At 33.3% G+C, this 288,358-nt stretch overlaps 8 protein-coding genes across 8 annotated transcripts; 5 read left to right on the forward strand and 3 right to left on the reverse strand.

Annotated features, from left to right (window-relative positions):
- Positions 1-29,661: 29,661 nt before the first annotated feature.
- On the reverse strand, positions 29,662-40,917 carry LOC133197467 (uncharacterized). The gene is made up of 2 exons (XM_061333528.1): positions 39,857-40,917; positions 29,662-30,046 (listed from the first exon to the last, which is right to left on the reverse strand). The coding sequence occupies exons 1-2, from the start codon at positions 40,915-40,917 to the stop codon at positions 29,662-29,664; spliced, it is 1,446 nt and encodes a 481-aa protein (XP_061189512.1).
- A 47,374-nt stretch (positions 40,918-88,291) lies between these two features.
- LOC133179432 (uncharacterized) lies at positions 88,292-90,480 on the forward strand. The gene is made up of 2 exons (XM_061314196.1): positions 88,292-88,331; positions 89,213-90,480. Exons 1-2 carry the CDS (start codon positions 88,292-88,294, stop codon positions 90,478-90,480), a joined length of 1,308 nt encoding a protein of 435 aa, XP_061170180.1.
- Positions 90,481-93,004: 2,524 nt separating this feature from the next.
- On the forward strand, positions 93,005-105,549 carry LOC133179445 (low affinity immunoglobulin epsilon Fc receptor-like). Its single transcript, XM_061314204.1, has 4 exons — positions 93,005-93,112; positions 93,936-94,018; positions 103,650-103,737; positions 105,289-105,549. The coding sequence occupies exons 1-4, from the start codon at positions 93,043-93,045 to the stop codon at positions 105,519-105,521; spliced, it is 474 nt and encodes a 157-aa protein (XP_061170188.1). The 5' UTR covers positions 93,005-93,042; the 3' UTR covers positions 105,522-105,549.
- A 5,920-nt stretch (positions 105,550-111,469) lies between these two features.
- On the reverse strand, positions 111,470-183,212 carry LOC133191643 (integrator complex subunit 4-like). The gene is made up of 20 exons (XM_061327391.1): positions 183,191-183,212; positions 182,028-182,114; positions 179,209-179,518; positions 150,141-150,247; positions 141,338-141,520; positions 138,579-138,718; positions 133,752-133,872; positions 133,335-133,406; positions 132,987-133,161; positions 132,597-132,802; positions 129,025-129,167; positions 123,956-124,071; positions 122,239-122,372; positions 121,904-122,052; positions 121,204-121,297; positions 118,265-118,336; positions 113,771-113,955; positions 112,670-112,970; positions 111,932-112,052; positions 111,470-111,608 (listed from the first exon to the last, which is right to left on the reverse strand). The coding sequence occupies exons 3-20, from the start codon at positions 179,270-179,272 to the stop codon at positions 111,490-111,492; spliced, it is 2,502 nt and encodes an 833-aa protein (XP_061183375.1). The 5' UTR covers positions 179,273-179,518; positions 182,028-182,114; positions 183,191-183,212; the 3' UTR covers positions 111,470-111,489.
- On the forward strand, positions 155,729-178,484 carry LOC133191651 (steroid 17-alpha-hydroxylase/17,20 lyase-like). Its single transcript, XM_061327398.1, has 8 exons — positions 155,729-155,791; positions 164,961-165,206; positions 170,792-170,994; positions 171,341-171,587; positions 172,041-172,239; positions 172,675-172,830; positions 176,633-176,737; positions 177,865-178,484. Exons 1-8 carry the CDS (start codon positions 155,777-155,779, stop codon positions 178,185-178,187), a joined length of 1,494 nt encoding a protein of 497 aa, XP_061183382.1. The 5' UTR covers positions 155,729-155,776; the 3' UTR covers positions 178,188-178,484.
- Positions 183,213-183,587: 375 nt separating the features above from the next.
- Positions 183,588-188,219, forward strand: LOC133191662 (H/ACA ribonucleoprotein complex subunit 2-like protein). The gene is made up of 4 exons (XM_061327406.1): positions 183,588-183,794; positions 184,895-184,967; positions 187,185-187,290; positions 187,637-188,219. Exons 1-4 carry the CDS (start codon positions 183,629-183,631, stop codon positions 187,760-187,762), a joined length of 471 nt encoding a protein of 156 aa, XP_061183390.1. The 5' UTR covers positions 183,588-183,628; the 3' UTR covers positions 187,763-188,219.
- Positions 188,220-188,279: 60 nt separating this feature from the next.
- Positions 188,280-198,541, reverse strand: LOC133197476 (probable glutamate receptor). Its single transcript, XM_061333540.1, has 11 exons — positions 198,535-198,541; positions 196,744-196,941; positions 195,144-195,316; positions 193,361-193,519; positions 192,665-192,838; positions 192,339-192,442; positions 192,070-192,160; positions 190,912-191,227; positions 190,285-190,505; positions 189,845-190,110; positions 188,280-189,133 (listed from the first exon to the last, which is right to left on the reverse strand). Exons 1-11 carry the CDS (start codon positions 198,539-198,541, stop codon positions 188,896-188,898), a joined length of 1,947 nt encoding a protein of 648 aa, XP_061189524.1. The 3' UTR covers positions 188,280-188,895.
- Positions 198,542-259,382: 60,841 nt separating this feature from the next.
- On the forward strand, positions 259,383-261,360 carry LOC133191676 (transcription factor Sox-2-like). The gene has a single exon (XM_061327412.1). It carries the CDS (start codon positions 259,560-259,562, stop codon positions 260,553-260,555), a length of 996 nt encoding a protein of 331 aa, XP_061183396.1. The 5' UTR covers positions 259,383-259,559; the 3' UTR covers positions 260,556-261,360.
- The last annotated feature ends 26,998 nt before the right edge of the window (positions 261,361-288,358 follow it).

Genomic DNA, 288,358 nt, shown 5'->3' on the forward strand with positions numbered 1-288,358 from the left:
ATGAATGGCCATGCCCTATTGCAAGGGAGCTAGCATAATCAAGAAAAGGTAAAAACATAAAAATATTTTCTTCTCAAGAACCACTTAGACGAAAAGATGAAAACAAAATATGGCAAGTCCCCTTGGTTTTAGGTGTCTCTTAGAACAACGCAGTATTTTTCTTCATAAACATTTTATCATCCCTGTTACAAAATGAGCATTGAATCTAATTGATAGAATATACAGAGAGCACAGGAAGGTCACAGAATGTGGGAATTTCCGAATTTCCTCGTTTTTATTCAAATTTTCAACAATTTCAAAGCATATTTTGTTTTAGAAAACACAGAGCACAAGCTTGTCTATCTACCAAATTTATATACGTGTATTTCATGCACTAGCATCAGATCCATCTTGTGTAAGAAAATCTCAGATAGGCAAACTTGTGATCTATGTTTCCTGAAGTGAAAAGTATCTCAAATTTGACAAAATTGCATCAAAATTGAGGAAATTTGGCAAAATTTCCTATTTTGTTAACCTTTTATGGCTCTGTGTATGTTAAGACTCAAAATTAGTGCCTTTTTAAAGCAAGCTTAAAGTTTTTAATTGCAAATTATCACAATTTTAAATTGTTTTGATTTTTACATCAAAGGGGCCAAAATCGGCCGTTACCATACCCTTGTCCCTCGTATGAAAGATTACACATAGTCTAGATTTTAGATAATTCAAATCATAGCCCCCTGAAAATGGGTGGGGCCACAACAGGGATCAAATTTTAACGTGAATATAATGAAAAAAAAAATGTTTAAAAATCACCCCTTTCATAACCAGCGAAGATGAAGCTTATCTGAGAACTTCCTAACATAGTGTAAATCAAAATTGTTCAGGACAATGATAATTATATATTTAGATCCACTGAAAATTTTTCTCCTTTATTTCTTACAAAAACCACTTCCCCTAATGAATCTACACTGTATTGACTCTAAACTAGTTAAAATTCTCAAATATAAAACATATTTTGTACGAAAGCTCATTTTTGACTAGATAAAAAAATATTTAACTCGTTAAACGAGATACCAACGAGATACTAAGTCGATATAATGTAATACTAACTCATTATTACGAGATAATTATCTCGTTATAACTAGATAACTAACTCGTTATAACTAGATATTTAACTCGTAATAAAGAGTTTTTTTCTTTTCACAAATGAGGCTTATTTTGATATAGGAATATATACAAAATATATTTAAAACATTTGTCTCAAGAACAGCAGGAACATGATAAATCTTATCAATGCACTATGCAAGCTTCCCACGGTAGGGCAGATTAATGCTTGTTCAAATCATGGCACCTGGGTTAGAATCTGGGCTCAATAGGGGGCCTAATGTTTTACATGGGAGCACAGAAAATTTATTTTAAAAAATATTTTCAAGAAAAACAGTACCTCACTAAATCGTATTAATATGCAAACATTCCCAAATGTTTGATTCAAGTTTGTTCAAATTAATGATCCCGTGGTTAGGGATGGGCTTTAACCGGGAATCAAATGAATGAAATATGGAGATAACGAACAGTATTCAAGCTCAAAGTCCATTAAACAATACAAATCGGGAGCAGAACAAACACGGACCTCCATAAACATCGGGAGGTGGGATCAGGTGCCATGGAGGAGTGAGCATCCCCTGCCGACCGGTCACACCCGTCGTGTGCCCCTTGTCATGATCGGGAAATAACGGAAAAATCCGTCGACAATTCAGTGTGTAAATAATGGCCTAACAATTACTATGAAAAAAAAAACGTCAATCGGCATATAACAATGTTAGATTGTATTTGCTGACAAGGTATTGTATCGACCATAGAACCTACGAAATGATGACTTTAAACGAGACTGTTGATATTCTTATTCATCAACTTGTTTGTCAATAAATTACCTCGTTTCAGAAATTGTTCATACATAGAGCAGAATCTTGCGTATCGAATCAACTGAGAGATATACACCCCATATGCAGGTGATAAGGGTATATTGCTGCATAAGTAAAGGAAGTTGACGATTGAAAAGTTAGAGCCATCACGTTTATCATAGAGCTTTGTTGTTAGATCACCATTAACGTCTTTTTCCAGTAGAATCTCAGGAATAGCAAGGTCTTGTTCAGTACTTCGGTACTAGCTTGAAAATACGGATATATATTTTTAATGGCTGTGGTAAAATTTAGAAATTTATTTCAAAATTAAGGATTATCTCCCTCATGCATAGCTCTGACCCTTTGACGTATTTGGCTCTAGTCTTTGGCACCTTTTTTCAGTTCTTCAAAGTCTTTTTTTCCTTTAAATATTTTGGATTTCCAAAGTTTCGGCATGAGCATCAATGAAGAAACATAATTTGTCGAAATGCGCATCTGGTGCATCAAAATTGGTACCGTATATGATTTACATCTCCATGATGTACGGATTCAAGTTTTATTATGTCATGACCCCTTGGGCTAGGTGGAGCCAAAATTGGGGGGGGGGGGGGGGTGTTCATAGGAATTAAGAGGAAACAATTCTTGTAAAAATCTTCAGATAAAGAACAACAGGGCAAATGTGACTCAGGTATGCGTTGTGACCCAAGAACCGTCTTGCTGTCAGGTAAGATTTCAGCCAATCAGATTTGAAATTCAAACTACAATCATGATAAATCTATTCATCCGTGACAACTTATAATTTATAGAATATGTTTTAAGAAGGGTCGATGGGGGAGATGGCGATCCGTAACTTAAGTTACAATCATTCCAAGATGGCAGGAATTCATTTTTAGTTGATATATCTTTATTTATACGATAATTGCTTAATCTGCATAGTGATACAGCTCCTTTCGGAGCATCCTTACAACGTCATGAGTCCACACTTGGTCTTGTGATACCTGAAAAACTTCGTTTTTTTCGGGCTTGCATCTCTCATTGACAAGCACCAATCAAACTAAGAATTCAGCTCGGAAAATATCGAATAAAGTTTGTCAGGGGTCCTGCGACAACGTGTGGATTCAGGACTCCTGGCGTTGTGAGAATGCTTGTCCGGCGTCCATCTGTCGATTGCTGTCTTTAGTGTGTCGTCTGTAAACTTTACACATTTTCGACTTCTTCTCCAGAACCACTGGATCAATTTCAACCACATTTGCATCAAAGCATCCTTAGTTATGAAGGAGGTCAGGGGCAGATAAAGATTTCGGTCTAAGAAGGGGGGGGTGGATGGATGGGTAAATCCGTTATGACATCTTGGACCGCCATTAGGCTCAGTGGGTCCAGCCCTAAAAGCCCCTCTCGTTCTTTAAAAAGTAACTAAATTGCAACATTTATTATAGTAGAGCAGTACTTTTGCTGCACACCAGTGCGAGTTAAGGCCTTAAAGTTGTCTGTTTTTTTGTTTTGTTTTGTTTTTTTTTCGCATCAACTTGATAAATATCTAATGATTTATTTTTCCAAATAGTACATGGTCTTTCCTTTGGGTCTTAGGAACATTGAGGAACATTAATAATTTAAAAGATCATTGGTACCTAGACCTAAACATGGACCTGATTAACGTCTGATTGGTTTATTTTTTTCCATATAGTACATGTTCTTTCTTTTGGGTCTTAAAAAATGGTAAGGTAAACAATTAGGTCTTTTCCCTGCCTTTCTCAGTACATAAAATTATTTAGGAGGACAGTCGTTCCCATGCCCTGTTTTATCCGCCAGTGGAACTCGTATACGAGGGTCATTCAATAAATAATGCAACAAACAGTATATCACAGTAAATGTAGATCTATTTAAGTTTATTTTTTCACAGTTAAAACGCTCAATTAAAGAGCTCCTAATCACAGAAAACCCCATGATTTTCCCTATTGTCCTCGCAAAGAAATTCACTTTTAAAGTATGCATGGTCACTACACTGAGCTGAAAACTGTTTAAAACGATCTCTGCAAAGAAGATGAAAATGAGAGTGTATGTGAAAATTGTGCTTCTTTACATAAATCGCCGATTTAAGAACTCATATTAAAGATATAATTTTTATATATTGAAAGAATAGTCTTTAACGCTGTATATTTTTTAGATTGATTCAGAAACTCAAAAGTAAAAAAGGAGAGTTAAAATATAAAAGTTAAACTGGTCTATTGAAATTTGTAGGGTCACCAAAAATTATCGATGCAATGTGCAACATGATATCTGAAAATGTCAGATTAACATCCAAAGACATTGCTAGAACACTAGGCATTTCATCGTCATAACATTTTATAGAATTCTGACGTACAACGGAAATGAATATAATATAATCTATCTGATATGTACCTTATTTTCTAAAAATTGCCTAAGAGAAAAATACGCATTAAATGTGCCAACGGTCTACTTAAACACAAATAACAAAATAGAAGATTTGTTAAATTTGCGTGATGGATGTCGAAACATGGGTGCACTTTTTATTGCAAAAAAGGAAGATCAATAATAAAATGTGGAATCAAAGAAAAAGCTATCGTTCTAATTATTATAAAGAGAAACAAGGGCTCCAAGCAGGTTTAATTAGTTTTCATTTTTTTTCAAGAGGCCCAGTAAAACATGTAGATACACCCAAAGGAAGGACCATTAATGGTAACTTTTATGTTCAAATGCCCTGAGCAAAGATAAAAAGATCTCCTGCAAAGGAATTCCAAATACCGCCACCAGGATAATTTTCTTGAACCTGGCAACGCTGCTGCAAATAAGTACGGAGAAATAAATGAAATTCTGAAGAAAAGAAAGTTTACAGAGCTTTGCCAACCCCCATATTCGCTAGATCTCAGCAATTGTGAAATCTTTTTATTCTAAAAATGCATGAAAACAATCAAAGGAAGATTGTACAATATTAGATATGTCATGGAAAATGATATTCGCCAGTGTCTTTGGGCCTTCCCCAAAGATGGGTATACTGAGGTTTTCTGGTCATGGGTACAAAGACTTAACACATGTGTAAAGGATAACAGGGAATGCTTCGAGGGATTGGAAATGTTTAGAATATGTAATACGCACTTTTCTTACTTTTAGATGACTTACTGCATTATTAATTGAACGACCCTCGTAGAGTAAAGATTGCTTCATTAGATCTTTAATTCTCCGATCCGTCATTAATTAAAGAAGCATTTGAAAAAGAGCGACCGAAAGAAAAAAAACTTATGTGCATGTATATTTTTCTGGTAATTATGAGATCTTTTCTCGTAATTACGAGATAATTTGCTCGCAATAACGAGATAAGTTTTTTGTTAACAAGATAATGTTACGAGATCTTTTCTCGTAATTACAAGATAATTATCTCGCAAGTACGAGATAACGGGGCTTTATTACCTTTTTTTTTCATTTGATACTATTAGGCTTGTACATTTAAGTGAGCGGTACTGGTGAGTGTAACATATTAATAAAGGAACCAGGAATAAAACAAAAAAATACAAAGCTATTTTATAATCATTTAATATACACAAATTAAAAAAAAATGTCCGTGAAACAAAAACAAATCATTTTATGTCCTTCCATATCTTGAAACACATACACTTGAAATTTTTTTTTTTCACAATACGCATTTAATTTTTTTTTTCAAAGGATTAAATATAATGTAATTTTACAAATCCAAATAAAATCATCATGGATATTGTGACTCTATGTAATATACTCAATATCTTTGGAGGTAATTATCGCCAATGCTAAATTTACCCTATTTGGCGTTTTGGCGGACATGCCGATGTTTTTAACCCACCCCTCCCCTCCTTTATCAGAATTCGTGACTTTGACAAAGCAAATGTGTCTCTTTGTTCTAGAGTTGATCCTTTTTTTCATCGTAAGTACATCATGGCGACCAAAAGTAGTTATAATATACTCTCGAAGTATCGTAAAGAACAGAAACAAGACCAACAACAGGTGGACATTTTCATACCGAAACAAAAACGTACGACTTTTACACTTTATACAACATTCCTCACCACAAATTAAAGACCAGACTTTTTAACATCATAGACAACTAACGAAAATGGAATACGTAAAATTGATACCTTTTTATTGGTCATCTGTCAAACTTATTTTGTTAATAAAAATTATGATTCTATACATACACATGACAAGTACAAGTTGATATTAAAAAGATGCTCGAGTTTCTCATTAACCAATATCTATGTAATCTTTGGATACCAGCTAGGACTTCCATCAATCTTTTGGAATTTCCATGGGTATTAATTGTGCCCCATTATTAGCAGACCTGTTTTTGGATTCGTACGAAGCAGAATTTATTCAACAACTTCTACATTAAAAGAATGTCTCTTGCCGTTGCCTTCAACTCGACATTCAGATATATCGACGACGTTTTATAAATCAATAATACATATTCATTTTCATTCCCACGTTAATTCGAAATACAGCCTACACAGCGTCTGTTTCATATTTAGATGTTTTAATGAATATAGACGATAAGGGCCAACTAACAACTAAGCAGTATGACAAACGAGATGACATCAATTTTTCCATTGTCAAGTTTCCTTTTTTATATATATAGAAATATTCCACAATTGCCTGCATATGGTGTTTTCGCCTTCCGGATTATTTGATACTTACGAGCATGCTGTGAGAACGATAAATTTTTAAACAGAGGATAGCTACTGACATGTTGATGTTAAAGGGATATCAATTAACAACCTCTTTTTAAGTCAGAATTTTGTTTATTTGTTTGTTTGCTTGTTAAAAGTCTCTTCCAGAATTTTTCACCCAGATTCAGAAACCACTTGCCGGTGGAAGGCTGCAAATTTAGACCTGTGCTCGGCACTTATGGCCCTTCATTCGACGGATCGATCTCCACGTCACACAGTGGATTCGAATCCGCGACGTAAGTATCAACTCCTTAATCCGCGACTCTAGAGAACGCTCTAATCACTGCGCCACGCAGGCGACCCAGCAGTTCGTAATTTCTTCATTCGTTTCAATGATCTTGTTTGTCGTAATTTGACTGGCGTATTTTATACCAATTGTTAGGTCAATTTATTTGAGAACAGATTATTCCGTCTACTGATCAATATATATGGCTCATGGCGGGTGTGACCAGGGATGCTTACTCCTCCTAGGAACCTTATCGACCCTGTGGAATTTCCAGGGGTTCGTGTTTTTCTGCCCTTTTCACAGATTTGTTTTGCTTGTAATTTTTAGCTCGATCACTGTTCGTTATCTTTATATTTGTCATGTATTTGCTATTAAATGCAAAACAAGACCTTATGAACAGTATCAAGAGGATTTGAGCAGGAAGACTGCACCAATAAAATTATTCTATGTCCTGTGACAGGCATTCAGTGCTTCTGGAGAGAAGGTTAAAAACAGAAACGTCTCGGAGACCGTCAGTGAGACAGAGTGGACATGCTTTATACAGAAAAATAACAGCTAAATGCTGCATATAAAAATCATTTTAAGTTGTCTTCTGACATCTCCCTAACAACAATGGTAACCCAAAAGAAACAAAAAGAAACAAACCTTGACTGCCAGTGAAAATAATATGAAGGAAAGATAATATCTGTAGCTGAAAGATCTGATGTAAAAATCCCAAAAGCCATGCAGACCCCGTCAGAGTTGAGAGTTTGAAATAAATCTTCATCATCTGCTTCTCGTTTGTGTTTGAGATAGGGTTATTTTTCTTTGTTCGTATCTCCCTCACAATGATAAAGAACATGAAAATATTAAGAGATATCATGAGAGCGATGGGTATTGAAAAAGTATACAGATTAAGGTAGGGATGTGATATGTAGCAGGTCGACAAAGAGTAACCCAAATTTGTATCCATGTAGACAAATCGACTCAGTAGAATATTTGCAAGTGTCATCACAAGGGGGATCACAAAGCTGAACGTGACGTTTGTTAAGTGGTGCAATGCTAGTATACGTAATGTTCCTGGTTTTGTAATAGTCCAGGAAGTAAAAGATCTAAAGATGGAGAAACAAGACATAAACATCAGACTTACGACTCCAAGCCAAAGAAACTGGGTCAATCCACCCACAAATAGGCATAAGGTACGGTAAAGCCGAGAAATTTTCGACACTGAGTAGACCAAATTGGCAAGGAGAAGAGTGAGAGATAAAGCAATTATGTTATACTTGAATAGAGAATTCGAATTTTTGATACAGGCATTTGCAAACAGAGACCCTATACATCCTAAAGAAGAGAGAATTGTACAAACGAGAGACAAATATTTTTCTTCTGTGGTCCTATCTAGGATTGGTGCGGCCATGCCTCTTTTAACTTGGTACTGTTGAAGGCACACCAAAACTGTGCTTCTATCATTCGACTCGTGAAAATATTGCGAACCTATGTAAAAATCAAAGTCAAGGAAATAAAGAGTGAAGTTAACTATCAAAACATGGAATTTTTGCTTATCTATCATAATTTTTGGACAAAAAGACCATGCAGCGATGATCGTAGTGTCACGTAAGGACGGAGGGGTCAGACAACTTAATTGCTTATATTTGTCTACATAGATAGAAACCCCGGTATCCCCCCATGCATATGCCGTTAACATGATGTCCTTCGTCATGGGATTACGAAAATAAGGCAGTAACATACCATCTTTTTCAAAATATCCAGCAAACGTTTGTCCTACATGTTTTACGGCAAGGTTAGCAATAATAGAACCATCCATCTTATCCAGCTCCTTGTTAAGAAGGTACATAAACTCACTATATTTATGCCAAATAGGAACAAAGAGTTTGATAATTGCTGCAAAATAATAAGATTGTGCTTGCCATAAGTTCTCATTGGGATAATAAACAATCGAATAAGAACAAAGATGATCCATTAGTCCGTTTAAAGTTATGAAATTCTCAATGAAAGAAACTAAAGGGTCAAGATAATTTTGTAGACTTGAAGAATGATTGGATGTTGGAATAAATATCAAATTTATTTCGTAGTTGCTCAGCGTAATTGAGGAATGAATGGGAATACATTGCGAATTATTGATCTTCATTCCTTCTTCACAAACGATGGGGATACAATCATCCTACAATTAAAAGAAATATAGAAAGATGCAGTAATAGATGAATAATTGTATTCTTGTATTCAAATTTTTATCTACTGACTCTAAGATTAAATAAACTGAAAAACTCCAAAATTTTAAACAGTTCTAACCGATTATAGAATGACCTACATAATAAGACTCCTGTCTTGTTTTTTTTTTCCTCTCGAGATCCTCCTTTCGATATAATTCTACGAAAGACAATTTGACCCTTTTTGAACCCACCCTTATCCAGAATCATTCTATTAATCCTAAATATATACCGTCATATAAGAGAAATTAGAATAGAGCACTGTTCTTGACGATTCTTTTGAAATAATTTTGGTCTAGATACATTTGTTCGGGACCATTTGGATCCTTCCTGAGAAGATGACATAATTTGAAGGGATTAAAAGTAATTCTTTTACTTGACTCTAAAAAAAATGTATCCTTATATACTCTCTCGTGTCATACTTTGTACAAAACTGAACCCTGAATCTAAACTACTAGAGAGGAATAATTTTAAATTTTTTTTTTTTAAAATTTGAAATGTTTTAAACATCATTTTAGCTCACGGGGCCATGATCTGAGCTAATCATAATTTTCATCAAGTAAGAATAGCAAAGCTGCAAATTCTTTTGAAAATGATAAAGCGTAGCACTGTAAATTTTCAGTGTTTCTCTTTTTTTATGTTTCTAATCAACTGAATTATTTTTGCGTGGACCCGGAGTAGTTAAAATTCCACCATTACGATACCTGCACGCTTAAGCCTCTTTTATTAATTAATTTTATTAATTCTGTTGTTAATTTTAAAGGCTACTTAACAATTGTGATAGATACCTAGATCAACATTTCATATTCACACCATTTCAAAGTAATGATTTTTTTTTATCATTACAGTCAGTTTAAGCAGACTTAAATAACGATAAAAATTACAAGATACGTGTTAAAAAAATTAAATTTAATAACACCTTTGTAAAATCACTAAATCTAGAAATTTCTTTGAATTTCGTTTAGAAACACATGCAAATGGTCCACGTATTGCAGTCCATTTTTAAAGGACAGCAATTTGTTCATAATTATTATTGTATATATATTGCGACCTCAATCTAAATCCGAGGAATATTATTTGTTAAAATTTAAAAAAAAAAAAAAAAAAGAACCTTACGTTCATAAAAAAAATCGTGATCTTTTTCCTCTGAGCAATTCAAGTGTATAATTTTTGCAGGTCATACGCAACGTACATGTTCTTTACAATGTACCTTTCCCACTGATAATTTTCCGAGATATTCTTAATTAAAAATCGTACTACCATCAGATGTTCGTAGACAAAAATCACCATAGATTACCGGGAGTTTTGAACAGACATCAAATGATGAAAATCCTAGCATTTTTTAAAGAATAATTAAGAAAAAAAAATTTAGTTCGTATTTCCTCAAAATTTGATTCAGAAAAAGTGTACAGCATAACCAGACATCATAATATCGCACAAAGGAGGTCCTTCATTTATTTGTACAATAATACAGACAATAAGAAAATGAATTTAAAACTACGTTTCTTATGTCCTTTAATAACTCAGTCCTCTCAGCTATTTTAGATTTCGCTTTATTTTATGAAAGGATACCTTTTTTTTTAAAAGGTTTAATTTCTTTTCAACAGGATTTCTTGTGCAAAATCTAATTGATTTTCTCACGGCGATTCTTTGGAGATAATCAGGAGATAATCAATCAATGGATGAATGTCCTTCAAATTCCAATCAAAACACTTTTCTATATCTCAATAGAGCTAAAAATGAATTTATTATTCTGTTTACTTACTATATGCGGTTCGTACAATGAATTTTTGGGACACTTTGTGCCTTCACTAGGCGTTGGCACATCCTCATTCGCCCTGAAATCAATTAAGGCTGAAAAAGAGACCAGACTGAAAGGATCTTTCAAGTCATAGACTTCGACCGAAGACACGCACTCGATTCCCAATAAATTATCCCAGTCAGGGAGATTGCACATTGCACAGAATATATTTTTGAACACCCTTCTCTCAAACGCATTAGCGCATTCTAAATAAACGTCGACGAAGTCTAACTGGCAACCTTTAAAAATTATGTGATCGAATTTTTTCCATTCTCCAGTTTCATTACAATTACTGATATAAAATTCTTTAGAGAAGCAATCCCTTGTAAGTGTAGAAGTTTGAGGAACATATTTCACATTGCATATAGAATTTCTCTGAAAAGCAATTGATTGCAGTTGGTCTAAAGACTTGGTTTGGAAAAGTGCCTTCTTGGACGAGCAAACCAATATTGGTGTCCACGGAACAAGGTTGCTCAAAGATTCTCCGTTACAAATCGCACAGTCAAGATTTTTGAAGCTCTCATTGGAAACTGGAGAAAACACTGGTTGGTATAAGTTCATGTCTTTTTCTTGTAATGAGTTATCACATCTTTGGTGTGTTTTGGAGTCTGTGTAATTAAAAGGACATTGCGAAATCATAAAGTATGCCTTAATAGAGCGTTTTAAGCTTTGATCATTTACTTGTGGTGTAATGCACTCTTGAGGGACATCAATGTATCTTGATGGTGTGAATTGATCATTATCGATATATGATATATAGTCTGGGGTCATCTCCACATCTTGCTTGTAATTCCTCCAAGGGCAACAGTTTTTCTTCCTTTTGCATTCATATCCACATTCACACTGAGAGCAACTTGGAAATGGTAAAATTGCCGTGTAATTTCTCTTGTATTCCTTTCCATAGCACATATCTTGCCCCGGACAAAATAAGAGATGGGACTGAATGTAGAATCGAATTGTATCATTTTGGATCCATTCTGTCATGTTTTTCACGACCTCCCGGTCCTGCTCAGTGGGCCTTCTGGATGCACCTCCGTTCATCCAAGGATGAAAGTTATATGCAGATGACAGGCTTGGAAAGCTCGAAACAAGCATAAAAGCGAAAATAAGTGTACCCTTAAAAAAGAATTAAAAAGAGTCAACCTTTATTAAATGCCAAAACATGTCGACAGTGACGACAAAGACTTCTTGGGAGGAAAATAAAACTAACTATACAAAAAGAATGACTGAAAATCTTTTCTTATGTATATTAATGGGGTTTTTTTCAACACTACATGCTTGGATCTAGCAGGAGAGAAGGTCCGGACCCTCTGGGATTTTTAGATTTTTCAAATCTTTAAAGTAAAAACAGGAAAAGATTATCTTGGACCCCCCCCCCCGAAAAATCAACCCTCTAGAAAACATAGAACCCTTGGGAAAGCGACTTGTCACAACTCCCCACGAAATAGGTTAATTGGATTTGGAAAAGTTTTCATTTAGCTTTTTCTTGTTCTCGTCAAAAAAAATTCCTAGTTGGATTTTTTCCTTGGAAAAAAATTCGATACGCGTATGAATGATGAGTTAGAAAGTTTACCATTGATCCATAGAACGTTTATCCACTGTTTGTGGATAGTTTTAACTCAATATAGCTCAAACTCCATATAAATGAATATATTTGCAAAGTACAACTGCTTCAAAACTTCTTGAAGACTACTAAATACCGAAATACCAGCACAATACAGGTAAAGGAATTATCTTATGTTTTAAAAAAGTGTAAGTCCTGATCTACATAGGTCACATCACTCACCTGGTCTTCTGAAACAATAAAATAAGTTATAACCATTTAATATATTTGTATATGTGTATTTTGGTGTCAAATATTAAACATTAGCCATGGGAATTGCCTTAATTAATTAATTAATTTTGTGAACTAATAATTTAGAACAAAGTTCTTATCAATGAAAGGCATAAATGAAATGAGAAGATGACGAACAGTAACTAAACTATGCAAATTAGGAGCGCAGTAAATAATGGCATCCCCCCCCCCCCCGCAAAAAAAAATCTGCGAAAAAAACTCTTTCGGCAAAGCTTAGGCCATTGTTAAAAAAAACTGGCACATTAACTACTACACCATACAACTCATAACAGATGATGCCATATTTTACATTTTATTTTTGATATGACCCTGGCATAACTGGACTTATTTGAAATAACTCTCGGTGAGAGTAATAGTGTATTTTAAAGTATAGTTGGTCTTCCTGTATGTTTTAATTGCAAAATTGTATATTTTACGCATACTATCAATATATACTTTCCAAAAAATGGTGTAAAGAAAAATTGTATTATAGTTTGAGGAAAATATTACTTTTGCACTCTTGTGTGTGTCCATGCATGCTTATATATACATTTATTACATTTTCAACAGTGAAATTTTGAGATTTATTTATTGAATAAAAGTAATAAACTCTCGCAGTGTGAAAGGATACCTAAGTGATATTCTCTCACAGTGTGAAAGGATATCAAAGTAAGTAAAAAAAAATAATATCTGGCCTGACATAAGATAGAGATAGTAATTAAACCATCTTGATAGAGACTAAAACTGCCAATTTCTTCCCAAAATATGTTGCTAAAATCCATGTTACAATGTTTCCAATCTCAAAACTGCTAAGCTATGACGTCGCAACTGCTCAACTTTGACGTCACAGCATATGACACTGTGTTAAGAAATTTAAGACAGAGGCAAAAGGAAAATCAAAGAAAACGTAATAAACAGAAAATTCAATGTTTTGTAGTTGGATATCGAATTTATTTCACTCGTAAGACTTCGTACTCGTGAAAATAAAAAAAAAATCCTGTCCCACTCGTGAAATAAATTCCATTTCAAACTACAAAACATTGAATATCCTCTATGTATGAAGACCATGTCCTCCAACAATTTGTCTGAAATTTAATGGGCACTAATTTTTCCCCTTAATTATACGATCTGTTTTCCCCCTTAATTAGACGATCTGTTTTTAAACATAGACTATAAAATGTCTCCCGTGCCTTATCAACTCGTATCAAAAAGGTTCTGAGTGTCATAAGACACATAAATGGGATTTATAAGAGGGACGATTAATCAGTAAAATTACTCGTTTTCTATATGATCTTATCGATCGTCTGAGAGAAGATGAAAAACAAACGGTTTTCACTTTTAGTTCAAAAGATTTCAAATAAGAATTTAATTCTTTAGAATGTGATTTCATAGTCAATGCACTTCATTTACTTTTGGTGTTTAGTCATTATTTGTTTGTGTACTAAATAATGGCTTTATTTATCAGGATTTTTTTTTTTTCATTTTTATAAAGGTTGCCAACAAGGTTATCCTTTGGCTCAATAACTGTACACTATCACAGTCGAATTACTAGCAATATCACTTAAAACAAGTAAATATTATTGGTATAATCATTGATTGGAAAGAAAATGAAAATGAATTTGAGCAATATGCAGCCCATTCATTTTGCTATTAATCAAAAGTAATCTTAGAAAATCAATGATTATGAGTGTTGTTGAAAAATTTGATAGTGTTTCGGGCTTAAAACTTAATATTACGAAATCAAAGGCAGTTTGACTAGGACCAAGCCCAGTAGAAACTTTGTGTAGAGATTTGGAAATACCAGAGGTTGAGGAAAAGACATGATTTAACTTCTTGGAATGACATTCACTTAAAACCTCAAGGGTATGATTACACTGTAATGCAAGCCATTATCAATCGAAGATTATTTCCAGTACGAGATTACTGGGATCATGGGCAAAGAGAGATCTGATTCCACTTGGAAAAATGACAATGACCAATACTCAGCACCTCTTAAGCTAACAGAGTTATTTTCTGCCTTTCCAGACCCTCCAAAAGAGCTTATGGAAGAAATAATCAAAATATCTTTCCAAATCATTTGGGAATAAAAGACAGAATAGTGAAAGAAATATACTTATTGGTTGATATGAGCCTCCATATGGTGTTTTAAACATGCTTCACTTATGCTCGTTTATTTAATATGTATTGTTAAAATGAGTAAAAAGGTATAAAATGGTGTTGAAATTGTTGGTTCCATAATGAAATATATCTGGCAAACTTCAACGATGTAGAGTTTAAGTGATGAGTTACTTTAACAAAGCAGAAGTTGTATCTTTTTTTCTTCAAATGTTGTTGACATGTCTTTAAAAAAAAATTGTAAAATTCATAATTAAAATCAGTGATTGAAAGAAAAAACATCTTTTTTTGCCCCCCCCCCCCAAAAAAAAGAAAAAAAAACATACTGCAGAGATTCAACGTCTCTTTTCTTTTGTTCAAACATTTATTAAACATTCTAGTAGATTTCCTTGTTAGCATTAATTAATGTATCAGTATGTGTAAATGTACAAAATTACATTTATCTATATATATATCTGGAAAATGCATCTATTTGTGAATATTTGCAAATATTGTATTCTTTAAAAGCTTTATTTTTAATGTGACAATATCAATTTGTAATTTACATGTAGGGAGAAGGCGTAATACGTTTTCAGAACCTGTGCCCAATGCCTTTGTAATTATAAATTACAATAAAATATGTTCAAATCAATAAAAACAGCTATGAAATAGAGTCTTTTCAGGAAAATAACATTGAGTATAAACCCAGCTTTTACATAAAAATTAAAATACATTTTAAAAAAAGAAAATTGTTATTATAATTCTTGATAACACTTTTTGGAAGCGTTAACAAATATATCCTAGTCTATTCTTTGATATAAAAAAAACCTTATAAAGAAAATCATTGCTTAAAAAAACAGAAAAAAAACTTACCATGGCTTTTACAAGGTAACTATTTAATTTCTGGTTCCGAGGATGGTTTTATTATATAGTCTGGTCATAATATACGTTCAATAAATAGCCCATAAACATTGAAAGGGTTCTCAAATAGCATCGAAGGTGTTTTAGTGAGCTGAAAATTTTAACACCATTTTCTTAACATATTTCACACTTGTACACTTCATGTTCACATGATAGGAGGATTTTGATTCAACTTTGAATAAAAAAAAAATAACATAATAATCAAATTTTATATACGTAAGCACATAAAACAATACATGACGCATATTTTATATTTTTTTCAGAAATAAGTATTGGAAAAAATTGCAGTGAAATAGAAATACTACATTTTTTTTTCATTTATATAAACCTTTTTGTAGGAGTGTGTAGATTTGACCTTACTGTCTGGAGGTCTGTCAGTCGTACCTTTTCGTGTCTTTTCGAGTTTGCTGGATAGGTTCCTAAAAGCTGCAGCATTATTAGATTCCGAAAAACTCCGTAGATTTAGCTGAGGTACAACTTATTGGTTAATAGCTTGCCTCATTTTAAAACAAACTGATCTTACGTAGAGTATGCTCTTGTGTATCAAACTGGGAGACAAAAAAACCTGTATGTTTTTTTTAGCAGTATTTTTTCTTCCTTCAAACGTGGCGGTTTAAAGAACGTATGGTTTGCAATTATTTGTGTGCTATATAAACAATCGGTGTCCATTGTTAAGAGTTTACGAGTTTTACGAAACTATAAAGTAGTGTAGCGTGGCTGCAGTGTTTTCTACTTCAATAATAATGATAATTTTATTCTCTATGATTTTTACCTGGGCAATGCGAAAAAATGTGCTTATAATCGAAGTGATATCTAATAAAATATGTGGAGATAACGGAAAGTATTCAAGCTCAAAAGTCCATTTAACATTACAAAATAAGAGCAAAGCAAACAGGGACCTCTAAAACTTCAGAGGTGGGATCAGGTACCATGGAGGAATGAGCATCCCCTGCCGACCGGTCACATCCGCCGTGTCCTCCTTGTCATGGTCGGGAAATAACGGAAAAATCCGTCGACAAAACGGTGTGTAAATAATGGCATTACAAATAGTACGAAAAAGTTAGTCAGCATTTGACTTAATGATAGATTGTATTTGCTGACAAGGTCATTGTATCGACCATAGAACCTACTAAATGATGACTTTAAACGAGTCTGTTTATATTCTTGTTTCATCAACTTGTTTGTCAATAACTAACAGCAAAGTAACATTCGGTAATAGGATATTAGTGTGCTTACACACAGGGACCCTTTACACAATGGAGATATTGAAAAGCTTTTGGCGGCCTACAACTTGTTAACATCTTTTCACGATCTCCTAAAACCTCGAAAATTCGGACTCTATGTGAATGTTTTTAGAAGATTATTCAGCCCTTGTTCTGTGATTGAGGATATTACCATATTTCCCGACAATCTGTCGAGATCACTGGATGATTTAGGAGATCAAGGAGTGCCAATTGAAAGATCCGTCAGATATTTTTGTATATGTTGTTTTCTGTAGCAAAATTTGGTAGTTTGCTGGGCGATTACTTACCGACCAATCGAGATTATCGAAAGATCCGCGGAGTTTGCAAAGAAATTAAGCACGCCTATGAGAGATCACTGCAAGTACCAAAAGAAACCACTAAGAGATCCTTATGCGCTCGAAACATTGTGAGTTCTTTGAAAGACGTTTGAGAGAAAATTGGGAGAACCAAGAGATCTTTCTTTGCTCTTTGTGCGTTCTTTGAGAGAGACCGATTACCTTTACGATCGCTGAGATACTGTTTTGGATAGATTCAAAACTTTGAGGAGACCACGGAGACAATTGAGACCATTGATTGAACATGGCGATGGTTGGTCGACATTTGAAAGATCGTAGAGAGAGTTGGCCAATTTCGCATCGCTCAGCAGTCTCTCAACAGTTGGTATCTCTGTATAAACTATAGTAAACAAATGTTAAATATTGTTTACGCTTTATAAACTATAGTTTATATGACAACCCTAGATTATAAACTGTAAAAAATACAATGTATTTCTAGCCATTGATCTGGCTTTAGGTCTATGTTCAAGCTAACTTCTGTGAATTACACTCAAGTTAGGTTGTGAGCAACTCAGCTCAACCTGATCTGGGACTGGAGCTCTAAACTAAGCGGAAACAGTAATATGTACATTCAATATCATCTGTATTAAGCTTTCTCTTAAGGTCCGTAGGAACCCCGGGTTGGATGGGGATTTGGGTGAGGTAGGAGTCATAGGAAAGTCGATCCGCTTACTTTGGTCACATACTAGTATTTCACAATCGTATAAAAGGCTAACAGCTTTCTTGTGTCATGTAGTGGTGTTTAGGAATATTAAAAGGTCTCAAAGGTCAACAGTATAATTTTTACTTTATTTTGGTTATGAATTTCTTTAACTGATGATAGAGGCATGCAGCTGTTCGTTTTAATAATGCCAACCGATACCCTTGTAGGTGTGATGTTATTTCAGTGTATGATTTACTTAGCCCTGGGTCTTAACACTAGACTAATGATGGATTGTACAACTTTTGTAGAGGGATAGCTGCTCATTATAATGTAAAAGGTTAAGATAACGAACAATGATCGATCAAAAAATAATCCAGAAACAATACAAATTTGTGAAGAGGCATAAAACACGGACCCCTGGAAATTCAGGAAGTGGGATCATGTACCTAGTAAGAGTAAGATATAACAATCCAAACATTTTCTCTGCTAGATGTCCATGAATAATGAATATTTTCCAAGTTGTAATAGATTTTCTATATTTGAACAACTTAGCCCTTCACAGAATCTTGTCCTATAATCTGTATTACATTGCCTCTCCGTTTTGATTCTTTACCGTGAGGATAAACATCTCCAGTAGCAATGACCGTTCCTAATTACAGAAATTTGAATGCAGAATTGACCCTTCCATGACTTTGCAGTAGAGTCAAATGTAGTGATGCTAGTTTATCAAATATAATATTTTCACACGAAGCAATAAAGAATGAGAGAAAGGAATGTGAGTTTTTTTTGTGAAGTGTCATCTACGTATTCTGTTATATCAAACCAACGCTCTATTTGGTGTAATTTACGTCAGAACTCCTCGTACGGGCAAGTATATCATGTTCAGAAACTTTTTAGGGTTTTTTCCACGGTATAATTTATATAAGAACGTTTTATCGGTAGTATACGAAAGCCCAATGGTCAAATAGTACCCACGACTTCCTGATCACGGAGCAAGCGGTCTACTGACTCAGCTAATGTGACGGTCTATTGAAAATAAAATAAACTAGATGCGTTTCTTGTTGCTAGGGCAACAAGTGGTCTTCCGACCGAATTTTTCTCCAAAACGCTATGCTATCTCACTTCATTTAATACTTTATTGAAGATATTTTTCGTTTACGTTTATGTAACACAGTCTTTCAACATAGATCATAATTATCAAAGGATTTCTGCAGAATCTCTGTAAACAGAGCTTTAAAAAATAAGCAAAAACTATCATACATGTCTTCACGGAGAAAAATATTATTTTCAACTGAAAAAAGAGAGAAACAATCTCCCGTCCAAGCAGGATTCGAACGCGCAACATACGAGAAAGTTTGGATCGGTCATATCTTTGCAATAAATGCATCAATCAAAATGATGAAAACATACATAAGCCTCTTAAAAGACTCTCTATTAACCCTGTAAATTTCAAAGAAAAATATTGAAAAACAAAAAAGTTGCAAATTTAACATTTTTGAATTCACTTCCGTTCGCGACCGGAAGTACGAACGAAGAAAAATAAAGGTCGATCACCATATCTCCATTTAATGTTCTATCACGTCAGTGAGTTTCAATTTCATATCTTTAGCCGTTCTCGAGAAAATTAACGGACAAAATTCCATTTAAAAAAACAAATTTCCCAAAAAATCGCGAACGGAAGTGATTTTTCAAAAAATGAAAAACACGTCTGGAGATATTCTCACGATGCATCTTCCCTGAAAAAATCTTTGAAATCCGTCCACTCACAGCTGAGATATCGGCCGTGTCACGGCAGGCGTTGGCACGATAAAGATCCCTCACTGCTCAATGGCCCTGAGTGCCGAGTAAAGGTCAAAATTTGAAGCCCTTCACCGGTATATGGTGACGTCTGTTTATGAGTGAAAAATTCTCGAATGGGACGTAAAACAACATACAATCAATCAGTCAATCTTTTTCCGTTGCTTTATCCCCGCTTCGATTCATTTTCATCATGTGATATTTGACTGGTTATATTACAGAGTTTGTGCGACATCCCATTTATTTGGTTTATTTTTTTTTGTTTTGGAATTATTATCTTTAACGCCCTCTGGAATAAAAAATAGAATAAAATCTTTGTATATCGGTTTTTTCATATTCCCATGTGTTTCTACGTTGATCAAGTACAAGAAATACATCTTCTTTCAGATAAAAATTAATGCTATGTTACAATTTGTGCTGTGTCTATGAACGTTAACAATACACTCAGCAGTCACGTACACACATTACCCTCCATTTCATTAAATGTTAAAGCTTACATACATTGTTAGCTTGATAAGGTAGAGAACCATTAGGTCTTTAGACTGTAATTTTCATTTTTATACTTTTTGACGGTGTATCATAGTAAATGTTTTTTTTAAATTAGTCAGGCAATTAATGGTGCAATGTTGATGAACTTGCGAGAAAAGTGCGAACATGTCTACATTTTCTGAGGTAGTGAGAAAAACGTCAATACATCCGCCGATAAAATTACTGGAACCGGTGATAAAGAGAGACTTTAAGAAAAAAAGGGTATTTCTTTCCTTTCGGCCTCTCGCGGCTGCCTTTGTGTCTGACATCAGTGGGTGGGGACTACGGAAATTAGCATGGAATGCCTTGTGTATTTTAAACCTACTAGATAGCATTTCTTATCTATATTCACACATTTTTTTTCGGGCTTGTTTCTCTCACTGAGAAGCACCAATCAAACTAAGGATTCAGCCCTTAATTTATCAAATAAAGTTTGTCAAGGGTCCGATGACCACGTGTGGACTCAGGACCCTTGACGTTTTGAGAATGCTCGTCCATCGTCCATCTGTCGTCTGTCTTGTGTCGTCCGTAAACTTTTCACATTTTTGACTTCTTCTCCAGAATCACTGGGCCAATTTCAACCAAAACTTGCTACAAAGCATCCTTGAGTAAAGGGAATTTAAGTTTGTCAAAATGAAAGTCCACGTCCTCTTTCCAAAGGAAATAATCAAGTATTTTGTTTAAATTTAATGGCATCTTTAAAAAAATCTTCTTCTCATAACCACTGGGCCAGAAAGGAGACTTAAGTGAAAGCTTTTTTACATAGTCATTAGTGTAGAATCAAGTATATTCAAATCAAGACCCCCAGGGCTAGGGCGAGACCAGGGCGATTAAGGTTTTACATAGGAATATAAAGGAAAGATCTTGAAAAATCCTCTTCTCAAGAACAGTAAAGCCATGATTAGTCAGATTGATATATATAGAAGCATCCCCCGGAGTCATAATTTGATAAACTAACGTTTATTACCGGTAAATCATGACCTCCGGGGAAGCGTAGTACCACAGTGGGCGATTAAAATTTTACATAGGAATATATAGGAAAAAATCTTTTAAAAATATTCTCCTCAAGAACAGCAAAGTCATATCTGATGATTTATCATATTTTAAAATATGGAAGCATCATCAGGCAGAGTAGATTCCAGCTTGTTCAAATCAACAATCCCTGGGGGTATAGCGAGTCCACAATAGAAGATCAAACTTTTATATATAGGAATATATAGAGGAAATTCAATGTTTTGTAGATGAATATGGAATTTATTTCACGAGTGGGGCAGGATTTTTTTTAATATATTTTCACGAGTGCGAAGCACGAATGAAAATATCAAAAATCCTCTCCACGAGTCAAACACATGAACAATTTATCCTTAGATAACGATTCATGCAGAAAAATGAGGAAGGAGGTCAGGGGCAGATAAAGATTTCTGTCCAAGGGAGTGGGTGGGTAAATTCTCTAAGATTCCTTGGACCACTTTCAGGTTCATTTAGTCCAGCCCTCAAAGAACCCGGAAGTCCCTTCGTTCTTTAAAAGGTATTTTAATTGCAACATTTGGCATAGTAGCTAGAGCAGTACTTATGCTGCACACTGGTGCTATGGCACGCCGATTGCACCAAAATTATTTTCTGCACAACGATCATGATTTTATACACGAGGTTGATGAAAAATATACACGAGTAAAATAAAAATGCACGTATCGGTAAAAATTGCACATAGTTTGAAAGATTTTTACACAAACATAATGAAAAATACACGAATCCGAAATTTTTTACACGATTAAGGGGTATAAAATGCACAAACGTAAAAATCAAAAACTGCACGAGCAGAGGAAACTAAAAATTACACAAACAATTTTACTGCGCATACAGCTGCGCATATCATTATTATGCATATAGAATATTCATTGTGTTCTTGGTTTTCTGCACTCTTTATCTCTTCATGAATGCTTGATGTAATCGAGAGAAAATGGCGTTGACCATGATATGCATGTTTGTTTGCTTCCTTATTTCTTTGCTAAAACTTGATCCGATTTCTAGCTAATGCCAATCGAACGAATGAAGTATTTTTTTGTGAACTGTGTGAAAAAAAATTAAAAGTTGTTCGGAGATATCATATTTTTCTTACATTGACCGAGATCCTAGCCAGAATATGGTGGTATTATATGATGCCGGACCATAAATTGTGGCAAGAAAGGAATCGCATGTTTGTGTGTTATAATGCCGGGAAAAAAGTACCATAGCATATGATGCACTCGACTTCGAACGAAAAGTAATACACAGCAAACTCTAAATTCCTAACGATAAACAGATCTTGCTTTAAAAAAAATTGATAGAATTATTTAGTTATTTTTTAAATATACGCTCTATGGCCTTTTAAAATTCTCTAACTGATAGATACAACTTTAACGTAAAGTATAAAATAAAATTAACAAATGCATAATAAAAAGATTAATAAAGTGGATTCTTCAATAAAATGATGGCAGAATATTTCTGATCATAATTTATTTTGGTACTTCTCATTTGTACTAATTTTGAATTCATTTGGGCAGATTTTTTTCATTTAGGAATAGGAAATTATTCAGTTGGCTGGATATATTTTTTATTTTCAAAAATATTAAAAAGTGGGGATTACCTTACCTTATATATACACAGTATTTTTTCAAAGTCAAACATGAAAAATATTTTATTTCTAATTATACATGTATCTTTACTTATAAAATATGAGGATATCAATTTTGGTTGGATATCTGTAGCCTACACTGTTATGAATTCCTTCCATGACATCGCATACTACTCAATAAAAACAAGACATTCCTAAGGTTAAGCGTTACCCTCATTCGTAATGGCGATTACTTGATAAATATTTTCACTTTTAATAAATAGGACCAAATAAAGGGAAAATATATATACTCTATGTGCTTTAGTACATGCGGTTTTTGTGTTTTGTAACTTAAATTTGTCCAAATGAAATAACAAAACTCTACTCAAATGATCCTGACACCGGTAAAACATATCATCAGTGGTGGATCTGGTTCGTCGATTGATTGAGTCGCAACATCTGAATCTATGTATTTATTAAAGTTTCAAATCGTTGGACCATAATGACACATCAGAAATTTTAAAACATAGTGAATTACTAAATACATCTACGTACAATGTTACAAATTAGAAACTGGGAATGGATATTATAATAAATAGAAAGAACGTAGAATGTGTTTTATCACTCTTAAGGTCAGACGATACGTTCCTCAAATATCTGTTTTGTATATCTACGTATTGTGTGGAATATATTCAAAATTTTAATTACCTTCTGATTTCTAAACTGGTTTTTGATTGTCTTTAAAAAAAATGAAACACTAAAAAATGTGTTATTGGCTAATTGATTTTTTTTCTAAAAGGATTTTATAGGAAACAACATCCTCTGGTATCTTGCACAAATTCCTGGTAAAGTACCTCGATTTTTTGCGAGTAAACATGTTAAAGTAGCAATACTTCAGTGACAAAATCTTAGAAAAAATTATATATTATTTAGGAACGTATCGTCTGTCCTTAAATAATGCAAACAAATCATGTTCTTTATGAAGCTCGAGGTTTGACAAATATTTTCCAAGATAACAATTTCTCTTTACATTTCGAATTCGTATGCATAAAATTTTAATTATTTTCCGAACACTAAGTTTTTGTAATAACACTTTTTAATCCAAATCTGTAGTCATGATAAAAAGAACATGACTGTATAATTATAAAATGAAAATAATCTTCAATAACATTCAAGAAACATATTTGATACAAGATCCACTTTTTAAAAGACTATTCATGTGCATATCTAACGTTTTTGAAAATTCAGATTATGAGTTAAAAAGCCTAATCTATGCAATTTGTATTTTGTACGTGTACATATACAAGTAATAAAAAAGTTTGCTTTATAGCAATATTGTACATGTGTATCTATGGCATCAACCAGATCTTGTTTTACTTCGAGCATGACTACGAATAAATATAAGAAAACATATGATCAATATAAACCTCAAGAAATCTTTTTTTTATTACTGTGTGCAAATTAATTATTGTCGAAATCTGCATTGTAAATAAATATGCATGTGTAGCCAAGTCCCAGCTAATTAAGTTCATCTTGTATGTCTTCTTGAATTTGGTCTTACAATATCGTTACAGTTCAGTTGAATTGCAATCCTGATTTCGATAGACTATTTTATATACCCTTAAATTCTTAGAAAATATTAAAGGCACGTAGCATCAGGAGGGGTCTGCCCCCCTTGTTTTCCAAACATAACCTACTTCTATTGTAAATTTCCACTGAAAGCTGGTTCCCCCACTCCCCTTTGTTGTAGGATAGTTTAAATCAAAGTAATTTGGTATTATAATGTGTCTCGAAAAGAAAGTTGAAGGTGAAACCCCCCTCTCCCACGAAATAGGATTTTCGAGTTTGGAAACTTTACCCTAGTTTTTGCTTGTCAAGGTTTTTTTCAGGTAGGTTTTCAAAAAAAAAAAATCTGAACCCCCCCCCCCCCGCTTTCAAAAACGATACTACGTGCCTGTATTTTATAATTTTAAAATTTCTTAACTCCTTTATATGCATTTTAACTATTCAAAATAGACAACCGCCGATACATTAAAAAAAACATATATTAAACTTTAATTCACATAAGTAAAACGACTGTATATTTTTTCTACATTTTCATGGATTTTTATGAAATCACCACACGTTGCTCAAAAGTTAAGACTATATGTACTACATGTACTTTGTTACATATATACAGGGTGTTTCAACAAACATGTCCCGACTTTCGATGTCTATATTTTTGCACAATAATAAAATATTTACAAAGTTATATCTGTATTTTATAGCACATTTTCCGGCAATATAATTGTGATATAAACAATATAAAATAACGTCATTTTAGTTTTTTTCCATTGAAGTTTTGATTACATCATCAAAAACCAGATAGTCAGGTTTTTTCTCCAAAAATGGATCTATTTTTGTTTTTGAACTAAACAATACAAACAGAAAATCTCCAATATCACCAATTTTAGTGCATAAAATTTTGAAAAAAGAAGTACTCATATGAAAACCATCTTTCTAAGGAGCAGACTTTTCAAATGATGTCAAAATGTATACCATACAGAACTTCAAAGACAAAATGAGGATGTTGACTTTAAAAATATTGCACATAAAAAATGACGTTGAATTGAGAACTGCCGCTGATGTTCAAACTTTAAAAATACCTATCTTAAAAATTAATTGATTCAGCATTACTTCAAATTTCATATTAACAAAATTGTTAAGTTTATGTGGTTTTCATTTTTGCAAAAATTTTCTTACATTAATACTGTGTAACTTGATATTGAATCCGCAAAGTCGGGACATGTTTGCTGAAACACCCTGTATATCAAAAAGTGATATGCGTTTTCAATATTAAAATTTAAGTTGCACAATTATTTTCTCGATTTTCTTTACTGTTGAATTCCAGAAAGTTTTTGGTCAAATTCTACAACCCAGATGAACGCAACGTTGCTTCAAAATTTTTGTATGAATTGCTAGTAATATAATCTTTAATCAAAAGGTATTTTGGTGTGTCAAATAGCTATAAATCGATTAGCGTACAGGTGTTTTTCGTTCCAGAACCAGCAGGGAGGGATCTCTGTATGAAAAGGTCACGCATGCACATCCTTGATTATTATCAAAAGTACACACAGTGGGTGGTGGAGGAGAAGAGTTTGATTGATTTGTTGTTAACTCTCCTGTATTATATCACATGTTTTTATTTATTTTTATTTAGGCCTATATGTCATTGTTTTAAACTTTCAAAAGAAATTGCTATATAGAGGAATGACATACTTTAAAAAATCCAACAATTAAGGAGGCTGGGGGGTCAACAAATTAACCACAAATTAACCATCAGATTTAACTTAATTTTTTAGATATGATATCTTAAGCTGTCAACTATCATTTGGCAAAGAAAAATTTCAAAAATTTTAGTTTTAAAATTTGATCATTTTCTATACCTTTATATGGAGCTCTTCTTCTAAAGGAGATCAATATAGTCTAAAAATGGCCACAACACCCCAGCCTCTTTAAACACACAACTGGTAATATGCATCCCCCTTTTTTACGTTATCTATACAAGTATTCTGTGTAGAATGTTTTTTATTCGGGGTTGTTCATATACTACAAGTTTAAGATTGTGTGCCTGTCAATTTATCTACATGTATAATATACGTTGTACATATTCTCGAGAGTCTACCGGAATTTTAAAAGAATCTTTTTTAAAAAGATTACTAACACGTTATTCCTCCTTTTGTAATTATAGTATGTTTCAAGCATCCAAGCCACATTGAACTGTTCTCTAATGAATATTAATGAAATGTGCGCAATGAGGATGCGTTGCATATTATGTCGATGTGTTCTCACTCGTGCAGTTTTCGTTTTTACGTTTGTGTAATTTCCTCACTATATCGTGTAAATATTTTCTCGATTGTGCAATTTTCTATAGTTTGTGTAAATTTCAATAGCTTAGTGTATATTTTCTTCACTTTGTATAAATTTTTACTTACTCGTGTAATTTTTGTTTTAGGTCGTGCAGAAAATAATTTTGAAGCAATCGGCGTGCCATACTGGTGCTAATTGAATTTGTTTTGTGTTTTTTAAATATATTTTTTAAAGTTTTATTTTTATTTATTTATTTATTTTGTGCATCGACTAGAAAAATATCTAGGTTTATTTTTTAAAAATAGTGTATATTCTGTCCTTTGGGTCTTAGACATAAATGGTTAGACGAAAGATGCGAGATTATAGTATAAAGTAAAGATTCCTTTAGAAGATCTTGAATTCCTCGATGGTCATTATTTGAAACAGCATTTAAAAAAGAACTTCGGAAAGAGAAAACCTTATTTACATGTATATTTTCTTGTAATTTCTAGATTCTTTCTCGTAATAACAATAAAATCATCTCAAAATTACGATATTTTTTCTCGTAATTAAGAGGTTTTCTCGTAATTAGGAAATCTTTTCTCGTTATAACAAGATAATTTTCTTGCAATAACGAGATACTTTTATTGCATATACGAGATAATGATTTGCATTTATGAGATCTTTTCTCGTAATTAAAAGATAATTATATCGTTATTACGAGATGATGGAGCGTCATTACCTTCATTTTTCTTGATGCTATATATTAGACATGTACATTCAAGTGAGCGGTACTTGTGAGTGTAATATAAGATTAATCAAGGAACAAGAAATTAATCACAAATACGAAACTTTTTTTTATAATCATTTAATGTACACAAATTCAATAAAATGTATGGGAAACAAAAACAGATCATCTTCATATATTTTGTGCACTGCTATATCTCGAAACATACATATGATAAAAAATTCCGAAAAAAGCATTTAATTTTTTCATAGGATTAAATATAATATATACTTACAAACTCTAAATAAAATCATATTGTGGTATTGTAACTCTAGGTAACATACTCCATACGGTATTTTTAGGGGTAATTATCGCAAATGCTCAATTAAATTTACACTATATGGCGTTTTTGCGGACATGTCGAGATTTCATTGAAATTGAACAACTTTGCAAATTTCAACGTGTTGGCTGATTATCATGTTCTCAAGTACAACATTTTACAGGCAGAGATGTCGCCCACAGTGGTTAGAGCGAAGATGTCGCTTTGTTCTTGAGTTAATCCTTTTTCATAAGTACATGGCGGGGACCAAAAGCATTGATTATAATTATATTCTCGAAGTATCATAAAGAAAAGATAAAAGACCAGGAACAGGTGGACATTTTCATACCAAAACCAATAGTATTACGACTTTTCAACACTCCTCACGATAAATTAAAGACCAGACTTTTTGACATAGATAACTTAAAGAAATGGAACATGTAAATTTGATACCTGCAAAAATTATTTTATTAAAAAAACATTCTGATTCTACACACAAGTACTCCGAGATTGATATTAAAAAGATGCATTAATTTCATTAACCAATATCTAAATATCTATGTAATCTTTGGAGACAAGGGCTTCCACTTATCCTTTTGAATACCTATGGGTACAGATTGTGCATTGTTATTAGCAGACCTGTTTTGTATTCTTAAGAGGCAAAAATTATTCAAAAACTTCGACATGCAAAGAATAAGTCTCCTGCTGTGGCCTTTAACTTGACATTCAGATATATCGACGTCGTTTTATCAATCAACAGTATTTATTTTTCATAATCTAATTCGATATATCCCAGTCAAGTGAATTAAAGGACACCAAAGAGTCTATTTCATATTTGGATGTTTCACTGAATATAGACGATAAGAACCAACTAACAACTAAACTGTATGACAATTGACTTGACTCTTGACAGCTTTACCATCGTCAACATTCCTTATTTATACACAGACTACTATTCTACAATCACCTGCATATGGTGTTTATTCGATGCCTAGCTGCATACTCTGAGTACGATCAATTTTTAAACCGAGGAAGTCTAGAGAAAAAAAGTTGATATTAAATTCAAAGTCAGCATTTCATCCCTTTGTTTGTTGGTTTAAATGTTTAAGTCCCTTCGAGAATTTTTCATTCATACTGAGATGTCACAACTTGTCGGTGGAGGACTGCAAATTTAGATCTGTACTCGGCACTTACGGCCTTTGAGTAGTGAGCGATCTTTTTCATGCCAACACCTTCTGCGACACTGGTCCTCGGTTTATACGGTCTCAATCGAAGGACCGGTCTCCACGTCACACAGTGGAATCGAACCCGCAACGTAAGGATCACCTCCTTACTCCACGAATCTAGAGAATGTCCTAACCACTGCGCCTTGCTGGCGACTCAGCAGTTCGTAATTCCTAATTTCTATATTATATTCGTTATAATGACATTGTTTGCAAATGAATGCTTGTCATAGGACATAGATTAATTAATTCTTACTGGTACAGCCTTCCGGTTGAAATACTTTTGATATTGTTCAAAAGTTCTTTGTTTTGCAGTCGATAGCAAATACATGACAAATGCAAAGATAACGAACAGTGATCCAACAACAACAACAACAAAACGAAAAAAACAAATATAAATCTGTGAAAAGGGCAGAAAATCACGAACCCTGGAACTTTCACAGGTGGGATCAGGTGCCTAGGAGGAGTAAGCATCCTCTGTGAACCGGTCACATCTTACGTGATCCTTATGTACTGATCAGGTGGACGGAATAATCCGTCAAATTTAGTTTTATAAAAAATGACCTAACGATTGAATGAAATACTAGTATGCCAGTCAAATTACGATTCAATGATAGCTTGTCAGCGGTTCTGGGGAGAAGGTTAAAAGAACAACGTCTCGGAAACTTAAAGTGATACAGAGAGTGGACTTGCTTTATACAGAAAAAAAATAAACTAACTGCTTTGCTTCGTAAAAAAAAATGATCATCTTAAGTTGTCTTCTGACATCTCCCTAACAACAATGGTAACCCAAAAGAAAAAAAAAGAAACAAACCTTGACTGCCAGTGAAAATTATATGAAGGAAAGATAATATCTGTAGCTGAAAAATCTGATGTAAAAATCCCAAAAGCCAGGAAGACCCCGTCAGAGTTGAGAGTTTGAAATAAATCTTCATCATCTGCTTCTCGTTTGTGTTTGAGATAGGGTTATTTTTCTTTGTTCGGATCTCCCTCACAATGATAAAGAACATGAACATATTTAGAGTTATCATGAGCGCGATGGGTATTAAAAAAGTATACAGATTAAGATAGGGATGTGATATGTAGCAAGTCGACAAAGAGTAACCCAAATTTGTATCCATGTAGACAAATCGACTGAGTAAAATATTTGCAAGTGTCATCATAAGGGGGATCACAAAGCTGAACGCGACGTTTACTAAGTGGTGCAATATGGGTAATGTTTGTATGTTTGATTTTTTTATGGTCCAGGAAGTAAAGGATCTAAAGATTGAGAAACAAGACATGCACATCAGACTTATGACTCCAAGCCAAAGAAACTGGGTCAATCCGCCTACAAACAGGCATAAGGTAGGGTAAAGCCGAGAAATTTTCGACACAGAGTAGGCCAAGTTGGCAAGGAGAAGAGTAAAAGATAAAGCAGTCATGTTATATTTGAATAGAGAATTCGAATTTTGGATACAGGTATTTGCAACCAGAGATCCTATACATCCTAAAGAAGAGAGAATGGTACATACAAGGGACAAATATTTTTCTTCTGTGGTCTCATCTAGGATTGGTGCGGCCATGCCTCTTTTAACTTGGTACTGTTGAAGGCACACAAAAACTGTGCCTTTGTCATGAGACTCATGAAAATATTGGGAATCTATGTAAAAATCAAAGTCAAGGAAATAAAGAGTAAAGTTAAATATCAAAACGTGGAATTTATGCTTATCTATCATAATTTTTGGACAAAAAGACCATGCAGCGATGATTGTAGTGTCACGTAACGACGGAGGGGTCAGACAACTTAATTGCTTATATTTGTCTACATAGGTAGAAACCCCGGTATCCCCCCATTCATATGCCGTTAACATGATGTCCTTCGTCATGGGATTACGAAAATAAGGCACTAGCATACCATCTTTTTCAAAATATCCAGAGAAAGTTTGTCCGACATGTTTTACGGCAAGGTTATGTATAATGGAACCATCCATCTTATCCAGCCTTTTGTTTAGAAGGTATATAAACTCTACATATTTATGCCATGTAGGAACGGAAAGTTTGATAATTGCGGCCAAATAATAAAATTGTGCTTCCCATAAGTTCTCAGAGGGATAATGAAGAATTGTATAAGAGCAAAGATGGTTCCTAAGACTGTTCAAAGTTAAAAAATTTTCAATGAAAGATTTCAAAGTTGTAACAATATGTCTTACGCCTGAAGAATGATTGGATATTGGAATAAATATCAAATTGATTTCGTAGTTGCTCACTGTAATTGTGGAATGAAAGGGAATACATTGCGAATTATTGATCCTCATTCCTTCTTCACAAACGATGGGGATACAGTCATCCTACAATAAAAACATTGAGAAACTGCATTATTGAATTAATAATAAAGGAGTCTACATAAAATTAGCGTATTCTTGGTTTAAATTGATGTAACTCACCGCTAAAGGGTGACAAGAATTACGATGGCCGACAGCGGCCGCCACTTTCTGATTAAGAATATTGTCATTTTGTACAGCGTTTTTGTCAATTTTCGTTGACATATTACAACTAAACTGGTAATGCTATATGCACATGTACACTTTTTACACTGACAATTTACACCAGCGAAAAACATTAAAATTCTTTCGTGTGATATGAAATTAAGATACATAAAACAGGTGGCTTGAAAGAGACAAGGAGCATTTTAATGATTTTCACCCTCAATTAGTCTGAGATATTGTAACCCAGTTAATCCTAGATTAGACGTAAATCTCAAAGTGTATGAGACAACTCGATTCTACCTATTATGTAGAGGTAGAAAAACAGGATTTAGTAGCTCTACATGTGAGCATCCAATCAAAAGTTTATGGAATGTATCAAAAACAAAACTTTAGATACGGAAATATACCCGTTTTTAAGCAAGAATAAAATGACAACCTTAAATGTGGGAGTCTGTATTTGCTCTCTAAATACATAAAATTAATAACTAAATGCTTGAAACACTTTTAAAGGCCAACGCAACCTCTCAAGACTCCCACCTGGTCGGCCAATTATTTTTCAATGTGCCACGGGAATGAAAATATAGGTACATGTAACTAATGCGATCATTTCCTCGTGCGCATTGTTTAAAAAACAAAATTCATACTTCAAAGACACGTCCGATTATGAACAAAATCAAATTTCTGATAGACCTGGAAAATTTCATCCTGGTTACCTATGATGTGACCAGCAGGTACACCAACATGGAATTTTATGAATTAATTACTACAATCTGTCGAGAAAGCATATCTAGAAGACAATACTAATCTGTTATCACCCCGACCTTGCTGTTCTGCTAGAACCTTAAGCTTATCACCTTCAAGTAACCTGTTTTATGTATCTTCATTTCATATCACAAGAAAGAATTTTAATGATTTTCTCCAGTGTAAATTGTCAGTGTAAAAACTGTATACGGACATATAGCATTACCAGTTTAGTTGTAATTTGTCAACGAAAATTGACAAAAAAGCTGTACAAAATGACAATATTCAGAATCAAAAGTGGCGGCCGCTGTCGGCCATCGTACAAAAATAGATTAATCTGCTAATTGAAGACGATTGTCTGCTGGTCTTGTTTTGTTTCAAAGTTTTTTCTTTATATCTTCATGCTTTCGATGTAATCTTAAGCAAACAATGGAACTTTTGCATCCCAACCTAATCCAGAAATTTAAATTGATTAATCCGTAATGTACATGAAAAAAAAATATAGCATTATATTTGACGGTTCTGTTGAAAGCTTTGATAAATTTATTCGGGCCTAAATGGATACATCCTGCTCCGGGGACAAAATCAGGAAGTGGGAAATATATTCATGTATTCTTAATCATCAATATATTTTTCAGAATACTAGTATTTCCAATACATGCTGTTTTAAAAAAAAACTTTTACCGTTTTTTCACGGCAACTTTAGCTCTAAATAATCCCTTTGATTTTCTTTGGGGTATACACGAAAACATTACACAGGTAACAAATGAAATCAAAGAACTATTTTCTTTTTTAACTCATAAGTGTTCCAATTTCAACAAAAATACCCCTTTTTTATCCCCTTTCTCTGCAGTCAGGTTCCAATACTCTGGTCATACTTAAAGAACGCTGAATCCACAGTTATTTACAAATTATTGAAAATGTGAATTTAGAAAAAAAAAATTCTTAAAGGAATTCTCTACAATTCGAAAGAAAACATCATTTTGAGCTCTTGAGACCATATTTTAAGGAAATAATAATTGTCAATAAGAATAGCTTCACATTTATTGAAATTTGAAGATAGCATATAAATTTTGAAAGTGTTCCTCTCTGTGTTTCTACCGTTCACGGTAGCTCAGTCGGTAGAGCGCTCGCTCCGTGATCGGGAGGTCGTCTGTCACCGTCGTGAGTTCGAAACTCGGCCGCGACTGACCTAAGTCGATATAAAATGGGTAGCAACTGTTCTTTCGCCATGCGCTCGGCACTTTGAAGTGAAAGTTGCGGGTCCTTCGGATGAGACCTTAAAAACCGAGGCCCCGTGTCACGGCAGGCGTTGGCACGATAAAGATCCCTCAGTGCTCAATGACCCTGAGTGCCGAGTACCGGTAAAGGTCAAAATTTGAAGCTCTTCACCGGTATATGGTGACGTCTCTATATGAGTGAAAAAACTCTCGAATGGGACGTAAAACAACATACAATCAATCAATCAATCATCTCTGTGTTTCTACCAAAAGTATGTATATACATATTTTGGCCCACCTTGACTCAGGAGAACAAGTAGTAGAAACTGAATTTAACCTCAGTCCTAGAAAACGTTCAGATCGTTTAATTTTTTTCTTTAAGAGATTTTAGTGGTTATGAAAAAAAGTAAACCGATTCAGTGTATTTTGGTTATCGCTTTTTTATAAGAGATGAGTTCAATCTTCTATCAAACAAGGATGTTTTGTGCAAAATTTTATTTAAATTGGTCCAGTTTTGTTGGGTAAAAATCAGTTGATAAGTAATAAACGGAAATCGTTCAAATTTCCATTTAAAAACAATTTTATCTCTTGAGAGATATGTTTTTTGTGTCCGATTAACAACCTTCAATCTTGAATTCGAGACAGTCATGTTTTTATTAATGTCAAACTTAATGTTCATAATAAAATAAGAAGTAATGATAATATCTCAATTTTATTTTTCAGCTCACCTGAGCCAGGCTCATTAGTACTGCCACCGAGGATAGGGTGGATCAAGGCCATTCCAAGTTTTTTTCTATGTTTAGTATCCGCGTGAACCTCAGTTTTTGACACCCAATATCAGAAAACACAAACAGAATCAGGCTTAGGAGTCCCGAAAGTGATTATTCTGGTCGAAATCTTTGAATTCTATCATTTTCTCTTGTAATCTATCTACAATATGTCATACTAAATATATTTTAAGCATTTGATACCATGATTTTGCGAAAGAATACATTTTTCTACGAGAAAAATATATAATTGAAATCAACTTCTTTGAATGACGTCATTATTATGACTATAAAGTCTGTGTTTTATTTTTTAACTTGTGCGTTTTTTTTTTTTGCGAATAGGTAGGTAGGTTTTTTGAAAGATGGGTTGACGCTAAACAGAGAAAAAACTTGCAATGGCCTAACATTTTTACAGGTGAATGCATAGAAAAAATGTCAAGAAATAATTATAGTATGGGATATGATCAAACCATGTATCCACTTTAAAAAGGGATATCTGGACATATATTTCAAATTAACAAAAGGTGCCAGCTTTTCAACAAACACACTAATTTACCTGATCATTCTATTTTGTCAATGAAATAAGAATTCTGGAAAAAAATTACCATCATACTAATAGCCCTCTCCGTGGACAACAAGAAAACTACTGGGCAAGGAAACAATTAAAGCATTTGCTTTTTTATATGGTTGTCAAACTATTGTAAATCACTTTTTCTTCTCTGGAACTTTATTTTGGCGAAATTACTGGAGAATGTCTGCTCGCAAAAAGGCCATTCTCGCGGACATTAGCATTATTAAAGATAATATAGAGCAATGATCGAAATTCGTGTTTGTTTTCTCACTTTTAAAATACCAAATAACAACTTTGCGAAAATAAGGTGTAGCGAAAATTAAGTGATCTTCATTAACAACTAAACTTTTTGATTAACATGATGACTTCAACTTTTTCGTATTCTTTCCTTATTTATGTAGCAATACACCATAAAAAATAGTCCATTATCACCTGCGTATGGAGTTTATGTCCAAGATGAGCATGTTCTACCTATGAACAATTTCTTAAAATAAGACAAGCTATTGTTTAATAAGTTGATGTAACAAGGATATCAAAAATATCGAGTAAATTCAACATTTCTATCGTCGATATGATGACCTTGTAAGCAAATACAATCTATCGTTAAGACGAATGTTGACATTTTTCATACAAATTGTTAGACCTTTACTTTCACACTGAATTGTCCATACATTTTTCCGTTTACCTGATCATGAAAAGTAGCACACGGCGGGTATGACCGTCGACAGGTGATGCTAACTCCTTCGTGGCACCTGAGCCCACTTCTGATATTTTAGGAGCTCCGTGTTTGCCCTGCTCACAATTTGTATTGTTTCAAAGGAATTTTGAGTTTGATTACTGTTCGTTATCTACACATTTCATGATATCAAATTAATATGGAAGCATCTTCGGGTAGTACAGCTAACTTAATGTTGAAGTATAACTAAATGTTGAAGTTATGAGGTTGGTGGGGGTCACAATGCGGTTTTGAAATTTTAAATGGGAATACTAGAACATGTGAATTTATTTTTTAAAAAATCTTCTCAAGAATGGTCAGATCATGATGTCATTAATATGCAAACAACATCGAATAGTGCGGATTCAAAATTGCTCAAATCATTGCCGGAGGGAAGGCTTGAACCATAATACGAATTCAAAACTTTAGGTAAGGAAAAACGGGAGAAATCCTATCGGCGGGGCCAATTTTAGCTGTGTATATTTGCAAGCATCCTCGGGTTATGCACATTCATCTTAAAATTGACAGTAAAGGATGGTGAGAGTAATATAGGGAATAAGCGGCATTCTTTATGTGGTTAACTTATATGCAGTCATGTGCTTAAGGTCAGACGATACGTTCCTCAAATATCTGTTTTGTATATCTACGTATTGTGTGGAATATATTCAAAATTTTAATTACCTTCTGATTTCTAAACTGGTTTTTAATTGTCTTTTAAAAAATGAAACACTAAAAAATGTGTTATTGGCTAATTGAGTTTTTTCTAAAAGGATTTTATAGGAAACAACATCCTCTGGTATCTTGCACAAATGCCTGGTAAGGTACCTCGATTTTTTGCGAGTAAACATGTTAAAGTAGCAATACTTCAGTGACAAAATCTTAGAAAAAATTATATATTATTTAGGAACGTATCATCTTTCCTTAACTCAGACGGAATAAGCGGCATTCTTCATGTGGGAAACTTATATGTAATCACGTGGTTAATAAGAAGCAGAATTAATGTGGTTAACTTACATGGAATAAGCATCATTCTTAATGGATTTTGAGCATGAATACTGCTTGTTATCTTTACATATCATAGTTTACATACGTACAGAATGAATAAAAGTTCTAAAGATTGAGAAACAAGACATGAGCATCAAAATTACGACTCCAAGCCGAAGAAACTGGGTCAACCCGCCTAAAAACAAGCATAACGTAGGGTGGCAAAGGATAGTTTTTTTAATGCCAAACATGTGCCGAGGGGGTACACATATACATGCGATCCATAAAAACATGTACATGGGGACAGTTTTCCAGGGGCTAATTAATTACACTTCATATGCCTATGTCTCACAAATTACATGTAATCTGCCTATTAGAGTGCACATGTACCAAAAATGCACCTGGGGACTCCCCAAATTTTGCCTTGTTTTTCCAAGATTTGGGCCTCACTCGCACCCATACAACCCACCCCCAGGACCGAGCGAGCAGGATGAAACACCCAGTAGTCTGTAAATCAATGCATGCCCTAATGAAAATTCACCAATTGATATGGGTCCATTCACTTTCCCTCTGAGATCCACACCTTCTAAGGCCTACTGCTTTTCAGCTGAATTTCCTCTGCAACTGACCACGTGTCTTAGTTTCGCATTTACAACTCTGTATATGATAAGCGCCATAGTGACACGTACATGTTATACATCATTTTTTTCAGCAAGCACTCTGCTACACTGCAAATGTGTCCCATAATTATTCTAATCATTTTTCTACATAAAATATCACATCAAACAGGGGATATCTCAGTTTTTCAAGAAATTTGACCGGGTCTTTAGTACGAAACTATCCCCTGCCACCTAGGATAAAGCCAAGAAATTTTTGACAATGAATAGGCCATGTTGGCAAGGAGGAGAGAAAAAAATAAAGCAATCGTGTTATATTTGAATAGAGAAGTCGAGTTTCGGATAGAAGTTTTTAAACCAGAGATCCTATACATCCTCAAGAACAGAAAATTGTACAAACGAGGGACAAAATATTTTTCTTCTGTGGTCATATCTAGAATTAGCTCAGCCGAACTTCTTTTTACTTTTTACTGTTCAACGCACACCATAACTGTGCTTTTATCGTTCGTTTTGTGAAAATATTGGGAACCTATGTAAAAAATCAAAGTTAAGAAAATAAAGAGTAAAGATAACAAACATGAAATTTGCACTTATGAATAATAATTCTTGAACAAAACAATCATGCAGCGATGATTGTAATGGGATTTAATGATTGAGGAGGCAGACATGTCAACTGCTTATATTCTTCTACATAGGTGGTGTGACCTGCCCCCCTCCCCTCCTCCCCCCCCCCCAATCATATCCTTTAATTATTTTATCCTGCGTCATGCGATTCTGCAAACAATTCATTCACCTGCATCTTTCTTAAAATATATTAAGTAGGGATGCGCGATTTTATCGGTATACCGGTATATCGCGATTTTTTATTGCGTGATATGTATCGTGATATGGGGACTTAAATACCGGTATTTGGTACATAACTATAAATTCCGGAAATTATTCATTTATTTGTTCAAACTATTGAATGACAATTACAGGAAGTGTAAAAAATGTTGAAAACAGTTAAACAATGGCATCAAAACATGCTTTATATTAAATAAATGAAAATTTAAAAAGTAAAGTTATGTTTTTATAGCATATTTTTAAGAAATATTATGGAAATTCATTTGAAATTGTAGTAAAAATTGCGTGTAAAAATATCACAATTTATCGTGATATTGTTGAGAAAAAATCGTGATATATCATGAAACGAAATTTTTGCCGATACCCATCCCTAATATTAAGAAATTTGTCCTACATGTTTAACGACAAAATTGGATTTAGTGGAACCATCCATTTTTTATTTGAAGTTTCATTAACTCACTATATTGTCATGTAGACACTAAAAGTTTGCTAATTGCTGCAAAATTATAAAACTGTGCTTGCCATAAGTTTTTAGCGGGATAATAACAATCGAATAAGAACAAAGATGATCTATAGGTCCGTTTGAATTTATAAAATTTTCAAAGAAAAAACTTAAAGCGTCAAGAGAATTTCGAAGGCTTGAAGAATGACGGCATGTTGGAATAATATTAAATTGATTTCATAATTGCTCCGTGTAATTGTGGATAAACAGGAATACATTTAGATTTTTAACCCTCATCCCTTCTTCACAAACGGTGGGGATACGATACAATTTAAGAAATATTGACAGAAGCAACGTTAAATAAATACTTGAAGATTTTCTGTTAAAAAAGTAATGCATCCTCGGATTAAAATTTTGCTATTAGTCTCTACTTCAAGATTAAATAAAATGAAAAACACAAGAACTTTTAACAATACTAACTGATTACAAATAATTAACATAATAATACTACTGCCCCCCCCCCCTTTACCCTTGAGATTTTCTGCTCTCGATGTAATTCTATGCAAAACAATTGGATCTTTTGGAGCCTACTCTCATCCAGTATTATTTATTTTAATTAATCCTAACTGTATACTTTCAGATTAGAGAAAATGCAAAATTAGAGCACTATTTTTGACGATTCTTTTGAAATGAATATCCTGGATACAGGAAAGGACATAATCTGACGGTATCAATGGTGTTTCTTTTACTTTTCACTGAAGATTGTATCCTTAATTGGCATATATATGTACTCTCTCGGGTAATTGTAGACGGATTTTTCCCTTATTTTCCGATCATGACAAAGAGCACACGGCGGGTGTGAACGGTCGGCAGGGGATGCTCACTCCTCCATGGCACCTGATCCCACCTCTGATGCTTTGGAGGTCCGTGTTTGCTCTGCTCTTATTTTGTATTGTTTAATGGAAATTTTAGCTTGAATACTGTTCGTTATCTCCATAAATTTCATTTGAATAAATTGAATCCTGAATCTTTACTACGAGGAATATTTTAAAATATTTAAACATCATTGTAGCTCATGGGGCCATGGTTTGAACAAATAATAATTACCATCAAGTAACAATAGCTGCAATAGTTTAAATATACATGCATATATACAATAAACTTTATTTTTGTTTCTAACAGAATTCTTGGTACTAATATTGCTGCCTCATTCTGACTCCAAAAAACGCGATTTGTAACAATAAATTGAAATTTATGCTCACAACAACATGTGATTCCTTTCCTCTGAGCGATTCAATTTTTTAAAAAATTTTAAATAACTCAATCCTTTCAGATTTTAGATATCACTTTGTTTTACAAGGAGAGAAGACCTTTTTTTACAGGTTAATCCCCTTTCAATAGCGCTGTTTTTGTGCATAATCTAATTGATGTTGTCGCAGTGATTCTTTGAAATAATAAGGAGATAATCAACCAACAGATGCTAAATTCCGATCAGAAAAAAAATTCTTTATTTCAGTCGAGCTTAAAATGAATCTAGTATTCAGTATTTTATTTACTTACTACATGTGATTCATACAGTGAATCTTTGGAACACTTTGTGCCTTCACTAGGCGTTGGCACATCCTCATTTGCCCTGAAATCAATTAAGGCTGAAAAAGAGACGAGACTGAAAGGATTTTTCAAGTCATAGACTTCTACCGAAGACACGCATTCGATTCCCAATGAACTATCCCAGTCATGGAAATTGCACATTGCACAGAATATATTTTTGAACACCCTTCTCTCAAACGCTGTACTGCATTCTAGATAAACGTAGACGAAGTCTGAATGACACGCGTTAAAAATAATGCTGTCGAAAATTTTCCATTCTCCAGTTTCATTACAATTACTGATATACAGTTTTTCAGAGAAGCAGTCTCTTGTAAATGTAGATGTTTGAGGAACAAAAATTACATTGCATAAGGAATTTTTCTGAAAAGCAACTGATTGCAGTTGATCTAAAGATTGGGTTTGGATAAGAGTCTTTCTGGATGAGCAAACCAATATTGGTGTCCACGGAACAAGGTTGCTCAAAGATTCTCCGTTACAAATCGCACAGTCAAGATTTTTGAAGCTCTCATTGGAAAATGGAGAAAATACTGGTTGGTATAAGTACATGTCTTTTTCTTGTAATGGGTTATTACATCTTTGGTGCGTATTGGAGTCTGTGTAATTAAAAGGACATTGCGAAATCATAAAGTATGCCTTAATAGAGCGTTTTACGCTTTGATAATTAACTTGTGGTGCAATGCACTGTTGAGGGACATTAATGTACTTTGATGGAGTGAATTGATTATTATCCATATATGATATATAGTCTGGGGTCATCTCCACATCTTGCTTGTAGTTCCTCCAAGGGCAACAGTTGTTCTTTCTTTTACATTCATATCTACATTCACACTGAAAGCAACTTGGAAATGGTAAAATTGCCGTATAATTTCTCTTGTATTGATTTCCAAAGCACATATCTTGCCCCGGACAAAATAAAAGATGGGACTGAATGTAGAATCGAATTGTATCATTTTGAATCCATTCTGTCATGTTTTTCACGACCTCCCGGTCCTGCTCAGTGGGCCTTCTGGATGCACCTCCGTTCATCCAAGGATGAAAGTTATATGCATATGTCAGGCTTGGAAAGCTCGAAACAAGCATAAAAGCCAAAATAAGTGTACCCTTTAAAAGATTAAAAAAAAAGACTCAGAACCTTTCTTAAATGTTCACAAATATGGACAAATGACAGCAGAGAATTCCTGGGAGGAGAATAAAACTAAATGTACAAAAAATAACTGAAAATCTCTTATACATATAAAAACTGCTTTACAACATTACATGCGCGTATTTAGAGAGGGGGAGGGGGTCTGAACCCTTGAATTTTTTGAGTTTTCAAATCTTTACAGTAAAGTAAGGTAAAGATTACATCGGACCCCCTAGAAAAGATGGAAACCTTGTAAAATTGTAAGGAGAATCAATTGTACATTTGTATGAAGGAAAGTGACTTGTTCTTACCACCCCTACGAAATAGGTTCATTGGGTTTGGAAAGTTTTTTATAGGGTTGTATTTTTTTTGTTTATCAAAAGATTTCCGAGCTGAATTTTTTTAACCGTATGAAACACATCCCCCGAAAAATTCCTGGATCCGGACATGACTGATGATTTAGAAAGTTAAAAAGAAAAGGGATAATCTTGTGATTAAAAAAAAATAATTTCTGATCTGCATCTCTCAATGGTCTTCTGATATTAACATTGGATATTTTCAGAATATGTTTTCTGTATTTTTGTGTCAAATATTGAACGCTCAACATCTGCATTGGTTTTTACGTTAGTGTATATCTGAAGTAAAAATAAACAAAATTTCACATAAAATTTGACTCTATTATTAAAAAAGTAAAAGAACAATGGCGAATTACCTATGACTTCAAGTCTTAAAGATCGAATCAATTTTGTGAGCTAAAAATTTAAAACATATTTCTTATTAATAAAAGGTATAAAAGAAATGAGAAAATGACAAACAGTAATCATATTCAGAAGTACAATAAACAATACACATTTTGCGCACAGTGCATGTAAACTAAAATATCAAAGAAAATTTTGTCTCAGAGACACATTCATGATAGCTTTGTCCTTGGAGCGCTCGCTGAGTGATTGGAAGGTAGTGGATTCCAGTTTTTCTGCGACAGACCTAAGTCGATAAAAATTGGCAGCACTTGTTCCTTTGCCAAGCGCTCGGCGCTTTAAAGTGAAAGTGTTGGTTCCTCGGATGAAACCTTAATATCCAAAGCCCCCTGTCGCGGTAGTCTTTGGCAAGATAAAGATTCTTCACTGTTCAATGACCCTGAGTGTCGAGTAATTTGAAATTTGAAGCCCTTTGTCGCTATATGGTGACATCTCTAGAAAAAGACTTTAATGGTAACCTAAAAACAAAGCTTAATGAAAAACTTGATGACTTCAATTTTTCAATCGTCAACTTCCCTTATTCATGTAGCAATATGCCCTTATCACTTGCATGTGGGTTTTTTGTCTTCCAGTTGATTCGATGCGCAAGAACATGCTTTATGTATGAACTATTTCTAAAACGAGGCAAGCTATAGACAAACAAGTTGATGAAACAAGGATATCAACATTCTCGTTTGACGTCATCATTTTGCAAGTTTTATGACAAGTTTTATGGTCGATACAATGACCTTGTCAGCAAATTCAACCTATCATTAAGTCAAATGCTGACTGAAGTTTTTCATATTAATTGTCAGGCAATCATTTACACACTGAATTGGCTACGAACTTTTCCGCTTTTACCGATCATGACAGATGTGAACGGTCAGCAGGGGATGCCCACTCCCGTTCCATTCCCTCTGATGTTTTTGGAGGTCCGTGTTTGCTCTGGTCCCGATTTGTATTGTCTAAATGGACTTTGAGCTTGACTACTGTTCATTATCTCCATATTTCACTCTATATAAGTGAGAAATTCTCGAAGGATCCAATCAAAATCGAGATTTATTTTTTTTTTTCACTTTCTTATTTACCGTACCATAGTCATTTTTCTCGGCTTATTATTCTTAAACAAGTACAATACTATTTAGTGTTCAAATTCAACAATATACACATATATAATGGTCTAAGTGGGATACTGGCTCTTTTATCAAATCTGAGACAGGAAAAGTTCCTGTCGAGAGTTTGATGGAAAGGCTATCCCATTCAAAGACGGCGGATAAACGTTTTATTATACTGATATTTTATATGTCCATGGGGACGGACAAGATATTCTTAAAGTCCGGGATATATTTTGCGTGAAAGAAGATATATTTTTACGGAGGCTGGATAGCGCATATTAATAAATAGGGTATAACTTTCAAACTGTGAAAAAAATTCATTAATAGCGGATAGTACATTTTTTCCAAAGGTATAACTTTGCTATGCTTGAAAATTGTCAGACTTTGAGAAACAGTAAAATTCCCCAATTTTAGATAAAAACATTTAAACAAAAGTGTAACAATTATCTATATATTAAATTTTGCTGCCTATTTTAAGATTTCAGAAAGGCCACAGCAAAAAAATCAAAGTCGATATAGCTAGGAAGCAAAACATGTTCCGTATAAACTTTGTGTAGAGATTTTAAAATACTAGAAGTTTAGAAAAAGACAGAATTAAACTTATTAAAATAAAATTCACTCAAAACCTCGAGAATTACAAGCAATTATCAATCAAATCTATCTCTATTAAAAGATGACGGAATATTTACCTGATAAGTTACCTAAACGGACCAAGGTTACATTTTTTATCTTCATGTTTTTGATACTATGTCTACTTTTTGATAAAACACAGGATTAACTGTCAAGTATAAAGTTTTGTATATTTTTAAGCACATGAAGAACACAAGTACATTTTGAATGTTGCGATGAAAATGTATGTTAAAATGCAAAATCTAGAAATATATCAGCGAAAAAAGCACAATTTTTGCAAATAGAAAAAAGAAAGAAACAGATATTAATTCGTATCTTTTCAGAAAATAACATCACTGAATGTAAAACCAGTCTTTTAAGGAAAAAAATGCTATCATTGTTTTTATCAGTGTATATCCCAATCTATTGTTTCATATAAATATAATAAAACTTTCAGAGTAAATTATTGTTTCAGAAAATTAAAAAATAAACTTACCATGGCTTTAAGAAGGCAAGCATTGAAATTCTGTTCGGAAAATGGTCTACATAGATGGTTTTGTTATATAGTCTGATCATCGTCTAACGTTCACTGAATAATTTTCAGCGTTGAGAGTCTTCATATTACATCAAAGGTGTTTTAACACGCTTACACGGAGCTTACCCAAATGTTTGGTGAATGTTATATAAATCTTGCTGCAGTGAACAAAAACGTTAATGCTGATTTCGAAATCTGTTACTGATTACAGAAAAATCAATTCTTGACCAGTACCTTCATTAATTTTTCTGTGCTTCATTTTAAACAATATGGCATAAAATACATTCGAATGAATCGGAATTGAGACAACCCATAATTGGCGACTTCACTGTACCTAAGCAAATTACATGTATGTAGCTAAATATTCAGTGATTGGACAAGTGCTGTTAAGAAGTAAATTTTTACATGCTTAAAAAATAACGAAAATAATCGTGGATATGTAAACCTGTAATTGATTTTGTTTGTTTGTTTGTATTTTGTTTAACGTCCCTCTCGAGAATTTTTCACTCATATGGAGACGCCACCACTTGCCGGTGGAGAGCTGCAAATTTTGTCCTATGCTCGGCACTTACGTCCATTGAGCAGTGAGGGATCTTTATCGTGCCAGCACCTACTGCGACACGGGACCTCGGTTTATACGGTCTCAACCTGTAATTGACGACTTCACTGAACGTAGGTAATTCAAGCTACATAGCTAATTATGATGACACAAATTTCGAATCCGATTACACACAACTCAATTATATTATATTTACACTTGGAAAAGCAAAATGCTATATATTATTATACCCTCGTTCAGTTTTATTTATGTGATTGGAATATGAGAAGATCAGACAATAGATGAATAAATTAAAAATATTCACATATCAAGGCAACATTTGATCCCAGTACAAATTACGTCTATTCCATTTCGCACAATGACAGACTAACCCACCAACTAACACACACACACACAGCGCGTTGCTCTATCCCCTCTGCAACTCTGTTGCGAGGGTATAACTACTATAAAACAATGGATAACAAATGTTAATAGCACACAAATAAGAATTTATTAACAAAAACTATCCTGAACGTTTAGGGCCCCTTAACACGTGTAGTTGAGAGACTTTTGGTGGCCTTTAACTTGTTAGACCCTTTTTCGATCTCTGAAAGCCTCGAAAATTAGGTCTCTATGTAAATGTCTTTTTTTGAAGATTATTTAGCCCTTGTTATGCGATGAAACGTGTAGGATATTATCATATTCATGGCGATTTCCCGAGATCACTAAGCGATATGGTCATTCAAAGAGTGCACATTAAAAAAACCTGTTTGGTAACGTTGCTCTCTCCGGTGACCTTTGGTAGTTTGCATAGCGATTGCTTACCCAACAGTCGAGATAACTAGATCCAGGGAGTTCGCTGAAAGATCAAATGCGCCCAAAAGAGATCACTGCAAACCTAAAAGAAACCACTGAGATATCATTATGCATTCAAAACATTCTGAATTCTTAGAAGAGTGACCTTTAAGAAATCATTGGGAGATCCAAGAGATCGTTGGACGATCTTCTTGTGCTCTTTGGGCGTTCTTTGGGAAACTGATTTCTTTTGTGATTGCTGAGAGCTGTTTTAGGTAGATTAAAAACTTTGAAGAGACCAAAAGAGATTGTTGAGGCCACTGATAGATCATAGCGATTGTTGAGTGACCACCTTTGAAGAATCGTGGAGAGATTTGGTCAATTTTGCATCGCTCAGCAATCTCTCAACAGTCGGCAACTCTGTATAAAGTGGGTTTTATACTTGTTTTTACACTTGGGAGATCTTCCTGTGCTCTTCTGGCGTTCTTTGAGAAACTGATTTCCTTTATGATCGTTGAGAGACTGTTTTTAGGTAGATTCAAAACTTTGAAGAGACCAACGGAGATAGGTCACTGATAGGTCATAGCTATAGTTGGGCGACCTTTAAAAGATCGTAGATAGATTTGGCCAATTTTGCATCTCTCAGCAATCTCTCATCAGTCTGCAACTCTGTATGAAGTGGGATTTATACTTGGTTTAATACTTGCAAACTTTAGTTTATAACCCTTAAACATATTTTACAAATAAAAACTTTAGTTAACCAATCGTGAACTATTGTATAAGCTTTGTAAACTATAGTTATAGTGCAAAACCGTGTTTGTAAACTGAAAACTACAACGTGTATCTAGCCGAAGACCCTAGCTTTAGATATATGGTCTAGCTCACTTTTTTAAATTACACTAAAATGAGCAACTCAGCCCAACCTGATCTGGAAGTGAAGGAAACAGTGAGGAATTTGTACATTTAATATCAAATTTATTGAGTTTTATCTTAAGGTCCGTAGAAACTTAAGGTTTGATGGGGGTTGGGCGGTGAAGAGGGCAAAGGAAAGCCGTGCTGCCTCGAGCATTTTTAGTATATAATTATACCATACAATATATAACACAAAAGAATAGACAATGTGGTTGTGCCCCCTAAATAATAACGTCTGATTACCTTTTTATGGGCATGTCTAGGAATTTCTGTTAGATTGCTCCCCTCCTCCAACTGAAATTTCTTCCTGCCCGTCTTCTGTTAGATGCTCCTGTAGATAAATGCATCATAAATATTTACCCAACTCATATCCGCTCTGGACCCTGAGCTTTGGTCAGATATTTCACAATCATATAAAGGGATCACAGGTTACCTGCGTCATGTAGTTAGCTTGCTTGGTGTTCAGGATCATTTAAAACTCTCAAAGGTCAACAGTGTAATTAATTTTTACTTTATTACCAACATAGCCCGACTTTGGGATCCGAAGACATGATCAAGAGGCCATCAATTTTGTAAGTGTGCTGTTTATTATAATAGTGCCAACAGATGTCCTTGTAGGTTAAATCTATGGAGATAACGACCTCTATTCAAGCTCAAACGTGCAGTAAACAATATAAATTTTGGAGCAAAGCAAACACAGACCTCAAAACATGGAGGAGTGAGCATACCCAGCCGACCGGTCACACAAGTCGTGTGCTCCTTGTCATGATCGGGAAATAACGGGATATCCGTAGACAATTCAGTATGTAAATAATGGTCTAACAATTAGTATGAAAAACATCAGTCAGTATTTGACTCAATGATAAATTGTATTTGCTGACAAGGTCATTGTATGGACCATAGAAATAAGGATATGACGACTTTAAACAACACTGCTGATTTTCTTGTTTCATCAACTTGTCTGACAATAACTTACCTTGTTTTAGAAATTGTTCACACGTAGAACTTGCTCTTGCGTATCGAATCAACTGAGAAATATAAACCCTTTATGCAGGTAATGAATGTATATTGCTGCATTAATAAGGGAAGCTGACGACTGAAAAGTTAAAGTCATCACGTTTATCACAAATCTTGGTTGTAAGATTACCATTAACGTCTTTTTCTTGTAAAAAATCAAACTATGTGGTATCTTTTTCAGTGTATAATTAATTTAGCCTCAGTCTTGGTCCTGAACCCTAGACTAAGGACGGATTGTACAACTTTGGTAGAGGGATAGGTGCTCATTATAACAATCCAAACATTTTTCCTGCTAGATGTTCATGAATAATGAAAATTTTCCAAGTTGTAATAGTTTTTTAGTGTTGAAACAACTTAGCTCTACAGAGGACCTTAGTCCTATATCCCTAAGGTTAAGAATTTCACAACTCTGGTAGAGCTAAGGCAAGATGTCCATAATAATCAGGCAAAATGTTTTCCTGCTTGATGCCCAAACATAAAGAAAAAGAGGTATAAAGGTGTAATGTATTATAAAAATGTTACCAATTTAGCACCATCCTGGGGATTCGGGGAAATTAATTTCACAATTTTGGATTAGGGTTAGTTGTTCATCATCATAATGCTGAAAGTCTACCAGCTGTATTTCCATAAGTATAGAAGCTTTTTGATGTGTTTGAGAAATAAGAAATGAGCATGGATTACATATCATTCTGATTATCCAATAATTTTTATTTTAAGTAAAATTAAGCATGACTAGATAGAAAAAAAACCCGTATTATAATACCTCTCCGCTTATGAGACAACTACTGTGTGGAAAAACATCTCCAGTAGCAATGGCCGCTCCTAATAACAGAAATTTGAATGCAAAACTGGCCCTACCATGACTTTGCAATAGAGTCAAAAGAAGTGATACTGGTTGATCAAATATAATATTTTCACACAAAGCAGTAGAGCAAAAAGAGAAAGGAATATGATTTTTTTTTTGGTGAAGTATCAATTATGTGTTCTACTATACCAAACTATCGCTCAATTTGGTGTAATTAACGTCAGAAGTCATCATAATCGCATATCATTTTCAGATACTTTTTTCTGGGCTTTGATCACAGAAGGTCACATAATTTATATAAGAACGTTTCATCGGTAGTGTACGAAAGCCCAATAGCGCAAATAATACGGAAGCCCAATAGTGAATATGTTGTAGCACAGTGCATCTGAAGTTTCTCAGCAGTTGATATTTGTTTGAGGAGTAAAGTAAAGAGTGGGCTTGATAGAGAATTTGCTGGACCCTGTAATGTGTCTTTGTAAGGGTTCTTAAGATTAAGAATCCAGTATAGGTGGGGTAAAATCAAACTAAGACTGAAAAGTGATTTTGAAAAAAAATTCGTCCTTAAATAGTGAATTGTGAGATAAAGCTGGACTTAGAATCGAGTTCTTCTTCTTTATATATAGTTACAAGCCTTGTCAACTAGAACCATGTAGTCCCTGTGATTCTTGTACCACTTTCGATTTAATAAAAAAGGAAGATAGATGGTTTGCATTTGGCCTCTTAACTTTCTTATATGTTTTTTCAATATATTTCTAAAACAATTCATCCTGACAAAGTATCCAGCTTTCCCCATCATATATATATCACCTATATACAGGGTTCTTTATCGTGCCAACGCCTACCGTGACACGGGGCCTCGGTTTTTAAGGTCTCATCCGAAGGACCCGCAACTTTCACTTCAAAGTGCCAATCGCTTAGCAAAGGAACAGTTTCTACCTATTTTTTTTTATCGACTTAAGTCAGTCGCGGCCGTGATTCGAACACACGACCTTCCGATCACGGAGCGAGCGCACAATAAAATGAAGGCTTTTCGTTTATTGAGAGATTTGTGCTCCTTGCATTTATGACTTTTTAAAATCACCGATTTCGTCATTTTTAACTACATCTACATCTCCAGCTGAACTATCTTTGAAGGAAATCCATCATCCTTTTAATATCAACTTCAGAGTACTTGTGTGTAGAATTAGAGAGCAATTTTTACGAGTTGATGGTATCAACTCATGTTATGTGACTTGTAAGGGATTCCCCAATGTATCGAAACTAATCACATTTTCATTTGAGTATTTTGCGTACGGGTTCTTGTATAATATTGGTTTATTTACAGTGTTCATAATCTACAGAACAAGAATTTGTTTCCTGATATGCTTTGAAATGTTTATAAACATAAATATTTATTATTAATTTTATTGGAATTTGTGTCTGTCCGCGAGAGAAAATAGTGTTAGGGACATAAGGTCAACAAAAATGGCATGTCGTGCAAACAAAGTTTTGATTTATAATTCAATAAATGTTTTATACAATAAGAAGTATTTTTAAAACAGATTTTTAAAGAAAATTCACAAAATTGAACATTGTATAAACCAGGTTATTTTTACAAGATTGACGTGCTAGGGGTATATAAATAAACTAATTCTTGCGCTGTTATGCTAATGAACAAAGCAGTTTTCCCGCGTTAGTGATGAATCGTTCAACACAGAGAACACTGCCTATGTTTGTAAACATAGCGAGAAGTTTGCAGTAAAGAAGGTCGAAGTAAATCAACTACTTATCTCAAACGGAAGAAATGAGCTGTACAAGTTGAAAAAAATTTTGAAATTAAAGTTCTTATTTCTTGTGCAAGCAATAAAGGATTACGATTGCTTCAACGGTTACATTTTTTCAGCAGCGGACAACTTTGTGCTCCAATTTCTTTTTCTCTGTTATGAACACTGTTGAGAATTCCTATCTTTCAGAATCTAGATCTGTTTCACAGCAAGCTTTAAATTCGGTGATGGTCACTTAACATGCCTGTGATTCTTATCTCTTTAATTGTCGGCACTACACTGGAAATTGGTTTCCTTTAATATGTCCAGCTGTGTTTTGCTATCAGAAGCTGGCCATATTATAAAGTGAATTAATAGTACTAAAGGCAATAAATAAAAAAAATAATAAATTGGGGTGTTACTGATAAATTAAATGTGAAATGCATATTTATAAATGTGAAGAGATCAATTAAGAAATCAAATTAATTCAAGAGTAGATAGGTCATGTAAACCATTGTGATGAATTTAAAGTCTTCAGTCGAAAAGCCGAAAGAATTGAAATTTTTAAACGTGCATACATGTATCAATGAAAGTCAAGTAGTTGAATTTCAAGAAAGGCTAAACCGAGAGAAATGATATATAAAATGTACATTTTATATATAAGACAGGGGGTTGAATTTCAAGAGTGGCTAAATCAAGAGAATTGAAATATCAAATGTGCATGTAAATTTTGAAAGACAAGGAGTTGAATTTCAATTGTAACTAAATCAAGAAAATTGAATTATGTAATAAACATATAAATGAAAGTAAAAGATATGAATTTTAAGACTGTCTTAATCACGAGAATTGGAACATATTGATGTGTATTGAAAATTTCAAAGTGTTTGTCAATGTAAGAAAGCAGTGAAAATATTCAATGAGCATGCTAATGAAATAATTCAATTTGCGCTATTTGTAAATAATAATACCCTACTTGTAATAATATTGTAGGTTTGGCCTATTAGTTTGAGATATGTGTGTTTAAAGCTTTTTTCTTGTTTTTTGTCTATTTAGTTGTTTTAGTTCTGTAATATGATTTTACAACAGTTGTGCCATTTTTCCATATTTGAAATTTCTAATCATGCACTTGATATATAATATTTCTGTCAAAAGACATCGAGTGCCCAAAAACTGTTCTCGGTAGTTTTAATGATGATAGTCTGTGCTCTGTGACCATTTCAATGATGGTATCCTTTAATATTTTGTAAAAATACAAATTATTTTAAATGCAAGCTACATTTTCATTTTACGAAAAATCCCAAAACTAACTAGTATTATTTGTTTGCTATGTTTAAAGGTTCGATTTGTGATAAATTATTATACATTCCAGTAGATATTGAAATATATATATATATATATATATATATATATATATATATATATATATATATATATATATATATATATATATATATATATATATATATATATATATATATATATATATATATATATACATGTTAAAAATACATGATGGAAAAGGTGTAAATGAAATGATATAATTTTATTTCTCAAAGAAAACAAAAAGGAAAGATTTTAAAGTGATAGTTTTCATCATTGCACATAATATCACATAATTCATATATGGATTAGAGACCTCAACTCATTTAAACATTATATAATCAATACCATCAACTCGTAGTAGTACTTTCAGTACTTTGATTAACAAAGTAATTGTGTTGGTGGCCAATCACAAGATACGAAAATTCTCGAGTTCTATTTTTATTGAAGAAGCACTTGTCTATAATAAAATAAAAACGTGTTTTTTTTTTTTAAATTATTCATCATGAGGAATGGTTATATAACGTGTAGAAAAGTAATAAATATAGATGTTACTAATATTTGAAAAAAAAGTTTGATTTTATTTATTTTTTTTTAAGTTTTACGAGGTTTTTGAGAATCCACATTTGATTTACATCACTTCTAGAATATGCTGTAGCAAAATACGTCTCAAGTTTCACCTTTTTACAGCAGTTACTATATTTGCGAAGATTAAAGATAAGAGCTTGAAAAAAAAAAACTTGCTTGACCCCCTACACCCCTTTTAGTTTGAAATATTATAAAATGTAAAGAGTATATTTGTCTGTTTTTTTTTCTCTTACTGTTCATTTGAAACTGCTGATATGGCCTTTGAATTTTGATTCCAGAGGGACATTAAATTCTTATTGACATATTTAAAAATCAAATGACAAAAGAAAAATAGTTCGACTATTTTAAATTATAAATAATTAAGGAATAATTGTAATTTATGGCAATATCTAAATTCTTGCACAACTAGAGTTACAAACTTCAGAAGAATATTTTTAGATAAAAACGAAGGTTTTTGGAGGTAAATCACTTGATATATATATATATATATATATATATATATATATATATATATATATATATATATATATATATATATATATATATATATATATATATATAAAGTCATATAAGTCATATGAAATAAGTTTTGAATTTTATGTTGCTTCTGTTGGAAAGTAAAGTAAAGGAATCATTGTCACGCCAAATGCTGTCGATTCTATTACATGTGTAATTGGAAAACAAAGTGTGATAGGATCGTTCGCAATCGTTCTGGTATCAGACTTGCTGTCTGGTACTCCAGCAGGTAGTGCCACATTATTAGAAACGATATATATTAATATCACATCAAGGAACTGGAGACGTGCCAACAAAATTACTGAATTTCGAACGATCATTTTGAAAGTACTGCTGTGATTGTATTAGGAATACTGATACCGGATTCTTGAAACTAAAATCTAGAGTTTCCATGATCAACTGTCAAATAGGAAGAATTTTCTTGCAAAATAACAGGAAATGAAATTTAGAAAAACGTTTATATTCGTGGATTTTTGAGCTTGATTACTGTTCGGGATCTTTATATTTTATCATAGAAAATGTGACTGGTACTAGTATACATGTACTTGTGAAATAAGTAAAATCGTTTGTACATTATTTGTTTCAGAAAATAAAGCATATTAAAATATTGTTTTATTCTGAAATTTCATTGTTCCAATTCAAGGTTTTGATATCTTAGAATACCAACCTGGAAGGCAAATCATGCACTTGCGTATTATTTATTTCTCTTAAATGCAGAACATCTTTACTCTGTAGCTCATTCTTTATTCCCTATTTTACTCCAGCTTTAATAAAACTGTATAGTATTATTAAACGATTATTGTAGCCACTGGCTATAGTGCAGTCATGCGTGAAAGTCATTTTTGATCATATTTTCCCATTACTGGAAAGAATACGTGATGGAAAGCTGCTCAGACGGTTGATTAAAGATTTTTTCTTTGTTAAATGAATTTGTCGAGCTAGAAATGATCTTAAAATAGGATCACCCTTTCCTAACTCAACTAGAATTTTTATGTATTTGTAAATTTTTAACACAAGATGAAGATTGAAATGAAATTCAAGGAAATTTAGTATAATTTTGACGCAGATTAAAACAATACAAAGGAAATATGTTTGAGGTATCTCTATTTGTATAGGTAATCCCTTCTTAATTAGGTCATGAAAAGTACGTGCAACATTGCTATGTCCTAAACTGAATGTTTATTAAAGCAATGTTAATCTGTTCTCAGGTAACCATACGTGTAATATCAAACTTGAATTAATCTTGAATGTTTAAAGCATTCTTTTAATTCATTTCATTTATATTTGTTGCCATAGAGACATGTTAATATATTTTATAGAGTGCTGTTACCCATTTGTCATCTAAGGTAGTGGTTTTTCACCTGACTCAATGTACCAAAATAAACATGGTTATTCCTTAGAGTTTTTTCTTATCAACCACTGACAGAGATAATGACATCTAGCTGACATCATATCCAAAAAATGATTATAGAAAGGCAAACTGGCTTTAAATTGGTATTAAGTTTGGTAAAACAAATACCGTAAGTTACATGTTCTAAAAACTTTTGTCATGAAAAAGAAAAAAATATATGAATGTACGTATTCGGATGTGGACAATGTTTTAATCAGTTTCATCGAATTAAGTAGAGAGTTAACTGATGTAAAGACATGATTAATCTACAACATTATGATCCAAACAAATACATGCATGTATTTTGAATCATCGGCTAATTGTATTGTAAATGATAAGGACTTGTTTATTTTCAATTAAATAATCTGAATTTAAAGTTTTTCTGTTTTTTATACAAAATTCTCTTGAATTGTCAGTATGAATATGTTCATGAACGAATGGTACATGCCCTGCTTTTTTCATCTGTCAATGAATTGCTTTTAGATGCAGAGTTTATCTGAATATCTGGTAAATTAGGATTATAGATCATTTGCACTTTGAGCTTTCTAATTTCTTTGAACTATTACATTAATAAAGACAAATCTTCTCTATTTTGAAAATATTAAAAGAATCAAAACTTGAAAGATTTACTCAATAGATTGATGATTGATGATATTTTTGATTATATTTTTAATTATTTGAAGATATCATTTCATTTGATGCATACACTTTAAGTCTCCTTATAATAATAATAATAATAATAATAATAATAATAATTTTGAATTATTGTGCAAATTTATTTGACTGTTGATACCATTTGTTCATTAACTAAATTTTTACGTACAAAAATAATGGAATTATTGCTCTTCAAATAATTAACGCTGTGAACATCTGCAATTATGTGCTCAATACTTCAGTTGAAGAGAGCAATAATTCAATTAATGCAGACAATATTTACATTGTGCTCTATTCCACGTAATCAATGATATTATTAATACTATTCATGGGACATGGGTGCAATAATTCAATTATTGCTCTCCTCAAATGAATCCATGATATTCTTCAATCATTTAGAGAGAGCAATTTAACCATATGTACATGCATTTAATTAATATCTTCAGTTCAGTTCTTTATTAACTTTGAGCTTTACAGCTCATCAGTGCAAATAAATACAAACATGACTGTACAAATAGATTTACAGGAGAATGTCGTGACAGTGTACATATTATATATACAATAAATACTTCATTTAACATTTCTTTTCTAGTTTAATATGATATAAGTCACATAATTTGGTGAAAAGTGCAAAAATGCAACTTTACAGTTCAATATATTATTTGAAAAGTTTTAAAAATGTATGAAGTTTTCTAACTGCGAAGTGTCTGGTGATATTTTCAAGAGTGCATTTTTTACATTCTAAACAATAAAATTTCTTACATTTCCATTGAAATAAATTTTTGAAAATATAACAGTGTAACTCTTCTGTGTGAGAGATAAGAAAATCTGTTTGTGGTATGTATCTTTAAGGTGGAACGTCCCTCTGATAAGAGAAATAACTTCTCAAGGAAGTAATCCAAAGATCGCCGGTGAATTGTCTTACCAAAGTTTTATAATGATGACCATTATAAAGTCAAGTCAGTCATTCAAGTCTGATTTACGTTACATATATTCAGTTTTATTTTCTTTTTTTCAATATTTTGGATAGCTTCATAAAAAAGAAATCCCAAACTGTCCGGTGAATTGTCTAACCAAAGTCTTATAATTATAACCATTATAAAGTCAAGTCAGTCATTCAAATCTGATTTACGTTATAAATATTCAGTTTTATTTTCCTTTTTTTCAATATATTTGATAGCTTCTTATAAAAGTAATCCCAAACTGTCCGGTGAATTGTCTTACCAAAGTTTAATAATGATAACCATTATAAAGTCAAGTCATTCAAGTCTGATTTATGTTACAAATATCCAGTTATTTTCCCTTTTTCCAATAGTTTTGATAGTTTCTTATAATATTTGACTGGGAGTGTCATGTAGATGTGCAATAAGGTTTCAGAATTTAGATTGTCACCTTAGGGGATGATTGTGGGTCAGAAAAAGACATTTTTCTACAAAAAGTGGTTTAATTCACTCCTTTTACATTTTTTGCAGTAGCCAAATCAGCATTTGGATGATGGTCGGTGGTGTCCTGTAGATGTGCAATAATAGTATCAACAAACGAATCACATTTTAAAAAAAGATATTATTGTTTTATAAAATCTGTATGGTGGTTTCTTACAAAATATAGTAAAATACCAATAAAAACACAAAGAGTTTTGCTTTGGAAATAAGATGAAAACGTCAAATATTGTGTGATTACATTTTTGGTTACGAAAAGCACCTTCTAGGTAAATTCGGCTCTCTAATTATGTTAGTTTAAGAGTTGTTGTAAATTGTGCTTTATAAATAAAATTAATTTCATTACAACGTGTATTGGTAACAATCCTCTAATAAAACTAATGTCCAAATAACTGTATCTCACTTCTATTCTCAATGACCGTGTAGTGTAGGGCAGCGCTGTGAGAATTCCATCGGCATCGAAAGCAAGTTTTATGACTTGCCTAGATAGCCGAGCGGTCTAACCCGTAGGTCGAGAGTTCAACCCCGGGCTGGGGTGGTAGTGGGTATCCTTATAAAAGTGAATTTCTTTGTGCTTTCTATATCTATATCTACATATATATATATATATATATATATATATATATATATATATATATATATATATATATATATATATATATATATATATATAAATAAATAAATAAATATATATATATATATATATATATATATATATATATATATATATATATATATATATATATATATATATATATACATATACATTATTGTACAATTCTTTAACACCGTACTCAAAACAAAATACATGTAATTTAGTAGATCTATAAGATAAGAAAGTAGTGAAAGAAATCAGGCGATCGAAATTGATCGCTAGCAAATTGATCAGGGATAATTCCAGCACTGTTCTAATCAAAATTTATTAATCACAGTACTTCTTTTTATGAAATCTGAAAAACACCGAATATTCGAATCTTAAATTCATATTCGAATATCAACTCATCGAATGAATATTCGAACGTTCGAATATTCGTTGCCATCCCTATTAAATATTTCAAAGTTAACCATCGTATTTCTAAGATAGTTTCATCACTCAGAGTTGATCAGAAAACACAATTGGAATCGAAGTTTGACTGGATTACTCTTCTGATGAATTCGAAGTAGTCTTGTTATATTAAAATTTCCCTACAACATCCTTTAAGTGAGCAGTACTTGTGAGTGTAACGAAAAATTAATAAAAAGGAACTAGAAATAAAATACAAATATAAAACAACTTTATAATCATTTAACATACACAAAAATTAAAATGTTTGTGAAACAAAAACAGATCATCTTCATACATTTTATGCCTTTCCATATCTTGAAGCATACATCTGAAAGATTATTTGAAAGATTTTTTCACAATAAACGCAATTTCCATAGGTTTGAATATGATGTATGTTTACAAAACCCAAATAAAACCATCATGGAAACTGTGAACCTAGGTAACATACTCAATATCTGTTAGTGTAATTATGGCAAATGCTATATTTATCCTATTTGGCATTCTGGCGGACATACCAATGTTTTAACAACCCCTCCCCTTCATTCAGAATTCATGACTGTAAATGAATCATTCTGCAAATTTCAACGTTTATTAATGGACGGTGTTGGCTGATAATCGTGTCCACAAGTACAACATTTTTCAGATAGAGAGCAAAGGTGTCCTTTATTCTAGAGTTGAATAACTCTACTTCGGGACATCGAGACCTGTCCTTTGTACGAGGCCGTTTGAATCGACGTCCACGTAGCAGTAGATGCTGGCATGCGCATAAAACACAGACCAGGTGGGATCAGGTGCGTAGACGAGTAAGCATCCCCTGCCGACTGGTCACACCCTCAGTGAGCCCTATGTATTGATCAGGAAAACGGGATATTCCGTAATCAAATTTAGTAATAAACGAAGGTCTAACAAGGTCTATGAAAATGTCAGACAAAATACGATCCAATGATTGGTTATTTTTGTTAACAAGGTCATTATAACGACCATAGTATTTACAAAACTAAGTTCTTAAAATCCCTATAAGATCAACTTATTAGTCGGTAGCCTGCTCGGTTTAAAAACTTACTGTACTCAGAGCATGCTCTTGAGTACTGGGAGACGTAAACACTTATGTAGGTGATAGCGGAATACTACTGCATAAATAAGGATAGTTAACGATGGAAAAGCTGAAGCCATCTTGTTTGTCATACAGTTTGGTTGTTAGCTCGTCCTCATCTTCTATAGTCGGTAAAACATTAAAATATGAAACCGATGTGGCAGACTCTGTGGTGTTTTTTATTTCGAGTTCACTAGGATATATCGAGTCGACATGTTAATGGAAGTAACTATTGTTAATTGAAACGTCGTTGATATAACTGAATGTCGAGTTGAAGGCCACAGCACGTGTTTTCTTCCTCTCAAATGGACGTTTCTGAATAAATTCTACTTCATAGGAATATAAATACAGATGGTGAATAAAGGAGTACAATTAGTGTCCTTCGAAATTCCAAAATTGTTGGAAGAACTAATTTGGAAAGACTGCTGTCAATGAGGAATCCCATCATCCTTTGAATATCCATTTCAGAGTACTTGTGTGTAGAATCAGAGGGATTTTAACAATTTAATTTGATGACCAATCACAAGATATGAAGAGAAGTAGCTACGGTTTTGGCTTTATTATGTCCTTAAATTTTTCCATAGGTGCTTGGGGACGCCCCCCCCCCCTTTCCGACGGTACCCCAAGGGTTCTGTTCCCTGACTTTTTTCTTAAATTCCTTTTTTATGTCATATTTATAAGTATTATAAATGAAAAAAAAAACAAAAATATAACCAAAACTAACCTTTTTTATAAAAAAAAAAAATCACACTCACTGATACTGAAAGAGAACAAGGTTGGCAACTTCGACAGAAGACTTTCGACGTCTCTGTGTGAAATTTCTTGGGAAACCTCTCAAGAAATGAAGATGAACGCTACTTACCGACTGCAAGTAAAGATTTCCATATCTTAATAAAGTATTTATTAATAATTGATTCATCGTTTATTTGTGACTAATTGTAATTCCAGCCCTGTGAATTTTCCTGTTTCAATTCTGCGACCTAAGGCCTATAAAAAAATAATTATTGTGTGTTTCGGGTAACACTGATGAAAAAATTAGGGTAGGTAGGTAGGTTCTGGATTTGTGAAAACATGTATTATAAACTTGTTGATGTTTTACATACGTTTGTTTCAAATATTAATCAATAAATTTTTTTATGATGTATTATAAATTTTGCGACTATTTTGTTTTGACAATACAGTTTGTTTCAATACCAGATGAGTTTACTTCAATTTCTATATTCACAAAAGTACTTAGTATTAAGGTGGCTCTATACACCTAGCCTATAGTTTCTCAATTCAGCAGGAAAAAAATTGATTTTGAAAGATAGCACGATGAAAGTGAAAAATGTGCAATTTTAGGATTAAAAAAAAATGTTTTTAAAAAATTCAATTTGAGAGTATTAAAATGCAAACAAAGGATTCAGTGGGATTCGAACTCAGCCTTGATGTATGGAGGCATCTTAAAAATTATTGAGTTCACTTTTTTGATTTTTTGCAATATGGTCGTAAGATAGCAACTTGTTGGCCCATGTCCTTGCAGATTTGACAGAGTGGGAAGATTGTTTTGAATTCTTTCTTAAGTTCTTTGTCTGTCTCTGCATTAGTGGCCCCACAATAATAACAGAGGTCCATCCTGCCAATTGAAGAGCTATAGTATGCAACCTCCATAGGGCTTTCACAGTTGATGTTCATTCTTGTAAAGAGTTTACCATGTGCTCTGGCGGTGTCACTGGGCTTCCACAGGTGAACTCAAAATCTGAAAACAGGAGAGCAAGCTGTACTTTTTGTCTTTCGGTCAATTTACTTTTGCAATAAATCAATCTTGGTTTTTCACACTCTGTACATGTTGTATATCTGGTATTCTGCGCTGTAAATACATTAGCTTCACCCTGTAACGCTGGATCATCTTTTATAAGGTAAGTAATTGGATCAGTTCTGGTCTCTTTCTTCTGTTCCTTCTTTTTGCCGTTAGTTGATTCACCTTCAACAGGTTTTTTCATCAATGTAGGTCTGTCTTCTTCTGTTGTCTCTGTTCAATAGACACTGTCAAAGCCTTTATAGTGATTTTTATCTATATCGAGAGCTGGATCAGAAAGCCAATTCCGATTTGACAGAGATGGAGAACAGCACTCGATGTCATTGCACTTTCTGACCTGAAAACTGTACTGCCTCAGTCTACAGTGATTCTCTACCCACTTCATGTATTATTCTACTTTACTTGTATGACTCTTCACTAGTTTGGTCTTGTCCATATTTGGAAACATAATATCAATGTGTCTAGACAAATAATCAATTTCATTGTCTTGCATTGGACTCAATATCCGAAAGGGTTCATCCTTCAAAGCGAGTTTTCTAAATCTATTTTCCATTGTCCTACACACCGGCTCCAAAGAAGTTTCCCATTCTTCTCTAATTTCTTCCCCTTTGGATCTAATGTTATCCTATGATGTGAATTTGGACAGTGTTTGTTCAAATTTTTCTGACCCCTTCTCTCTTGATAAAGCACAGTTTTGAAGCACTATATTCAATATAGACATGATTCTTTCAGCTGGATTTATCCAGGACTGACCTGGAGCACATCTGGCTGCAACGTATAAATCTAAATCCAGTTCTTTGAAAAGACAGATAGCTGCTAGCTTCACATGCTCAAGATTGGATCTATGGTCTGTCCCACCATCACTAAATTTCAAAACAATCTTTGGTTTCTCTTGCAAATTCTGGATTTGTTTCAGAGGTGCTGTTGCATGCCTCATTGGATTTGATGACTGAAATACTGAGTCATTCACAACCACCGTAACTTTTCCTCTGTAGAAAGGTTTGTCAATGCTGTCTGGTACATCACATTGCATATACACTGATAGTGTTAAGCTGCCCTTGTGGTGCAAATCATGGTCAGTTGCAGCAAGAGTTGAGCTTGTTAATGCTAGCACTTTCTTTCCCCTAAACCCAGTAGACAAAGAAACATCGGATTCTCCTATCTGTACTTTGGCTTTGTCATCACAAAAAAATGCTCTACAGCTAGTGATCTTTCATTGCATTAATGGTCATCAGGGTAAGCAATCCTTAACTGACGTCTTTGAATTTTATATTGAATTGGAATTTTTTAGGTGAAGGTCATAGCAGCATGGAAGTAAGGGTTTCTGGGGCAGAACTGTAATCGTACAAGTGCAGCAGATGGAATTGGCGTGTCAGTTGGGCATTTCTCTTTGGTCTGATTAACCAAATCTTTTATGGAAAGAATCTCTGACATATGTGCAATATTGTGTCTCCTTTCATCAGCCGCTGTGTACTCCTCAATCAATTCTCCCAGTTTTTCAAAGAAAAAGTCATACTGCCCTGATGGTCTTCCTGGGTTGAGTTGTCTGAGGTCAGGTAATAGTCCAGTGTCTCCCATAAAGATCATGCAAATTCTCTGCTGGGTAACTGGGTGTACTTCTTTGGATGCATCCAGTGTGAGTTCTTTGTATATAGTATCTAACAAACCAGACTGGACACGAGCAACATTGCTGACCTTTGACTTAAAACTTATTTTCATTTCTCTTGTGTGGTATTCAGGAAATTTTGGCTTAATTTTCAGAAGATTAGATGCAATTTGTGAACATTTGTCACTCTCAGTTCTGTTATTTTGAACTTTTATGAAACAATACACTGTCACAATGCTTCTACCAGGACTGTACTTGTACATATCCACATTCACAGATAACTGCAAGTTTTCAAAAAATCTGCGTCTCTGCATTGCATTTTGAAAAAGATTTAATAAATGTTCTTTTTCATAAAAAATTTGGCTCATTAAAGCCTGCTAAAGCAATAACTTTGTCAATATGCTTATATTCTTCACGGATTCCAATCCAGTTTCTTTAAATACACCTGACACAAACATCTTCCGACACCTGGCAAACTGGATGGTCTAGATTTTGATTAAACTGCATTTTCTCATTCTGACTTTTCAAATATGTACTATAAGATGAAAAACATTCAGCTAAATGTTTTATGTCTTGATAAGCCTGTTCCCATGCAGGTGTGCTTCTCATTTAAGGCTTACTACACAAACTTAATAAAATGTCTGAGTGTGTCTTCATCTGTGTAGTGTCCAGGGTTCCACACTTCTGGGTTTTTTTTTTGTTATGATCGTTATAGCTTTTAAACTTGTCAAACTCTGGTGGGATTCCCAATACTTCTTTCTCTCTTCTGCCTCTCTCATTTATTGTGTTATGGTGGTTTGCTACATACCATAGAGCATTTGTCAGGACCTGAAAAAATTTACTTTCTTGTGTCTGCTGAAACATGTAACACTTTAAAAGAACAAGAGGCCCAGGGGCCACATCGCTCACCTGGGCACTATGGCTAGAAAAAAGCAGAAATCAGTTCAGTCTTGAAAGGTTGAAAAGTTTAAATATAAAAGGAGGGGGGGGGGTGTCATGAATTGGACAAATTTGAATCTACATTATCTGAGGATGCTTCCATTTAAATATGACCAATCATGGCTTTGCTGTTCTTGAGTAGAAGATTTTTAAAGATTTAACCTATGTATTCCTATGTAAAACTTTGCTCACCCATTATGGCCCCACCCGACCCCTAGGGGTCATGTTTGAACAAACTTGAATGTACACTATCTAAGAATGCTTCCATATGAATATGAATATGCATATCATGGCTTTGCTGTTCTTAAGAAATAGTTTTTTTATAAAGATTTTTACTACGTGTTCCTATGTAAAACTTTGATCACCCATTGTGGCCCCACCCTATCCCCGGGGGTCATGATTTGAACAAATTTGAATCTACACTATCTGAGGATGCTTCCTTGTAAATATGACCAATCATGGCTTTGCTGTTCTTAAGAAGAAGATTTTAAATATTTTTCCTATATATTCCTATGTAAAACTTTGATCGCCCATTGTGACCCCACCCGACCCCCTGGGGTCATGATTTGAACAAACTTGAATTTGCACTATCTGAGGATGCTACCACATAAATATGACCAATCATGGCTTTGCTGTTCTTGAGAAGAAGATTTTTAAAGATTTTTCCTATATATTCCCATGTAAAACTTTGATCGCCCATTGTGGCCCCATCCGACCCCCGGGGGTCACGATTTGAACAAATTTGAATCTACACTATCTGAGGATGCAACCATATAAATATGACCAATCATGGCTTTGCTGTTCTTGAGAAGAAGATTTTTAAAGATTTTTCCTATATATTCATATGTAAAACTTTGATCGCCCATTGTGGCCCCACCCGACCCCCAGGGGTCATGATTTGAACAAATTTGAATCTACACTACCTGAGGATGCTTCCACATAAGTTTCATATTTTCAAGCACAGTGGTTCTTGAGAAGAAGATTTTTTAATGATGCCATTAATTTTTCACAAATTCTTAATTATCTCCCCTTGGAAGAAGGCGTGGCCCTTCATTTGAACAAACTTGAATTCCCTTTACCCAAGGATACTTTGTGGCAAGTTTGGTTGAAATTGGCCCAGTGGTTCTGGAGAAGAAGATGAAAAGGTGAAAAGTTTACGACAACAACGACGCCGACGACGACAGACAACGGACAAATTTTGATCAGAAAAGCTCACTTGAGCCTTCGGCTCAGGTGAGCTAAAAAAGTACAAACACACTGGTTTAAAAAATATTAATAAAAAACTTGTGTTTAAAGCATCGTATTTAATCATATGCCAAATATATTTTACAGACAGTTTAAGGTATTATTAAAATAATGACACTCAAACATGATATTTTAATAGAGACTAGTCTTCTTTTCTACACTTTAATATAATACATAAGACCACACATGCCCATGACTACTAAGTCAGTAAGTGATACTACAATGAGTACAATATAGAATGCTATACATAGTGTCAGATTCTAAATAAAGGTGTAAGCGGACCATTCATACATAGATGAGGGTTATATATTAAGGTGAAAGGAAAGAGTATGTTCTAGTAGTAAAGCAGCAGATGAGAGTTTTATAAAGTTTTAAATTGATTCACTCTTGCACCATTTACTTTAAAATTTCACTGTACCTGACTTGTCTAAAATGTCACTGAAAAATTCAACAATAACAAATTCATATTGTCTTCCATATTTGTTTAATATTACAAAACTAGTTTAATACTGCATACACAAATGAATACCTGTGCAAAGTATTTTCCTTCATTGCCTGCATTAAAAAATAGCAAGTTTCTCTCCTCCATCCACATGATTATATCATTATATAGCCCATCTTTGTTGGACAAACCATCTTGAACACCAGCACTAAAAATTTTGGAAAATAAATTTCCTTCAACTTTATCAATCAACAATGTTTCAATAGCATACAAATTACAATGGTTACACATAACTGTCAAATATTTTAAAATAAAATGTTCTAATTTTCTTACAATATCTAATATTATATAAGACTAATTGTATCAGCTAATTTTATGTACATACCTGGAACGTTTTTTCGGTGTACGCGAGGTTTGTTGGACATTCCCGCACTTGACATCAATAATTAAAATGCATTTGGGGGTGGGGGGGGGGGGTTGCAGCAACTGGCTGTGATTCTTCAACTTGATTCTCAATACACTGAAGCTTCATATATTTTGTGTCAGCAAATGTCCTGAATACGACACCCATAGGGGCCTGATATAAATCGGATAAAATGTCGTCGTCGAGGGCTGCCCATGGTCCATTTCCTGAAGTGCTTAGATATATATTAAGGAAAGAATTTGGGCACTTGAATCTCGCCTCGAACATATCAAAGGTTTCTTTATGTTTTACAACACTTATAATTCGTTTTTCCTCTCTGTGAGGACATTTTTTGCACCAAATGTTCACAACGGAGCACATGCAGTCGGATTGAGATTCTTCATGAAAACGCTTGCATGTTGTTTTAAATATATCATGTAAACTTAAGCGTTTCAAAGACGTTTCTTATAGGAAAGAGAAAGAAATATTCTGATAAAAACGGATTTTACATAGAAATAATAAGAATTTTAATCGGATAAATACGGACATCGAAAAAAAAATTAGGATCGGCGCATTTTTATAGGTTAGGTCGGGTTACCCGAAACACGCAATTTTTTTTAGGCCTAATTCAAAGTGACGCTGCACATGTAACAAAATAAAAGCGGAGGTTAGATTCAAAGGAATCTCAGATTAGCGTGACGATTTATTGTGTAGTACGTTGTTAAAAATGTCTTTAACCACTATAACGCGGTTACACTTTTTGCAAATGGCCCTATCGGAACATCATAAGCAGGGGCTTAACGGCAAGAATACAAGAGTTATATTTGCCATCGAATGCAAAACAAGAACTTGTGAATATTATCAAGAGAATTTCAACCAAACGTCTGCACCAAAAAGAGTTTATGAATGTCTTATGACAGGCATTCAGCATTCTGGAGATAAGGTTAAAAACAGAAATACCTTGGAGATTTGTAGTGAGACAGAGGGTAGACATGCTTTATACGGGAAAAAAAAAATAGCTAACTGCTTTACTTCATAAGAAAAAGTTTAATAATTTTAAGTTGTCTTCTTACATTTTCCAAACAATAATGGAAACCCAAAAGAAACAAAGAGAAACAAACCTTGACTTCCCGTGAAAATGATATGAAGGAAAGATAATATTTGTAGCTGAAAAATCTGATGTAAAAACCCTAAAAGCCAGGCAGACCCTGTCAGAGTCGAAAGCTTGAAATAAATTTTCATTATTTGCTTCTCGTTTGTGTTTGAGATAGGGTTATTTTTCTTTGTTCGGATCTCCCTCACAATGATAAAGAACATGAAAATATTAAGAGATATCATGAGAGCGATGGGTATTGAAAAAGTATACAGATTAAGATAGGGGTGTGATATGAAGCAGGTCGATAAAGAGTAACCCAAATTTGTATCCATGTGGACAAATCGACTGACTAGAATATTTGCAGTTGTCAGCAACAGGGGGGTGACAAAGCAGAACGCGACGTTCATTAAGTGTTGCATTTTGCGTACTGTTCCTGATTTTTTTATATTCCAGGAAGTAAAAGCTCGAAAGATTGAAAAACAAGACATGCACATCAGACTCACGACTCCTAGCCAAAGAAACTGGGTCAATCCGCCAACAAACAGACATAAAGTAGCGTTAATCCTAGAAAGTTTACTTACTGAGTATGTTAAGTTGGCAAGAAGAAGAGTTAAGGATAAGGCAATGATGTTATACTTAAAGTGAGAATTAGAATTTTGGATACAGGTATTTGCAACCAAGGTCCCTATACATCCGATAGAAGAAAGAACTGTACAAACAAGGGACAAATATTTTTCCTCTATGAACAAATCTAGGATTGGTCCGGTCGTGCCTCTATGAAGTTGATATTGTTCCACGCACACCACAACTGTGCTTCTGTCATTTGATTCGTGAAAATATTGGGAACCTATGTAAAAATCAAAGTCAAGAAAATAAAGAGTAAAGTTGACTATCAGAACATGGAATTTGTGCCTATCTATAACAATCCTTGGACAAAACGACCAAGCAGCGATGATCGTCGTGGCGCCTATGGATTGAGGAGATAGACAGGTCGATCGCTTATAACTGTCTACATAGGTGGAGTCCCCTGTATCCCCCCACTCATATCCCGTTATCAATTTATCCTTCGTCATGGGGTTCTGAAAATATTGCACTAGCCTGCCATCTTTCTCAAAATATATAGAGAAAGTTTGTCCTACATGTTTAACGGCAAGGTTAGATATAATGGAACCATCCATCTCATCCAATCTTTTGTTAAGACGGTACATAAACTCTCGGTATTTATGCCAAATAGGAATAGAAAGTTTGACAACTGCGGCAAAATAATAAAATGTTGCTTCCCATAACTTGTCATCCGGGTAGTAAAGTATCGAATATGAACAAAGATGTTCTCTAAGACTGTTTAAAGTTACGAAGTTTTCAATAAATGATCGTAATGCTTCGACAGAATTTCGTTTGCTTGAGGAATGGTTGGAAGTTGGAATAAACATGAAATTGATTTCGTAGTTGCTGAGTGTAATCATAGGATGAATGGGAATACACTGTCCGTTTTTAATCTCCATTCCTTCTTCACATACGATTGGAATACAATCATCCTACAATTAAAAAAGAACAGAAAAATACAATGTTGGATATTTGGTTTAGATTTTTGTTCGTAAGTCTGGATTTATAGATAACAAATTGAAGACAAACACCAAGATTTAAACAAGTTTAACTGATGGCACATGGTTTACAAACTAATTGTTAAACTGCTTTAAAAAAGACGCTTTCCGAGTAAGCAATCAGTTGGACCTTATTTTACCCATCTTGATCTAGGATCGTACGAAATACAAAGTATACATGTACATTGTTACCTATATATGTTTAAAGGATTTTCTGAAATATTTCTAGAGAAATTAAATTAAATGTCATTCTAGTTCTAGGGGTCATGGCTTTAGCAAATCATTCTTTATACATAAAATATGAATAGCTGCACATTTATATGACAATTTTATGCACAGTGTCCTATTCCAGAAAATTCAATAAAAAGTGTCCTAATTGTATAGGAAATGTTCACAAAAACATATAACAAATCACAGATATATATTATTTGAAATTGGCGCAGTGTTTTTTGGAGGATGGAAAACCACTAGACAATTGACGGACGGCTATCGTACAAATTCCAATCAGAATTATTTTTTATCAAAGAAATAATAATATAGACCTAGTTTTCTTTTTACTTACAACATGAGGTTCAAACAGTGAATCTTTTGAACACGCGGTGCTTTCATCAAGGGTTTGCATATTCTCATTCGCCCTGAAATCAATTAAGGCTGAAAAAGAGACTAGACTGAAATGATCTTTCAAGTCATAGACTTCGACCGAAGACACGCACTCGATTCCCAATGAATTATCCCAATCATGGAGATTGCACATTGCACAGAATATGTTTTTGAACACCCTTCTCTCAAACGCTGTACTGCATTCTAGATAAACGTCAACAAAGTCTGAATGACAGGTTTTAAAGATTATGCTGTCAAAATATTCCCATGCTCCAGTTTCATTACAATTACTGATGTAAAGTTTTTCTGAGAAACATTTTCTTGCATTTGTTGTTGTTTGAGAGACATAAATCACATTGCATTTGGAATTTTTCTGAAAAGCAATTGATTGCAGTTGATGGAAAGATCGAGTTTGAAAAAGTGCCTGTCTTGATGAGCAAACCATTACAGGTGTCCACGGAACAAGATTACTCAATGATTCTCCGTTACAAATCGCACAGTCAAGGTTTTTGAAGCTTTCATTGGATAATGGAGAAAATACTGGCTGGTATAAGTACATATCTTTTTCTTGTAATGAGTTATCACATCTTTGACGTGTTTTAGAGTCATTGTAATTTGAAGGACATTGAGAAATCATAAAGTATGCCTTAATTGATCGTTTTAAGCTTTGATCATTTACCTGTGGTGTAATGCATCGTTGAGGAACATTAATGTAACTTGAAGGTATGAATTTATCATGATCTATATATGATATATAGTCTGGGGTCATCTCTATATCTTGCTTGTAGCTCCTCCAAGGGCAACAGTTTTTCTTCCTTCTACATTCATATCCACATTCACACTGAGAGCAACTTGGAAATGGTAAAATTGCCGTATAATTTCTTTGGTATTGCTTTCCAAAGCACATATCTTGCCCCGGACAAAATAAGAGATGGGACTGAATGTAGAATCGAATTGTATCATTTTGAATCCATTCTGTCATGTTTTTCACGACCTCTCGGTCCTGCTCAGTGGGCCTTCTGGACGCACCTCCGTTCATCCAAGGATGAAAAGTATATGCAGACATCAGATATGGAACGCATGCAGCAAGCACAAACGCCAGATTAAGTCTACTCTTTAAAAAAAAGAAATTAAAAAAGAGAATCAGAACCGGTTTACAATGTCGATAGATTATATAGCTGACAGTTCCTGGTAAGAAAATGAAATTAACATATACATCTCACAGTAAATTGCCACTTTTCAACAGTTAGTTATAGATATAGGAAAAATTATACAAATCGAGGGCAATTGTTTCTAATCTTCCGATCGGACATATGGTTACTTAAAACTAGATTTCAAAATATTGGATTCCTTAACTTCATAAAAAATCTTTACAAACAAAGATACATTACAGGGTCCAGCAAATGCTCTACCAAACCCCTACCTTTATTCCTCACAAGAATATTAACTGCTGTAAAGGAGAAACTTCAGACGTATTGTACTACAGCATAAACGAGAAGTGGTGTTAATCAAAAGTGGATTCTCAAAAACTCCAAATTTAAAATCACAAAAGTTTTCAAAAGTCAGTAGCATCAAAACGTATGACTTTCCTACACTTTATACAACCATTCCTCACTTACGGTAAATTAAAAACTAGACTTTTTGATATCATATACAAAGGTTTCTTTGATAAAAATGGAACCCGGAAATTTTTGTTTTCTTGTGACTGGTCATCAATAAAATTACTTTGATAACATTCACTCTGATTCTACACAAAAGTACTCTGAAGTTGATATTAAAGCTATATATGGCGTAATCTGAGCTAAAAAATAAAAATACGAGATTGAGTGTAGATGAACATGATATTTGTTATTTACTTTTAATAAAAATTTTCACCAATTTTGAGCTAGAATAACCCCAAGTTTCTATAGCTGAATTGATTTTAAAATGTGTCTGATATTTAAATGCGGAGTCGGTAAATAAATCGGTCATTGTTTTAAATTTCAAATATCTATGAAACGCGAGTGATTTAAATTGTGTAATTTACAGAAAAGTCTTATCTTTATATAAAGTAATAAATAGAAAGATGTTTTTAATTTTAGTTAGTCTGAACTTATCAAAAATACGCCATATATGACTTTAAAGGATGCTGGAGTTTCTCATTAATAACATGTATATATGTAGTCTTTGGAGACCAGGTCTTCCAACAAATTTCGATGTGCACTTATTGTGCCCCTTTATTAACCAACCTGTTTTACATTCCTATAGAGCGGAATTAAATTAAGAGATGAATTTAATTTTTGAGAATTCATGAGGACATGAACTACAACATTTTACGCCGGCATATCATGAAGTGCGTTATATAAATATGCAGGCGTGAAGCGTTGTAGTTCATATACCTCATGAATTCTCAAAAAATTAAATTCATATCTTATATTTACATTATTTTTCTGATTACTTGCCACATATTTTTGTCATTCAACAATCATTTTTAAGGAAAAAAGTTTGCACTTTTTTGATTTCACATGGAAATATTGTTACTCATCCCACAGTAATTCATGAGAACATGAACTTTTTCTAATTTGCAAAGAATCTTCAGATATATCTTTTTATCTATTAATAGTAGTTACTTTCATTCATATGTCGACTTGATATGTCCCGGTAAACTCGAAATTAAAGACATCTCAGAGTCTGTCACATATAGGTCATATTTCGATGGTTTACTAACTATAGACGATAAAGATAAACAACTAAATTGTATGACAAACGACATGACTTCAGCGTTTCCATCGTCATCTTTTCTTATTCATGTAGTAATCTATCATCTACATATGCTGTTTATGTCTCCCAACTTATTCAATACTCAAGAGCATGCTCTGAGTGCGATCAATTCTTAAACCGATGTTACAAGGATTTCAACAACCTCGGTTAAAATCAGAATTTCGTAAATTCTATGGTCGTTATAATGACTTGTTAGCAAATATTACCTATCATCGGGTCGTATTTTGACTGACATATTTCATACCAGTTGTTAGGTCTTTGTTTTTTATACTAAATTTGACTACGGAATGTTCCATTTACCTGATGAATACATAGGGATCACAGCGGGTTTGACCGTTGGACAGAGAACGCTTACTCCTCTTAGGCACCCGATCCTACCCCTGGAATTTCCTGGGTCCGTGTTTTATGCCCTGTTTACAGATCTATATTGTTAGTAGGTTTTTTGAGATCGGTCACTGTTCGTTATCTTTACCTTTTACATTTAGTTTAAAAAAAAATGGATGTCGTCTGACTATATTTGTGTCAAAGAAAGCAAAAATTTTAAAGTAAATTTCAGTGTTACATTTAAATACAAGTATACTTTTTAGAATTAAACAAAGTAATCAATTTTTTTTCAGAAAGGAAAGAGGACCGATGTAAAAATGCCACTTGTCACTGCAGTGTAAAACTATCTTTCAAATTTATTCAACTGTGCTCAAAGAAAATATTATTGATAAAAATTTTGATCCTTTTCGGAAAAGAGTAAACCCCAATCTTTTTTTTTTTAATATAAGAAAATTGTAAGTTTTAAAAAGTATTTTTTTTTTTTTAAAAAAAAGGGGGAAGAACTTACCATGGTTTCAACAGAGCACTCATATACCTGTATGCAAGTATGTTCTGTTCGGGAATCGATCTTGGGAGAGGGTTTTATAATATAGTCTGATCATCATATTACTGTCGATAGTCTAACGTTGATATCTTACTCAGGTTGTGTCAATGGTGTTTCTAGCAAGCTGATATATTTTACGCAAGTTTTCAAAATGTATTTTACTTTTAAATTTATAAAATCACATGATAATATATATAGCTTCTCATTCTAATGATGCAATGAAATATGGAGATAACGAACAGTAAACAATATTTCTACTAGACGTCCATCAGTAAATAAAAAGATTTTCAAAGATTTTCAAATTTTAATGACTTTTTAAAATATTACCAATTTAGCGTCATCCTAGGGCCTAAACTCTGGATTCAGGGGACTGAATTTCACAACTTCGGTTTAAGGCTAGTAGTGTGTCAACAAAGTTTGTCAGCTGGATTTCCAGGAGTATAAAAGGAGTATAGAAGAAGTTTTATGAAATATCAGGGGTGCGTAAAATTTTTTTTACAAGAATTAGATAACATTCTAATATGATAGTTCAATGATAAATGTTTTATGCAAAAATTATTGGTCACGGTAGCCTAGTAACGGGGCGTTCGCTTCAAGACCGGGAGGCCTGGGTCCGATTCTTGTTCGCCGCGTCAAACCTAAGACGTAAACGTAGGTAGTGATTTTTATCTCCGCCAACGCCCAGCATTAAAAGTGAAAGGTCGCTGGTCTTTCGGATAAGACTTTAAAAACAGAGGTCCCCTTTCACGGTAGGCGTTGGCACAATAAAGAACCCTCATTGTTCAATGGTCCTGAGTGTCGAGTATAAGTCTAAATTTGAAGCCCTTACCACCATACGGTTAAGTCTATATATGAGTGAAAAATTCCCAATGGGATGTTAAACAACATACAATCAATCAATTAATCGATCGATCATTTATACAAAAATTAAACAGGCTAGATAAAAACGTCGTTTAAAATCGTATTACATTGCCTGTCATATGAGTTTGATGACGTTAGAAGATACTTACTGTGAAGATCAACAAAGAAGAAGAAGAACAACTAGCAAATATGATAACTGGTTCTTCGATGACTTCTCAAATTCAGTCAAAGAAAGTGATTTTGTGGATCAAATGTAATGCTTTTTACACAAATCACTAAAAAACGTGGGATATTTTGTGAGGTACTTGATATCTATGCGTTCTGCTATTACAAACCACCGCTAGATACACCATGCCATTTACGTCATCACTCCAAATACGGACAGCATATGATTTTCATAACTTTTTCCAGATCTGTTCATGGCATAATTATTTACTCTTTTTAAAATACAAGATAGTTATATATGTGATACATGTATAATGCATTTGATACATGTATAATACATTTGATAATGTATAATACATTTGTGAAGTCTAATTAGCCATTACAAACGTAGCCTTTTATGTCTCGTGATAATCTACGGTACCAGAACACGTAATCATCAGTTTATAGGGACTGTTTATGAGCCTCACGGCACACAGATTCTCTCAATATATGTCATATGAAATTATCCTTATTGTCAGATTATATATATATATATATATATATATATATATATATATATATATATATATATATATATATATATATATATATATATATATATATATATATCAAATAAACTCCACAAAATTACCACTGTAAAAAAATCCTAGCTTATTGCTAAAATTAAAAAAAAAAAAAGAAAGAAAAAAGACGAAAAATACCTGGGAGACAAGGGGTTAAACCTTGATAGGAGCCTGCGGATCATGGATACAGCCCAAAAGTTAAATACGGGAAAAAATACGATTAAAAGTATTAAAAAATTAAACAAATTGAGGAAAAAAGACCAATTTTATTTAGCAAATAAGTAATTTCTTCATTTCAATTTTATAGCATTTGCAATAAATCTAGCATAAATGGAGATATCAATCCCCTTTTTTCTAAGGCCTTGATGTTTAATTGATTGATTGATTGATTAGTGTTTAACACCGAGCTGGCAATATTTCAGCCATATTTCAGCGAAAAAAATTAAGTTCATATGACCTGTTTTGAAAGATTCTTGGTTTCTCTGGCGGCCCCTATTTTTTTTTTCCAAAATCCAGAGAAACGATCTTTTGCGTGCCAAGAAAGTTGCAATCCTTGATGTTTAATGGAGGTTGTATGAGGATTTCTGAGAAGAGAAACGGCAGATGAACACACAAAGATACCGAGATTAAAAAAAGACATCATCTAAACTATCGTCTACACCAGAGACATAGCATGGAACTCCAAATTTACAACAACAAAAAAAGCTTAGCAAAGTTTCACAGTAACTGTTGAGAAGCTACGTTTATCAATTGTAAACTATTGTAAAATCACATATATTCGTTGGTTTAAATTTCCGTAGTTTGAGGAATATATAATAGTTCATGAAGATTTGATTTCATGGTTTCAGATGTGCTTAGTTGTTATACATTTACATTTCGTAGAGGACATGAATTCATATGTGTTTTCATACCTCGAAAACAACGGAATTAATCCCCACGAAAATTAGTTATTTTACAGTATAGTTTACGAATATAACTTATAGTTAACACATATAAACCATAGTTTCAATATCACAAATATAAATTATATTTAAGAGAGCATGTCAGTAAGCATTGAGCTTTCTATGGAAAGTCAAAAATATGATTTTTTTAAAAATAGTGTGTATGGATTATTTCTGTCACAAATAACAAGAAAAATACAAAATTAATGATTTCAACCATAATCACTGAGTCGTATCCAAGGAGAAACATTTCCTTAGTTACCAGAACAATTTTTCACATTCAAAACGGGCAAATACTGACATAATTAAATGCATTTTTCATGCAAATGTTCTCAAAAGATGGTTTAAAGCTACCCATTTTTTAAAGATGACTAAATTGATAGTTCTACTTTGCCTGATTTAATTGGATTAAGTTCTTCTGTTACGTTGCTATGGCAATGGGAAAAAGCGACAAGTTTAGCATTGAAAAAATAGCTGAATTTAAGACATTTTTAAAAGGCATTTGACAAAAATCCATACAACGGCTTATAAACTCTATAATGAAATTTTGTAACTGTTTGAGTATACAAAAAAATTAAAAAATAAAATTGGGTAGACTTTCAAAAACATTGTTGCCATGGAGATTTAAAAATATGCAAATTTGGGCATTTTTAGATGATTTCCTGTTAACAATTCAGATTACTAGAGTAATTTGTCCTTTCAGAAATAAGATATCCTTATTCCACATGGGTGCAGTTGTAACAGGAAATGAGTCATGTACTACTATGATCTTTTCCTCACTTTGACCTTTGACCCCAAGGTCAAATTATTCTGTATTATAAATTCTATGTCTAATAATTTCTTATCTAAATCTCTACATGGTTCTTGATATTTTGAACCTTGCTCCAAATATTTCATACATTGATGTACAGTGTATACTGTTAGACAATTCAAGAAGATAAATTCATGCTCTACTGTTGACCTTGACCCCAATGGCAAGGTCAGTTAATTAATTGAGGTCAAAGTTAAAAATTTTATCTGTTATGACCTGTTCTTGAAATACATGTATTTGAAACATGTGCAAAGTAATGAACAACCTTTAGTCAACACTAAATAATGATGCTTCAACATCAATAATGATTAAAATGACCTTGATGTTCCCTAAAATTTTCCTCCCCTGCACTATGTAAAATTTTAGCCCCATCCTTACCTAGAGGTTGACGATCTTAGGGGAAAAAAGAAAATCCAAATAACTTGGGGATCTTTGCAAATTAATTGATATGATTTAGTTTGGTCTTGCTATTCTTGAAAAGAATGTCTGAAAATGTGTACATGTATTCTCATTTAGTCTCCATTTTAGCCTCATCTTAGCCCCTGGGACCACGATTAGTACACAATGACATCTGCACTACCCGAGAATTCCTTGCATAATATGACAAATCCTGGCTTCGCTGTTTTTATTTTTTGCCTATATACTTTGATTCCCTGCTGTGGTTTCACCCTAAAACCCAATGGCCATTATTTGATATATCAGGAAGCTTTCACATCATCTTTTTCTTAAGATTTATGCAAATATAAATGACCCCACCCTATTTTTGGCTTTCCCTGATTATCTCCTCTTGGGAAAGAGCTCGGCCATTTATTTGAAGGAACTTGAAATATGCCCCCTTACTGAAGGATATTCAGTGTCAAGCATGGTCCAATGGTATTTTCGGTAAATTTAAAGATGAAAATTAAGATGATGAAAACAACAACACAAATTTTTTAACAGAAAAGCCCATTTAGTACAGCTATTGTTAATGCCCCTTTAAAAATTTCTCCTTCGATAATTCCATAAATACACTACTGAAAGCAATTACAGGAGAAATCCAATGAAAAATCTATTTTATTTTCCCCCTCTGCTTATATCATTCAACCTCTTAATTCACATCAGATTGAACTAAAGTCAATGTTTATTTAGACTAAAAATGATTCAACAAAAATTAATTTGACCACATTCATTAAAAACATCCTTAGAGTTCAGCCTACCCCCCCCCCCCCCCGTTTTTTTTTAAAATAGATTTGTAAAATCTTCAATTTTCTTTTTAAGGAGGAGGTTTCTTTAAAGTGCATGAATAATGCTTCGACTATTGACAACTACTCTTTAAGAAAATAAATAAACTCAGAATGTTCTTCCAAGTCCCCAATTTTAACTTGGAAAATCTTAAGAACCAAAAACAGAATTTTAGTGGCTACTTATTCTTGCAAGTCCCATTTCCTAATAGCTCAAAAAGACAAAAAGAATTTTCATAATTTTTCAAAAGTCATTATATTAGATCATTTAATATTCAGTTTATACACACATGAGGCTCAAAAACAATACAAAAAGTCCAAGTAAGTCCAAGTTTTGCCTGTGATTTGGGCACATATATGTATTAACTGTCTATATCATCCAAAAAAAATACATAACACATGCAATCCTCCATTCCTTCAGATTCAGTTCTGGGGATTACCGGTATGTGGTTATTAGACAGATATCTGACTTGGAACATGGTAAAACAAAATTAAACTTTAATAATGGTTCCGATCAAGATATATTTCCCCCAGTGGCTTCTTTAAAGGAACAGGGTGTCATCTTCAACTATCTATAATAGCTGTAAAAATGACAAAAGTTTATGTATTACTTCTGAATAAGTGATACAGTAGTAGATAAACATACATGTACATCCTATCGTCTGTAAAGGTTGCATTTATGGTATATGCATGTAATTTCCACCATGCTAGTCAATGTTAATAATTACATGTAGCATGAACCAGTTGCATATATGTAGACAAGGGAACAATTCAGATATATGAACAAGCTGCAGAATATATATAGGAGTTCTGGATTCTGGAGTGGGGGTGGGGTGGGGTCAATTTTCATAGACAAACTTAATTCCTCCTTCATATGTACGACTCTTTTGACTTATGAATAATGAGATCTGGTTTCTTGAAGATGGAGGGGTGGTATGATAATTTTATTGATTACTTTATTATACACGTTTTATAAACTTGGGAATTGTACCCAATAATTCATTTTTTTTTTCAATTCATAAGTTTTATTCACACTTTTACATAATTATTTTAACATTCAGACATACTGATTTATAAACTACCTACACATTCTCAACCGTACTTCCTTTCATGAGATTCAACAGAATCCATTGTTTTCTGTAGAATAACTTTTCATTGTGTCAAGTTATATTATTATTTCATCCAAAACTTAAAGGTAAATAAATTTGATGCTATTTTTCAACATTGACTTGGTATCAGTACCATTCCCAATCCATCTGGCAATAATGAATTGGTAGAAAAAAAACTCATTTGATATGTTTGTTGCATTGATTGTATGGAAGATGCAGGAGAAAAAATAAGATTTGAACAAAGTTTTAGTTTTAATGTGAAATGATATAAACTCTGATTTATAAAAGAGGAAGGGGTGAGTTAGAATGACTTTTTTGTGTGGTTAGGGACTTTAGTCTTACCTGCAGTGTGACCCTATGACCTCTTTACACACTGTATACATTCACAAACATCACACTAGACATAATATCTCTAATTATTTTAAATATCATTATAGCATTTATTTATCCTTAATTGCATTAAGAGTAATCTAACAACTGCAGAATTAAACATTAGTGGTCATATAACAGGTTGCTCACAAGCTGTAGGTACGTTGCATCACTCAGTCAGTCAGTGTTTGTATCACATCATCATCATGGGAAAGAGAAATGAATTTGTGAGTACCTTCCTAATCTTTAATTTTGCTTTAAAAAGATAAACTTATCAAAAGTTTACCCAAAAATATACATGGAAAAAAAAAAAACATATTCAACATACCACTATCTGTTTTTGTCCAAATACTCCAAGTTGGAAGTTTTCCTTTTTCTCCCGCAATTCCTCTATTGTTGTCTGTTTCATTCTTTCCGACCTCTTTTACTAGAGAGCTCTTGCAAGGGAGGTAATCCAATCTTTTTCAACAGTGTTTTACAACATTTCATTCAGATATTTTTCTTAAAGTCTTCAGTGTCTACCCAATTTTATTTATTTAATTTATGGACCAGAGTATTCTCCTTCTACAGATATATGTAGAATTTTCTAAAGTTGTCTGGATTTTGCAAACAACATAGCTCTTCATGCAATATAATTCTATAGGTAAAATCTAATAAAAATCAATTACAAAATGAATTTTCCTTATAAAAAAGAAAATTGTATTTCAAGCACTTTATGACCCACATTATAAAATTATACATGGAGTTTGGATGTAAAATACATGAATTATAACAGGATAAGGCAGTCCAAGTATTTCTGTAATAAAATATAGCAAATGCCCTGGTTGCCATGGAAACAAGAGGTCATATGCCTGGGTAGGTATATTTTTTTGAAAGACTATTCATATGCATCATGTTCACAAAATTTGAGCTAGAAATTTTTTTTTCCACTTTCCATGTTTATATAGCATGAAGCTCAATGCTTAGTGACATGCTCTCTTAACGGTTAATACAACTATTTGCAAGTGCAAAACTCGGATTAACTGATAAATAAGTTTCACAATTAATAAAATATGGTTAACAACTCTATACTATAATTAACAAATGGAAATTATAGTTCTGGACTTTAAACCCTTGTTTACAACCATGTAAGGCGCTGAATTCACAAAAAATGAAATGCAGAATTTTACATTTGAGAAACTTAAATCGTTTCAAATAGCTATACAAATACAAATAGCACTTTTTTCCGTGAAACTTTATTTCACGACTCTAAAGGATAGTTTACGATTAAAATTATAGTCAACAATTGGTTTTTTCTATAATCATTGATTGGTTCGTAGAGACTAAATCTAAAATCTAAAATATCGATTTTTATCTTCATAAACCATATTTAACACCTCTAAGCTATAGTTTATGAGTGAGAATTTTAGTTTATGATGATAAACTATGATTGACAGGTATCAATTATGATTTATTAATTATAGTTTATTTCTCAAAACTATAGTTAACGACAGTAAATTATTGTTTATGTCTGTAAATAAATAGTTTATGATTATATACTTACATCCACTGAGTATTTTCTCAAAGTTTTTCTGATAAATATAGTTTCACAATTGGTGAAACTCTGTATATATAAGATGAAAAAAATATATAAATATGGTAAACAGACGTTAATTATAGTTTTACAAATAAGAATTGATTTGAATTTTTTAAAAAAATACCCAAACGTTTATTCCCAGGCAGATAAACTGGGATTAATATTCGTTAAGTATAGCTTACAACCGTTAAATATAGTTTTACAGATTTTTTACAGAACTCTACATAAAAAAATGTTACCTATTTCATACGCTTCATAGACTATAGTTTTCAAATGATAAATCTAGTTAATCAAGGTTAAGTTATGTTTACATTTTTGTGAACTTGAATTTGGCGTGCCTAAGTATACATTTGCATGAAATTAAAAAAGTGATTTTCTCATAACAGAAAGTTTTGTTGAATTAATTTTTTTGTATCGTCTTATCGAATTTTGTTGATTAAAGAATCCAAGACTAAAAAAAAAAATCTTCTTAAATGCTTGAAAAGGTTTAAGATTCTCTGGAAAGAATCAAAATGGTATTATACTTTAGAAATATCTTAAGAAAAAGAAAATTTTGTCTTACATAAATACACGATTCTAAAGAGATGGGTAAACAAGGCGTGCAGAATGCCTATAGCTTTAGATATATAAAAATCATATTCAATTTGTGAATTTAGTATGTAGATTTAAGTTCTAATTATTGAAATTTATGAAATTATGATAAATAAAATTTTCTGAGGAAAATTTTCTTGGTAAAAATTATTCTGTTATTAAAAAAAAATAATGTGGTATTCGTGAGGTTCGAACATAAGCGATAAAAATCCTGAGTATCATTCTCCGTTGAGACTAACACGCTAACCACACGCTACACAGCTCCTGAATTGTGGCATTTTAATCATGTTTGTGATATGACCCTGGACTAAATGGACTTCAAGTATTTCTCCGAAAAATGCGATTGTGGTGTCATAGAAGTGTAATTTTAAGGTATAGTGAGTCTTTGCTCCATCTTTTTGCTAGCCAAAATATGTATTCTTTTACGCACACTTTGAGGACAAACTTTTAACTAGATGCTGTCATGAGACAGTAATACCCGCACTAAGGTGTTTGCCTCTAAATGCACACTCCTTCATATTGGGCCTACCCGAAAAGCCAAAATAATTCTATAATTTACACAGTACATGTATTCGTCAAATCGAGCATAAAATGCTCAGGTGACCATGTGACCTATGAGCCTCTTATAGGTATTTCCTTTACTTAATTCATTACCAGTCTGAAATAACAGAATTTAATTAACGATGTAAATTAGGTTTCGCTCGCTACGCTCGCGAAGCTCACTGGTTAGTGTTTACATTGTTTTATAGATAAAACTGCCCACTCCTGTGCACAGATCCAGGAATTTTTCTCCGGGGGGGGGGGGGGGGGTCCACACTTCAGTCAAAAAAATTTCCAGCCCAGAATTTCCTGAGAAGCAATAAAAAAGTCAACAACAACAAACAAACAAACAAAATAAAAACAATGATGGTGGGGTCCGTTTTTTTTATAGGGGGGAGGGCGTCCAAAGTCATTTTTTTTATTTGCTTCTGTAAATCAGTATAATCATAGTCCTATTTAAATAACTCTGCAAATTCCAAGGGGGGGGGGGGGATCTCCCTAGCCGCTCCCTGTCCCTGAAATGACAAATGATCATGTGACTCCAAAATAGTAGAAAACTTTTCCATTTGACTGTACAGAATTTTGTTTCTTGTGTTATTATGTTATGTATATCTAATGGTTTAAGGTTATGAATCCCTGGAGGTCATCCCCACTCTCTTAATGAACTGGAAATGTTCACAATATGAATACATCAAATTAAATAAAAGTGCATCAATGATAAGATTGCTTGACATTTCATTCATGAATTTGGGTCAACCCATGTACCCTCCTAGAATTAGGAATGAAAACCATTAAAAGAGATGGACCATTAAACTATTTGTATATTTTCACATTTTTTTAAATGTCAAAACAAAGTATTAATTTGCATACATGAACAAACAGGGGTCTGGGAAGGGGCGAGGGGGAGGAGTTATCTCTTTACGTCTTAATTGTTGAAACTCCTAAAATGAATGTTAAACTCTAATCCGACTTGTACGTCTTCATTATTTTTAAGTGGTGGTGTCTCCATATGAGTGAAAAATTCCCGAGAGGGAGTCATTTAACAACAAACAATTAAACAAATGACTTAAAAAACAATATATACATGTACATGTTTATTAGTCAACAGATATACTTCTGGTCATATTTCTAGTTCTCCCTTGAATCAGAAATGATGATATAAATATTTTAAGAATGATTAAGAGTTGAAAAGGCTGTGCATCTGTGGTTGAATTAGCTATACCAGTTTAGCTTATTTTGCTACTCAAAGCACCTTGATTAACTATTTTTAATCATACTTCTGAAATGTGCAGTTTTTTCAACATGGATACAAGTCATACATTTTCAGCTTCTTAAAACAATGCATGAAAAAAAAACTTTTCAAATACTGTAACTCTTTCCAAGTACTTGTGATCATAAGTTTTTAGCTCACTTGAGTTTTTCTCGTTTTCTGATCACATTTTGTCTGTCATCCATCTGTCCGTCTGTAAACTTTTCACATTTTTGTCTTCTTCACTAGAACCACTGGGCCAATTTTAACCAACCTTGCCACAAAGCATATTCGGGTAAAGGAGATTCAAGATTGTTCAAATGAAGGGTCACACCCTCTTTCAAGAGGGGGGGGGGGATAATCAAGAATTAGTGAAAATTTGGAGGTATCATTTAAAAAAGTCTTATCAAGAACCACTGAACTGGGCCCAAAAAATTGAAACTTTCTTTTACATAGACTTAGTGTAGATTCAAATTTGTTCAAATTATGACCCACTGGGGTAGGGTGGGGCCACAGATGGGGATCCAAAGATTTACATAGAAAAATGCAGGGGATTTTTTCCATCATAAATCTTCTTCTCAAGAACAGCAAGGGCATTATTGTCCCCCGTTTTCGCGAAAGGGACCTAGGGGACATTAAATCTCATTTGTCTGTCAGTCTGTCCATCTGTCACAATAAATTTAACCTTGGTCATAACTTTTGAATAATAAGAGAGAGGGCTTTCATATTTCACATGTACATAACCTACAAGAACTTTCTAAATATACTATGATCTTTGAACCTATGACCATGACCTTGAAGTTTGACCTACTTTTAAAAAAAATTAACATTATTTTAGATTGATCATTTTGAAAGAGAAAAGATAGGGCATTCATATTATACATGTATAATACCTTTGACAAGACCTTTCTAAATATATCATGACTTTTGACTCTGTGACATTGACCTTGAAGTTTAACCTACTTTTCAAAAATGTTATATTTCCTTATAACTTTTGATTGAGAAGAGATAGGACTTTCATATTTGACATGTACATTACCTGTAACAAGATGTTTCTGAGCATTCTATGATTTTTTACCCCTTGACCTTGAAGTTTTACCTAATTTTCACAAATTTTAACTTTGGTGATTACTTTTGAATGACATATGATAGGGCGTGCATATTTGAAACAATATGCCATAAATAATGGCATCCCATCCACTAAGACACGGAAAGCAGGGGACCCAATTCTTTGAATTTGCTTGTTAGTCATTTTGATATAGAAACATCCTGATATAATGTAGATTAAAGTTTTTTATGCCCCGCCATGAATATGGCCGAGGCATATAGTGTTTGTCTTGTCCGTCTTACGTCCTTCCATCCTTCTGTCTGTCCTTCCGTCTGTCCTTCTGTCGTGCTTTGCTTTTAGCTCAGTTCAAAGCTCAGTTTCAAAGAAACTATCCAAGATATTTTTATCAAACTTCATATATGCTCTTAGATACTGATAAGAGCTATGCAACTCCATCAACATTTTTTGACCTTGACCTTTCCTTTGACCTTGACTTCACTTTTCTTAAACTAGTGTTTAGCTCAGTTTTAAAGATAACATTAAAGATAGTGTAATTAAACTTCATATGCTGATACATAATGATGTAAGCTTTTCAACTGCATCAACCTTTTTGACCTTGACCTTTCCTTTGACCTTGACCTCATTTTTCTTAAATTAGTGTATAGATCAGTTTTGAATAAACAATTCAAGATATATTTATCAAACTTCATATGCTGATACATGCTGCTGAGAGCTATGAATATCATCAACTTTTTTGACCTTGACTTTTCCTTTGACCTTGACCTCACTTTTTTAAATTAGTTTTTATCTACATTTTAAATAAATCATTTATGATATTTTTATCAAACTTCATATGCGAATAGTAAATACATACTGATGTAAGCTTTTCAACTGCATCAACATTTTGACCTCAACCTTTCTTTTGACCTTGACCTCTCTTTTCTTAAATAAGTGTTAAGCTCAATTTTAAATAAATCATTCAAGATATTTTTATCAAACCTAATATGCTGATATGTATTAGTGAAAGCTATTCAACTGCATCATAAACTTTTCACCTTGCACTTTCCTGTGACCTTGACCTCCCTTCTCTTTAATTTGTATTTTTCTTAGTTTTAAAGAAACAATCTAAGATATTTTTATGTAAGCATGCACTTATACATAATTTGGTGAGAATTTATCATCTATATCCAATTGTTTTTAGATTTTAGTTTCAATTTTAAAGAAACTGTTCAAGATATTCTCATCAAACTTCATACACTCATACAAAGAATGAGTGCACTTTAGAGTGTCATTTGGAGCCTTTTCGGCCACCCATTTTAAGCCTTAAATTAGACTATATTGCTAAATTAATCTATGATTATTGTGCATACATATGCTCTTGATATTTATACTTCGAATTTTTTGTTAAACATATTGCTATAATTCCACACAACGTCATTGAAAAGAACATGTATAAGCCTTAAATTCCGGAAATTTGAACTGGACCACTTTCGAATTTAAGGTACCCGCAAATGGGCGGAGATATTTAAATCGCATGGAAGTGGAATGTAAACATTTGCACATTATTTCCAGATTGATTCTACAGTATGAATTTAAATGGAGGAGTGAAAGATTGTGTAGTTTCATGATTCACACAAATAATAAATGATTCATGGCCATACATATTGATCATTTTCATGATTCGTATCCATATGTTTGATGCCTAGCACCGAATTAGATCAATCTTAAGTTTTCGTATATGATAAAAAATGCCCCCTCTTTTTTCTTTAGCTTTATCATTTTTCGTTTTATATACTGAATGCTTTTCAATTCAAAGAATGAATGTATGTTTTAAGAAAGATTCACATGTACATGACTTAGATGTCACACTACATTTAATCGTAATTCACTGTACATGTAGTACGTAGAGTAATACTGACAAACGAGTAGTGAAACAAATTATACATGTATGTAGTACTCAATGGTGATACATATTTTATTAAATGTATGTATAGATAAATAACATTCGGAAATGAAATATAAAATTTTAACTTAAAATTTGAGTCGCTAGGTTAACATGAAAACTCCAAGAAATACAAACTATCTGTAATTTAAATTAACATTTTATTGACGGAACAAGTATATTTCAGATTAAAAAACATGGTCAACGAAAATTCTACAACGTTACTATATCGATAATCACTCGCTTAAGTCTTCAATATCTCTTTCATTTCGGCAATCCAAATATTGTCAGATATGATACTAGTGTTTAAGGATGTGTCTGTAGATGCCTGCAGACCATAATACAGAGGCGACAAGATCTAACACAGCTACATACTAATCGTGCACTGGCAATACCAGAATTTCCTTCAAAATACCATGCAAACGAAAAACACAATTTAGTGAAAGAAGACAAGGTAAACTTTAAGACCCTAATAAAATTTTCGCAAAAAACTTCATTATTTTGAAGTTGTTCAGGCCGGTACAAACGGTGAGATTTGTAGTTACTGTATAATACAAGTATTATATTTGTATTATAATACTTTCCTGTACACACGTTTGTACGTTTTATTAGATTGTTAATAGACTTTAGGGATTTCTACGTGTTTCCCTCGCAATATTTCTCTCTTTCTCTCAATAATGGAAAACGAGGTTTTGTTAGCAGTATCTGTTATCGTATTATGCATTGCATTAAAACTGAAAAAAAACAAACAACATTGTAATGGAAACAGCGGCGGAACACTCGTATATGTACTTGGTGCACACAAAGCATCGCTTGATGAGGTGCAAAGAGAAGACCCCAGTAGTTATAAAAACTTCTTTAGAATAGATAACGCTGCATTTGAGCAACTTTAGTTACTCCTTTTGATCTTCTTCCCATAAAACAACGAGTTTTTCGATATTTTTACTGCTAAAATCGACCATTATTTACCACGTGCTTTTCTTTGTTATGATAAAAATAGGATGACTACAATGTGAGTACTTTTGATTGGTTTAAAAATGAAAGTTAAGTTAAGACTTGTATTAAGAAATAGAATATTGCCCTATTCTTAATACAGTTTTATAAGATTCGAAAAATCTTAGGATTCACCGTATTAAAAGTCTGTATATAGTCAGATTGTGTACTTAAATACATATCCGTGTGTACAGCCCTGAAATCCATTGATAGACACAATGAAAGCATATCGAACAGTGGAATGTCACGTGAGTAAAGTGATTATAATATCAAACAGGTCAAAATAGGTTGACCTGTTAATTTAGTAGCTAACCCGACCGTAGTTTGGAGGATTTTTTTTTAAAATTACATATGAGCCGCAAATTGTCTAACATTGCCCTTTGGATATGTAAATACACATTCTGTGCAAATGAGAAGAATGGACAAGTTGCGGCTCGATGTAAACAATGTCGTTGAAAACTGGTATGCATATGAATAACAATAGAAATGTGACAAAACTGCTAGACCCCTGTCGCAAAAACCAGTGTCGCTCGGCATTATTTGATATTTTTATGTGATATAATATATCAAACCCTGCTCTTAAGATATCGTTTAATAATTCTGATTCCAAAAGTTTATAAATTTCGGAAATTTATTATTGGCAAAGCACCGGGATCCAACTCTCATAGCTTAAGTGCACTGATCCTTTTCATGTTGCATTTATTTAGTAATATGCATTCGGCGGGGCATTCATGTCTTATAGACATATTTCTAGTTTTCAAATCATGACCTCCAAGGGTAGGGTCAGGCCACAATAAGGGATCAAAGTTTTATATAGGAAAAAAAGGGAAAAAAAATCTTCAAAATTCTTCTTTTCAAGAACAACAAGAGCATGATAAATATGGAAACATTCTCAAGAAGTGTAGATTCAAGTTTGTACAAAACATGACCCTATGGGTTAGGGAGGGGCCATTTTTTTTCCTGCCCCTATTTGCCATCCACATGGAAATGCAAATTTTGAAACCATTTTACACATCCACAGCACAAAACCAATCATCTTCCAAATGATCATGATTTAAGGCTAATGCATAAAATATAAGAGAAGTTCTGGGAACCAGGGTATTTAAACATGTTAAATATTTAAAAAAAAAGAAAAAAAAGAACCCCATTTGACCCCAGGGTGAAAATAAAAATTCCGAAACCTTAATGCACATCTACAGGACACCACCAACCATCTCCCAAAAGATGATTAGGCTTCTATGTAAAATGTAAGAGAAGTTCAGGGAACCAGGGGCTTTTTGCATAAAAAACGTCATTTTTCGACCCCCATTTGACCCCAGAGTGAAAATGAAAATTCCGAAACCTTTCTGCACATCTACATAACACCACAAACCATCTCCCAAAAGATGATTAGGCTACTGTGTAAAATGTAAGAGGGGTTTGAGAAAGAAAAGTGTGACAGACGGACGGACAGACATGAATAACAACAATATACCCGAACTTTCTTTAGAAAGTGCGTATATAAAAATAAAGAGCGAAGACCAACTCATATCGAAAAATTGGGTTATAGTATGAGAAAATTATCGTTTTCCCTCTGTAGTGTGTGTATTCTTTTTCATAGGAAAATAATTTCAATTTTTGTGAGATTTTTGCAAAGGATATGGGTGAATAAGGCGTGTAGAATGCCTATAGCTTCAGATATGTAAAAATTATATTCGATTTGTGAATTTAGTACTTAGAGTTAAGTTATCTTTATTGAGATCTATGAAATTATGATAAACAAAACTTTTCTAACGAAAATTTTCTCTGCAAATATTCTTCTGTTATTAAGAAATAATGTGGTATTCGTGGGGTTCGAACCCTAGCAATAAAAATTATAACTTTTCCTTTGAGACTAACGCGCTAACCACTACGCTACACAGCTCCTGCTGAATTGTGGCATTTAAATCATGTTTGTTATGTGATCTTTGACTAAATGGACTTCAGTATTTCTCGAAAGATGCGATTGTTGTGTCATAAAAGTGTATTCTTAAGGTATAGTGGGTCTTTGCTCCATGTTTCTGTTAACCAAAAAATGCATATTATTTTTACGCAAACTTTGAGGATAAACTTTCAAAAAAATGGAGCAAAGACCCACTCACATCGAAAAACTGTGTTATGAGAAAATGATCATTTTTTGCCCTCTTTAGTGTGTGCTTGCTATTTCATAGGCAAAATTTTCAATCTATGTAAGATCTTTGCAAATTTTGGAGATTTTACATAAAGTATACTTTAATGTTAGATGAAGTATCAAAGAAATTTTGTTATGATTGAGATTTAATTTTTCACCTTCATGTTTGTCGCACTATAGGCACTTCGCTCGCCTTGTTCGCCCATCTTCATGTGGAGATTTTACATAAATTATACTTTAATTTTAGATTAAATTTCAAAGAAAATTTTGTTATAACTGAGATTTGATTATTCACCTTCATGTCTGTCTCACTATATGCATTTCGATCTTTCGCCTTGTTCGCCCATCCTCTTTAATGTCCACTAAATCAGTACTTTCGTGACTTGATACAGATTGGTAATATATTTTGATTCATAAATTCCTCATTATTTCCTATCCAAATCAAATGTATGAATGATCTAGAAGATATTAACCTGGCCTTTTCTTCATTTCGTCTAATAAAATTCTAAAACTGTTTACTAATTATAGTATTATGTATTAGATACGTAAGAAAATATATGTTACAAAGCTGTTCCATTTTATTACCGAATTCAGTCGTAAAAAGCAAACGATGACCTTACTGAGAGTATGAATCGTATAAGTTAACGTGTTGGTCAGTCCTTAATTATTCAAATAAGCAATTTTTCGTGAAGAAATTCGTCGATCATAACATTGTTATATACTCTGTGTTTATCACATTCTTTTCAGTTTAATGCATCCCAAATCAGAATCCTTGTACTGCAATTGTAATTTACCCAGAAATTATGGCCATTAAAGACGACGTACAGCACAAGCATTGCATTAATTATTAACGAGACGTCAACCTTAAATAATCGTGTGCGGGAGAGATGATAGATTTTATTGCTAGACAGACCAGATTCTTGTGGTTAGAAAATCACGGGGATGTCACCGTGCAAACCTGGTTCCCCCAAAGTCAACATGGGTGAGTTACAGCGCTTATTTTAATTACTATATCGTTATATAATTATTTGATATGTTGGTAATTGATTTATCATATTCAAAGATATCTTAAGAATACAATAGGTGAAATGATAAAGATTGTCGAGTGAGGACTATTTAAGAACCGAGGTAGAAGATATTTTTTTTGAATTTATGGGGTTTTTTTTATCTGAGATACTGAATACAAATGGAAATTTATTATCGATTCCCTGTGTTATAAACTTTTAATTTAATTTAATTAACAAAATTACCAGGTATGTACAGATCTGTCCGGATTTGGTTCAGTAATACCAGGCTCCTGGGCGATAAAACTTAGCTCACTTTTGATCTCAGTCTCACTTTTCACTACAAATTCCTTTTGTAAAAGTGAGACTGAGTTCAAAAGTCAGCTCCGGGGCCATTTTGCTCCACTTCCTCAAGAAATACATGTATCTACGTACTTTACTTTCAAACTAAGTTCATCAGCATCACACTGTTGATTGCTTGTCCGTTTACTATGATGCACGCGAAAAAAAGATAAAAATGAAAATTACAGTCTGAAGTCCTAATGGCTTCTTTACCTGGTCACGCAAACGAAAGCTGAAAGCTTTAATTTTTAATGAACATAAAGGGAAATGTGTATTGCACGAGACTGCTGCGTCAATGCAGTTAACGTTGAAAAGTAAAAAATAAAAATAAAATAAAATGGAAACTTCAAGTGCTTCTGCACTTTTTTAGAGAAGTGCATTTTGTTTTTACTGTAAAAACCGGGGGGGGGGGGGGAAAGAAAAATAAATTAAGTAAATATAACAAACAATATACATGTTAAAAGAGGATTCATTTTATTTTGTTATATGTTATTTATTTACTTATTTTCTATTTCAGAGGGTGTTGAAGATAAACATTCTGCCTTTGTTAATAATTCCAAAAATCTTATAGAGTCAACAAAAGAAAAATTAAACCAAATGCAAGGGATATCGCACGAACTGCGTAATATAACCAGTCAAATAACAGATGACCAAAATGAATCGAACCGGGGATATATAGCAACGGAAAAAGAAGAAAAGAAACAAGGAAAATCTAACACACAGATAAAAGTGGTTGTCCCAATTTGTACTGACGTAACAGAAACCTCACACAAATCTCATCCCAAACGAAAGCATCACAAAAAATCAACACCACGTGGGAAAAAGGCGGCAGACGACAGTTTATCAGCATTGACGAAAAAATATGGCAGACACAAAACCGGAAAGACAGCTGTACTTGATCCTATAAAGTATTTACAGGAGCTGGAAGAACAAGAGAAGGAAAGTAAAAATCAAAAGACCCCGGTCAGGAAAAAGTCTCTACCCCCACCACCTCAAGATCGAGAAGTTGAAAATAGCTGTAAAGAAGTGACGGTTCCAAAGAACAAAACACGACACGAGCACAAAGAATCTACCAGCATGTCACTGCCTAAAATTGGTCATATCAGGTCAAATGATAATGAAATGTGCAGTTTGAACCTTCCAGGACGTAAAATAGCATGTGAAAACTGTAAAGCGAAAGCAATGAAAGATTTGGATTTTACAAATCATATAAGAGATAGTATTTCATCTGTCTCTCGAGACCAAGTACATACGTCTAGAACTGTTCACAGACACTGTTGTGCAAAATCTTCAAAACCAGCAATATATTATCATTGCTCAAATGAATCGACTGGAAAGACTCTTCCAGCATATATAGCTCAAACATTTCTTCACAATAGGAGAATTCTGACTTGTAATGCCCGTACTATGAAGTCTGACCAAACCTATCAAAAACCAATCTCAAACTTGGGTTTCCATCCAGAACGATATTCTTGTCCGAAATCAGCGGCATGTTGTTGTATAAATGACTACAAACAAAAGGAATCGGAATGCTTTTCTCATCGGGAAATCCTTCGACCAAACAAAGTAACCCTTCAGTCCCCTGGACTCCCAGCACTTATGGCGGGTGACTACCTTCCCCTGGAAGAAATTTCCATTGGATTTCGTTTTCGCATTGGGAATAAGGAAATGTATCGGATTCCTATTGCATTTGAACCAGCAGAGACTGGCAGGGTACATCACTATGAAAGCCCTAAAAGAATAGTACCAAGAGCTAAGACATTTTACGGTCATTACAAAGCGTAAATTTACCTTTCTGTATCATCTAAAAGGAAAACCTATATCTTATACTTTTTATGAATGTAAAAAATATGCTTAAGATGTATTTGATTCATTCAAATGAAATGGAGTATATTGGATACTCCGTCTCTGTCCTTCTAGCTTTGTCTGTAGACACAAGTTAAAACTCAGCTTTTAGGTTACTTTGCGACTGATATGATCAGTTATCCAAAGCAAACTTTCAGATGTGATGTCATCTTCTAATGATCGTCATAATGATCTTGTTAGCATCGTATTTTGGCTGACTTGTTTCATACCAATTATTAGGCTTTTGGTTTTTTTACTGAATTGACTACGGATAATTCCGTCTACCTGATCAATACATATGGCTCATGGCGGGTGTGACCGGCCAACAAGGGATGCTTATTCCTCCTAGGCACCTGATCCCAGGTGTCCGTGTTTATGCCCTCTTCACATATTTGTATAGTTTGGGGATTTTTTGAGATCGATTACTGTTCGTTATCTTTACCTTTTAGACTTAATGACTTGGATGCTTTGACTGATATTCCATCATGTTAGGAGAAATACGTTAAATAAAAATGTATATAGTAGTCTTAAAAATTCAAAATAAGTCGAAAATTGTGTATCACAGTCATCAGTCAAAAGTTATGTGGAAAGACTATCGTGGTGATATATGTATCTTTATCATGTTGTAATTATGATTACTTGTAAGTTTTGTATTTATCTCCATCCAGTAAATTCAAAACTTACAACAATGACACATGTATCTCTCTCTCATGAAACTCACCACTGGTTGATGAATTTGAATGGTATGTTAAGGTAGCTCATCATAAATATACTGGAGAAAAAACAACTCTTGAATTGTTTTATAAAACTATTAAATCATTTACCACCGATATTCTATTATTATTTTTGCCGGGAATTTAGCTAATTTTCTAAGCCCTTGCTCTGCTATGTTGTCACGTAACTCATTTATTACTATGTCTCCACAATAGGCCATAATGTTCTCATTCGGAAAACGAGTTATATACTACTGTCTTTAAAATAAAAAGGAATTATGTAATACATTTACGCAGGTCCTTTTCTAACTTTTTAGCAGTTGACACACCTAACGTGTAAAGTCTCATAAACAGTCGCCTGGTACACGATTCTGACGCCACACCATTTAAAGGAGTTTAACTGCTTCCGATTTCGCAAAAAAATTAAAATGTTCAAGGTTTTTAGTGTAGTGTTTTATTGCTGCATTTTGCACAATCATGCGTGTACTTAAGGATCGTAAAAATACACATACAAATAAATTACATTTCTTTTAAAACACATTTCCACCAAACATTTACATGTTAGGATGGCCAAATTATAATAATATTTTATTTCATCCCTTGACGTCATTACATTGTATGAACGCATTACAATATAAAACAAACAATACAAGAAGGGGAATGAAAATTCATAAAAAGTATACTTTAATTATGGTTCAAATTGAAAAATATCAGAAATACATTCTAGATGTTTTAGATTTTGAGATAACATGCGATTAGAGGCCAAGCTAATTCTCGAAGAAAAGGCTTCACGGTTTACACCAATTAATTACCAACGTGCTACAATGTATATATTTAACTTTGTACGACAATTAAAAATTAAAACCTGGACAGCTATTTCTGTTATTTAGACATATCACTGTCAAAGTACAACATGCAAGACAAATGACTTTTCTCTTGTAGCAGCTGTCATATTTTGTTTTAAAAATACAGGGTGTTTCAAAATATAATTTATACCACACAAAGTGCTATGCAAAATGCTTGTAGTTATGACGTAACGCCACTGCACCAAGGAAATCGAATTTCCGATAGAGTGCACAGAATTAATGACATGCAAACCAATTTAATCAATTGCATTTCTCTGAGGAGGGGAGGGGAGGGGGGGGGGGGGCTTGGGTATTTGTAAAATACCACATTAGATTAAACTGGGGGAAAAAAACTACATGTATTTCTATTCCAAGTTAAAGACACTCAAATTCTGTGTGGCGTTACAAGTTCTTTAGTCGTACAATCTGTGAAGACTCGAGATTTCAAAGGGCTTTGTATTTTGGGTCTGGTTTTGGGTTTAAAACCTGATCAGATCTGTCGCATTTCCATTTCCTGTCCTAGTTTTCGCTATGTCATCAGTAACATTCACAGCTAGATAAGCCTGGCAGTTTTTTCCGAGTTGGTCTCTATAGGTGCTATCATACAGAAAGTGTGTACCGTGGTCTGAGAGCTTTGTCAATAAACCGCTTGCCTTAGGCTCAAGTTTCAAACCCTGAACTCAACATCTTCAAATTTTCTTCATTCCTTCAAATTAAAAGCAACGTTTGATATTTTACTGCTTAAAATTCCTAAAATGCTTGCACCAAAAAAAAAAAAAAAACTCGCAAAGTATAAGAAAACATGTTAATTCACTCCTTATTTACCTATACTTTTAAGGTAGTGACAGTCGCAGTGGTATTTTATGGAACACTCTGTATATATTTTGCAAAAGTGTACCATTGCAAGTTATTCAAGAAAAGCAGGCATTGGACCATTAACCGGAATGTCAAACGTCTCTGTGATTTTCTTTCTCTTAGTACTTGTGAGTTTCACATTCAAACAAGGCAATACGGGTAGGTCTAATAACACCTCTTTTTTTATTATTATTATTTTCAAAGTGTTTTCTCATACTTTTGATACCACTTATTTCTACAATCTTTATGGGGCTTTCCATATAGAGTGAACAATATTTGGGGACTTAGGAAAGGGAGTGCAAGACACACCCTATAACGTATACCTGCTTGAAAAAAAATTTGGCTAGAACTATATATTGGCAAATTCTATAATAAGAATAGAAAATAATGTTTTTCAAATCATATTCAATTCATCTGTAGCAGAATAAACCACGGCACGTGCGATTTATATGTTTTTGACACCTTGCGGAAAAATTGCATTGCTCGCTACCACTTAGGTTTTTGGGAAGGTTGTATGCAGAGAAAAATTGAATAGGAGATTACATGAAAAAATTATATAACAAAGATATTCAAAGGAAGAGTTAAAAGTTTTATATAAATAAAACATCCATAGTATATAGAAAAAGAATGGTGTTTCAATCATTCGATAGAATATCAAATTAACATTTAATGGTGTGACCAGTCGGCAGGAGATGCTTACTCCTCCACGGCATCTGATCCCACCTCCGTTTTCACACGTCCGTGTTGGTTCTGTGGATAATTTGTATTGATTGAATGGACTTTTGAGAATGATTACTGCTTGTTATTTTCACATTTCATTTTTCTCAATGTGTTTTCGGGAAATACATTATCGAATTTTGACCAAGTTCATGACTTTCAAGAATTGCCAATTCCTCATGTGAGGCCAATTTTTTTTAAACAAAACATTGAGATGCTCTTTTTATCTTGTTCTATAAAAGGTACTATTCTTCTATATTATAAGCATATGTATGCCAGGATGGTTGGGCCAGTTTTGGTGAAGATTGTTACAAGTTTCTGAATGAAATGGAATTTATTCATGCCGTGGTATGTATCATGTATTTTCATTTTTTTAAAAAAAAATTTCATTCGGAATTAATATTCATTGGATGCTATCTGGTTATAATAAAGTTCTTGGTTTTACAGACAAATGAGTAGTTAATATCTATAAGGCCATTTCAAGTTTTACTGCTTAGCGATTGCCCAAAAATAAGAACAAAACATCTTTCAATCAGGAAGAAACACAGATTAACAGAAAAAACACAGCGGTATTGATAAAGTTTCTGTAACAAAAATAACTTATAATATATATTAAATTCCAGACTCTGACATATAACTGTTGTAGATATTTTCGTGTGTGTGTGTTTTTTTTATTTTCATCCCTCAAAACCAATCTGTCCGCGGACGCTAAACAGAAGAAACTTTGGTCGAACAGTGAACTGAAACACATGTATATGATAGACCCTGAATAACTAAGCGCAATTGTTTTCATGTTCTGTATGCAAGCAAACATTGGTGAACTTTGCCATTTTGTTACTGGATAAAGTGGTAAACTCTATATTCAGTTTGAAATTTGGTCATACAAGAGCAAAAGCTAAGAATTGCATATTCTATCGCGCTTGCAAGAATCAAAATGTGTCGATTGGATACGTAAAAAAAATATTTTGATATTATATAAAATTGGCATAGAGTAAAATTTTGTTAGATTAAGAAATAAAGTTTTGCATTGCCCTGTTAACCAGTGCGTATGGACTGAATTAAAGGTTAATAACGTGTTCACAATTTCTATCAAAGTTATAAAATGTCCTTTTTCCGTTGCAATCACTATTTCAGTTTCCTAACAAACGGCTTCAGAGAATTGAAATTAATTCCTTACAATAAAATACAGATGGATCTGTATGTTATCGTATGTTAGCGGGGCTTAATTTATTGGCTTTCTTTTTTCTCTTTCTTTGAAAAGAAAAAAATTAACGTCAAAAATGTCTGTGCATGTTTAATGCAAAGCACTGAAAAAAAATCGGCACGTGATATTGGTTAATTACCTTGCAGACTCTCTAATCCTGATTAAAAGTTGACTTGATTTATGAACGTAGAAGCAATGTTGAAATGTAAATGTAAATGAAAAACGAAGACAATTCGAAACTGCAACATTGTTTCAAATGAAAAAGGTGAAGACAACAACAGTAATCGATCTAAAAAAAAAAGTACAAATAAAACACAAATCTGTGAACAAGGCATAAAAACAGACCTCTAGGAATTCAAGAGGCAGGATCAGGTGCCTAGGAGGAGCAAGCATTCCCCGTCGACCGGTCACAACCGCCGTGAGCACTATGAAGAGATCAGGCGACCGTTTCACTAACAGGTCGTAGCTCGTAAACGTAGACGTAAGTGCGTTTCACTAAGAGTTACGACTTGCGAGTTACGATTAAAGTTGATCGTAACTCTACGAGTGGTACTATGCTCTCGTAGATAACCTCGCGTACTCGCAAACACAAACAAAATGGCGTCATTAATACTTCTAGCAGACGAAAACGTACCTGTTACTGCGAGAAAACTAGAGAGACCACGTGTGTTTCGGGACAGGACGAATCCCCTTGATTTTTTGAGTGATGAGGAAGTTGTGGAAAGGTATCGCCTCCCTCGTCATGTCCTCTATCGTTTGGTAGAGATGGTGAGAGGGGATGTTGAAAGGCCAACGAACAGAAGCCACTCTCTTCCTGCGTACACACAGGTATGCTTGTATATTTCCATGAGTTATCTACCCATTGAAGTCCCTTTCACATTACCATCACACAACTTAGAGTTATCTCTCTTTATGACAGAGATTTTTCCGGAACAATATACATATATATATTTTTTTAATTCATAAAAGTGTTAAGCCCTATGTAGAGGTTGATCACTTAAAACATAAATATAGAAATACATTTTGAAGTTATAATAAACTATATGTTCTGGTTAAATATACATGTTCTGTACATAGGCGCTTGGTTTCAATTCAGGATGGTGTATTTTTTTCTAGGTGTGTCTGAATACAGTCATTAAAATGAAAATTAAAAAATCGCTGAAATTAGCAGGCCAGTAGGAAGTAATTTCAGTCGGGGGGAGGGGGGGGGGGAGGCAGCCATACATTTTCAATCGGGGGCGGCACTATCAGCAACCAAAAATTTCTTGACAAGCCAAAAAGGTCATCAGACGTTTTTATTGAGAGGGCACATGCATATAGTAGCTATGTTTTCTATATACTATTCTAAAGATCGGCATAATTATTGGGGGGCACTGCCCTCCCCCCCCCCCTTCCCGGCTCCTAATGTAAGGCCAAGATTAGCACGTATTAAAAATATCAAATTACTGTATATATATAAAAGAGAGCACTCTTTTATATACAGTATGATATTTTTAATACTTGCTAATTTCAGCGATATTTTATTTATTTTTATTTTAATGAGTTTATTCAGACACACCTAGAAAAACAAATACATGTAATACATGTACACAAAACACACCATCCTCAAACTAAGCGCCTATGTCTCTGTACTCTTCCTCGGAAGTTAGTTTCTAGTTCCGCGCACTCTCATTCTATCGCCTTAGGAACAATGGACAATAAAGACAAAACATTCTTCTGTTTAATGAACATCTCAGTTAATCCCTTCTCTCCCTCTCTCTTTCTCTCTCCTTTTTTTCCCGGCATATCATGAAACTTTTAAAGTCACTGAAGATTTCTTGGTCTGTATTTGTGTGAACAAGTTTGAAAAACCCTGTTATGAAACTTTTTAGGTCTGGTGACCATAAGGTACCTTGCCAAGGCCTCCTTTTTTTCTGAGTGTGGTGACCTGCATGGCATATCACGATCAAGCGTTTCTAGATCTATCGATCGTGTCACCAAATCAATTTGTCATTGACTAAACAATATTCATTTCCCATCAGGTTTGTAAAACAAACTTATATGGAATAATTCCTAAAATCCTTTTTTACAATGTATAAAATATATGGCTTCCTTATTTTAAAGATACAAACACGGATTTAACATTCCGCCCGAGGGACCTGAAAACAACTAGGCTACACATGCTAAATGACCGACAAATTAAGCTCTTCGGAACTAAATATCTTTTTAAGAATGTCCCCTCATAAGTTATATAAATGGTTTTTCAAAGTAAGGTGGGTCTGGATGGTGAGCGATGGGCCAATTTTTCCACGAATTATGGCCCATCGCTCTGGATCAGTCACCAGATCAACCAAAAGATTGATACTGGCCTCTGACCAGTTCGCTTTTCTCTCCTCCATGGTTGGTTTGTTTACGTTCGTCTGCTTCGTGTCGATTTTACCTCCAGCACTAAAGAGTTCCTAAAGTGCTCGTAACTCGGAAATCGTAAGTGCTACGTCTACGACATGTTTTGTGAAATCACGTGAAATACGCAAACGTAATCGTAAGTTTACGATCTACGATTTGTTAGTGAAACCGTCGCCAGGTAGATGGGATATTCCGTAGTCAAATTTACTATAAAAGCAAAGGTCTACAATTTGTTTGAAATATGTCAGTCAGAATACCACCCAATGATAGGTAATATTTGCTAAGTAAGTAATTATAACAACCAAAGAATTACGGAATGCTGACTTTAAACGAGGTTGTTGAACTCCCTGTAATATCAACTTATCTGTTAGTGGCCTGTCAAAAATTGATTGTACTCGAAACATGTTTCGACAGAAGTCATAATAGAAATGAAGGTTTGTTGCCATTTGGGAACCTTTTAAAATGGTTGCTTTTAGGTTGTCTATATAAACATCATCAGTAATGACGTTCCAGCGGGGCTATAGTTGAAAGATTAGGAAGAGCAAGAACACTTGAAAGGATTTTGTTTTAGATGTTCAATTTCTTGGCACTGCAAGGGTTGTTCATAGTTAAAAAGTTTAATTGGAAGCAATAGTTTGGGAATATCTCTAGGAAATTCAGGGTGTATAATTTAACTTGAATGCTAAATTGATAAAATGCAAGACTGAATATTTTATGATTAAGAATGTAACCAATTTTCGCAGCATTTATTCCTTTGTTGGCAAATTTTAGGAACCGACAGGTTGAATAGGATTTATTGTCTTCCGACACACGTGGCATCTTAAAGAGCCTGTACTGGGCAACATCCATAATCACAAAAACTAGCTTATATTCTGCAGTTGAAAAATCCACATACGGACTTGCTTTCAAATAGCTTCTTCAAATAGCTCATTCAAAAACTTCAATGAAACCGAGTAAAGATTAGTGCAAATGTGATGAAGACCTAACTGTTTTATGGATACCTGATATGGCGGTGCTCTGTTTGACACAAATGAAAACGCAAGTTTGGAATTTGAATGGTCATTTATTTATAAATAAATGACGACGCAACCAAAATATGTCAAAACATTGTATATTTGACAATACTAAACACAATGATACACTTATGTAATATAAACAAAAACATATAGCAAAAACCATACTAAAATCATAAGTTTGTAATAAAACAAAATACACTGGCAGCTGAAGATACTGTAAAATCACTTAAGGTCAAATTTTCATGGTTTGAGGAAAAATATTGGTTCGTGAGGATTTGATTACATGGTTGAAGAGGTTTTATGTTGTTATATAATTCCAAAATTCATATATTCTTGAGGACTTAAATTCGTGGGTCTATTCATACCGCGAAAACAACTAAAATGAAACATTCACGAAATAAGTGATTATCATATAAACCCTGTAAAAATTCCTATGCCACTGGCCTCTCTTTTACTTTGAATAACATTATTTAATGTACAAAAATAAGGTATTTTGTCTCATTTTTATTTATCTGTTATTCACAACTTTACTTGACCATGAGAAACTAAATATGTACTTTTTATTATGCATAAAAAAATTCTTGTAGTTTTCTTTTATTTTATTGACTATTAACATTGATTGAATATTATAAGTGAGTGAAAAGAAGGGGAATAACTTCTCTCAAAATCGAATACAAATTTCCTTACATGATTAACACAGACATGCCCAGCACCATAACGCCTGACCCAGTGGTCTAGAGTTTTACAAATCTGGTAAAATACTCTGCTAAATACCCTGGAGTAGACAAGGATTTTCAAAGATTTAGTGAATATAATCATTGTATGATCAATACAACCTCACCCTAACATTAGAACCCAGGGGCCATAAATTTCACAATTTTGGAAAAGGGGCTCTTGCACATCAAAATCATGCACTTAATTGACCAGTAAATAACTACGTGAGAGAAGAAGACTTTAAAAGAATGCATTTTCACTATATAATCAATAGAGCACCGCCCTACATCAGGACTCGTGAATTTCACAATCTTAGAAGAGGTACCCTTGCTCGTCAAAGCAATGCACTTAGTTTGTCTGAGAAATACCCAGGAGCAAAGAAGAATATATTGAAAGAATTTATGAATTTTCACTATACAATCAATAGATCCTCACCCTAGCTAGAGAACCCCTGACCCAGGGGCCATGAGTATGGAAGAGGAACGCTTGCTCATCATCTCATAGGTACTATATGCCAAAATCAGTTGAAATTGGTTGAGCGGGTCCAGAAAAGAAATTGAAAATGTTCAAATGATAACGAACGACTGACGACACACAACGACTGACGAAAACAGATAGCAATAGGTGATAGATGACCTGAGTGACTCCGATGTCCTAAAGATTTTTTCCCCTGAACTCACAAGACTCATTGCATATTTATTTATAATATGCTTTAATTTTTTTAAAAAAAAAATCAATCTTTAAAAGAAGATCTTCCTGATGCATGATGTAACTAATGGTTGAGGCAATTAAAATGCGATACATTGTACCTTGTCATGTAAAACAGGCAAACAACGTATTAAATATGAATAATTCAGATATTTTTTGTACAAAAAATATTTGAATAATTCATATTTGATATGCTGTAATTCAATTTTAAATTTGATAATTACATAAATACTCTTTTTAAAAAATATACTGAATTAATCATCAAATTTAGTCCAGCTATTTTAATGTGCCTAAGTTTGAATATTAAAAATTAAAGTAAAATAAAATCTTAAAAGAATAAATTTAAATATAAAGATAAATCAATTGCCATTTTCTTGAAAGAAATTCAATAATGAACTAAAAATAAAAATATATTTATTTTTCTGGCCTATTTACATTGGAGGACTATGGACATAGTCTACTTAAATTAGCACAAAATAGTGTCGTGCATGTTTGTTAATTGTTGTTCATAAAGAAAATCAGGTCATGCCAGTGCGGGTTTTTTTTAACAATCCCTTGACAACCTTTAAAGTTTTTGAGTCCTACATCAAGAAAATACACTGACACTGAAGTGACACTTTATTAGAATTATACCTTGTACCTTAAATGTTGATTTAGCGCTGAAAATACGGTGATGTTTGAAATATGAGAAATATGACTACTTTTTACCGATAACTTCACATTAAAATAATGTTGGTAAATAGAACATTAACCTAGATAAAACATTCCAATTCTTATGCAATTCTACATCGAAATGACGATAAATCATTAAGCAAACCTGTAACAACAATGTACAAATATTACTGTCGAAATAGTTTTACATAGAATATAATGCTGCTATAAAAACTTAACATGTCATCATGTACATTAAGTTCTTACAATATACTAGTAATCTGTTTATTTTTCTTTTTGTTACACTATTTGCTCCCCTATCAATGTAAAATAATTCGCCTATATACTTGTTACAAAACGATTTATGCACCCTATACACTATTGATGCACCCTATACTGAATTAATATTCTATTTGTGAACCCTATACATGTACTTGTTACATTATTTGTGCACACTATACTTGTTACATTATTTGTGCACACTATACTTGTTACATTATTTGTGCACACTATACTTGTTACATTATTTGTGCACACTATACTTGTTACATTATTTGTGCTCCCTATACTTGTTACATTATTTGTACACCTTATACTTGTTACACTATTTGTGCTTACTATACTTGTTACACTATTTGTGCTCCCTTTAATTGTTACACTATTTGTGCTCTCTATACTCTTTCCACTATTTGTGCTTCCTAAACTTATTACATTATTTGTGCTGCCTATACTTGTTTCGCTATTTGTGCTCCCTATACTTCTTACGCTATTTGTGCTCACTATACTTCTTACGCTATTTGTGATCACAATACTTGCTACACTATTTGTGCTCCCTATACTTTTACACTATTTGTGCTCCCTATATTTGTAACGCTATTTATGCTCCCTATACTTGTTACATTATTTCTTCATCCTATACTTGATACACTATTTTTGCTCTCTATACTTGTAACACTATTTGTGCTCCCTATAATTGTTACACTATTTGTGCTCCCTATACTTGTTATTCTATTTGTGCTCCATAAATTTGTTACACTATAGGCTTCCTATACCTGTTACACTATTTCTTTCCTATGTTTTTTTTCACTATTTCCTCCCTATACTTGTTACGCTGTTTACTCTTTACTTGTTTTAATATTAGTTCCCAAAATTAGTTACTGGTTTTCTCCCTATGCTTGCTACACTATTCCACTCTATACTTTTACATCATTTCCTCCCTATATTTATTATACCATTTTCTCAGTATACTTATTGCACTATTTGCTTTTTTATACTTGTTAATAAAAAGGAAACTGTAATCGATCTTTAAAAAACCCCTACTAACACAAATCTTTGAAAAGGGCATAAAACACGGACCTACAGATATTAAAAATCAGAAGCCTAGGAGTAGTGAGCATCCCCTGTCCACCTGCTGTGAGCCCTATGTTTTCATCAGGTATACAGAATATTCCGTGTTCAATTTTAATATAAAAACAAAGGCCTAACATGTCAGTCAAAATATGACCCAACGATAGGTCATATTTGCTAACAAGATCATTATAAGAGCATTGAATAAACGCGATTATTCAACTCCCTGTAACATCAACTTATCTGTCTCGGCTTAAAAATTGACCGTACTCGGATCATGCTCTTCAGTATCGTGCAAGTTGTGAGACACAAACACCATATGCAGATGGTAGCGGAAAATTTAGGCATTGAATTCTTATTTTTGGATGTCGTCGGTCCTATTACACACCTGGCCGTGTCGACAAATTGAATCATAATTTGTCGGCACGGCCAAGTGTGTTATAGGACCGACGACATCCAAAAATAGGAATTCAATGCTTATATTTACATTCTCTAATTTTCTCTCTTCATAATTGTTTATTTCTTTAATCTTTATTATGAATTTAGCGCCTTTCAGAACTGGTGTGCTTAATAGACGTAAGAGCCGTTTGTGACGTTGGAAAGTTAATGAACATTGCGAGAAAAATGACAAATTAATTTTAAACGCACAGTTGTTGTATTTTACGTTAATTTAACAGGGTAGTTGTTTTTCCTATTAAATTGAGTCAAAACAATATACAATATTGAACATGCATATAGATCCTACTGTGTATTCTACCGCGCGGTGACAAGGTTTCGCGTGCGTTATAGAGATTTGAACGTCGGAGATTTCTAATGGATTTCATAAAGAAAATTACACTGAATGTAAATATTAATTCATTAATATGGAAAGTTGACGATGGATAAGCCTTTCGTTTCTCAAACAGTTTAGTAGTTAGTTGGTCCTTATATTCTATAGTAAGTAAAACATCTAAATATGAAACAGATGTGGAAGACTCTGTTGACCATTGGCTTCCAATACTTGTTGCACTATTTGCTCCCTATACTTGTTATATAATTTCATAATTACTCCCAATTCTTAGCTTGTTACACCATTTGTCCTCCCTATACTTGTTACACTATAGGCCCCCTATACTTATTACACTATAGGCTCCCTATACTTATTACATTATTTGTGCTTCCTATACTTGTTACGCTATTTGTGCTCCCTATACTTGTTACATTATTTGTGATCACTATACTTGTTACACTATTTGTGCTCCCTATACTTTTACACTATTTGTGCTCCCTATACTTATTACATTATTTGTGATCACTATATTTGTTACACTATTTGTGCTCCTATACTTGTTACATTATTTGTGCTTCCTATACTTGTTACATTATTTGTGATCACTATATTTGTTACACTATTTGTGCTCCCTATACTTGTTACATTATTTGTGATCACTATACTTGTTACACTATTTGTGCTCCCTATACTTTTACACTATTTGTGCTCCCTATACTTATTACATTATTTGTGATCACTATATTTGTTACACTATTTGTGCTCCTATACTTGTTACACTATTTGTGCTCCCTATACTTGTTACATTATTTGTGCTCTCTTTACTTGTTACATTATTTGTGCTCCCTATACTTGTTACATTATTTGTGATCACTATACTTGTTACACTATTTGTGCTCCCTATACTTGTTACACTATCTGTGCTCCCTATACTACATTATTTGTGCTCCCTATAATTGTTACATTATTTGTGTTACCTATACTCGTTACGCTATTTGTGTTCCCTATAATTGTTACACAATTTGTGCACCCTATACTTGTTACGCTATTTGTGCTCCCTATACTTGTTACACTGTTCTTTTACTGTATGCTCCGCATACATTTTGCCCCCTTAATTTGTTACACCTTTGCTCCCTATACTTTTCACACTTCTTGTATTTTTGTTACACTATTTGTTCCTTGTAGACAATATGCCTCGATTTAGGGGCTAATGTGTTGGAAGTCCAAAGTTCACTCGAAGAGAAATGGATTGATTTGCAATGTCGAATCAGAGGTATGTATTTCAAATCGGTTCACATGGCCGTAGGAACCGGGGGGGGGGGCACGGGGGTGGGGGTGGGGTGTCCCCTCAATAATTTTGCCGATATATAGATTACTGTAGTAAACATAGATACTATATGATTGTGCCCCCTCAATATTAAACGTCTGATGCCCCTTTTTTCTGTCTTTTTTTTTTTTTTTTTTTTTTTTTTTTTTTTTTTTTTTTTTTTTTTTGCTTCTCAAGGAATTTTTGGTAGTGCCCCCTCAACTGCTCAACTGAACCCCCCCCCCCCCCCAACTGAAATTGCTTCCTACGGGCCTGGTTCAGTGTTATCAGTTTTACAGAGTGAAAAATTTGTCATCTTTTTGTGTAAATATAAATCTTAGATACCTAATTTAGGAATAGAGTTTGTCATGTCATCGAAGTTTGTCAATCTTTTAATTTTCCCCTACAATATAACTACTGAGCCAATTAAAGCTTTGTACAAAGCATGGAATAAGTTCAAATGATGCCATGTTTACAGTCTTATATATATATATATATATATATATATATATATATATATATATATATATATATATATATATATATAGATATATATATATAGATATATATATATAAGACTCTCCTTACCTTAAAAGGGGTCCGTATTTTCTAAAGGAGGGGAAGGGGGTTCCAATGTCATTTGAGATTACAAAAAATGTAATAACTCTGAAAATCCCATGGGGAGGGGGTCATAGTCTTACCCATACCCCCCCCCCCCCCCCCCCCCGCCAGATCTGCGCATGCTTCCTCAGGTTGAGTACTCAAATACAATCATACACTGTAAATTCAAACACATAATACAAACAAACTTTTATCAAAAATCCTGAAATAACAACTTGAGTCATGTTTATATGAGTAAAACAAATAAATTTAACCATGTAGATTTTAATTTTTCGGTCAAAGTTTCACAATAAAGGCATTTAAAATGACAAAAAATTGTTAGATAAATAATAATGGTTGTAGACAGGTAGAATTTTGAATATCGTAGAAAGTTAACGATTTCTTAATATTTTAGAGTTTTATTATTTGCATCATTTTCAACCAAAATAGGTTCAAAAATATATACCAATCCAGGCATCCACTGTTTTGTTTGTTTCATCTGTCCTCAAACATTTAATACTGTGTACTTCAAAAAGCAATTATCATAGCATTCGATGATAAAATTCTTATGACCTCTAAGCTCAGACGTTAGCCCTTGGCTTTGTCCTCTTACAACATTTGTTTTATCAATTTGTAATTATATCATAAATATAATTTATTGATAAACTTATCAATTCTTAACTATACAGTGAAACATGTCTTCATGAAATGCATTGGCAAACAAATACATGTATTGTGTCAAAAAAGTCATTTTGTCGGATTACACAGTGTAAAGCTTAAGAACATCGAAATAGTAGATAGGAAATGAAAGACACAATGAAACATATTGCACGGGTTATTAAACCGTTTTTTTTACCAGATAGACCTACTTAAATGACAGTATTTGTACTAACTACATATTTGTACCACCACTTGCAGATTGTCTGAGTGGAGTCTGGCTTGGGGTCAGTGACCTTTCGCAAAAGGGGATGTTTCTGTCAGTGTCACAGGCGAGACCACCACAATACCTTAACTGGGGATGGGGAGAACCTTTCAATAAAAACGACGGAGAAAACTGCGTGGCTCTCTCAAAACGCAAGCGTGCGTGGGATACGACTTCTTGTCTTAACAAATATAACATTGTGTGTAAAAAACCAATGTCTTTTCTTTGAGAACGAATAAAACTGATCACAAAATCTTTTTCAGTGACCTTTTTAAAAAATTCTTTTAGAATTGTTACTTTTTTTGTAATATTATATTTTTTGGTGTGGACCTACAGAACAAATACAGTGTATGTAAATATGGAGATAACAAACAGTATTCAAACTCAGAAGTCCATACAAACAATACAAATCAGGAGCAGAGCAAACATGGACCTCTGAAACATAAGAGGTGAGATCACAGGTGCCATGGAGAAGTGAGCATCCCCTGCCGACCGGCCACAACCTCCGTATGCCCCTTGTCATGATAGGGAAATAACGGAAAAATCCGTCGACAATTCAGTGTGTAGATAATGGACTAACAATTAGTATGAAAAACGCCCGTCAGCATTTGACTTGATGATAGATTGTATTTGCTGACAAGATCATTGTATCGACAATAGAACTTACATAATGATTACTTTAAAGGAGACTGTTTATATTTTTGTTTCATCAACTTGTTCGTCAATAACTTGCGTCGTATTAGAAATTGTTCATACGTAGAGAATGCTCTTGCGTATCGAATCAATTGAGAGATATAAACCCCGTATGCAGGTGATAATGGTATATTGCTGCATAAGTAAGGGAAGTTGACGATTGAAAAGTTAGTCATCAAGTTTATCCTAAAGCTTTGTTGTTCGGTTACCATTAACGTCTTTTTCTGGTACCGTTCACGGTAGCTCAGTCGGTAGAGCGCTCGCTTCGTGATCGGGAGGTCGTGAGTTCGAATCTCGGCAGCGACTGACGTAAGTCGATAAATAATGGGTAGCAACTGTTCCTTCGCCATGCGCTCGGCACTTTGAAGTGAAAGTTGTGGGTCCTTCGGATGAGACCTTAAAAACAGAGGCCCCGTGTCACGGTAGGCGTTGGCACGATAAAGATCCCTCACTGCTCAAAGGCACCGAGTGCCGAGTACAGGTCAAAATTTGAAGCCCTTCACCAGTATATGGTGACGTCTCTATATTAGTGAAAAATTCTCGAATGGGACGTAAAACAACATACAATCAATCAATCAGTCTTTTTCTAGTAAAATATCCAAGTATATATGGAACAGATGTGTCGGACACTGTGGCATTTTTATTGGGATATATCGTGTCGACATATGAATGGAAATAGCTATTGTTAATTGATAATACGTCGTCGATATATCTGAATGTTGAATTGAAGGCCACAAGTACTAGTGTTTTCTTTTTCTCCTGTATAAGACTTTGAATAAATTCTTCTTCATATGAATACAAAAATAAGTCTGCTAATAACTAAGAGCAATTGGTACCCATGATAATTCCAACAGACTGTTGGAAGACTTGGTCTCCAAAAGCCACATAGATATTGTCCATCAGAAACTCAAGCATCTTTTAATATCAACTTCAGAGTACTTGTGTGTACAATCGGAATGTTCAATCAGAATGTTTTTAACAAAATAATTTTGCAAATGACCAATGACAAGGTATGTAAATTAAGATCTATTTTGATTAAAAAAGCAGCTGTCTATGATTTCAAAAAGCCTGGAATTTAATTAATCGTGTGGAATGGTTGTATATAGAGTTTAAAAGTCGTAAGTTTTACGTTATTGACTTTGGTAAAATTTTGCGATTTCAAATTTGCCAAAAGTTCCTTGGAATTTTTAAGTATCCAAATCTGATTTACACCACGTCTCGAGTATGTTGTTGCACGGTACTCCTGAAGTTTCTCCTTCACTGCTGTTTAAAATGTACTTTAGTGAGGAGTAAAGAAAGAGGCTTTGTAAAACATTTACTGTAACCCGCTATGTATCTTTGTTTGTAAGGATTTTTATGAAGTTTCGGAATCGAATATACATACGGTAATTCAAATTCATTTTGGTTGTTGGGAATATTAAAAATATTCAAAACTAACATATGATTTTGAAGAATTTCCTCCTTTGAAAGGGAGCTAATAAGTTGCATTACCACTTTTAGAATTGAATCCAAGTTCCTCTAAAATACAATTAAAACAATGAGCCTTACAAACAAAGACAATGTTGTTACCTACTTTGTCAGCTGGGACCAGTACATACTGATCGTGTTATCTATCTAATTCTTTTTTCACTTCAGAATTACTGAACACAGAAGGATAGATAGTTTTCATATTGTCCCTCAACCCCTTAATGCGAGATTTTAACATACATCAGATACATTTAATCCATTCTGACCATGTGTCAAGGTCTTCTTTATCATGTCTGGCCCATCGCCTGGCGTAATCTTCCACAGAATTCATAATATTTATGAAATTTTGACGCCAGTTGAATTGGGCTTTTTTAAAATAAGTCTTTTTCGTCGTGTGACCGTTAACCAATTATTTACTGAAAACAAGTATTGTTTATGCCTGTTCTATGTTGCAATCACTTTGAAAATTACACGAGCAGATTTTCACAACTTACATAATTGATATACTTATTTTTTTTTAAGACAATTATACCCGCCTTGTGCATTGTAAGCTTTTGGATCCTTGCAATTTTCCAATCGATAAAATTTCTACGCAACTGTCGGCATATGGATTGAGTGCACAATTTTTCGAGTTAGAAATTTTCGAGTGTGTACATGTACAATAGTATGTTTGACATTATAATTTATAACCTTTGACTATATAAATTATTTTATTCATTGAGACACTTTTTGTGAATACCTTCGCTTTGATAAAGTGTGCGATTCGTTTTTTTTTTATTCACGATGAACAAAATAATCTATATAGTCAAAGTCACTACATTAAACTATGGTAACAACCGTATGCAAAATTCTTATCCAGTCCACAATTTTGTAACAGAGAATCCTTATCTAATACATGTAAATATATCAAGCAAAACAAAGGTCGGTTATAAGGTGTGCTAGGACCATGAACCAAGGATATTGGTCAAGGTATAATTTGTTTCCATTTCAAAAGGGCCACATTTTGTATCACATCTAAAAAATCTTATCTATGATCGATTGGTTACTTCTTGAGTTCTAAAAAGAAACAAGAGGCCCAAGGGCCTTAACGGTCACCTGAGTATAATACAACAAATTAGAGGATCCACAGAGTATAAAATAAACTGATAGATGAAGCTTTGTTGCCCAAAAGCAAGAGAAACAGGATGATCAGAATCAATGAAATAATTAGTCTAGTATTCAGTAACAACTCATACATTAAATTCTAATTTATCCCCCATTTAGCACTATCACCATGCAGACTATTAACAAACTAATAGTTCCTCTGTACTACTTTTAACCCCACATCGCAACCTGTCACATTGGCCTCTCTTGGTCTTTGAAGAACATTTAATAAGTTATTTTTGTCTCTTTTTTATCTATTTATTATTTACAAGTCTATCTGGTCATGAGCCCTGACTAGGACCAGAACACTTTACCAAATGGTCCTGATGTTCAAAAATCTGGTAAAAATATCCTAGCTTATTAAAACTTTAATTCTGTTCGTCTTCAATATGCCAAGGAGCAGAGAAGATTTTCAAAGAAATAATGCATTTTCACTACAGATTTAACACACCCCTACCCTAACACCCATGTCCCCGGGTCATGAAATTCATAAATTTGGTAGAGGTACCCTCATCATCATCATAACTATGCATTTAGTTGAAGATTTTCAAAGAATTAACACATTTTCATTTTATAAACAAATATAGCCCCCCCCCCCCCCCAAATTTAAAATTTTGTAAGAAGCTCAATTGTTCATCATAACTATGCACTTTATTTATTTGCTCAACACTAAGGAGCAGACAGGATTATTTAACAGAATTAATGCATTTTCACTATATTATCGATAGAGACCCATCCTTACACCAGACATCTGACTTAGAGGCTATGATTCATGAAGAAGCACTCTTGTTCATCATAACTACACTCTTAGTTTACTTTATAACCAGGAGCAGAAAAGAAGATTTTCAAAGAATTAATGCATTTTCACTATATAATCAATAGAGCCCCCCCCCTCCCCAACCCTGGGGTCATGAATTTCACAATTTTAGAAAAAGCATCCTTGTGCATCAAAACCATGCGCTTAGTTTGTTTAAATAATACCCAGTAGCAGAGAAGAAAATTTTCAAAGAATTAATGCATTTTCACTGTATAATCAATAGAGCCCCGCCCTAACACCAGAACCCCTGGGTCAGGTTGTGCACCATTACCATGCACTTAATTTGTTTAAATAATACCCAGGAGCAGAGAAGAAGATTTTCAAAGAAATAATACTTTTTCACTATATAATCAACAGAGCCCCGCCCTAACACCAGAACCCATGACCCTGGGGCCATGAATTTCACAATTTTGGAAAAGGCATCATTGCTTGTCATAATCATGCACTTAGTTTGTTTAAATAATATCAGAAGCAGAGAAGAAGATTTTCAAAGAGTTCATGCTTTTTCACTATATAATCAATAGAGCCCTGCCCTAACACCAGAACCCCTGACCCAGGGGCCATGAATTTCACAATTTTGGAAAAGGCATCATTGCTTGTTATAACCATGCACTTAGTTTGTTTAAATAATATCCAGGAGCAGAGAAGAAGATTTTCAAAGAATTCATGCTTTTTCACTATATAATCAATAGACCCCCCCCCCCAACACCAGAACCCCTGACCCAGGGGCCATGAATTTCACAATTTTGGAAAAGGCATCATTGCTTGTCATAACCATGCACTTAGTTTGTTTAAATAATACCCAGGAGCAGAGAAGAAGATTTTCAAAGAAATAATGCATTTTCACTATACAATCAATAGACCCCCCCCCCCCCCCCCCAACACCAGAACCCCTGACCCAGGGGCCATGAATTTCACAATTTTGGAAGAGGCATCATTGCTTGTTATAACCCTGCACTTAGTTTGTTTAAATAATACCCAGGAGCAGAGAAGAAGATTTTCAAAGAAATAATGCATTTTCACTATATAATCAATAGAGCCCCACCCTAGCACCAGAACCACTGACCCTGGGGCCATGAATTTCACAATTTAGGTAGAGGGTCCAATGCTTATTACAATCATGCCAACAGTTTGACTGCTTGATGTCCAGGAGTAAAGAAGAAGATTTTTAAAGATTGCATCAATTTTGGTGGTTTTAGCCCCACCCCTGGGGCCCCAGGGGGGCAGGGACCATGAAATTCACAATTTTTGTTCCCCTTCACCCATAGATGCTATATGCCAAATTTGGTTGAAATTGGTTGAGCGGTTTTAGAGAAGAAGCTGAAAATGTTCAAAAGTTAATGCACGACGCACGACGGACGACAACAGACAAAAACGGATAGCAATAGGTCACCTGAGTGACTCAGGTGACCTAATAAAAAACTAGGAAGTCTAAGTTTTCACAGTCTGTTTCATGATTCATTGATGTGTATGAGATTCATAAATATACTTTTTCGTGGGGGTTAAGCACTGAATGATACTAGTAGCTTCTTCATAAGTTGAACATTGACCAATATTTACATTTCCAAACATTCTTCCTTAAGATTCTTTGCAAATTAGAAAAAGTTCATGTTCTCATGAACTACCGTGGGATGAGTAAGAATATTTCCATTGTGATGTGACTGAAGTCAAAAAATAGTGCAAACTTTTTTCCCCAAGAATGATCATTGAATGACAAAAATATGTGGCAAGTAATCGGAAAAATAATGCAAATATAAGATATGAATTTACTTTTTGAGAATTCATGAGGTACATGAACTACAACGCTTCACACCTGTATATTTATCATGAAGCACTAACGCTCTTTATGAAATATGCAGGCATGAAGCATCGTAGTTCACGTCCCCAAGAATTCTCAAAAATTAAATCCATCTCTTTGATTAATGTTTGAAATCTAAGCTGTAATTAGTATCATCTAACTAATTTTTATAATGCCTTAATTCTCTATTCGGTTTAAACCCCTACTAATAAAATAAAAAATGAAAAAAAAATTGTATTTTACAATGTATATATTTATTAATATCATTGAAGCAAAATGTCAATGTTTGGCTGCTTTGGGAGCAACCGGTACTCGGACTGGTGGACACAGTTCCTGACAACTCACGGACTCACCATCTTTAATTTCCATGACAATACTGATTTCTACATGGGACTGATCTAAAAACATAGATTAAAGCAACACTTAAGTAATTTTAAATGTACTTTAGAAATACATAATCATAAATAGGGGACATTACATCTTACTGATAAGTTTTTGTTTAAAAAAAAAAATGAGTTCTTTCATTCTAGCAAAATTTGCAATTTAAAAAAAAATGTTCCTCAATGAAGTAAATTCTCCCTTACCTTAATTTTTTCTCATTTTTAAAATCATATTTTTGCTACTGACAATCTATTTACAACAGAACAAGAGTTTGTAAATCTAGTTCGGTGACAATTAAGACAAAAGTTCTCTCAAAGAGGGATAACTCTTTCGGACTTACCTGACCAAAGGGAGTGAGATACGATGACCTGAGACACTAACTTATGATATAGTGGACTCAGCTTGGTGAAATGATTCCTTTGTGGAGTGATGAGATAGCTCTTCTGGTCAGGATAGTGAATCTGGTATTGAAAAATATATTTTAATAGAATGTTTGAAGAAAAATACAGCCCCTGGAGTTGATAAACCTCCCCACCATCCTTTGAAAAACAGATAAATGACTAGCACAAGGTAAATTATATCATATCAAGGTTCTTCAACATGAAAAATATTGCAATTAAAGAAAAATAAACTCAACTGAACTAAAACAATCCTATCCAAATGTTAATTACTATCTTTTCCTACTCATACTGTGTGTATATACATGTAGTCCGAAAATTCATCTTAGAGTTTACATTACAATTAAATATTTTTGAATTTTTAATCAGAATTTTTATTCCTAAATTTCATCAAAAAATAGAGAAATTTGGAATTGTACAATTCATAACAGATTATTTATCCATAATTCCTTTTTCAGGGAAATAAAGTGAAAAAAAAAACAAATTCTTGAAAATACCTAATTTCTTTTCTTAATCAAAATCCAAAGTAGTATTACTTTTTTCCAAAACAAAAGTACTTATGAAGGGAGTTAAAAAAAACTAGAATTGCAGTATGTGCAAAAACTAAAATTGGCAACTAAAAGTAACACAATATGTTTTATGTCTTTGAGATTAAAAATAAGAATCATTGATATACAAACCTTTAACCTGATACTGCCTGGATTTTGGACATTTTCTAATGTAGCATGAACCGGAATGGTGACAGTCAAACCCGCTGTGAACCGGACTGGGTTATCTGAGGAGCCTGTTGGTTCATGCATAATGGCTGTCACCTTTCTTATACAGGTGTTCTGCAGAACTATTCCACAAGGTGTTATGTTTTTGACAGCGTGCTGTAGATGTTTAAGAATGTCTGATATTTTCCCATTCTCCAAGTCATTAAGTACAGAGAAGAGATACACAAAACAGGGATCTGCTGAAAGCTCATTGGAATCTAAAAATCTGTCAAAATCATTGATTACAAGTTACAGGTATACTGATAAATTATAATGAATAACTTCTGAAGTATTATGCAAGCTATATGAAATTTTAATGCTTATACAGTAAAATAAAGCTTATAAACACTGGATGTAATAACCACAGAATATCATTTGCTAAGAAATGTCCCAGTGTTCTTTACTTTCATACAACGAATAACCAACTTTCACTGTTGCAAACTACAATACAGTGACAATCACATCCGAAACATCATCTGATTTGTAGTTTAACTGTTGTTTTTTTTTCAATTTTAAGTACTTACAGGCATTTCTCTGTAACACTTACTTATTGTATTGTATGTACTGAGATTTTAAAGTCTGAAACCATAGATGCCAGTTTATGTAGAGAAATGCATTAAAAAGATTAAGTAGGTAAGACAGAGAACCAGTAGCTGCTGTGGGTACTGTTTTGTATACTTGTAGCTGATATAAAAGTTTTTGTATACACATTTTTTGAGAGCTTGTAACCCCTACAGGTTTTCATAAATTCACTTTTTGAAAGCTTGCAGCTGCTGTAGGTTTTTGCACACTCACTTTTTGAGACCTTACGTCTTTATTGTTTTAATACTCACTTAGCTTGTAGCTCCTATTGAATTTTAAATACTAAATTTTTGAGAGCTTGTAACTGCTATAGATTTTCATACACTCACTTTTTGAGATTTTGTAGCTCCTAATGGTTTTTAAAAATCACTTTTTTAAGAGTGTGTAACAGCTACACACTCTCAAAAAGTGATTTTAAACTCCTGCTGGTTTTTGTATACTCACTTTTTGAGAGCTTGTAGCTGTTCCAGGTAGGTTTCCTTAGCTTTACTACACCTGGTGGGGTCTGCCTTCATCTTCGTTAAGATCTGCAGTGTACAGGCTTTGAGACTTGTCTGTTGAATCAGAGAGTGCTCTGTGCTGCTAACCCCAAGGTAAAGATGCTGCAATTTCTGCGTCAATCCCAAAATCTGGTAAAGGAAAGGAGTCAAAAATAGAAATATACCATTGTCATTTGCTTGCAGTTGCCATTTACAAATGCTAGGAAATGTAAAAACATTTAAACTCTTGTATCTGGAAATAAATACACAACACTGCTTGTAATACCGGTACTTACATTCACAGATGGGAATTTTCTATCCACTATTTGTATTCTTATAATTGTTGAATCCAGTTTATTCTTAAATACATTTAATCCGTCAAATAAGATTCTAACATACTTATCTTTACAGATCCTCATGAATTCTTCATAATCTTAACTCCAACTAGAAGTACCGTTAACAAGCTCACAAAATAATATTATGCCCCACTGCAATCTTTTTAAGTGCCCATTCGCAATTTGGTAAATGTGACCTTGAACTTGCTGGAATGACCTTGGCTTAAAAAATGACATATCCTCTGGTCTTAAGTGATCTTTGAGTGAAATATGGATATCCAATGTTTAGAAAAATAATAAACCTGACATGAAATTGACACTTTTTCTACCCTGAACTTAACACAATGACCTTTGATCAAAGTAATAATAATTTTAGCTCATGAGTAATTTTTCTTTGAAGTTTCAACTTCTAACAAAAATTATATATTTTTTCTTCTAGTGACCTAGATCTTGCCAGGATGACCTTGGGTCAAGGTCAAAACACACCTTCAAGACATAAATAATACTAGTGAGAAAAATGAATTGCCAATGTTTATCCATTAGAAAGTTATAGACCAGACACTAAATTTAATACTTGTTCTGCTAGTGACCTTGAACTTGACAAAATGACCATGGGTTAGATCATGACACACCCTTAAGTCATAAGCAATCTTTATCTTGAGTATCAACTTCCAATTAGCCTCCATTTGAAAGTATAGAAAATATATTCATAAAACAGTTTTTGCCAGTGACCTTGAACTTGCTAGAATGACCTTCAGTCATTGTTAGTACATACCCTTTGATCATATGCAATATTTGTCATAAATATGTGTCTCTTATGTTCTCCATAACAAGGTATGGTTAGAACAGGAATAAAACATTTTTCTACAAATGACTTTGGAATTGCTCAAATGACCTTAGGTCAAAGTCATGACATACCCTAGGTATTAATAAACAATCTTCGTATGATGTATGAATTTCCAATGTCTCTCTATTAAGAAGTTGTAGATCAGACAAGAATTTTACAATTGTTTCTGCTAGTGACCTTGAACTTACCTGAATGACCTTAGGTCATGGTCATGTTACACTCTCGGGTCATAAACAATCTTTGAACAAAGTATTAGCTTCCAGTGATTCTCCTTTAAGATGTTATAATGCAGACGTGATTGCACAAACAAATGGACAGCTACACAGACAGGGTGATTCCTATATACATGTACTCCTCAAATTACGTTTGCAAGGGGTATAAGGCAATATATTGTCTGATTCAAGCATTTTTACCTGGAAAACATGTGTTAGGCTTACAACTTACCTAGTCAGTTAGGGACACAAACAATATTACCATGAGAATTTGTAACATGTTACCTGGAACATCCAGAACAACATCTGGTTATCTGTTAAAACCTCATCCAAAGGCATGTTTTTTCTAAGTAAAAAACTTATATACCAATCCTGAGACTTAGTTATCTGCTCTAATGTTATAACATATTACCACATCTGGTATCTGTTAAAAGCTTGATTGTAATACCATGTAACACCTTACCTGGTCAATTAGGGACATAATCTTTCTATCTGTAATAGTATTAACACGACATTATATTCCAGTTTCAACTTACTTGGTCAATCAGAAACAGCACCAACTGATTATCTGTTATGACAACACCTTGAACATACATGTATAATTCCAGGTAACAACTTACCTTGTCAATCAGGGGCAGCACCTGGTTATGTGTTAGAACATTATATGTGACATGTACATGTAATTCCAGGTAACATTATATGTGACATGTACATGTAATTCCAGGTCAATAAGGACAGCATCTGGTTATGTTTTATTATCATGGAAATGCAATACTTGGTCAATCAGGGACATCTCCTGTTATCATTTATAACAATACCTACAAGTAATTCCAGGTGACAACTTACCTTGTCAATCAGGGGAAGCACCTGGTTATGTGTTAGAACATTGTGATATGTTCAAGTACTGTATAGGGTGAATTCACCATGCATCGGACACCCTCGTACTTCAACAAGTTCTAGCGATATCGCTACCGACTGAATATTATCAAAATGGAACTTAACATGTACTATGTGGTTAAAATATAATTTTTTGACACAATCGTGTGCTATTTATTGAGAAAATATCACTAAAAACCGTTTTTTTTTGTTTTTTTTTTAAAATAAGTCAGAATTCACCATGGATCGGACAATATTCACCATGCATCGGACATACGGTATTTATAAACCAGAAAAATATCATACCTTGATCTTGGTGCTTTAAAATTAGTGATATCGAAACATTTTTATCTTTTATTTAAAAATTAACCTTCTGGTTAAATTTAAATGACTATTTCGATCCACAAATGTGAAGAGATTTTAGATGCATCACATCACCTTACAAAGGCTTTACAATGCTAGTAATATGGCAACTCGCGCCTTTGTCTCGTGGGTTATCATCATCTAATTTAAAGAAATAAATTGAGTCCACTTCTAGTCGTCATATATCAGTAACTTGTATTTTCACTGAAAATTTAGAGTTTTTATTTTCTATTTACGTAAAAAACAGCTGTCATTTGGGTTTTATATGAAAATGGAAGTGATTACCAATGCATCAGAAAGTGTCCGATGCACGGTTAATTTTTGTCTGATGTACGGTGAAATATACATACAGTAAAACTTGTCTAATCCGGACAACACTGGTTCAAAAGATATTGACCGGATTAGACAACATTCCGGATTAGACAACATTTAAAACAATTGAATTTACTGCTAGGGACTTCAAGTTAAAATCATATTAGACAAGATCTCGGATTACACAACATCCGGATTAGACAAGTTTCACTGTATTAGTAAAAAACAACTCTATAAAATATTATACAAATATTGAAGTAAAATTTTTGAAAAATTTCTTTAAAATTATCAATCATTGACCAATTTTACCCAGGTCCAACTCGTTCCGTGAAGTCTATTTAAAAGAACGACAACTCTAAAAATTGTAAAATTCAGGTTACTCCTCTTTGATGATGCAAAATATGACGTAATTTCAAGACCATTTTTGTGGTATTTTTATCACAACATGAAAATAAAAGTCGGTATCAATAAAAAGTTTAAATCTTCATCTTTAAGGCAGAAACAAGTAAAAACACGGGGAGACTTAGGTTCAATGAAAGTTTAAAGCTTAAAGTTGTCCGAAGCAAGGTATGTGTCTGATGCATGGTTAACTCACCCTACAGGGAATTTTTCATCCCCATGTTATTTTTGCCCCCTTTGCCCTCATTCCATATGGGTGAAGTTAAAAAGAAGACAGCATTTATCTCTTGATGCAACTTTGTCTGGGTGAATTTAAAATAGGGCAAAATTGTTTGTATGAAAGGGCAGAAATAACATGGTGCGAAAGTATCCTTGTATACAGTAATTCCACAGCACCTGGTTATATGTTACAACATTATATGTGACATGTAATTCCAGGTTACATTTACCATAGTCTGTCAGGGACATCATCTGGTTATATTTTTAACAGTATCAGGGAAATATAATGCCAGGTAACAACTACCTTGGTCAATCAGAGACATCACCTATCATCTATTAAAACAATACCTACGACATGTTATTCCAGGTGACAACTTACCTGGTGAATCAGGGACATCATCTTTTATCTGTTATAACAATACCTATATGACATGTAATTCCAGGTGACAACTTACTTGGTCAATCAGGGAAATCACCTGTTATCTTTATAACGATACATATCACATGTAATTCAAGGTGACAACTTACTTGGTCAATCAGAGACATCACCTGTTATCTGTTATAACAATACCTATGACATGTAATTCCAGGTGACAACTTCCCTGGTCAATGAGGGATATCACCTGTTATCAATTATAACAATACCTGGGATGTAATTACCTGGTCAATTAAGGACAACACCTGGTTATCTGTTATAACAATACCTGGGATGTAATTACCTGGTAAATTTAGGACAATACCTGGTTATCTGTTACAACAATACCTGGGATGTAATTACCTGGTCAATTGAGGACAACACCTGGTTATCTGTTATAACAATACCTGGGATGTAATTACCTGGTCAATTAAGGACAACACCTGGTTATCTGTTATAACAATACCTGGAATGTAATTACCTGGTCAATTAAGGACAACACCTGGTTATCTGCTATGCTGCTGCTGCACTGCACTCCTTGTTGACTCATCAACTGAAAAATTACAGGTCAGCTAATTAATTACTTTGATTGTGCATCTAGAAACACCAGATCTTTTACATCAGCTTAATCTCAAACTTCGTCATTTGCTAAAAGAAGCTGAGTTAAATAAGTACTAAGGCATAAAAGATAAGACCACTAATATTCACTTGCAATGAGACAAAAAATGTTTTGTTTTCTGAAATGTCATTATGTCAAGGTTGGTGGAAGTTTTTTTTTTTAGTTCATTACATCATTCCAAACAAAATCAGGGTGTCACATGTTATTGTTCCAACTAATTTTGCCCCCGAGAATTCTCAAAGATGGCTTTGGTTAAACTTTACAGTCACAATTATCACCAAGTGAGGTTATGTAAACACCATTCAAAATGGTCATCGTTGGAATGGAAATGGAGACAGGACAGTTCATGGTAACATACACTTTTGCTTGTAATATAGCACAGTTTCTAGTGTTTTATTACTTTCAGTCCTGTTTAATCTGCTTTCAATTACACTTGCATGCAAATGAACAGTCTGAAATGGACAAATATATCCCCTCCCCCACTGGGTTTTTCAGAAAAGGTATCAAGTCACTAAAAGTATTTTAATATGGATCTAGAGGTGTTCACAATTTGTTAACATTGACAATTAGAGTTTAACTGCTCATTGTATTTTTTCATGAATGATGAACTAAGCCACAGCCCAATTAAACCTCAAAATGCTAATCATTTTATTGCTTTTTTTTAATTAGACCTTCTGTCATAATATGAGAGGCATGGCACTCTGCAATTTTTTTGTTGTGATATAAAAAAAACAAAATAAAAATATCATATTATACAATATCAAAGTAGTTTTCATAACCTTATACCAAATTAATTTTGAGAATAGAAGACTGGCCATGGAGTAACTATGTACATATATTTTAATATATATATAACTCTTACTAAAATAAGGATCCTTCCTACACTGAACTCATTAATTAATCTTTAACTGGACAGACTTATCAAAATGCTCCTGACACTGTAAAATCATTTATTTCCGTGGGGTCAAACCTTCATGGTTTGACAAAAATATCTTGGTTTGTGGGGATTAGATTTTGTGGTTGAAATATTGTGAAGTTGTCATGATATTACACATTTTACATTACCTGGAGGACATAAATTCATGGGTTTCTTCACACCACGAAAACAACAAAAACTAGATATCATTGAGATGGTGGCCATCTCAAAGGGCCCCACTTTCAGCAATGAACATGGAAATGTAAGGTAGCTGAAAAGGGTTTATTTTGAAGAGGAACATTTGTGTACTATTAAGGGATGTGTTGTTTGAGTCTAAAGGGCTTCTATGTTATCCTTGTTATAATAAAATATGGCACAAAAATTCATGAGTGCTAAACACCTTCCATCAAAAAACAGCTTAAAAATCACGAATGCTGAATATCCTCTATGAAAATTGTTGCATATCCTCTATCAGAAATATGGAAGGAAAATAACAAATGATCCGTACCCTAAGTCAATTGGTAAGGTTTGACGCTGACTGGACTTAAGGGAAAGAAATTATGCACCGAACAAAGATTTTAAACAGAGAGGCTATTTTTGAAATTGACCCTTGACCTTGAAACTTCGTTCAAGGTCACTGCACATCCACTGACAAGTGGCACTCTGTGAGTGAAGTATGAGCCACATTGGACCAAGGGGAGAGAAGTTATGCTCTGGACAAGGACTTTTCATATAATTCTGCTAAGACCTTGATCTTAGATCTAGAAACATGGTTCAAGGTCACTGCACACCCTTCACCCAAAGGCACTCTGTGGGTGAAGTATGAACCAGATTGGGCCAAGGAGAGAGAAGATATGCTCCAAACAAGAGATCTCGGACGGACAGACGGATGGACAGACTGATGACTATAGGGCACCCGCAGAGCGGGGCCCTAATTAAACCCCCACGAAAAAATTAGTGATTTCACAGTATGTCCAACTCACTCTCCTTCAGGACAAAATGGATTTACACTATCTGCTATGTGATGCACTGTTAAGCATTTTCATTGTACAATATCATTGCATATTTATTATCATTACTGTTAAAAACAAAGATTTAATTTTTTTTTAATAAAGCTGTTATATTTCAAAAACGATGTAATCTTGAATCATTTTTTTTTTAAAATAAGGTTACTGCAAAACTCTTACATTTGTAGGGACTATCTCCCTTAAAACTTTTTTTTTCATACTTGGTCATTTTAAAGTTTTAATAACCTGGTTTTAAGCACCAATTCACATTTCTCTATACATGCACTAACTGACAGTTTCTTGATTTAAGGTTTCAAATCCAATGAATGCAAAATGACTAAGTCTATAAAAACGGGAAGGGGGGAGGGGGGGGGGGGGGCACCTGTAAAATGAAGAAAAATTGTCCAATCATGATGAAAATAGCAGGTGCACATCTTTATATGGTGAATAATGTGTGTACAAATTTTCAACAAATCCATGTAGTAGTCTCCAAGAACAAGAACATGTCCAGTCAAAATCATGTCTACATACAGACGGACAGCTAGACAGACAGACATTCTGATTCCAATGTACCCCCCAGAACTTTGTTTGCATGGGGGGGGGGGGTATAAATATGCATGCAGCTCATAGAGGAGCAATAATTTATATGACTGTGCACAAGGTTAATCATGTATTAATATGGCTTTTAAAAATTCATCTTATAAAAAACTACTTGTTAGCTGGAAAAAATCTATCAAAACACGATTGAGTCACTTTGATTCAGACAGGTCACCCTGCGTGCAATACATAAACCTTTTTTTTTCCTCTCAACCTTTAAGCACTTAAAATAATCTTCTCCAAAACTGGTGCAAGGTCATTTAAAATTATTCACAGCATACCTTTGTGAGCAGAAGTTGACTTTTGAGGAAAACACACACAAACTCTGCTGATGGACTACAAATCTCATTTAGTTCTGAAATCTGTTGTAGATCCCTAAGGGAAAAATAAAGAGATTATCTTGTTTTTTTCTTAAAAAATGGGGTGGGTGGAAAAAAGTATTTTTAAAAAAACTTTAAATCCCTTCAGTTATAGCAAAATAAACACAATTTTACTGCATTAAATGTCAGGGACTCCGGAAGTAAATACAATTGTGAAGACTTGTCCAACAGGACAAGCAAACAACTACCACACAATTACTGCCTAGTTTTTATCATGGATGTAAAATAACAAAAGCAAAATTTTCCTCGTCATCTCCAAGAATTTATAATGATGCCAGGACAATCTCATCAGGACATTTTTCTCATCCTAGTGATGCATAAAGTTCTGTAAAATCACATATTTTCATGGGATTAAATTTGTGTGGTTTAAGGAAAAAATTATGGATTTGTGAGGATTTTGATTTTGTGGATGAAGAATTGTTGAGAAGTTATGTACTACATGACATTTCACATTTTGTGGTGGACATGAATTTATGGGTCTCTTAAACCTCGAAAGCAATGAAAATTAAACCAACATGAAAATTAGTGATTTCACAGTATTATAGCAAATGTACTGATAAAATAAAGGTAAAAAAAAATCTTCCCATCATTAACTGCATACCTGACCATGCTCTCCAACAATGGCTGTACAGTGGTTAGGTCCATATTGGGCAGGCTGTCCAATCCACTTAACAAGTTCTTAAGGAAAGACCTCACATCTGTGTGGAAAGGCTTATCAACTTCACTCCCTTTCAGAGCACACAAGTTCTTCTGAAAAATCATAATACACAAATAAAACTTAAATTTTGACTCAACACAGAAGATAATTTTCATAACAGCATTCAATTTTTACAGTAGTTTAGTTCTTTTTCCTAACTAAACAATACAAGAATAGAACTGTTCAATAAGGACTAAAGAAAATATGCATCAATAAATCAAAGCAGTGAGGAAAGTGACCTTGAGTTTTGGGACAAGGTCAGGTAGGCTGTCTTGTAGATAATGATAATGTCTCCATGTATGATCCTGGAACATAGTCATCACTGTGGGACATTCTACAGCTGAGTTAAACACCATCATCAAGACACTGATGTCTGAGACATAGTTAAGGCCCTAATAATGAAGGTATCACCAATGTAGACAAACAAGAGGCCCAGGGGCCACATCGCTCACCTGAGCACTCTGGCTAGGAAAAAGTAAAAATCAGTTTAGTCTTGAAAAGTTTAAAATGTAGAAGTAGGGGGGTTGATTTGAACTAACTTGAATCTATCCTTCCTAGGGATGTTTTTGAATTAATATGACACATTATGGTTTTGCTGTTCTTAAGAAGAAAATTTTTATTGATATATCCCTTGTATAAATATGATCCCCTGTAATGGCCCCCTTTTCTCCTGGTGGTCATGATTTGAGCAAATTTGAATCTACATTACCTGAGGATGCTTCCATTTAAATATGACTAATCATGGCTTTGCTGTTCTTGAGAAGAAGATTTTTTTCCTATGTATTCCTATGTAAAACTTTGATCACCCACTGTGGCCCCACCCTATCCTGGGGGTCATGATTTGAGCAAACTTGAATCTACACTGCCTAAGGATGCTTTCATATAAATATGACCAATCATGGCTTTGTTGTTCTTGAGAAGAAGATTTTTATTTTTCCAATGTATTCCTTAGTAAAACTTTGTTGATCACCCATTGTAGCCCCACCCTACCCCTTGGGGTCATGATTTGTACAAATTTGAATCTATACTACCTCAAAATGATTCCACATAATTATAAGTTTGATATTTTCAAGCACAATGGTTCTTGAGAGGAAGATTTTTAAATGATGCCATTAATTTTTCACGAATTCATAATTATCTCCCCTTGGAAGAAGGTGTGGCCCTTCATTTGTACAAACTTGAATCCCTTTTACCCAAGGATACTTTGTGGCAAGTTTGGTTGGCATTGACCCAGTGGTTCTTGAGAAGAAGATGAAAATGTGAAAAGAAGACGACAGACAATGGACAAATTTCAATCAGAAATTGAACCTTCGGCTCAGGTGAGCTAAAATATTCTGGAGTCAATAGATTTTCATTCAATAAATTTTTCAAAAGCCACGTGTTTTTTGTTAACATGATGTGTATCTTCTCTCTTTGAAAATTAACCAGAAATGGTTGGCTTGCAAAGATAAAAGCCATATGTACTATGATAAATTATTCTTTCTTGTTCTAAATTATTTTTCTATTATTCACAATTAATTCAGGAAACATAAGAAATACTGACAAACTCCTTATATAATTTATCATTGAAAATTGATTTACATGTCCTTAAATTATTACCTTGTTTGAAACCTATCATGATCTGTTAAAAACTTACACTTATTTTGATTAAGAATATTGGCAATATATGCAATATTTTTTTTTTATTTCACAAAAAGGACTTATCTGTCTAGCTGTATTGTAAAACTAACTGTCATGACAATAAACATTTCTGCACCACAAAATATATACTGGATAAGAATATTTGAATACATTTAGAGATTTGTTCATCCCCAAACTGTAAAAGCAATAGTTTATTACAGCGTATTGTCCTTCACTACTTACATTGCTGTACATGTAGTACAATTCAATATCTACATGTATTTTAGATGAATGAAGTGAACAAGTTCTAAAATTTAAACAAATAATTAAGGATACAGGCAGCATCATCCATGTCTGGTTCTGGTGTATCAAAGTATGGATGAAGACAGAGGAGTTCTGGAACAAGAGGAAGGGCCAAATGTGGATGATGACTCCCAAGGTTTTTCATACACCTGCAAAAGATGAGGGAAGTTGAGCCAAAATTTTTATCAAATGCAGAGAGCATACAGGATTATAATATTCCAGGTATATAAGTGAAATGAATGAAAATGTTTGTAATATTTTGATCTGAGTAATGATATATTATCTAGAATAAATTTAAATATAAGTCAAATTCCATAGGCTTAGCTTTCTGTATTTGAAAAATGTATAATTTTTAACAAGAGGCCAATGGGCCACAACACTCATCTGATTCACACTGGCAATGCTGTTCTTGATATTTTTATCTTTATTCCTCTAAATTCTTATAAAACTTTTTGATCCAATATTGTGGCCAAACCCTACTAGGTCAAAACATAATCTGAACAAACTTGAATCTGCACTACCTGAGGATGCTTGCATATAATGGTGCAGGGAGCTTATTTTGTTACACATTATCAATGTTGATTTTCTTCAATCCTTCGCTTGCTAATTTGAATGCTTCCTTTGCTTGCTGATTAAACGTTAGTTATGCTATTTATCCTTATCCTGATCCATATCCTGATGGTTTCAAAACTAGGTCAATGCGAGCGGAAGTAATAATTGAGCTTCAGTATTACAGTTTTAGGCATCAGAAATGCTTTATATGATATATTACAGTAAAACTCGGTTATAGCGAAGTCTCGGGAACTGCGAAACTAATTCGCTATAGCCAGAATTCGCAATAAAGATTTTTTCCTTCAAGTATGACTACCAAATGCATTTTGGGAAGCACTGAATACAAGAGCTTCCTTGGAGTTAAAAAATTTCTGGATGAATTGAATTTCATATTTAAAATACTTACAGTACAAAACAGTGTCTGACTCAGTTCAATACTTTAAAAATGAGATCTTCGAGAATTCACTATGAAAGATGTAAACTTCATTATTTTTAGCCTGTATGGGACACAAAAACAGTTCACTATAAATCCATAAATTTGCTATATCCGAGTTCGTAATATCCGTAAAAATTTACAAGGGATTGTTAAGAATTTTTCTGGGAATACCAAAAAACTTGGCTAAATCCATAAATTCGCTATATTCGTGTTCGTACTAAACAAGTTTTACTGTATATTTTATTAAATTAAATATTTTGAATTTTTAAACTAATTTTTTTCTTTCCCTATTCCTCCACCTCCACCCCCCTTCAAAAAAAAAACCAAACAAACAAACAAAACAAAACAAAAAAAAGAACTTGGCAATTATCTGATGCTATCAGGTCAATGTTGAATGTTAATTGAAGTAGGTCAATGCTAGTTTTTTTTTTATTTTGTTTTCTTTTTTTTTTTTACATGCTGAAAATGCTGATCCTGAAATGAAATATATGGAGATAATGAACAGTATTCAAGCTCAAAAGTCCATTAAACATTACAAAATAGGTGCAGAGCAAACACAGACTTCCAAAACATCAGTGGTGGGATCAGGTGCCATGGAGGAGTGAGCATCCCCTGCCGACCGGTCACACCCGCCGTGTGCTCCTTGTCATGATCGGAAAATAACGGAAAAATCTGTTGACAATTCAGTGTGTAAATAATGGCCTAACAATTAGTATGAAAAACGTCAGTCTGCATTTGACTGATAAATTGTATTTGCTGACAAGGTCATTGTATCGACCATAGAACTTACGAAATGATGAATTTAAACGAGACTGCTGATATTCTTGTTTTATCAACTTGTTTGTCAATAATTTACCTCGTTTTAGAAATTGAACATACGTACAGCATGCTCTTGGGTATCGAATCAACTGAGAGATATAAAGTGATTCTTATCAAATGCTGATGCTAATAGCAGCTGAATGCTAATAAGTATTTTGGTCATACTGATTTTTGTATTGATTGGTTCCCTGCAATGTAATATAAATAAAAATGCCTCATAATTTTTATTAAAAAGAAAGCTTAAAATTTTTTTTTAATTCTATCAAAATTTGGGGGTCTGATTCAAATCACACTTGAATCTACACTTCCTATGGATGCTAAAATGTGACCAATTATAACCCTGAGCACTGTTCTTGGGAAGATTTTAAAAGATTTTTTTTAGCATGTGTATATTCCAATGTAAAATATGTATCCCCTATTGTGGCCAACTCTATCCCCAGGAGCCATGATTTGAACAAATTAGTTCCTGCCTGAGGATGATTGCTTATTAGTCCCCTACCAGTGAAACCGGAAGGGACTATAGGTTTCCTCTGAGTCTGTCCATTCGTCTGTCTGTCTGTCCACCTGTCTATCCCTCTGTCTGTCTGTCAGTCTGTCCCACTTGGTTTTCCACACTTTTTTCTAAACGCTTGCAGATATTGAGCTAATTTTTGGTATGTGAGTGTATCAGATCAAGTTTGCATTTCATTCTGCTTCAATGATTTTTGACGGAATTACGACCATTTCAATTTTTCAGGCTTTTCTGCAATTTATTTCTAAACGCTTGCAGATATTGAGCTGATTTTCGGTATGTGACTTTACCTTGATGAGTTATAGATCAAGTTTGCATTTCGTTCCCCTTCATTGATTTTTGACGGAATTATGGCATTTTCAATTCTTAACAGGAACCAGATTACACTTGCTGGTAGGGGACTAGTATTGCTAATGCAATACTCTCAGAATGCTTGTTAATATTATTAGTCATGTTCTGCTGATTTTGACAATAAGATTCTTTATATATTTTTCTTTTATACCAATGTATAACTCTGATCTCCTATTGTGGCCCTATCCTTAGTATCATACCCCTGGGATCCATGAAAAATAGAAAAAAAATTAAATATAATTACTGTATAAAGAAGTATTCAGATAACTTATGTCTCTTTTGCCCCTGTGGTATTGATGAGAAAATTTGTAAATGATGACACAGATTTTCATTATTTTTTTAATTATCTCAACTTAAAAAAGAAAGTGTTGCCCTTGGTATGAACAAATCTCAATTCCCTTCACCCAAGCAGGGTTTGTGGTAAGTTAAGAAGATGAACATATGAAAAATTTACAGATGCACAGCAGAAGGACACTCCTCAACTTGAAAAGCTCACTTAAGCCTTTGGCTCAGGTGAGCTAAAAAGTCGTCAGTTTTATATAACTGTCTGTACTGGTGTAGATTCAAAAATAATTTGAAGAGCTGTGACTCAGCAAAATATTTAACATTACATGTAGTTTCTCAATACCAGTTACTAGACCATTCAGGAAATTATTTTAAAGGTACAAATTCATAGAATGTATTCTTTAAAAAATTCACAAGGTTCTTGGATTTCATATAGAATTTCTTAAGAAAACTTTTGAAGGTTTAAATATATAAAACATTCGGCTTTATTAACCCAGCCTTTTGCTATTTTAGGGGACTCTTTTACTAAATTCAGTTTTCAAGAAATTGCAATGCATAAATTAGTGAACATGAAACAAAGAAAAAAGTGTTATATTTCTTCAAATGAAAAAAAGAAGAAATATTCTGCATAGATTTTCAGAAAACTTATTCATTCTCAATAAATTCTACATAACTATCATTCATATTACTGCCAGCCCTTATAGTTTATATGGCACTGTGCAAATTTAGGAATAAGTGATTAATGTATGTATTTTCATGAGTACAAGCTAGGTGATATTTTGAAAAATGATACTCAAGTAATTTGCATTAACTGAATTAAATTCTTACAATGAATATAACAGCTGTAGCCCTCTTGAAGGTACATGTATTTAAGGGCTGTGTATAATGAAAAATATATCAGATAAAAACCATATAATACCTGTTTAATTGAACTTTTTGATGCAATCTTAAATTGTATTTTTTGTCATTTCATAAATATTGTCAAAAAATTAAATAATTATAAATTTTTTTACTGCAATTGCTTCACATTAATTGCACTCAATCTTTGTGATCCATGATTTCTATTTTGCTTACTGGTTTTGAAAACAAATTTATTTTAATTCCCAACCATTTTTTGAAGGATTATATATTGAAAACACTGTTAGGGAAGAAGTTATTGTAAGTGAAATTTTAAGCTTGATTGGCTACAAATGCATTTGTAAAAAGCAAATCAATTTTTTTGTGAAAAGGGCTACAGACACTTATTCCTATAATATTTAAATATTTAATGGTTTCTATTTCCATACCTATATAATACTTAAGGTTCATAAACCCTCTGCTCACTCACATAAAATGCTGCTTTAACTCTAATGATTGTCCTGAAGAAATGTGTTTTACAAATAAAAATAAAAACAATTATAGCTTGCAGGGGCAAACTTGGACAATTTTATAGGGCAATTTGGGCAAATTTATAAAGGATTTATGTCATTAAGAGTTATCTCTCTTATCAGAGTATCAATGAACCTTAAAATTAAGAATGAACTATCAATTTCTCTCCATTAGAAAGTTATGGACCAGACACAAATTATATAATTTTTTCTGTTCTTAACCTAGAACTTCCAAAAAATGATCTTGGGTCGTCATGACACATCCATAAATCATACCATAGTTTAATTGTCCTGGGGGTAACATCAAATGGGGGGTTAATCTTTCCTTCCAAAGTAACAACTTGTCTTGGATGTATTGGCTAAGGAAGGTATGTACTTGCATCCAGATTGACAATTTTGTCCTTGGGGTACAGATAAGGGAGGGTATGTACATCCAGATTGACAATTTTGTCCTAGGGGTACAGATAAGGGAGGATGTGTGCTTACAGATAGTCAGTTTGTCCTTAGAGCAATGCCAAGGGAGGGTATGTACTTTTAGAATGTCAGTTTTCCCTTGAGTATTGTCAAGGAAGGCAATGTACTTCAAGATGGACAGTTTATCTTTGGGGTTATAGACAAGGGAGGGTATACTTCTAGATGGACAGTTTGTCTTGGGGTATTGTCAAGGCAGGGTGTTTACTTCCAGATGGATAGTTTGTTCTTGGGTATTGTAAAGGGAGGGTATGTACTTCCTGAAGGATAGTTTGTTCTTGGGTATTGTCTAGGGAGGGTATGTACTTACTTCCAGATGGACAGTTTGTCCTGGGGGTAACGTCTTAGGTTATCTAGGAGACTGTAGATGCATTTGCTTAAACATTCACGAGTTGCCAGCTTCATCTCACCAAGCATGTCTCGCAAACTATCTCGAGTTGTGGTAGAAAAATCCTGTAAGTACATACTCTTGTTTGAAAACTTGATTAAACACACATCCATCAAAGATTTACTTAAAGAAGTTCGATCCTGAATTTTTGAGCAGATTTTTGTCTGGACCTTTTTTCTAAAATTCTGCATCAAATTTTAGTTCTTACATAAAATTTGGATTCTACAATGCAAATTAAACTATATATATATATTCGATTAAAAACACACAATTAAATTCCATACAAAAAGCATTAAGTGAGGAATTATATTTTGTGGCGGAAGGTTTTTTAGAAGAAAATGATCAATTTTTCTCTCTTGAAGTGTTTACGGTACACTGTTAAGTTTGATTCCTATTTTTCCATGCAGGCTACACACAGAGTTATTTTGTGCAGTGAAATGTTTCATGTTGGTCCTAAAATATTTATTAAATCAACTTTTATGAATTCTACCATCATATTGTGACAAATATAGCAAATATATTCCAGGGAAAAAAATAGGACTAATTTTAACTTAAAATTAACACATTTTTAGTAATATCTAAAATTTACATCATAGACCCCCATTTTTGATTTTCTTTTCTGAATATATAAGATAACTTTGATCATTCTTGTTAAATTCAGCAAAAGTTTAAGACTTTGAAATAATTTTCTTGCTTGTTAAATTTTAAATGCCAGAAAAATGACATTTTGTGAGTGCAGAAAGGTCAAATAATTGATTATTCAAAGGAATTTAAAAATTTTTATTTGTCACAACTTTTGATGTGTCAATCTTTTCATGATAGAATAAGATTATATTTGGTCTCATGATTTATTTGGATAAAAAAATATTGGAGGAAAAACTTCGAAGAAGTGATTTATATTTAAGACACAGAATACTCTAGTGCCAAAAGGAGCGTACTGACCCCCATTTTCAGTTTTGACTTTTAATTAAGCTATGTGTGTAGATACTAAAAATATACTTGACAAATTCTCAAGATTTTTGATAGCAGGATCCAACCTCCTTAAACAAAATAAAAAATCCAAGGGCAATAAATATAAATTGTTTTTGTGTACCAGTGTATGATTTAAGTGAAAAGAAATAGTTAATCTCAGGATAACAAGAACTCAAACAAAATAGATACACGTTAATACCTCAGGACAAAACAGCAATCTGCTTTAATTTTTAAGTTTTTAATGCATATTCAAACCAAATGAAGGATGTGGATCTTAATCTAAAATTTAATTAATTGATTAATGAAACAAATTAAACATATCGTGCCTTTATCTGTAGTACAGAGAAAAACCTCATACATTACTACAGCTGTCATCATGGGACATGCCCATCAATGACAATATGTCACAATTAATTTGGAATTAATTATTTCCTAGTTGATTCAATCATGCTTGGGAAAAAAAGGAAAAATAATGTGCATGTTTAAAGACATTTTTAATCTCTGAGTCCAGGATTTCCACAAAAATTAACAAATCTCCTATATTCATTCCTGCATAGGGGGTATCTATTTATAAATTTATTTCTTCATAATTTGCAAAAAGGCAACATTTTTAAAATTCTTTAAAATCACCAGGCATGAAATAAATTATTCTGTAACTCATCAGTTTTGAGCAATCTGCCATTTATTATCATTTCAAAATAGCATGGAATACTAATTATTCGAGATGATTCTAGAAGGATGGTTTGATTGGCTGCTAAAATGACCTTGAATATTTGCATAGTGGCAGCTTTTTTTTTTCTAGAATCTTCTCTTTCGAGAATGTTCAGTAAGCCAGAAGCCAACACTGCCAATCATAAAGAATTTGTTTTGAACACGCCCAAATTTTCTACTGCGTTTATTTAATGCAAATGTAACCAGTAGCCCAAGCTATTTCAAATATACTATTAGATAAACATTAACCTTCCTCAACTTCTATTGCCATGCCATGTGTATTAACAAATGTCACTCTAAAGATGGAAGCAAAAAATGATGAAATACAAGATTCAGCATTTTGATTTTAAGAATACATGGCTGTTATAAAACACTTAATCATCATGTAATGAAGAACTTTGATTTGTTTTGGTCTTAGCCTTGACACCTTTATTCATAAGCATAACAAAACAAGTGTGAAATTTAGAACAATGTCATATCATCTTGGGTCATTTTATCTAGAGCAAAGCATTTCTTTTCAGTGATAAATATTTCTTGCACTTTTGTGAACTCATATTTTAAAGACAGATTTTGTCTGTTACTTTTTTTAATTTTGGAGGTAAATGGGTCTTCCTACCTTGGCATTTACAGTACTGGGGACAACTGGGTCATACACAGATTTTAACTTCCTCTCAAAATGTAGGGCTTTTCACATATACGTCAGTCAACCTTAGAAAATCAGTGAAGCCATTCAGGGCTGTCATTATAGGAATTACACGATCGCACCCCCGAATCAAGAATGAATCTAAATCTGATATGAAACTTTTATTGTTGACCATAAGTAAGCCAAATTAAGGCAATGATTTTTAAAAGACATAATTTACAAAGAAAAAGAATTGTGCATAAATTATATATCCCTTTCAATCACTGCATCTTTCTGCTTATAAGCCTAATTTTACATATGAAATCATATATCAGATAATCTGAAATTAGGCACTATAATGACTATTGAAAGTATCATGTCTGAATTCACAGCAAAATGAAATTTGACTCTTACTCTTTGTTGTTTGATTTCATCAAAACCCTCTCAATGACCATTTCATTGTCAAATCAATTTTTAGTCTGGATGTGCATTTTTTTAATGATTTTAATGATCATACACAAATGTGCCCTAAAGGGGTCAAAATAATCTAAAGCTGGTATAAAGGGCTACAATGTATAACCATTTTCAAGGTACATATAACAGTTATATGATTGTGACCTTGAACTTGCCCAATGCTTTAGCTTCTAATGTTTCTCTATTGCAAAACTTGCGCCGAGATAGGATTTGTTTTAGTATTTTTTAATTCAAGTGACCTTGAACTTGTCAAAATGACCCTAGGTAAAGTTAAGACAACACATCGTAAACAACTCTTATGCTATGTAAGGACAATGAAATGATTCTTTTCTTCAAATTTATAGACCAGGCATGAACTTAACACTTATCTTGTCTACGACCATGAACCTATTCAACTGATCTTAAATCTTGATCTTAGGCAATCTTTCTGCAATTCCAGACACCAAACTCAAAAAAAAAAATAGTAATCATTACACAGCAACAACAGATATGAAAAACTCATTTGATAGAGGCCTTATTCCTATATATTTAGACACTGCGCATAAAGTTTACCTTACTAGAAATCTGAAAGTAACTAAGAAGACTTATGAAAATGCACGAGTTTAAATGTTTTGGCCCCATCCCCAAGGTCCCTGGGTAACAGGGACCATGAAATTAAGAATTTTGGTTCCATAAATACACCTTTACTAGAATAATGTTATGAATTTTCCTGTACCTGTAGCACCCCAAGTATGATCTCTAGCTGATCCTCCCTAAGAGTGATGTATCTGTTGAGTTTTCTCAGACTGTTAATGGCATTGAGTCTCACACTCTCTATCTCATCATTAAACATATCTATGATGCTGTCTTGAGATAGGTTAGCAAAGGATGCAGACTGACTGGCGAGTTCACACAGCGAGTCCAAGGCAGCATTTCTCACCTCTGCAATATAGAAAACTTGTCAAAATTAAACATATAGTTCAATAATAGTACAGTAAAACTCTTTTAGTATGAACACAGATATAACGAATTTACGGATATAGCAAAGTCATTTTTGAATCCATGGCAAATTCTTAATTCTTGAACAACATGAAGAACATATTTTAATTTAGATATTGACACAGACCTAGGAACTCATCTTCCGTGCCATGAACAAACGCTCCACAGGCCCCAATGTTCATCAGGTTAACATTGTCTGGATCAAGTTCTTCTTTAGGTGCATCATCAGCCCACTTCTGCCCAGTTGCCCATTCTCCAGAGGCAAAATGCTCCCTTGCCCTTTCATGGGCACTCTTCTTCCTCTGTAATAAAAAAAACCCCAGATTTCAAAAACCAAATAAAACTCTCATTAACACTGTATTAAATAGAAACTTCATTTTACAATATCATTCAGATAGAGAATAGCGGGTATCATTCCCATGAAATAGGGACCAAAAATGGCAAGAAATCACAGTACTGAAATCCCTCAACCTACCCTCATGTTGGACATAAGTTTTTTATCTAATGTCTGTTCCAGAAATTTAGGACTAACTTGGTGTAATGATCCCTGAAAGAAACAAAAACCCCATCAAAGTCTTTAATTCTTATAACATACATATATTTTATAGGTACATAATTATATATTTATATCACATAATGTACTATTATATATATTTTTTATTGTAATTATAGAATTAGCAGTTGGTATCAAGAATGAAGCTTAACTAAACTTTAACCTGCCATAAAAAAAATCAGCTCCTGAGAAAAACGCAAAACAAGTAAAACAAGTAACAATTATTTTATAAAACATTAAATATCCATTAACAATACATAAAACCATTACTCAAATGACTAAACAAACTGTAATATTTTGATTCAAGTAACTTAGTTCTTTGGGTGTATTCATCCTTACCAATAAGATAGCTGCCTCTGTTCTTACTTTGACTGAAATGTCATTCACCATATTGCATATCTTAGCAAATCCATCATCTACCAATCGAAGTTCATCTTCAGAATCCGCAACAGGAACCAGGCTTCAAGTCAAAGAATCCAGTTAATATAGTAATAATATGGACCAGAAATTTTAAGAAGCTACATCTCAAATTTTCAATAGACAGTATACTTTTTTCACAAATAATTCCAAAAAAAGTTAGGATTAATGTTGGTACGCTTCTCTTTTGTTGAAAGGTCTATTCATATACAGCTTATACTAAATATCAAAGTGTAAATATTCTATGGTTTAAGTGGTGCAGGGAAAACTTGATTAAACCTTATGGAAGGTTCATTTACAAGCAATGAACACTCTAAATATCTTCAATTAAGCCATATTTCTTGCCATACAAAGAATAATCTTTGAGGAAACATAGGTAATCAAACATTACGAAGTTCATTTCAATGAATGTTATCTTTAAGTAAGACCAAGTCTCGAATTCAACACGTTTTCTGATAGGATGCAACCTTATATGCAACATTTATGCAGGTTTGGTCTGAGTAGGACTTTCAGTTACTTGGGAATGGACTTGCTCCAAAAAACTCCACTTTTGCAGTAGTAACTTTGGAATAAATCTGTTCAATCACAGGGAAAATGTATGTCAGAACCAGCATGTGAAGTGAATCAGGGAGTTTACATCCCTGCATGCAAGTTTGGTCAAGGCATAGCTTATACACTAGACAAAATTGCTAATGCACCACCTAAATAAATTAACATTTTTCTTTTCAAAACTTGTTTATGATGTTTTTGATATATAATTATGTTACTTTAATAAAAAATGAGACATTTAAATGTTTTAACTGATAAAAAACAACAATGTTTACTGAAACATAACCACTTCGTAGAAAAAATTAAAATCATATCCATACTTTTTTGGTAGAATAGATTTCTAATTTTTTCTTTATGGTTGTATTCTTTATGTTTGCACTAATTAAAAACTCAGAAAAAAAGCAACACCGTATACGGCGCTTGACTCTAGAGGAGCGTGATGAGGTAGCCAGTATGGTGTCTGCAGGGGGTTCCTTTGAAGAAATTTATGAAAAATTAAAACAATTAAAAGATTATGCATTTCTCTGGTGAAAAATTGTTGAAAATGAACTAACGATCGTAAAAATGTTAACAATAGATATCGACGGCATTAAGTAAGCACCGTACAAATAACTTCAAGATTGTTCCACAAAATTGAGGCAACCGGAAGTTGGGTGGATTTGGTAGGGACACCAAGGCACTGGATGACTACTAAGCGATATGGTAGTCAATCAGGGTTATATGATTTGATTTTTAAGTGGGAGACTGCTACTGTTGCAACGTCACGGACCCCCATCGGTAATCACCAACTTCATATCTTGGCAAAAACGGTGCGCAGTGCACATCGGGAAATTGGTTTTCGGACAAGAAGGTCCTTTAAGGGTCTTGACATGACACCAAGACATTTGTCAATCCAACTGTTTTGGAAAAGATGGTATATTTTATATAATAGTACCAATCAGGAAAATGAGCAATTCACAAATAAGAATAATAAGTGGTGCATTAGCAATTTTGTCTAGTGTAGACACATTAGAGTGAACCTGCTCCAAAAACTTTATCATGGTCACAGTTCATCTGGAAAATAAAGGTCAGATCCAGAATCCAGACATCAGACAGATGCACAGATAAATAGATAGGACACCAGACAGATGCACAGGTTGACATACAAGACACCAGCCAGATGCACAGATAGATAGATAAGACACCAGACAGATGCACAGGTAGACATACAAGACATCAGACAGATGCCTGATTAGACAGATAAGACACAGGGCAGATGCAATGGTAGGCAAATAAGACACCAGACAGATGTACAGGTAGACAGATAAGACACCAGACAGATGCACATGTAGACATACAAGACACCAGACAGATGTACAGGTAGACAGATAAGACACCAGACAGATGTACAAGTAGACAAATATAATGCACTAGATAGACATACAGGTAGACAGATAAGTCACCAGACAGATGTACAGGTAGATAGTTGTAAGACACTGGGCAGATGCACATGTAGACATACAAGACACCAGACAGATGTACAGGTAGACAGATTAGACACTAGACAGATGCACTGGTAGACAGATAAGTCACCAGACAGATGCACAGGTAGACATACAAGACACCAGACAGAAGCACAGACAGACAGATAAGACACCAGACAGATGTACAAGTAGACAATAGACACCAGACAGATGTTTAGGTAGATAGATAAGACACCGGACAGATGTACATGTAGACATACAAGACACCAGACAGATGCACAGGTAGACAGATTAGACACTAGACAGATGCACTGGTAGACAGATAAGACACCAGACAGATGCACAGATAGATAGAAAAGACTCCAGACAGATGCACAGGTAGACATACAAGACACCAAACAGATGTACAGGTAGATAGATAAGACACCAGACAGATGAACAGGTAGACAGATAAGACACTAGACAGATGCAATGGTAGACAGATAAGACACCAGACAGATGCACGGGTAGACAGATAAGACACCAGACAGATGTACAGGTAGACGTATAAGACACCAGACAGATGTTTAGGTAGATAGATAAGACACCGGACAGATGCACATGTAGATATACAAGACACCAGACAGATGCACAGGTAGACAGAAAAGACACCAGACAGAAGCACTGGTAGACAGACAAGACACCAGACAGATGCACAGAAAGATAGAAAAGACACCAGACAGATGCACAGGTAGATAGATAAGACACCTGACAGATGCACTTGTAGAAATACAAGACACCAGACAAATGCACAGGTAGATATACAAGACACCAGACAGATGTACAGGTAGACAGATAAAACACTATACAGATGCACAGGTAGACAGATAAGACACCAGACAGATGCACAGGTAGACATACAAGCATACAAGACACCAGACAGATGTACAGGTAGACAGTTGTAAGACACCAGACAGATGCACAGGTAGACAGATAAGACACTAGACAGATGCACAGATAGATAGATAAGACACCAGACAGATGCACAGGTAGTCATACAAGACACCAGACAGATGTACAGGTAGATAGATAAGACACTGGACAGATGTACAGGTAGACAGATAAAACACTATACAGATGCACAGGTAGACAGATAAGACACCAGACAGATGCACAGGTAGACATACAAGCATACAAGACACCAGACAGATGTACAGGTAGACAGTTGTAAGACACCAGACAGATGCACAGGTAGACAGATAAGACACTAGACAGATGCACAGATAGATAGATAAGACACCAGACAGATGCACAGGTAGTCATACAAGACACCAGACAGATGTACAGGTAGATAGATAAGACACTGGACAGATGCACATGAAGACATACAAGACACCAGACAGATTAGATACTAGACAGATGCACAGTTAGATAGATAAGACACCAGACAGATGTACAGTTAGACAGATGAGACACTAGACAGATGTACAGGTAGACATACATGACACCAGGCAGATGTACAGGTAGACATACAAGACACCAGACAGATGCACAGATAGACAGATTAGACACTAGACAGATGTACAGGTAGACATATAAGGCACCAAAAGATGTACAGGTAGACAGATAAGACACTATACAGATGCACAGGTAGACAGATAAGACACTATACAGATGCACAGGTAGACATACAAGACACCAGACAGATGTACAGGTAGACAGATAAGACACTTTACAGATGCACAGGTAGACAGATTAGACACCAGACAGATGCACAGGTAGACAGATAAGACACTAGACAGATGCACTGATAGATAGATAAGACACCAGAAAGATGCACATGTAGACAGATAAGACACCAGACAGATGTACAGGTAGACACACAAGACACCACACAGAAGCACAGGTAGAGAGATAAGACACCAGACAGATGCACAGGTAGACATACAAGACACCAGACAGATGTACAGGTAGACAGATAAGACACCAGACAGATGCACTGGTAGACAGATAAGACACCAGACAGATGTACAGGTAGACATACAAGACACCAGACAGAAGCACAGGTAGACAGTTAAGACACCAGACAGATGCACAGGTAGACAGATATAAGACACCAGACAGATGCAATGGTAGACAGATAAGACACCAGACAGATGCACAGGTAGACAGATAAGACACTATACAGATGCACAGGTAGACAGATAAGACACCAGACAGATGCACAGATAGACAGATAAGACACCAGACAGAAGCACAGGTAAACAGATAAGACACAAAAAAGAAGCACAGTAGACAGTTAAGACACCAGACAGATGCAATGGTATGCAGATAAGACACCAGACAGACGCACAGGTAGACAAACAGACACCTGGCAAAATCATCCATTGTCACTCTGCTGTGCAGGAAACATAAAAAATATCATATTGGGAGTTTAAGGATGGTTTTCTGAGATGTAACCATTTCTTAATGTGGCAAAAGCAATTAATCTCTAGTCATATTCTGAATTTACCTTAAATCATGTCAACTTTTTGCGTAGTAGATTTTTCTATAAGGAGGTCACATTTTATTTTCAATAGCTCTACTCAAAAGGACCGACTGATTAAGGCACATTAACCCAGAATTTATCAGTGACTAATGTTTTATTGATGGAGTACACTTAAAGGGGAATTTTTGGGCAATCCAAATTTATATTATTATATAATGATATTTTTTTAACCATGAAAAATGAATATCGATTTGTTTGGGCTCTTATTACCTGTCTGGATAAAGGTGACTGAGAACCCATATCAGTTTCATGGCTGACAATCTGACATTTTCAAAATCATCGGTCAGAGACTGGCAAGCTTGCTGGTAGATCGACAATCGTAAGGGAAGTCCCCTCTGATGGAACTGTAACTATTCAAAATTTATGCCATTCCAATTACCTGTGTTAAATACCATGTATGAATCTATAAATATAAATTTTTGTACAAAACTAAATGCATTATTTACTAACTTCAGCTGGTCCTTATACTGAATAAGATCCAAGAAAGCATTACTATTCTATTTTAATAATGCAACTTCATATATCAACATTATTACTAAAATCTTGTGATTGTGGTCATTTTATGAATAACATGTAATGCATGTATTCAGTTATTTATCTGACTAATTGCATTATACATGAACCATAACAAAAGAACTAAAAGACCTTGAATCTTAAAGTGTATATACTTTATACTCTACATACTTAATGGCTTCCAATTAATGTAGATTCATTCTATACATTTTGGTGTTATAATGGATCCTTGCCAATTTAATTTTGTGGTACTGATATACAAACTTTGCCCATGTGCAATACTGCCAAAGTGCAATACGTTATAAAACAAATCTTTTATCACCATATCTATATTTTTCCAGGTCAAAGGCACTCAGATTGCTGTGTCAAGCATGCTGTGTGGTCTCATATTTGTTGATTCCCATTCCACAATGTGAAATCAGAACAGAGAACTTTAATACAGGTGTAAATCAGCCTTCAAAATGTGACTCAGAGGCCTATAGGCTGTGACAATCACCTGCATATTACGAGCTCCTCAAAATTAGATCATCTTAGTCTCCAAATGGGACTAGGTACATGTAATCTGAACCCAAGTGACCTAAGACTAAAACTCTGGGGCCCGTTTCACAAAAGAACTTACGTCTAAGACCAAAAACTTTAATTGATTGTAAAATTTTGCAAAATTTTGAAAAATTAATTATTCTGTTTAAAACTGCTAGCATAAAAGTATCTTTCTACATACCTTTCAAAATTATTAAAACCATTTTCTATTCAATGTAAATTAGAAAGTTATAAGTGGAATTAAATTTTGGTTTCAGTCATAAGTTCTTTTGTAAAACAAGCCCCTGAAAACTATCTGATATGTGAAATTCTGGTATGAAATCATAAAGATATGTATTTTCACTTGCTTATAGTCACACCCTTGGGGTCTACAGACAAAGTGGAAAATAATTTCACAATTTTGGTTTTATAGCAGAGCTCATAGTTTGTTGTCCCCATGCACAAAGAATGGCAGCTAGGTGTCCAAGAGTCCAGACAAAATTTTCAAAGATATAATGAATATTCCTAATCCACCATCAAGCCAGAACTATGGACACAATTGATGTAATGAATTTCCCAATTTTGGTACACAGGGATTTATCAGTACCTTCTTCTTCATACTTCTTAATATCCTAAGCTTACCCAGTTTCAATTCAAATTTCTTACTTACAAATGTCTAGCTCATCAAACCCTTTTATGGAAAAAAATCTGCATCCTCGCTGGATTTTTACTACCTTTCTATTTACCTACATAATAAATGTAGATTTCATGATTTTTCGCATATCATATATGTACATGAATAGGTATTATATCGTTTATGTACAAAATAATTATTCTTTTATCTTTTTATGATCAAAACACTTGCCACTTTTTTCAAGTTGTGTACAGACTAGAAACTTACGCCTACTCATGAGCAGGCCTTAGATTTAAGCTTAACTTTAGTCTCGACTAAGTCTGCGCCTTTTTGTGAAACGCTCCTTAGTCCGATATTGGGGTTTAGTCACTGACTTAGTCCGGACTAAGCTTACGCCTGGTCGTAGGCCTTTTTGAGAAACGAGCCCCTGAAGTTCATTTACCTAGAGCTGTATTTCATACTAGGGGTCCCACAATTAGGTCAGCTCAGTGCCTATATTGGTGCCTATGTGCTTTTATCATTAGATCACATCTTAGGTTTAATTTATTTAGTTCTCATAACACTTTGGTAGGCATGACCCAACATTTACACTGGATTTATGATTAGAAAGAGATAAAAGACCAAAGTGGGGGAGATGATTATGTTGAGATGTTTTTGAGTTAGAATTAGTTACATATGCATATTCATTCAAGTCTGAACTAGGAAAGATGTATTTTAATAATATGTAAGGTAAAAATAAAAAACAAGTGTTTTTTTCCCTCTATATATATGAGGAAGACCACCACTCTAGGAATACATACTGTAAACCAACTCTTATTTACCGTGAAATCATTGTTCATGGGATACCATTGTTCGTGGATTTCGTGGGTCACCCTAAAATTACCCATGAATTAGCATCCCCTAGAACATTTATTTTGTAAACATATTACCATTGAATCTAGTGTATAAACAAGTAACCCACGAAATTACTCCCCAGGAATAAAATTTTGCTTGCCCATGAACATTGACCCCAAATGGATTAAAATGATTCCACAGTTGTCAGTCTAAAATCCATTCACAACTACTAATATCAGTGACATACGAAATAATCTACTCAAGTGCACAACTAGTTTGCGGCAATAAATATTAGTGAGTAAAAGGAGGTCACAGATATTTCTTGCATGCAAATAAAAGCTGTTTACAGTACTAATAGACACTTGCATGAACAGCTTTGCTTCTTATTGTTGGTCTCCAAGCTAGTAACACTTAATAACCAAAACAATTCTTCATTTAATGACTATACATGTATGTGATCTTGACTTACCATTGCATTAAAAGAACTAGCCCTGACTCTGGAATCTTGGTCTCCACAGAAACCTGCTAGTAATGTCTGGATTGGGATAAAAGGTTCCTGGGAGTCGTCTGCAATTTCCTGTTCAGGAGATCCAATGGCACCAATTAACTCCAGACAGGAACATCGAACTCTGTGGTCAGGGTCCTTCAAATGCTGTGGAGATTTAATAAGTCACTAAATTAATGTTCAAGAATTTAGATGCTTGCAATTTCTTTAAAGATTAAAAAAATATTTTAAATGCATTCTAGTACAGCTTGATTTTTTTTTTGATGAAGTAGCATGCCAAAGTAAGAAATACAAAATATAGACACTACCTGGTAAGGCCATCTAAATAAAAAGTTTGCTTGCCCTCTCCTGACTCAAGATAAAAAATTGGGTAGGTAGTTTTTTTCAAAATTTTTCAACATCAATGCATCCTTAATTTACAATTTTTTTTTGAAATTGAAGGTGTTAATAAAATCAAAGTAGTTATTCATGGGATGTGAAAATTCCAGAACGAATGAAAAAAATTGTTTCCTGGAGTTTTGAGACAGGACATTTTTTTAGTCAGTTAGTTGGGAAAGGGCAACGAACAATTTTCAAAAGATTATTAGTTTCCCTTTCCCGGCTTACTATAACAGTTGTAAACAAATATTACAGATTATTCTTAACTTGATGGTGTCATTACAATATTTTACCTTTCATTTGAACAATTAAATACTTTGTTATCAAATAGGCTACAGCTTATGTTTTGACTGGAAATCATTTGCATAGATCACAGGGGCATTAAACATCTAAGAACTCATCGAACAAAAGCACAGTGAATTAAGCTGTAAATTTCCTGTCAATGCAACCACATACAACATAGGGCAATGACCTTTTACTATTAATATGAAGTCAATAGGTTTCTTCTTCTCAGCTAAAGAGTCAGGAAGTACATGTACAGGATTAGAATAACTGGTCAACCATTGCTCTCTTTGACAATAGTAATGATTTCAAGCAAATGGACACTGACTTGACATTGACATGTGGACTTGAGAGTCAGTAAACTTTTACTTCCTGTCCCCAGTGTCTCTGCACTAAATTTGAGACAGTACAGTATTCCTCCAAACATCAATGCTGTTTACAACATTGTGAAATACATTTGATACAGTTTATCACTCTGACTTATAAAAATGTTTACAGTGTCAAAAAAATTTTCTTCCAATTTTTCAGTAGAGAGCTACATGACTTAGTATTAAATTTAGTCCTTTCAGAAGAGCAACATGTTTGACTGAGATAACAAGAGGCCCATGGTCCACAATGCTCACCTGAGTCACTATAGCACTTACTGTTCTTTATCAGCAGATTTTTTTCCTACATATTCCTATGCAGGACCTAAGGATTGACTCCTTACTCTGCGACTCTAGAGCAAACTATCTAACCAAAGCGCCATGCAGGCAACAGAAAAAGATTCTAAGATTTTTCCTATATATACCAAAGAAACATTCCTATTTTGGCCCCACCTTAGCCACAAGGGACGTGATTTGAACAAATTTTAATCTATACTAATGTAATGGTAATTGTAAATAATGGTAAAAATTCCAAAGTAATTGTAATTTAATTCATTTCATTACAAAGTAATTGACCCCAGGTCTGGATTGAAGCCCTTTTTTTGCACAACCGGTCTTCACCATGTACTCACAAAAGGAGGCAAGTCAATATGTGTACTAAGGAAAAACCTTTTACTTGTGTAACGCAAAACTAACTAAACTTAGATATCAAATCTAATACTCTTATTACTCAATTGTGTTTTTTACAAACTGAATAGGTAAATTTGAATAAATAAACATTTGTTTAAAATTTTTGTTTATTTTTTTCCTTCCCTCCCTCTATTGTAGAATAATTATGGACAGCCTTAAAAATGAGCTATGTTGAGACCAAGATACATCTTCAAAAGCCAAGGGTTTCCAGATGCTAGGTTCTCAACAAACCCTTGGCAGAATTACCCACTGAAAGTGTGGCTGACATTAGAGACATCAGGACACACTAAATATTAACTCTAGATTCTAGCCAATCAGCTTTCAAGTGCTGCCCAGAATCCAATTATAAATATGGACAGCCTTAAAAATGAGCTATGTTGAGACCAAGATACATCTTCAAAAGCCAAGTGTTTCCAGATGCTAGGTTCTCAACACACCCTTGGCAGAATTACCCACTAAAAGTGTGGCTGATATTAGAGATATCAGGACACACTAAATATCAACTCTAGATTCTAGCCAATCAGCTTTCAATTGCAGCCCAGAATCCAATTACAAATATGTGGACAGCCTTAAAAATGAGCTATGTTGAGACCAAGATACATCTTCAAAAGCCAAGGGTTTCCAGATGCTAGGTTCTCAACAAACCCTTGGCAGAATTACCCACTGAAAGTGTGGCTGACATTAGAGACATCAGGACACACTAAATATTAACTCTAGATTATAGCCAATCAGCTTTCAAGTGCCGCCCAGAATCCAATTATAAACAAGAAATGGAAGTGTACATAAGCAGAGATAGGAGAATTACAATAAGTAACTGTAGGGCTTACCAACAGACATGAATAGACGCAAAGTGAGGATATGATATATATATGTGCCGGGTAGAAAAAACGATAAGCAAATCATTTATTTATATATCAATATTCATCTATTGTTTTTTGACTTCATATGAAATGACATCTGTCTTTTCATTGGTCACAGTGGTCTAGCTTGGAATGAAGAGAATACTTGCTACAGTTTTAGTGGCGTAAACTGCCAAGGATTTGTAAGGAACATAACTGAAACTGAAAACAGGCCTTCATTTGCAAAGATGACCAAAAGACTGAATACTGACTTATCTAGCTAATTATAGATACCTGTATTTGATTGACTATGTTGAAACATAAATATTGAATATAATTTTGTTTTTCTGAAGTGATGAATGAGATATAATTCATTCTTTAACTTTAATGTTGTAACTGAGATATTGAATACTGATGTTAACTAGTTATAGCTATGATATAATGAATGATATTTTTTAACTAATATTGAGATGAAAAAGGTGAAGATAATGAACAGTGATCGATATAAAAAAAAACCTTCAAACATTACAAATCTATAAACAGGGCACAAAACAAAGCCCCTGGAAATTCCAGAGGTTGGATCAGGTGTCTTGGAGGAGTGATCAAACCCATCATGAGCCATATGTATTGATCAGGTTGACAGAATACTCCGTAGTCAACTTTAGTATAAAAACAAAGGCCTAACAATTGGTATAAAATATTTCAGTCAAAATACGACCCAATGATAGATTATAATGCTAACAAGGTCATTACAATAACCATAGAATTTATGAAATGCTGACTAAAAACGAAGTTGTTGAAATCCCTGTAATATTAATTTATCTGTCAGTAGCCTGCTTCTATTCAAAATTGATTGCACTCAAAGCATGCTCTTGACTTGGGAGACAAAGATGAAAGTAGAAAATAACTCATAAATAAGGAAAGTTGAAAATGTAAAAGCTGAATAAAGTCATCTTGTTTGTAATACAATTTAATTGTTAGTTGGCCCTTATTGTCTGAAGTCAGTGGAACTTTTCCCTATATTTCAAAGTAAAGGGTTTGAGATCAATTGTAACAGGATAGGGGTTGAGGTTTATGAATAAAATCCCTGTGGACTTTATAACAGTTATGTTTTAGATTTTGATTTCTTTGCAGCATTTATATCAATTGAAGTGATCTATCTGGCTGTTAGCCAGTTCTTAGGGAAAACACTGCAAAATCAGAAGTCTCTGATGAGACCATAGCTCTCCTGATTTGTACTTATAGCAAAGGAAATGAAAAGTAGCACTTGAATATATGCCACAGCAATAAATGAAGGAATGTTTTTAAGTTTTGTGTGAGTTATTAGTGTGTAAATCACATAGACTTGTCACGTAGGCATATTTCATGAAGCACGCTAGTGCTTCATGAAAAATATGCCTACATGCAAGTCTGTGTGATCTACACACCAATAATTCACACAAAACTTAAAAACATTCCTTATATTTACATTTTACATGTTTAAATGCACCAAAAATATACTCATGTTTGAATTTCTTGCTGCCCTATATCGTCATATTTTTACCAACTTCTCTATTGCCTCATCGTGACGTCACTTTAGTGCGAGTTTCTCCGTGTATATTTCTACGCGTGAGTATACACAAAAATGGTTTTCAAATCAATTTCACAGTTAGCTTAGTAGAAAAACACAGCAAATGTAAATATTAGAATAATGGTCCTTGATTTAGCCTCTTTAGTGGAGAGATTTATTGCAATCAGACAAAACTGTAGGAGAAGTAGCCTTTTGAAAAAATTTCAAAGAAATTTCTATTATTAGTAACCATGGCAAGACCGTTTATCAAAATCAAAAACCATTAATAATTTATTATAAATAATCATAATATAATTATGTATCTAAGTAAATTAAGTCTACTTGTGTGCAAAGTTATACTGAAGTCAGACCAAAACTGTAGGAGGAGTAGAATTTCATAAGTACTCACAGAAATTTCTATTTTCAGTAACCATGGCAGCACCATTTATTTGAAATCAGAAACGGACACACAAAATTATTTATCGAAGTCTGCTTCATAGGAATTTTAAATCAGCTCAGCTGATAACAGGGCACAATTAGTTCACACTGAAATTCTAACAGTTTGTTGGAAGACCTGGTCTTCAAAGACTACATAGATGTTGTCAATGAGGAACTCAAGTATCCTTTAATTATCAACTTCAGAGTACTTGTGTGTAGAATCAGAGTGATCTTAACAAAGTATTTTGTTGATGACCAATACAAGATATGAAAATTTTCGATTTCCATTTTTATTGAAGAAGCAGTTGTCTATATCAAAAGGGTTAGTTTTAAATATATTTTGGTTGTATAATTAAAAAAAGTGTAGAAAAGCCATACATTTTGATTTTACTAACTTTTGAAAAATTTGTCATTTTTAAATTTTCTAAAAGTTCTTTGAGTTTTTGAGAATCGACATTTGATTTACACCACTTCTAGAATATGCTGTACATAACACTCTATATCTGAAGTTTCTCCTTTACAGCACTTAATATTTTTGTGAGTAGTAAAGACTGGGAATTGGTAGAGCACTTGCTGGACCTGCAATGTATCTTTGTTAGTGAAGATTTTTATGAAGTTTAGAAATCCAGTATAAGAAGGGTATATTGAACTCACTTCCATGACTGGAATGTTAAAAATTTTAAAGACTGAAATGTGAGACTGAGATTTTGAAATCATAATAAGTTAGAGATATCACTGAGATATGATTCCTCAGCTATGTTGAGACTGAGATATTGAATAATGAATTGTTTAGCTAGAGTTATGGATAAGATATGTTTGATTCTTTAGCTATGTTGAATCTGAATTATTTAATGCTGTGTTGTTTAACTAGAGTTATGGCTGATCTATATTTGTTTTTTATAGCTATGTTGAGATTTGGATATGAATACTATTTTGTTTTTCTTGGGTAATGACTATGATATAATAGATTCTTTACCTTTGTTTTGACTGACATATTAATTCAGGATCTTTAACTAACTACTAATTGTGATAATTTTATTTTACTTATGCTGAGAATGAGATATTAAAATCTAACTTGTTTAGCTTGAGTTATGGCTGAGATATAATTGATTCTTTGTTGAAGCTGATATATAATTGATTCTTTACCTACGTGTATTTTGAGACAAAGATAATGCATAATGACTTGTTTAGCTAGAGTTATGACTGCGATGTGATTCTTTAGCTATGTTTAGACTGGGAAATTTAGTATTGACTTAATGCATCTAGAGTTATTGATGATATATCTAATACTGACTTGTTTAGCTAAAGTTATGGCTGAGACATTGAATAATGACTTAATGTTTAGCTAGAATTATGACTGAGTTAATGAATATTGACTTGCTTAGCTAGAGCTATGGCCAAAGTATTGAATGCTTACTTGTTTAGCTAGAGTTATGGCCTAAGTATTGAATACCGACTTGCTCAGCTAGAGCTGTGATTGAGATTTTGAATACTGATTTGCTTAGCTAGAATTATGACTGAGATATTGAATACTGACTCAATTAGCTAAAATTTTGCCTGAGATATTAAATTATGACTTGCTTAGCTAGATTTATAACTTAGATATTGAATACTGAATTGATTAGCTAGAATTATGGCTTAGGTATTGAATACTGACTTGCTTACTAGAGCTATTGCCGAGTTATCAAATACTGACTGACTTAGCTAGAATTATGGCTGAGATATGGAATACTGACTTGCTTAGCCAGAATTATGACTGAGATATTGATTAATGACCTACTTAGCTACAATTATGGCTGAGATATTAAATACTGACTTGCTTAGCTAGAGCTGTTGCTGAGGTATTGAATACTGACTTGCTTAGCTAGAGCTATGGTCAAAGTGTTGAATGCTTACTTGTTCATCTAGAGTTATGGCCGGTTATGGTTATTGCTCAGCTAGAGCTGTGACTGAGATTTTGAATACTGACTTGCTTAGCTAGAATTATCACTGAGATATGGAATACTGACCTACTTAGCTATAATTATGGCTGAGATATTAAATACTGACTTGTTTAGCAATAGCTATGGCCTAGGTATTGAATACTGACTTGCTTAGTTAAAGCTATGGCCTAGGTACTGAATACTGACTTGCTTAGTTAGAGTTAAGGCTGAGGTATTGAATACTGGCTTGTATAGCTAGAATTATGGCTGAGATATTAAATACTAAATTGCTTTGCTAGAATTATGGCCGAGATCTTGAATACTGACTTGTTTAGCTAGAGCTAGGCCTAGGTACTGAATACTGACTTGCTTAGAGCTATGACCGAGATATTGAATGCTGACTTGCTTAGCTAGAATTACCACCGAGATATTGAATACTGACTTGTTTAGCTAGAGTTATGGCCAAGGTATTAATAGCGATTCTCTGTAACCACTTAAACTTCTTTGCCACGCATGGTCACCGATTTTGATGAAACTTTGCCCATTATTACAACTTGACACAAGAAACATATATCAAATAAAATTTCGTTGCTATGTGTCTTGGTTGCCATGGTAACAGCCAGAAAAGTTGAAAAAATTGAGATTTTCAGCTACTTTAAATCTTTATTAAGTCTTATTAAAGACTAAGAAAAACAAACAAACCATTCTCCCAAAAACATGACACCTTGTTGCCACTTATGCTATAAAGAAACTATTTAGAATTAACCTCTAAGTAAGTGGTAACCATGGGTACATTTGGAATACATTTTAGATGCTGAAAAATGCTGAAAAACGCTTTATAGTCACAAATGATAGATGTTACATGATCAAACTCAATCAACAACGTAAGAAAAACAATGAAAAATATTTGACCTCATGTAATTAGGTATTGGCAATATTATTCTAAAAATAACTTTCATGGTTGCCATGGTAACACAGTGTCACCATGCAAAATCTGTTGCTATGATTGGGTTAATGCTACTATCTTGAGGAAATACAATAAAATTCATGACGCACATATACATCCTTAGGACCTTGCAACACCGACAACATAAGAAAAATTGAGATTAATTGTTACTTTGCAGTGTAACCATGGAAACAACGTACTAGTTGTTTAAAGTGATATTTTTTTGCTGCTTTGGGTATTTACTAACCTTTTAATCAAGAAAAATATTATTTGAATCACCTTGAATAGTACTTATCTCGTAGAACTAAAGTTGAATATCATATATTGATAAAGTTTATTGAAAAATACAACACTGTTGCTATGGTTACCAAGAAGAGAAAATGTTCGATTTTGTTAATTTTTTGTCAATATTAGACCCTATGTGCCAGCTTCTTGCATCCAGTTAGAGATTGGGTGATAGTCAAAACTGAAAGTCAGGTTAGTTGTTCACATATATCAATCATTAAAGTTTTGGGAATCTACATACAACTGTACGTATCCAAGGAAACCAAGTATTTTTCAGATTTTTATGCATGTTTTTTCGCCTTATTTCCATAGCAACGCACTATTTAAAGAATTGAAATTGAATTTTTTGAAATGTGAAAATTAGGGTCACACCAAGGCCTTTAAAAATTGATCATCAGTTATATAGAAATATGCTTTTTAAAAAGATAGGATAAGATTAAAACACTAAGAGAGTACATTTAAAATCCCTTCGTGGTATTAAAACCATGGCAACCATTGCCAACCTATAAGAAATATCATATTTTGTCCTTGGTATATGTTACAAGGATCTCTTCTCTATTAATTGCTTGCATTTCAACCTATAATTGTTTTTTATTCTTAAGTGTATGACTTTATAAAATTAAATGAACAAAATTATTACTTTTGAATACTTTGTTCCCATAGTAACGTATGTTATAGATGATTTACCAAACATGTTTATCATGCATTTAAGACACCAGGCCTTCAACTTTCAGAAACAGTCATTGCCACTTGTTTGCTTTGCTGCAAACGTTAACTGTGGGACTCTGAAGATGTTGAAAAATGCCATTTTTCAAACTTTAGGACATGTTGCCATGGTAACCATGTCACGTAGCAACCAATTTCTGCCTGATTTGAGTTTACGGTATCAAAGACTTTTATCATAGAGAGTTTGGAGAAATTCTGAGACTATGCGTGCCACAGCTTCTATATAAAAGTTCAAGTCGTTACAGAGAATGGCTCTTAAATACTGACTTGCTTGGCTAGAATCATGGCTGAGATATTGAATACTGACTTGCTTAGCAAGAATTATGGCTGAAATATTGAATACTGACTTGCTTAGCTAGAGTAATGATGGATGCTTGTAGCTCTGGTCTTTCTGGTACTGCTTTTCCAAGGACACAGAGGCTGTGGATCAGTTCGGCCTTGACCTTGTGTGACCCTGAAAAAAAAGCCATGTAATATAACATGAATTAAAAATTACATAATTCACTGGTCACTCAAGAAATTGTAGATCAAATTCAGTTTGCATATCAATAAGAATGATCCATCCTAGCTGATATTAAGAAGATGACAAACATTTTAAATTTGCTATATATTCCAATCTATCCCCAGGGACCATGATTTGAACTACAGTAAAGTCATGTGTATTAGATGCACCTTTTTATCAGAAAATTGTTCAAAAGTAGGGGTGCGTGTATTACATAGAAATTAAATTCACCCCCCCCCCTTTTTTTCTGGATTGGCCTTTTTTCTCAGGACTGATTTCACCGATATCAGATTGTATGTTTAATGCATGTATTAAAGAACTACGCACGCTAACTTTCAATTCCCGCCTACACTTTACACCCATTTAATTCAATACTTATGACAATTTGACCGTAAAATCTTTGTTGAATGCAAAGAACAGTTCAATGGTAATTGACTGATAATTTTAATGCCAGTGTTAAATAGTTAATTATTCCTAATTCCAGCTCTTAAAATAAGGGGGGTAGACGATATTTTCCATTGAAATCAGGCTTTAAAGCATCAACACATTTTAAAATATTCTTGGATATGAATAAATGTTCCTAAAATCTTTTCTTATGTTTTACGCATATAAAATTAAACATATATTATTTTAAAAATACAACTGAAAAATACAATATTTCAGTTGTAAAACCCTTTGAAATTGATGAAGAAGTAAGCATTTTTGTAGTTTTTTGTCTGTAAACATACGTCCCCCCCCCCCCCCTCGTGAAACACAAAAAGCTTTTGTGTGAATTTGTAAAATGACAGTCCATATTACGTGTAAATAGGAATTTTTGTTTCACGTGGGGGGGGGGGGGGGGGGGAAGATGTTTTAAAAATAATTTCCGTTTTCCGTTGATTTCTATTGTGAAAAGCATAAGTTTTACCCAAATTATAGAGTTACCTCTCTTTGTTTTCCCAAAGAAGTAATGTTTTATGAAAATTCATATAAATATTTATATAAATATGAAAAATCATCAAAACATGTTAACTTTTGAAAAATTGACTTGGAGGTAGGCGGGAGAACAATGCTATATCGTTCGCAGTTCTTTCCCCATGTTTGAATGATTGTCAAGTATGACATAGATCACAGGTAAATGATTTGACAAACAGTTATAAAAATGAGTATGTCTATTTAGTTGGTATTATTTTGAATAAAAAAATATGTCTATGTATTCAAAAACTTATTTTATCTTCAATTGACCCTAATCAAGGTGATGTTTGTTTAACAATTTCTGGTAAGTTGGTTTCGAATCATCTGCCATTTAAAACAGTTAGCACACTCATTAACAATGAAGTTTATTTAACAATAAATGTTTTACACTTATGTCTACTTCTTTATTACCTGATATCAATTATTACGTATGTGTGACACTGATTGTGCTTGGGATAATTTGTTTACGTAAACAAAGACATGTGCCTGGAGTGCATAGTCAGCATATTGTGTCGTAACATGCTTGGGATGATTAAGAAAACTTAGGTAATCAAAGATTATGAAGCTCACCTCGACAAAGGTTATCTATAAGTAAGGCAAATCTCACATCATATTTTTTCTAATTAGTGTTCATCCCAAGATCAATATCCATACAAGTTTGGTTTAAGAAGGACTTATAGTTACTTGGAAATAGACCTGCTCAAAAAACTTTTAAGTTTACTAATGAAGAAAATTTTGGTCAGTTCCAACATCCAAAGCAAGTCTGGAAGTTTTCATCCTTAGATGTACATGTACCATCCATGCAAGTTTAATCATAACATGCCATAATATTATATTATTGAAGCTACTCCAAAAACATTAACCTGGTCACTCATCTAGAAAATGTAGGTCAGATTCAGAATTCAAAACAAGTCTGAAAGTGTCCATCCTAAGATACATCATCCATGCTAATTTCATTAAAATATGGCTAAAATTCACTCATCTGGAAAACCTAGGCCAGATTCAGCATCCGAAGCAAGTGTGGTAGTGTTCATCCCTGCATGCATCATCCATGCAAGTTTGGTCCAGGTAGGGCTTACAGTTATTTGGGAATGGACCTGCTCCAAAAACTTTAACCTGGCCACTCCTCTGGAAAATCTAGGTCAGATCCAGCATCTGAAGCAAGTGTAGTAGTGTCCATTCCTAGATGCATCATCCATGCAAGCTTGGTCCAGGTAGGGCTTATGGTTACTTGGGAATGGACCTGCTCCAAAAACTTTAACCTGGTTACTCATCTGGAAAATCTAGGTCAGATCCAACATCTGAAACAAGTGTGGTAGTGTCCATCCCTAGATGCATCATCCATGCAAGTTTGGTACAGGTAGGGCTTATAGTTACTTGGGAATGGACCTTCTCCACAAACTTTAACCTGGTCACTCATCTGGAAAACCTAGGTCAGATCAAGCATCCGAAGCAAGTGTGGTTGTGTCCATCCCTAGATGCATCACCCATGCAAGTTTGGTCCAGGTAGGGCTTGTAGTTACTTGGGAATGAACCTGCTCCAAAAACTTTAACCTGGTTACTCATCTGGAAAATCTAGGTCAGATCCAGCATCCGAAGCAAGTGTAGTAGTGTCCATATCTAAATGCATCATCCATGCAAGTTTGGTCCAGGTAGGGATTATAGTTACTTGGGAATGGACTTGCTCCTAAAACTTTAACCGGGATGCCGACGCCAACGCCAGGGGGATAGCATAAGCTCACCTTGACTTCGTCGAGGTGAGCTAAAAATATTTATGTACTTAAGCTCCATAAAGTTATATAATCAAACAACAATTAAATTACAAAAAAGGCTTAATTACAGGTAATTACAGCTTATATGTAAACTGAATTTGCAAAGAAAAAATAAGTTTGTGTCCTTCTTTTGTTTTTAAAATGATATAATATTTCAACATTCAATTTTTTTTTTATATTACTTGTGCAGTTAAAATAAGAGCTACATCTGTATTTGCATTTTTGGGTGTGTTTTATCCATAGAAACTGCATTTTTCCCAGGATTTTTTCTCCATCTCTGGGGTTGCATCCTTTACAAGAGTGTGGCCTTTACGTGCGATTTTATAGTAACTTGAATCTACAATATGTCTGAAAACTATTATATGAGAGCATTCAGCTCAGGTGAGCTAAAAACTGGTAGGCTTTATATAGTCCATTGAAAATGGACTTGCTCAGTTAACCTAATAATTTGGTATATAGTATATTGGCTAATTGTTGTAACTGAATAAAATTGAGTCTGTGACACTACATTAGGATGATTGCATATCAGTACAAGAGGCCCATGGGACACATTGCTCACCTGAGCACTTTAGCTAAGAAAAAGTAGAAATCAGTTCAGTATTAAAAAGTTTAAGCAAAAAAAAGGGGGGGGGGGCATGATTTGAACAAATTTTAATTTACACTACCTGAGGATGCTTCTGAATTAATATGACTGATCATAGTTTTTGCTGTTCTTGAAAAGAAGATTTTTGATGATTTTTCCTACATATTCCTGTGTATAACTTTGATCACCCATTGGGGACCCTGCCTACCCCTGGGATCATAATTTGAACAAACTTAAACTGCACTACCAGAGAATGCTTCCATATCAATATAAATAGTTATGGCTTTGCTATTCTTGATAAGATTTTTTTTCTACAAATACAAATGTAAAATTTGCCATTGTGGCCCCACCTTATCCCCGAGGGTCATGATTCAACCAAATTTAAATTTACGCTTCCTGAGGAAGCTTCCATATAAATATGACCAATCATGGCTTTGCTGTTCTTGAAGATACTTTAAAATAATTTTTTTATGTATTCCTATGTAAAACTTTGATCATCTATTGTTGCCCCTAATGCTACCCACTGGGGGTCATGATTTGAACAAACTTGAATCTACACTACCTGAGGATGCTTCCATGTAAATATGACTAATCAAGACTCTGCTGTTCTTGAGAAGACAATTTTTAAAGATTTTTCCAAAGTACTCCTATGAATTGAATTGATAGCCCATTGTGGCCTCTCCTTACCCAGGGGATCATGATTTGAACAAACTTTAATCTTGACTTCCTGGGGAATTTCACCAATCACGGCTTTCCTGTTCTTAAAATGAAGATTTTTAAAGGTTTTTCCAATGTATTCCTTTGTAAAAACTTTGATCTCCCATTGTGGCCCCACACTAAATTCTACACTACCTGATGATGCTTCCAAATAAATATGACTAATCTTGGCTTTCCTGTTCTCTTAATATTTTTCTTAATATGTATTCCTGTGTAAAACTTTGATTGGCCATTGTGCCCCCATCCTACCCCCAGGGGTCATGTTCTGAACAAACTTTAATCTACACTACATGAGGATGCTTCCACATTAGTTTCATATTTTTTCACCCAGTGTTTCTTTAGAAGATTTTTAAAAGATGCCACCAAATTTTTATGATTTCTTAATTATCTCCCCTTGAAAGAGGGCATGGTGCATCCTGTGAACAAACTTGAATTCCCTTCACCCAAGGATGCATTGTGGTAAGTTTGGTTGAAATGGCCCAGTGGTTCTTAAGAAGAAGTCGAAAATGTGAAAAGTTTACAGATGCCACAAAATAAAAATGTGATCAGAAAAACTCACTTGAGCTTTTGGCTCAGGTGAGCTAATGACTAATTGTGGCCCATCTGTTTCAGAAAAAGAATTTTAACATATATTCCTAAATTACAATTTGACCCCTGTGGCCCCATCCTAGCCTTAGAGAGCATGACTTTAACAAACTTGTAATGTACTCATTTAGGAAGTATTCACGTTTTTTTCTTTTTAGCCCAATTATTTTTAAATGACCTCACCCTATATATTCATACTTCCTGATTACCTCCCTTGAAAATGTAGGTGCATGCCATCCTTATGAATAAATCTAAATCCCTTTTTGTTCATTAGGATGCAAGTTTGGTTGAAATTGCTGCAACGGTTCTGGAGTAAAAGCTGAAAATGTGAAAAGTTGACATGCAGCTATACTGTCAGACAGATACCAGACAATCTTTGATCAGAAAAGCTCACTTAAGCTTTTGACTCAGGTGAGCTGAAAACCATAAGGTATGTATGCATTTTTCTTGACAGTATAAACAGAGTAAGTGTAGAAGTTAACAGCACATTTCCCAATTTAGGCTTCTCCCCTTTAATAACTCCCACATGGATTTTTTAAACGTGACAGAGTTACGTCATGTTCTTTAATACTGAACTGCAGAAATCTAACATAGATAATTATCAAATAGGTAAATAGCCACCAGCAATGTCTTGATTCTAGTCCATCTGGTACATGTGTCCTTATAATCATGAGTGAACCATTATTGTCCTTAAACTGGTTGAAAACAAGTTAATTTACATAGAATGGAGAGTGAAGTTAATTTGCATGACTGCAGTTCCAACAAAAATTAGCCAATATAAAACTGACTGAGAATACTACAGCTTATCCACTTAATAAAGATTTGCTTTACTTTGGGTGACATTATCATACAGTGAAGGATTATCTTATAATGGTTCTGTTTGTGGTAAGAATGAAAATATTAATAAGACTTCCTGTCTGTAAATACTGATACTATTTAAAAGGAAAATAGCCAAATTATTATAAGAATTTTAAATCCAAACAACTTCAGTATTATTTTCAATGTTCGTATGATTTTTATTGATCCTTTAGTGAAAAAAAATCAAATCTCCTTAACTTTTTTTTAATATAATGAATAGTTTAATTAAGACTAGTTGATTTCAGAATTGAATTAATATAATAAATAGTTCAAAATATGATTTAAATCAAGAGATTAGGCAAACAAATATCATGAATCATATGATTTATCACCTACATATTTTTTTAGCTTAAAACTACAATTTTATTTTGGAAGAAAACTAAAATAAAAATAAATAGATAATATCCTACCTATATACCAATAGGCTATTTTTTTTTTTTTTTTAAATCTTGGTTTAAGCCTAAAATCTAATTACTTAAGTTTCAAGAAATAAATTCTAGACATTATCAAACAGTGCAAAAATAATAATTAATATAGAACTAATCAAATAGTAATTGAAATAAATAAATATATTTCATTTCATATCTAAATTCATTTATTTTTCAATCATCAGATTAAATATATAAAACTAATTAATTCATTAAATTCATAATTCATTACACTTAAACAATATATGTTTCAGCTAAATATTTTTTCACTGCAATTTGATTGTGCATAGTAAATTGACAGAGTGAAGTAACCTTTGAAATTCCAGTTAGACCACTGTCCTCACTACTGATCGAGATATGCCAAGCCAAAAAAATTCATAGCTGTGAGTCCAAACAAAGAATATACTTATATAGATGAAAAGTTCATACGGCCATGTCAAACAATATATACATTAAAATAAGTTATACTGATTACAAATATCCCCACCCTCAAGTCTAATTTGGGTACTCAGAAGTTTTTGACAGCAGGATACAAAACATACAGAGCCTAGATGATTTGAACGTCACCTTACGTTAAAAAATTAATCCTTTTCTAAACGAAAAAATGATATTTACAATAACTCAATATGTATGAAAAATTTTATTAAATACATCTATTCAAATTCATGTACTTTTTTATGACAAAGCTTATGAGAATCTAATCTTCACTTTTAATATTCATTAAATATTAGCTATTAAAACTGCAGCAGTTTAATTCTTCCTGTGTATAGATATTTTTACACCTTTTAAAACTAATTTCATCAAAATGCTGATTTCCAATTATATATTTAAATACCCATTTGAGATATATTTTGGTAAATAATTTAAACTTCTGTCCATCAAATACTTAATTCTAAAAATTAAACATGTGAAATACATTCAATTCCTCAAGAGCCCTTTTAATCCTCTGCATGACACAGCAAAAAACTCTTTTCTTCCTTCATAAAAAAGAATCTATTGTTTTTTTAAAACAGGTATGTATAAATTTAAAATTTCTAGTGCGTCACTGCTGAATGTCAACTGTAAAAATTAATCGATAAAACATGTGAATTAAAGACACTTTCAAGCCCAAAGCCAGTAATATTGAGAACGGTATTCTGCGTAAGGGTTAATTTTAGTGTTCGGAAAACCCAAGTTCAGGGTGATTAAAAGTGCTGCACTTTCTACCGGTAATTAGACCAGCTGGAAAGCAAAAATATGGTATGCAAATAAATCCTCATTTATCAATTCATGTTGTGATATTGTAGTTTTTCGTGAACATTTCATGGATATCTTGGCTGCCGCACATTCTATCAGCTAGCCAAAGTATTTTTTATTATATACGACATTCCTGTGTAGCGACACATTATCAATTGTAATATTGATAACTCCTTTACCATGTGTCTGAATATTTAGCGCTAAATTTAAGACTATCCCACTACACCAAAATTTTATTTGATGATCGAGTCTTGAGTTATTTCTTTTCAAATATGACTTTATCAATCTTTTCATTATTTTTTTAAATTTATTTATTTACCAGGGTATTTATTTATGATTATTTATTTATTTGTTTTTATTCATTTTTTTTTTCTTCAGAGAAAATGGGAAAAATATTGTGGTAGCAAATACAAAACAATTAGAGCTTATAAACATTTCCTTTTAATCAATTAATGCAAAATATAATAGATATCTGTTAAATCATGTCAACAAGAGTCAGATACACTGTACATATTTGAATTTAAAAATATCTGTATTTATGAAACTAAAAAAACCCATTATATTTCAATATTTTTAAAACCAAATCTTCAAAAAACTTTTCCCTTATAAAAAAGAAATATAAAATTGCATCTTAAATTATCAAGAATTCAAAATGAAATTGCAAAATTTAAGAAAAATAGCTGATTTTCAAATTTGGACAAATCCTTATTCAAATTAAACTGACTTTTATCAGAATTATATAAATGGATTCCTATTCATAGGAATACTATGTTGTCTGTTTGTAATATAAATTGTTACAAAGTAATATAAATTTGTAATATAAATTGAACTTTAAAGATTTAAATTATTTTCTTAGTGACAACTGTATCTGATAGGGATTGGTTAAAATTTGAAAAAATAGCAATTTCTCTTTTATGATTTATTTCAATTCAGTTCTAAAAATGATTGTTGTACATTTCTTTTCTATATTAGTGTCATGTTTCTTGAAGATTTTATCCCTTCAATTTAGAAATATTATCTATGCTTTTTTTTTATTTTCATAAATAAATTTTAATAAAAGAAATAAAATACATATCTTATTTTGTGTGACATTCTTTATTATATTCTTATATTATCCGCATTACATTAAAAGCAAATTTTTAGCTCTTAATTAAGTGTCTCATTTGCAGCCATGGCTGAATTTTCCCTTTTTTTCTTATAAAATACCAACAAAATAAAAATCATATAAATATATAAAGAACTTGTATTGGTCTTTCAACGATGAAATCACATTTTAAAAGAGATAGTTTAAAGATCTATCAAATAAAATTTTTGCATGGTATTCTTTCATAAGCGCAATACACAAGAAAACACTAACAAACTGAGTATGTTTTTATAATTTTGTATAGAGTACAAAAAAAAAAAAAACGAAAAGAAAGGACTACGGTTTTTGGACACTACAAATCATATTGTACACCGACCGCTACATATATGATGTCAGTTTTTGGACACTACAAAATATGTTGTACTACGATCGCTACATGTATGATGTCAGTTTTTGGAAACTACAAAATATACTGCTCCGACCGCTACAATTGTATGACGACGTTGGTTTCCATTGCTTTACATGACAACTAATAAAAGCCATAATTAATGATTTTTGATGGAAACTGATGTCACGCATGTAATGGTCGAAGTATAATATATTTTGTAGTGGTCAAAAACTGACATCATACACTTTATTACAAGTTTTACTTTCAGTTATTAATTTAACTCACAACACTTAATTATTAAGACATCAACATGCATATAAAAATAGTAATAGTCATGTAGGCTTGCCTTGCAAAGGGACACAACTCATTTTCATGTTTCGATCTCAATAAATAGACTTCTTCTCTGACATTAAATGTGATTGTTTTTTGTTTGTTTGTTTTTTTTTTTCTTATTTCAATTGAAACTGAATTAATCAAAGGTTTCAATTGATCAACATTTTTTTTTTAATTTTCAACCTTCCACTTCTAGTAAATCTAAGAAAAAAATATTACAATTGCATAATAGATTACCACTTTGAATATAAAATTGATTCAGAAGAACAAATTGAAATTGAAATAATTTAAAGTATGTAAAGAAAATGTTTTAAAAAACAATTCAGAGGTAAAAAACTGTATTAAAAAAAAAAATTATAGTAAGAAAAAATAAAATTACAATTTACAGATTATTGCTCTGAATAAATTGACCAAGTCTCTGAAAAGATTGTAGCTCTACATGTTTGAAATGACTGTTAGAGGTCAAACTCGTGCTATTTCAATTTAGACCTGCTGAGAATAGTTTATTCCTCCTACATATAAACTCTTTTCTTTATATATTTACTTTTTTCTTTATATATTCACTATTTGGATTAAACAAGAGGCCAATGGGCCTCAACACTCACCTGAATTACCCTTTTTCTGCTTGTTTTTTTCTTCTTCTGAAGGTTTTTTAAAAGATTGTTTCCCTCTTTGTTCCCATGAAAAATTTTCACTCAATATTGTGACTCCAATCCTAGCTAGCCCAAAGAGTGTACGTATTATTAATTTTCAAAATCTTTTTTCCCTATACATGCATGCATTACTTATGTGAACTTCGATCTTCGACATATTAGGTTAACCCCATACAGGGTCCATGATTTGGTGAAAAACCTTGAATTGAAAAAATTAGGAATGTTTGCTTCTCTATATGGCCATAAGCATGCATGGCCCTGTTACTGTGGAATCATCATTGTTCATGGGGGACAAATGTTCGTCAATGTTGTGGGTCACCCTTACCCACGAATTTACATCCCCACTAATGTTTATCATTTTGTAAACATATTGATTCCTTTAATCTACCATATAAATGAGTAACCCAGAGAACAGGTGAAATTTTGCTTGCCCACGAACATTGACTCCTACGAATTAAAATGATTCCATATTACTCTTGGAAGTTTTTTTATTTCTCACATACTCCCAAATAAATAAATCTGATCCCCTACTGTGGCCCCACCCTAACTTGGGGTTCAATGAATTGAAAATATCTCCATTTTCAAGAAAGCGTGGTCCTTTATTTGAGACAACTTGAATCCCCTTCACCCACCAAGGATGCTTTGTGCTATGTTTGGTTGAAATTGGTACAGTAGTACCAGAGAAGTCAAATATGTGAAAAACTGAGAGAAGGACAAACATGCAGTGATCAGAAAAGCTAAGTAAACCTGAATCTTTGGTTCAGGTGAGCTAAAAGCAATTTGGATAAAAAAAATTATATTGACCCAATAGTAAAGTCCATAGGCTATTTGGAACTTTACTATATAAGGACGATCGATATATTTCATCAGGTCTCAGCTTCTTCTATCAATTACAATATAACATCAAGATCCACTCCCCTTTATAACCACCATACATACCTCATACATTGGATATAAAGTGTTCCTAAGGATGTCTGTTAATTAGAGTGTATAAAGAGCTATGCTCACTTTATGCATAAAATGGCCCTGTAGATAAACCAATTTATCCACTAACACACTATGTCCCTTTCTCAACATCAATATAAAGTAGAGACTTGGTGCTTTCAGTTTGTATCTAAAGAGTCCAGGTACTGGAAAACAGGTTGTGTGATATTGCAATGTTCTTGAATTTTGCAGAAAACAGGTAAATATGAGAACCTTCAACAAAGAATTTAAATATGAGCACAACCCTCGATCCAAAAATTAAAGTATGTTTTATAATCTTAATGAGCAGTTTTTTTCATGATATATTTGCACATTTTGGATCAGAGGTTGTGCTGTATACGAAATATTTAAGGAATGAAGCTTATTTTAACCTATATGTTATACAATATAACATAACTTGGGGCGGTTAACGCTTAAGTGTAAACTGCCCCAAGTTCTGTTATATCGTATAACATAGGTTGTTAGCTACGGAAAAGAGTTTGTCATTGCTGAACATACATAATTACGTTACGTAATATATTTTTTGATTTGCTGTCAAGATTCTGTACACATCCAATCAAATGACTTGTGCATATTAATTACATATGAAAATATTTTGGGGAGTTTGCCCACAGTTGATAAGTAGAAGATGAGATCATGCACCCATGGGTAACCAACGATGGTCAGAACATGGTGTCGAAAATGGATACAATTCTGTATTTGGAGGATTATACCACACAAAAAAATCATTTAGATCTTTAATGTGATTTCATCATAATACAAGCTTTTAATTAATTCATTCTTTTTTTTTTCAATTTTCAGAGAAAATAAATTCTTTTTGGTTGCATATATGGCACTATAGATATAAACATTTTCTTTTAATCAATGCATAATATAAATATCTGATAATACCTGTCAAGAAGAGTAAAAAAGGCATTTAAATTTTTTTAATAAAAAAAAATTTTATGGAAGCAATATGAAAGAATTTTACAAAAATTTCAATTTCTAATTATTTTTTAAGTGATGTCAATACCATTCATCAAAATCAAAAACTGCTAAGCAGAATTATGTATCTTAGTATAGTCTACTTGCACAGTCTAACTCTTATTAAAATCAGACCAAAACTGTAGGAGGTGTAGCATTTTGAAAAGTTTTTTTATGGATGGAGACAGCTAGACAGACGAAGACAGATAATGGACACAGTTGAGCTTAATAAAATAAAATGGCTATTTGACTCTTCTTGACATATTTTTTAGATCAAAATATAATGCATTAACTAACAGATCTCAAGCATCTTATTTGCAAACAAAACAATTTTCCATTTTCACTGAAAATACACAAAACTAATTGTGTCAGTGTGACATGAATGCCCCCGCTGACATGCAAGTGTTAAGTATATATATGTTGAAGTCAAAAGATTTGAAAATAACAAAGGGTGGAAATGGAACAAAAATAGAACATCATATTGGTGTTTTCATTTTCTTGAGTCAGTTAACGATACTACAGCATACTTCAGCTGTGTGAAAATGGTGATCAACTTCAAACACTGCAAGAGTGTGGAAAACGGTGAATTATAATTAGGAATTTTCAATGACTTAGGATGATAACATTCTTGAAAATTTGTCAATGGATGTGAAACTCTAACTTGATCTCCAAGTCAACTATATATAGAGACAATATATCAAATATGAGCTCATTATCTTCAAGCTCAGCAAAAAATGTCAGGAAAACAGTGAATACCAGTAATTAGACATTTTCAAAGAAGTCAAGGAGCAATAACTTTCCTGAAAATGGGTCAAGCAAAGTGAAATTTGAACTAGTTCTCCAAATTAATAAAAAGAGACATACCAAAAATCAGTTCATTATCTGGCCAGCAAAAACAGGAGGCCCATGGGCTACAACACTCACCCCATTCACCTTGACTATGTAATGTTCTTGAGAAAAAGATTCTTATAAGTTTTATTCTTTCTCTCAATGTTCTTACACAAAATATAAAAAGTAAAAAAAAAAACAAGAGGCCCATGGGCTACAACACTCACTTGATTCACCTTGACCATGCTGTTCTTGAGAAGATTTTAAAAAGATTTTCTCTCTATATTCTTACAAAAAAAATATAAACAGTAAATGAGGCCTCATCCTACCTCCTGTGGCAATAATTTCAATAAACCTGAATCTGCACTACCTTAAGATGCATGCATGAATATTAATATGGTTAATCATAACCCTGCTGAGATTAAGATTTTTAAAAGATTTTTTCCCTATTATATTCCCATGCAAAATGTGCACCCCATATTGTGTGAACAAAATTAAATCTGCACAACCTGAGAATTTCTGCATATCAGTTTCATCAATCATAGCCCTGCTTTTCTTATGAGGAACACTTTCAAAGTTTTTTTCCCTAATATATTCCTATGTAAAATGTGAATCCTTTATTTTCACCCTATTCTACTCAGGCACTTGTTTCATATACTGGGCAACCCCTACTTAGTTTTACCACAAGGTACTTTACTCAATTTCAGGCACCCCCACTTCAAGCCAGTATTTTATTAATTTATTAATCATTTACTTACTTTAATAAGACATTGTTCACTTCTAGGGACTTTTTCTTTTCAAATATATTGTTCCAGACATCCTTATATAAGTCTAGCCTCTTTATTGTAAACAGCTCATTTATGTCTCAAAAATTACCTACCTAAGTCTCTAGAAGTGAACACATCTTCTTACAATAGGTAAATGATTAATAATTAAATAAAATACTGGCTTGAAGTGGGGGTGTCTGAAATTGAGTAAGGTACATGTACCTTGTGGTAAAAAATAAGGGGTGCCCTGTATATGAAACAAGAGCCTAGCTGTGCTATACTACCCCCAAGGGCCCAATTGGTTTGAAAAAACTTGATTCTGCACTGATCTGAGGATGCCTGCATATTTATAATGAAACATGGATCTGCTGTACTTGAGACAAATATTTTTCAAGATTTTTTCATACACGTGTATTCAAATGTAAAACTTCCATCCCCTTAAGAAGTTTTTAAAGATTTATTCCTATTCATTTCCATGTTTAACTCTGACTCCCTAATAAGATCCATGCAGCTACCCTATCCCCTGGGACCTTGATTTGAACAAATTTGAATCTACACAATCTGAGACTATTTACAAATTTATACAATTTATCATGGCCGCCTTGCTATTCTTTTTAAAAATTTTGAAAATTCTTCTTATATATTCCTGTGTAAAACTTCGATCAATTATTGTAGCCCAATCCTACCAAGGGTACCATGATTTGAACAAATTTAAATCAATTAAGACCAAAGCCAGGTACTCTTTGATCAGAAAAGCTCTCATCTTTGGTTTAGGTGAGCTAAAACTGTCTCGAAAACAGTGTATAATTAGAAAAAAGCAAAGTCTAACCCTGGCAAAAGCTTTTGTGAAAATTGGTCACTCTATATGAAACTTGACCTTGATCTGTAAGCCATCAATATAAAGAGGCAGACCAAAAATCAATTCATTATCTACAGGAAAACTTACTATGATGGAATGACACTGATGATGGAATAATAGATGGAAAGGGGCAGCACTAGAAATAATGCCTCAACCATTTCATGGGGGGAAGGGGGGAGAGAGAGATAAAAATTCATTAAAAAAAATAATGAAGACCTTATATCAATCTTTAAATGATGAAACCAGATTTTAAAAGAGATATATTGAAGATCCACCGAATAAAATTTTGGTGTGTGTTGAAATTTTCACATTTTGATATTAAGATTGTATTTCAATGACTAAAAATAAAGGTTTATAAACTTGTATCATATACTCATATTTGTGTTACATTATTTTTATATTATTGTCTGGTTAAAAAAATTAACAAACAAAAAAACTACGGTATTTCTTTATCATGTATTATACCCGGGCTACTCCATAGTACAGAAATTTCTGATGATAAAATCAAGTGCCTTGAATTTAGTCTCATTGATCATAAATCTAAGGGTTTAATTTACATACTGAATTATCAAAAGTTAAATATTTTTTTGACAGAAAACATTATTTTCAAAAATCAGCTACACCATATTTAGTGCTGGGATAAGATTCTCTAATTCCCCTAAATTTACCACAGGTCATTTCCTTTGTTCTGCTGTTCCTCCTTTTCTGTACCCTATTGGATGACCTATATCTCATCAAATTCAAAAGACTACCCCCTGGGCCACTCTCCCTGCCTATTATAGGGGGATTGCACTTGCTGGGTCGAGAACCTTACAAGAGTGTCCAAAATATGGCTGCCAAGTATGGTGGCATCTTAAGCTTACGTCTTGGGATGCAAGAAAGATTTGTTTACGTGGTGGATCCTGAACTTGCAAAACAGGTATGTAATGTGCTAACTTTTCATTACTTCATTCAAAATGTTGATGCTAATTAATGGATTTACAAAATGCAAATAATAAATGTTTCAAGGTTACAAAATCCCCTGCCCCAAAGAAATGATAGTAAATGCCATATATGCAGGTTAGTCATTCTCATAACACATAAAGGGCTTTCTAATAGATTTGATCATTTATCAATGTTTGTAATAGATTTGATCATGTAACAATGTGTATTTATATAGAAATAGGTGTTTAACTAGAGGCCCATGGGCCTCACCTGAGTAACTATGACTTTTCTGTTCTTTGTCAGCATCGTTGTGATTCTTTTTCCTATAGTTATAATCTTATTTAAAACTCTGATCACATATTATGGCCTAACCCTACCCCAGGGGGTCATGATTTGAAGAAGTCAAAAATGTGATAAGTTTGCAAAAACACAACACAAAACAGATAACAAACAGACAAACAGAAAGATGAACATCAAACACTTTTTGATCAGAAAAGCTCACTTGAGCCTTCAGCTCAGGTGAGCTAATACTAAACCAGAAGTCTCTGATGAGACTGTAGCTCTACTGGTTTGCACTTCTATACTTAAAAATTAATAAATTTTGCAAATAAACTCCGAAACCCCTGCAACAGAGTTCATAATTTCTCCACCTATAATACACTAGGTATGAGATGATATCTGTAAACTATATTACACTATATGCCCCAGCCAAATTCATGGCTGGGCATAACAAGAGACCCATGGGCCACAACGCTCACCTGAGTCACTTCCGCCCTGCTGTTTTGCATCATATTTTTTCCAAATTTTTCATATATATCAAAGTAAAACTTTGATTCCCTATTGTGGCCCTACCCTACCTCCAGGGGCCATGATTTGAACAATCTAGAATCTACACTACGTTAAGAAGCTTCCACATAAGTTACAGCTTTCCTGGTCCAGTGGTTCTTGAGAACATGATTTTTTAAAAGATTTTTCATATATATATATATATATCAATATAAAACTTTGATTCACTATTGTGGCCCTACCCTATCCCTGGGGGCATGATTTGAAGAATTTAAAATCTATACTACCTCAGGAAGCTTCCACATAAGTTTCAGCTTTTCTGGTCCTGTGGTTTTTGAGAAGAAGATTTTTAATGACCCAACCCTATTTTTGCCTTTTCTTGATTATCTCCTCTTGGAAGGAGGCTTGGTCCTTCATTTTAACAATTTAGAATCCCCTTCACCCAGGTATGTTTTGTACCAACTTTGGTTAAAATTGGCCCAGTGGTTCTTGAAAAGAAGTTGAAATGTGAAATATTTACAAACAGACGGATGGACGCCGGACAACAGGTGATCAGAAAAGCTCACTTGAGATTTTAAAAAATCAATGCACTGAAATATGTATCTTAGTGTAGTCGATTTGTGTGCTAAATTATATTGAAATCAGACCAAAACTGTAGGAGAGGTAGCATTTTGAAAAATTGTTTACAGACAGAAAGATGACTACAGACATCTTCCTATTGCATAAGCTTTTCTAGTCTCTGACCAGTAGAGCTAAAAACAAGTTAGAATGACAACAAATATTCAATTCAGCAAATGCCATTGATCCCAGTGTAAATTACATCACTTCCATTATGCACCCATTCACCCACACATGCGCTCACAAGTGTGTTACCGATACTATATCTGTTCCAACTTCGTTGCGAGGGGATACAATTGTACCGTAATAATTAGTCTAAGACTATTTAAACATGTTAACGTAGGTCGCGGGTTTGCAGGCCATTTAAAGTGTCCGAAAACATACCATGAAAATTAGTTATATGAATCCTATACCTTCGTTTTACATTCTCTGAAAATTTTATAAAATTCGTCTGCACCTTTTCTGTGTAATTAAATCTCAAACATGCCATTGTTGTCGTAACATTTTTGATGGTATTCTATTGAATTATATAAGAAAAACATCGTTTTCGGCTCTTTTTGGGGCAAGATTTTGTTTACAAATATATCAATAACTTTTAAATGGTGCAGACGAAATTGTTTCCCCTTTGGTATTTTAACAAAAAATTGATTTGAAATAAATCAATGTGATAAAATTAATATGTCTTCGGGTAAGTTTTCGTGTTATTTAATGTGGATAATTGCTTTTATATCGCAAAATGTAACTTTTTAAGAACGACGTCATAAAATATCGCGACGTCATGCTTGACATCGTGAATATCTATCTGGTATTCAGTGCAGAAAAATAAGATAAAATTATTTTTATAAAAAAGAAATTAACGTCTATCTGCTTCCAAGTGACCCGTGAATCGTATCATAATAATTCAATATCAATGGAATGATTATTAGACATGTTTCTCTTCAGATTAGGTTTTTTGTACATCTTATATTAGTAAATTCTCACAAGGGACGTAAAACAACAGTAGATTAGACGTATCCTTACATTTGGCTGCGTATTTTTCTTTTCCAGCGTGCTGGCAGAAAACGGTATCCTCTAATCTAAGTAATTCAAGTATATAAAATGTTTTTATTTAGATTAGGAAGGCCTTCAAATCTACGAATTTCTGCCAAATATATCCCAGCTAAGTACAATATATTTTTAGTATATATTTAAACAAAATATTTATTTTACATACCACATTTCCAGAGGGGTAAATGGAACAAAAATTTAAAATTAATTTTATCAACAGCCAGTTTTTTTTTAGAACTGTAACTCTACTAGTTTGACATGGAAAGCAGAGTGAATAAAATCTGTAGGTAACAGCATTGCAAGCTGTTGCTTAGGGGACGAACATTTCATTCGGGGATGGGTGGGGAGGGGTGGGGGGAGGGGCTTGCAGATTTTGGAAATAAATAATTTGTCATTGAAAATGTTGAAAATAAATAATCTGTCCTCGACTGGGCAAGAAAAAAAATCTGTCCATGACTAGTTCTAGCATCCCCCCCCCCCCCCCCCCCCCCCCGGAATGGGAGTTTTCAACTTTGATGTTTTTCTTTCTTTCATTTTTTTCTTTTTGCTTGTCAGACTTTTTTCAGTGAAGAAGAAATAAATAAATAATCTGTCCTTGTTTTTTTTTCTTTTTGGAAATAGATAATCTGTCCTTCACCGACATGAAAATAAACAATCTGACTCGGTAGAATTTACCACCCCCTCTCCCTCAGAATCAAATAGTTGTCCCCTAACAGGAGGTCAGTGTCACTAAAAAAATTGTCTATATGTTTCATCGTACCTTAGCAGTATTTAATTTGTGATAAATTTGTAGATCTATATAAGTTAAAAATGCCCTTTTTAAAAATAAAGTTTAATCTTTTGATGTAACAGATGTATTTAATTGCAATTTTTATTAAATAATGGCTTCTTTATTAATTTAAAAAACCCTGTTAATTCAAATACGATCAAAGGAAAAAAAGGTCAGTTGAACCTTGTGTCCATATCGTTTCGCGATACCAAGTGAAAACAAATCAATTGCAATTTCTCGGGCCTTTCCGACAAGCCGAAAAACAACCACTTGTTTTTTTAAGCTTGCAGGAAAGGCCCGAGAAGATGAGATTGATAACAAATAATTAAACGTTTTTTAATACTTCCAGTGTCGATCATTCGAATTGTAATAAGCCTTCTTCACTAAATTACCAATTCCAACAAAAGATAGATCTAAGTATTGTATCGACAATACAAATCGTTAAAAGCCTTCATTATTTGTGATAAGATGGTGCTTAAATAATATAACACTAAACTACCAATTCCAAGAAAAGTTATAGCTAAATAATGATATACTGAAGAATTTAATAATAAAACAAAAATCATCGCAGGTTTCTTTTTCATTGTGACGTCATAATCAAATGTGCACAAGAAAGTCGCCCAAATCATATAAATTGCGTACCCAGTTTTAATGACGTCAGCAAACCCGCGACCTACGTTAAAAGCACTCAAAGTAGGCCAAGGATACTCAAATATTCATACTGAAATCAAGATATCTTCATCTGCACAATGATTATGTTGAAGTTAAAATATAACCAAGCTTCTATTAGGTTGAATTCTTATGAAGGGTTTTTCAATTATAACTTAATATGTTACAATTAAGACATTTCAAAGAGAAAATGATACAAATCAGTGCAACAAAATGAAATTTAATCCATAGCTTATTTGCTCTGCTTAACAACAAGTATTGTTGACTCCATTCTAACACAGAGTAAGAGGCTTCTGTATCATGAAGAAAATGCAGATTACTGAAGATAGAGATTTGCATGGCATTCTTTTCTATGGACAGTCTTTTTTTTTTTTTTTTTTTTTTTTTACAAAATTCAACATTGTACATGATGGGGATTGCTGTGAATATGAAATTCTAAAAGCTGCAATAGTCGCTTGTTGATTTGAAATTTTAGGTAATTATAAAAATGATCCTTTTATATAGATTTTTTGGTCAATATTTTGTACAATATTTTTAGCATATGTTTGATGAGCAGTGTACAGTATTTTCACTTATTATACTATTCCTATATTTTCACGGCTCTTGTACAGTATTTGGTCTAAAAATTATCGCATGTAAAGGGATCTACAGGGATTAATTTGTATTTTTAGAACTTCACAAAAAGATCCATAAATTGAATTGCTACATAACTAGGAATATTGTATATTTTATTGGCACTCTATTCACAATGTAATTTTGATTACTGTACATTGGAATTAGTTTACCATGTATTCCCATTACATTTAGCATTATCCCAAGCCTGACCTGTGCCAGTCTGTTATAATAGTACATACAGGTACATTCCCCAAATACCTGTAATAAAGGCAAGAATGGCAATTAAAATATGATATCCACATACACAAAAGAATATGTGAATTTCCTCAGCCAATCAGAAGCCTGTACAGCTATAGCTACCCTCAGATAAACATGAAAAATGTGACAGAAAAAATGTGAAAAATCCAGTGAATTAGGTACAAGTTCATTGGGAGAAAACCAGGATAAGGTTAAAAAAAAAAAAAGACAATCCTTGCTGAATGCATTTAAAAATTTACTCAAGTTAAAGCTTCACAAGTGTATTATCATACAAATACTGATTTGAAGCCCATCAGTTATTCAAGGAGGTAATTTTTTACTAGACAAAAAATATTGCAAAGTAGCAATGGTCTTCATTGGTCTTCATTTGTAGCATGATTACAAGCTTTTTCAAAAAGTAATTCAACATTTTCTTTTTACAAGCTTTATATAGTTGTAGTATAGATATTTATTTCACAGCAAATTTTCTTTACATGTAAGTAGCAACTGTTCCTTCACCAAATGCTCAGCACTTTGAAGTGAAAGTTGCGGGACTTTCGGATGAGACCTTAAAAACCTAGACCACGTCTCATGGTAGGCATTGGCATGATAAAGAACCCTCACTGCTCAATGGCCCTGAGTGCCGTGTAAAGGTCTAAATTTGAAGCGCTTGACGGAACATATATATTGTGACATCTCTATATGAGTGAAAAATTCTCCAATGGGACATAAATCAACATACAATCAATCAATCTTTACATGTAATATGTCAACCTTCAGCTCAAAAATAAATAAACAGATATTACAATTTGGATTAACTAAGACTTGATTACTTTCAGTTGCTTAGCTCGGAGTATTTGGCAGACAGACCACGATTACCATTCTTTGATGTATTATCTAAGGAAGGCCATGGTATCGGTTCTCGACCCTATGATTTCACATGGAAGCTCCACACCAGAATAATCTACAGTAGCATCAGTAAACTGATACAAACTCAGCTGGACAATATTTTACAGAATTCTGAGGAACACTTATTCAAAATGTACCTTTGATATACTTTCTATCATCTACATACAGTACTGTAGTACACACATCACAGAAAGAGTTTTAGTGAACAGTCAGAATTACTCTGCATAAATAGTAAATCATGAATAAGACATGTACTTCAAATGGAGTTTATACAATACCTCAATACATGTATACCGGTATATATCTATGAAAAAAATCAGGCTGTTGCAGAAATTGCTTAAGTAAGATTTCAATAAAAAACAACTGTCTATAGCATATATTCATTGTACTATACTGAACATTTGTTCATTTATTTTGTTGTAATCTAGCTTATTTGCAATTATGTAAATGTTAAGTGACTTGTCCGTTTTTCATTGCAGACTTGAAGGTAAAAAGGGTGAGCCTATTTTACCAGAGACAGAAATTCGTACAGCTGTTTTGATGACCATGGGCAGGTTTATTTTTGGACACGAATATGCCTCAGCGGATGACCCTAAACTGCAGCTCATTCTTTGGTTAAATGAGGAGACAATGAAGGGTCTCCAACCCGTGAACCTCATCAATCTAATCCCTGGTTTACAGTATATCAGTCTGCCATTTTATCCAAATTACAGGAACTTAAAAAAGGTACATGAAATATAGCATAACTCAGGGGTTGAAATATACAGTAGCCCGACGCCCGGGGCTAGTCATTTTAAGACTCGGGATAGCTAATTTAAATGTAATGATAGTCCGTCGGACTAGCAGAACAGAAAAAAATCTTGTCAGTGTACTTTTGCTTTTCTATGTAGATGGATTTCTTTTGACTAAGAACTAATTTAATTTGTTTCTGTCACCAAAGCGTTTGAAACTTTAATTTGTTATGTTTTCATTTTGTATAAAAATTGTTGGGCTAGTTAGTTTGAGGTTTGGGCTAGTAATTTTTTACTGATCAATAGCCCCTGGGCTAGTGGGTTTTCCAGGAAAATTTCAACCCCTGATAACTGACTTATCTCAAATGCACCTTCAAAATTACTTATTTCATTTAATTTTAATAAAAATAAATTTTTATTTCTTATTACACATATTTACTTCATACAGGCTAAAGAAAGATTTCTAAATGATGAATTTGAAAGCCACAAAAGAAATTTCGATGGCCATGCACTAGACATTATGGATATGATAATAAAGGAATTGGAGGAAGATGAACATGACAGTATGAAATTCCGACAAAAACAAAGGAAAGAATTCCTTCTACCCCAAAATTTTCTGATGTCCATATTTACATTGATTGTTGGAGGTATAAATTACTTTCTCACTTCAAACATGAACATTTCTGGTATAACTATATAATATGTTCTATTAAGTGCACAGGGCACTTAGAAAGAATTAGATTGGAGCAAATACTTATTTTGAAATGAAGGGGATGTATTCTTTTAAGACCTAGGATTTGTGCCAGAGTTGAACAATTTAATTCGTCATTAATATAATTTCTTATATCAGACATGTTCATAATACTTTTAAAAACTATACAGGGAATGAAAATCATTTTGTTGTAAGTGTGAATCCATCATAAGCATGCTTGCTGTAACCATGTTTTACTGTTAATCGCACACTACAACAAGGGCCAATAATGCTGCTCCAAGTCGAAGGTACAAAGACTGGCATTTTCAGATAATTAAGCGAGCTAGCATGCTAGCTTTACCATGTTTATAAATACTGACTTGTTTTGTAGGGGAACAAACTCTGTCATCCAACTTACTATGGTTACTGCTGTACACAGCAAAGCATCAGGACTGCCAAGAGAAAATACTGAGAGAGCTGCGAAATAATGACATAGTACCAACCGACTTCGTACAATTTCACAACAAACAAAAATTCCCATATACAAGTAAGTCGTAGATAAAAGAATTTTCAAGACAAAGCCTGAAATTGAAATTGTGTCTATATTCATTTAAGAATATACCCAGGTGATATTCGATTTCTTCCAAGTCTTGACAGTTTTTTTTTTAAATAAATACATGTAAATTAAGCTACTTTAAAATGCCCAATATTTCTGACCTATACAGCTGTATATGACAATGAAATCTTTCTGCTCCTTATCTAGTCATCAGACTCTCAGCACTGTATGGACTTCAAATCTCACAACAATGGTCTGTGTCCAATTTTCTATATTTACTCCTATTTTTACCTTATAAATTACTATGCAGTTTTGTATCAAAATGAGTGACTATCACATGACGTTACACAAACTGATGATTTGATCTCACTGGCAAGGCAATGACATATAGAATAACAACTCTACACCATAATTTTCCATCAGATTTTTAAGATTGCTAATTTCTATTAGTTTGCACACATTTTTCACTCATACATTTTTCCTAAAAGCATCTTATACAATAATGGACTCTTTAGGTGCATGGTTAATATGTTTTGATATTCACCAGAAAAATATCAATATTGACTAAAGCAAAGCTGAGGTCAAAATTGATATTTTTCTGGGGAATATCAAACCATATTAAACCACCAAAGGAGTCCATAATTGTTTTATTATACAGTCCATATTTGAATGACTAAGACATTAAAGGCTGCATGGAACATCATTTTTATAAACAAACTTCCATCACAGAAAGATTAAAAAATGTCCAGCTTACAAGTTATATAACTCCCATGTTGTCCGTTCACAGTGTAAGACATATCATCTCCTTTTGAAATGTTTAGATATCCAGCAATAGACTTGCAAAAAAAAAAAAATTAAGCTCAGATACACAGATGGCTCAAACCGTTTACAATGTTGTTTGGGGCATCTCAATAACCTTTGGTGAATAGTTTCAAATCCAACTAGACTAAGTATGTAGTTTTATGAACTTTTTGCATTGGTATAGATTATACAGGGACTATAAATTGACTATATAATAATTCAAATTACTGTATGTGTACTTTAAATAGTGGTCTTCAAATTTGAGCAGCTTTGGTACAGACAATGATTCACTAATTCATGATAAATAAATACAATAGAGAAATTTTGTCAATTCATACTCATGTGTCTGGCTATCCAATCTACCATTTTTAAGAGTTCAAAACTGAGCCCAATCCAAGTGTGGATGGACGTATATTCACCTGATACATGTGGGTAATTCTATGTGATATTTAATTTGTTTTAAATTCAATTCCATTAAATGAAATTTGTTATTCATAACACAAATCTGCCAATCGTATACCTTGACAATTTGTAGCATTAGGCTGTCTATTAAGAAAGAATATTTTTAAAAAACTGAAAACTTTGATTCATTTCAGGAATCTAAAATTACAGCCTGATACCATGGAATCTGGTAGGGCCATGTAGTTCACTATTGCATCATCAAAGTTTGGGTTGATAGTGCGATGATGCGATAATGCGATGACGATGAAGTGGTGCAATGAAGATGATGCGATGGCATGACAATGCAATGACGATGATGCAATGGTATGATGAAGCAATAATGCGATACTGAGATAATGATGACTTGATAGTGCGATGACAATGGCAGGGTGGTATGATGATGAAATGATGTTCACTATTGCTCCAATGTGCCTGTATCACACAATCGTCATTGCATTGTCAAGCCATCGCATCAACGCTATCGCACCATCGCATCAATATGCCATTGCTTCATTGTCATCACATTATCGCACCATCAACCCTTTAGTCAATTAATGCTCAATGGTGCGAAAGTGAACTACGTGGCCCTATCCTGATTCTATACGATACACAATGTGGCTTATTAATAAATATCTCATGAATTTCACCAAAAGTAGACAACCCTTAGGATTAGTTATAGCATATAACACTTGTGAAGTGTGTATGTATATGCTTATGATGTCAACTTCCTTACACGAATGATGAATGACACCCTGGATGGTGATAATGAGCCTTAAATTTTGTTGGCATGATTGCTTTATTAATTAAAGTTGTTAAAACAGACAGTCAACTTCAACCTACATTGTACCCTAAGGCTAAATTTGGCCAGGTGGACAAGCTTTATTTTACTTGACTGCATAAAATATATGTGTAAACTAATTTTTCAAAAACAAAAATAAAATTCTTGTTTTATCTATTTGAGTAGTAAATTAGTAGTGCTAATTCATATCTTTGTCAACTACTTCATACTGGTGACTGCACTAAAATTTGAATGCATCAATTTAAGTACACATACAGTATTACATTCTACAAAATTCAACATCTGTTCAGTTAATAGCAAAAAACTGCTAACATAATATGATGTGATAAAAGTTGAACAGAACAGTTTGGATTCTACTTACAGATGATAAGCAAGTGTACAGTGTTTGAGAACATATGAGGTATATTACAAAAATAATGGATGTAAGTAGTAATGCATATGTATAAACATCAAATGATTTCTTTTAAAAGAAAAAGGTTCACTTAGGGCCTTTTTTGGCCCTGTAAATTTCTAAAAAAATTGAACCTGCTCAATTTTAGTTGAAAATACATTAAATTTCGCTTGGACCCTTGGTGACTGCACACCTAATAAAAATGATGTAATTTTCTCGCTAGTCCATGTATTATGACATCATGAAATGCATCATTATCCTTAAATCCTGAAATTTCTTCAAAAATGGCCAAAAGTTTAAGCTGTTTCTCACTATTCTGCATAGAGACCAACCTCTGATCTAAAATGTGCTGTGTTTCACAAACACATCTCATTTTCCAATGGATTTTTGTTTTTTTTTTGTTTTTTTTTATTTTAGATGTCACTAAATCCTTTAATTTTTATTATCTTACGTAATGAGCCCAGCTTACAGAACTTTGAGTACTATAATGATTCTAATTTCCAATGAGTTACTAAAATAGTATGATGAAAGATTTTGCTTCTTTACTTTATAATATTTCCAAATTTGATATTCTGTAGGTCATAATTTAAAAAAAAATGTTAACCTGTAATTGTAATTTTCTTTTCAATATTCAGATTCTATGATAACATTTCTTTCTTTTTTTTTTGGGGGGGGGGGGGGGGGGCAGCAACTAAAGGTGCCAAGGGATGATGCATACATTTATCAATATATTGTATAGAAAGATCTGGGCTTTTACAGAGCCATATCAACCCACACTGTTAATGTCTGTGGACTTCTTTTTATCAATACATGTACTTAGGTGTTTGAGACATCACTTTTAAGAATTTTTTACATTAAGTGTCATTACTAATGTTGTAAGGATTTACAACAAAAAACTCCAGAAAGACTTTGTTCATATGAATTTAAAAAAAAAATATGAACATTAAAATATGTAATAAAAAGGTTTTTGACTGAATATCAAGAAATATGCCTACCCTTGGTCTTATTGCGCAAATGCGGACCTTGCAATCTCAGTCCTTTTTACTGTGCAAAGACCTTGTGAGGCATATTTCCTATCACTTAGATACTTGTAACAGCTTATCTTGTAAGGATGTTTATGTGACATTACTTATGTAATGCATTACCAAGCATTTCTCTACTTCATATAATACATGTACATATGTACATGTATTCAAAATAATAAAATTTTCAGGCATTATTTACAATAGATAAGGGTACTCCTTGTATATGAAAATTTGGAGCTTTTAAATACTGATGATTCAATGAGAAAACATTTTTATCAACCCTAGATATTCCATTATTAATACAATTTGTTGTAAAACTTTGTTTTTTGTTTGCAGCTGCCTTTTACAAGGAGACCATGCGATTTGTCAGCACATCTTATTTTGGAATTCCCAGAACCGCCTCTGCCGATATCCATGTTAATGGATTCACCATCCCTAAAGGTTAACACTTGTACACTCTTATAAATCTATCCATATGATAAATTCATTTTTCAATTCCAATTCCTGCTTGCAGAGTTCTGCCCCATTAAAAATTGATAAAGGAAAATTTCATACCCCCCCCCCCCCCCCAAAAAAAAATAATTAAAGAATCATCATCTATATAAAATAAAGTCAATAGATAAACATGCATTGGTATTGTAGAAATTAAATTTGATTGTATAAACCTGAAAAATATTGTTTTGTCCTCACATTAGCATTAACAATATGAAAAATTTGAGCAATTTGTATAAAAAGAATATGAAAGATATAAATGGGTACTTAAATAATAAAAAATAAAATCTACCCCATGTGCATCTATATGATAAGAATTCATTGGCTATTAGAAGGTCAATACAATCAATCAGTAAACCCAATGATAAAAATTCAATCATCCCTATGGTTCAGCAAAAACTTTCTTCTGGTGGCTAAATTTATAAAAGATTTATAAAATCATTCATTTTACAATATTTACATTCAGTACAATTTTATTTACAAAATCCACTGGAAATCTGCAACATTTAACTCCCTAAAACACACACAAAACTTTGTCTCAGTACCAGTGTGGAGGAAATACAAAAAAGAAACTACATTCACTTTCAATACACTAGGAACACCAAAATATATACTGCTTTGGCTCAATTTATTTAAAGTCAATTACCCTATTAAATTATTGTGAAAATATAACAAATGAATGTTTAAAATTAATTTGTCTTTTTTCTCCCCTTGCAATATTCCTTTGTGTTATTTATCTTTACATGTCAAAATGGCTCTTACATGTCTTAACCAAACCAGTTTTGAAAGGTTCTTAATTTAAAATAAAGATGATTGAAATTAATATTTATGAAGAGAGAAAATTAGATACTGTAAAAATAAGTATTGAATTTTTATTTTTGAATGTCATTAGTCGTATAATAGCACCTGTCCGTGCCGACAAATTATCATACCGCAATAATGTGTGGTACCCAATTTGCCAGGACAGCCAGGCGCTGTTATATGACATCCAAAAATAAGAAATCAATGTTTTAATTTATGTATTACTAAATACTACAATTAATGTAGCATTTTTGTGTTGTTTTTTTTTTAACTAGGTACGACAGTTTTTCCAAACTTTTGGAGCATAAATCACAATGAAAAATATTGGTCCCAGCCACATGAATTTCAACCAGAACGATTTCTTGAGCTTAAAAATCTACATTCACCAAACATTCCAGGCTTTATCATCTATGGATATGGCCGTCGGCCTTGCATTGGAAGTCAAATAGCCAGGGCTTGTTTGTTTTCATTTCTCTGCAATACTGTAAATAAATTCCATGTTTCCCTTCCGCCTGATGAGGAACCTGACATGAGAGGCCATACCCAATTGGTTATCGAGCCCCCAAAATTCAAGCTGATCTTCCAAAAACGCAGTTAACTTTTTAGCTGTACAGTTGAACTTTGGTATCTTGAACAATGATATCTCAAATACCATGGATATGTGGAACTGATTTGGAAATCCAAGCCACTTAGTCTTTAAATATTTTACCCTCGATATCTCGAATCATCAGATATCTCGAAGTTTTTTCTCTGTCCCATCAAGTTTGAGATGACGAGGTTTGACTGTATTTCAATCTTACAGAGACATCAACAACAATGAATAAGAATTATTTACCATGAAATGATACACGTATCCTGCTTTATCATATGACATTTGGTGTAAATGAGAATAAGAGCCTAATGAGACTAGCTGCAGAACTGTAGCTCTCTTCTTGAGAAAATTTGGACAGATAAAGCTGCTTTATCTATTGGAATTTTCTCAAGCAGAGAGCTACAGTTCTGCAGCTAAAATGAGACTTGATAATCAGCTCAGTATTTTTTCTAATATGTATATCATTTGGTGTTTTAGCCTGTATATACTTTTTTTCAAACTTATATGAGGTACCATACAGCCTAAAGGACTATAGTTTGGGCAAACTGGATAGACATTTAAAGAGGCATCATTAACAAAATTAAAAAAATATATATTTCACATTGAAATAGTCATAAGTTAAATTGTGAATTTCTGATTAACTGTGGTAGCTGCATTACTGCATTACTGCACATGTACAGTGTGTCTTTTACTAATAAATTTATGCATTATTCTCTTTGTGTTTAATTTGGTAATTAACACTTGATACAAAATAAAATTTTATAGATGAAAAAAAATCTCTCTTGTGTTTGTTTTGATTTTTCAAGTCAAACCTACTGCAGACACTGTATTTAGTGACTTTTTGTCTACTGTGACCTAATACAATTCTCCAGAAAATTCTAACTTATCTATCTGTTTAATTAGGACCCTGTCTGACACAACGTGAAATCATATAATTACTTCAATTCTTGACAGTGAAAAGATCACAGACATGCTTTGATCAAAAAAGCTTACTTGACTCCTTGGTTCATGCGATCTAAAAACTTACTTTCACTCTTCAGTAAAATCTTGACATCCTCCACTAGATTTTCAGCACTAAAATGAGGCACCATTCCAATACTCCCAAGAAGCTGGGCTACCTTTCTTCTGACAATGGCCTCCTTTTCTTGTTGAAAATGTTCAATAAGTTCCTGTGTCACATTAACAAGAACCTGGTCCCCTTCAATGAGGCTCTCCTCGAACTTCAGTAACTGCTGTAGAGCCTGCTGGGAGTTTGTTACGCCTTGTAAATTAAGATGAACTTCCTTTGCTGGTGGTCTCTGCACCAGTTTAAGCTTCTTGATGGGCTTTGGTTCTTCCTAGATGAAATAGATATATGCATTAATGTGTCTTTGGGATACAAAAATCAATTATGATATTTTTTTTTGTCCATTTCATGCAAATGAGATAACAAAGAAACAGTTTGAGGTCTCATTATCAAACAATATATATATCAATATATGTGTATTCTGGTTGTGACTTTCATAACTTTTAGAGCCAAGCATATGACATCATCTTTTCTAACCACTGAAAAAATATGATCCACTTGAAGAAAAAGTTTACACATAAAAACATATTCTACTCTATTTAATATGTATATGGTACACCAATTAGGGTTCCAATGTTTAAAATGGCATCACTTCTTTATGGGAAAGTTAGGTTTTGTAGTCGACTAATGCAATACTGACATTAGAGAATGCATAGCAGTATTTTTCTCAGAATTACAATTAAGAACTTGACAGCTCTTACTGTAGCATATATGTACTTAAGGTACATGTAGTTCTATACTTGGAACCTTGGAACTAAATGGGCTCAATCTTGAAAAGCTTGCTTTTTATATGATAGACAAACATCCCAGTAATAAACTGCCATAAGAAAAATATATGTCAAATGCTTTAGTCCTTGTGATGTCTTCACCAGATGCACTAAGATATTAAATATATTTATGTTTTTCTTCCTACAGTTCAGTTTACAAACATTAACTTTAGCTCTGTAGAGCTATTTGCCAATTACCATGATTACTATGCATAGCATATTGTAATGTACACTTGTATGTTGATAGACACCTAGGCTATTTCAGAAATATGTGATGCATAACATTCCAAAAACATTTCAAGAAATAACCACTATTTCTCAAATGGAACAAGGGGCCAATGGCCCACATCACTCACCTGAGCACACTGGCTAGGAAAAAGTACAAATCAGTTCAGTATTGAAAAGTTTACATGGGGGAGGGGGGACTTGATATTTAAACTACCTGAGGATGCTTCCATATTAATATAACAAATGGCTTTACTGTTCTTGAGCAGAAGATTTTTAAAGATTTTTTTTCCTATATACAGTGATATATATATTCCTTTGTAAAAATTTGATCCCCCATTGTGGCTCCTCCTTACCCCTGGGGGTAATGATTTGAACAATTTTAAATCTACACTACCTGAGGATGCTTCAATATCAATATGACTAAACAAGGCTTTGCTGTTCTTGAGAAAAAGATTTTTCAAGTTTTTTTCATATAAATTCCAATGTAAAACTTTGATCCCCCATTGTCCCCCCACCTTATCCCCCCTCCGAAGGGTCATCATTTGAACAAACTGGAATCTACATTGCCTGAGAATGCTTCCATATCAATATGACTAAACAATGCTTTGCTGTTCTTGAGAAGAAGACTTCTTACTATATATTAGGGCTGAAACAATACACCCACTCCACGACATGATACATATCGCGATACTTGTGTCACAATTCAATTTTTTCAATACAATACATTTTAAAAAAGAAACAAATCATAAGGTTAAAGAAAACATGTATTCAGATTTCAAAAGGCAAGTAAAAGGTGGTGATACAATAAAGAGCACTACTTGTGCTTCTGTAGATTAAAAGAGCACAATGTTCGTGTCAACACTAGCAGCAGCAGCCTGCTTTGAAACTTTCTCCGTCACCATTTTCTCCCTCATGTGTGTCAAACTATTAAAATGAGGTTGAACCCGATCTATTTCAAGGAGTTACCGAACCAGATTATTTAAAAAACGTATCGAACCGAAAATCGAGATAGTGAAACAAACATTGAATCGAGCAAATATATTGAACAGTATCGATATTTCTGTGAATCGTTTCAGCCCTACTATATATTCCTGTGTAAAACTTTGATCCCACATTGAGACCCCACCCTAACCATTGGGGTCATGAATTGAACAAATTTGAATCTACACAATCTGAGAATATGACTAATCATGGCTTTGCAGTTCTTGAGAAGAAGATTTTTAAAGTGTTTTCCTATAAATTCCAATGTAAAACTTTGATCCCCCATTGTAGCCTCACCCTACCCCCAGGTGTCGTCATTTGAACAAACCTGAATCTACACTATGTAAAGAAGGTTTCCTATTACTTTTAACTTTTTTAGCCCAATGGTTTTTGAGAAGATTTTCAAATCATGTCACCAAATTTTTACTATTTCTGAATCATCTCCCCTTGAATGAGAGTGTGGCCCTTCAATTGAACAAACTTGAATCCCCTTCACTCAAGAATGCATTGTGGCAAGTTTGGTTGAAATTGGCCCAGTGGTTCTGGAGAAGAAGTCAAAAATGTGAAAAGTTTACAGACGGATGGACGGGTAGCCAGACAGATGGACAGATGGACTACTGACAAAATGTGGTCAGAAAAGCTCATTTGAGCTTTCAGTTCAGGTGAGCTAAAAACTAGCAAACTTAAAATTCTTCAATATCAGCACAATCAGATGTACCGGTAATTATGTTCATGATAATCATTTTTTTTTTTTTTTTTTGGATACTACTGGACATAAGCTAACTCCACTTCAACTTTCTATACCTGTACTACTTGGCTAAATTCCGCAACAGCTCTTTTCTTTAGGAGTGCTGCAATTTTAAAAGTGCAGTTCTTTTTCCTTCATGAAGTCTGGAAAATATTTAAATAATCAGCATTTCTTTGATAATTAATTTGGACAGTCAAGGAAGCGAGCTCTGTAGACTAATGTATATAAAAAAAACCCAGAGGTAATGAAATTTCTACATTTAATTGGTAAAACATTTTTTTGTGTGCATGTTCCCAGAATTACCGGGCTTTCACAATTTGTTCTTACATACAGCATAACATTTAGACAAGCAAGATTTAGTTCTTGCAGGAAAAAACTGAAAGGAAAAAAAATTAATATTTTCTTCTCTTAAACAAGAGACCCTTGGGCCTTAATGGTTACCTGCTTATAATGAGTTTTTCAGGTTATGTCTACTTTGGGACCACCTGGAACTAGCCTAGACTTTTGTCACAAACATTTTACAGTTTGACATCAATTATCAAAGTACTGGGGGGGGGGGGGGGGGGTTACACCAACCATTCATCAGGTGCCTGTGCCAGCTCCAGCTGGTCCAGTGTCCCATAAAAAGAAGTTGAACACATAACTGCATGACAACAGACAAACAGACAAAAACAGATAGCAACATTGACTTTGACGACTAAAAAATATATTGAGGACTTTCATTAAAATTTGCACTTAAGACTATGTTAGTGTTATGGAAATGCAACTAGGCCCCTAACAGATAAATTAAATGATGTGATGACACAGTTTAGATTGAGTTTATCCAGCCTGTATTTTGCAATCTAAAGAGGCAGATCTAAAACTCTACATAAAGATTTTTGATTGTTTCCAGTTATGAATACTACACTCACCCCAATGGTCACACCATCTCACACTAAATCATTGAAAAAAGATACACATTGGATTTACAAGTTTAGCTCTAGAGATTCTGATTCTGGTTAAATTTTAGTCCAAATTTGTTTCCTACAAATAAAGTTTATGTAAACCTTTCTGATTATAATGTTACTTAATATGGAGTGTGTTTGTCCCGAAAAAAAGATTATTCACTTATAGTTATAAAATTGCTAACTCCTGTGGTTATATCGATACATTCAAGCAGAAAAACAGTTCCAACAATATAGATAACAGGATAAAATAATTTTAAAAAATACAATTTTACCCAAAATAATGAATATATTAGACGATTTGTAGATTGAATTCTTTATAATCTGTTTTTTAAAGAGTTAAACTAAATGAAAAATAATTTAAAATTATTCATATAGATATTGACGGCCATCTTGATTTGATTAGTCTTACATAAAAATATTCGGATAAGATAAAAGAGATTATACTCATAGTTATGTTGGTATGCATGTATATTTACATCGAATAACAATTATCTTAATATAGTTATAAAATTCCATATTGTTCTTAAGTAGCATGAAGCGGAAAAAAACAGGAAAAATGAGATTTATTTAATACATTAAAAGTAAGTACAACCTGTCAAAAGCTGTACTTGGTCTGCATGAGAAAAACGTTTTTTACGAAAGAGAGTAAAGTCAAGCAATCGTAGCTCACTTCTGACGTAGATTTATTGTAAACACGTGTGGGGGGGAAAATGGGAAAAGAGAAAAAAGAGAAAAGAAAATCTGAGGGTGGCGAAGAAGTAGAAGAAAAGGATGGTAAAGAGGCGTGGCTAGAAAAAACAAAGTATCTGAGTCCGATATCGAAACCACTTGCCCCTAGAAAACTCACCAAAAGACTTTACAAAGTAATCAGAAAAGGTGCATGTTTATTATATTTATAATATTTTGAAAACATTTATCAGCTGCCTCCACTTTTTAAAATTTATTCATAGATTTTAGTAACTTGGGTCTCTGTTTATAAATATGTATACCTATTGATATGTGTAAAAAGACTCTTATTACATAGTTTCTCATGTATGTAAAGTTTCCGACCATAACCACCACCCCAACCCCCATCCCACCCTCAAGGCTAGAATCTTGTCCAGAAAAATGTGAAGATATATTTGAGGATACAAAGAAAAAATCTTTAATATGTTGACGGTGCGACCGTTTGGGTGAGCGCAGATACATGTATTCAGTTTTAAATTTAGATCCGCCTCTTCAAACCGCACGAGACATTTGGAACGTCTAGACTGTGACGTCACATAACGTTGTATGTTAGCTGCACTTCCATGAAAGAAGTTTTAAAAGTGCAAAATTTTAACAAGGAACGTTTAATCTAGTATCTGTATGCAATATCCATTAAATTAAGATGAGTTTATTTTTTTAATTTTGTGAATTTTTAGCTGTTGTTACCGCAAGAACGAAGTTAGCAGCGAGAACAACAAGCGTTGCATTGTGGGTCTCGAGGTAACTGCGGAAAAAAATTGCTTAGATCAATGTGCAAAGTCCAAATTTTCACTTCGCCCAAGCGTTGCTTTAATGGCTCATAGTAACGAGCGGCGCAAAGCGCCGTTTGCTATTAATATTTTATGCAATTTTTTTTAATCTACACGCTACAAATAGACGACTTTCACATTCTTAAAAGTTATCCCTCTTTGTTGGCGTAACACTCATTTCTCTCTCTATATCCTTTCTAACTTACCTGTAAATATCTTAAACCTTCAAACGCTTTTGGACTTTTTTAATACTGTTCCTGTATTGACATGGTATGGGGCATTACAATCAACATAATGAACTTATATATACAGATTTAATCTGTAAGACTCTGCCCCATAAAGTTAGTAATATTATAGTGGGAAAACAGAAAGAGTCTCTTACTATGTACAGTGTAAATTTGTTCATACCTTTCCCCAATGTGACCAAAAACCTTTTGTTGATATATGTTTGTGATTGTTTCATTGAAATTGTAATTACAGCCCAGTCAAAGAAGAACATTGTGTCTGGAATAAAATTTGTACAGAAAAGTATTCGAAAAGGAGATCATAATGGGTATGTAAACATTACTATATCTTTATTTGGGGGGGGGGGGGGGGGGGGGTGCACTTGACTAAGACTTATGTCAATATAAATGGTATTGATTGTTTCCATGAAAAGTTATGGATTTAAGGGGCTTTGAAACAGGTTTGAAGTTTATATTTTTGAAACTTCTTTTATCTGAAAAATAAATTTAAAACTACAAATTTCAGAATGTGTGATTGACACACATACTTGCACTTCCATGAAGTATACTATATTCTTACTCTTTAAGAAAAGTGGAAAATTTTTTGTGTATCAATGAAAAATATTGAGTGATTGATTGTATTTTGTTTAACATCCCTCTCGAGAATTTTTCACTCATTTGGAGACGCCACCACTTGCCGGTGGAAAGCTGCAAATTTTGTCCTATACTCGGCACTTACGGCCATTGAGCAGTGAGGGATCTTTTTCGTGCCAGCACCCACTGCGACACGGGACCTTGGTTTATACGGTCTCATCCGAAGGACCAGTCTCCACGTCCCACAGTGGGTTTCGAACCCGCGACGTAAGGATCAACTCCTTACTTCGCGACTCTAGAGCAGACGCTCTAACCACTGCACCACGCGGGCGACGAAAAATATTGAAACTATAATCCAGAAAACTCAGAGTAGGAATGATAGAAAGAAGAACAAACTTACCAGCTTTGTCAGTTAGTGTTCAATGATGTGTGATGAGTAGACAAATTGAGCACACCCAGTAAAACATAAAATTAACAATAACAGAGCTTGTGATTATGTTTACAGCCCAGTTATTTGACCTAAATTGGCTAAGTTATGAAAAATGTCATTGTTACTGAATTTTAAGAATATGCATGCAAGTTCAATTCATGAAACTTGACTTTTTTTTTAATAAAAATAGAAATATAATATTGTAATCAAAATGGCTATGCAAATGTTTCCAGGCCCCTTTAAAGCAATTCACTTTTTAAAAAGTTACAAACTTAAAGGATGTTATTGCATTTTTGTAAATGTGAATTATTTATTCATGTTAAGGGGATGAAGGACACATGGTCACATGACTATGTTTAACTATGTCATAGTCTCTGTTTATATTAGTGCAAAACGTGTAAACTATCAGTTCTTGTATAAATTTTTGACAATTTGTTTACTTTAACTACCATCTTATATAAAAAAAAAAAATGAAAAGTTTTAACATTCTTGTAAACATTAACAAATTATGACATTGTTTGATCCACTCCTCTGTTTCCCTACACTGCGCGTCCAACAAGTCGGTGACGTCATACACGATCTGTTAGTACAGCAAGATCATACTCGGTGAATACAGAGGCAGTATTATAATGGAAAAACAGGTCATAATCAGTATATGGTGAAATATTTTGAGAAAAGGGGAACACAAAAATTATTTTTGCATTGCTGATGACGGAAATCTTATGTAGGTATATCTTATTTCGCTTATTTAGCTTACGTGTGACGTCATAGTTGGTTTTTCCCGTACTCGAGAAATGTAAACATGACACGGTTTTGTCATGCTTATGTCTTCTTTAACTATGTCCTGTGCAATATTAAGGTCAGCTTCACCATTTGAAATTTTTAAAGTTCATCAATAATATGAAGTACTTGCACTTCAACGTAAATTTAAAAATATTGAATTATAGAATTTTTTGCAAATTAAGTTTTTTGTTGTTTAAGTTGTCTTAAAAAGTACGTAATTTTCCCTATCCAGATGCAGTTTGATAGAAGAAACTTGCCTTTTTGAAAAACCCTATTCATACTCTGAAATATTTTAAAAGATACATATACGCTTACATATTTTTTATCTATGCTTAAAAAACCCCATTATGAACAGAGTAATGCGCCCGGAAACATGGAGAATTAAAACTCCACTTAGATACTGTAGGGCATAGTATTTGTCAATCAATATCTCTAAAATAAGGTAAGAAACCTAATGATATAAGTGCTTTAAGATATGTGGGACATACTTAATTCGAAATATACAAAATATGAAAAAAATTGAATGACATGTATTTTTTCAGCTCAAGGTCCTTCTTCCCCTTAAGTTCATTTGGAAAATAATAATAATAATAATAAAAAAAAATATGTTTTTTGAGGAAGAAATTGTTTAGAGTAGGATGAGTAATTTTTACTGTGTAATGTCAGACTAATGTACATGTACATTCTAACTGCAATATAAAACTACCAGTACTTTGATAAAATGTTTTTATTTTTTCAGGATAATGATTCTGGCTGGTGATGTTTCTCCAATAGATGTTATCTCACATATTCCTATTCTTTGTGAGGAAAACCAGATCCCATACTGTTATGTTCCATCTAAAACAGTAGGTCTTTATAAAAACCAAATCCCATATTACCATGTTCTATCTAAAACAGTATTTCTGTATTTTCCTGTAAGGAGATGCCTTCTATAAAGTTGCATCGATGTAGATGTATGATAGAATATTCCCTTCCCATAGCAATACACAATAGATTTCAGGCATTGTTCATATTTTTACAGCTGTTTTATAAATTGTGTATTATAATAACATCATTTGACATCCTTGAATACATTAAGTTTTAAATGAGAATTTTGTTAATGAGAAATGAGACGTGTATGTTTTTAGCTCTTATGTACATGTGTAATAATATACATGTTAAGTAAATATAATTATACACTTAATATTTCAGGATCTTGGTGCTGCCTGTGGAAACAGAAGATCTATGAGTCTGCTGATTGTGAAACCTAATGAGGATTACAAAGAACTGTTTGAGGAGTGTAAAAATGAAGTAGAAAATCTCCCCATGCCAGTCTGAGATAGATGTATCTGGCCTTGCCAGGAACTAAGGCCAGGAACTAGGAGGAAATCATCGCAGATTTTCATTTTTTGTCAAAACATTTTCAGACTCATTAATTCCATAAGATGTTTCTTTTCATAACTAAGAATGTACATATTGTTAAGATTGTAATACATACATGTACATGTATATCTTGTTAAAAAATGAGAGATGTTAGGTAGGATACATCTTTATGAGCTTCATAATTCATCAAATATTGTATGTTTATGAAATGTATTACTCTATTGAAAATTTTACAATTCTGTTGGTGAAAATAACTAAAATGTCACAATGTGACATGCTAATGGTAAAGAATACCTCTAGATGTACAAGAGAAACTGTTTTGACTAGAGATTAGCCCTGTATTATGGGTTTATTATTGTCCAGATTAGTCTTATACAGTGAGCTTAAGCTAAATAAAAACCGAAAACTTTTATTTCTACAGTTTAATAGCTTTTAGCTGCAATCAGTTTTTTATTCTCAAAACTGTGGTACTCCGAGTACATGTATCACCAATTGTAAAATAACCTTCATGCTACATTCAAACAATTTTATAGGAGTATTACACATAAAATAGTTATCAGTCTTGTCAATTCTGTATGAGATTGTATGCAGTGATAAAGTACTGGTATTTTGGTGCAAAAGACAGATCACCTATTTAGTGTTTTACTGAATATTTCTCAAAAATATGGATACTCTCTCAATCATGCATACTTGACAAAAGAAATGACATAAAGAACAAAATGTGTTTGTGAAACACTATGCCCCCGATGGTAACACAGTTCTGGAGTGGGACGTAGACTACAGTGCAATAGTTATGGCCAATGTTAAAGTTTTTCAAATGTAAGTCAAAGGTCACAGTTGAGGTCACATGATCAAAAATTTCTGTACCAATGGAAAGGTCTTGTCATAATGAACACTCTTGTCAAATATTTTAAAGCCTAACCCTTGACAGCGCAATAGTTATTGGCTAGGTTAAAGTTGACAACAGACAGACAGATAGCACAAAAACAATATACTCCCGGGATTTTTTGATCCGGGGGCATAAAAAATCAAAAACTGAAACAGACATTGACTTGTTTTAATCATTATTTACAAAATCTTGAAATTCGTTATAATGAGTTGTTTCTCGATGTGACTGTCATCCTACACCAGGACAGAGCACATTCACAGCACAACACAGCACTAGCAATAAGAATCCCTGCTATCAGAATGAAGAAGGCTGTCTGTACGTCGTCTGGTTTGATTGTGTGTTGACTTAGTAACTGACTGACGTCACTACAGTTATTCTGAAGCTTATATTTCTGATGAATACTTCCCAATATCCCACTGTCCTGTAATTGAGCTAGTCTGTAAAATATGATAGACCAGTTAGAAATTAAATTCAGTATTAATTAAAAAAAACTTTTGTATGAAGAAGGAAATCTTTTTGATATAAACCAACACAACAATATTCCCACACAGGCTCATAGAAATGTTTTTCCGAGTACTCTCCAAAAGAGGAGGGGGGCTTCGCCGCGCGTACTACAGGCCTGCCACCTATTTGGGGAGATGACTGACAGCATGGATTTTCTGTTAGATCTGACGACACAATCCTCGAATATCTATTTTTGCATTCCTTTTTAAATACTGATTTCTAAAGTATTTTTAAAATGTGTGAAAAATACGTAAAACCAAATATCGTGCATCAGCAGTTCAAGTGATTTCCAGTATAGGATTACACTGTATATATAGGAAATGCCATCCTCCGGAATCTTGCACAAATGTCTAGTAATGTACCCCATTTTTTGTGAGGAAACTTCTTAAAGTAGCAATATTTCAATAGCAAATTCTTTGGAAAAGTTATATATTTTGAGGATCGTATTGCCTGACCTTATATATAGTGGGAGTTGTCTCCTCCAGAACCTTGCTTACTTATAGTAACAGGTGCGCTGATAAGTCACACTCTCTCCACATTTACAAAGAATGACATTTTAAAGAAACGTTATTTCCCAGATTAATTAGCAACTTGAAATAAAATTCTTAATAACGAAGTATGATTGATTTTTTTTTCAAACTTACTTCAGAGAAAATATCTCTTTGAAAGGCGAATCCTCTGGAACACCAAACGCGCTGTTATCCTCCACAAACCGCTCTGTAGAGAGCAAAGACCGGCAGTCCGAGAAACTGACAGTTTGAAGATGAGGGACGGGCGAGATAAAGACGTACTTCTCCGTCGTCAATTTCCGGAAGTGAACCTTATCGCTAATGGATAACACATCTGGGTCTTCCCTGGCAAAATCTTGTGCTCCATTGTAGATTTTCTGATAAGTCCCGATATTAGATTTCTGTGAAAATATGTATGTCAAATGAAAATTGAGAAAAGGAAAAATTCGGTCCATGTATGTTAAGATTGCATGAAAAAATGGACGTGGAAGTACAGATATGTATTTCTACCAAATGGCTGGATAAATTTTGCAGAACTGGTTAATGTTATAAGTTCTTGCAAGAAAATGGTATACCCGAAGCACGGAATCCAAGTATGTCCCCGCAATATAGCCCCATTTGTACTCGGATTGTGCTACCAGTTCGTCTAGAGTTTGAAAGTGTATTTTCTCCCTGCGAGCCAATGCCATGCTAGCCACAAGACTTCCGCAGTACACCGCGGTAAGGGACACACATGACACCCAGAAAATACACGTGAACACCCGTCCGCTAGTAGATGACGGTAGTCTGTGACCCGCTACATTGTAGTTATAAACTCGTAGTCAGATACAGTGTAGGGACATTGAAATGTGTTTTCTTTGTTAGTACATTTATGTTACATATATATGTACATGGACAATCGAGCCTCGTTTATCCGGATGCTTGTGTTTCCAAGTAAATCGTCCGGATTTATGAAGTGTCCAGATTACTGCATGAGGCGTAGCTTTTATAAGTGGTAGATATCAATGTAATTTTGTTCCCCACAAAGCCTTTAAGGTGAAGAGGCCGGATAATCGAGGCTCAACTGTATCAATTAAATATAAACCACTGGTAATGAAAGGCGATCAAGTATGTTTTATCGAATTTCAAGTAAGGGTACACTGTACATGCATGCTTGTTGTATTTGTATTTGCAATTTATTACTGAAAGACACATATAAGTACCTTGAAGTACTAGTGCTCCATAAATATACTCGAAGATATCCACGAGGTCTCTTTTTTCTTCAGGTTTTCTTCCATTCCAGTTCCAGTTGAATCGTTCCATTGCATAAAGTAATAAACTTGACAAAATAAGAGCAGTTGAAATGGCATACAAAACAGGCGTGGAGAACATATCCAAATAAATTCTCCATTTGACCGTCTTAGGGTCGGGCATGCGCATCATGAATGCGAAATTTGAATAGAAGAAAGGGATGGTGAAGTCCACCACTTTTTTACGATCTTCTTGTACAGTTAGTGGCACCATAGCAATGTCAACCTCCTAAAATTGTCCCAAGATATGTATTCAATTGTTCAAATACACATACATTCTATCAATATTATAAATTGATACACTGCTAAACAAGAAATGTTTGAGAAACATGTATCCCCCCCCCCCCTTGCGGCAATATTAAAAAAGAGAACAAGTTTATATTTAGAATGTCTGCAATGATAGTGAATACAATTGGTCATCTACTAGTCGGGGGTAAATATACTGTTTGATCTTTATCAGACCTCAATATCATTACTGGGAGTAATTTACCTCTTATGTGAACTACCAGTGTACCAAATTTGATGTCTGTCAAGCAAAGGCTTCTCAAGATATTGAGCAGTCAATTGACCATTGAGCAGTCAAATGACCCTTGACATTGTGACCTCAAAATCATTTGTTCTTCAGAGGGGTACCAGTGTACTAAGTTTGATGACTGTCGAGCAAATGGTTCTAAAGATAATGCATGGACAATATATTCCTATGTCTAGCCGGAGTAGTTTGACCTTTGACATTGTGACCTCAAAATCAGTAGGGGTCATCTACTCTTCAGGGGTACTAGTGTACCGCGTTTGACGACTGTCAATCAATTGGTTCTTAAACACTGAGCGGACAACACTTGGGTCGACCGACCGTCATACCGACAAAACGACAGGTGCAAAGCAATATACCCCCCTTTTCAGGAGGGGGGGGGTATTGACCTTTACAAATGTACTGAAATTCTTGTTAATGTATAGATTTATAGAACAGAACTAACCATTAATTTATTGATATAAATTGATAACACTTCTGATTTAAGTATTTGCTACACAATCGCTTCTGGTATTGAAAGTGTTTATATGACTTGGACGTACTCTTCTGTGAAGCATTCCGATCATCCCCGTCCAGTTCCCGTCTTCCATCAGAATCCCCCACTGCCCGTCTTCTGGTGGGATTACCCGATAACTTCAAAGAAAAGAGTCCCCTCATTAATGCTTTCAACAGGAGTTAATGAAAAATATAAAATGCATTCGTTGCTTTGTAAAATTTGATCAGTGTACCATTGGAGGTATACGTTACTTATATTCGTAATAAAGCCCCACGGTAATAATATAGTGTACTTATATTTGTTGCATATACTTACGTAAAATTTAGTTTATTACAGAGAATTCGTATAATATCCCCACACACCCCTCCTGCTACGACAAGGTTTCCATCCTCCTCAGCAAGCTCCACATAACTCTTGTACTATATTTTAGAATTAAACACGATTCAGAACATGCATGGTATACATTTATCTTGATATAGTGTGGTTTTCATTGAGCTGATTGTCAAATTATGTTGATAACTACAACAACCTGGTATCAATAACATACTCAACATTTTGCAACTTGCTTTTACTCGTACAAGATCCTCGAGAACAGACAGAAAAATGACGAAAGATATTTTTATTCAAATTTCACTGCACACCTGGATAGCTGTGGTTAGGAGTTGTCTCCCGTTGAAGCCAAACTTTGCATTGGGAAAGAGATCTAGTTTTATGTTTCCAAAGCAATCCCAGTCAATATTAAGTTCCTCAAACTCTCTCGTGTTGTTTTCTCGCCACATCAAGGCTAACAAAGCATATCTTTTTTCCCCAGATTTCTTCTATAGACGAAAATCAATGCAGTTTTTAAGCACGTAGTTTTAAGATGGCATTTCCCTTTGTGGGTACAAACAAAATTTATATGGTTATGGTAAGATATTTACATCCACTGAATATTTTCTCCTTTCTTTCTAAGGAAAACCATTGCCGTTTATCAGTTCATGAACAACACTAGGCATATCACCTGTACAGATTTCTTGATCAGTGGCTGTTCCATCAACGAAACGTACTATATAGCTATGACGTACATATCAATAATACAATAATTGATCTTTTTAATCCTACTTTAAATGATTCTTTATACAGATATAAATATAAACAATAAAATGTCTTTCTTTGGTTGTTAGTACGGGAATTAACGTCGCAGCTATTGCCGAAAAAATTTACATAACCCGATTACGCGGGTTATATATTTTTTGTGCAACAGCTGCGACATTAATTTCCGTACTAACAACCAAAGAAAGCATTCAATTGTTTAAGCAAACTTTAGCTCATTCTTACTTCAAGTTCATAAAAGTTACCTGTATTAGCAAAACATTGTCCATGGATACATTTAAGCAATAGTCAGTGTTGTTTTCTATGTTTATAGACTCCTCCTCCATAGAGAACACGATCCAATACGACATCGCATACAGGGCAGTCCTCCGAATGTTCTCTGGTTGCCTATCAAAGGCTGTTGCCTGTAAAAAATTGAAGTGCACCATATGAAGTACAATGAATATGGAATAAATATAATTTTGCTTCGAGTTTAAAATTATTTCACGGAATCGGACAATACCTAACTTTGAAATCATATATCTTCACTTGTCCGTTCGATATTCAGAATCATGATTTATGTCCTATATTATTGAACATCACTCTAAACAAGCATATCACCCATAAAAAATGATTAGGTATTAAAATATATATGCTCTTTTAAATAATTCAAAAGTATAAGATTTTTTTCCCACCATTTTTGGTAAGTAATAGCGCTACAAGTTTTGTTTTATTCGGTCATATACTACCGGTACAACTGTAGCAAGTTCACAAAAATATATACTGCTTGATCTAAACAGTCATCATACGTTTTTGAAAAATTAATAAAATATGAATAAAAATGATATAAGGAATTTTCTCAAAAATCTATCGGTAAAAATATAAGAAAAACTTCTTAAAGTATAGAGGAAACATTGATGATATGCATCGAAGCAAGAAATTGAATCAAAATTTATTTATGAGAAAAAGATTATTTTCAAGTTTCAAGTTTTTATTTAAGACAAAGACCCCAACTGGGGTATATGAATGCAAATGATACAACAAAATAACATACAAGCATGAAATGAGTGGCACTAATGTTAATTACTATATACATGTACATGTATAGTTCCAAAAATCAAAGTATTTCAAAATCCTTGGTATCAGAGTTCCTTTTGAAGGTTATCATGTCTTACCGTAAACACTTACGTAGAGTGCATACGGCGCGGATCTAAGAAGAAAGGCACCACATATATACATTTGTGCGTCATCATACTCATCTTATTCGTTATTGATTATTGACAACCGATCGAACTCCACGGATGTTAATGAGCACATGATAACTAAAAATGCGCACTAATTAACAATATTTCTAAACGCACATTAGATCAGTTTATTCTGCTTTCTCTCACCAGAGGGCGCGCTACCCAAGTTTCACTTAAAAGGGTAAAAGAAGCTTGCGTATTGCACCCTCTTGTGAGAGAATGAATATCCAGTATGCAAAAAAAAAAAAAAAAAAAAAAAAACTTTCGTAGCAGATTTTTTTTACGATAATTGGATTGATTAGCGTGATGAATATTAATAAGCAAACCCGTTTTCTCCGATGTATGCCTGTTACATAGGAAATATTATTCTACAAAACTCAAAGGTGCTTTGATTTGATTAAAAGAAACCGACTCCTTTAATTTTTTCTCGGTCACCCTCTCAGACCTCTGTTTGCGTTATCTTTACTAACATCGTTTACGCTAGGATGTTGCTGTGATAATTTTCCAGTGACAAACCATCTCTTGAGCGTTTGCAAGACTGTGTATATAGAGAGCCCCAAAACGGTCCCAGACAAGTTTTCAATGCTCAAACTATACAAAATCGGAACTAATTTTACATCAAAAGTCACGGGGTGAAGAGGATTCTTAAACGTTGCTCATTGTTAGCATGTAATTGTGCCAACCCAGTGTGTCAACAATGCACATGCAGTCATGTATTTCTTTAGATCTTTTACATGTTTACCTTAAATCACTGCTGACTTAATGCATGTCCTTCCAAATAATGGATTTAAAGGGGACAAACTACCTTTTCCAGCACAGCTCCAGTAAAGGAGCGGTTTCCAATGACAACGGCATGTACAGTTGGATCTCTGTGTTGCCATAGTGATTCTATGAATTCCTCGGTCGGGTCTATCGTACGATGTGACGTCTGCACATACAAGTCCCCCAACAAATCGGCAATGATGTATGCTATGGGAGCTAAATAGAAATGTCATAAAATCTCACATTTATAATATGATATGAGCGTCAATTCAAAAAAATTTCGCTGCAATTTTATGTTTTTAACTTTTCGTGATAAGACAGCACCGTGAAACACTATAAAGAAAGAAAAACAAACATTGTAAAACAATGCATTAATATGTACATACCAGTCCTAACAAATTAAGTAGAACATTTCTACCAATAGCTCAGCCTTTTGATCGTAGGAAACAATGTTTGAATCAAATAAACTCGGTAAAATTTACCTCTGCTAAGCTAACGCATGTTCTGAAGTGAAATATGCAGTCTATGTCACTGTTTGACTGATTGGTGTGACGTAATACAAGCACCCGCCGCCTACTGAAAGTCCAAGGTATTGAAAAATTTGTAATATTCTGCTATGCACGGCAGTATACCAAAAGTGAATTCATAACATCGGAGTTAAAATCAAATATACTTTTGCAAATGTTTTCTCTTATATAACACTATTTGAGCAATCCGTATATATCACTGTATAAATCAGATACGTCACATGACTATAAATGATTGTAATGTCATAGACGGTCGACGTATTTTTACAGTGACGTCATAAGTGGGCAACGTGTTAAAAGTATTTAATTAAAAAAATACCATTGAGGTTTGAAAAATTATTTCATGGGCTTTGAATTATAATATATAACAAATATTTGTTTTAAACCAGTCACAAATGTCCTTCGGGTTTCATGGGATGTGATCATGTGACCAACTTTTTCTATATCCCGATTAATGTTTTAAAATAATACCTTATTTCTTCAAAATATCCCCTAAAAAAGAGTTTTCATTGACTTTTAATCAGTAAAATTCTACTTAAAAGTGGTTGTATTTGCCCCCCCCCCCCCGAAAAAAAAAATCCAGGTAAAAACAAAAGTGACGGACAGACGGATAGTCAGAAAGAGACGGAACCTGTCGTGTAAAACTCGTTTGGTACGAAAAAGAATAGATAGAGAATTTACGGACATCGTAAAGTTTTTGGCATCCCCGGCATACATGTAGTTGTAAACAGTTCCTTGCAAATTTTTAAGGTTATAAGAAACTCTGATATAACGAATTTATACGGATATAGATTTAGTGTCCCGGAGAGGTTAAAAATAAGGAAATTTACATCTTTATTTTTATAAATCTCAAAATTCAGAATGCTAATTTCACATTATTTTCTTTAAGTATTTATATTTTAAATTTATTTATTTTTTTAGTTCTCCAAGGTAAGTTTTCTTTTTAACACTTTCTCTAATCATATTCGGTATTCCAAATTCACAATATATATTTAACGCATTATACGGCTATAACGAATTACGGATAAAGCTAAGTAAATTCACAGGTCCCCAGGATTTCTCTACAATCGAGTTTTACAGAGTAATTAGTAATCAGGTAACTCTATAAAAACTCACCTTTGTCGTCCGGGAACAGAAGAGTTGCGTGGTTCCATTTTACAGCTTCAATTGCTTTCCCAAGGAACTCCAATCCGTCTTTTACCGAATTGTTACCAGTTTCATTAAATGTAGCGATACCATTACTTTCTAAGAAGTAATTATCTCGAAAACACGAATACAGTTCTTCTTTGGAGGAATCGTTCAGACAAGAGTTACCTGGAATTACGTGTTACGAAATTAAAAAGTATCAATAGTATTGAATTGAATATGGAAAATTAAAACGAAAATACAATGAGATAAAATATTTTCATTTAGCAGAAATCCTTTAAATGGAAAATTAAGAATAAAGTTCGCCACTTGTATGAAAAATAATGTACGAGAAAAATAGCACTAACCAAAATATCTATCCAAAATGGAGTGCGAGTGAGAATCAAAAATATGAACTTGAAGGTAAAAGAAAAAAAGAATCATTCCAAATAAAAAAGAGTAAGTCAAAGCTCGTTCAGAATGTGGTTTCTAAATACACTGTATATGATGCGCAGCTTTATATGTACTTTTATCCGTTATGAGTTATGCAATCAATGAAAGACTCCCGGGTATATCTGATAATAAGCACTATGTGAACAAGTGCCTCTGATTCTCAAATGAAAAGGTATGTTCAATCAAAACTTGAAATAAACGAAAATAAATTTTGGTTTAAATATATCATCAGTTAATTTTATCACTGTATATAATTTACAAACAACGAGCAAAAGACAGGAAAAAAATCTTGAGTATGTTTATCTACAAAAACTCCATGACTGCATGAACAAAACTGATAAAAGTAACTATGCTTGAGTAGATATTTGTTTAGAGTGCTAAGTCTTTGTGTATGAACACAAGTTTAAGACACATAAAAAATATAGAATAAAATTTGATACGCTTAAAAGTATTCAGATTCAGTAAGCAAAAGTAAGTCAGATTTCTAAAATCGATACTTAAGGAGTGGTCAGATGTTACTGGAGTAATGAAATAGGGCATAAAACAGGGACTTCTGGAAATTCCAGAGGAGGGATCGGGAGCCTAGGAGGAGTAAGCATCCCCTGTCGACCGGTCACACCCGCCGTGAATCCTATGCATTAATCAGGTAGATGGAACTGATACTGATGAAATGGTCAGTTATAATTGTGATAATGGTCACTATAAGACGTTGCTTGATTCAGTATACATGAACCACTGACACAATTGACACCCATGACAAAATTTAAGGACATTGGCATAACAAACTTTCACAAAGTCATTTGTTAAACTGCAATCCGACTTTTTTCTTTTAAGCGTTTGAATACATATACATGTATAAATTTCAGAACATAATTGATTATCTTTTATTTGTAAAGCACTTGAATCTTGAAGCACTTGAATGGCGAACTTGATTCTTGTAATGTTTCTTTTTTTCTATGTCAGAGACAAGAGGAGACATCTTTGAATGTTTTAACCGTTACAGATTACACGATCACGTACCCAAGTGCCCTCAGTGTTCAAAATAGACTGGTACAATTATCCAGTGGGTGATCTGCACCGAGGAAATCACTCGTTTATATATTTTACTATTCAACTCCAGGGCAGCAAGATCTAATTAATGAATGTTGGTGACATTAGCACGAACATGAATAATGATTTCCCCAATATTTGTTTTATCTTATATTGAAAATAAAAAAAAACTGAAATACTTCTATACACTAATGAAAAATGTTTTTGGACTTTGAGAAAATGATATCGTATAAAAGTGAAAATACTGAGTTGATTTGTTTCATTTTCAGCATAGGGTACCTGTCATTGTCCCCCAAGAAAAATGTTTAATGACAACAAAGTTTTAATAAATTGTTTGATTATTTGTCGTTCAACGTCCCACTCGAGAATTTGGAGATGTCACCTGCTTTAGGTGAATTGCCACAATTTTTGATCTATGCACGGCCGTAGCAGTGAGGGATCGTTCCAAGGCCTACCTTGACATCCGTTTTTAAGGTCTCATCAGAAAGACCCGTGACTTTCATTTCTAGTGCCAGGCTCTTGGCGAAGGAACGATCACGTCTTATGTTTGCCGAGGCGCCGGGGACTAGAATCGAGCCCAGACCTCCCGATGAAGAAGCGAGAGTTCTATACCACTAGGCTACCGTGATGAACAGAAATCACTGTTTCTGACTTAAATGGAGAAAGCACATTTAAACAAAGTACTGAATTACGTCATCTTGGTCTAATATAATGTTGAAAATATTTGAATTGATTAAAAATGTGTATTATGTAGTAGAATTCAGTTAATTTTAAAGCAAAAGACAGGTCTATATCTAACAGCATAAAAGTACCAACTCTTCAGTTTGCGTTGTATTGAGAAGACCCTTTAAATAGCATGAATGGCTTTCTTTTTTCACCAAAAAATAAAAATTCTATGAAAATTACTCTATTTGATGGATTTCTTTATATTAATGACAAGAGTATTCAATGATTTCGAACGCACATATATAATTTTGTTTATTTGTTTGTTTGTTTAAATAATCATTGATTGCAAGTTTTATGTGTCTTTAAGCTTAAGATAGTTATGTTATATTTAAAGGTTTCTCTTGTTTTTGTACGAATTAATGGTTTTTATTGGTCATTAATATAAATTTCTACGAAATTGAGAGATTTTGAGAAAATATTAATTGCCATCATTTATAAGCTAGTCCCGTTAACTCCTTTATTGGAATGACTAATGAATTTTGTCAGTTGAAAATTGTAGTATACACTGTATTAATATACATGTCAGATGCTTATAGATTTAATTTCTAGATAAACCTGATGTAAAAACATATCGTATTCTGTTTGAACATTTTTGGTTCCATTAGCCAGTAATTTAAGTCCCCTCTCAATCGTCTTCTTGTCGTTTAACGCGTCAATTTTCACAATAATCAAAACAAATTGCAGAAATATATTGTTATGAGCTTAAAAGGTGGAATAAAAACAGATACGTGCACGACTCCATTAATCCAGGTTAATCTATGTACTGTCAGTATAGATTTCTATCTCCAGTGTAAAATAAAATTGTCATCTAATTTTGGAAATGGGGACTAAAGGTGAAACGCTAACAAGGCTGTCAAAAGAAACGGCAAATGTTCCCCCAATCGAGCTTCATGCATTGGGGGGATTCAAAACCAAAACAGGCACTGATAGGGGGTTCGTGTTTTTACATAAATACATGGGAGGACCAAAGAAAGATTCTCTGAAGTTTCCATGAGGACAAGAGCTGACAAACCACGCATTAAAATAAACTAAGAAAAACATCAGACATTTGCGAAGTAAAGAAGGTAAGGATAATTTAATGTAAATGTAATTTTGTGGAATACCGTTAACGTAACTTTATGGGAACATGTAATTGACATTTATTGGCTTAATTCAAAACAGCAAATTTTTGGACAATTAAACGAAAATGTAATTTTAATTGGCTTAAGTAAATGTAAAATAAATGTTATTTTGTGGGTGTATGAAAATGTAATTTGTTGGGCTAATGTAATACTATTATTGCGGGAATATTTTAACGTCAATCAAACATGGTATAAATAGAGGATATTCAATGTTTTGTAGATGAATATGGAATTTATTTCACGAGTGGGACAGGATTTTTTTTATATTTTCACGAGTGCGAAACACGTTCAAATAATACCGTCAATTATGTGTTTTCAATTTATTACATTTTCAACAGTGAAATACTGTGATTTATTTATTGAATAAAAGAGATATTCTCTCACAGTATGAAAGGATACCAAAATGATATTCTCTCACAGTGTGAAAGGATATATCAAAGTAAGTAAAATATAATTTCTGTCCTGTCATAAGATAGAGATAGTAACTAAGCATCTTGATAGAGCTAAAACTACAAATTTCTTCCCAAATATGTTACTATTAAAATGCATGCTATGTAATGTTTTCAATCACACAACTGCTAAACTATGACGTCTCAACCGCTCAACTATGACGTCAAGCCTATGACACTGTGTTAAGAAAAGACAGCTGCAAAGGGAAAATCAAAGAAAATGTAATAAACAGAAAATTCAATGTTTTGTAGATGAATATGGAATTTATTTCACGAGTGAGACAGGATTTTTTGATATTTTCACTCGTGCTTCGCACTCGTGAAAATATAAAAAAAATCCTGTCTCACTCGTGAAATAAATTCCATATTCATCTACAAAACATTGAATATTCTATATGTATTCAATAAGTATAATCATGCGGACCAGTGAAAATTTTAGTAACACAAGTGCTTCTGATTTGATTCCCTGCTTCATACATCTTTGGAATATAAAAATACTGATCATGATTGGAGATTATATTGAACTTTTTTTCATGTAAGCTACATGTATGAAAAAAAATATAAAAACTCTAACAATTTTTTGTTTCGATTTTTTGTATGCTTATGCCTGATATCTATTTTGTTAAATTATGTGAAGTATGATCTAAGCACATAAGGTTTTTCCCCGAAACCCTATTAACCAGTTGAAATTCGTGTCTTAGACACGTGGAGTTGGGTCCAACTTTAACATGATTTTAACTTTTTCATAAAAGGGCGAGGCCCTTATTTCTTTTTATACTTTATGCAGTGAGCAGAAGTTATCAACAATGAAAAAATCCTTGAGACAGAATATCATAACATTTTATATAATTAATAGATTTTATCAGAAAATTAGAAGATATTATCCCGACATCAAAGGCCTGTAATGATTCGTTGTTTTGTGCGAAGTATGGTGAACCCGACAGTAAAATACATTCCTGTCAAATTACTTAATGTGGATAACTAGAACCGAACAAAGAATATTAACTGGAGGGATCTAAAAACGTTACGTGAACACAAGGATTAAGCCCGGGTTAAGCAGGCGTGTGACGGCAGAATCACTTATTTTTGTCAATGGTTCAAATTAATGGCGAGAAAGAGGTGAAGACTTTTAATACAATCTCCATTCATTTTTTGGTCTCTAAATAACGTTTATGTGGTTTTCCTGTCATTTTTTTGCAGATGTTTAATTAGGAAATTTAATATACCTAATGTGTAAACTTAATACGTGGATTCATGGTAAACATTTTATGTTTCATTATATGGCTTAAACCTACAATTCACCATATTGCCTCATTTCGAGTTGTTTCCAGAGAAATTAATGAACTAAGTATTAACTTAATACTAAGAAAAAAATTACTAACATGTTTTTTTTTTTTACAATGTAAAGGTATCATACCTGTCAATTTCATGTTAATTTCGTTTGTCCATGTTAAGAATAGGTGTTCCTTTCCTTTACGTTCTGTCTGTGTACCTTAAACCTGATCTAAATCCAAGTTGTTTTGTGTTCTTTGGTCTCTCAGGCTCTTCATTAAACAAACATTAATCTTCATATAACGTCGACTTTGAGATGTTTTCTAAATTGATTCCATTTCATTATCTTAAGCAATGAAATGTTATGATTAAGAGGGGTTATCCAAAAATTCGCGGAATGATGTGATAAAATTAATACGATGCAGTCTGTGCTTACAAAATTTATAAGGAAAATAAAACAACAAAAGTTTAAGAAATATTGAAAATTTTAGCTTGATACGTTGATAATTTGCCAAATTATTTTAAAATAAAAAAAGACATTATATGATCACCCGGTGCTGTTGCCGTTTAGTTTCATGACGTTCAACAACGTCATTGTTTCTCAATGTCCACTGCCTCTACTTCATACACTTATCTTGATGAGATTCCCTGGAGGTAAGGACTCAAACCCGTATTGTTCATATGATTTTACAATGTCATGAACAGCTGCTTGCAATGTATATAAATATAATATTGTAAATGGATTTATACATAGGGAAAGATCCTCACTTGGTTATATGCCAGCATATTTTGCTTATGGGAGTCACAGGTGCTTGAGGACAGGACCCTCCCCTCCCCCCCGATATAGACCCCCGGGCCTATTCGACTTTTTTTCTCATAAATTATATACGGATGACACATTTGTGATATAATCTATATCATCAATTCGGAAAATTGGCTGAAACAAACATTTTATAAAATTAATACCCTACTCTATATATATAAATGATTTATAAATAGAGAGTGGGGTAGATTTTATAAAAAAATGTTTGTTTTAGGTAATTTATCGAATTGTAGGTTTAGATTATATCACAAATATGTCATTGAAAGATAATTTATGTTTTAAAAAGGTCGAAAAGGCCCGGGGGTCTATAACGGGGGTGGGGGGTCCTGTCCTCAAGTATCTGTGCTTGGGCGGGTAAACGCATATAATTCAAATAATAATGTTCGAAGCTTACGACCAGAAAAAAAATTGAAGGTTTTTACAATGCTTAAATCTGTAGCTCTCTGGCAATCATTTAAATCTTAAGAACCCGAAACCTGTAAAAGATATATGATTCAACTGTACATATATTTAAAATACTTTCATACTATGTACATGTATATATTACGTACTTCTATACAGAAAGAAATAAAAAAATAAAGCACTCAAGGCATTGCATCGTACAAGTGCTCTATTGGGCCTCGTGGAACTAAAACAGACACAATAACTTGAAAATGCCATAAATTAAATGGTTGCCATGGAAACATTTTTGGCTTCTTAAAAGAAACAAAAGGGAATAACAGAACTAGCTTTTGTACAAAACCATGTATTGGAATCGTAGACTGTAAATTACACACATTATTTGTGTAACAATACTGCTTCTCTGAATGGAGCGAACTTTCAGCATTGTGTCGTTATTCTATACATGCAGAAAGGGAACTGAAAGGGTGTTTTATGAAAAATCTCCAGAGTTTAACATCAATTCGACAGTCCATTCAGCGAGCCCACACCAGCATTATCATGTATTGTACCACAGTACTTTTATTTCATTATAATGTTAATTTTGCTAACAAAGACTTCTTGTGGTGTATTTCACAATTTCATATTTTTTTTCCAGAAAACTTGATGGAATTCCAAATGCTGTAATATTGCTAATTGCAATGGAAATTTTCCAGTTTATTGTTGGTCCCGCTGGACTACTGTAGATCAATTGAAAGGTTTCATTTCTCGCTCTTTTGGACCGAACACTGCGCTTATACACCATCACTGGGTTTCATTGTGAGGCGCAAGAATACTGTCCCATTAAACTTTGTTCTCACTCGAAATACATCAGTAAAACCTCTGATATTCTTTGTGTCAGTCCTACTTCTGGTTTCTTCCTGTAAATTATGGACTTTACAGTTTCTCATGCAGGGCATGCCCTTTCATATTTATTTGATTATTCTTAAACATTTAGAAATTTTACTTTTTGTGACAAACTGTGAATACCAATAATGTGTTCTCTGAAGAACTCTAATTCAGACTTTATGGGAATCGAGCACCATACTGGGATCCGTGACATATCCATTTTATCCACACCGTGTGTATCTTTTTTTTCACAACGATGGAATTTTGGTAAGATTTCGCCGACAGACTTTTTTTGGCTAAACGTGTTCATGATTGGTTAATATGTTCCATCTCTTTGGGTGTTCTTGATTGAGAAACGTGAATAAGTGTTATTTGTATGTCTACTTTAAAGATCATCCAGATATACGATCTGGATCATCCAGATTTACGATCTGGATCATTTAGACTTACGAGATTACATGTATATGATTTGTATTGAGAAAATTCTACTTTCAGTTTACGCAGAATAGGGATAATATCAAACGGTTTACAGATAATATCGGTAATCTTTCTTCTTCTTTTTTAGAATTTGAAATTACAATACTATTTACTGGAATTTTGTAAAACAAAAATTACTGTTAAAGAATTTGAAGATATTTACATTTATGGTTATTGCAAAAGTGACTTGAAGGATTAGAGAAAAATAAATCTTTCAACACTGCAATATACCACTTTTTGAAATCCCATTTAATGTAAGTATTCATTAACTATGTGCTTACTTGAAAACTGACAAATTCAAATCTTTAAAAGGGGAATTCATTAATCACCCAGTATCTTAGATTTTACAGGGACTGAGGTTCTTTCACAGATCTAAATGGGGGGAGTTCATTCCATTGAATCTAGAGCCTTTGACGAGAAATGACAAGGCGGTTGCTGATGGCGGCTTTTTAACACAGGATTAGACATTCATAGAAGAAGCGTTCTTTCTCGTAGAGTAATTCGAATCCGCCTGCAATAATATTGCCTCCCTAACAGCTGAGCGCAGCATCTCTTTTTACAAATTAAACAATGTCCTTTCAGTCTAAAATCTGGATAGTTCATTCCTCCATTTTTGGTGTCAAAATTTCATTTCCGTGCAAGATCTGCCCCTTTTGAAAACGGAACAATACCACTTTCAGCAGCAGCTTTGGATTTCATCTTCCGCGTTTTGTTGTTAGACTAAGAAAGCTAAATGAAACATAATTTGAGTTATTGTCTGTTCTGGCTATTTCAATATGCACAGGTTTTTCCCATTCATTGATAATTAAAGACGTATTTAGCCGTATAAAGAATGAACTATTTCTAAGTTTCATGAGCGAGATCGTCTATTTTCTCTTTCATTTTGATCCTCCTGCGAACCTTTCGGGTTTCTCAAATTAAAACAGTACCAAGTCAACATATTGAAGTAAAATAGTTTCTAAGAAGGCATATACATCCCAATATGTAAAAATGAATGAAATCAATAGCTGTGTTATATATTCAATTATGTAATCCATACACGAACAAAGGGTCATCTAAATACATCCATAACATTTCATACGAACTTAAAAGCGTTTTTGTATTCATATTGACAACCTATTCAAGAAAAGTGGACATAATTTCAAAAGTGCAAACAAAAAAGTAGCGAATAAGATCGCATAAATAATAGATTGTTTAAAGTTTTATTTAAGCTTTGTTTTGGAATCCCTAAGTGCATAAATACCTCTAAAGACATGTACAACTATTCTATTGTACCCAATTCAATCCTAGTCATTATGGTACAATCGGGCATTCAGAGCTAATGAAAAACCCTCTATAAATATCTTTTTACTTTATTTATCAGTTTCAATAGACTTACCGAACTGCCTTTCATTCGAATGAAATGCGACGAACGTATTTACGAAATTCTTTCAGAACAATGAATAGAGTTAAAGAAAATTAAAGGAGAATTACGAACAGATACAATGATTTGTACATAGATTCTGTGATGTTTAGTCCTGACGTATAACCATTTGGAAATGCTAGGGAGACATACCTTACTTTAATACAGGAAGTGCTTTCAGCATTCATCCTCGCCTCTTTGTGAAAACAAGCAGTTAATATAACAGGTAATTTTTTTTATTTGTCTGATTTTGTGTGATAACATAATTATGACTTTTGTGTCGAGTATGCATTTTCGACAATATTATGCTCTTCTGCATAAAACATATGCAACATCTTCTGCATCGCCGAGAAGCAAAAAGTTTAAATCTACAAAATATGGTTGACAGGTAGGATGTGAATAATGCCTTCGAAAATCCAATTCCCGAATTCTAAGGTAGATGTATACAGAAGTAAAACTTCATTGATAAGTTAAAGTTTTACACCCTTACAATAGCTAACTGACTTACAGTGATAGAGTGCCATGAAATATTAAAATTCCCATAATGAAGCTTCACAGCCTTCTCATTCAAACAAAAAATAAAACCTTTTTGACGAAACCTCATAAACACAGAAGTTTGTCACGTCCGGAGTGTGAGAATACAAAACTGTATTGTTTTAAACGCTTGTTGGCCCCTAAAGGTGCATTCATATTTGATCTCCTGGGAAATTTGAATATTTTTTTCTTTTTGTTAAATAAGTTCTTTTTTGTGCTCGTTGTCGATCTGTAAATTAATGTGTATGCTCTTTTGTCAATATTATGGTATGTTTGATAGAGGGAACGATATAGTTTGAAGGATGTAATCGTCTTTGGGTATGAACTGTATTTTTTCATACATGTATTCATGGCAAATTGCTTCATATTTAGTTATATCTATATAACTACCTTCTAGTAATTACGAGACCTGTAAATTTTAAAAGACTGGTATATGAGGTTGATTAGACTTTTGTTTCTAAGAAGAAGATTTTTTTTATTAACTCCTTGTAAGTATTTCCACTGCCTCAACCTAAGAGTTGTACAACTTCAACCAGATGAACAATAACTGTATTTAAAACTCAACAACCCGAGGAAACCCCATACAATTAACATGATATAACGAATAAAAATTCTAGCCATTTAAAAGTTTTTATTACAAAGATCGAAGGCATTTCTGAAAAGAAAATACAATTTTAATTTAATTGAAGATGCAAGTAATAAACCTCACAGAGTGCACATTTTTGAAACTCTCTTTGAATATGGATTTCTATCAGAGACTTTGACTAAAAGAAAAAAGAAGTGGAAGGAAAGTAGTTTCTTCTACATTTTATGCACAAGTTAAAAAAATGAATCACCTTTATGATGCATTTTTTTTTTTACTTCATTTCAAAAGGTGAATAATTTCTGACTTAACGGATGTTTCTTTATACGAGATGTGAGTTTTATAATTAAACTAATGCAGTATCCTTTATACATTAAAAACCTCTTTTGAGTTAAGCGATTCTTTTCTTCTAGATTACGTGAACTGTGGAAAAAAAGTAATCAAAATATTGTTTTGGCTATAATAATGGAAGTGCCTGCTGGATAAAGTATTGTACTTGTAATCAAAATCTCATTTCAGTCGTATTGATCACAGCATTGTCATTTACCGACTTTCAAAATGCACATGAAAAGGAGACTCTGGAAATCGAACGCAGCCCAAACTTTGAAGTTTACTATAGATGTTGTATCGAAATAATCAAAAAATCCATGAATCCTTCATAAAGTGACAGGAAAAACTCGATAGTTAGGTTTGTTTCGATTCAATTTCTCATGAACAGTCCTTAACTACCAAAGAAGTTAATGCAATATGTAGATTTACTTTTCAAAGAATGTGTGATAATTCTACTATTCGAAATTGTAAAGCTTAGAATGTATGCGCATGCGTGATTGATTCCTTTTCTTTTGATTAAGAATAGTGATTTCAGTGGACATCTTTTATTCAACTTAAACATTATGGGTCTTAATAGGGTTAAATTAAGGCAAAAAGAAAGGGCATTATTTTTCTTCGATACATTTGATTTACTGGTGGGCAACAACCTTACACGAAAAATCAGCAGTGAAAAATAAATGGGCGATTTTAGTTTTGTTTGTTACAGAATAACGTGCGCTTAATTTGGCGAGCCCTGTTCTTGTTCTTTGACAGATTTTATGTCGCGGATTTCAATGGCAGGCATTTGCGATATTGTAACATTAAATACACACGTTTGTTTGAGTTTCTAAAGCCCTCGTACAGATCGAATGGAGTATTCTTTTCATTAATATCAATTCAAATCTTTGGTCGATTTTACAACATAATATATGAATATTAGCACTCGCCCCATTCGAGTTGTTAGTTCGGTTTTCGACTGAAACGTGAAACTGTGTCTGATGGTGTTCAATGACGAAGGGGGCCACGCCATAGCGATGTTGTGTCGATATCTAGAGATTATCATTTTTCAATATGGAAGTTGAATCAACGATATGAGATAAGTAAGGAAATTTTTGTGAAAACCATTCAAACGTTTCAAATCTAATTGGTTGGGTGCCTATCATAAGAATTTAAGGAAGACTTAATATGTCGACAAGTCGCCTTCCTTTAAAGGTTTTTTAAAACCCTTCACAATTCATCGCGATCTGGAGTAAATAAAAACGCACTGACGACTATAGATAAGTTTGTTGCATACGACCCATCGCTCAGAAAAAGGGAGAGAGTTATTACAAATTTGTATGAAAAGGCTTTTATCAAGAAAATTCTATTTAGAAGCGCTACACAGCGCTTGGGTTTATTGTATCTATTTTATCCGAGTGCTGAAAGCTTTTGAAAACATGTGAACAATTTGAAACTATAGATGACAGTGGATGAAAGGGGGCATATTCAAAAGGACAAACGAACGGCTCCCCGACCTTAAAAGCAGGTATTCAGGAGCGATGAAAGTAGGAGACATCTGGTAGCTCTAAACAATATAAACATCTCCGTCATCTAAATACACCAACTCCTAGTAACAATGATTCTCAATACCTATACATTTTGACTATTGTGAAACGAACCAATGAAAGGACTAGGCAATTGAAAACTTATTTTAGGATAAATGGTTCCCGTCAACACTGGACGCAGACAGTTTGGCTCTCATCTTTCTTGGTGTATGACCAGTTGATGTGTCTCATTTTCTTTGACTGTGTTATTAGCTTGGAATGTTAAAAGTGGATGTTTTGTGTAAATACTAAAACTATCTATACTTTTTTCTAAATTTCTTGCTTCCATGAAAGGCCAAATGAATCTTCAGATGGAAACTATGGTTCCAGTTGACAGGTATGTTCCATAGCCATATCATTCGACAGGTAGATTCTTTAGCCAAAGAAACATTGACGATCTAAAATAGATAATTATAATTTTTGAAACTATTTTTTCTCTACAGCTTTTCACAGAAACATACAAATTGGCCATATATGGTTTAATTCATACCCTGCTAAGCAAAGACAGGTTAGGGTTGCCGCACTTAAAAGTTTCGATACACAATAACCATCTTGACGTGATATAGATGTTCAGAAAATCTTTTTCTCCTGATTTAAATTCCGCAGGCATTGTGTATATGGTGGTATCAGACATTGCTCAATTCAATTTTCTCAGATATTGAGCGCTGATATTGACACAATTTATCTCAAAAGCGAACGCTTTAAATTAATAATTGACAACAAACAAGTCGCTGATGCCATTTTTTTTACATCCGGAAATTGCATACAAGTTGAGAATGTTTAATCGAATGCATGGTTTAAAACTGGATGATTGAACATATTAAGTTATTTTTGTCTCATAGTTCGTTTAGAATAAGGACTTACGTGTATGTAGGAACGTTCTATGTGGGCTGTCTTTAAATGGGCATGGACACTCTTGCATTGCTATTTTATTTATAATTTTGAATATCTATTTTTATTTTAAAAATATATAGCTTCAGTTTAATGATTTGAACTTCCATGAAAATTCTTAATATTCAAAGACAACGGCATTCTTCTTATCTTCACAGCACCTTTGCTTGTGAACACAGTATAGTTAATGTTTACATGTACATTTTAACAGGTGTGTTCGATTTGCTGACATTGCGAACATCACTGATACTAATAAGATAAACAAGACAAATAACATTGGTGTGTTCGTTTTGCTTTATTACCTTTCTGTTTTACTTATTTTTTAAATAATAGTATTAATATTTTTTATCAATATACATCAGATTTTCCACTTTCCTTGAATATTAAGGAAAATTTTTAGTTCATGAATATGCAAGAATGGGTGACAATCAAACTCGCCCGAAATCCGAATTTTGATAATTTTCATGTAAAAGAAATTTCTAAAAGAGATTTTCATAATAAATCAGTCTGAAACACTCTTGCAATATGAAGGTCATGAAAATCTACCGAAAATATTAAGGTTATAAACTCCAAATCTTTGTCCATGCCCCTTTAAAGAATTTTTGGTTTTGCAAAGAATGCCAAAGGATTTGTGAAAAATAATATTGGAAGCGTTTAATGATATGTTTTATTATAATTCTTACCAACTTGATAATATTGCCCACACGTGTCAGTGGTTGTGGAGTCGGCTCTACGTAACATTATAAGTTGTAACTGAATCCGGACCCTTTTTAATTTCTAGCGAACACAAACAAAATACATTGTATCGCCAGCCTTATTATTTATAATCAAGTAGTACCTGTGAGTTAGCACAGAGATCGGCATTCAGTGTTAAATGCATTATGTACCATAAAAACAGCTGCCTCTATGCCTTTTTTGTAAGACCAACAATGGGGATTGGATTTTTGAGTTTCAGGTAAAAAGTATAAAGATTGGAGTTTTTCAAGCGTTGTCGTCGTATATAAAAGGGTTTTGTACTGGAAACTCGCTCGTTTTTCCGTGACAAGCACAGGTTTTCTATTATGTATATAATTGAACAGATCGAAGCTCAATTGAAAAAGATTTAGATAAAACTCGTAATCAAGTTAAAATGCATCACATCACTCTCACACCTGCAGGAGAAAGAAGCGGACACGGGCACCGTGAGTAATCTATAGGAATATGCTTCAGGGACACTCTAAAATGTGTCATGTACTTGCAATATTTTTTTATGTTAAGATGTTTGTTGAGAATTGTCTTTGATGAACTTTTCGGTCGATAAGTTTACACTTTAGCTGTATGATGATGTCATATAGGGGGTGTAGTCTTCAGATGTTGAAACTTTTGAATAAAACTCGTAATCGCCCCCCTTTTACTTCCCCAGATGATTGCTTTGGATGTTTCTAATGCTGAATTACATTCAAGTTTGTCATCCATTTTGTTGTTATTTTCGAACTCTCAACATGTACATTCATCAAAATTGTAAAGTATTGTGCTTGGTGATGTATGCAAAGTTTTATGAAATATGAATATTTTAATGAAGAAAACTGAAGCAAGTAATTACCTTGGCATATTATGTATGTTTTATCGATACTCTCTACTGTTATTTTGCTCTCGAAACTCTTTCCATTTTCACTTCACAGTCAATAACTTCAAATGAACGCAATTTTATCCTAGGAATAACCATACTTTTAATGTAAAAGGCCCAAAGAGAGAAATAAAAGTTTTTTAAAGGCGCATGATCACCTAAAGCCAGCACAGGGAATAAATGAATAAAATATTTGAGCCTATTGTTGTTATTTTAATGTATTTTTCAATAGAAAAACTACCCATTCTGTGGAGGCCTTTTGATATAGTCATAGATATGTAAAACGTATTTAGAAACATTGTAAAAATTGAATAAGTGTTCTTTGAGGAATACATACATAAAGGGGGGCTCCTTTTCAATGCCAGGATAATACCCAACTATATAAACCTTTTCAAGGCCAGCCATATGCGAATATGTTCCATACAAATAGACTGGCCCTGCGGTCTCTTCTACCTCATTCTTTATAAAGGCCAACAATAAACGCCTAGTGCTCTATTTGTCTTATTGTTCACAGTTTCAAAAGCATTCTCTCCGTCAACATATAAGGGACACTACTCATTCATCAACTCTTCTAAACCACCTATCAGAAGGTACATGGAATTTGTAATTTTAAGCCAAAAGAAACCCGTCTTGTGTACAGTATATTAAAATGCGATATATATATTTCCTATGTGAAATGGAAGAATATTTGGGGTGCAGTGAGAACATGGAGGTATATTAACAACCATTGGTTGATTTGTCGCCGGGTCCTTTCAGTTTCAGACCTTTGCCCAAGGAAAATGAGAGAGACGGTTAAAAGTACAAATGTATGTATGTATGTATACAATGTAGTGTATATACTTTACATCCTACTGACTACATTGCTGTATATTTGATCTCATTTACTGACTATGTCATTATCTCGTCTCTGATCCACTATCTCTGTCGCATCTGACGGCTTCATTTCAATCTATAAACGGAAGTCGTTAGAGGTGTCACAAGGTCATCACAGATGCGCGATACTGCAAGGCGCATCAGCTTGACAATCAAGATATCATTGAAATACCGAAGCAGATTGTTAGCACTAGCTCAGATTGTGTAACGCGAACAATGCTCAGCAATTATATGAAAAGCCTCCTTAGAAAACTTCACAAATGTATTATGGCCAACGTCTGTTGCAGTTGTGCTGTGTTTACATATTTTTCAACTTTCAAAGGATGACGAGGCAACTAAGCTTTTTGTATCCTGGGCCCTGGGTTTTATAGATCATCTGCATGGCGATTAATCAATGCACTTTATATCTTAATTGCGATAAGTTGCAGAATTTTTCGGATTTTTACAAAACGTCTGTTGCCTTTTGAGAGCACATCATTGTCAATGTTTCATGAGAATACACAACATACACACCTTTTATATTCTTTAAGGAGGGATTCTTCTCGTGTTTATCATATTTAAAAATTAATGAAATTTTCTTGGATTCAAGAAGACAATATAACTAAGAGATGACATCAATTACATTTTATTTGACCTTTAATTAAAAGGTCAAGGTTATGTCAAGGTCATTATCTTTTCCTTGTCATTAAGAATAAAAAAATATTGTTGCCAATCATGTAATGCTTATTTTAATTTCAGAAGATTTTAATCTCTTTCCTTTCACATAAAAAGTTGATATAACAAATGGTCTACTAGATGATAATATCAATTGAGATAAACAGATTTAACAAAATAGATATTTAGTAACCCGAATTTCCTCTATTTATCTTCATTTTTTTAGGGAAAATTAGTTATTTTAATATGCTTTGTATATTTAAAATTTAATTATTTTTACATATGGTAAAGTAGTCATGTAAAGGTACAAAATGATACATAAACCAAAAGTTTTGACCGTTTAGTATGAGAGAAAAACGTTTTTTTACTGAATTTTTACTCGAATCTGTTCTTAGAATCCTTAGCTTTCAAAGGCTATAAGATTTCCATTTGTCTAGAAAATCATATTTATGTAATATATTTCAAAACCTTAGTCCATTATTATTAATTTCAGTAATTACAAAAAATTCCTTAAGCCTTTGATTGTTTAAAAATGCTTTTTAAATACATTGTTCTGTAGTAATTTTGAGAAGCAGAAAAGGAGATATTTTCATTCCGCCAAAAATATAGTCCCTGCTAGTTTTCAAAGTCAGTTTACTATTACCATTTCAAATTGTACAATTATGAAAAAGAAAGGAAAATATGATCTTTAAAATCCTTAACATCTAAATATAAAAGACATATGCATGTAAGCAAATATACTATGAGTATTTCATTAATCAGAAACCAGACAAGAATCCCTCCTTAAGGTCTGACGACATGTTGCTCGAATATCTGTTTTGTATCTCATCGTAATATACAACAAAATAATCATAATTATCATTGTCTAGTGATTTTTAAGCTGTTTTTCAAAATGTCTAAGTAGATAAAGACATTAAAAAAATGTGATTTTGGCAATGCTGTTGATTTTCAATAGGATTATATAGTCAATAGCATCCTCTGGTATCTTACACAAATGCCTAGTAAGGTGCTTTAATTTTTTTGCGAGGAAACTTGTTAAAGTAGCAATACTTCAAAGACAAATTCTTTGAAAAAATTATATATTATTGAGAAACGTGTTGTCTGACCTTAACGCGTCTCAATTGACAAATTTATGTAATTGACGAATTCGAGATGTATAATAGAGGGGTATTTGCTATTTTTGTTATATATTCAACTTAAGTAATGCTTATAAAAGTTTAAAAGATAATTAGAACAAACAACATGAACTACATGTAAATGAAATGTATGGGCAAAATTCTTTAATTAATCATAAGTGTTAATTGTAAAAGTCATCTCCCCTTGAAAAATCTATAGAGTAATATAATTTCGCTAAAATTTGCATGGTGACCTATGCATTTTAATTTAAAATTTTTAATGTTACTTTTATGAATCCATTTACCCCCACCCCACCCACCCACGAAATCGATTTCTTTATAATTACAGGCCCGTAGGAAGCAATTTCACTTTGAGGGGGCACAGTCATACATTTTCAGTTGGGGGGGGGGGGACACTATCAACTACCAAAATTCCTTGACAAGAAAAAAAAGGGTCATCAGACGTTATTATTGAGGGAGCTCAGGCATATAGTATCTATATTTTCTATAGTATTCTATATATCGGCAAAATTATTGGGGGGACACGCCCACCACCGTGCCCCTCCACCCGGTTCCTACGGCCATACATTAATGAAAATGATACCTTGCCCACGGGCTTCTATGTTTAATTTGTTATGTTTATATCTGTCTTTATTTAAATTATTTTGAAGAAAAAAATCTTGGTAAAGCTTTTTTCTTTTACTTTGATCTATAGAATATTGACATATTTTCTTTGATTTGAGTCTTTGTCAAAAAAGTTTTTTTCTTCTATATATACACCGAAAACACTAGCTTAAAGTATAGCTCTGGTCATATGATAATATTGAATCAGTTTTTCTTATTGTTTGTAACGCTTGCACCAAAGACCATAAATATACCGTCTCTTTCTTGAAATGATGTCTTCAGCTGCATTGACCCTTCTTAAAACCGCCCGTATCATAACACTGTCAGTTTCTGAGCATGAAGCCATGTGTCTTTTTAGCGCAAATAACGCCTTTTTTCTCAATTTCAGATTAATCAGCAGATAAAATTCATCTCAAGTAATAAAACGATTGCTTCAATGAAAGGGATGAATTTACCTTACGACGCAACCGGAAAATTCGTGCTATTGTTGTAAACACTGGATCTGCCTGGCTATCCTACAATGGTGAATATTTCAACAGAGAAGAAAAGCCCCAAGAAACACCGGGTAACAATAAGACAGACATAGTTTCTATAGACCTTTGAAAACTTGGGCTACAATACAACATGTTTTACCCCCGTCCCCATTCAATGCGATGGAAAAGTGATACCTACTTTCTTAACAAAAACATTATGTGACGGAGCGCGTTTTGTCCACAATAAATTAAAGGTGTATCGAATGTTAAAATTATTGTGGTGAAAAAATGTAATAATTTTAATTATTCTTAACTTATAGTGCATCGATGTGTGTGCCTTTTATCCGAGGACTTTTTTCTCTTGTGGATTATTATTTAAGTGAATGTGTTATTATGTGGATTTAATAATTTACACAGAATTCTACAGATGTAGCAGCAGGAAGCCAGGATGGAGAGGCAGGTGAGAATTTTGATATTTATAAATCGGAGACCGTTAGTATATATCTTTATTGGAATATCAGAAATCATCTGATTATTGACAAAACCGAGAAAACTGTTTAGTAAAAAAAGAAGTTTGTATTTTATCGTGGGTGTTTTACTTCAGATAATACTTTGGCATGATCACACACCTATAATAGGGGTACAGTTCATTCACAATTTTCATTGAATGACTTGTTCATACCTATGAAGCGTGCCTTAAATGGCAGGTGGTGATTTTTGCGGGGCGACCTATAGGGCAGAGATTAGGCCAAAAAATCCTTTAATGACCCGTCTTATGTCAGTGGTGTATGCGATAAAACATTCGATTCCTCCTTAAGAAATCAAATAACACCTTGAATCCTTTGACTAATTCTGGAGTCAAACTGATCAGTTAGTCGTGTTGAAATACTCCCTTTGCAGCCAATTTTTGTCTAATAAGACCCAATTATTCGTATACAATACCAACGCTTTTCAGAGAGTACCAATTTGTACATTTGTTATGCATGGGGCTATTTGTATAAAATATGCCTTGCCTTTAGTTGTGGGTGGCAACGGTACAAACTTACTAGTATTGAAATAAAGAAAAAAAAACAAGACATTTTTATATCATTAACACAAAGAAGTATGAAAGTGACAACCGTCTTGTCATTCTTTTTATTATACAAATGAAATATCTTTAATCGTCCTTGAGTTGGGGTCAAGGTTAGCTGAAGTTCAAGTTCAGCTTTGAGTAAGAGCAGACAATATTAGTGAATACCATTCCATTTAATTGTTTTTCCCTATATGTTTTTAAGACAGATAATTTTTGTTTCGATGTAAATAGATTTTTAAAACTTATTTATTCCGTTTTATCATCATGTTGCATTTTTTTTTTCTTAATAAATCAGATTTCTTCAATTTATTTTAAAAATCATTGTATTTTCAAAATTAAAGATTCTTTCTGGAGAAGAGTGAAATCAGGTTGTGTGCATTTTAAATAGAAAACATCTATTTCCTCATTATGAACAAAGTTAAAATTTGATACCATAACGGGAAAAAGTACTGATATGAAAATGTTCTCCAATCCCATTATGATTAAAGACCACTCTACTTTGACAAAGATAACACGTATATTGCAAATTAAAAAAAAAAAACATAATTATTCTTTCGTTACATATGCGAACTAAAATTTTGATGGAAAAAGAATTTCTCTGACGTATTAATCAACATCCAGCTCCTTATGCCAAATGATGCCATTGTGAAACTTTAATAAAAGGAGGAAACAGTCTTAATTCATTCTGATTTTTTTAATGAAATACCCGGAAATAGGACGTTGTACCTCTATCCACAGTCCAAACGTGTTCACAAATCTACGTTTTAAGAATCAACTTTTATTTATGGGGAGGGACAGTTTTTATTGAAACACAAACATACCTGTATTTATTCCAAATTCTTCCACTCTGCTTTAATGTTAGACTATGCTGGAAAGTAATGTTTTACAAGGTGGCTACCAGATTTTAGTAGTATGTCTATCTCGTCGATTTTTTATTCAGTTAAATCTTTACTGGAAAAATGCGCGCACGTCTCCAAATCTTTGACTATATAACCTATCAAAATCAAACAAACGAGACTGACTAATTTCTGCCTAAAAGTAGTAGGCACTTTTAATTAATATGCTATGTCGATGATGACTTTTGATGACTGGTAACTCTGGAATGATCTACTGTGTTACTGCTCGTAAGTTCTGAAGGTTGCAGTTGCTGTTACTTCTTTTTCGTCTGATTTGCATATAACTATGGCATCTGTAAGAAACGTCATCAAATGTATTAACAGATATACACTGTGGCGAGTCTATGGGACGCTCTTTATAATGTCTGATTTTGTTTAAAATTGTGAAATAAGGTGTGATAAAATGTTGGAAAAAATCTCAGACAAAGAAGAGACAAATTGCCGCAGCTGTCCTGCGGTTTTCCGGGTAGGTTATTTAACTCATAATTCACCAGGATGTTCCCGTGAAGGGCAGGGGTTGAATTAAGAGAAAAATATTTATCTGCTTTAATAAACTAGCTAATGCGCCATGTCAATATTTAAACAAGCAGGCACCTGTCGTTTGGACGTGATTCTCTAAAACTCCAACATTTTTTGTGTATTGTAGCTGGTTCCTTAATACCCTCCCTCCCTTTTCAAGACACACAATACATTTAAAATGATACAATGGAGCGGAGATTGCTTGGCAATAAACCCAGCCTTTTAAATCACACTCTTCATAGTGCTTAATATCAGATCCAGCGCAGATTCCAAACGTCTGCGTGGAATAAAAGACGCTGACTTCTTATAAGAGCCCATTATAAGTCTCTTGTTTTCGCTTTGAATGCATTTCTTGATTTACATATCGCATTTCAAAAGGCGGTACTGTAACCTTTTTGAATTAATACATTTTAATACAAACTTTAAAGCGGGGCTATGTATTAATAAGAGAAAAGGTATTTATAAAGTATACAAAGAAAATAAAGACATTATAAATGGTCCATTTAAAACCTCTATTATTTTATTTGTTAGTTTGTATCTTTTGATGGCCATGCGAATTGACACTCTAATAAAGAAATGATTGTATAGTTATTAATACAGGGCTAAAAAAAAATCTGTGAGTTTTTCAGCTCAGGAATAATTCACAGAATTTAATGCTAGTCGATTGAAGGAAGCCAGAAATTTGTCGAAATACCTTTGTTAGTATTGAATGAAAGCTTAAAGTTCAGTTTCTTTTTAAGACCAGGGTCGAGAAAAGCTCCAAGTGATACGGGTATAACAAAACAGTTTTTGTGTGACTAGTCGGATGTATTGTGTCGTTTTGGCAACTTTTAATACATGAAAGGATGCCGGAATATGTCGCTAACGGAGGTTATCTAAATCGCTGATAATAACTTTTATGTTGCATTAGAATTTGTAATAATAGTGTTTTATGGCGTTTATAAAGCAGTTATTGGAAAGCGAAGATATGATTCTAAGACGGCGAAAGACCACGTATTCACGGATTTGTCCCCTATTGAACGGAATTCAATGGAATCTGGCGTATCAGTGATTCGAGAAAAAGCGATTTATATTTCAAAATAAGTGAGAGTGCAGCTAATGTGTTTCTCGAGGACAGACACGCTTGTTATCCATGCTCAATGAAGTCTGGAAATTTCTTCATTATTAAATCGATGTTGTGTGGATTAAGTCATTATTTTCTTATTGGAATATTCAGTGTTATTCTCGAAGTGAGGCTGACAAGAGCTTTGGATTACAACCTACTTCTATACAAACAGGTGAGCGCTCTAAGAAAGGTAACTCTTAGATGGCGGCATCTCAGTTACAGTTTTATACAAAGAGAGATAATCCGTATTTTAAAAAAAAATGTAGGGTAGCACGAGGGTAGCATAGATAACGAATTTTAGCTTTGAAGGATTTTTCCCCAAAATTTTTAGAGCTGATCGTATACTACGTCTGCAGTTTCACTCGTGTACTGAGCATTAAAAGTAACTGCAATATTTTTGCAATAGCACATATGGAAAATTTGCCATTTCGTTAACTCCCAGAATGACAGATGACATGTTACGCCAAGTTTCACAATCGGAAGAGAAGCTAAGTATATCACGCCCTCACTGTAACAAATTGTTAGCATCATTTTTGTTTCACGTGGTCACTGATGTACAGAGAACAGCAAGAAAGTTGAGGCATATTTATATGATATACAAGTCGCCCAAAGTTTCATTGACATCGGTCTAATTCTTATTTCTTTGGTGTTCTCTTGCATTCTTGTTGCGGTCATGAATATTTCAAAGTAGTGTTCACGTTTGTCCTTCTTTTTTTTTTTATCATCCCACTATGTTTGCTTGGTATGTAAATGGGTTCCTAGTTTATCTTTTATCAGTCTTCTGAATTATTGTAAGACTGATTTCGCTTCAGTCTAGCTACTATTGCTTCTACCTATATTCCTCCTCTCATTTTTCTTTACTTTAGTCCTCTTTTTGTTGTTTCTCTTTTTGTCATTGTGCCTTTTTTAATTAATTAGCTCTTCCTCTTGTTTTCCTTCTGAAGTCTGGTCTATTTCATACTGACGCTTTCGTATATCTACATCACTTGTGCGTTTCCCTAGTTTTCCGTCTTTTTTATCCGCTGAAGAATCCTGTTCAATTCTCAGCGATTTTTAAATCGTATCACATCAACATGTTACCCTTTTATGACAAGAAGAGTTGGGGTAAACACAAAATCTCCGTCACTATACAGAAGAAATTTGCAGTCTTAAATTGAAACACATCCACCGCGTTGATTAAAGTTATCACAATCAGTCATCAAAAATATACTCACTAGTAAAGAGTTCTATGTTTTCAGTGTCTATACGCATCACATCAGTTATTTTTACTAATTGTGAGAGTAACCTCATCTATCTCAAACAGTTAACTGATATTGACACTTCAGTCACTATATACGTCTCTTTACTAATTAAGGATAAACTAGTGGGTATTGTTTTTTTTTTTTACAAAAAAAACACATGTCTCCCCTTCTTTACCAACATTAACGAGTGCAAATATATGATCAGGGTCAAAAATAATAATGCAGTGCATCTCAACTCAAATTCTGTGTACAAAATTTCAAGTCTTCATGTCAAACGCATCTCAAGTAATGGTCTGGTCGTGTTTTTCTTAATTTGACCTTGAAGAAAGTGGTCAAGGTCAAATATTTTGATGCAGTGCATTTAGTCTCAATGTTGTCTTTCCTTGTTCCAAGTTTGAAATCCTAATGTCAAAAAGTTCTCAAGTTATGACCTAGACTATATTTTCATGTAAACGATTGACCTTGACTTTATTAATAGGTCAAGGTGAAAAAATGTTGCCATTCACCCTTCCTCTACTCTCCATGTTCCAAGTTTGAAGTCTTAATGTCAGGGTTCTCAAGTTATGGTCTAGTCATGTTTTCTCTATTTGACCTTGAAGAAAGGGGTCAAGGTCAAAATTTTGAAGCGTTGCATCTTGTAACAATGTCTTCTTTCTATGTTACAAGTTTGAAGTCCTAATATCAAAGGGTACTCAAGCTAAGGCCTGGACTCTATTTTGATGTAAAAGATTGACCTTGACATTATAATAATTGGATCAAGGTCAAAAATTTTGGTGGCATGCATCCTTCCTTCATACCACTTCTGCATGTTCCATGTCTGAAGTCTTTATAACAAAGGATTCTTAAGTAATGCTCTAATTAAGTTTTTTCCCTATTTGACCTTGAGGAAGAAAAGAGGTCAAGGTCAAAAATTTTGGTGTGTTGCATCTTGTATCAATGTCTTCTTTCTAAGTTACAAGTTTGAAGTCCTAATATCAAAGGGTACTCAAGCTATGGCTTGGACTCTATTTTGATGTAAAAGATTGACCTTGACCTTATAATAATTGAATCAAGGTCAAAAATTTTGGTGGCATGCATCCCTCCTTTATACCACCTCTGCATGTTCCAAGTTTGAAGTCTTAATGTCAAAAGGTTCTCAAGTTATGGTCAGATCGTGTTTTTTCCCTATTTGACCTTGAAGGCAGAAAGGGGTCAAGGTCAAAATTCTAATGCAGTGCATTTTGTCTCAAGGTCTTCTTCCTATGTTACAAGTTTGAAGTCCTAATATCAAAGGGATCTCAAGTTATGGGCTAAACTCTATTTTGATGTAAAAGATTGACCTTGACCTTATAAATAGGTCAAGGTCAAAAATGTTGGTGGCGTGCACTCCTTTTCAATGTCATCTATCTTTCTTCCAAGTTTGAAATCTTAATGTCAAAGGGTATTAAAGGTACGGCCTGGACAAAATTTGGATGAAGAAGAAGAAGAAAATCGACAAAAACAATATGTCTCCCCTGGAAGGGGAGACATAATAACAAACAAAACATTGATGTATGGATTGGTATGTATTTTTGACTGATTCTGAATAGAAAGGACATAAATAATAAAATCCTAAAATATAAAGAAATCGCAGGTATTCTGTGATTTTCAAATACGCGAAATAATATTAACCCTAGCAAACTTTATATCAACATAAATCTATTAGATATTTTGCTGATTTCTGAAAAAAAGTTTGTGTTATTTATCCTTACCCGACAGTAATTAAATCTCAGTTACATAAATTATTACAATTTCACAATCCAGTTTATATCCAATAATTAAAACTAAGTTCATTTTTTTTTAATTTTATTTAGAGCTGGGACGATTCAGGGTTCAATCGATTCGGTTCGGTTTCGTTCAGAATGATACGGTTCGGTTTTTTTCGATTCGGTTCGTTTTAACCTAAAACAGTCTAAATATTTCTCATCATAAATGAAAAACGATAACCTCTGCTTTAAAAACTGATTAAAATCCTTTACTCCAGTCTTCACAAAAACTTTTCTGAGACACTAACAAGTGTGGCTAGTGAATTTGACATTTTTACTAGCTAAAGTAAAGTTTAGACTACTAGCTCAGAAAAATAATAAAATTTGAAACCTTTGGTTGTATTATTATATTCCATTTCATATTGAATTACTCTTCTTTTCATATTTCTTCTGCTTATTTTCTCATTTTGTATTTTTCTTCTGAGTCAATGATAAATAAATTAATCAATTATTGTGATATCTACATGTATTTTCCATAAAATCGGAATGGAGGAAATTCGGATTAGTAGAAAAAAAAGACTGATCGTTTTCATGGTTTTTAGAAATAAATAAATAATATAGAAGTGCTAAAAGAATTAGATAGAAGAGATATGAACAAGAGAACCACACTTCTTTGATTTTTTTTTATTGGTTGGGGATTTAAAAGCAAAACTTGGAAAATACCTGCTACTTTTTCACTAGCCCGTCGGGCTATTTACTAGCCCATAGCAATTTAGACTAACCTCTGTTGTCAAAGTAAAGGGTGTTTGTGGAAAAAAAAAACTAATCACTGACTTCAAACCGGCACAATCATTATAAAAAGTATTAAAATCATGAAAACAAGCAATTCTGATCTCCAATTGGCGGCCATTTTTGATTATACGTGTTATGTAAATTTTGAACCGAACCGAACCGAATTCTGGAATTCTGGATCGGTGCACCGAATCGAACATTATGAACCGCGGTGCACCGAAATTTTCGGTGCACCGCACAGCCCTATTTTTTTATTGTGTCATAGGAAGTAATTAACCCTTGTCACATAACTATTTATAATAATATAATGATACTTCATCAAAACAGTAAGTTAAACTCTTCTTAATCAGTAATAGGTTTCCTTCTCGTTTTAATAAAGGACTTTTTTTTAAAACCTCAAAGAAATATCGATAGAATCAAATGATTTAAAGTGTGTTATTTTCATTGCTACTACATCATAAGTCATTTATTTATCCACATTTTAACCCCCGTGCGAGCATTGTACGGGAGACTACCAACTTTGTATTGAATATGAGGCAAAAAGGCTCCCACAAACACACATTTGAAAAAATGTTAAGGTACTGTATATGAAACCTTCATTCCGACTTGAATGCAGGAAAAATATAATATTTTTTAGATACTAGTATACGTCCCCGAGTTATTTAATGAAATTAAAGTGTAACTAAAGTAAAATATATATATATTACCAAATCATCAGATTCAATGATTTTTTTTTTAAAGTAATATTGACCTCCTTTGTCAGATTTTGAGAGGGTGATGTTGCCCTAGGCAAATGAAATGGAGATAGATCAAATGATTGGCAAAAAATAGCTAATTTTAGCATAGATGAATAGTATAAGGGAAGCAATCCATTAAAATTACCCCCAACTCGACAACTTTACAAAACTCGAATTAGAGTTATCGCGCTTTGCATTCAATAGTATTCTTGTATTAGTTCTGACAATCCAATTTTTTTCTATTAAACAATTAATGTTCAATGCTTAAACTATGATTTAAACTGAATGTAGAAATAAATGACATAAAGAAGACTATAGTTTATCATTGAATGTTTCTGCCTTTTCAAAAAATATCAATTGTACATGCAAAATAGTTTTCGTAAATTGTTCCAAAGAAAGCTAGGGGAGTGATGAAAATAGAACCGACTGAAAGCGCGCTTAAAATACGAGAAACTTTAAATTATTTATTTTCATATAATTGTAACTGCAGAATACCTCACTGACTTCCTTCCATAAAAAAATATTTTATTGGAAAACACTTAAAAGGTAACTAAATCTTTTGTAGACATATAACACTGTTTCTTCATTAGATTCTAAATCTATTCTAGTGTTACAAGACCGAATTATTCTAATAAATGTCGTAAAATTCTGTTAACAGATATACTTTGTGACAATATTTGTCAATTTCTGCCAGACAAAATTGATTTTTTTCCTTGAATCTACTGTCATCCATAAATCCCATTAGTGCATGTAATAATATTTTAACCTGGATCGCCAAATAATACCGTCAATTATGTGTTTTCACCTGTTCTACATGTAGATAAAATCAATGATGGGTCCTTAATGATGCCCAACAAAAGAACTGACCGCTAACGGTTTGAAGAATAGACTTGCGTCATCCTCTGTTAGACAGTGTTGATACCGACACTGGAGCATTCAGACTCGCAATGCTGATAACAACTCGATAATCAAATAAACAGTTTTCTTCGGTAATTGGTCTGTAAATAGATTTTGATATATCTGTGGTTCATATTCGTTAATTTCATTTTATGAATACGTGTTTGGAAATACCCCTAACCCTGTCTCCTAATCAATTTCAACATTTTTTTCCAACATTCCTTCGTAATTTTTATCTGAGAGAGGGAAAGAGAGAGAGAGAGAGAAAGAGAGAGAGAGCTTTCATTTGTCTCAAATCAAAGAATAAGGTGTCATTGTCAACTTTATTCTCAATCATCCAAGACGAGAACTTAATTTCAGCAGGCGGACAATGGGAATATCGCTTTTGAGATTTCAAGTAGACAGAGTACCACGGTGACAAAGCTAAAATTGCCTTGACGTTCTCTGCAAACGTAATTACTTCACAAATTAAAAATGGAAAATCAAACACTTGGTTCTATCTACTAACAGAAAAATTATCTTGTGAAAAAAAGCAATATACAAAAAATACTTCATAATATTCATTTATATCGAAACGGGGCGTTTCTGTGTGTTATTTGGTCGTTCTGCTTCAACACTTAACAAGAACTAGTTCTTTGTCCGGTGGATTTTAATTTACAGTGTCCTGGCATGGCGGCCCTACCCTATCCCACAGCTTCATTGAATTCAAACGCAATTGATTTTGTACTAAATTCATTGTTCGAAGAAGGTAACTTTTATTCCTCCACGGGGATTTAGGTCGAAACAACTCTGGGAGTATGGCATAGACCTTACTGCCCCCTCTTGCGCAAATTTAGAAATAAGTACTTCAGCTCTGTAATTTGGAGCAAAAAAACTGTTTCCTTATTTCGGTAAATATTTCCCTGTAGCGTCAAATTCAATTGTTTGTATTGCTGTGCATATGTCAATATAAGATTTTTTCTCACGCCACAAACAGCAAGCCTTGCCGACCATCCGTTCCTTAAATCGAAATATAATTGACAAAAAAATATAATCACAATGACTTCTTTTATGGAAAATTTTATCAATAATATTTTAATAACAGTTCTTTACCGAAGTGCCTGACACTTATTGTATACTGGCCAGGTCTGCTAGTTTTTAATCAACAGAAGTATATAATTTCAAACATATTCCACCCTTCTTATCATATCACCGCCGCTTGTTTTCCTTATTTGAATTTAATTTTCTAACTATGTAAACTCTGAACGTTCCTTTGTTTATGCAACAGAACTTTTCTTGTGTTTAAGTCGTGTCAAAATTTGTTGATGCTCTCGAGAAAAATGGCAGAATTGCTTCGTTCTGATTTTCCTTCGAATTTTACTGATTTTTGTTTGAATGTTTCAAGTGTATTTTGATACTAAATATTTGCGATCACTACGATACCTGATGTCTATGATTTTCAAAAAAGTTTGGGAAAATTGTATTTCTTATATGATTTTTATTTCGTTAAAATATATTTTATAAAAAATATAAATCACTTTTAAAAAATGCAGTTGCCTTCTCATGACACTTTAATTTTTACTCTCAGATGTAACTCAGTCTTTATCTTTTAAAAACGTATTATTGAAATAGTGAAGATGTAAATATTCACACAGATTATAAAATTATTCAAAATCTTGAATATAAAAGAGAGAGGGGGAAAATAGTTCTGCAAAAATTATCAAATGATTTATCAAATTAAATTATGTTTTTTCTGTATATGTAAACCAAATGTTACTGCCCATATAATCCTCTCCCCTTGTCCCTCACGGGGAGATTTTGTAACAAATATACAGTCATACAGAGCTTCTATTGTCATTCCCCATCAACTCTTATCAGGAAATCAGAAACGCCGCAACTATGTACAAATTAATCAATCTAATATGATTCGGTTGCATTCTCTGTCAAGTTGCATTTTTTGTATACGTTTGCTTTTTTTTTCCGAGACACAAAACAGGAAAAAATTATTATACGTATGTTGTCATATCAGAAGTTAAGATCACGTACTCTGCAATTAAATAATAAAAGACATGAGAATTTTATTTCATCAAGATTAATTATAAAAGGTCCGGGTTCAAAGAAAATTATGGATTTTAATTGTTTAGGTATTTGAAAAAATAAGGAAAAAAATTAATGGAGATTCAATGAACAAGTGATTTGTTCGAAAAAAATGTTTTAGTCAAATTTTAAAAATAACAATAATAACAAAAAAAAAAAAATTGAACAAACCTTCGGTCTAATGTTGCTACAATTATGTGAAATAATATCTCCGAATAAGTATATTTACATAAAAATAAATAGATTTATATGAAAAGAAAACAATTCTTATGAAATCTCTAAGTTTGATTTTTTTTCTGTAGAAAAAAATTAATTTAATCAAATTGCAAACTTTAATATTCGATTTCTTTTCTTCTCATACATACAGAATGTATCTAATAATTCTTCTCGGCCGGAGCAATTTGCCACAAAAAGTTATATGAATACATGTCAGACCGTAGAAAGGGTTTCTTCTTAATTCATCAAAAAACAAAACTGGACTGAAAGAAAGAGGAACGCAGATATGTTGTGTATCTAATGAGCGCTGCAGTGGGAAAGAGCGACTTTTGGCTGTGTAAGATTGTATTGCTTTCGGTCTCTTGGCGATCAAATTGTCTGAAACACAAAAGGTTTTCTCGCTGGACGATGATGGGGTTATCTCGTATGTCAGTTGCATGCAGCGATGCTTTGGGCAACACTTTCGTGTTGACTTCAGTGGACAATGCATGTCTATAGGGGCACTGTGTGAAATGCTTTGCAGTCTCAGCCATGACAATGCATTCTCCTGCATGGCAATTCTGAGCACAACTACCTGTTACAGTAAGAGTTCTTCAGAATTCTATCTATCCATGAAGTGAAGACTTTATCTTTCTTAAAAAAAAAAAAACACTTGCCTGAATGGGTTGCTGACTTACTGTTAACTTCCTTTCTACGTAAATTTTCTGTTAAAATTGAGAAATTGAATGCCTATACCTTCTCATCTTAAACAAAATAAAAATATAAAGTATTATTTTATTGAATCTTCTAACAATACCTTTGTTTTTGTTTTGTTTAGGGTTTTTTTTTATCCTTTTCTGCTAATATCTAGTATCGACTTTATACTCTTTTCATCATTTAGAAAAAAAAGGAAATATATTAAAGATTTAAAAGAAGTACATCTAATACTAGCATTGAATACCAAAAATCATGGCGGCCAAAGGCATCATGTGGTCATTGGTCAATTTAATCACCCCATGCAGATATGCACCCGTCGATGCGGGTCAAACAGCGTGCTACCATTACCAAAGTGTGGGAATTTCAATCCATTTATTTGTAACAGTCTGAACTTATTATTGATCCGGAAGTTGGGTACTCATTGTCACTATAGCAACAAGTTATTTACATTTCTTAATCTTTAAAATAATATTCCGTAATGTAACGGCCTACTTAGTCTTTGAAGAGAGAGCGGTGGTATTTTGATTTCCAATAAGGTCCCACGACTGACTGGGATGACTGTTTTCGCCTGTTTGTTTAGGTTGAAGTAATGTCATCTTCATTTGCACTCGCGCCCCCTTATTGCTATTACCATAAGTAAAGTCCGGCTTATTTTCTTGCGATTGAACCTACCAGGCGGTGTACCTTAAACATGCCAGCAAACAGAACGACCGATTACACCTTAAGACCAGTCTAGTGAAATCTTTATTACATTGGCTGGCATTTTCTCATTAAAAATAAAAACTTGAGGTAGTCACTGTTTCCCATTTTCTGAAGGTGATTCAGCCCACGAACGAGTTGTTTCCACTTTACAGGAGCTTTTCGTTCGGGGAAACAAATCGTTAAACATTTCTTATTTTTAATCATATTTGGAATTGGGTTTAAGTGTAAATCCACTTTGAGTGGGACTTGGAGAGGTCACCACAGTTCAGCGGATTTCAATGAAATTTGATAAATGAAGCCCCTAGCTACGCCGCTTGATCGAGTCCCACCTGCACGCAATCTTCTCTTGAGCTCAAATTACCCGAGTGTTGAATTTGCCAAGGGTATCCAGACTATTTTCATAACAGTAATTGTATTTTCAAATGAAATATTTTCCTTTTTCTATCGAATCATTGTTTGCGCATGTCAACATTCATAAACGACAAAATAGGTCCACTCTTTTTATTTCTCCAGTCAAAATAAATAAATTTTCGGACTTCGTGTGAATAGCATTTGCAGCATTAGTACAATACATGTACCACAATAGTACAGTAATTAATATTTGTTTTACCATAACACAGAAAAAAAAACACATTACCATTCAAGGAACTAAAGTTTGAATTACTGGCTATTTTTATTTCTGACCGATAAAAACTCTAGTTGACACCCGCTTTCTAACTAGAAAAAGGTCAACAGATGCGCCCTCTTACAAAATTTTACTCCTATTTAACCTATTGTACATCGACATTTAATCATCAGAATTTACAATACTTCTGTGTTTTTTTAATCTGTGTTTTATATATAGATGTTTGATATACCTTTGTAATATTAACATTTTAATGACATTTTAAGCAAAGGAATTTACATTTTAATTTAATCAGTTTTTATCAAACGTATTCATGCCCCATCCTGATACCCACTTGTACGCTACAAATCCATCAATTCTCCCTTGTCATGTGATTATACCAAAGCCGCAATAAAACACCCGTACGGATTCAGTGGCCATGCGGCCTTGTTAAATTTGGGACATCCATCAAAAAGACCGACGGCTGATTATGGCCAAAGGGTGGACGGACACCTTCGAAATGACCTATGATGGAATCTTAATTCAATTTTGGTCTTTGCCAATTACGGCTCTGATAAGATTCACCTTAGTACCCTGGTTCTTGGTTATGCAATTAACAAAGGCTTTTCCGGATGGGTATTCTGAATGAACTTTCTCCGGCTGAGCGAATGTCCATCATTTCTTGCAAGACTTTTCAAGTGACTTGGACAACCAGTTTCTCTCCTGCCGAGTTATATAGATGAGGTAAAGTCAGTCAAGCAGAGAGTAACTGGGATACCCGAATTTTGACCTAGTACACTGGGTAGTGCTCAAACCGGAAATAATATGTCCGTAATGAGCTGACCGCACGTAAAAAAAGGAGACGGATGGGAGTAAAAAACTCTAGTATTGATTTCTCAAGGTTGTCACAATACCAAGACATATTTGCTGGCCAAAGCTAATCTCGAAAAGCAATTCTCATGATCATTTCAAGAGCAGTAATGAGGTAGATAGTTGCCATTACTGCACCTGCGTAAATGAAATATATTTTAAGTACATTTTTCGAGGGCATTTTTAATCATTGACAATCACTTAGGCCACAGGAAACATCATTTCGATTATTTACATTAATATTTAATAAAAATAATAATAAAAAAAAAGAAGAATCTCCTGAACTGGGTAAGGGTAAAATTCATATTTAGGGTTGTGATCAAGTGACAACAGGAAAATGACAGACTTTTGCATGGGGTGCAACTAATACCTTGGCGAACTTACGAACTCCCGACAAATTCCGTTTGTGTTCTGGGCCGAGAGCACGAGAAAAGTACCCTTGAATTTGTCACGCCAAGGCGTACCGTAAAGAGAAATAAACACACGCAAACTGTACAAAATTACACTCATTAAAGGGAGATGGGCATTCTTACAAAATTGACAATGACATGGCTCCAACGTAGATGCCCCGATAACGCTAGAGAGATTGTTAGGCTAATTATACGTACACCATATTTAGGAAAAGATGGATGTTGGACCTGTTTCGTGGTAGCCCTCCGAAATACCCTCAAAGGACAAAGTAGTGACAATTGTTTTATAAAATAAAGAAGATAAATGCAAAGTAAGCTTTCAGTTCGGCTTTAAATGCTTAAGAGTAAACACCATATTTGTTATCCCAACATTCGGGGGGGGGGGGTAATCTTTCCTTTTCTATTGGTAAAAAACCTCAAGAACTTTTAGCACAGTTAGTCATTGTGATTACAAGTTCGCTGCAATGAATACTTTCGACTATTTCACCGTTGTGTGAAGACGATTTAGACAACTGGGTGGCCATTTCTAATGTGCAACCATGACCAAGCATCCACTAATTATACAACATACTTGCATTTAAGATGTTTGTGACAATAAATGGGTAACCTCTTTTTAAAATCTCGAATTTTTAAGAGGTCTATAACTATTTAGATACCAATCATGATAACATTTGACAGATACTTGAAGCAAACTCATCAACGTGACGTATCAAGTTTCATATCCATATCAGTCGATTTTTCGTGGCTGTCGATCCCGATCCACGTAAACTACAAACCCTATCTTTTTTCTGATGTTATCTGGCTATCAGCTCTTGGCTTGACGTATTATGGTAATATTGGAGGAGAAAAAATGTTTAAGAGTACATAACTCACACCCGTAGATCAAGTTTCATATTTTGTACGGTTGCTTGATTCCAGAAGTGTATCGTAATTGATTATTTAAAAGTGTGCAGAAAATTATCCTAAACAAACAAAAGGAGTCTGGGTTTATGACGATTGTCGGTTAACTGATCGTACAACAGATGTCTCGAAAAAAACTTGTTGATTATATGAGAGTAGTATTTACTTCCAGGCACATATTTTTTTTCTTCATAAAACGACACTATCAATTAAAAATTGTAAAATTAACCGTCATCAATCAAATTGTTACTTAATCCGGGATTTAGATGAAGAGTTAGATAAGATTATAGAATGACATTTCCTAATAAGCTCGTATTTATGGTGAAAATATCATAGCTATAGCATGTAAGTGAAAATGGGTTAATTTAATTTTTTTCCAATGACATAAGTACTTTCCAAAGAGAATTAATTAGCCCAAGATTTGTACCTTGAGTTTCAGGCAATGACAATGACAATGACAATGAATTTATTCTCATAAACTGACATTAAGTACAGTGTAGAGACATATTACAAATATAGTTAAATATATGTGCATGCGTGAAACAGAAAAAGTACAAAGTCAAAAAGCTACATGTAACAATGACCTAACCAGGAGAGCCAACTCTCTCATAGATAATTTTTATAAATTTACACAGTTTTATCAACTTAACTGTATTTTTTGTATTAAAAAGTTGTTCAAACTTATACACATTTGGATATAAATAGTAATACTTTGATAATAGTGATAGTCTTGATTTCAAAATAGATGGGTCATTACAATTAAATAAGTAATGATATTCATCACCAATTTCATTTTTTGAACATAACTTACAAATTCTATTTTCTCTTGGTACATTTTGCCATCTCCCAACTTCAATCGGTAATTTATTGTTACAAGTTCTAAACCTACATAGTAATTTCCAGTACTTACAAGGCAAAGATACTAAATACTTTTCTAAACAAAATGAAGTTTTATATATTCTGTAATTAAGACCTTTAGATGAATTAAACATTTCACTGTACCATGACTGTTTAAACTGATTATACAGAGTGTTAAAAACTACTTTCTTCAGCCAGGATACATTCACTGGTTGGCAAGTTTGCCAGATATAAGAAAGCCCACATTCATTCAGTATAGATTTGATAAAGTTACACCATGGATTATTGTAGTTCTTCAAAACAATTAACAGATTTGATGATAATTTATCACCCTGTAAAAAAGATAATTTACACCAAAAACTTATCATTCTTACCTTAATATTAATTGAAATAGGGTATCTACCTAATTCACCATATACCATAAAATTTGGTGTAGATGATTTTACATTTAAAATATGTTTACAAAATTTTAAATGCAATTTTTCAACTAATGATGACTGATTATAACCCCATACTTCACAACCATATAAAAATACAGGCTTTACAATTTTGTCAAACATATCTAATGTACATTCTACAGTAAGGTTGTGTTTTCTACATTTTCCTATAACACCATACATAGCTTTTGTTGCTTTTTGAAATAATTCCTTAATATTTGTATTAAATGAACCATTTTTACAAAAAGTTACACCTAAATATTTAAAATTATCTATAATTTCTAATATTTTACCATTTAATGTAAATGGTGTTTCAATTCTTGGATTGCCTTTTCCAAAGATTACAACCTTAGTTTTATTAGTGTTAACTTTCAGATGCCATTGTTTACAATAATTGTTAAAAATATCCAATTGGTGTTGAAGATCTTCTGGTGTTTCTGACAAAAGAATTGTGTCATCAGCATATAACAAAATGAACAATCTAAGATACAAATCAAACTCTTTTTCTAATTTGGCAGATATAAACGATAAACCTTTTACATTATTTGAGTACATGAAGTCTTCCAGATCATTTAGATATATTGCAAACAGAAATGGGGATAAATTTTCCCCTTGCCTGACACCTACAGTACAAGAAAAAGGTTCAGAATATAGACCATTTGAGACAACTCTAGATTTAATGCTTTTATACATCTGTGTAATAACATTGAAGCATTTACCATCTATATTATTTAATAATATTTTGTTCCAAAGTCCTACACGCCAAACAGAGTCAAAAGCTTTCTCAAAATCAATAAAAGCACAGTACAACCCTTTCCTATGATATTTTGATATTTCAATCAATGCATACAAAGTAAAGATGTGGTCCAAAGTAGAATAGTTTTTTCTAAAACCAGCTTGATTTTTTAAAATAAGGTGGACAGTATTTGCATAATGATTGAGTCTCTCATTCAGAATGGATGTAAACAATTTACCCAAGCAGCTTATCAAAGTAATGGGTCTATAATTTTTAGGATCTGTAGTGTCACCTTTGTTTTTATATAATGGGATAATATTACCAAATGTCCATTGAGAAGGTATGATTCCTGAGTCAAATATTTTGTTAAATAATATTACATAAAAGTTTGACATAGTATCTACAGTGGATTTTATATATTCATTAACAATGTTGTCATGGCCACTTGACTTATTATTTTTCAGAGCACATATACATTTTGTAATTTCTTCATGTGTGATTGGTTGATTTATACTGTTATTAAGTTCTAAATTTGATAACAACTTTAATTCTTCTTCAGGCAAAACATGTTCACTTTCTCCCTCTACTCCCATGTTACAACAATCTTTATAAAAATTATATAGTTCAGACAATTCTACATTACAACATTTATTACTTCCATCAGAATTTAATATTTTCCAATATTCTTTTGGATTGTATGATCTTAGATATTGTAATCTCCTTTTCATATCTTTCCTATGAAAATTTCGAGCAGATTTTAATTTTTGTTTGTACAACTTTTCCTTTTCATACAAGTCTTCCTTGAGAATATTACCACCAAATCGTTTAAACAATTGTCTTGCTTTTTTAAAATTTTGTCTAGCAAATTTACAGTCTTTTGTGAACCATGGTTTTTTAAAGATAAACTTTTTCTTCACCTGAGGAAAAATATTTTGTTTATAAACACCAAACACTTCCTTAGCACTTCCAACTAAAACTTCACCAGCTTTTTCAACAATATTATCAATAAAATCTAAAGAAATTTCACTACAGTTTAAGAGTTCATCTTCTAAACTTTCAATTTTACTAGCTTTATTTTCAACACAGTTTTGGTAAATTACTTTCTCATCACTATTCCACCTCTTAGCTTTTTCTGATCGATTATTACAATCATGTGGAATATCTTCTATAGATGGATTCATTGGTTCAGGATATATTCTCATTTTTACCGTTATTGGATTATACACATCCGAGTACAATGTAGAAAATGGTAAAACACATATTTCTGAAACATGCTTGATAAAGTTAATATTTGCAATGCAGCTTAAGAGTCTCAAGTAATAAAAGTGCACAAAAATCTTTAAACAATACCAAAGTACAACTCAAAAATCTGCATAATCATTAGAAACTTCAATTAAAGTTGACAGTTTGTCATAGAAACACGATATAGCACCAAGGCCCACCCAAACCGTTCCACACAGCTATAGTAGATGAGGGAAAAGTTTTAATGAAAATATGACAAAGTCTGACATGCCTTAATTTAGGACCCTTCTCTTGACAATCTGGAATAGAGATTTAATGGATTGGAAAACAAGTTTTTTTCAGAACCTTAATACTTTGACAAAAATATGGGGAGGAGAGCACTGACAGGCATTTAACACGACTATATATAATTATTATGATTTTACAATTACTGGTCTCTTTGGCTCTGCATTCCCGTTATAGGGTTTTCAAAGCCGAATTGTGCTGCTTTGTAATATCGATGAATTGGCGATTTCCAATATACCTTAAAGTGTTAACAAAGATTGAGATAATTACAAACCTGAGCTGATTGAGGTTAATATTCTTTAAAACTCATCTGATGATTTCGTCATGTACTAAACGTTAAGTCTTAGTGTCAGATTAACAAATTCACCACAAGTGTAAATTGCAATGGCAATGATTCCTGAAACCTTTTTTCGACAATTTGTTGCTTTAAATGATGTGCTTAACGAATCATCATTTCGTTTTTGTCATCTTTTTTTTCGGGGGTGGGGGTGGGGGTACGTATTTCAGTCAAAGAAAGCGCTTATTTTAATACAGTTATTTTATTACATAACAAACATGTGTTAAGATTTTTAGATATCGGTTTATTTTTGTTGAAAAAGAAATAAACACTAGTCAAAATTAGGTTACCGTGTGACAATGGTGTGATAATTATCTTAGAACATTGTATCTCAGTGTAGTGGAAAGATAAGATTTAGAATGACAACGATAGACATGAAAGAATTTCGACTTAGTCTTTCTAAGGATATAGATAGAAATCATTGTCAGTTAATTTTGGCACTGTTTGACATTGCAGATGAGGTTGATAAATTCACGTTACGGTATTTTCATTTTTTTGGAATGACTTAGGATACAAACGACTATGATTTGAGTAAAAATTGATGTATTTTCTAAAAACGCTTTTCTCTTTTAAAACCCCTTTTAAAAGTGTTTTTATGTACATATAATCTAATTATAATATCATTATGTATGAATTTTTTTTTCTACATTAAAACACCGGCAATAAAACTACAGGATGCATTTGTGTTCGATTTACACAATTTTATTTAAATTTCAAATGTAAAATTATAGGGTGTTTAAATTTGATATGCAAATTTAATGTTACTTCGCTGCATTTTAAGTTCTAAATTACCCGTGAAAATATCTCTTGAAACAAATCGGAAAATCAATCGATCAGAATGTCGCTCAAGTTTTATGTAATTTCGATCCAACGGCAAAGAGCATTTATTAGGGAAAATATTAAATGCTTTAAAACGTTCATCAATTTTTCCTTATCGGAACTCAAAATATTACAGATCATTAGCATCAGTTTAGCAGAGAGGAAGAGAGGCTCGCATCAGAATCATAATAAATATTTGAAACTAGCCTCACAGGAACAGAATTATCCATTACGAAACACAAAAGACTAAGTGAGGCATTGTATTCTCTGCACCGAGAAACGATAGTTTAACTTCAAAATTTATCTTTACCGTCATTGGTTTAAGTAGTTGATGACAATGTACCTGAACGTAAATTCGTATCAAGGGAGAATACGAATTACTAACAACTGCATTTGTTAATTTTTTATTCATGTGATCAATTCCTGGTGGATCTGCGCTGTGCTCGCATCATTGACAACAATTAAAATGAATACAGCATCTTCAATGGTACATTGTCCGTGCCATTATTAGTACATAATAGGATTACAAATTTTTAAACTGATAACCATATTGTACCTTCGTTTAAAAGTACAATTGTAGTAAGCAGAATATGTTTATTGAAATCTGGATTTCTTTAAACATTTATTAGCTACATATCTCTTTCATTATTAATCACATGTGTGTGACTGTTAGCTGACTGCGAATACGTTGAACACTATCCAATTTTTAGATTGAGATTTGAATTGAGAAGTGAAATTTGGATTGAAAAAATCGACTCGATGCCCCCTTTTGGAAGGGGATTAAAATAATATTAATCAATTTGACGAATTTATCTATGTGTTACCCCCTTCCACCAATTCTTGATTCTTAATATCTCTACGCGTGTAATTGTCAAATCCAGTTCAATATCTAAATTAAAAAATGCGATTTTCTGATCCTTTTAGTGGAAACCATATATTTTTTTTTATCTCATTTTCCTTGAAACATTCAATAAATATGTGGTGAAGCCTAAAATTTTTAATTTGCCATTGTCCCGGACTTTCAATTCAAGTCTGATGCAAAAAATCAAATCATGTCATATCCTTCTGTCTTGCTGAAATCAGGTGTAAAGATTTGAATTATGTGAAACCATAAATAATAATTTCGATTGGACTGTGGAATTGGATAATTGCTTCCACACAACAAAACAACGACAGAATCTAATACGCCTGTGTAATTTCGTTCTTTTCAGAGATTTCGTGATATCCGATTCGGGTTTGGTGTTCCATAGTGTCTGACAAATAATATTTGAGATTTCCCTTCTCGGAAACGTATAGGCTGCTGGTAACTTGGATGTTTTAAAAAAATCTGAAATTAGGTAAAAAAAAAAATATTTGGACTCTAACGCTACTAAATTTATGTTGCAGTCGAAGAAATATTTCCCTTTTACAAAAAAATAAAAAATAATACCTAAATTCGTAAATGCACAGATATCTGATACGACATCCAAGTTAGCAATCACGCGACAGACCGATAAAAAAGCCACTTTCAGATTTGTTTTTATCTGCGATATCCGCTGATAAGAAATCCGTAAAATTATCAAACGTTGTCGCTCTTTAATTAAAGTGTGATAGGTGTTTTGCACATCACAATAATCTTCAAAACTATCTTTAATTTAGAGAAGCGTTTTAGATAGAAGCCGGCACTAAGTGGCTTTAAGAGAATGGGACGCAAGTAAGCATGAAGTTGTTCCACACTCTGCATCGCTGAACCACGAAACTCAATAAATATTTACAACCTTTGAATTCTAAAATTTGTTTTCCCTTTTTTTGTACCTGGCGAAAACAGTTTATCATATTCATGGTTGTGGAACATTCATCAGATGATAAAGCGAGTAAGATTTTTATTCATTTAGCTTAACTGCTCGATAAACGCTCAACAAATCCTTTCTGAAAGCCCCTATATAATTTACCAAAGAAAGTACACGGTTTGGGTAAAGGATACATTGCCAGCTTTTGTATGTAGCTACAATGCCATTGTACGGGATTTGATTATAATGATCTAATCGGGCTCGTTATACACATTAAAATGAAGAGATGACTTTTAAACATTAGTGACCTGGTGCCCCACGTCTGCATTGAATACCCTATTCAAAATCCCTTCAATGTATCCTTTGTATACAAATCCATGAATGAAATATTTTCACTGAAAAGAAATAAACAAAATATAGTAGGTTAACTTTACACATTTTCCACGAGCCTTTAATGTACTTTAAGTAAAGAAGTGCAATGTAAAATGGGTTTCAAATGGAACACTGAAAAAAGGGAGTTTCTTTGAAAACATCGTCTTCAGAGGTAGGAACTTGATGTTTTTCATTTTATTTATCTATTTTCTTTTTTCTTTCTTTTTTTTTTTTTTTTTTTTTGCATAAAAATATTTAAGGAGACTGTTGATTGTTTATTATTCCTATGTTCTTTGGTTCCTTGGTTGCCCAATGCTTAAGTTTCGGTCTAAAATTGGATAAATTATAAACCACCTTGTTTTTCTTTGAAAGAAGTGTACGCAAGTGGAAGAGATGTTGATGATTTAAAAGGAGAAAAGCAATTTGAGAAGTTTAGTTAAAATTTATGTGTTACAAAATCTGATAGATTACATAACCATTTTCTCAAGGTCTCTATCAAGAAAAACATTTATTAAAAGACACATATCTAGAAAAAAAAATACATATAGTCTTGCACCGCGTGATGAAAGTGCAGTTTCCAGGACGGGCATTTCAGATATGCATGTTCTACTTATAACTTCAGCGTGAACGTGATCGGGGGGAATTAATGTTTTGGAACACCTCTGGAGATATTATCGCCCTCTCCAATATCAGCCCTCCGTTCCTGTTCGCTGCCTATTCGCCTGTTTCAGTTATATTCTCACGGTCGGCATATATCGGGGTACGTTTATTATCCGGTATGCCACTTTTAACCAACTTCGAATCCCTACATCCATCATCCCTGCATCTCATGAATATAAATTACTTTTCGGCAAAAAAAAAAAAAGCTACCGCAGATAATTGTTTATTCGGGTACGTACCATCGCATGATCAAGGGAAAGAAATATACTTGCGTCTGCAGCAATAAATTAATACAAGATGAAGAAAATTTACATTTATCATAGCTGAAATGTGTCGATGTCTAGCCTAGAACTCTGGGGAAGTTTTACAATTGTCTTCAGGGACATTGAAGACAGAGTCTTTTAATTGCTAAAATTTTATTGCTCTCTCTCTCTCTCTCTCTCTCTCTCTCTCTCTATGTACTAAAGCACATTATAATAGAAAAATGTTTCGTTTGTTACATTGTATATGTACATTATATTGAAACCTATCATACCTGTAGCAAGACTTTGTTTTTAAGATTAAAAGAGTTTCCCAAATATAAACAGATTTGCTTTGTAGATACAATTTTAAGTGAAATAAATAAATAAACAAGATACAGGATTTTAACATGAAACATTTTTGAACGCCTATTTCTTACTGTTCTTAAACAGGAAAATCTAGTTAACATTTTTTCGTTTTCTAAAATTGGTTTACAATGGTAACAAAATATATTTTCTCTAGGAATGGCAGGATTGCAATATTGACCTGTTCCTGCTTGTAACTAATTTACACAGTCTTAATTTGGTAAGATGAGAACATTTATAGTTTGTAAGATACATGTAAGAATGTGTAGTTTGTGGGTTATATTGTCACAGTCCTTATTCTCTCTCTCTCTCTCTCTCTCTCTCTCTCTCTCTCTCTCTCTCTCTCTCTGACCCCTGGATTGGTTCTGCAGGTGACCGACTGTGGTTTGGGATGGTGGCCGCATTCGGATTAAATATCCAATCATCACAGCAGGATGGGTGTTAAATTGTCCCCAATTCCTTCTGTAATCCGAATACATCGTGTGTAGGCCGGTCCGTTATCATTTAATCGGCTTTGTCATTCACCTCTGGCTAAAAAAAACTTAATCTTTCATTCTAATTCGCACAAAAATCTGAGATGATATTGAAAATTTTAGGGTATAGTCTAAAGGATTCAGAATATACCAGCATACATGTATGTATTTGCAAAGCTGTGTTAAAAACTAAAAGTTGTTGTATTTCAAGTTCAATATTTATCATAATATTTGATATGAAAAATACTGCAAATGCCCCAATTCTATTAAGACCAATTGCAAAGTAGACCAATTTCATCTGACAGCCCCTGAGGTGAAAGAATGTTTACTCTCTTGTATCAGATATGCGTTATGGAAAGAAAAACAAAACCGTTGAAGAGATTGCTGTACATTTCACCCTTGCATGAGAATAAGCGATAAGTGTACATATATAGATCTAGGGGACCCTTATCCTTATGTACCTCTAGTACAGGTGGTGCTATCAATTTCACTTGTTTTTAGAGAAATTAACAAGTAATCCCTCAAGCCCTCGCTAAAACAAGACGGGTTGTAATAAACACTCATTTGCTATTTGAAAGGGGGTAGTTTTCATGTCAATGTAAAATTCCAAATGTAATTGCTTGACTGAGCAAAGACATTTTAAATAATCTTTATTGCTTTGTTTTTGCAGGGGTACGCAATTTTCTTAACCACTAAACATTCCATTTACGGTTGAGAGATTTGAAATTACATATGTAATTCTACAATTCCACATTACTGATGGTTTAATCCGTGACATCTAGAAATTCAGGCAATTACCATGACTCACAAACTGTCAATATTATGTTTTCAATCTTATTTTCTTCCCATAACCAGACTGGTAATTTACCCTTAAACATATTTCAGCAGGTGAACAGATATTGCATGTGCTCTTTCATTATCTATGGAAACCTCCTCTGCATTTTGTTTTCAGAGTTCGTTTCCCCGTGGTGTTAGATATACCTTGTTTGGTATTTGTGGGACCGACTGGTCATCCTCTTTAGATCGGTCCACCTGATTTCCTGCTCCTTGGCGCCCATTAGCCGGTCCTCTCTTTCGAACACGACGATAGTTGGTCTATTTTCCACCCGAGTTTCAAATCTGGCATTTGTTCAAGGTTCTCTCTCGTCCGATTGTCATCTTGGAGGGATTATTTTACTGGTTAAGATTCCAGCACGATACCACTGTGTCAAAAAAACTCGATTGCCCACGATTTAATAGCGATATTATCACCGATGCCACTCAAAGCATATATCTTTAGAAAATCAGAGTCGTAGCGGGTCACCTCGAAGAAACAATTATACCCCGATTTCAAATAATGATTAGGGGCTGTTATGAGAAAGAATTTGTTCCTAATTAAGTTACTCAAATGAACACAACTTCATGAACGTTTTCTTTTACGTCCTGTTTCTTTTCTGTTCTTACAGACTAGTATAGCTGCCTAACAGTTTCCAGCATTCACTATTGGGTCTTTGTCAATAGTTTGCTCATATCTGGTTATGAAACTTATGTCAGTTTGACAAAAGCTGCCAGAAGTACCCTGAAAATGCAGCATATTTCTAGCAACGATTTCTTTATGCAAGGCGACCGGACGGTTGTGAAAGATTTTTTTACTGTGCAAACCTTGCATAAAAATGAAAGACAGTGTCATGAGACCTACAAAACTTTGTAAATTGGTCTTCAGAAATGCTCAATGTGCATGCAAAAATTGTGCAATGCGTGTAGCTAAATGATGGCATGATATGTAATGTAAGCTTGTTAAGAATGATCTGCCCTTGTCCTTTGCCCATTAACATTATTGTAGGCCAAATTTAAGGCTTAAGAAAGGAACATTCAGTAAGTTAGATTATATATGATATTCCTTATTGAATTTTGACAAATATAATTTGATATTTGGCATTTTAATGAAAACGAGCGACGTACATTTGGTTTTTTGAGTGTAATTAGTGTTAATGATGCGCGGTACTTGTACATAATACATGCTAATCCCTCTATGACTCGGCTAATACCTCCGTGTATGGATGATTTAAAACGACACTGAAAGACTTGAAAATAAATTTGACTTGAGGACTTAGCAGCCTAGACCCGTAATGACATAACCTTATCCCTGATAGCGTCTACAACAATTAATTGTCCCAAAAACACTGTTTTAACACGCAATTTTTCTTAAATGGTATAGAATTTGTCTGTAGCTGATTTTGACTGGTCATAGAAGATAAAATGCTTTACAGTATTTTTTTTTAATGTGTGGTTTATTCTTTTACAAAGTCTTACATTTTCCTAGATTTTTCAACCATATGCTTAAAATTATAGGTTCATACGAAATGACTGGGGTTCAAATTATTCATAAAATTTTATGTTTACTGTTGTGCTTCTTTTTCCACACATGGTTGAAAAATGAAACACTGGCTCTCATCAAATAAGGCTTTTCTCTGATTATTTTATATAGTCCAACAAGATAAAAAAAAATGAAAGAAGGAAAATCTTTTTTACTGACAATTGAGTTTGAGAGAAATTCAAAGGACTACAAAAATTGGCATCCCCGTTTTACTTGTGATCTGTGAACTTTCATCCGATGGGATTTTATTAGATATGACGGTATTTGCACAGCTTGTGTTAAAATTATTATTTTTTCTTGGGGTTAAAAACAAAAGTAATGAAGTGTAACATAAACTTGATTATGCTTCAGTTTAATTGTAAAAGAGATGTGACGAAATTATCATGGCGCTTTGCGTTCAGCGCTAAAAAGATACTAGGAGCTAAAGACTGGCGTTTTTGTGTATGCATCATTTGATAAACTTCTCTGCTTCATTTGACAACCAACATTTTTGATAAACGTGTTCTTTTGCTTAAAAGATACAATATGGTCACGTGACTTTGGTCCTAATTGATTTAGGACTTAATCCCGATCGTAATATTTCTTTTTTCTTGAATAGTATAATTTTCCAATGTAATGTGACTATTTCTTTGACTTTAAAATTGAGATAAATATAAACATTTGATCTGAATTGGAGAAAAAGGAAGTAAAATTGCTAATGATTGATTTTTCTATGTTAATTTAAATATTTATATGATTGCAAAACAACCTAGGTACCTTGTTTAATCACGTATAATGCAATTTATATGTAAGAGGAACAGTGTTTATAGACTGAATTTTATTCATATTAATACAATCTATAAATTGCATTAAATGTTAAACATCTGGGTTTGTGAAAGGTTGCTTTGTTGTGCGATACCACACCATAAATTCAATGACATTATTGAGTCTTCCAGCAACAAGAAGAATGCCTACATAACAATATTTTATAGCCTCCATAGAATTATAATAGATGCTCGCTTGTTCTTTGACAATTGTTGAAAATTGAATAAAAATGATTTTTATGATGATATTGAAAATATAAAGAGCTGGTTAATCTATAGAAAAGCACTATAGTTGTATGAAATGTCGGGAGTAAACAGTATTTTATACTTTTTCAGCACAATTGGTTTAAATTTCGGATTTATGAATATGGAAGATTTTTAAAACTGCAATAAAGGTAAGAATTTTATTCGTGTATTTTGAACGAAGCCTGATCCTTGTTTACACTCTACACACATCCTTGATTACATGTACACGTTTGACTTCAACAAATGTATTTAAATACGCATTATATACGCCTTATTTTTGGTACAAGAACATTTACAAAATGTTTGATCTGAGATTTTTATCAAATTAAAGATACATGTTCATGTACCTGCCTTAAGCCCCCCCCCCCCCCCCCCCAATATATATTCAGATAAATTATTCATTGAAATAAATCATTGTCCTTCTTTCTTATTCTGAAATTCTCTCTGGAAACTAAATAAATGGTTTTTTCACTTTTTAAACGGAAATATGAAACATTTATTTTTTAACTGAAGAACAAAGGGATGTATTAAATTCAAATGTTTAACTGTGCTCTTCAAGAGCTGAAGACAGTATTTGTCAATTAACCGACTATGTACAAGTGCCTCCTGTAATGAAACCCACGTGGAAATGAAAAATTAATTACCGTAATGAGAATAAAAAAACATCAAACACTCAAGTGCCATAATCGATTTGTTTTGCAATTACTTAATGACAAAATCAGAAAACAAGAGACACGGCAATCAGATGATATCACTCTGCTATACCCCAAAATCTCATCTGAATATGGTTTTTCACTTTTTTTGGTCGATGCCTGTTTAAAACCTTAGGAGATAAATATATAGTGTTTAGAACATAAAAGGCGACCTCCTGGTCTTGGCTGGATGAGTCGCGCTTTTCGTCTAGGCTTTGATCTTTCATATATGAAGCGTAATGTATATTTTGTGATCCTTAAGACCTTGAGATAGGCTACCTGCCGATCGGAACAAGAGACCAGCGAGATTGACTGCCGCATAGAAAATAAATTATACTGCATTATGGTTCTAATTGATTTCATTAAATATAGCTGAAAAGACTTCATAGAAATTTTAGTGGAGTTTTATTGCTCAACACATTTTAGGGGATATCTTAAAAACTGTTTTTTCTCTTCATACAAAGCTTTAAAATGGCTATGTCGCAAAAATCATAATTAAAAATTATTTTTGTAATTACTGTTTTATACTTTGCCAAAGATGGGTTTCATGTGCTTTTATTGTTGGCCATAGAGAAGTTCCTAATTCAAATCCCTGAAGATTCAGTTAGAGATGAGATCAAATGAATCTATTTCAAAGTTACCTAATAGGTTGAGTAATTCTGATGCAAATTTCTGGAAGTCTAGAGAGAAAAATTCAAATATTCCAGCAGGTGAAGATAGAGTTAGCATTTTACGTGAAAAAAATTCAGAGATGTCCAAGATAAATTAATCTCTGATTACCATCGTTATCAAACACCTGTGATTTTAGGATACTCTCTCTCTCTCTCTCTCTGTCTGTGTGTGTGTGTGTGATGAGACTTTCAACAATCCCAGAATTTCCCTGTAGAATTTTTGGGATCCGAAATGAGATGAGATTTATTAATAACTAGCACTTTGACCGTTATTGGAGAGCTTACATATTGTAGAAGGCCCCATCTCGCGTTAACATTCGTGATACACATCAATACAGACCTAATTAGGGCCCCATTTCACTGCCGAGAGCTGCTAGACGATTGAAGATATCGCCAATTTAATGTCATGTTCACAAATTACTACACATGTTGGCAGATAGAAAACTGTGATTGCGATGACCATAATTGGACATCTCTATTAGATCACCTTTAACCACATAGATAATAGGGGATCATTAAATTGCAAACAAATCCCCTTTTTCTTTTTTCCTCCCCGATTTTTATCATGTTGTGGAATCAGTTGGACCCCCCGATTGTTCAGGTTTTGTCCATATTGTTGATATTTTATCGGGTACAGTAACGATAACTATGCTTTCGGCAAAGCTATGTTTTTTGTTTTAGTTAATGCCATATTTTACTTTTTTCCCCTCTTTTTAATTTGTAGATTGAGAGAATACGAGAATTTTCTAAATGTTTCTGGTGTGCGAAATTAAATTTCAATAATAAAAAAAGCCTTGCTCGCCTGATGTCATATGTGGTTTTGTTTGTTTCTTCATGATTATTAAATATTTCAAGTCAAAGAAATTTTTTCTATGCGAAATAATTTTTTCCCCTTGAAATAAAACTCCAAGACATTTGGAATGCGCTACAAATTTTCGTACCGAGAATAAAATCGATGTGCGATCATGGTCCCCTCTCACCAATTTTCTAAAGCCTCTGATCAGACGTGACAGTTGTTTATACAAATAAACAATGTATACTCCGTCCCCCGGTTTCAGTTTTCACGAAATTACTGTGCTTTACGTAAATGTCATTTCATTTCCCATTATAATAAATTTCTAAGTTTCTTTGTATAATGACATTGAGTACCATAACGATTGTCGAACGCTTCGGGTGTCTATTGTTAGAACACGAAGATTGTCTTAGCCCCCCTTCCACCTGCCCGAAGTGGGGGATGCAGAGCCGATAATAAACCCCTTAACCAAGCAGAGAAACCTCTCGGAAATAGACTTCCTGCCCCTTAATTCCCAAAACACATCATTAGAACTTGTAAATTATGCATGGACAATGTTTTAAAACGAATTATTGTTGCATCTTTTGTTGGTTTAAATTTGTTACTTTACATAACAAAGTCTGATATTCAAATTCATCACAGTTTAAAAACCTCTTGTGGAGATTTGGTTACGGGCAGCAGTTGCAATGTTCACCGAGGCTGCATCATCTTTTGTGCTGTAACAATGACCGACACATGTCTCTCTTATGTACGACAAAAACTTCTGACAATACTTGTCATCACTCAGTAAAAACAAGTAAGGTTAGGTACGTTAGGCACAGCCAATAACAAGGGGTTTATATACATCTATATTTTACATTAAGGTAAAAAATTATGTGTGGGAGGGGGGTCGTCAATTGACCATACATGATAAAACACAGTCTCTTACCACCCACACCCCACCCCTATCCCGCCAAAAAGTATATATATTAATGAATATTCCGAGCATTTTGGTTTTACCATAACCATAATGTATATATTAAAATGACGTCATCGATAATTTCTTTGAACTATGTGCTGCCTTTTCTCATTTGAAACCAAATAAAAGCTCTCTGGTTTAATATCTTTTTTATGCATAGAAACAAGTAAATTGAGATTTCTGTGAATAAAATTTTGTTATCTTTAATTATCTTTCTCAGCAGTGTATTCCTTCAAAGAGGTTAATTTTCTCGTGTATTTTCCTGTCGTCTGATTAAAAAAAAAATGAGGGAAATATTTAGGATTCAAGATGGTTGCTTTGACGTCCTCATCCGCCATTAAGGAACGATGTGTTTCCGCTAGGCAGCAAAGCAATTATGATGCACACTTTTGATTGAAATTAATTAGTGTCCTAATAAGATGTTTATTGATTCAAATCGATTTATTAGTATTCCTGAGAGGATGTTCAAATGCGCCATGAATTGTGCCGGTAACTGTAGAAGTCTTGTAGAATAATCTCTCAACCATTGCGACAGATGCCAAAGTTGTTTTTCATGTGCAAAACAAAAATGTTTATTATATTTTTTAACTCTTTTTCTTTTTCCCATATAATTAATACTTTTTTAAAGTCTTGGTCATAATTTTTCTGTACATTTTTAATTAATCGGATTCTTTTATTCTACATTAAGAAAGAAAGACAGAAATGGTCTTAAAGAATGTCGTGCAGTATATGTATAATGAGACATTTTTAATGCGAAATTCGGTACATTACACCAATTTTTTAAAAACATATTTTTATAAATATTTTAGATGAATTGAATTTTTCTTTCCAATATGTTGTCCATGTAAACAACTTTAAAATGACACGTCTTTTTAGATTTACGTACTTCGAGTACTTCTACCCTATATAATTTTGTCTTTAAAAATCATTTCAAAGACCTCTTATGTTCCAAATTCAATAGAATATTTAACATTTGATTTTATTACAACATCGCTTTATTGAGTAATTAATTCTATGAGGACTATCAGTAGTTCAAGAATTATCATGTCATTGGATCATGTTGTAAATATGAAATTCTTCATTTAGAGTATCCAACAGGATTTCACCTGTCCCTATTTTAATGACATATTTTATTATTTTTTCGATTAAAAGTACATTTGTTTTCTTTCAGAGGGTAATCAATCAGAAGACTTAGAGGTAAACCTTGAGTAAAATTGTCCTGAAATACGATATTATTACGCGGCCGTTTAACCGCTATTAACATCCCCTAGTTTACGTCAGCATTCCGCCATTAATCCACCTCTATTATTGAGAGGCTTTGAGTCTGTCCATGAATGATATGAATTGAAAAAAGAAATGGCATAACCTTTTAAGTGTTAGATATTTGATTTTTTTTAAAAAAGTAGACTAACGGAGAAAAGCAGAGACATTTAGATTAGCGGTGATGTTCCGCATCATTTAGAAGTCCCATTAGTTTTGATGCGATGTGCAGCCTCTTGAACATTTAAGAGTTGCGACAGCACGTGTGGATTGCAATCCGCTGGTTTTTTTCCTTATCTCCACCAAGCGAATTGATTGAAAATCCATAAATTATTGACAAAACTTAAATTTAAGCATTGATTAGTATATCTTGTCATCACTGATGACCGAGCGGCATATAAAAGATCGAGCTGAACAACTCCGATTCATTTGTAGCGATTTCATAATATTATTTCTTTCTTTCTAAAATATTTTTCTTTCTTTCTAAAATAGTAATAGTAATTGAAAAAAGAAGACAAATACAGTTCACAATATACTTTTGGGGTTTCCTGCTTTATATTAATACGTTAAAGACAAAAAAGTAATAAATTAACAAGTCCTTACTTGTTACAAAACACTTGTTCTTTCAGTTCTCATTCTCAGAATATTAAGAAGCTGTTGTAATTTGATAGTTAAATTTTTATACTTTTGTTTAAATGTTTCCTTTATAAAGCTAACGAGGTGAAATAAATATTTTTCATAATCTGAAAATTTCCATACATAATAAAATTATCCCCTGGGATGTAATGTGCCATCCATCCGCAGTAAAAATGTAGCCATTTTTCATCTAGTCAGAAAATTTCACGTGTATAGCAAAGCTACACCCCGGGGTATATAATGTGCTATCCACCCCTCAATAAAAATATATACATCTACTGGCTATGAGTGGGATAGCCTGAAGTGGAACTAGTTCCGGGTATTAGTTCTTTTCGCGGGTTTGATAAAAGAGATTCCAACTTACAGCTATAGTGGATTATACAGTTAAAGCATCGAAATTCCATTCACAGTCACTTCCTGTATACATGTATATCTCTTCAATTGCGTCATAATGGTTTTGGATTTCTCATAAAATGTGATCTTTCTTATTTAAAAAATGTTGCATAATCACTGCTTCATGTAATATTTAATTTTTGATACTTATTTTTTTTAAATTTAATTCGGCATTTGAATCCAATACTGTGGCCTTTGCTGCTTCTGTGTTTGCAATTCGATCATACAATATTCAAGTTCCACTGACGGAAAGAATTTTCAGTGTTGCCATATAAACAATCCCCGTTTTATTCCTTCGTTTTTATGGCATTAATTTTCTTCAAGTCCATCTGAGTCATGCATTTTAATTTTTTCTCTTTTCTCAGAATTCATTTTTCAAAAAACTTTGCAAAATTTTGAAATCGGCTTTACCATTTTAATTAATATACATACATATATTTTTTATTGTTCGGATTGTTCATATCAAATTTGATTTAACCTGTGCATCAGGCTACAACACGAATACACAAAAAAAAATAATTAAAAGGGGGCTTAAATTGATTTTTTTTTTTTTTTTTTTTTTTACATTATAGGGTCATACGGTGTATATTTTGAGCATGTACTCTGTATGTATTAATTTTCAGTCCGTTGTAAAATTTCGTTTTATTATAAATATAAATTATCAACTCTGAGAAGCATGCAAATAACAAATGAAGATATACCTGTATTTTGCAGAAACATTTTTGTACTATGGCTAAACTTTTTTCCATTATTTAAAAAAAAGTTTTTTTTTAATTATTATCTAAAATATTGGTCCCAATGTCTAATTTGATTTTTTTCTTTGTAAACAGTTTCACAAAATTAGACTTTTTTGTGAAACATTGGCTGGGGTGCTTGATATCCCAGTCACTCATCATTTTCCATATGAATTCCTTACGCGTCAATGGAATATTCAATATGGCTTTTCGTCCGCTTGGCGTGTCTCACGGAGATCCCTATTGTTTAGAGTCATTGTGTTCATTTTCTCTCTTCTCATTTCTACACTCTCTGAACTAGGGGTCTATAATGGAAAACAGAATTAAATCGCTATGCTGATTTCAATTTCAAAGACTGCTTGAAATTGGTTTATCCAGGAACTCTCTTGGACAATAACTAGCCGCCGCATCTCTAGCGGTATATTTCCTCTAGACACATAACTGATTTGCCAGAACGTACAAATCAGACTAAATTCCCATATTTAATCACAATTTGACCAAGGTAAACAAACACAGGAGAAAGAATAGTTCCCCTGGTTCCCAAATCCACAAATTCAGTGTATTCTTTTCTTTAACCTTAAACAAAATTCTAATCAAATGAAATTCATGAAATTCTGTTTTTTTATTTTAAAGTGAAGACCCCCCTCCCCCAAACACTGCATGTCTTTGAATTGATTTAAGTAACGATGGTATTTTTCTCTCAACTCAATCCTCTACAATGAGATTGACCTTTGCTTGGGTCCAGATTGCAGAAGTTAGAGACTAATTAACTTGCCGACCAAAGTCTTTTGAAATTCATTAAGGAAACTAGACAATATCTTGAAATTAATAGACAACTTGTAAACATGGGGGTCGTGTTGGGGGACCAACTTTAACATGCGAAACCCAATCCTCGGGGGAAATTTACCTCCAGAGTTAGATGGTTGTTGAGACCGCTTGAACCAATGATCATTTGGGCATTTCTTCTGCCTTAAACATTTCCAATTATGTCTGCGATGCTTTAGTGACAAGAACGTTTGGAACGGAAATTTATTTCATTAGGAAGCAGGGAGGATTCAGTTGACAGTGATTAGAAAACTGATTCTTGTCCTAATCTTGTAAAGTCGGCCATATTTGACGGATGTACTTAAAAGAAGAATTTGTCGTTGCCAAGTTGGCTTGATTGCCAAGCTTAAGTGCGCTGAGTAGTGATAAAACTTTGATTAATGTATTTTATCAAATTGTAATATTTGAGTTTGAGTCGTTATGATCGCAAAAGTTTGCTTGCGACATTAAAATGTAAATAATTATTCAATGTCGATTCTGAGCTTTAACATAATTGGAAGTTTTAGTCAAGAGCCCATTTATTGCAAGAGTTCTTTTTCAGTAACTTTGCCTTTAATCAAAGTGTTCTCCTTACTTTCATATCAATAGATAAGCGCTTGTTTAAGAACATTGTTCTATATACAGAATAATACGGGTGTGATAGAAGGCTACTTATGCAAAATACACAAAGTTCCAATACATCCTCTTCCAGACATGCATATACACCATTCTTTCTGTGCGTTTTTAATCGAAGCAAATTCTTATTGACTTTCAATGGTTGGAAGATTACTGATTTGGACATACGTGCAAAAATATGTTATGACGCTATTCTTATGCATAGCACATACTAAGGAATTTAAAAGTTTTACATTTTAAGCTTCAAGTATGTGTATTCATCATTTTAAGTGATGTTTCGATCATAAATCTGTACTTCCGGGTAAGGTATCTAGGTACAAAGTATGGCAAGTGCCCGTTGTCCCGGCCATTAAATTTTTCAGTGTTTTTTATAACTTTGATGACCATTAATTTACCTTCGCAAAGATAAGCGCTTAGCAGATCCTGATCACGGGGTGAGCCTGGGCCTATGAGGGGTGTAGGGTGACTCCGCTCTGTGATTTGTTTCACATGGATGAGGATAATTTTTCAGATTCCCTATATATACCGGGGTAACACGGAACGCCAGTAGATTAATTATACTGATTTGGGTATTATTTACTCTTCAGAAGCTAGGTTAACGTGTTGCTTCAAAGTTACAATTCTGGTTAACATCGGGTTAGGCATTCTAAAATTAATAACTATAATTTTCGGTGGGTCACTCTCGCCCACTTGCACCCTCTGACCAGGTCTGCAGAGTGCTTCTAAAGGAAGATGGCTTCAGGGGAAAAATGTTCCATATAATAAATCTATTAAAGTTATCTTGAAGTACATGTTTCTTCCTTCCTTTCTTTCTTTCTGTTTTCTTTTCTTTTTAACGTGGAATATTGAAATCTAGTTTTTTGTGTTTCGTGTATTTGATATAAAACAGGAAAATAGAGGCATGATTGAAAAAATTAACTTTTTAGTGATCAATGTATAGAAAGACTCTTTTTAATAATGTGTAGCTAACATACCTTTACCTTACAGCTGATAGGAAAATTGCACCTATTTTACCATAGCTTGTCATTAAAATCATTTTGCCAATAATCTCTGGAACTAGCTTGATCAGAGCCCTTTAATGTCGTTAGAGGCGTCTTTCGTTATCACTTAATTGGACGTGTACAAGTATTCAAATTATTTTAATCCTGCCTCTGTGAATCCATCGTAATAGAGCGTGAGATATAGATCCGAAAATTGATTACGTGACTAGTGTTTTATCGCGCGGATATTAAGTCAGCCTCCAGGACCCGTCAGCACGTGATCATGACATGCGAATGTTTTCCCGCCAATCTGAAGAATTAAGAGTAGCAGTGGTTTGATTCCTGACCCGTTTAGATTCTATATTCTTTTAATAAAGTAATTAAAGTTATTGTTTCTTAAAGAAGAGGTTTGCTCAAATACCTCAAACTTATTCCTGTTCTAAAACTATACTTATCAAGCATAAATTGTGTTAAAAATACTTCTTTTAAATAATAAATATATATTTCTTTGAAGCTGTCGGCATGCATCACAAAAGTAATGTGAAACTAGATGATGTATGTGTCCACGCGGGATAGAGAAGTCATGACACTAGCTATTAAGATTTATCATAGTTAAGTTCGTTTGTTGACAAAGGTTTAAAGATAGAATTAAAATTTATTTGATCATATATATTCTATTTATCTCTGCACACACCTTACAATGGGTAAACACAACCTAAGGACCTTGTAAAATAACGGAACATTGTGTACAATCAGCGTTGTGCTGTAGACAATCATCTAAACTGGGGGCTCAGGTAACTTTGTCGAATTCTGATTAATGGTAATTTGAAACTCAAATAGCAAAGAGTGAAAAGAACTTTATCATGTTTAGGGACTATTTCTAACGCAAAAGTTCCGATGCGAAGTTTGGTATCTTAGATAAGGGTATTTCTAGATTCCAGCTCTGGCCCCGGTGTCGAAGGAAGGAAACACACAACACAGGAAATTACCTATCTATTTCAGCCATGATAAGAAGCATCCCCCCGATCAAAGAGACAAATTATTCCAAATCATGTCTCACCATTGGTTCAAATTGCGTTAATATTTGCAAACGCCAAGCCTTTGTTTTGCTTCTTTGCGGACAATGTTAGGACCAAAGTGGTGAAAGTTTGATAAGAAGAGATCGAGATGATAGGCTTAAGTCCCTTGAAGCGTGCCGCGATTACAGTACAACTGTTACTGCGGTATGTTTCTCTTAGCATTCGGTTTATCTGGGATTTTGTATTAATACTTGATAATCTCTTTATATTTCTGTTGATAGCAAAAGGTCGCAATATTTCTCAGTCGTCTTATTCAAGGAAAATTTTGTGAATAATATGATGTTGTCTTTATCTGAATTGAACTACTTTTTGTGTGATTGGTACTATAAAATTTATGGCAAATTTTGAAAGTTATTAAATGTTTTGGGAAAATTTGAAAGTTATTACATGTTTTGGGAAAAATTTAATTGTCGAGAGTTATGGTGTATGCCAAGCCTTGACTCCGTTAAAATATGCACAAAAAAGGATCATTATGGATTTTAAACATTTCCTTCTTCGATTTTAATATTCTTAATATCAAAAAGAAAAATGCATTTTTTCTTCAAGTTTCCAGATAGAAGTAATCGGTGTTTAATTTCTCCTTTACAGTTCTGCCGCCTGGTTTTCGAATAAAATTATTGGTTCTTGGGCGAAGAGGCGGTGGGAAAAGATCGCAAAGGAAACGTTTCTAATTTCATGTTTAATAGGCCCACTCGTGGAATAGCCGTTATTATCCGCGGATACCAGAAGATTCATAGTCAATAAATTTGTCTCAGTTTTTTTTAAACAGTCAGTGTAAAAACTTAGCTATGGAGAGGAGCGGGGAGACCAACAGGTGCAGAGAGTGTTTTGCATTCTGTAGTTGCAAACAGTGAGATGATTTACAAGGTTACATGTACATCTGCCACTCTGGAAGTACTTTGTTAAGATTTAAATATAACCATATAATCTAAGATGGGCGATTCGGAAGCTTAATGTTTTCTGACTAGATAAAATATATTTCTTTTTTCTTACCTCTTTGTACAGAACAACTTCCCCCGATGTCTCTACTGGTTTTCTCCGCTTCTTTTCGTTACGTAAATCAGTCTAATTTGTCTGCAAATAAGGAAAGCTCATATTTTTACCTTGCTTTGAAAAAAAACAAGCTGTTTTTATCAATTATTCACTTTTCTGTGATTTTTACTTTCAAGATCGGTAAGAACGCAGGTGTTTGTGGTTGCTCTGAAGATATAGATCAGACAGTCCAAAAACAAGAACATTTCTTTCTGAGATGACAGCAGCACAGTCACAGTCGTCATTTTGTGGTGCTTTATATCTAGTCACTTCTGGAGGATGGAAAGTTACCCTTCAAAAGCGTGGAGTTCCCTAGTACATTACGTGTTGTTTTCTCATATTGCGGTGTTTCTGGGCCCTCAAACTCTTGATTTACGAAGTAAATGTGTCTAGATAAAAATAAGATACAGTTACATCTTAGATTTCGAAGTCAGATTCCAGCTGAAACTCCTGGAATTCAAAGGAAAAAAATTGACAAAATTGTTGAACAACCAGTATTGCTGTGACCACAACATACATATTTCATAAATATATCCTATAAATACGTGGGTTTTCTTTACTTTCTGTAAGATTGGAAGGTTTCAGCTTGTAAGCACCTTTTTGACTACTACTGCGTGGAATAATGAATTTGTCTTTGTTTTCTATTATGCATAGAAGTCCTAGCCAGAAGAAATCTCTATTACTTAATCTTCGTAGTTACTCTTTCTGGTTTGTTGCAGTATTAACACGAAGAAAAGTGTTAATACACACTGCTTGGATATCCCCAAGATATGCCCTAAGTCTTCCCCAAAATGTATCCATTTATTTTAATGTTTTCCTTGAATTAGATTAATAAAATAAAAGTGTAAAATATATTAAACGCCCCTCCAGGTCGCAGTTTTAAATTGCAGTTGCAATATTGTTTCAAGCTCACCTCTTTGTTCTGTTGTGTATCTATTGGATAAACTAGAAGCAAGAATAAAGCTCTTTACGAGGGAAGTTTTGTTAAAACTATTGACAGAAAATCTTAATTTTTGTTTCAGGCCAGGGGAGATTTTTCTTAATTTGTAGAGTCTGTTAAAACAAGACCTAGTTAGCGCAAGTAGAACGCAAGCAGAGGTCTCAAGCCCTAGCGTAAACAGATCTTCAATAACGTCAAAATGTTGACACAGACATAATTAAAAATCAAAGGAATTTGCGAATTACCTTTGATCTCATTTAATACTTTTCCCACAAATTTGCCAAACAAATACTCTACTGTTGACATTAGGCAGTTTGCTACCCAACACTTTTTGTTTTTACGAAGAAAGTGGGGATATTTAAAGGCTTTCTTTTCTTCTTCACGAATCTGTTGGTGATGTTACATCATTGAAAGTGCAACAGCTTTTGGAAACTTCGATCATGTTGACATTTTTGTTCCATATTCAAAACTAAAGTGTCCTTGAACTTTTAAATTTAATTGCAAGAGAAGTTTTAATTTTTTTTTTAATTTGATTTATCTTCATTGAAACACAGAATTATAGTTGTGTAATGTAAAACTTTCCTCAACTTAGCTTTTTAGTGCTTGGTCTTTTTACAAATTCTCCTTACCATCTATATTCATTTGTATCTTCTTTTTTATTTTATTTTTGAAGTTTACAAAAGTAGAAAGAAAGGAATCTTTTTAATATATATTATCACAGAAATATATATCTTGCCAATATTTTGAGGAAAATAAAAGTTTGTTGTGTTTCTCGCAGTTTTGACCTCTTCTTGATGCATGTTTGCATATAGTCAATGGTCGGTTTGGATTTTTTTTTTCAACTATCAGAAATATGAAAAATGACAAGTTAGTATGTTGTTTCTTTCCCATTATTCATTGGAGTGTTAATTAAAGGTTCTAAGACAGCAGCTTACATGTTAATGGTCGTAATCGGGGTCTGTATTTTAACAGTGGTCCTATAAGGACCAGAGAGGGGCTGTGTGAAACATTCTTTATGGGATTATGCCAAGGCCTTTGTCCAAACATCGGTAGTCATTGTTTATTTTTTAAATTCTTGTTCAAATATGTATCCATTTCTGCTAATGGACGATCTTTGCCAGGGGCGTAAATATACCCGAGGTTTCCAGTCCGTGTTTGTCCGAAACAAATCGATTGAACTGAAAGCTGGGTGTATTTGATTGCCACTCCATCAGAAGCTCAGATCTCTTGCGCAAGAAAACTGATAAATTGTAACAAATTAATTTCCCCTGTAATGATGATCTATTGTACTCGGCAATTAGCAGGAACCAATCAGTTGAATGCTCCCCTACATGCAGCCCCCATAATGAGGCTATGGAAAGGGTTGTTTGATTGTCGGTCTGCGTTGATATAATGTAAGCCGTTCTCCAATGTTGTGCCAGTTCGCCTTTGTCCGTCCGTGAAAATCTATAGTTAGGCCTATTCATGCCCCTGAATGGTATTTGTAGCTATTATCTGCGAGTACAAAATATATTGTTCGAAATTTGAATGAAACTTTTCTTATCAAGTTACATATTACACTGCCTAAGAGAAGTCCTTTTTATAAATAGAGAATAAAGTTTATTGACTAGAATCAAATCGGCGTTATATTGGCTTCAAGTCTTCTGTCTATACTATTTGCTTCACAGTCAGAGTGTGTGCCTTATAGTCCTGTAATTGTGGAATTTTATTTAGTTTTTGTGGATTCTATAAATTTGTATTTTTCACCTTTCCTTAATCACACCTAGCAGTGTCATAAGCTGTTCCGTTCTGACAGACTTGCTACAAAGTTTACATGGTAAGTTATATCACGCAAACATTTCTGGTATAAAAACGCCAAGGGTTTATGTTATGAACCTATTTTTACCGTAAGGATAGGATCTGAATTTTTTTACAATTATCCACGGTAATGAGGAGTTTTGAGTTGAATGATATATTCATAAACTGATCGGTGGTTAAAATGGTTAAACTGGATCTGCGCGTTGTACTCATTTGAGGAAAAGAATTGTTGAATAAAATTCTGATTTGGGGTTGGTTTTTTTCGGTCCAAGTCCGGGTTTAGCAGAATTTGCATTTTTTCTGGTAGACTTTAAAACGATTCTGTACGCTTCGTTGATTTCGTGTAAGCCGCATCACGACATACTACGAAAACTGTTTAGGGCCAAAATTTATTTTGTTTTTAAATATCCACAAGAGACTTTAATTCCATGAATTGAGAGACTACTACTTTTCCTGTTTCCCAGCTTACAATGTAATCTAGACCAAGCTGTCATCTGCTAAGACGGCGTGACACGTGACAAAAACAGTACTTGTGGACATTTCTCCCAGAGAGAGAATTTTTCATAAAATATTCACCTTTTGGACATTAATTATTTTTGTAAATAGTATTGAGTCAAATTTCAGGAAATTGTTTTCGACAAATTGCAAGTTATCCAGATTAGGGTTACAAATATTTAATATGGTAACAAGAGAGTACTGAATTATTTAGGTTTTAAAATATATAGGAATCCGTATATCGGATTCCAATCATTTTTATATCTGATCAACTATAATGTAAAAAAAAAAAAAAAAAAAAAAAAAAAAAAATCATAATAATAATCAATGAGTGGAATTCAGGTTTACTAAATAAAAGAAATAAAGAAAAAATTATGTCATTAAAACTCCGTTTTTTTATGCTTTCTTAATTTTAGTTAATTTAATGTTTTATGGTATCTTCGGAGGAATTTAATTAAAATAAGACATACATGTATTAACCTTATAATTATTAGAGCTCTCAAAATAATTCGAATTAATATATTCATGTAGTAGTTACACATAGCTTTAACAATATTTTTTCAGTCAAACGCTTTTGGTAGATTTCTAGTTATACTTTGTTAATTATGTCAAATTCACCCCTTATCTTGAGAATAATTCGGCAAGATGAAGAAAAATTCCATTTCTTTAGGAATATCAACCGGAAACGTCAAATCTTTAAACGTTTAGTGAGAATCACTCAATTTGACTCGGAACCCTTGAGGGGAATTTTCTCACCGTGACGAAGTTCAAAGACACCGTTTGACCGTTAGTTTAAGCGGTCCGCTTGTGTTCTTGACAATCAGATAGGCTTTTCACACCCCGGTAGTGAAAAACACTGGTAACTACCGTAAAGACTTCAAATCGTTGTAACGTTCCACCTGGCATTAATTAGACAATTAAAACTCTTTTATAGTAATTGTACTTAGGTGCTAAAATTTGTGTAATCTGCTAGCGTAAACAACACCAAACTAAAAGCAATTAGTGTCACTTGTCTATGAAATGTTTGCTTTTTCTAATTAGAAATTGAATTGTTATGTAAGTATTTAGAATTAAAAAGTCGATGTCATTTTATTTGAGACATTTTTACTTTGAACTAAGGGAGAATGATCAGTTGTCATTATGTTGCTCCAAATATAATACAAAATAGAATGAGATATAAATATATATATTTTATTTAAAAATCAAGAACATGATACAGAATATCAGGAAAATATTTCAATTCACACAAATTAACCTTTTAAACAAAGATGAAGAGGAAAATGTGAAATATGTAAGTTAGCCGTAAAAGCAAAATTAATTGAAAACTTTTATTTATCTCGAGTTTATTAACATAAGTAAAAGTTATAAATTATGCCAGCGGTGGACTTCCAGGCTTTCAGACTAAATCAGAAAATGTGGAAGGGATTTGCTGAAATTCTTAAGGATTACCAGAACATGTTAAGCATTACTCATACGGCCTGTTTAACCAGGTGGGGTATTCTGTAAGCAGATGGTAAATCTTAAATTTTCATAAAAATGCAAGTTTCTATATTTTTGCTATTAAAAATGACACTTATAGGATGTGTTTTTATTTTTCTTGAAAGTAAAAATGAATTGTAGAGTGTGGCAACTTGTTTGTTACACGTCTAATTAAAATGTACCTAATCCGAAATATTTTTAATGTAGGCTCTTCTAAATCCTCAAAATCGTTAATCCTGGGCTACCATAACAGAAAATCCTACATGAATATCGCATATAATTAAGTCAAAATGAACACGTCCTAGATTTGCCACGGCACGTGCAGTTTTGTGAAATTTTACAGTTGTGACCTGATATATCAGGTCAATGATGTAGAAATCTCGCCTTTTCACTTCCACCTTTTCATTTCATTCAAAGAAAAAAAAAAGTAAACTGGGGGTGACTTTTGTTCCCTTTGTAAATGATCAACAATAGAGTAGATATATTGTTGAGGTTAAAATGGCTGCTTTTGTCATAGAATCAAGCCTATAACCATTTAACAGAGATACATAATAGTGTTCTTTTTAAATACGGGAATTAATGCAGGTTTTCAACATTCACAATGGGCCTCGTTGGCCATACAATGTAGCATTTGTTAGTGTTTACAATTATAATGGTGTAAGAAATAAAATACCTGTTGTTGTTGGGAGAGAGACATGAATGAAATTTGTAACATAGTAGTCTGATCAAAGATTAGAGTAATGTATCGTAAAGAATTGTTAGTGTATTTGAATTCATTGCCAGACATGCATTCTGCGAGATGTTATTTTCTTGTAATATTTCACTTTTGCACATTATTAGATTCATATTTGTTTCCAAGTTAAGTAACATGACTATTTTTTTTTAAATAAAATAATGAGTAACAATGTAAGTAAAATTCTTAAAAAAAAAAAAAAAATAATAATAATAATAATAATAATAAAATAAAATAAAAATAATTCACGCATATAAATAAAACATGAATAATTTTTTAATAAATTCATTCAAACTGCTATATTTCCCTTAAGTGCTAAATGTATGGTATCAAAAACAAAATTATTTTTAAAATCTAATTTAGAGCAAATAGAACGAAAAGGGAAAGAAAATGCCCAAGTTTATAGGTTAAACAAAACCTCTCTTAAGAAATATTTATGAATCAACATGCTGCAATTTATTTACAAAACGGTCATAATTTTAAAAAAAATAATTTTAATAAGATTTTTTTTTGTTTCGAAAATTTAAGGAATGTTTATATAATTGTTTTGTGGTAATTATCTGGTCTAGATCTTTAGATGAAACTCGGGTATTAATTATACGCCATTGAGTGTTGTTCAAATCAACCCTTTTCCTAGCATACCTGTAGACTCCGCCCACTTGTGTTCACACCTTCCTCGCTCAACACAATTCACGTTAGATTTCTCGTGGAGAATTAGCATATGACGTTTTGATTGGCCGAGGGGTCGTGTATTTGTTCTCGACCGAATCGATATCTCGTGTTCAGTAAACCATATTAGTCAAATGAAAAAGAAGTAGCGGGGTATTCAACTCGTATTATTGAAAGACAGTGAAAGGACCAAAAGATTTATCATTTTATCATCTCAATTGGATTTGAACTTTATTCATTTCCATTCGGACAATACACAGCCTGTGCTAAGATTGTGAAGAAATCTCATGGAATATCAGGAACTTTCCGAGCAGGACTTGTCAAAGGCTGGACAAACACAGCTACCCCCATCTTCTCAAGGAATGCACGTGCCGGTCAACCCACAGCATGCAGGGATGCATGTCTCCCATTCTCATGGACAGCAATCCCAGCAACACTCACCCAACTCCCAAACTAACCTTAATGGCAGCGGAGCAGGCTCTCCAAATTCCGGGACCAGCAAAAAAGACCTGGATAGAGTCAAGCGACCTATGAATGCTTTCATGGTGTGGTCTCGGGGCCAGAGACGAAAAATGGCCCAGGAAAACCCCAAAATGCATAATTCTGAAATAAGTAAGAGACTCGGTGCCGAGTGGAAATTATTATCTGAATCGGAAAAACGGCCGTTCATTGACGAGGCCAAAAGACTTCGTGCCATACACATGAAGGAGCACCCTGACTACAAGTACAGACCGAGGAGGAAAACGAAAACTCTCATGAAGAAAGACAAGTACGCCCTACCCGGAATGCCTACAGGTGCTGCCCTACAACCCGGACGGGATGGACAGATGTACCCTCCAATGGGAGGATACATGCCCAACGGATACCCGGGAATGATGCACGACGCAAATGCATACATGAATCAGATGGGTCTGGCGGGACAGTATGGATACATGCCAACACAGCAAATGTCAGGAAATCAGATGACATCCGGATCCTATATGAACGGAAGCTCCAGCTACACAATGTCCATGGCCGGAATGGCCCCATACCCCTCCATGTCCCCTTCCCAAATGGCCGGTGGTGTCAAACGAGAGCCTACACCAGGATCTGGTCCACAGGGACCCGGGCGACCTACGAACCCCGGAGATTTACGCGAAATGATTAGTATGTACCTACCACCTAATGCCGACGGTTCCGACCCTCATAGTGCTCAGAGACTTATGCATCAAGCTCATTATCAACCCCCTCCTCCGTCTTCTGAAACGGGGGTAAACAACACAGTACCGCTAACGCACATGTAACTACAATCAGAAACTAATTGTATCATACAAATGTGTTTATAGACAAGACTTTATTATATATATTTTGTGTGCGAACAAATCCCATACAGGATATTATGGTCGGTCATACATGTATATCGCCGTATTTGTTGACATTTTTTTGTAACTTTTTTTCCATAAAGATTTGTGCGCATGTTAACGAATTCTCGCAGAAAAAAAAACTGCCGTGAAGATTTTCAACATATATTTTTTGTTTGATACACATAAACATGGTTCATTTTTTGACCAAATGCTGAGTGATTTCGTGGAATGTGTGAATGTGTGACATTTTCATTTTCAAAACAATCATCAGGGACAGCATAAGTATTCAATTTATCCCTAAATATTCAAACCAAAGGGACATCTAGGTACGCATAATATCTAAGTTCTGATGAAATATTGCTCAGATTTTGTTGTTTTTTGTTTGTTTGCTTCTAAATTTATCATACAATTATAGATACTTAAATTCAACTATCATAAACACCATCAAAGAACGAATTTACCAGTATTATTTTTATTTTATTGTTCAGTGTGCGAACTAGATTATAATTAGTTTATTAGAGAAAAAAAAAATGTTTATATTTTTTAAAACTTATTTTTGTTTCCCCGTGTTATTTAAGCTCGGAATTAAAGGGTTTTAAATATATTACCTACTTATAAACAAGTGATTTTTGTATCACTTGATTTGTAAATATTGTATGACCATTCAGAATACTGTATTTATTTGAGTGTTTGGCTAGAGATATAAGAAATATCTCAAATAGATATATTAAATAATGAAAAGAAATTCCCGCTTTTCAGTTTTTATTTTTTGTTTACTTCATTTCAGTCTGGCAGCTTTTAAAGTTTAGAAAAGTTTATGAATCGAAATGTAAACAGTAGCTTTAAATATAATTGATGACAATATTAGATTTTATTTACGTTGATTTTTTTTTTATATATATTTCATATTATGGTTTAAAGAGTAAATGCTACTGAATGCATTTTGTTCACCATAAACTTTTGAAAATTTATAGAGTTGTCAGCCATTAAATTGGGTATCTAGACCAATACTTACACATTTTACAAACAGCAAAACGTCTCGAGAGTTAATATGTTTATTCATAATTCAAGTGGCATGTATTGACATATGTAACAGCCGGCGTTCTCCGTGTGTTTAAATAGAAGAGGCTACTCTCGAAAATTTCGTCTCTCGAGATACGGTGTACCCCAAAAAGTATGAGTTTCTTCCGAGCGTGCAAATAAAACGCTCTGGTTTGACAATTGTTGACCGGAAAAATTCACACTTTAAACAAAAAAGAATTAAATTTAATACTGGAGTGTCGTGAATTTTTTGAAAGTTTGCTTTAGCGTCATTTGTCAAAGGCGGTTTTGTTTTAACCAAGTAAATATCTGTCAAATTTCCTCCTTACTTCTAGAGCAAGAGTGCTGGAGATATCTGATTTGACAAAGAAGTTTCTACAACTTAAAAAAGACAAATTCTTGAACTCATGATATCGAATCATAATTGTCAATTAATATTTTTGCATAAAAATAAAACAATTCTTAGCTTTTAATTTATTTATTTTATTTGGAAAGAAGAAAACTTGGTTGTTGATGATATCTTCGGTTAGAATTGCCTTTTATCTAATCAGTTACATCATTAATCAGTAATACTTAAAACCAGACATAAGAAAACTCAGGTAAATTAATTATAAACAATTTAATAGCCAATCGTCTGAAGGCTATAAACTATTCATTACTTGGGAATCTGAGCCGGAGAATCTTGTGTCAATCCGTTTTTATCGGAGCTACAGATCCGACCCTACTCAGTAACGGGTTCTCAGGGATATCGCTAATTTCCGCAAAATTACATCACAGCAACACAAGAGCATCGCGCCGAGTCCGGCTTGCTGATCCAATTGATAACATTTTTGTCGCCATTCTTGACGGAAAACCGATCGTTAAGGGGAAAATAGAGTTTTATACAAATGATAAATTTCCCAGATTTTCTGAGTACTAAAGTTGATATTGAAATTCAGTGTTAAAATTAAAAAAAAAATTAGACAGTCCGTTCAGAGTTATATATCAAAATTAGAAAATTCACACTCCAATACAACCGGACATAAAAGAAATTTGGAATTCGCGATGGACCATTAACATAGGTCCTTGTCCATTGGCATGGCTATAAAACGTCGTTTGGCGCTTTCCCGATAAATCACACGAACCATCTTATTGAAAGAATTACACTTTTGTTTATAACCCCTTAAATCTAATTAAAACAGTAGCTCGGTGTAGGTATATTACAGCAGTGTTCTAGCCTGTTATCGGGTGCCCATATCAAAGGTACTGTGGACATTTGTGATTTAGAGCAAAAGTTACTGGAAATAGCATAGAAACCCTATCACAATAAACGGAATGAGTCGACCAAATTAATCTGTACGGGATCAGGTATCAGCTAAGTCGCCGATCAAACAACCTGGACCGTATTGTAGCCAACAGAATGTTGTTTCTCTTCCACTCCTTGATTTAAAACAAAAAAAGGTCATTTCTCGTCCATTGTAGGCAGGCACTGTCACCTGCCAATGCGAAAGAAAAATGAAACGATGAGATAGAATTACTAATGTGTGCACACAGGACTGCTACACAAGGACTATAGAAGGTCCAGGGTGACTAGGGCTATAGGGAATGACACAGGAAAAGTTCGTTTTCTTGATATGAACATGCTGCAGAAAAGTCTTAAATTTTAATTAGAATACTTGTAATCATCTGATGACATCAAAGTAACAACAAAAATAACATTTAATGTCTTTGTAGATGATTTGAGCTATCCCTTTTTTTTAGAAGCGAGGACATTTTTATTTACATACTCCTGGATTTGTCCGAACCTTTCATGCAAGACTAAAGCCGGTCGGTTTATTTTACACATATAGTTTATCCAGGGTATTCGTGGTACACATATTAAAACTCTTAACGGTTGAGAAACTTTAAACTTCAAACATAAGGAAAAAAAAAAACTTGGGTATTTGTACAAGGGTATGTAAATTGCTTTGCGCTCCATGTGTTCTACATTAATCAACACACTTGATAAAACAGGGGAAAATTATTCAATATGTTTTTTTTTCTGATGATATACCTGTTAAAATTCATCAACATAAAACAGGGGGAAATTATTCTACATGGTTTTTCTGGTGATATGCCTGTTAAATTTCATAAAATAATACATTTAAAGGAATAAAATTATACTGAATTCAAATGATTTTATGTGTCCTAGAAAGATGTAATATACAAGATGCTGAAAATCACTTACTAAGTACCTAAAGGTGTGTGTAGGAATATTGTTGTATACAAAAGTCTCTTAGTTCTAAAGTTCGAAACATCTTAGAATATCTGCATTCTTAAATGACTGATCAGCTGTCATATGCATAAGAAAGCGTTACTTAACAGCGAAATCGTTCGAATATTGGAGGATGTATATCGAGTGCAGATCTGAGTTACAGATTATAATGATACTAACGATCAGCCAAGACACTGTCGACTACTGTAAACCGTGTACAAATGCTGCATAGGAGTAAATTGGTGTGCACTACATGTAACACTGTCTTTCAAAGATCTGACGAAGATACGTAAAATACAATATTTAATTAACTTTCTATATTTTATTTGCAAAACACTAAGGTGACATATACTTTAGGATGAGGAGAATATGAAAACACTTTTTTTATGTATATATGAACATAAATCTACTTTTAAGATTTCACTTGGAAATCGGAGGAAGCATTATCAGTCAGCTGTTAAAATTGATGTCCATTTTATTGATGCGACATTTGAGTACGGTAGAACGTATTACATAAATCAAGGAGCATTTGGCAGAGGGTCCCGCCAGGTGTGGCTAGGTCAGTGCTGCGAGGTGCTTAGAAATATCCTGAACTCTCTATCCTTACTCTCAAATCAATTTACCATCAAAAGACAGATCACTGAAAAATTAAATTATGATTTGAAAGTTTTTCAAAGGGAAAAATATTAATGCTTTCTAAAAAGGAGCAAGCATAAAAGGCTGTTTCTCCATCTCTTCATAATTTTGTTAATTCTAAACACGTTCCTTTTCGGGATTATGACCATCCGTCAGGTTGGGGTTTGTTATCTACATAGCGGCGTTCTTAGTTTAGGTTGCTAAGACGAGGAATGCTTACATTGACCACATTGAGGACTTAATGTAATCAAACAGCACATTCCATCTCTAACTTCTGAAAATAAGGATGAAAGGATTGGGTTCTCATATAAAGTCACTGCAGTGGTTTGCTTTTTCTTTTCTTTTCTTTTTTTTTTTAAATTCGGAATTCTGCTTCTAACAAGATTCCAATATTTTGCGGTTACCTTATTTATAATTATTAAATCCTCAAAGCACACCTGCTATTGTCTTGGCTACCTTCGTCTGAAATCCTGATGAGTTTTTTTATAGAGCAGATGCGTCCATGGGATGTGACGTATTTTATTATATATAACGTCATTTCCGGTTTCCAATGTGTAAAACTGCCAATTCATTATAGTCCTACAGTGAAAGTGGCAGAGAAAAATATTGGTATAACTCATATAAACACGCCAAGCGACATTTTAACCGCCGTTAATGTGGAAATCAGACATTAAATATCAAAAATGTCACATCAAAGAAATACCAGTATGAAATTTTAATTTTTGCATAAATTTTAACGATGGACATTCTAATTAAAAAAATCTATGATTCTAAGAAAACCATGATCAAGGTATCAGAACCTATTCCCGAATATCAATCATTCAAGGGTGATTTGTAACAACACCCAGGGGATTCAACTAAAACCAGCTTTCTTTATGTTTCACAATCACAGAAAATGTAAATGATAAATGTCATCATTCTTATAGTCATTTCACATTATCATCATTTATATAGTCACATAGTCAATTTACATTATCGTCGTCATGATAATCGTCATAATCATCATCTTCATCATCCTAATGTGCATGACCACCTGAGTGTTATATGCTAATAGTATGCATATTTCACCCAAAATTTTATAAAATTATATCTAATGTTTAATTGAATGCAGAGAGGGGTTTCTTAAACACATGTAATACAAGGAAATTATTCTGCAGAACATATCTCATCTTAAAATTTTATTTTCTTAAATATTATATTTCTTCCTATTATTCATATTTCAATTTTCCCTGCATACCTTTACCATTTTTATGCGTGTCGTCAATAGGCACGATTTATTTAGTATATTTAAAGGGAAAACGGCTTTAAATAAAATAATTAATATCTTTCAATTCCTTTATTGTCGCTATCTCTTTTGCCACTTTTACTTTTCAGCAAATAATATAGTTCCATATGTCGTTAACTTATTGTGATAAAAAATCTGTTCCTACACAATGGCGTATTGTGTATCGTGGTGTATCACTGTTCGGCTCATTAATACTATTATGTTACTTTTTCTCCCATTCACTTTCATCACACTTTTATTTGTGCTAAGTTAATCAATGTTTCATTCATATAAGATCTGGGGAGTATATAGGAACAGCAAACCTTCTTTACAAAAGAGTTGTAAAATGTAAAACGTTTCAATGATCCCGAATAAAGCATCTAAATACAAATTATATAACAGGTCATGTATAAGAAGCATTAATACATTGCTGTGATATTATATCCTGATGTATTATAAATAGAGAGAGAGAGAGAGATATGAGATAGAAAATGCACATTTTTTAATGAAATAGGAAACGAATACCAGTATATTTAAGGAAGCACCACATAAAATATATATCAATATAGTATAGTGTATATATTTAGTGTTTGATATGTAAGGAAATTGAGTGGTATTGGATTTTTTTTTTAAGAGAAGCTAATCCTGTTCATGATATTATAATGGACTTGAATTGTAGATAAAATTATATTGCTGGTATTTAATTATGCATAGATACATGTATATACGCACATTACTGAAAGATATTTTAGTTTTCACCGTTAGTTTTTCTTGCATAAGGTTATTTTATTTTCTTCCTCCTTCATAAGTTATGTAGGATGTTTATATGTTAATCTGATGATATAAAGAATAAAAATGAAAATGATATCAAGTCAAATATTCACATTCGTCTTATAGCGAGTGTGTATTTGTAGCGTTTCTCGTTTGTACAGGATTAATTGACTGACCCATTTTATCCAAGAAGATTAAACCGAACTGTAAATAGGGATTTTAGAGGTTTTAGAAAACAAGACTTTAAGCAGATTATCTTATTACTAATAGAATATTCAAGTACAACCTAAATATCTTAACGTTTTCAATTCTACAAAGGGGTTTTGAAATATATCACAAAAATCAAATGCGCTAATTGTAAGATTCAAAGAAAAATTATTTTGTTGTACTGTGTATGTGTATTGACTTTTTGACTTTTCAGTTCATTTGTTTACAATAAAGACCTTTAGACTATGTATAAAAATTGTGAATAGCTGATCCATTGAAATGTAATTCATTGACGGGGATATACAAAGAAACGATTTAATATACACTGATGTCAGTTTATATGCACTTTGATAAGACTGGGTTTATATAATTAGTAGAAATGTCCCATGTCTGTACTTTAGTAAATTATAAATATGTTTTTAGAACACAGGGAAAATGTCACCACAAAGACAAGGAATAAAATATTCCGATCTAGATACATAATAAAAAGTTAATGCACTTTCCGCATTAGAATAATTTTATCCTCATATTATTTGCTATAAAGTTCCTTTTATCATTATCCCGAGAGTGAATCCTAAATTTAACGATAGTTGTGTTTTTGATTCTTGCAAATAAAATTTTATTCGGGTGAAATACATGACTACAAAGGGTAGCCAAGCCTAGTCTGTAATAGCTGATAGGTAGATTTATTTGGTCTCAGTCGCTTGTTTTACTTAATTTCCAAAGCTAGTCAAGTGAAACCCCATGTAATTTAAATTTTTATATATCTCGGTCAAAAATACTTTCCCAACTCATACAACGCCCTATGTTTTTATATTCCTGGTACATTTCTTTTAAAATTGAAGGAATGTAAAATGTCCAGCATGGATTATTGTGAACCAAAGCTTGCATGTGCTTGTTGGTAAAGTTTTGTTATGGCGACAGTCAGACGGTAGTTTTTCCGTGGTAGAATGACCCCAACACACGGCAACCCATCCATATACCTCATAGGACAGGGAGGCGTGTTACTGATACCCTATATTTTACAGGAATTTTGACAAAAACAATTGCAGCTGAGTTTTAAATCCTAAAATTGTGGGTTTCTTAATCAGAACAAACGTATCTGTCTTTAAGCTTAGTAATAATGGCACAGATAGGGGTGAGATAAGTTTTAAAAAAATTCTCATGCTTGATTGCCATATAGATGTTACAGTTTAGAAGGTTGTTGTGGTTAGTAGCATAAAGTTGTGTATCGCATCTTGTAGTGAAACTCTCTCTCTCTCTTTCTCTCTCTCTCTATACACCTCTGCTAACCGTTCAGTTTACACTGACCTGAGTTTTTTAAGATGAACATAATTAGACGAACAGCCTATAGATTTCCTTACTGTGCGTTTTCTAAAATCCCTGCATCCCACATGGTCATCGATGGTGGCAAACAACGATTCCCTGTAAGGGATTATAGATGCTCCAGTAATTTAATTTATTAAAAAGATTGCTTGGACACGTGTTTTTGTCTAGGTATAATGAAAATTAGAGGGAATCTGAGTGCATTTCATATGTGTCCTTGTTGGCAGCTTTTTGGGATAATGTAATAGAATCGATCGAGTTCGGGATGTCGAAACCACGAACACGACTATTCACTCAAAAAACCTCATCCAAATCAGCGTCAGATTTCTATCACACAAGTAAGGGTTTTCTCTCCATTTGATTCGTTGTTCATTTCATTAAAAGACCACTGATTATTTCAAAATTAATTCTATTTTAGTAAGTCTGAAATCTACAAATAGAATTCTCAATTCCTTCAGATTTAGTTCATATATAGGGTCTACATTTTATTTACGATACAAGAAACTTTTTTTTCATTTCAGTCGTGTTATTTTTTTCTTTTCAAGAAGAGATAAAGGGATAATGAAAATAAAAGCTTCATCTTTCCTTTTAAAATAATAAAAAATTTTAAAAAATTAATTTTTAATTAACTCTGTCAGGAGTTAAATTAGTTTATATATATATATATATATATATATATATATATATATATATATATATATATATATATATATATATATATATATATATATATATATATATATATAAAATGTAATAAGGTAATGTCACGATATTCCTGCCGATTTCTTGTAATTTTTTTCTTAAACACGAAAGAAAATAATTGTAAATGTATTTCATCTCATGTCTATGTAAACCATGTGTGTATAAAGTGACTGTACTTCAGTGAAACAGAAATTATTCAGGTTACATTATTATGAATTTTTAAGTGTTTAACCAGCAGATTGAATATAATTAATATTTTGGAAAGGAATTCCGAGACCCTATAAAATGTATATGTACAATTTGATTTAATCTAAAATATATATATATATATATATAACGTTCACAGCAATGCCATAAATAATGATGATGATGGGGGAAAAGAGCTTGCTAGTTATTATTTTTTAGACTTGGAGAAAAATTCTCCTTATGTCTGATTATTGACATCTCATGCCGACGGAGAGACAGTCTGCATGTAGTTCCCGTCTTCTGCGAATGACTGTAATTAAAGAGCGCTTAAAACAATGATTTTATTGACAGATTAAGGCATCTTACACTGCAATTATCGAGTTAGGCGAAAGACCGAGGAATAAGATTCAATATTACCAATTAAGGCTCTCAACAAGGGGGCGTGTCCTGATTAAGCTAAGCAAATCGATACAGTACAGGGAGGTTGAGAATATCTTCCAGAGAACTGCATTTGATGGGTTTGTAATAAAATGCGGGTTAGAATTAAGACAATGTTATTGAACACTCAATTTTATTGTGAAAAGTACAGCAATAAATGCCAGAAATGTAGTAATAAAGTTCACAACAAGCAGAAAATTGTCAATGCTATATTAACTACAGATATCAGCTCGATAATTGTTTTAGTTTCGAAACTTGTATTTCTTTTGCGGTCAAATTTTCATAAATCTAATTTAAGTTGTAAATTTTTTAGGTTTCAATAGACTACAATTTGATTTGCAGAGGGGGAAAAATGTACCAGTGATGAAATATTGCTCTCGTGGGAGTCTAAATCTTTTGATATTCTGAAATAAAATTAGACAAGATTATAAATGTAAAACGACAGTTCGGGTCAAGTCTAATCACGCGAATGTACATCCTGGTACATACATCTATATCTTCAGAACTCGGGTTTGTGATACTATCCTATCGTGACTCCCTAGTATCCCGATCTCGAATTACAGTGATATGGTGTTATTGTTGTCTTTATCGCCAACATCTTTTTGGGACGGCCATTGTTTTTGCTCAATGATATGTGTTCGGCTAGTCTTAAAACTAATTGTAGCATTCTTGAGAAATTGTTAGAATGAAGCATTCACAATAATTTTTTGTTCTTTTCAAACCATGTGCAATGGGCTATGGTCTTTTTTTTTTCAAACTCTATATGGAAATTTTCACCACGTTCTTTTGGAGGTCTTGCACTTTTCTAAAATATCTCAACATTTTTTTTTCTTTTTTATGACAAAATTCTGACGCTACAAATACATGTTTTACGCTTTGTGCCGTCTATTTGAGAGATACCTGCACTAACATCGTCGATAAAAGAAAACAAAAATAACGACCCATATGTCCAGTATTGAGTACATTATTAACATTTCTTTCTCACACATGAAATCTTTATCCTTTTATTTTTAAATTAATTTTGAGGTATTTGTGTTTCTTAATTGTTGATAAACTTCCACAATGTTTTCTCTTTTTTTTTTTATTTATTCAATTAAGAACTATACATACGACTAATTTATAGACACAGTTCTGGAATTAAATATACCAACAAATGGCATCATTTTCTCCTTTAAATGCAAGTGCATGTATTTTACTTCTCTTTTTTAGTTAATGTACGCTTTTATTTTTTTCAGGTTTGATAAAGACCACTTTGGACGACCTTTATCCTTTAAACTGCTTGTGTATTCCATTTCAACAGCCAACCGTTTCTGAGCTTGAAGAAAGGAAAGCTTGGCAAAAAAATTGTCGATCTTTTACATCGTCATCATTTGAAGTTTTTTTTCTTCAAAATTTTAATGGAAGGTAAATGCACTCACTGAGCTTCATCCCTAATTTCAATTCTGAATTCAGCTTATCATTTATACAGAGGTTGAATATAGATGATGAGATTTGAAGGCAAAATGAACAAAAGGGGGAAAACTTGCTTAGCCAATTTTAAAAATGAATATGGTGCAAATATAAGACTTTTACAGACACATCTCAAAGATTTAATTTTTCAAATCTTCTTTAAAAAAAAATAGTCTCAGTTGTGTTTAGAGACGTAAACTATCACGCCATTCTTCCGTATATAACCACATCATCGGGCTCGGTGTTGCAGGGTGACTTTTATGACTGAGAGGGTGGTTAGTGTGTCCTTTGATCTGCTCCAAAACACCATATCATTCGTGTTTTAGAAGTTGGTAAACTCTAATAACGCTTAATGATTTAGCTTCAAAAGAGCTGCACCTGCATTATAATATCTGAAACGATATTGATAATAATCCGGATCAGTGAGCATGCGCTTATTGCCGACACGGGCTGTCAGTGATATCAGCATATTTTGTTTCTTATGTGTTGTAAATTATGGGTAGTATTTTTATGAAATTTGATAATCTAATGCATTTTTTCGACTAATACATCAAAATATATTAACATTTTATCAAAAAATGGCTACAGGCTAAATTGTATTTATTTGAGAAGTATGGTTAACATCACCTTAGCTAGGTTTGTTAATTTCCATAAATCATAGCATTAGAAAGATGAATGCTATGACTTCCTTAATTTATACAGAAGTCAATTATTTGGGAAACACACTTTTTGTTGCTTATTCCTCGAAACAAAAAAAAATCAAATACATCAAAGCTTTCTTCCTAGTAAATGATCTCCGTACATTTCCCATGTTAGGAAGACATCAACTTATTGAAAACAAACATGTTTAGCTTCGAGTTGGCACTCATAGTATATTGCGTCAAGTGGTTACTTTAACCCTTCGTTTTATCTATATTTACAATATACTGGAGTAAAGATTACCGTGTGACGAAACACTTAAACTTTGTGATTTACATCAACGGGTAACAAAAGATACAGATTCACCATATTGACTTCTAATAATGAGAAGCGTTAATGCCATTCAGAATCTCTTCATCGCCAAAGATCGAGCTTGTCAAATAGAACAATTGAAGAACACATTTGCTAATATTGCAAAGTGTGGGTACATTAGCATTAATGGAACAATTGCTAAATAAAAAGTAAATGCACAGAACAGGTATCTACTTTATCCCGTATGTGATCGCGTATTTGAGAATGCAAATGTTGACATAGAACAATTTTTACGACAATCAAAAGTGGATCTGTTTAGAGTAGTGCCATCAATCGTTCTTTTATTTCCGGTGACAAATATCGGTTGTGGTCAAACGGTTCCCTCGCTCTCATCATTTGATATCTCCCACACTTTAAAATTCTATTCATTATACACAGTATGTGGAATGTATCTGCTAATTTGGATGCTTTTTTGTACAGAAAATGTCCGTCAAAAGAAGATGTGTCGAATCAGCGCCTATTTGCTAGGAAAAAGTGCAATTAAGAAAATTGTGCTTTGACAAATTTATCATCGATATTCGCACTAATAGGATGAAACGAGTAGTATCATTAATATTTGTCTAATATCCATGTCTGTGATTTATTGCTAACACTAGAATGTTTCCCCACGTTTATTTTTTTTATCTGTTTGAATTAAATGAGGTATCTTAATTATACAAAGTGTTTTTTAAAGCATTAAATGTTTCCCTACAATTGCCTATCTTGTTTCAAAGACTAAAAGACCAGTTTCGTTTAAACCTTTCTTTCAACATATGGATCATTGACATAAATTCCAAATAATGCAGTGGTAATGTTTTACGTGGATGATAGATGAAACGCAACTCTTCTGAAAGTAAGAATAGAGCAGTAGTGAGAGATACTGTATATGTAAATCATGCGGAATGATATTGCAGAGCTCTTTTGGCGTGAAATGAGTTGGGGAAAAAATAAGAAGATTGGACCGGTATCGTTCTTTGGCACGGAAGTTGCCCCCCCCTCTCTCTCTCTCTATATATATATATATAAAGATTTATTTATGATTTATTTATTTGTTATAGACTGTGCCATGCTTTTGAATTTTATCATTTCGGAGAGAACTGTGCAATAACCCAAAAGTTTTTTTCACCAATCTTTTTTTCAATTCTTCTTATTTACAAGAATTGATCTAGCCGGGTGTATTTTGCTCAACATGTTTTGTATATTCAGCGCAGGCAACCCTCGGCCTATTTCTTTACATGTCAAATAATGCTTCCATTACTCCAGAAAAATGAAATGTGCCAATCAATACCTGAAGAAGCTTTTCTTTGTACACTTCAAAAATGATTTGTCAGTGTTATTTAGGAGAGATGTTATATAATTTTTTGACATGTATTTGTAATGCCCATTTTTCATTTGCAAATTGTACCTGTATATGTTTTTTTTTTTAAATTCAAATTATATCAAGGTCAGACGACACGTTCCTCAATACACTGTATATATAATTTTTCCCAAGAATTTGTCTCTGAAGCACTGCTACTTTAACAAGTTTCCTCACAAAAAAATTGAGGTACCTTACCAGGCATTTGTGCAAGATACCAGAGAGTGGTGTTTCCTATATAATCCTATTTGAAATCACTTGAATTGTCAACATTACAATTTTTGTTGTATTTATTTTCTAAGACATTTTGTAAACAGTTTAGAGATCACAAGATAATGTTAACATTATGAATATTTCTTATATATTACAAGGAGAAACAAAACAGATATTTGAGGAACGTGTCGTCATACCTTAAAACTTTGCAAAATGATATTACCGTAGTATGGTATACAGCAAGCAATATGAAAAAAATGAAGCTTATACTAGTATTTTATTTCACAAATTTTACTAAAACATTTGGGATTCCTCTCCAAAACTAGGGATTTTCTTCGTTCTCTTGTTAAAACAAAAGACACGGGGAGATAAAACTGCCCCAGTAAATCAAATCTTTATCAGACAGTAAATTTCGGAGATTTAAGCCACAAATAAATGCACTTTCCCACTTCCTACCATGTGTAGGTAATATACACTCATTTATTTAAAAGGGAAAAGTAATATGAACGAGATTGCTTCTCAAACTGATATCGGCGCGGATTTACTCTGACTCGCTTTTGACGGGAAACTTCAATATGTTTTCCATATTCTTAATTTGCACTCTCCTACATTTATCTCAATTTGGTGAAATAAATCAAAATCTTCGTCATTTTAATTTAGTAAAAACACTGAACATTTACGTAGAGGGATTATTGGACCAGACGCAGGTCCCTGTTTTATATTGCTGGTGATAAAATATCCATTCCTCAACTTTGATTGAAATTGTGTACTTCAGAAATAATTTACAAGATTAAGACTGTTACTGGGATTCGATGTTATGTGCAGAATATTGATATAGAAGAATCAGGATAAACTATTTGGAGGTGTTCGATGTATAGGTGAGTGACCTGTTTCTGTGGAAGCCTCCGTGATAAAGCTTACGGTTGTCCATAATTTATATTCTTTACTTTTAACTTTATGATGCTTACATTCAGTCTTGAATGTGAAATATAGTAAAAGACCATTTATCGAAAAATGCACATTTTATTTCATATCGTGAAATTGCACTAAATTTTCTTTCAAGGATAAAACCTGCAACACCGTACAAAACCATAACAATTTCTTTTAAATAAAACGTTGTTATTTTTCCATCTTTGAGAATGATTGACAGATCCTCCATCTTCTTCTTTAGAATACGAAAATATTCAAGTGGTAGTAACCCTTCATTACTATAAAGGTCATCCCCAGGGGTCACACGCCAGGAACTGTAAAATTTACGCCCTCTAGGAGTGGAGGGTAAACCGCGATCTCGGCCAACAAAGACAGTTTTGACGAGTACCCGACCTCCCTCGCCAAATTTTATCGAAAACTTTTGATTTATTGTGTAAATGGAATTACGCTGTCTATGCAAAATGAAGCAGTTTGTATGCTCAAGACGCTGCACGAGTGTTAGGTCTTACCCACAGTCGTTAGACAGGTTATTGGGAATGGGGTAACTTGTTGCGTGGATACGCTCACGAGGGCTTTGCCAGCGGTAAATCCTTATATCCCCTAGTTAATTCATCTTGTGAGTCACAGTATAGAAAGAAATTTATGTACGATTCAAATATAAGAAAACATATGTCATTTTAAATTCAGGTTTGTGCAAATGACCAGGTGTCTCTGAAACAATATCGCTTCAGACGTGTTTATGGGATGAAATAAACCTATATGAATCGCAAGTTTTAAAAGTATTTTCATTATTATTTGATACTCGCAAATGTTGTCTTATGATAAGAAATCTTCCCTAGAAATGTTTGCAATTTTGGAAAATATATACTTACAGATTAAAAACAAGGGGCGAAGAACCTGCTATATATATATATATATATATATATATATATATATATATATATATATATATATATATATATATATATATATATATATATATATATATATACAAGTATAAAGAATTTAGAATTTATGTACCTGGCACTTGATACTAATACTAAGAATTTTGATAATGTAAGAAAGCAAAGGACCATACATATCAAAACTATCTGTTCTTAAAGACATGAAAGGATGAAAAATAATAATGGTTCCTCGGGTAATGATATAAATAATTTATACAGTCCTGTTTGTAGCTACAAAAATCTGGAAGTCTAAATCCGCGGGAAAATCCCCGCCAATTATATTGTGATCCTCTTACGGGTCCCTAATGTAATTCATATCCCCATCAATTAGAGTTGGGACCGCTAGAGTCTTTGTACTCGAGCTAGGTTCTCTTTCAGTGCCGTGTGAAAGAACTGGAGATTAAAACTATTGTCCGGCCCAACAGCAAGCGGATTAGAGAAGCTTTTGGGGTTCTTTGGAGATTAGAACAGTGTGACACAGTCCTCTTAGACGTTGAATAATTTAGTTTAATTGACACACAAGACTGGCCATTATATCAAACATTCCGGTATATATGCACGTGCGTAGAGTTCTTCATATCAGCTGATTATATATTTATTTTCAATTTATTAATAAAATTAAGGTTACCTTTCTTATTTTCTGAATACAAACCGAGGAAGCCATATATTTCTTGATTAAGTATTCCTTGATAATTTTAATTTTGAATTTATTAAAATGATAATTCTGGAAAAAGAAATAGAAAACGACAGTTCGACTCTGTCCCCGAAAGTATGTAGAGCAAATTTTCGGGTTTGGAAGTTTTCTTTTCATTCATAATTACATTTTATTCAAATTAATATATTTAATGCTCAATCTCTAAAATTGAATTTCTTTTATTTTTCCAACTTTATATGAATAAAATTTGTGAGATTTTATGCAAAAATTTCTTTGGGTATCTCCTTGAAAGAATTAAAATATTGATATCAGAATGAAACTACGGAGAAATAAAACTATTGTTTGGTTGGATTTATATTGAAGTATTTAATAAGACTGTTTCAAAGTGTAATATATTTCATTATAAATTCATATATTCAAATCTAGAATACTGAGTATATAGAGGAATATACAATCATCTCACGGGCTCACATCACAAATATATAATTTTCAAATTTTTTATCAAGCTTTTTGTAACTTACATTTTGAGGTTTATAGAGAATCAAACAAATACTGGTCATTCTCAATTATCACCATTATATAATTTACGGGTATTTTTAACATTCCCAAAGAAGTATATATTGCTATTTTACTCATATATCGATTGGAGCAAGGATTAAACATACTTTTAATGCCCTCTTTTTATATAAGACAGTGTATCTATTATATAGTAATGTGGTTTATGTATCTATCGTCGACATTAATTTTTGAATGAAAAAAAAAACATTGGTAAAAACAGTAAAACGTCTTTAAAAAGGGACGGAGGTATCGCAAAAGAATATGTTTAATTTTCCATTATTTTTACAGTCTGTGAGAATTAGTTACCACTACACTCGGGATTAACCAACCCTTCCTCCCTGCTGTTTTCATGTAAAGGTTTCAGTTTTCTCAACAGAGTTACGATTTTGGCATTGGTAAAAATAGCGAAACTAAGCATTAAGAAGAAATCTCTTATAACGATTATGTCACTTGATTTAGATACGTAATTTTTTTACTGTAACTATAACTGCAGAGAACATGTATAGGTAGCATTATGGTACCTACATGTAGTTAGGCAAAACTATAGGTTTTTTTCTGTCTGCTTGATTTTCCACATTTGAAATGGGGTGACTGGTATAACCTTACGCATACCGATTTTTCCCTTTAACAATTTCTCTCCCTTTTTTTTAACGGCATCTTCCTGCCATAACTCATTATTTATATAACATTTATTAGTTATTCACCTTGGAAAGACTTTTTTTCAATTATTTTCAGTCGGTAATGAATATAAGGGATTAAAGGTTCTTCAATATTCAATTATTATTATCTAAATGTTCATATATAGGTTTGTGTTATTTCCAATAAATCTTCAATAACAATGTGTTATGACTGATCTGAGAGGCCAAATCACCGAACTGCTCCGTTAGGGAGGCCAGCCCTTGTAACATGTATAATAGAAAGGCTTAAATAGAAACCTGAAGTGTGAAATTTCCTAAATCATCCTAACGATGTGATCTGCATATACGTCATTAAAGAATCACAAGCACCGCCAAAACCACTAGAACATTAATATATCATTTAGTAAGTCATTACATATTTAAAAGAAATATTTCATTTCGAGAACTATAATAAGACCAAAGTTTTGTAATACCTTTTATAAGGAATGCAAAATTAAATAAAGTTTCTGAAAGAATCTGATGCTTGAAAATTTAAATCTACCTTTTCGAAAATGTTTTTAGTGGTTTAAGAACTTTCAATTTTTATAACTCTGAAAAAAAAATCTTTGAATGATATCAGTTTAATTTTGGAAGATTTTGGTTAAAAGATATTGCTACCATTGCGTGCAAGTAATTTGTTGTGGTTATTATTTTCTACTCCCCTACGTCAGTCAATTTGGCACATCCAAAGTGTGGAAGTATGCAGTTTACAAGTCGACAATTTTTATCAACTTTTGACATAAATCAGAGCGATATTTAAGCCCTTGTCTGGCATGACCATTCAATATAAGCGCTATTTCATGGACAATATTTTTCCGCTGATCTAGATAAGACCTGATGATAATTACATAACTGACTTATTTAATGTCATAAATAAACTTCTAATTGCTCTATTTCGCCTGGTTTTTATTTTCTGTCTGAGGTTTACCCTTGCATTGTATTGGAACGATCCCGAATGATTTAAGATCCTACAATTTGTTTTCATTATCTGCTTGCAGATATCAACAAAATTGGAAATCCACTTTCCTAAATTCGAAATGATATCAACTATTCCGTGCTTAATTTTCCCCTCAAATTGGCCAGACTTACGTCATCACCTTTTTTTTTAAATTGTTTGAATTTGTTAAATTGGATTTTAGATATTTATCTATTGCTATACTTCGTTGTGTTAATTTTTTAAAATAAATGAATCCCACAAACTAATAGAATAAAATAAAATTCACACATGAAAATAAAAAAAGCTAGCTATATATAGAGAGACTGTATGAGATATGATATAACAGTATTTACCAAATACATTCTATTTTTACACATTAATTGGTTTTAAGATAACAAGGTTATAAAATATTTCTGACAATTTTTATTTTTCGCGAGTCGTCAAATGTAAAAGAGAGAAAGTCTATTTGATATATACATGTAGTGAAAATTCTGCCGATTCCCTCTCTATTGTATAGCTCATACATTATAATTTACATCGTTTGAATTTACTGATTATATTATACATATCAAACTTCAATGCTATTCTGATAATAAATGATAATGCATATGTGTAAATGATTTTATAGGCAGATGTATTAAAAATTCATGAATCTGACCCCTGTAAATCTTTTTAACTGATAAGTACTATTGCAGTTGATACCCATATCTGATTGGAATTGCCTTCTTTGACAAGCCTTGGAATAAAAAGATAGAAAAGCTTCAAAATCAATCGCAGCAACTGTTTCAACGAGGAGAAAAGTTCATGGAAGGTAGCTAAAATGATAAAAAAAAATTGTGTATGATGATATATTTGACATACTTGTATACCGAACGAGTGAATGTTAAAAAATGTTATAAAACATTTAACAAATCAAATATATCTTCTAGAGACTCGTTTGATAAATTTTTTTAACGTGATATATTTTCCAATTCTTTATGCCATTTTAGGTAAACTTTGGTATTCATTAATACACAATAGATTTTAGATATGAAAAACGCTGCTATCCCTGTTCATGACGTCAGGATATATCTTGCAGATGGCCGCAAAACAGAAGAAAAAAGCAGATGCAATGAGCATTAGGTTGATAAACACGGAATACAAAAAAAAAACAGACATCAAAAAGTTATCAACATGATATAGAAAAAAATATTTCATTTTTTATTGCTGTGCATTCTGCTTAAATTAAACGTGAATTCGGTTTGTATTTCTAAAGCTCTGCATTGCTTCATTACCGTTTCGCGTAAATTATTCCTTATTCGTGTGGCATACGTTTTCAATGTATTTGGGGACAACAAAATGAGATCATTGAATAGAATTTAAATTTTACGCTTATTTTAATAGCGTACAAAGGCGTTATGATAAATGAATTGTTAAGTATGTTCTTTTTTTGTTGCTCCTAAACTAGCAGACTTAATTTTTAACAGATGGTCGTCTATGTTATAAAAGAACAAAGTCATCGATTTCTCTCTTTACATAACCAATATTGTTGTACTACATATGTTAAAGCAATATTTCAATCCACCTGATCTTTAGTGATTTTTATGGTAGTATCAATATAATTAAAATGCTAAAGATAAATACATTTTTAAACAATAGAATAGGACTGTTATTGTGGGGGGGGGGGGGTATTAAAAACTAGTAAAAACAATCCAAGTTTGTATTTCTCTTGTCATAGGCGTTTTTTGAGCCACTTTTTAATGTTCTTGTTAAGATTAGTTTGGAATTCACTTGGTTCATAATGTCATATGTGCGACTCTTCAACGACGTCAGACTAATGCCTTGGTCGCCACAAGATATAAAATCATACAGAACCACTAGTTAATATGAATAGACACTTAAAACACCATACAAGTAAAAGCGAAAAGAATTCTGGCGTTTGCAATTTATTAACGATTGTGACTTGGAAATGCAACTAATATGAACTTTCTGCATATATACAATCTTTTCCCTACCCTTTTTACAATCAAACGTACTTGTATGTAAGACAATGACTGTGACATACAACTTTGCCTACATTTGTACAAAATTTCGACAGTGCTGTCTCGCCCATTTTTACGTTTTTATGTGCGAGACTACTTGAAAACTATAAGAAATTTAAAATAATATTAATTTGTAACTTTGACATATTTAGAAATATATTTATCTAACGTTTTGTACAAGCATATATGCCAAAATATTAAGTACATTGTGTCTACCGCGCGTGCCTACAACTTGCTTAGCACGAATCAAATCTAGAAAAATCACATGCATTCCTAGCTTATTTTTTTCTTAAAATTTGACAGTATTCAGCTTGCTCAAAGAATCAACTCTTTTCAGATTCAAAAATGATATAATCATAATTGAGAAAAAGTTAATGAGAATAGAAAATGTTGTAGCAAAAATATTAACAAGTCGAGTCTTATCAGAAGTGAAATTAAGATTTCTTGAGTTAAAATCAAAATTGCCCAATATTCATAATTAGATGATTTTTATTATTGTGACAAATGGTGCCTTTTTTTGTTAACAAATTAAAATTTTGGATCGATCTTTTTTTCTTTTTTGTAAACGCAAAAATTCCACCTCGGAGAAAATGTGCATTTGCGTCAAAGATTGGGATGCATTGTTTTCGCTTAAAAAAATATTTATCACTGATTTCGAAAATCAAAGCTTAGTAAATGCACTTAATCGCCAACTAAACGTATTTTTTATTATCTCTTAAACATAACTCAAAAGGAAAGACATATGAACAACTTTGATGAACACTAACTCGATGATACCAGATTTGAGATGACACTTTTTAAGTACTCCAATCATACCCCTCATTTTTACAAAAATAAAATTAAAAGAACATCAAAATGTGTGCCTCATCAAAAAGTAATACACAATTTGAAGGAAGCACATTCCGAATTACCAATGAATGTAAAATATTAAAATCATAACACTGTGTGTTTTAAAAATTGTCAATAAAGGGCGATTACTTTGTACATAATTGTTTGTCACCTCTAAGCAGCAATGACTAAACTTAATGAAATACTTCCAAAATATCTTGCTTTTTATGTCAATAACACTTTGTAGAATGGAAATAAATGTTATTTTTGAATTAATTGAATCAACACCTTTCTACTCAAATGAACACGGGGGAGACCATTCACCTCGGGATTGCTGTTCGATAAATCAAACGCACCCGGTGACACTAAATACCTTCGGTGCAGTAATAGTTGCTTCCATGAGTCCTTTGTTATCGTTCTCATCTCAATATTTAATCCTATAATCTAAAATGAAACTTATTACCCAGAAAAAAAAATAATTTCATTTGAAATGCAGAATATTTCCGTACTGATGTTTGGGTAATTCCAAGAGTCCTGCTCTCTCTCTCTCTCTCTCTCTCTCTCTCTCTCTCTCTCTCTCTCGGAACATATGATACGAAATGCTTATTCTTGAAGTCATTTTTTTTTATTCCGCTGTTAGTTTGTTTAGATGATGATGATGAGTAGTAGTAGTAGTAGTAGTAGTAGTAGTTAAGACATCAATGACTTAAAAAAAAAATAAAAAATGATATTAACATTTTGCAAAATTTTTAATTAAAAAGGGTTTTTGTAATGTAAAATAAAAAAAAATAAATAAACCACCTGTATCTCATGCATACATCCACTGCTATTATCAAGCACCCCATCCCCACCCCAACCCACCCACCCCAAAAAAGAAAGGATGGGGAATTATGTTACTCTGCGATTTTTAGAACTTTCATACCGTCAACAATTTTATACATAAAAAGTATTAAAAAACTGAATACAATGAATATCATTTTAATGTCCCATCGGAACATTATTTTTCAGTTCTTACGTGTACATCTGTAAAAAGTTACCGAAAACATCTTATTATGTTTCATTAAAATACAAGGAAGAAACAAAATATCCCATACTGGGTTACAAATTATATCAGTTTAAGTTCTTTGGTTTCAGAGTAATGTGTCTTTAACAACTTGAAACACACGCATAGTATTTTTTTAATGTTTCCTTGCTATAATTGGTGTTAAGTTTTTTATTGCACGAGTATATTTACTTTATTTAGACAAGCTTTTAGATTCTGAACAGCAGCGACGGAGAAGTCTTGGCGGGAAAACGAACGCTGAAGAACACAGGAAGTAAAACTGCTGGGGACAGGTTAATTAGCCTCCTTCTGGCTCAAAACGCGGAAGATGCCAACAGAGCGGAAATTAGCAGACGACTGATCGGGCACCTGATTCTGACAAAAAGAGTAAAAAAAATTCTTACTTTTGATGAAATATTTCCGTATTTCTACATAACTACTGTTCGGTATATTTTTAACAAAATCTACAAAAAAAGAATTGATTTTTATTTCCTTATTTACCATATTAACCTAAATCAATTGAAATATATAATGTCTTATTATTTTCGTTTTTGTATTTGTATAAAAAGGAAATTCCAATCCAAGTCATTGATTTTACAGATTGGACAATCAATTTTATTCTTACTTTTTCCTTACTACCTTACACCAAGCACTTTTTATATCGAAAAGTCGAACGCATATTTACACATACAAAGTGTGAAGTCTATATGCTCATTCACATCAATATTTTCTAAAAAAAAAAAAAAAAATAATAATAATAATAATAATAATAATAATAATAAAAAAATAATAATAATAAAAGAAAATGATATTGGGAAACCTTTAAAGAGTTTCAGCATTTCTTTTCATTGTTTTATATTCATTTGGTCTTTACAATAAATGTACATGGACATGATTGTATATTGCTGAGTAACTAGTGTTTGTGTGTTAATTAACGTCAGTCTTTTATGTCATGAAGTATAACCTTTTAATCACCCAATACTAATATATGCAGCGTAATTTCAAAGACCAAATCACATTGAATAATTATACGGAACATGAAAGAGATAAGAAATAAATTTGAAGATAAATTAAACTTCAGTGATTTTGTATAGAAATCTGTATATGTCGAAGACGATTGATATTCAGATTTTAATTAAATTACCTTCAATATAATACAGACAACTTAAGTTTTGTTTGACGAAAATACATGCACATCTATAAAAATACTGAGTAGTAGGCCTTTTCTGACTGTAAAAGTTTACAAGTATGATTTTTTTTTTAACTTGTCAAATAACTACATGTATATCAATATTTTTTAACCACAGTTCATTGTTGGAAAAAAAGATTAAAACTCATAACAAGCAAGTTAGGGTTTGTTATTCACCTATATTTTAGCCAAATACCTATATCACATGTCATCGTTTCTATTGTTTCCCAGGGATGACATATATATATATATATATATATATATATATATATATATATATATATATATATATATATATATATGCTACATGCGAGCGACCATCACTAATCTTACCAGATACTCCGCACCTTGAACTGAGACCGTACGTTAGACTATATAAGGGATGCGTTCAGGATAGCGGCTAAGCTCGATACCAAGCTCTATTAAACGCATAGCCGTTTGCTGCTAGTGAACGTACTCTCGCCTAGCCGCTAGGTGCTATTGAGCGGACCCTCGGCCTAGGTGCTAGTGACCGGACCCTCGCATAGCCGTTAGGTGCTAGTGAACAGACCCTCGCTTAGCCGTTAGGTTTAAGATTCTGGATGCAAATATTAATATCCTAGTTATAATTATTTGTCGGAACAAATTGAGCCTACATGTAATTCATAATGTGTAAATATTTTATATCTAATTCCCTTAGAAGGAGTAAACGTTGCTTTCTTTTGTTAGTATTTCGTGCAGTGCGAAGAATTAATTAAGGTGGCCATCTTTGATAAGCTACCTAGCATAGATTTACTTACATAGCGGCTAGGCTAGTATTTCTATCAAGATTGTAGCTCTAAGTTGAGCTATGTAGTTGCTACCACCTTGATCACACTTCTGGCAAGGGAAGTAATATTATCATCATGACTGAATTGTACCAAGTAAACAAAAAGGGTTCACGAAATACATGACATGTTTTACATTCATTTTGGTATATTTCAGCTTGAATACAAATTTGCCATAGTGTGATTGGGGTGGTTCAAGATCGCAGCGCCTACGTACAATTATTATCTTGAACAATACGCTCGCCTAGCCGCTACGTAGAGAGCCGATACTCAGTACCGGTCTTCTTGGTACTACATGGCATCACACGAGATACAAAAAGAGAATAATTTTCCTTAATCTTGGTAATCTTGATGTAAATTCACATATAAATTTTCGATAAATAAAGCTCACTTTGCTCCAAAAGTTAGTTATTGCTGAGATATTTGTATCCAAAATCTAATATCTAGAGGCGAGCAGTCCGTTCAATAGAGCTATAGATATTTAGCACTTGGCTGCTGTCAGACTCAACGATCTTAAATTCAGCTTTATTTTGTAATGCAAATTTGTATTTGTGTTCTAAAGTCTGGATGCAACCGCTTAGAGGCTATTTTTATGCTCACTGGATTTTGTTTAACTTAGAAAGCTACTTTTATTCGTCATATTTTTCATACTTTCATTTCATCCGGATAAGATTATTTATACAGAATCGCAAGTACCAATTCTCTGTCGTCTACATTCCACATTAGCTATGAATAAACTTAATATTTTCAGCCTAAAATTAGAATTTTTTTTATCATAAGGGCATGTGCCATATTCCTTCAGTTAAGATGTTCCAAAAAGTATACATTTATCACCTGCATATGGTGTTTATGTCTCCCAGTTGATTCGATACGAAAGAGCATGTTCTACGTACGATCATTTTGTTTTAAACGATGCAGGCTTCTGAAAAATAAGTTGATGATACGAGGATACCAATAATCTCGTTTAAATCAACATTTCGCAATTTTTATGGTTGATACAATGAACTTGTTTGTTTACACAATCTATCGTTAGGTCGAATGTTGACTGACTACCTGAAGCGTGGATAACATACACCCCCACCCCCACCATCTAATTATCCAAATAAAATTATCCCCAAAATATGTGATCTCCCCCCCCTTTAATTCTACTTTTATGTCATTCTGCATGCTCTGTACTATCAGTTTATACTGATCTTCAGTTTAATAATAATAATAATAATAAATTACACCTGGGTGGCTTGCTGAGGCTTCCCTATAGGGACCAATATCAGCTTGTTTTTATTTTACAGTATATGGCTAAATTTTAAAACAGAAAACTGTACAAACTTTAACACAGAATGACATAAAGATGGAACTGATTGAGAAATCACATATTTTCGAGATAATTATATTTTCATAATTAAGAGTGGTACGGGTGGGGGTACGTAATGCAGATGTACGTTATCCACGTTTCAGGTGCCTGTGGTCTTTCATACAAATTGTTAGACCATTATTTTCGCACTGAATTGTCTACGGATTTTCTTTATCCCATATGATGACATGGGACACAAGGTGGGTTTAAACTGCCAATAGGGGATGCTCACTCCTCCATGGCACCTGATCCCATCACTATTTTGAGAGATCCGTGTTTGCTCTGCTCACAATTTATGTTGTTTAATTGGACTTTTGAGAAACTGTTCGTTATCTTCACATTTCATGCTCAACAAGAGCAAATATTTTACGAGAATTTTTGCAGAATGATTATACATTAAGAATGAATGTACATGAAGTTTTTATTAAAACTCGTTCAGGAGGTTGAGCAATTTTCATCATACTCATAGCTAGGAGGAAAAGTGGTCGCCACCCAATAGTATTAATTACTCATATTTAACAAAATATAAACATCATATAGGAAAGATGATCTGCAAAAATGTATTTTGTATCAAGTTTCCAATATTAGGAAAGAATGCATAAATGATGACTGCAGACTACTTTCTACGATGTAATGTTGATATAAACTCAATTCGTGTGTCAGGTGAGTTTGGAAGTGCTTGAAATGCTCCATATTACATAAGTTTGACTGACCTCTGTTAAAATAAAAGTCAACAAATCATTCCCGTTCCCTTCTAAAAATTTGATGAAATATTCATTGATCCGTGAAATATTTTGCTGACTTCCCAGATGATCGTTTATCATGCATCGAAATAGCGTTATATGCTTCGTCTGAATTGCCATGGACCTTCAGTAAAAAGATACCGGGATTTTTTTCCTGGTTTGCCTTTCTTGGTAGATAAAAAAGAAATTAAAATGATAAATTGCTGTCTTAACATTAGATTATGAGGTAATACCAGCATAATAGATATTCAATTTTTCCTGAAAGATAGACATCTTAATGGATAGCTCGGTCATGAATATTGTCATAACTCCTACAGCAACGACATTGTATTCTATCAATTTGCTCTTGACCTTAATGAATAGGATTAATATTTAGCCCTCCTCATATTTTAATTCTACGGATATTACATTCCTTGTTTTGAATCATCATGCCTTTTATTTTACACAAAAAGACTGTGAAGATGATATTTCAGACGTTGACTGCATGTCTTTACTGCATGGACGAGAAACATGGCAGAGGATTGAAGCATCTGACACGGGCTTGAATTCTTTGCCATTAATTTAATCAATTATTGTTGATTATTTTTTGACGGAATTGCAAGTTTGACTTATACCTTTTACATTCTAAAGCATGTATTTTTGAAGAGTTCCACGCAAACAGACTTATTCTATGGTGAAACAGATGGTCTTACCTAGAGTGTATATATCGCGTCTCTTTTTGGGCAAAGCTGTCTTGAGGCCCGCAAAATAACACCGTAAATCCATGTTTATTTTACAAATATTTCTTTTAATTGTATATTGTGATGGAAAATTAAAACAAACCCGTGGTTAGATTGTATACAGAAAATTTGCAAAATCTGTGGCTTGTCAAATGTATGGTATGAACAGGGTGTGAATATCTTTCTTCTATACTTATAAATTAATAAATTTTGCAAATAAACCCCGAAAAGGGTGCATCAGAGTTCTTACTTACTCCTCTAACTATACACTATATACAAGATGATGTCCGTAAACTATATTTAGATTTCACTCGCATACTAAGTGTAGTACATTAAATTAAAATTCTACTTTTATTTTCTATAAACAGCCATGAAATAGCAAAAACGAGAGTACGGTGGCGTTTCCGGTTGACGATCTAAGTTACAGGCAGTTATTAATGAAACTGACAACAAGCAATCGTTTATTTATTTCATAAAACGTCATCACTTTATTATTCACTCAAAACTTGATTTAAATGATATAAAAGAAATAAGTTGTGATAACCGATTAAAAAGGGAAATGTGCAAATTATTTTCGTCATTCGCCGATCTTAATATTGACGGAAGCTTCTAAAACATGATAGCATCGAGTCCGAAGTTAAAAAGAAAAACAGGGCGATTATAGCTGCATGAAAATAAAAAAAAGCTTTTGTGTGAATGGTCATTGAAATAATGGTAAATCATTGATAACACTATAAGTTGTGAATATATTTATATATCAAAAGACTATTATATATATGTAGTAGGTTTTTCTAATAAATTTATCGGTAAAATTCGTAACTTTATCGGTAAAATTTGTATTTTCCTTACTGAGAGCATCGTGGCAACGAACCCGAAGTACAATTTGTACTTCGTAATAAACTTGCTTACAAGAAAAGAGAAAATTAATGAATAAGATACTAGTATTGTTCAAATATAATTAAAGCTGTAAAATTTTGTGCTTTAATCAATACATTTCAGTTTTTTTCGATTTATTCACAAGGGGTTTAGTGGTTAAGAATTTTCAAGCCAAATTTTGGATTCAAAATTTTATTAATTTATCGTCCAATTTAGAAAAATACTTACAAAATTATGTATGTTTAGCCAATAAATTAATTTTATGATGCTGTCTGTCCTCCTTGATATATTTTTCTCCCACTTTTTTTTCTTATTTCTGTTCATTTTCTGTCATGTTTTTGTATTGTGTATGCACGTCTGACCAATTTGAATAAAATGTATATACAGTGTATATTATTATTATTATTGTACCCCTGGCATATACCAATTTTGGTTTGGGCGAATAAAAGGAACTTGAGCAGTTTAAAACAAAGAAGAAATATATGTGTGCGTTGTCGAACTATCTAAACTTCTTGTGAACAATGTGTACAAAATATAACTTGTACAGTGTATAACCTGTACAATGTATAACATGTACAAGATATAGCGTGCACAATGTATAACGTGTACAATGTATAACGTGTATAATGTATAACGTGTAAAATATATAACGTG

The sequence above is a fragment of the Saccostrea echinata genome, unplaced genomic scaffold, assembly GCF_033153115.1.
Source record: "Saccostrea echinata isolate AGI-Se365-2 ecotype Australia unplaced genomic scaffold, CSIRO_AGI_Sech_v1 ptg000001l, whole genome shotgun sequence".
In the NCBI taxonomy this organism is placed as follows: Eukaryota; Metazoa; Mollusca; class Bivalvia; order Ostreida; family Ostreidae; genus Saccostrea; species Saccostrea echinata.

Bases quoted from the DNA above. Each gene is read 5' to 3' on its own strand.
- LOC133191662 (XM_061327406.1), top strand. From the start codon at position 183,629: ATGGGAAAAGAGAAAAAAGAGAAAAGAAAATCTGAGGGTGGCGAAGAA. The intron at 183,795-184,894 runs GTGCATGTTTAT...TTGTAATTACAG, and splicing joins TTACAAAGTAATCAGAAAAG to CCCAGTCAAAGAAGAACATT. The intron at 184,968-187,184 runs GTATGTAAACAT...TTATTTTTTCAG, and splicing joins CGAAAAGGAGATCATAATGG to GATAATGATTCTGGCTGGTG.
- LOC133191651 (XM_061327398.1), top strand. The intron at 165,207-170,791 runs GTATGTAATGTG...GATTACTTTCAG, and splicing joins ATCCTGAACTTGCAAAACAG to TTGCTTAGCTCGGAGTATTT. The intron at 172,240-172,674 runs GTATAAATTACT...CTTGTTTTGTAG, and splicing joins ATTTACATTGATTGTTGGAG to GGGAACAAACTCTGTCATCC.
- LOC133179432 (XM_061314196.1), top strand. From the start codon at position 88,292: ATGTCACCGTGCAAACCTGGTTCCCCCAAAGTCAACATGG. The intron at 88,332-89,212 runs GTGAGTTACAGC...TTTCTATTTCAG, and splicing joins TTCCCCCAAAGTCAACATGG to AGGGTGTTGAAGATAAACAT.
- LOC133197476 (XM_061333540.1), bottom strand. The intron at 192,161-192,338 runs GTAAGTATATGC...TTTTCTTTGAAG, and splicing joins TGTAATAAACTAAATTTTAC to TTATCGGGTAATCCCACCAG. The intron at 191,228-192,069 runs GTACGTCCAAGT...GGACAATTTTAG, and splicing joins TCGGAATGCTTCACAGAAGA to GAGGTTGACATTGCTATGGT.
- LOC133191643 (XM_061327391.1), bottom strand. From the start codon at position 179,272: ATGGTGCCTCATTTTAGTGCTGAAAATCTAGTGGAGGATGTCAAGATT. The intron at 133,162-133,334 runs GTAGGTTGAGGG...TTTTTATTACAG, and splicing joins AACTTATGTCCAACATGAGG to AGGAAGAAGAGTGCCCATGA. The intron at 118,337-121,203 runs GTATGCTGTGAA...GTAATTTTTCAG, and splicing joins GTCAACTTCTGCTCACAAAG to TTGATGAGTCAACAAGGAGT.
- LOC133197467 (XM_061333528.1), bottom strand. From the start codon at position 40,917: ATGAACGGAGGTGCATCCAGAAGGCCCACTGAGCAGGACCGGGAGGTC. The intron at 30,047-39,856 runs GTATGAATCACA...TATTTTACTCAG, and splicing joins AAGTGTTCCAAAGATTCACT to TCGATTTGTCTACATGGATA.
- LOC133191676 (XM_061327412.1), top strand. From the start codon at position 259,560: ATGGAATATCAGGAACTTTCCGAGCAGGACTTGTCAAAGGCTGGACAA.
- LOC133179445 (XM_061314204.1), top strand. From the start codon at position 93,043: ATGTCAAACGTCTCTGTGATTTTCTTTCTCTTAGTACTTGTGAGTTTC. The intron at 94,019-103,649 runs GTATGTATCATG...TGTTCCTTGTAG, and splicing joins TGGAATTTATTCATGCCGTG to ACAATATGCCTCGATTTAGG. The intron at 103,738-105,288 runs GTATGTATTTCA...CACCACTTGCAG, and splicing joins TTTGCAATGTCGAATCAGAG to ATTGTCTGAGTGGAGTCTGG.